At 37.5% G+C, this 234,144-nt stretch overlaps 2 protein-coding genes and 3 long non-coding RNA genes across 5 annotated transcripts; all 5 read right to left on the reverse strand.

Moving 5' to 3' along the window:
* Positions 1 to 30,542: 30,542 nt before the first annotated feature.
* On the reverse strand, positions 30,543 to 31,605 carry LOC119628893 (uncharacterized). The gene is made up of 2 exons (XR_005245021.2): positions 31,300 to 31,605; positions 30,543 to 30,775 (listed from the first exon to the last, which is right to left on the reverse strand). It is a non-coding gene; the product is annotated as an uncharacterized LOC119628893 (long non-coding RNA).
* A 20,002-nt stretch (positions 31,606 to 51,607) lies between these two features.
* Positions 51,608 to 52,460, reverse strand: LOC119630441 (uncharacterized). The gene is made up of 2 exons (XR_005246204.2): positions 52,365 to 52,460; positions 51,608 to 51,840 (listed from the first exon to the last, which is right to left on the reverse strand). It is a non-coding gene; the product is annotated as an uncharacterized LOC119630441 (long non-coding RNA).
* Positions 52,461 to 102,680: 50,220 nt separating this feature from the next.
* Positions 102,681 to 196,578, reverse strand: LOC105842498 (uncharacterized). Its single transcript, XM_038018695.2, has 31 exons — positions 196,120 to 196,578; positions 152,549 to 152,663; positions 151,969 to 152,142; positions 148,845 to 149,025; positions 147,592 to 147,716; positions 146,782 to 146,960; positions 146,036 to 146,197; positions 145,008 to 145,150; positions 143,385 to 143,765; positions 136,195 to 141,789; positions 134,565 to 135,632; positions 129,895 to 133,908; positions 127,229 to 129,253; positions 125,214 to 125,606; positions 117,786 to 124,697; positions 117,451 to 117,702; positions 116,898 to 117,374; positions 115,918 to 116,090; positions 114,770 to 114,863; positions 113,594 to 114,227; positions 112,818 to 112,984; positions 111,083 to 111,292; positions 110,520 to 110,811; positions 109,780 to 109,912; positions 107,431 to 107,599; positions 107,122 to 107,161; positions 105,717 to 105,849; positions 105,083 to 105,239; positions 104,500 to 104,628; positions 103,420 to 103,859; positions 102,681 to 103,078 (listed from the first exon to the last, which is right to left on the reverse strand). Exons 1-30 carry the CDS (start codon positions 196,233 to 196,235, stop codon positions 103,438 to 103,440), a joined length of 25,065 nt encoding a protein of 8,354 aa, XP_037874623.1. The 5' UTR covers positions 196,236 to 196,578; the 3' UTR covers positions 102,681 to 103,078; positions 103,420 to 103,437.
* An 11,793-nt stretch (positions 196,579 to 208,371) lies between these two features.
* Positions 208,372 to 209,764, reverse strand: LOC134199751 (uncharacterized). Its single transcript, XR_009974376.1, has 2 exons — positions 209,450 to 209,764; positions 208,372 to 208,522 (listed from the first exon to the last, which is right to left on the reverse strand). It is a non-coding gene; the product is annotated as an uncharacterized LOC134199751 (long non-coding RNA).
* A 3,114-nt stretch (positions 209,765 to 212,878) lies between these two features.
* On the reverse strand, positions 212,879 to 224,202 carry LOC101741691 (mitogen-activated protein kinase kinase kinase 12). Its single transcript, XM_038013651.2, has 8 exons — positions 224,034 to 224,202; positions 223,762 to 223,962; positions 222,507 to 222,683; positions 218,976 to 219,177; positions 218,553 to 218,891; positions 217,958 to 218,095; positions 216,985 to 217,161; positions 212,879 to 216,117 (listed from the first exon to the last, which is right to left on the reverse strand). Exons 2-8 carry the CDS (start codon positions 223,940 to 223,942, stop codon positions 215,754 to 215,756), a joined length of 1,578 nt encoding a protein of 525 aa, XP_037869579.1. The 5' UTR covers positions 223,943 to 223,962; positions 224,034 to 224,202; the 3' UTR covers positions 212,879 to 215,753.
* Between the last annotated feature and the right edge of the window lie 9,942 nt (positions 224,203 to 234,144).

Here is a 234,144-nt window from a genome sequence, read left to right on the forward strand (position 1 = left end):
ATAAATAGTTTACACAGTATTAAAAGGAATGTATTCATAAATTCCCTTAACAGATAACTTTATCTTAATAAGTTCATGATGTGGCGGTAACCATCATACAACGCAAGTTATTTGACAGATGCCTGAATCTCGCTTACGACATTTTCAAGGTAAGCTTGCATATATACAAGTTCCGAACAACAACATTCGGACTCCGGTCACCGTCCTCGTCGAACCCGTCGCTTGCGACGAAGGGCTCGACGAGCGAACTAACCCATAGACACAGCCCACTGAGTTTCTCGCCGGATCTTCTCAGTGGGTCGCGTTTCCGATCCGGTGGTAGATTCTGCGAAGCACTGCTCTTGCTAGGGTCAGTGTTAGCAACTCTCCGGTTGATCCCCGCGAGCTCACCTACAAACGTTAGGGCGAAGCTGAAATAGCCTCTCAAGGCTATCAGCATAGGTAGGGGAAAAAAAAACATTCGGACCGTCGGTCTACCGAGCAATATCACCCGCTCGGTGGAAGATCTTCTCTTTGTCGTATATTCCTACAATGACGATTCCGCTGATTTTAACGCTAACTATTATATGATTCAGTTAAAAGAAAAAAAAAAACTGTGCATTAAAATTAAAACGCAATGCATATTTCGAACTTCGATTGCTCGAAACATTGATAACACTTTAATCCTGCACTCAAACGGATCGCATATGGAATGTTTGCATTATTGATGAATGCGTGTTACGGGAACGGTCGCTCCCCTAGTTATTACGTGAGCGTCGAAATAAACTAAATACACAAAGTGACGATCAAGTTCACAAACATAATATTAAATTCATAATAAAAAAAAAACGGTTGTCTGTAAAGTCGGTTTAGTTGAACGTGATGTGGCGGTAGCCATCATACAACGCAAGATATTTGACAGATGCCTGAATCTCGCTTACGACATTTTCAAGACAAGCTTGCATATACACAAGTTCCGAACAACAACACAGGACCGTCGGTCTACCGAGCAATTTCACCCGCTCGGTGAAAGATCTTCCCTTTGTCGTATATATCTCCAAAGTGACAACGTCATAAAAAAATACTGATGGAATGGCTTCATTTTTCAAAAGAAAATTTTATTTGATTGATATATATTTTGTATTGATATAGAGAAGGAAGTAAATGGAAATCACTATTGAATTGATCAAGTTACATTTATTTGTACGCATAAATACAATTATGTATTTTTTTTTTTTACAATGTACATAGTTTTTTTTACAAGTATGAATGTGCTTTGAATTGTATTATTGTATAGCAGCTGTCCACGCGGATGCATCGCCTCAGAGTGAGGTAACGCCGCATGTGTCATGTTTTTTCGTGCGTGCAGCCGTCTCCGTCGAATTATAAGACGTTGTCACGTCAAAAATGTTTGAACATAAATGTCATTTATTCTATTCTATTTTTTAAAGGTCTTTTGCAAACATACAAACTTGTTGCACAGAATACAATATAGTACGCGGCAACGATTGGCAAGGCCGCAAAATGCCTTTAAAGTTTGCTTGAAAAAAAGACATACCTACCCCAAAACTTACTTCATCGTCTATGTGCAAATAAGTGTCAATCAATAAGTTAAAAAAAAAAACTAGAGGCCCCTAATTACGTTGCACTACCCTAAAAAAAACCTATTACCTGTGTGCAGCGCCGCCTACCGGGTCCAACAGTAATTTTTAACCATCCAAAAAACACAAATATCTTTAAAATCCGTCCAGCCGTTTAGACGGATTTCTATGATAAACACGTTCGGAACAATCAAATAGATTTTAATGTTTGTATAGGTTTCATACTTCAGTGATCCCATATGTGATAAAACTTTTTTTTTTATTGCTTAGGTGGGTGGACGAGCTCACAGCCCACCTGGTGTTAAGTGGTTACTGGAGCCCATAGACATCCACAACGTAAATGCGCCACCCACCCTGAGATATGAGTTCTAAGGTCTCACGTACAGTTACAACGGCTGCCCCACCCTTCAAACCGAAACGCATTACTGCTTCACGGCAGAAATAGGCAGGGTGGTGGTACCCACCCGCGCGGACTCACAAGAGGTCCTACCACCAGTAAACTTGGTATAGTTTTAGCTGACATTTCACGAAAGGTATCTTATAGTATAATTAGTGTCAGATAGGTGGTGCGCGAGTACTTTTAAGACTTATTTATCATCACATCCAAATCAGTGTGTGCTTAGTGCGAGTTTTTTAACTTGTCGATCGCGTAGAAGTTAACGTTATGCAGTTGGAACAGCGCCCCTAGCAACAAACTTAGGGGTACGGTGTTAACTCCATACGTATTTGAGTTAACTTTAACGCGATCGAGAAGTTAAAGAACTCGCACTAAGCACACAGGTTTGCCTATAAGCTCGCTTGCCTACAAGAGCATTATAAAAGTCATAATGCAGCGTGATCGAGTTATCCAATAAATTAAAATGTTCAAATTCAAATCTCAATGCGATAATGGATATTTAATGCCTATTAACTCAAAAAAAAAACGTTTGAATAGAGTGAACGTAATTTTATTGTTAACAATGTTCAATCACAAAAATAAGTGTGATAAATCTTTTCTAAACGTAAATTAAGATTGGACAAAATCTTTTTCAACGTGTTTGCTTTATAACAGACAAATTCGTCAAGTTTACGTTTGGTTGTCGTGGTCTAGACGATAAGACGCTTCAGGAAACCGTTGGGGTATTACGACTGAGCGGGTGTTCGATTCTCGGTAGGAAAATAATCTTTCTAAGGAAGAACGTAATTTTTAATGTTAAATATGTATTTCCTGTGAAAATGAACCACAATATGATGGACTATCATCGTGTAATAAAAATGGAAACCGAACGAGATATACGTGACTAGCGTTATGAAGTATTACAACTATTCTCCATCTATTGTTGCCACGAAACAGTAATAAATGTTTTAAGTGTTAGTGTTCAATCGTTACAAAATTTGAGAATTCGATATATAGTCTCAAAATGTATCGCGTGCGTTATATTTTCCATAGAATTCCATATTAACAACGATAATAATATAATTAGCACATGAACTTAAATTTGCAAACGAAACAATTTGCAATTTTGGTCATCAACAAATAACTACCGCCATTTTCCTGTGTAGCATACTTAAAATTACGGCATTAGTTCATCATGGCTTCCGTGTTAGAGTTAAACAAAATACCGGCGTAGCATTAGCGGGCATACCTTTTCGGATTCAAAGCTAATCGCGGAATACTTAGCGTTAAACTCTATGCTGTGCAACCGAAATACATGTTTCAAATCATTAACTCAAATTTTGGACGTGCGTATTAAATAAAACGGAAGACCTAATAGGGATGTGCCCTGAAAACAAATGAAAAATGGGATGAGTATAGATGCGACATTTATAATTTTAAAGAAAATGTATTGAAAATATTTGGTTGACAACGCATACCTGGTCAGTAATAGCAGTGACGTCATAGCTTTATGCATATTGTTTTTAATCATTCACAGATCCAAAAACGAGACATAATTTTTTTTTATAATTCTGGCATAAAAAAAGTGTTTCATATTTTTTTTATAATTCAGTTTAATTCTATGGTATTAATAATTTAGTTCGGCTAATCTTTTAGATAAACAATTTTGTCTCAATTATATCTTAATGTTGAATGCCCGCCACTATACTGTCTACTAACTAGCACTAACATCCCGTTCCCAGTTAATATGAACTATATCTTAACGTTCCCTAATCCTAAAGTTGCAAATGCATTAGCTTGTTTTATTTCCAGCAATAATATTAAACTGTAAAAATATTTACAAATTGTTCTCCCGTTCTCATTCTCCTCGTCTACTATCAACTATATCATTGATATATTCTATCTACCTCATTTTGTCGAAGTCTACTATCAACTATCTATATCATTGATATATTCTATCTACCTCATTTTGTCGAATTGCTCGGCTTATTCGGCTATTACTCCTTTTTGAAATATGGGGTCTGTCATTATTACTAATCTAAATGGAGGATGTGGAGTCCAGGATCCAGTGCAAGAGCTCGAGCTCTTAACCAAGGTGGGAATTTTCAGCCGGACGATGGCTACGTTATATCGAAAATATTGTCTCGCAAGCATCAAGCTTATCTATAAGTACCTTATAATTCCAATGAATTTAAGAAAGAAAATAATCGGTAAACCTTTTATGATTTAAATTCAATTGAGCAGTTTAAACGGAGCTTCATTTTATCGCACATGCACATACGATATTTCTAAAAAAGCACACACACAAAAAAAAAACTTCAAACCAAATCCCGTGGAAAATCCCTTTGAAGTTCAACCACTTGGATTTCAGTTTTTCAGTGCGTTGTTGAAAAAAATAGCGAGAAACGAATTTATACGACTTTAGTGTACATTTTAAATATTTAAATTTTCTAATATGAAAACTGATTGTGAAACCTTTAAACACATAAAACCAATCTAAACGTTCTTTTTTAGGTTGGGACTGAATCTTCACAGGGAGTTTTGAAATCTGGGATATGTCGGCTCAGTGGCCGAAAATGAGAAAGGTTGAAGATGGCAGAAGTCCATCCTTTAAACCACTCCTTAATTCTTCTTCCCTGACGCTCGATTTTCGTTCAAGACAGATTTCGGACAAAGCAGAAGGTTAGGGTTGTAGCTCACTCGAAAAGAACACGACAATGTACACGCTGGGGACCAGTTCCACGTGGTTGGAGCACCACCGTGTCCTTGTCGCTTACGTAGCACCAGATTATTTCTGCGAAGAAGAATGAGCTCTCTTCCTCTCATTCACGGTCTCCTTCTGCGTAATGATGAACTTGCAGAGCATTCTATTTGCTTCTTTTTGAGGACACACTGCTGATCCAACCACCAAGGGCAATGCCGATATCTAAACGCAGTTTTTCATGACATAACGTTTAATGACGGACATAACAATTTTATTTTTGAATATCCGATTTGTGAATACATTCGTTGTATCAGCTTTCCAACAGAATTTCGCAGATAGTACCTGGAAATATCATTTGTTCAGTGCCAAAAAGCCTCCAAGCAAAAATACGTACAGCAGACTGACAACAACAGAACATGTGAAGTTTTATTTTGGTTAGGGATTGTTGAAAAAGTTGTGCCAAGCTTAAAGTTTCGATAGCATCCAAACTAGAAGTTATGAATACAATACGCGCAGCACAACACCGAACTGTAGGTACCAGCAAGACCTACTACTAATTGCAGAATGGAAGGAAGTTCAGTGCGAAATATGCATTTCAAAATCACATCCCCGTCGGTGGTTAATTAAAAGTCTTAACTGCTGCAAACTTCGAAAATTGAATTTACTGGGATTTTTCCTGGACGATTCCGTGGAACAATGGATTTTTTTATAAACTTTCCCTGTGGCACACTGACATAGCGAATGCGAATTACGGTGAACTTTATTTCGATCTAATTTAATTAACGCTTAATATTAATAATATATTAAAACTAAAATTAGAAGTCGTCGTGGCCTTACGGATAAGACATCCGGTGCATTCGTGTTGAGCGGTGCACCGGTTTTCGAATCTCAGGCGGGTACCAATTTTTGTAATGAAATACGTACTCAACAAATGTTCACGATTGACTTCCACGGTGAAGGAATAACATCGTGTAATAAAAATCAAACCCGCAAAATTATAATTTGCGTAATTACTGGTGGTAGGACCTCCTGTGAGTCCGCACTGGTAGGTACCGCCACTGCCCCGCCTATTTCTGCCGTGAAGCAGTAATGCGTTTCGGTTTGAAGGGTGGGGCAGCCGTTGTAACTATACTTGAGACCTTAGAACTTATATCTCAAGGTGGGTGGTGCATTTACGTTGTGGATGTCTATGGGCTCCATAACCACTGAGCACCAGGTGGGCTGTGAGCTCGTCCACCCATCTAAGCAATAAAAAAAAGCTTATATAAAAGTTATGTCTACATATAAATTGTTTTATTATTTTATTTTGTTTTTTCTTTTGTTATTTCCCTGTTTGTTTGCACATTTGCTTGATCGGCTACAATGTACAAACTGGCAGTGCAATAAGGGTACATGATGTTTTACTTGTTTTTAAATGTTAAATTACATTACTATTAAATGATATATTATATTATATTATAGGAGCAGTCCCTGCCATCACTCACTCGAGGAGTGTGGCAGTTCTTGTGCTATATAACTGGAACTTTGTGTTCACGTTTTCGAGGCGAGCAGTGGGATTTATATCCGATGATCTCTCAATTTTGTTAATGCGACGGTAATTTATAAGTCAAACTAAAAACTGAGAACCTCCCGAAGTATTTGTATTCTTTACCGAAAATTTAATTGGCTTTTGTTGCGTTAGGAAAATAGAGTAGACTATATTTATTGTTTATTCTTAAATGACAAATTAAAGACTCAATATAAGAGAAACACAAAATTGATACGTTGCTCTTGGCGGCTGCATTTGAAAAGAAATAGTGTCATGGTGGACGTCGCTCGCTGATATTGTGACGTTCAGAAATTGAAAACCTTTTTTTAATAGTCGTCGTAGCGACGTCGTAGCCTAAAGGATAAAACGTCCGGTGTATTCGTATCTAGCGACGCACCGGTGTTCGAATCCTGCTGGCAGCTACCAATTTTTGTAATGAAATACGTACTTAACAAATATTCTCGATTGACTTCCACGGTGAAGGAATAAAATCGTGTAATAAAAATCAAACTCGCAAAATTATAATTTGCGTAATTATCGATGGTAAGATCTCTTGTGAGTCCACACGGGTAGGTACCACCACCTATTTCTGCCGTGAAGCAATACTGTGTTTCGGTTGGAAGGGTGTGGCAGCCGTTGTGACCTTGGAACTGATATCTCAAGGTGGGTGGCGGCATTTACGTTGTTTGGCTCCGGTAACCACTTAACACTAGGTGGGCCGTGAGCTAGTCCATAAACCTAAGCAGTAAAAATAATAATGATAATACTGCAAATGTTGTTTGTGAAGTGAGACATAATAAATAACGGCGTGGGTCAGCCCTACAGGGCGCTGACGTTCTTGTTCAGAAATGAGTGGGCATACGTGGGCATACGTCTGTGCGTGAGCTATCTGTGGATATGTCTACCTGTGTTTGTTGCATGCAGCCTTTGTTCAATTTGTACAACCGATTATCTGATGTTGCCGCATGTTGTTTGCTTTGATCAACTCATATTAAGTCCCCTGTTTATTGCATTAACTGTAATAATTGAATCAAAAACAAATTAATGAAAAGCTTATTATATTGTTTGGGAGAGCTTTTTTTCTGTTGATCGCCCGTAATACTGGTATGCAATAAAATACAAAATCAACTGTCCTGAGATCATTTGTTTTGGGAGACTGTGTGAGTTATTCGTAACTCCCGAAGGTAACATATAAAATGCTATTTATATTGTCAGAAATAGATCAGACAGATCGGATGTAAGTCGTCTTGATCGTACAAAAATGTAGATTAAGACAAAAACAAAAACTTTTTTTTTTTCGGTTAGAGCGCCGAACCTCCTACGAGATCCCCGCGCAAAAGGGGCGCGCGGGGTATGTGAGACTCAACGATCTGCATGGTGTTGTGAGCAGACCGAGTCTAACCTACGTGTAAATATAAACACCGATATTACTGGTGGTAGGACCTCTTGTGAGTCCGCGCGGGTGGGTACCACCACCCTGCCTATTTCTGCCGTGAAGCAGTAATGCGTTTCGGTTTGAAGGGTGGGGCAGCCGTTGTAACTATACTTGAGACCTTAGAACTTGTATCTCAAGGTGGGTGGCGCATTTAAGTTGTGGATGTCTATGGGCTCCAGTAACCACTTAACACCAGGTGGGCTGTGAGCTCGTCCACCCATCTAAGCAATAAAAAAAAAAAAAAAATATATTTCGAACGATACCGGTTATTGTAGACTTACTACATACAAATACGTCGCACGGAGGGGAGCGAAATGAGTAAGTATTTTGCGATATTCCGATTTAGCGATGTTCTGACTCAATTCACGGACGGATTCACAGTTCAAGTGTTTTCGTATCAAAACGCATCTCGTATCGTAAATGGTTGCGGGCAAGTTTGGAACTGACGCGGACCACTACCATCGCACTACCTGTTTTATACCGGAACAATAATGCATCGTAGAATAACGAAGCGGCCGAAATTGTTCACAGGTTTTTAGGTTGGTGATCATATTCAGTGTCTCACATTTATGGGCTTTACTGATTGGTTTACAGTAGGACGATGGCAGGCTTAGGTCACCTTCACGCCGGATCATGCCCATATCGGCCCGTCGCGGAACTTTCAGATGGTGCGGAAGAAAAAAAAACGATGTTCCTCTTGCTGATTCTGTCCTATTATTTCAGATGTTTGTTCGACATCGACAACTATATACATACTTACATACATACATAATTGTATATGTTTTGGCAAAGTTATAGCATTTTAATCTAGCCTAATGCTGGTGGGTCGAGAAAGACCTGCCATGCACTAGTGGAAATATCGTTGGGGGCACTTTTCCACCCACCGCCGCCACAAAAATTACAATATCGGGTATAATAAGATTTTAAAAAACAATCTCAGGTTGTTGTTGCTGTACGTGAGAAAATACAAAATTCGAATTTAGCATTTTCGAAATTTCAATCACTACTACTGGAATCACTGCTAGACGCATCTAACAAGGTTAATGAATTCATGTTCGCTCCAATGTGCCAGAGCCAGCTTAGCGGTCATCACACGGATTATAGAATACGCTGGTTGGATGTGTTATTTTGATTTGTCTGTTTAGAATATTGCAACGTTTTCGAGACATAATGTTTTTCTCAGTAATTCGAACAGATATGTCCAGCAAGTTGTTATCTGTGAATAGGATCTCATAAGTTTGCTGCGGCCACTCTGGGAGATGAAAGTCAAACTTATCTACCAATACTTTTACAAGTAGAACCATAGACAAAACGAGTGAAGAATATTAAGCATATATTTTTAAATTTGGAGCATACACGTGCATACGTACATAGAATATTATTTAACTCATAGGTCAAAAGGTTTAATTTTAGAACCACTTTGTACATTCTGTGATTTTTTAATCCATTATCTGGGCTTATTGATGAAGTCTTGAGGTTGTCGGCTCTTTGTACTGGTAGTTTTTCATCAAATGATGTTATTGCTGTAGGTTTTGCAAGTCAAGAGATAATTTATTTACGCGGATATGCGACGTCGCTTATTTTATTAAAATGACAACACCATACAACATGACTGACGTCTTATAGGTTGTTAGTCGTCAAAGTCAACGTACCTGTCAGTAGTGCGTGTGAGCATTTGACGAAGCTCTTTTGCTCAAGGGGCAACGCACGCGCCGGACGTGCGGACTGACTGATTAAAGTAAAACAACATATCGAGCGAAAATGGCAACTATTTAAATAGCAATTCATTGGAACTTGCGACATTTCTTAGATACTTCTTCTCCCTATATCTATTATTTATTTATGTATGGGCATGTGAAATTATTAGATAATGAAAACCAGTTAGCGGTAGGCAGCGGCTTGGCTCTGCCCCTGGCATTGCTGAAGTCCATGGGCGACGGTAGCCACTCACCATCAGGTGGGCCGTTTCCTCGTCTGCCTACAAGGGCAATAAAATAAAAATAAAAAAAGTTAATTTTGAGACTTCTAATTTATTCGTTATAGTCATAATCGTTGCTAAATTGTTCTGTTATTTTGATAAAGATTAATCGTTTTGTATTTGACTAAATGGTAATTTTAATTAAGAGCTGGTAACACTAAACGCTGTTGTGTTTGTCATGGCGAGCGAACGTCAAGTCATTCTATTCTCTTTTTGACAGCGGTCGCACGTGGTGGTCATGCACTGACCAATTAGCTCTAAATCGCTAATTATTCCTGTAATCCCTGACTGTATAAGTAATTTAAGCGTCTGTACAATTAAGGCAATGAAGAGTCAACACAACAGTCTATATATTTCGATTTCTTGAAGTCGTCTATACCAACACCAACAAATTTTTTATGCGACGAAGCAATAACCATAATAATATATTAAATAATGAGCCTTGTCCTTGAGTGTTCGTTTGGCCAGAATTCAACCGTCACGCCAATTAAATTCACCTGATATCTATTCACATTGAAAGCTCCAAACGTATAGTTATAATAAAATACCTAAATAAGGTGTATTGGAACTGTTAGCAAGTATATTGCAAGGTGGTACTCCTGATAATTTCCACGGTAGCACAGAAATCTGTATTAACAATAAACACTCTTTTTTAAATATTTTTGCGCTATCATCATCATCATCATTTCAGCCTATCGCCGTCCACTGCTGAACATAGGCCTCTCCAATAGATTTCCAGTGCGACCGGTCCATTGCCACCTGCATCCAACGAGACCCAGCGCTTTTTACTAGGTCGTCGGTCCATCTAGTAGGTGGCCGTCCCACACTGCGCTTGCCAGTACGTGGTCGCCACTCCAGGATCTTTCTTAATTTTGCGCTATAATCAATAAAATATATTTTCATGACGAATGTAAAAGTACAGCTGAAATCAGGGGCGAATGAACTCGTGACGCGTAATCGAAATTTGTCATATATTGCTCGTTCATGGACTAATGATATAGCGTATTACATAGAAGCCCGCGCGGGTGGGGAGGTCCCTTTCTGTCGCGGAGCAGAAATGCATTCTGGTTTGAAAGATTTCTGAATACTGCGGTAACTATACACTGAAAATTCCGTGCACTCGTTCATTCGTGAAATCAAAAAAAGTCACTTAAGAAAGTTATAAGTCTTATTAAGATATTATTCCTCCTCCTTGCGTCGTACTCCTCACTGCTGAGGGTCGTGACCACCCTTTTGTATCCCCTTCGCACGCACGATCTTTCTCCATCTATTCTTGTCTCTGGCGGTGTGGAGGACGTTGTGAAATGAGGAATCAAGAGCGGTACGGATCTGGTCGCCCAATGTATTGGGCTGCGCCCCCGGAGGTGTCTTCCTGTCCACCTTACTGGTCACGATGAGCCTCTCGAGATTGCTACCATCCTTCCGTGCAATGTGACCGAAGTATCCAAGGACTCTGCGAAGACACTCGGATGACAGCCGCGAGGAGATTTTGAGTTCTTGTAAAATTGATACGTTAGTCCGAAATGCGGTCCACGGAATACGGAGCATCTTTCTCCAGCATCACATTTCAAAGGCATCAATTCGTCTGCAGATTTCAGTGACCAGGTCTCAGCGCCATATAAAAAAATCGAGAAGACTAGACTGTGTACTAGTTTGGTTTTGCTCTTTACGGAAATGCTGTAATCTCTCCAGATTTTTCCGAGCTGAACCATGGCACTTTTGGCCATGCCAATTCTCCGGCACACTTTCATCTCGCACTAGCCATTGTTACTGATGTTTGAACCCAGGTAGTTAAAGTTATTCACTATTTCTAGGTCCAATGCGCCAGTGAGTTCGAATTGTCCAGACCTATTCACCGCCATGATTTTCGTTTTGAACCTACTCATGGTAAGCCCCATCTCCTTGCTTATCCGCTCCTAGTTTCGGTCTAGAAGCGCAACCATTTCCGACTCATTTGCTACAAGAAGTGTAGTGTCATCGGCGTAACGCAGGTTGGTGATTTTCTCCCCACCAATTGTAATGCCTCCCTCCCAATTCTCGCAGGTCCGTCTCATTATGTGCTCTCCATAGGTGCTGAAAAGAATGAGCGATAAAATATAGCCTTGGCGTACTCCTTTGTGAAATTTAAAAGGTTTTGAGGTTGTTCTATCGACTCTTACGACTGCCTGTCTTGAGTCATACAGTTTGCGAAGCATGGCAATGTGATGATTTGCTATCCCAAGTTCTTGTAGAACCTTCCATAAACAATTCCAGTTGACACAGTCGAGTGCCTTGCTATAGTCGACAAAACACATTATCATTGGCGTATCAAACTCATATGCTTTCTCAAAAATCTGCCTGATACTGAGATTCTGCGCACGAGTACCCTTATTTTTCACGAAACCCGCTTGCTCTTGCGGAATTTGCCTATCAAGGCAGTAACGGATGCGGTTGTTGAGGATGTGAAGCAAGATTTAGTTTGCATGTGAGATGAGGGATATCATCACCCGCAATCTCTCGGTAATGCGGTTGAGCTCGTGTAGTACAGTTCCGTCGGCATCTTCTATGACCCACGATTTAACCTTGAATTGCGTGGAAAGGACTCTAACTTTCTTAAAAAACATCTACAATTTGCAAACTTGTTCGAAAGGCACTCAATGTCATTTCAGATACCCTCAATGAAGTTGTTCTTGTTGTTAGATACGAGGGATACGCGATTGAAACACTTGCTTGCTATTAACACACTGTCCAATATATGTTGAATAAAGACCCGTATGCACACGCACGCATACTTAACATTCCTCGCCTTAGCTTAGATATACCTATGTACTTGAATCACATAACTAATCTGAACAAAACAAAAGATAATTATACTAAAAAAACTGTTTATAATTAATCCTAGGCCGATTGCGTTTATTGCCAATTTCTGCCGTGAAGCAGTAATGCGTTTCGGTTTGAAGGGTGGGGCAGCCGTTGTAACTATACTGAGATCTTAAAACTTATATCTCAAGGTGGGTGGCGCATTTACGTTGTAGATGTCTATGGGCTCCAGTAACCACTTAACACCAGGTGGGCTGTGAGATCGTCCACCCACCTCAGCAAATAAAAAAAAATCCGTGATGTAGACTAAGGGCTGCTGGTGTTTTGTAGTGCGGGTATACCATCAGAGCCTTCACTGATAGACGGGTCTAGTAGGGCTTCAAGAAATTCATCCTCCTCTTCTGCTAACTCGAACCCTTGCCGCTGCGGTGACGGTGGTGTGATGAGAGGTATTTCGACCGGTAAACTAATATTGTCGCAACCGTTACAAGTGACTGATTCCCCCACTTCTGAGCTACCCTCCATAGCAGACCTGTCCTGACCCTCATCCCCAGTGCCCCTCGGAGTCACTTCATTGGAGAATGATTGTTCTGCTGCTTACAAATTGCCTTTTTTTTTTATTGCTTAGATGAGTGGACGTGCTTACAGCCCACCTGGTGTAAAGTGGTTACTGGAGCCCATGGACATCTACAACGTAAATGCGCCACCCACCTTGAGATATAAGTTCTAAGATCTCAGTATAGTTACAACGGCCGCCCCACCCTTCAAACCAAAACGCATTACTGCTTCACGGCAGAAATAGGCAGGGTGGTGGTACCTACCCGCGCGGACTCACAAGAGGTCCTACCACCAGTAAAATGCCTCTCAATGAAACCGGAACAATGAACCTACATCCATATCTTTGTATTCGCGAATACAGTAATCGGTACCCTTACAAAGGTTTTAGTTGATTTTGGTGTTTTTTAAATAGCAAAGAAGACTTACAGTCTTTGACTAATTACAAAACTTTCCAAATTTTCTTTTCAATGAAGCCTTTGCACCAAATAAACTTTCCGTTGACCGTATCCTTTTTATATAAAATAAAATCTCACTTGGTAAAACTTTGTTTTTTATTTACTTTGGTCTTATTTTGCGAACATTGTTTAAATTTAACTACATCACCGAAGGCCGTGGATGAGGGCGATAGCGACTCAGGTGTAATTTGATCAAGACGCATTCTGAGTTTTCTACCATACACAAGCTCTGCCGGCAAAAGGGCATAGCAGAGTGTGTACGGAGTTCCTGTAATCAAATAAATATTTTAATAGTTTTTTACAGAACGAGCTCACATTCCTCCTGGTGTTAAGCAGTTACTGGAGGCCATATACATATACAACGTAAATGCACCGCCCGCTTTGAGATATAAGTTCTAAGGTCTCAAGTATAGTTACACTAAGTAAAGTCGCTCCACTTCCACTAAGTAAAGTCGTTTTTATACCCTTTTTAATCATTTTGACGAAGCTTTCAGCCTGCCCGTTGCTAGCGGGATCATAAGCCGGTGACTTCAAATGTGAAATTCCGTTCAATGTACAAAAATTTTCAAACTCATGTGATGTGAACGATGTACCATTGTCACTAACTAAAGTATGAAGAATACTAAAGCCCGGGATACGCGAGTGAAACACTTGCTTGCTATGAACACACTATCCCATATTTGTTGAATAAAACTCCATATGCGTAGGCACACGCACACATACTTAACACTTGTCAAGGCGACAACTGACCCGATTAGCTCTGCTAAGTTCGGAGTATTCAACCTTTGCACCATCTTGCGAACAGCTAGTTTTTAAGTATTTTCTGCGTTGAATGAGCTTCCACGAATAATCGAGAGAATATATAAAATAAAACATAATTACAATCAATATTTACTATCCGCTAAGATAATTGATTGTTTTCCGCTTATGGACGATGATATTATCGTCTCGTCTCGGAGGAAGATTGCCTTACATCCGGTGTTGATATAATAATTACATATTTTTTATATTGCTTATCCGGGTGAATGAGTTCACGGCCCACGTGTCTATAGGTTACTGCAGCCCATACCATTTTTTTTTTGTATTGTGTTTCTCGAAATATTTAAGACTAGCGGCCCGCCCCGGCTTCGCTTGGGAAGTAGCGCACGCGATGTAAAGAATTTTAGGTAATTTTTTTACACATTGGGTTTCATTATTGGAGTTTCAGTAATGACCTTTAATTTTTTGAAGTGAAACTTCCTTATCGGCGTTGGAAAAAAATTTACCGTCACATTTTTCGGTTACGCGTCACTTTTTTCCGTTACGCGCCATCTGTTTTGTATTCATGTCTATGATAATAAAATCCTTTTGTTTAAACTTTATCTAATTTAACTTTTTTGTATTCATGTCTATGATAATAAAATCCTTTTGTTTAAACTTTATCTAATTTAACTTTATTTAACCAATTTCTAGAAAGTTGCATGTAGATCATTTTTCGAAAAATAAGGCCATAAACAAGTTTCACTTCTTACGTGTGTACACTAGTACACGCACACATTTTTTTTAATATAATAAATATAGCCTATGTCACCCGGGGATACCGTAGCTTTCCAACAGTGAAAGAATTTTTTAAATCGGTTCAGTAGTTTCGGAGCCTATTCAATACAAACAAACAAACAAATCCTTACCTCTTTATAATATTAGTATAGATATTTCAGTATAATGAAGATCACGGGCCTATGCCAAGTGAGCTTCATTTTCTACTTGCAGAATATTTAAGAATATTAAATCTCTGCTTCGAAGCAGATATAGGCAGGAGAGATAGGCAGGCTAGTTGTGTCTATTGGCTCAGTATTACAATACACCTAAGAATAATTTAGAATATCGTATCAGTCATTTTATATGAATCAGATACCTTTTATTTTAACATTTTAATTCATTTAATGATGAATAATTTGGGTTGAAAAACTCACGGCCGATCAAGTGTTAAGTAGTCACCGGCCCATAGACACCAACTACGTTAATGCCACTGCTGAAATAGGGAGGGTTTTTTTTTTTTTTTTAAATAAATATTTACTAACAGTCACGCCACGTTAACTGGTCCCGTGATAAGTTCGTAAAGAACTTGTGTTACAGGTACCAGATAACGGAAATAAATATAACATTTTTATTATACTTCTTCTTCCTATTCGTACACTCCTGACATAGTGGTCGTGGTCATGCATCAGTCGGATACGACCTGCTCATGACTCTCGTGGGAAATTAGTGCAGTGGTTTCCCGTTGCCTTCTGCACCAGCATTTTAGGGGGTATTTGATCCCCAAGGTTTCTGACCCCTCTTCCGTACAGGTTGTCCTGACGGGTGTGTATGGTTATACCGCCAATTGCTCGGTCGCCATTGCTCCGTTCGTTCTCTAGCAGGGAGCACCACGGCAACCTGTTGGTCGCCGCCGCCATCCGGCGCGTGCAGGTGGGGTTGACAATAGGGCCGGTGAAGGTAGCATTCCGATCTCCCCTTACTCCCCCCTTTTTATTATACACATACACATATTTAATATACATCCATAACCCTGGAAAAGACATTTATATTTATCATACAAATATCTCCCCTTGGCGGGATTCGAACCCGCGACCCCCTTGTGTAGTGACCATGTCACTTACCACTATACCAGACGGCCGTTAAACCCGTGGTACCCGGGCGGATTCGCAAGACTTCCTATTACCAGTAAAGTGTGTTTACTGTTTATCAATAATGCATTTCGGTTTTAAGTGTGGGGCAGCCGTTGTACTATACTGAGACCTTAGAACTTACATCTCAAGGTGGGTGGCGCATTTACGTTGTAGATGTGTATGGGCTCTGGTAACCACTTAACATCAGGTGGACTGTAAGCTCATCCACCCACTTAAGCAATAAAAAAATAATAGAAAAAGTTATCACATCAAGAGGTGTATTTGTTTAAACGAAGACACACTGCAACTGCTGCTATTGCTATTGCCATTGCTAATTGCTAATGCTATTGCTTTTGTCATATAATTCAAGGTATTTCTTGTGAACGCAACACTTCGCACATATTCCCTTTTTGAACACATTTAAAAAAGCAGACAGGCATGCTAATGTGCAAGCAGGTGTGCAATTCACACGTGGTAGAAGTGAAACCTTCCAAAATTAAAATACAATTATCCTAAACGTCTTAAGTATATGTAAAATTTTGTCATTAGTAAATAATTGTAAGGTAGCGCCATCTGTGAATTGATATTTTAATTTCACGTATAATCCTAAATTAAAATTCACTACAAGAGCTTTCATACAAACGTTAGTATTAAAAAATATCACAGATGGCGCTGTATTAAATAGTATGTATATTTCTGTCTCATTCTTTGCTGGCTTCATCCTACACATCTTTGTATTTGTGTCTCTTACCTGTCGTTTTTTCCGTTGCATCCGGTTTGAAATCACAACGATTCTAAAGAAGTTTTCACTTCAATTAAAATATGACTAGAGTCATTACATTTTGGTAACACCGTATAGTGGAGACTATGCGGGAATCAGGAGTATAGTCTGTGAAAGGATCTTTTGAAGCACACTGTCGATCAACACACCACTTTAATTTAAGCGGAGGAACTGCCCTCAGAACGCCGGGGTCACTATGATGAAGAGGAAAATATATATGCAACACCTGATCTTAATGTTGACGGCGTTTCAACAAGGCATCCCATCCACTCGTTGAATTGGAAAAAAATTTTGACGAAATTTCAAAAGCGCGACTACAATAGACGTTCGTTCCTGGTCTCGTACCGGAGATCTTTTGAAAGAGCCGCGCGTGAAATCGCTACGAGCCAAACTGAAATAGTTTGAGAAGCATCCAGCTAGATTCGGTATTCAATTGTGCTAAGACTGAATTTGAATTTATGATATAGTCTGTTTTGATATGTTTTTTTTATTGCCCTTGTAGGCAGACGGGCATACGGCCCACCTGATGGTGAGTTGTTACCGTCGCCCATGAACTTCAGCAATGCCAGGGGCAGAGCCAAGCCGCTGCCTACCGCTTAATACTCTCCACAAGCCTCGTTTGAATAAGGACATGTCATAGCGCTCGGGAAATACCGTAGAGGGAAGCTCATTCCATAGCCGGATGGTACATGCCACAAAAGAACTCTGGAAACGCACTGTGGATGACCGCAGTGGCTCCAAGTAGTGTGGAGTATCAAGAGTAAAACGAATCTAACGTACCATGATTTCTCAAAAAACGATTGCCTTAATCTTTGAGTCAAAACCGAATGATTTCTTCGTGATAGAAGTAGGACTACGGAGGTTATTAATCGTTAGTTTAGCTAAGTGAAGTTACACTACATTTTTCCGAAAAAAAAAAGCTGGTGCTGACTTAGAATTTGTATGACGCACATGAATTATATCGTAATTTCATATTATTTATAACAATATAACTAGATTAAGTATTATAAATAAATAATATAGCATGCTCTATGTAAACATTTGTTGCAAATTAAAAAGTCTACAATTTCATAATTGAGAGAACTTTGATATTTTTTCCGATGATTCGCTGTATTCGTATTTATCGTATTTTTTTTATGAAAACAGTTTTTAATTAGGGTCTGGTAATACATAGTATCAGGATGGCTTGTTCCTGTATCTACTGAACCGAAAAAAATACTTGAGCTGCGCCATAAAGTCTGTCTCACCTTTATCGGTTTAGAATATTTTCTGTAAATCGGACGTAGCTCTAGCAATAAATGTTGTTACTGAAATATTCCTTTGATAAGACCGTATCTCACACGCGCTGAGCTCTCAGTGTAGCACAATAACAAAAGGCAACAAGGAGATATTCTCGCATTTCGAGTTCAAAAACTACCTACGAACATTTTCCCTGAAACGGCCGCTTACAATAGCCCTCTTCTTGAGAAAAGAAGTAAAAAATAATATCAAATGAATAGAAAAACGTCTTAATAAACATGAAGATCAAACGGTGTTTTTGTTAACACATCGGTTCAAGTGATGTTGGTAACGAATAAAGTCTACTAAAATAGTTTTGTTGATGTTGAAGTGGTTTTGTAAAGAAAATGTAACAATGTAGAGTAAGAGGATTAAAAATAATACCATACTTTCACCGCTTTCAGACAGATCTCTAACACAATATAACAGAGTATTTTATTGAGTTAACTACTTTTAATGTTGAACTTTTCTCTTTTTTTAATTTTTTTTTTGTTTGTTTTTATTAGGTTCACACAACTGAATAAAATCTGCACACATAAACATTGAACTTATTTACATAAAATAATACATTATAGAATTCACCCTTTTGGGTGTGAACACATCTTGCTTAAGAGCGTTTGTGCTTAAGATGAAAAAATCGTTAACTAATATTAAATTAAGACAAAGAAAACAAAATCTTGAATACGTTTCCCTGTCCGCACAGAATCGAATCCGCTATCCCACCCAATACGTATTACTGCTACATATGATACGAAGATGTTACCGGAGGTTCTAGATACAAAAACGCTTCCGCTCACCTTACGGAATACAAGTCCCGCCATTATTGTAGTATTAAAAAAATAAAACTTTAATAGAACCGATTTAAATTCTGTCACGTTTTTTTTCCCTCTGTCGCAGATATTGCTAAATGGCAGACAACCAATATTAGCACAAGGGACAAAGGCAATTCAACGTTGAACTTAGCTTTGAGCTTCGCACGGGGAGTGACGTCCGTGGTCACAACCTGATTGAATTTCACGAGGTTACATCGTTTGTAAGGTACTGTCCTCGTCCACTACGAGTATACAGGCTCCGGATATTGCCACGACACATTAGCATGCCATTAGCATAAATACTTTAAACCGAAGCGAAACTTAATTAACGTATACTTTAAATGTACTGTGATGAAAGCCTCCGTAGGTATTCCGAGCGGTAAGCGGAAATCCTTCTTTATTTCACAACTGTAATAGAGCTTACGCCCCGCGCGGTGTTAAGTGGTTATCTGAACTAGAGGGCCGTGGATTAGTTTCTCTAACTTTATCAACGTGCACATTTGTATTCATAGGTTATTTATACGCGCCTCGTTTGACCGATTGAGTTGGGTCCTTTACAATTTTTGTGCGCGCCTGAGGGAAGTATCCAGGTCAGTACTATGAATGGTTTTTACTGGTGGTATGACATCTTGTGAGTACGCATGGGTAGGTACCACCACCCGTAGGCTAGGAGTCTATGAGGGGTGCTGCGCGTCTCGTTATAGTGTTGACCACAAAATCCCCCTACCTTTTCCGGGTTTGACACGGTGGATGATCGGCTGTCAGGAGAAATTGCAGGGGAGTCGTTTAGTGTGTGGGCCTTTAATATCTTCGGCCACCCAGCATGGGAGCCTCGAGCCGAGATTGAGCCTCTGCACTCGACTCCTTCTCCTGGACCCAGCCTCCCCTCTCCCGGAGAGGCAGCATTGCCAGTGGTACTCGGCAGGCAGCAAGCACCTCCGCCGTCGAGACGTCCCGGTGAGAATGCACGAGAAGGTTTGGTATACTTGGGCGTCAAGGCGCGGCACCATACGAAAGCTCCGTATAGTGCTTGTCCTCCCCCCCTCCCCTCACGGCGCGGCGACGCACCATTATGTCGCCCCCCCTCGGTAAGAACCAGCTTAACGACCATCATCATGAGTCTAGGGCTGGGCTTCTCGAAGTGAGCAAGGAAGCTCCAACGAACGCCCCGATCGAGGTAACAATCTTCACATGACAACTTTCATAATTTATTATAAATCTCAACCAAAATTGAATGTTTTACAAATACAAAAATTAACCGTAACGTCAAAACATTAAGCATTTAATCAACAAACAAAGTTCAAGAAGAAAGCTAAAAAAAATTATAAGTTTTCCTTTAACATAAATAACCAAAAATTACATTTGTATGAGCGTAAGTAATTTGAAATGCTTTGTTTTTAAATTCAGTCGAGATGTAATTTATTTTATTCGCATTTTTTATCTAGCATAGAACAAGTGGACGGAATGACATTACTGCTTTAGAAAAATGGAAGAAAAAAAAAACAAATACAAGGTGAGCACGATCGGGATTATTGAATTTAACTCAATGTAGATTATATTTCATGATTGCATTAGCCGTGAGCGGGGAAACGCCCCCATACGTTTTCACAGAGCCAACTCTAACATCTAAAACCGATTAATTAATTTGTCTCCTTAAACAACAAATTATCCTAAAGAACTTATTATTCAATATTGGTTAAAAATAGAGTGAAATATTGTTGTTTTTCAATATTTCCTCAGGGCGAGATGAAATTACGGTGATGTGCGCTGTTTCACTCGTCGGATGTTCTCCGCGGCGCGCTGACGTTGACACGCCGCGTCCGTAGTCACCTTCGATCAATAATACTACTAGATTCGCGATTAGTGCTTCAAAAACGGCCCGAAAAATAAGACCACAAATAAATTTGTGGTCTTATTTCAAATTAGTATGGTCCAATCATAGCCAACACTAAGACGTAAAAACGCTGCAATGCGCGTTCAAAAACTGAGTAAAAAACCACCGTAACACCAAGGTTTTGGAAGGAATATCTTTTTTTGGTAAATTTATATTATTAAGTGTTTTTCATAAAATAATAAACACAATTATATTGTAAATAAAACACAATTTACGAATATTGTAATTGTTTGGCCAATGTTTGCAACAAGGCACCAACGATTGTAACAAACATCACCTATTCTTGGACAGGGAATGCATAGAGTAGTTTTGTTATTTTATAATGTTATTTTTGTTTGTAGATTTCCTAGTAGCCCCTTTTCGCTGTGCACAATGGATATATATTGTCGCGAAAGAAAGAGGAGAAGAAATATAGAACCCTTATAAAAATTCTAGAATTGTTCAATGGTGGTGGCAAATCAATGCAAAAAAGTATTAAAAAAACTTTATATGTATGTGTAAATATTTTAAGCGTATATGCTGAAAAGGATTTGTTTTCTGGGGGAAACGAACACAGCCATAAAATAAGCCTAAATTAAACTGATTATAGAAAAATTCATTGATATAAGATTACATTATATTTGTAAAAAAGAAACCGCTCATATAAAAATGACTTCTAAAAGACAGCTTTATAACAAACTGAATCTGTTTAAAGGTAATTAAACCTACATTATTGTTTTAATTACTTCTGTATAAAGAATACGTGGAAAACATGTATCGTGTTTCCTTTCATATTTTTTTTAATTTATTCAATTTTATTTTTTATCACCTATTTGTTGTAATAGCGGCAATGTAAAATATTATCTACTACTTTTTTGAATCGGTCAAAAATAGTTGCGACCATACAAAACAAACCTAAAACAAATATGTATATTCTGCAACTCTATGTCTTCCAATACTTACTGTGTTCTGAGCATTGAAATGTAATACCAAGAACTACATCTAGTTCCACAATACAATAAGCACGAAATTTTAAACAAATATTTTTAACCTTATAAATTAGGCTTTAAGTATCATTTTAGAATAAATATTTTTGTACTGATGACTTTTTATGTCCAAGTGACATTTTAAATTTATTCCATAATATTCTTTTTCTGAAAGAAAGGACCTAAATACATATATTTTGCAATGGTAATTAAACTTTATGTTTAAGTATTAAGGTTTATAATAAACTGAAGTCGTTAACATTATTAAACTTTTTTCTAAGAAATGAAGATGTTTTCGTGTCTGCAAACGTGGCCACTGGAGCGTCTTATTTTTGTTCCTGATCCTTAATCTAGTACTATTATTGATCGAAGGTAGTCACAGATCGTTTATTGCGAGTGCACAAGAGCTGTGAAAACTTAGTTGCCTGTTGCGAGAAGCAGTCCGGGTCACAGGCGAGCCGTCTGGTTCTCCTTTTTGTTGAAGGTAAGCTTAAATTTAATTAGACATCAAAAATTTTGTAGGAAAAAAAATTTGTTGTTTAACTTAACTTCACTTCTAATTATGATGTAAAATATAAATGGGAATCACTCCAACAGCTTCTTGATTATTTCGCGTAATTATACGGTGCACGGTCCTTCGATTGCAGTGGTTTGAAATTTTGAAGACGGCGCCGACGGCGGACTTCGACTAAACTTTTACTTGAGTGGTGTTTAGGTAAAACAAAACAATAATATACTTCACATAACTAAATTGAAAGTACGGTATTAATCCGTAAAAACGTGTTTCAATTCAATTCAATAGCAGAAATATAAATCAATCATAATATCTTTATTAATGTTGTCTGAGTTAAAATACTTAATAAAGAGAATACATTTTAGGAATGATATTTAGCTTAGGAATAGGTTTTTTTACCTGTGGATACATTTTTAAATAATTGATTTGTACTGAATCAGGTAATCGTTGTTTTCAGTGTTGAATTTTTCGTTGCAGGGCTTTACTCTTTGTGTTTATGAAGCTGACAGGTGGTGGTTTCTAGATAAATAAAAAGATAAAATATATAGATAAAAAGTATGTTTCTGTCTGTATTATAGTTTTCGTTTGTTCTGGCCTGAAGGATAGGAAAAATACTTTTTATTAACTTCTATCCCGAGTAGGGCGGTAGGTTTCAGCTCTGCAGAGAATTGGATGCAAAAGTTTGGATGAGCTTTTCAGTCGCGATTGATTGGCGCTGAACCTAGAAAATCCAATAGAGTGGATTCTTCAGGCCATCCATAAGGAAATAGGAGAACTAAATATGAGTTTTACAGCTAAATTCCGGCTTGAGAAGCTGCCTCACCAACAAGTGAAAAAACCAGCGCTTGAGGTTGAGATATCAGGAACTACTTCCTAAACTATAAGGCCCAACGGCCACTTGCGGATTGGATCATGCCCCAGCACATCTCCTCACACTCCGTGCACTATGCATTCATCGCTAACGTGCACTTTTAATTTTACCATTTTTTATTTATTCCCTACAGAGAAGAAAAGACTAGTTTCCAGGGTTGTTTCCCCCATTAATAAGGTGGATCTTTGCAATGTCAGAGAACTCAAAAATCTTGACGCTATCTATCACGAATGTACTTGCCTTTGTCTTTCTTTGTGGATATTATGGACCTGGAACACCCCGGGAGCTTTTGCTCTTAGAACCGGACTTTGTGTAGGGTCAGGACAAACCTGGCTGATGTTTGCTGCGGACATTGCGAAAATCTTCGATAGGATCTGGCATAGGGCACTTCTGTCAAAGTTACCAGCTTACGGAAACTTTGAAAAGCTCTCCAAGTGGATCACAAGTTTTCGATGGACGCCAAATTGAAGACATCGTTGTCGGCATCATTGTTGTTCCGATGTCTAGACCTTCAACTCTTGCACAAAGGACTGGCCTTTGTTCACACTTTATATCTTGCGTATCAATGACATGCTGTTTATCGATATTGATATGCATTGCAATGGGTGTGATAGCACGGGTTATGCATAATATACTGGTCATCGTTTTTTTTTTTTGGAGTATGGAGAAACAATCTATACTTGTGTCCTAGGTGTCCCAGCTATCTATGGTGGGTTCAATTCAAACTTTTTCAAATAGATTTGTGCGTTTACAGGGACAGCTTGGGATGGTGCTAACCCTAAGGGATATCCCTGTAGCTTTCCAATACCATTGCAATTTTTGAAGTCGATACTTCTAGTGGTGTTGATTTTCGGAGAGGTTTCGAAGGTAAAGCCTTAAAGTAAAAAAATTTGGTTCTCTCTGCGTTTTAAGCTGTATATTCTAGGCGGAATAGTCTAGGAAAGTTTTCGAGATTATCATTTCATTTTGACCATTAAATTTCTCGTTACCGGGTCATCCATGCTATTTGGAACCGCTGTGTTCATCCGAAGTACGTTTCCAGAGATCTCTTTTGACACGCATCATACGTTTCTGAAATTATTTGTCCTTTATGGCGTTGTTCTAGTACTACGTCCTTCTACAAACAAAGCTTGAAGCAGGTCTTTCCCCCCGGTGAAGGTCAAGGGGCGACCTGAGGGGGTAGAGGCCGCGCGGCGTGCTACCAGCACTCTAGCGCGCTACAGAGGAGTAATAGAGCGACCGGTTGGTGGTGTATCGCGTCCTGACCCGGCAGGCTGGTTCTGGTCCAGCGGGGCATTCCGGGACACCAGCGGTACCGTCTGGGCGGCCTGACGGGCTACCGTACGGAGACGGCCGACGTTTTAGAGCCTTCGATTCGCCTCGAAGGCTCCGTTGGCTGGGCGTCGTTGGTGTGAGCCGCACTGTCTGATTGTAGTGTTGACCGCGGTAAACCTCGTGAGTCCCACGTATCCCGCGCGGTGCGGGGACCTCGTAGGAGGTTCAGCAACGACCCGAAAAAAAAAGGTCTTCAGTAGTAAGGCAGCGGCGTGGCTGTGCCCTTGCATCGTTGACATTCATGAGCGACTGCTACAACTGAAGCCATCTGGACCATCCTAACCTAAAAACGTAGACCTAAACTATCTGGATCTGCCTATAAAAGCAATCAAAACGTGGCTCCGTACAAAATCCTGAGGGTTGCATCATATCTTTGTTTGCCGCAAGAGATCCTACAGATGTGATTCGAGGTCAACTCTATTTTAGCAAGAGTATGAACATTTTAATAGCCAGGGTGAGGCTCTCACTATCGTGTCCTGGAATCCTTTAGTAGATGGAACAGGGCACTTCTATCGACTCTACCTTATGCAATTTCTGTGGATCCCTGAAAAAGCATTGCTAGATTATGGATAGCGTCAGGTCCGTGGTTGGTGCTCCGATACTACATCATTAATAATGGGGTTTCGCAAGGTTCAGCAACTGTCCCACACTTTTTGTCCTCCACACCAACGACATATTATTTGCTGCTGACCTACTCTGTTATGCGGATGACAGTCCTACTTTTTGTGGAAGAGTTTTTAGAGAAGAGGGCATGCTTGGGAGACGGCGATCACAACTTGGGCCTGAAGTAGAGTACTCCTTTAGTCATAAGTCTTCGAGTGGCGTAAATTTAAATTAGTTTAATTGAAACTATTAGTAGACACAGGGTTGCGTGTTCACTGCGAAGAAATACTCGTTTGATATAGCGCTACATACATCTTCAAGGAGTATTCCAGCGAACTTCCGAAATCATGGCATCTAAAATTTCAAGTGTTGTTGTACATATGTCCTCCGCAGCAGGTATCATAGTACTCCTAGCATTGTTAGTGTTCATGTTAGTTCATTCGCTTTTTATAGCATTTTTTAATTTGGTTCGCTAGGTGAACTAAATCACGGTCCACGGTGTTAAGTGGTTAGACACAATCTATAAACAGTCATTCACCTTGGAACATGGGATCTAAGTTTTAATAAAAATGTATAGTAATGTGCGCATGTATTTAGGAGCTGCTGTTAGTTATAGGTATTTGTTTTTATGATTATTTACAGCCTTAAGTACTAGTATGCCTACACCCTGGAATTCTTCTCTCCCTCTTTTTCTCCCCCTCTCCGCCAATCACCACCTCCAATACTTACCCCTACCCACTGCCTTTCTCTTCCTCTCTCCTTTTTTTTCTCTCTCAATGTGAAAATATTCGAATGACTGTCGTTTCAATAATAATGAAGTTACAAGTACAATATTCCCCGCAGACGTACTATTGGTGAAAGATCATATTACATGTTTCATACAAACATTGCATCGGGAGTCAGATATCAGACCTGTCAACGTTCATTAACAACTTCGAACTTTATGCGCTTAATTAATTCATCAATTTATGAGTTGATATGAAAAATAGAGCTTTAGGTTGCCAGACTAAAGTGAGCTAGTTGAAAAATCTAGTAGGCTTAAATCTCACCATTAATCTTTTGATGTGGGGTCAAATTTCCAAATGCGTTGTAAAGTAACTGCGTTAGCTTTCGGACGAGATAGGACGATGGTACCTACCCGTGTAAGCTTACTGCACTTGTTCCGTAGTTATTGATTCACAATCGCAGTGCATTACTGCAATACCCACAGAATGATGCTTCCCATTCTTAGATCAATCCCTTATTACGACACCCGCAGGAAGCGCTATCGACTTGCCCTTTTTGGACGATTCTTTGTGTTGTATGGATTAAGAGTTTTTGTTTTAACAGACCCAACATTAATCTATTATTTATTGTATTAGTTCTTTTATTAATTTTAATTTTATATTAGTAGTTGACAATTTTAATTTTAATAATTTTGATTTGGTTTCATTTTTGTTTGTTTTTGTTTTTAGTCATTTTGATAAATTGTAATTTTAATTTTATTGTATTTTGATTTAGATGTTATGTAACATTTTTTCTAACATTTTTTTGTATGTGACATTTTATGGGCTTAAGTTGCCTGAAATAAACGCATTTCATTTCATTTCATTCATTAACCTATCGAATCAAACTTGTATACAAACTTATATTCAAAATCTTTTTTTTATGAGCGATCTTTGATTTAACTTTGATTCGCTCGCTATCTATCTTCATACTTCAAAACTGGGGCTTAGATCTCATGTTTTAGGTAGGTAGGTAGCGGCATTTGCTTTGTTGATGTCTGCGGGCTCCGGTGACCACATAATAGCAGGTGGACTGTGAACTTTAACTGGTGGTAGGACCTCATGTGAGTCCGCACGGGTAGGTACCACCACCCCGCCAATTTCTGCCGCGAAGCAGTAATGCGTTTCGGCGTGAAGGGTGGGGGAGCCGTTGTAACTATACTGAGACCTTAGAACGTATATCTCAAGGTGGGTGGCGCATTTACGTTGTAAATGTTTATGGGCTCCAGTAACCACTTAACACCAGGTGGGCTGTGAGCTCGTCCACCCATCTAAGCAATAAAAAAAAAACTCCTTCACCCATCTTAGCAATAAATAAATAAAACTAACGCTAGGCCAATCTGAAATTTTTTCTGAAAATTTCAACGAAATCTGTCCAACTTTATCGGAGTCTATAAGAAACGTACATATCTACAACACACATACATACATGTATTATATATAGATGAGTCACGTTGCACTGAACTTCCGATAAATCTTGTAAAATTAAACCTAGCTTTTCTATTAGTCCTAATGATGACCACTGCTAAAGATAAGGAAAAATTGGATTCTTTAGAGGTTGCTTTTACCCTGAGGAGGTGTACATTAGAATGAGCTTAAATTGCATGAGTAGTAGATTTATTATGGTTACTTAGTAATATAATTATTAAGTACAAAATTAATTACGCTCTACCTAATTCTTGTGGAATCAAATAAGGCTATTTTATTATTATTATTATTATTTTTTTTTTTTTTATTGCTTAGATGGGTGGACGTGCTCATAGCCTACCTGGCGTTAAGTGAACGCATTACTGCTTCACGGCAGAAATAGGCAAGGTGGTGGTACCTAACCGCGTGGATTCACAACAGGTCCTACCACCAGTAAATTTATTATTGTTGTTTATATCTATTAACTTATATTTAAAAGAAACATCAGTCTATCCACATACACAGTCAGTTTACACTTAGTGTTTTATTATTATTAAATGAAAACATTAACGGAAGTGTAGCCGCGGGGAGCGTCTGATGTAATATACAATTTTCCATTCTGTTTCCATGCAATAATGCATCGGTAGGGCTGCGAACGACACGGTGTGGTTATAGGGCGCGATCACGTCTAAAGGAGATGTCGGCAACAAACAAAACAGTTCAAAAGTGAATTTCTGTTACATTGTCGGAATGTTACATAATTTTCTCTTAATTGCATTTATATTGGAGCAAAGTTAGATTGGTGGATCGAACGTATAATTTAGAAAAGCATTTCAATTACCAAATGCACATTCGAGCGGTGCGTACTGATTATATCGAAGGGTGGAAGGTTAGGAAAAGCGATTTTTTGCAACTTTACAGGAGAGCTTGTAAAGTTTGCGGCTTGGCTCTGCCCCTGGTATTGCTGAAGTCCATGGGCGACGGTAACCACTCGCCATCAGGTGGGCCGTATGCTCGTCTGCCTACAAGAGCAATAAAAAAAAAGTTTAAAATTTGAAAATAAATTTTCATGTCAAAAAAAAAACTGCGATTTGAACGGGGTAAACATAATTGAAGAACAATTAAAATCATCGAATTATTGATGATAATACTAAATAAAACGGACTTTTAAGGAAAAAGAGAAATGTCGCTTAAATCAAATTGCCTTTCACCCCTCGATATAGTATCGGTAAATAATATCCCGATAATATCACAAATTAGTTATTAACCTTTTGTAGAAAAGCAATATTATGTTTCCATTTCGAGAAAGAATAATCAACAACCATATAATTATTAAGCCGTCTGTAAAATACACAAATTCTCTCTGAAATAAAATTAATAGCTTTTCACCTCTCGCGTATCACTATTTGTAAACAAAAACCAATAATCACGTAGCGCCGTAGCAGCGTAGCCGCGTAGCCGCGTAGCACGTGTAATACGGTTTTTTCGTAGGTATACGAAATACACATGCACGTATACAAAAATTTAGTTTTATTTCCGGGCGCTCATCGACTTTGTATTGGCTCTGTTAATGACATAGCCTAAGTGAACATATTAGTTAAATTAGTGCTATAACATGACTTTCTATAAGCCGTATGGAGAAGTATATATTTAGTTCGTAGTTCTGTCCTGAAAATAAATAAAAACATTAAAATATGATTTCAGCCACACCCAGCAGGTGGTGGTAGGACCTCTTGTGAGTTCACATGGGTAGGTACCCCGCCTATCTCTGCCGTAAAGCATTAATGCGTTTCGGTTTGAAGGGTGGGGCAGCCGTTGTAACTATACTTGAGACCTTAGAACTTATGTCTCAAGGTGGGTGGAGCCTTTACGTTGTTGATGTCTATGGGCTCCAGTAAGCACTTAACACTAGGTGGGCTGAGCTCGTCCAACCAGCTAAACAATAAAAAAAACACACACACACACACCAAGAAAACCACCCATTATTTGAATTCAGTTAAGTTTTCAACCATGTCGCATGATCACTAACGTTGTTTTGTATATGGGCGTCACTTAACGTCAGCTGGTTCGTATGCTCATCTGCCCATCGGAGCCAATAAATGAACCACACGCAGCACCTGATATAGAAAATCGGTAAGCCCGCTAATGCTCTTAAATATTATTTTGGCTACGTAAATTCTTCTTCTTCTTCTTTTTCTCCACCTTATCCCAGTAGGTGGGGTCGGCACAGGTAATTTTTCTCTTCCATTCTCTTCTATCAGCCGTCATTTCAACACTCACTCCTCTCTCTATCATATCGTCATTCGCACACTCCATCCATGTCTTCTTTGGTCGACCTCTTCCCCCTCTACCTACGATATTATTATTGGCATCGTAAATTATTCGCAAATAATATTTAAAAAGTCGCCGCTTAATAATAAACACGTGTTCCGAATCTAAACAATAATCGGCTATATAATTCTGTATAATTTTCAATTTCATGGTGGACGTCTAAGCTCCAGTGTCGATATCAGTAGCAGCCCACTTCCAAGCGACTCGAGAGATCACCCACATGCACCACTACGAACGTAATTATTAACTAACACAAAACACTTCATTCGTTTGTGAAGATTTTCATATATGAGATAAAGATCGGTTTGTTCGTCAAACGATTAGGAGCCCTATCTACTGTATTGTAAGAAGATAATCCTTCGAACGTCCACTTTGGAATATGTTTTCCACTTTCGGCAGTACTATATAGTGCACAAGTGAAAGACTAACTAATCCTTAAATCTGATCCGATTTTCTCGGAAGGTCACATTCGCAGCTAAAGGTAAAGCCCGTGATTCGGACAAAAACGCATTTCTGTTGCTCAAATTTCTTTTATTATATATTGTACGTTTAACAAAGACAACATTAACACGTTCACTGCGGCAAGTAAAATCTTAAACCTTTGTCTGGTGCGGCGGCGGGCCAAATTGTGCCCCCAATGATTTTTCCGCCAGTGCGTGGTAGGTCTTTTTCGACACGTCAGCACAAGGTTAGATTAAATTGCTATAACTTTGCGAAAACATGATGTAGGTGAACAGTTTTTGGACTGTTGGAAAAACCTTGAACCCAACTTCTTTAGATTTGATTCGCCCCGGGATCTGCCCAACAGAAAATGAGAAATAAACCAGGGAAAGTGGCGGGTCGATATCGACCAGAACCGCACTAGAAAGTATTTTTAGTAGTGATGGGAAAGACAAAAATAAGGGGATATCGAAAATAAAACAGAATTAAAGTAAAGAAATAAAAATTGTTTATTTAATTATTTATTAATGGCTGTCTTTAAAACATTTCGCACAAAGATTTTGCTTGCACATTCTGCAGTATGTTTTAAATTTTTTTACTTTCCTTTTCACCTCGGAACTCTTCATGGTTTCCCGCAGTTTTTCATAGCACCCTACACAATTTCGCCGTTTACCGCTCATCTCAAGGATATGATCGGCCGTAGGTGTTACTTGATTTCCTGAAATGATTTTTTAAATTCTGTGATACATTTACCTTATGAATTTGACTACAGGGCTCTCTGTGTATTAAATAGATTCCCAAATAAAATGAAAAAGTTAACATAGGTCTTGAAATAGTCAAATCTCATCACCATGCGTTGTCAAAGTGCACACTTTGATGGGTAAAATTAAACACAACATGCTACAAGATAAGGTGATACAACTTTGTTTTCTGCAATTTTCAGACCACTCTATTTGTTAAGCTTGTGAAAACAAAATATGTACATATAATACAGGGCCTTATATAGTAGACTTGAAGCGTTATTTTCATGTTAAATGCAGCCTTCTGACCCGAAACAACAACTCATGTGTTATTGAGTAAGTAAACAGAGTGTCATAACATACCTTAATACAAGGAGTAGTGCAATAAACGCTATACATTGCTCGCAGAAAAATAAACGGAGTCAAACCAAAACTCATGCTCGAAGACCATGCACAGCCACCTAAGAACTCGTAATGTGTAAAAAATAATGACAATAGTTACCTGTTGCAGAGGTAGAACGTCGTCAACTCGAAACAGAAGGAATCACCTTCAACATAAAAAGGAATAAAAAAAACGTGACGTACGTCAGTTCCGATAGCTTACCCAACACTAATTGGCGAGGCGGGCGCTCTGTGCGGTACCGGGCCGCCAACAGCCTGTTGGGACGGCGGGCCACAATAGGCCTCCTCCCGCACCGAGTTGATATTTTTTACCGTCAGTGCGTGATAGGCCGATAAAGGCCTGCCGTGATGTTTTTATAGGGAACACCTATACTTTTGACCACAATCTCAAATATATATTTGTCTTTGTCGTACCTTTACAAACACCTGAGATAATCGTTCCGCACCAGCGAGAGGGACATAGTTTTTTTCGTCCGCACCAGGTGAAATTCCGCGGCAGGCTGATTTGGGCCTGTTCCGCAGTGAACGTGTTAATAAAAAAATCGTATGACATAACCATGCTTGCATCCAACATCTTATCAATAGCTTTACCACTCTACGCAATGTAACACGAACAGCTTACTTGTGAGGTCAAAGATCTCATACGATATTCGAAATATTCATAATAGCTATCTAATTTACTTATATCGTCTTATATGGAAGTTATTTAGTTTAGTATTTTCAAGAGTAACCTACGATCTCAATTCTGAATTATTCCACAGATATTCATAAAGTCCAATACAATTGCTCATGAGATTTATTTTTGCTGGGCTTGCTTTAGACGTACTGCAAAACTATTGTATTCGACTTTTATTACTTTTCAATCTAACTTCACAGGAGTAAATCGAACTGTCCGGAGCCTTCTATTAACTTAAACTCAGGATACCATACAGTTAAATTATTAAATTGTTCTATGTCGCATCATCTCGGTCTAGCTCGGACCGCGACATGGGGTGGGAACCCCACGTCTCGGCTGCCTCCACTGAACTGTATTCACGATTTAATATTATCGTTTTAGTCAAACAAACCGTTAATGTATAGAATTACTTTCCGCCAAAAATCTATGCCTTAAAATCGGTTTTTATTGGCCTCTGGCATAAGCTGTAAGGCCATAAGGCCCACCTGATGGTGAGTGGTCACCATTGCTTATAGACATGAAAATGGATTGGATACACGCAGCTTTTCCAGAGAGCAGAAAAGAGCTTTTTTTTCTTAATAAACATACTTATCTCATATACTACCAGCAAATTGTGTTTATAGTTACCCCTCAATAGTCTATAATATGACAAAAAACGTTATCACTTCATAGTTCAATATCGATTGCGATGAAACATATGCTTAAATTCCGTAGATTCTCTCGAAGCTCTCACGGACTAATCGGTACGAGGGTCTGCACCATTAGTCTATGCGAGCTTGACTATACGTCAGGGCGGAAGATCGTACCGGGGCTCCGACTCAGTTTTTGTAAAGTTTCGTGTGTCGAGCGCTTGTACCTCCAGTTTTATAGTACGTACATTTATTATTTAGGGATGTTGAAAATTAAACGGTAATCCGAGATTTTGTTTGACACGTTCTCAAATCACGTTCGTGTCTCAACGTTATGTTGAGGTTTACATCCGGATCTGCTCTTGAAATCAACCGTTCATTGTGTGGTGTACGAGGATTCTAATCGAGAAAATTAGTTCCCGTCTCAAGATATGAAGTATCGCGTCCATATTAATGATCGCTCTTGATTTACAAATATCATGACCTCAACAAAATCATTCCTTACATTGTCCGCGATTAGTTGGCTCCGAAGATAATTTAATACCTCTAGTGTTAGGGTGCTGGTTTCTCATCCTGTAAATAAGATGTGCGAAGACGGAAAACAAATCTCGAGACCAAGACACCAGGTCTTCTAGATAAGTACATATCTGATTCGCGACTTATAAAAGACTTCTAAGATGACTGTGTTAATAAAAACGAATCTCCCAAACTTAGCAAGAGGTGAAAAGTTATTTCGTTTAAGCGTCATTTCGCATTTGAAGTCGTCGTGCCCTAAAGGATAAGACGTCCGGTGCATTCGTATCGAGCGATGCATCGGTGTTCGAATCTCGCAGGCGGGTACCAATTTTTCTAATGAAAATACGTACTTAACAAATGTTCACGATTGACTTCCACGGTGAAGGAATAACATCGTGTAGTAAAAATCAAACTTGCAAAACTATAATTTGCGTAATTACTGGTGGTAGGACCTCTTGAGTCCGCGCGGTTAGGTACTACCATCCTGCCTATTTCTATCGTGAAGCAGTAATGCGTTTCGGTTTGAAGGGTGGGGTAGCCGATGTAATTATACTGAGACCTTAGAACTTTATCTCAAGGTGGGTGGCGCATTCACATTGTAGATGCCTATGGGCTCCAGTAATCACTTAACACCAGGTTGGCTGTGAGTGAGCTCGCCCACGCATCTAAGCAATAAAAAAAAAATTAAAAAGGTACAGATCTGACACGCACACTTATAAAAGATTTCCAAGACGAGCGTGTAATAAAAATGAATCAACCAAACTTATCGAGAGGTGAAAGGCTTTTTTGTTTAAGCGACATTTCGCTTAATATGCCACATTTATCTTTGTAATCAAAGGTGCGTTATATTTAGTATAATAGAGTATTATATTATATTGTATATATGCCTATATAAGTATAACATTCGATGTTGTTAATTGAACTTCAATTAAGGCTGCTCTATTGAAATAAGTGAAGAAGTTTTTTTGTTATGATATTTTATCCCCAAATTTTAAACTTAAAATCGCTCTCCTGTAAAGTCGCAAAAAAGTCACTTAAACCAAATTGCCTTTCATCCCTCATTATAGGTTTGCATTAAATTAAATCAAATTAAAATTTCATCTATAGATTAGTACTACCTAATTTTGTAAAGGTAACAAATCCATGAAAGAATGCAGCGTGATTTGTTCGCATTTATATTCCATAGGAATGATTCTGTTGCGCTAGAGTTCGATCGGGTTCAAATAATTTTAAAATAATATTACTAAGCTATATGAAAACATTTCACTGGTGGTAGGACCTCTTGTGAGTCCGCACGGATAGGTACCACCACCCCGCCTATTTCCGCCGTGAAGCAGTAATGCGTTTCGGTTCGAAGGGTGGAGTAGCCGTTGTAACTATACTGAGACCTTAGAAATTATATCTCATGGTGGGTGGCGCATTTACGTTGTAGATGTCTATGGGCTCCAGTAACCACTTAACACCAGGTGGGCTGTGAGCTCGTCCACCCATCTAAGCTATAAAAATTTTTTTTTTTTCTATAACATGTATAGTCAAAGTCCGGCTTTCACCCCTATTAATTAAACGTGCTGTAGGAATCTGTTCTGTTTTTACATTACAATAGAATACATTTTAAATTAAAATTAAAAACAAGTGTAGTTTTGTAAAAGATGGCGAATGAGAACAATGAACACGCCTCCACATAAATAATTCTAAACGCTACTGTTATGGTAGAACAAAACGTTTTAAATAAATTTAGCACCAAAACAACTAAGTACAGGACAAACTTTATTGTATATTTAACCAACAAAACTCTCCTAATGCCAGCAGAGGTTCGTTCGTTAACAATTGAAGGCTTTAAACGAAATTCAAACGTTGTCAGAAAATTCATTGTTTATAAAAATAAAAAATGAATACACTAAATTTCACTATTGTCAGTCTTCACCGTATGGAAATTTTCAACGCATTCGAAATACAAAAATACGTTTGCCTGCGGTGTGCGATGGAACAGAAAAAAAAAACGGTTTAAATCAAAGTATTGTTATACCACAATGAAAATTTATTTTTCCGATAAATATTTTACACAAAGTCGTCGTTTCTTTCTTCTTTTACACAAAGTTCTGAAGTTGTCGTGGCTTAAACGCCAAGACACCTGGTGCATTCGTATCGAGCGATGAGATTCGAATCCCGCAGACGGGTACACATTTTTCTAACGAAATACGTACTTAACAAATCACGACTGTCTTCCACGGTGAAGAAATAACATCGTGTAATAAAAATCAAACCCGCAAAAATTAAAATTGCCTAATTACTGATGGTAGGAGATGTATGTGTTCGCACGGGTAGGTACCACCGCCCTGCCTATAGCTGTAATGCGTTTCGGTTTGAAGGGTGCGGTAGCCATTATTCTGTAAAACTGAGACCTTAGAACTCATATCACAAATGGGTGACGGCATTTACCACCACATGAATTCAGGTGGGCTGTGAGCTCATTCACCCATCAAAGCAAGAGAAAAAACCTTTGATCGAAAATAATGACAGGTGGCTATGTATAGAGGCAACGTAAGTAAGTGCAACCATGTCAAAATGCTAACCTTGAAAGTCTTAAGGAAAACATGGCATAATCAGTATAAAAAAAGAATCACATCATATCGTAACTACACTTTAAGATTCACTTTTATAAGCTTAGACTGTATTAGATCGGTTTGACAGTGACAATAACTTGGTAGTGGAAAACTGATTTAGGCTAGGTGATAGTTAACAAAAGAACTTACGAATACCCTCATAAACTGTTCACGTAACCCAGAAAAGCTAGAAGGAATCGGAAATTCATTGATTTTTTCATATCAGACCTAGCACAAGAGACCACAAATTTTCTATAGAATAGAAATTAGAGGGAAAATAATCTCATTGTTAAACTCACCTACTGCATAGATTTAAACTGTGACTCATTGTGGGAATTGTTAAGTGTTTTTTTTTTATTGCTTAGATCGGTGGACGAGCTCACAGCCCACCTGGTGTTAAGTGGTTACTGGAGCCCATAGACATCTACAACGTAAATGCGCCACGCACCTTGAGATATAAGTTCTAAGGTCTCAGTATAGGTACAACGGCTGCCCCACTCTTCAAACCGAAACGCATTACTGCTTCACGACAGAAATAAGCAAAGCGGTGGTACCTATCCACGCGGACTCATACATCTCCTACCATCAGGAATTAAACAATTTTAATTTTTGCGGGTTTGATTTTTATTACACGATGTTATTCCTTCACCATAATAATAATTGTACATAAACCACACGATAACTAGTTACAAATCTAGTTGATGCTTATATTCAATTCGTTGAAAATTAATGTTCATTCTGAATTTAATGCAAATTGATTCACGGTGCACAACTATGCAGTAAGTACTCAATTAATGTCACTGATTCACATCACTATTGACATATTTTCCATACTTAATAGTGTAATGTCATAAAATGTAAATACCTGTACAAGGAAGTTAATACCGCAGTTTAATATTCAATAAACTATGCGGCTCGTTTCGAAGCCGTTGATTAGTTAAGGCGTCGTTTATCAGCTTATGCTAATAAAGGAATGTTATATTAAAATTCTCTATAAATTTCACACCTAGTTTATATTTTGTATTGACGTGGTTAGATGACGCAGACACGCATCTTGGTCCGTGTGTTCGAAGTCATTGTTGTGTTTGACCAATGAGTTTGCATAAAAAAAAAAATTGTATTTCAATATAATTATCTAATGTTATAATTTGTTTATATTGGTGAGGACCTTTAATTGGCTTTCTGTTTCTATTATTGTTATACTATATTGAGTTGGTTGTGGGTTCTACTTGTAATAAATAAATAAATAACTTTTTTTTTATTGCTTAGGTGGGTGGACGAGCCCACAGCCCACCTGATGTTAAGTGGTTACTGGAGCTCATAGACATCTACAACGTAAATGCGCCACCCACCTTGAGATATAAGCTCTAAGGTCTCAAGTATAGTTAAGTATAATTTCTGATGCGGCTCCCGATGGTCTGGTCAGCTCTGCCTACTGACCATCCTACTGTACACGTTAAAGAAACTCACACTGCTTGATTTGGTCGATCCACCGTATGGGAGATATATATAATAATCGCCATATGGTAGTAGTACCACGTGATCTTGGGGTACCAGTTGGATGCTCGGGATGTGCGTGTTCTTGGCGTCAGCACGGCAATTGCTGGTCATCTTGGTCGGCGGGCTATCCGAAGCCTGCCTAGATAGCACCTCCAAATCTTATCCCCGGGATAATCCGCTGGGTCAGAGCCAGTACGGCTCAGGGAGTTTACTCATTCGTCAGCGGGCTGCATTTTCTCTAAGTGTGCATAAGACAGCTTACATTATCGTCTTCTTAAGGTATCACTGACTGGTTTCCAAAACGACATATAGGAGAAAACGCTTAGAGGGCTCTGGATTCGGGCGAAATACCTAGTACGGCCCTGGTTTTGAAGGCTACGGATGGATGCTCAGAGAGAAAAGCGCTCCACGTACCCCACACCTCCGCCCCAACGCTTTACTTATTCTAACTTTTTTCAAGTATACTTAAGATTGTAATTTGATATTTGAAGAGACCCTTATAAACTAAAATGTCAATCAATAGTCGTTTATTACTTTAGAATTAATATTATGATCGAGATAATTATGAACCCCAAGACCAATGACAGTAAATATACCAGAAAAGTACTCAAACTAGATGAACGTTATTTTGTAAGCAATGATTAATTTTCTGATTCATACTTAAAATTCTAAACAACAAAATTCATTGTAAATATCTTTATTATTTTGTGTTATGAAATCATTTTAATTGGTATATTTTTTTTTTTTTTTTTTTTTTTTTTTATTGCCCTTGTATGCAGACGAGCATGCGGCCCACCTGATGGTGAGTGGTTACCGTCGCCCATGGACTTCAGCAATGCCAGGGGCAGAGCCAAGCCGCTGCCTACCGTTTAATACTCTCCACAAGCCTCGTTTGAAGAAGGACATGTCATAGCGCTCGGGAAACAGCGTAATACATAATTTTCAAAAGAAATAGGGTTGAAATCACGTTGTATTTTACTCTCTGGGGCTTAAATTAGGTTTGATGCCTTCACGTATATTGAGCTTGAATGAGTTGCGGCGAGACGGACGTACCCCGTCTCTCTATACCATTACCATGTGTCTGTTTTTTTAGTTTATTTTACTAGTCTAGTTGAATTCTCATCTCACCTTATATTGAGTAGTTACCTGTATCCATTATTGTTATATCACGATTCCTGTCATACATCTAAAGTCTACAGTAAACGATTGAATCTATAGCAATCTTCTTTCGCTTAAAATTAGAATGAACGCGTGGTTTTTCATATTAAGCTCTACCGCTAGTAATTATGAAATCTCTCCAGAACAGTCCAGTTGGTCAAACACGTATAAAAAAAAATCACTTACGATATAAAACTATTTAAATGTGTATAAATTTAGATAATCATTAAATACAAGGTAAGCTGTGAGCTTGTCAAGAGCTCCAAATTGAAGTATTACCACTATAAACTTCGATCAACTATTATTGATCGAAGACTATAAACATAATTTCTAATATACTTGTCAGCACACGTCAGGGATGGCTGAGCGTTAGGTTCCGTCATCGCTCGTATTCGATTGAACTCAGTTTAGTCAATAAAACTTTTCAATAATAATTATTGAAACTCAACACACACAACTTTCACAATGACAGGGTAAACCGACAGTTTCGTTGCACATACCGACAGACTGACTGACTGACTGACTGATTGTCAGAGACTCACTGACTGAGACGGACGGAATAACTGTCTGACACGGAATGCCACGACTCTGTCCACGTACCGCCATTTTATACTGTGGCGTTACGGAGTCTACCCTTCATTTTGTGATATTTATCAAAACAACATTTCATCATTTAAAATAATAATCAAAACCACCGTCTTAATATTACTAAAAGTCGTTATCCACGACATACTCATATATCAAATGGTTAAATTGAGCCAATTCGATTGATGTAATCATGATTAACATATTATTTTACTAGCTGTACTCGCCCGCTTCGCTGGGCATTTGAAATTAACATTATTGTTTATTGTCATTATTATTAGGGAATCCAACACTCATATAAATATTAGACTATCCATTAAGTACATGTATTTTCTACATGGAGACACCAAGTATCGAGTCAATCGGATGCATGGTTCAGTAGTTATAACGGAACATCCGTAAAAACCACTGTAAACTTATATATTAGTATAGATTAATCATAATATTAAAAAAGTGAATGCTTAGTAAGCTTTGACATGAACTAATATAGTTTTGCAAAAAAAAAAACTGTCTCGATGGGACAATGTAAGACGCGACATTGATTCGTTAACAACATTAAAAAACATTAGTACAAATTAACAATTGTGTTACAAATTGAACAAATGATCGGTGCATGAATGTAATTTACAAAATAATATCACGAACGGACTTTTAGTGTTCTCTGATAATTGTAAATCTGTATTAAGGAACAATTAAAGTCATCATATTTTCACGATCTGATAACCAGCAAAACATATAGCTGACGGCGGGCGTCAACTTATGTGAAATGTCAAATAAATCAAATTTATCGAAGCTCATTTTTAAAAGTTTAGATACAATAATTTTAAATTCATTAGTAGTTATAAATTTTACTTTCGGAACTTTAAAAATATGTACGTAACACGAATTTTATATATTTTTTTATTTATTGCTTAGATGTGTGGATGAGCTCACAGTCCACCTGATGTTTAGTGGTTACTGGAGCCCATAGACATCTACAACGTAAGTGCGCCATCCACCTTGAGATATAAGTTCTAAGGTCTCAGTATAGTTACAACGGCTGCCCCACCCTTCAAACCGAAACGCATTACTGGTTTACGGCCGAAATAGGCAGGATGGTGGTACTTACCCGTGCGGACTCACAAGAGGTCCTACCACCAGTAAAAATATGAAAATACTCATTAAAATCTAAAATGTATTTAACATGAATATTTCGGTCATAAAATTTACCCACATTCAGGCTTTACTAAAGCTTTCTAATTGATTATACCGCACACGGATTAAATTGTAAGCGGACCTTTTAAAGTTGAAAAGAGCCAGCGCGAATCTAGTTACACTTTCCTGTAAATTTAACGTGGTCGCGACTGAAAATTCTCAATGTGAACTGGAGGTGCGTTTGACGTGGTTTGTTCCATTATTAAAGTTTCAATGTCGGAGAGTTGATATGTCCGTACGGTGCCTTAGACATTAATGGACGAACCACTATGAAGCTTAAACGATTTATAAAAGAGTATTTAGAGAAAGAGAAGTAGAAAGTCAGTCGATTTTGTCGCCAGTAGTCGGATGTTCAAAGCACTTACGCAGAGAGATGGCAGCTTGGAAATGTGAAGAATATAGTAGAGTATAGAAATAATGTGACGAAGTTGACGATAACGATGCAATAGCCACTCCAACTAACCTCAAGCTCACGGATGACCAAACAGATACGGGTCTATAAATTTTGCAGACTTTCGAGTTTATCTAGAAGCGATTCAGATGTCAGCTATAGATGTGGATATCAAAAGTGAATATGGACGTTATAGGGCATAGCAAGTTCAAGTTTTTGGGGCAAGCAAGGACGTTTTTGGGGTTGTTCGAGAGACTGAAAAGCGGAAACCGTTTGATTGCTTCCTCATCAATGTAACAAATCTATGTGAGGTGGCACAATTAATATACTTTATTGGAATATTGTTATAAACGACATGTACTGCGATATAACGGAACATAGAAATCGCATATGTATCTATGGTCGAGCTTGAGAGCTTTCAAACTTGAAGCTTTGTGTAATATCGATTAGTGAGACTGATTGGAATGTGGAACTGATTGCGTTTGTATCGACAGCAACTTACACTTCAAAGCCATCGTATAATATCAAAGTGAAGTAATTAAGATCAAATTATTCCAGTAATTAGAGGTCAAAGGACATGTGTTCGGACCATTCCGCTATGTATAGCATTCACAACAGTAGTCGCGTCTACATCTCATGAGAGACCATTAATGTGTATATGTATGTCTTAAGAAAACCCAATACACGCCTTCCACGTATTAATCAGGATGGAAACAGTATTTGTTATTTGAGGATCTCGTCTCGTCGTTTCATTTCCAGATCCATTTCCTTTACTGGTGTTAGGACCTCTTGTGAGCCCGCACAGGTAGGTACCACCACCCTGTCTACTTCTGCCGCGAAGCAGATGATGCGTTTCGGTTTGAAGGGTGAGGCAGCCGTTGTAATTATAATTGAGACCTTACAACTTATATCTCAAGGTGCGTGGCGCATTTACGTTGTAGATTTCTATGGGCTCCAGTAACCACTTAAAACCAGCTGTGAGCTCGTCCATCCAACTAAGCAATAAAAATAAATAAAAATAACAACTCAATGGCAGCTGCTTCGCGAATGACTGTACTACCGGATAGGAATCGCAACCCGCTATGAAGATTCGGCGAGAAACTCAGCGGGCTAATGCATGGCTTAGGTTGCATGTCAAACTCTTTGCCGAGTTCGACGAGTACGATTACTGGGGTCCCTAAACCTGCTCCTAGTGTTAGATCTAAGCAATAAAAAATAAATAAAAAAAGATCATTTTTAAGGGTATCTTACTCCTAATACATATTATTGTATAGAATGTAATAGTTCTTACCCTCAACACGCAGGACATATTATTATTTAATGGATTGAAAAATACATGTTTTAAATTAGAACTATTTTTAACAAACTATTTATGGCACAGCATATGACAATCGGAGTTCAGTAAGTGAGGTTGACAAATTAGACATCCGAATTCAAGATAGGTTTTTACGATCAGTAAATATGTTATATGAGTACCGTAATTGAATTTTCGATTAGAGATATTTACAGCCAGTCAAAAGTGAAAAATAATATCATAAAAAAATATGAATCCGGTATATCCTCGAGTTATAGATGTAATAGCTATGATTCAATCTAACTTAGTCGTCGCTGCGAATACTGTAAAGCAACGAAGCTGTGACGTTATAATCAGTTATCATCGTACGTTTTATAAATAACTAATAATTGGGAGCAAATCATGCACGGTCATCCGCCGTTTAGGATTCTCTGTGTTACGGGTACCACAGACTGATAAACATACTTATATATCTGATAAACATACTTATATACTTATATATTTTATTACTGGTGGTAGGACCACTTGTGAGTCCGCACGGGTAGGTACCACCACCCTGCCTATTTCTGCCGTGAAGCAGTAATGCGTTTCGGTTTGAAGGGTAGGCCGCCGTTGTAACTATACTGAGACTTTAGAATTTGTATCTCAAGGTGGGTGGCGCGTCTACGTTGTAGATGTCTACGGGCTCCAGTAACCACTTAACACCAGGTGGGCTGTGAGATCGTCCACCGATATAAGCAAAAAAAAAAAAACTTTAAATATATACATGTCGGAGATGGTCATTAGTTTGGTAGCTAAACGAAACGCAGCACGATTCCCGAAAGATGGCAGCACGATTGCGGTATCTTCGGAACTCGGCTAACTTCGTACTACGACAGAACTTAACCGATTTAGGCGCGTAGACGCCATCACACTTACCAACCAGCCTTCTTGAAGAGCGGTGCCTCGTGTCCTAAGAACTGTCATACGTTGCGTCTGCTAAGCTCGATCACCCTATTTGCCCTTATGATGTCTGACGATGGTGTTAATAACTGTGGCTTCTCCGACATACACTTATAGATAACTAGTGGTAGCGCAGTAGTCGAAATTCGACTATAATTAATTGAAATTATAAGTTTGTACATTATTACGGTTTTATTGTCAAAAACTATAACCACAGATTTCGCCAAGACTACACTAATTTAGACAAATATTAACAAAGACAAACAATATTTAATCTATTCTCAATTGGACTTTATGCAATAAGAAAATGCATGTGTGTGTGTCAAATACATGGTAGTGTGTGTAATGTTTTCTTTATTGATTTAATGTACCTTTATGCATTATTTAAAAAAATATTAGCATTGTGCACTTCTTCTCTATATTCTCTATAAGTGTGGAAAATTTCATACTCCTCTGTCCGCGCAATTTTCGTAAAAAGGGATACAAAGTTTTTGCTTCACGTATTAATATAAAGATAAACACCTAGACAAAGAGCCAAACAGACATGTTTATCAAAATTATTGCCCGATGTGGGAATCGAACCCACGACCCTCGGCACAACAGTCAGAGCCGATAACTACTACACCACTGGGTAAATCAAACCAGGTTTTGAAGTAAAGGATAAGTTAATACTGCAATATTATAGGTTGAATATTGAAAGTTAAGTTAAACTTAATACTCGGAATTGATGCGCTTCCCGCTCACAGTGTAGTTTCCGGGAACCTGCTGTTTTAAACTGAGCTATCAGATGAACTCCCCTTTTCGCAGTTTACTTTTGTTTATACGTATCTGTTTACATGTCAATCCAATGTTGTTTGTTGCCTAGAAGGTACATACGATACTGGGCTTTATTGTGAAATCAATTACGTTCTTTTTCAATTTGTAACAGACAAATTTACGTACGTAACATTTTTTTTCCTCTCTAAGCTGATAGCCTTGAAAGGCTATATCAGCGTAGCTTTAACTAGTAGGTGAGCTCACGGGGCTCAAACCTGATCGCGTTGCTAACACGAACCCTAGCAAGAGCCGTGCTTCGCAGAATCTACCACCGGATCGGAAACGCGACCCACTGAGAAGATCCGGCGAGAAACTCAGTGGGCTGTGTCTGAGGGTTAATTTACTCGTCGAGCCCTTCGTCGCAAGTGACGGATTCGACGAGAATGATGACCGGCGTATATAACAAATGTTAAAAGTTAACAATGTATTTTTATAAAAGTCGACTTGTGTATGTTCCTGTGGATGGAATTTCCGGACATCTTCAGATCGGTCTGGCCGGTGATTCTGTGTACTTTGGTTGCGATCGGGTCAAAGTCCTGCCAAACATCGACCAGCAAAGCGGATTCGACCCAAACCCATAAATATACCGGTGTTAATGCCGTCACCCACCTTTAGACATGATGTCAGAGTCTCAATTGAATTACATGGCCGCTGACCTACCCTTCAAACCTACCCCGCAAGACGCGATCGTAATAAGAAAGATGACGGAACCTACCTGTGCGGACTTACATCATCACTAAAACGCGTTATTATCACATCTTTGTAATGTACATGTTACGGTAAATGTACACTCTTGGGAAATGTACACTTTTACCGGTAAATGTGCACATTTGCCAAAAAGTTAGGTATATGTGAACTAAATATAATGTATGTGTACGTTTCCCGGCAAATGTGTATCTTGCCTTCACGTTTTGGTAAATGTATATATACCTACTCCTTCATGTTTTAAGAAAAATAGAAGAAGAAATACAAATAAGTTAATAATGTTATTGCAGTAAAAAAATATTTATTTAAATAAACATAATACAAAAGTTAATTAAAAAATTTAAATGACAAACAAAACATACTTTTCTTTGCATTTTAAATAATATGTCGTAGGCTAGGTTAGATTAGGCTGTAGTGGCGCGTACGCGCATGCGCTTGCGCATGCTCACCACAGTACTACCACTTGCGATTTCGTATTTTGTATGCCATGCTCACATTTACCAAAACAACATGGTCGTTGTGAATTCAATGTACATTTCCCTTCTTTGAAATTGTAAATGTTAGTTGAATGCACATTACCCAAACGAGGAGGCAAATGTGCACATTCACCGGAAAATGTGTACATTTGCCGCAATATCTACTTTTACTGTAACATACATACATATATAGTGTTGAGGAGAAAACGGCTTGTAACATTAAAGCGAACTTACGACGCAAGTGACGCTAGGAGCGTGATTAAAACCGTACCGCCTCTATAAGAAAGATTATGAAGCATTTTATTTTTCCATTAAAAAGTACGCTGAGGACAAAGTACAAGGTAAAGAGAGTCTGCATTTAATATGAGCAGCGGGGCAGCATACAACCTCTTAGATTTACGTCTTTATAGTGAAGATACAGCAGCATATTTTTATGTATATATTGCTTTATTTACATGCAAATGCAGTCAACAAAGCTTAAACACGGTGACAATAAAGCGAAACATAAACGATAATGAATCTATACTAATATATAAAACTACAGTGGTTTTTACGGATGTTCCCTTATAACTACTGAACCATGCATCCGATTGTCTTGAAACTTGGTAACCATGTAGAAAATGAAATGAAAATGAGTGTTGGACTTCCTACACCAGTTGCGGGGGCGTTGATGATGAGAATCTTTGTGAGGGCGAGAAATAATAATGTTAATTTTAAATACCCAGCGAAGCGGGCGGGTGCAGCTAGTTTTATAATTTCAATGATATAAAGTTATATTAAATTCATATATATATAATCAGGTCACGACGAAACCTTGCTCGAACCGGTCAGAAAATGAAGCATCCTTGATCACGACTCAACCGGTTACCGGAAACTGGGCTGGATCCCTGGACGTTCCAAAGGTCTAGCGGCTTGCATGCTCGGATGATATCAGGACGGTAACCTATCACGCCCCGGGCACAGCATGTAACGACTCCTATGGGCTATAAGTGCATGATCGATAATAAGTGCACGACCCTATTTGGTATGGTGCAGGAGACAGAACTAGTCTTTAGATGTCGATAAGTTTGCGGGGCGAGGGAGGGGGGGTTAACTTCATGCCTCACAAGTGCCCCCCTACCACGGAACAGGGAAAGCGTTGAAACGCGCTGCCCTCCGAGAACTAAAGCCTGTGCCTTAACACAATCTGATATTACACAAAAGACTTTCAAGAATCCCAGTATAATATATAATAGAGCATCGTTGATTTTTACGCTTGTTTATCATAAAATGTAAGCTATTTAGTTTTAGACTAATACAATACAATCATTTTATTTCAATACAGCGCCATATTTCTTTTACGTAACCATGATATTTCCATTTTTTTAAAAAATATTTTTCTAGTTTTATTTTAAAAGACAACATTAAGATCAAGTCTGTGAATTCAAAATGACTATTTTTATAATTATAATCAATCATTGTTTTTTATTCGACCGATCACTTGCTCTACAGTAATAGTAAAGCAACGTGAATTTGTGGAATTTATTTACTTATATTTTCAATACAAATTTTTCAAATGAACCCGAGAAGTCATTTTAAGCGGTTTTTTGCTATCAATCTGTGGGTTGTACACTTTTTGAAATACGAACCGTTGATAAATCGCCATCGCTACACGTCCGAACCCGAAAAAATACCAAATTGGCAGAACGAAACAAAATAATAAAACTGTACTTTGCGCGTTTCCGTGTAAATATAGTCGTGGAGCGATTCCTCGAAAAAGTATCTGAGTGTCTGTCGTTGTGAATACGACAACTTTATGGAATACTGTAATTAGTACACAGAGCGCATTGAAAGTTCAACTCTCCTGTCCGTTTTTATTACTATCGAATTTTACACGTGTTTGTTAGTTGCATGCATTAATTAAAACTGCCTTTGGCCATGAATCGCGTTTCAACCGGCACCATCTAGGCGGATTCTGGATAGCCTGCCGACCGAGAGGGCTGGTGGTCGTCGCGCCGTCGACCGCCAGTCCGGCGTCCCGAGGGGGAGGGTGATGGGAGAGATGTGCTCTGCACTAAACGCTTCACTCTCCCCCTTTGCCTTTTCATGAGTTCTGTCTCATGCTAGGCTTTGATGCTGGTTGTTGAGCGACAGGAGGTTTTAGTCGGTTCGACTCCGACATACCCCGCCCGCCATCCCCAGTGGAGGGTGGGAGTCCGGCGATTTCCTACTGACCAAAAAAAAAAATTTATCGCCTTTCAAATGTTTTTATCACGTTCACTTTGTGTTCGTCGTTCGTAGTAAATATTGAATTAACACGAGAACATTCTAGAGTGAAGCGTTTTATCATGTTCATTTTCCACTCTCGTTTTGCGATCGTCTACTACTCGGCTTAAGAATGCCTTTGGAAAGAAAACGCTTTAGTTCGTAATTCAGCATCGCGAGGAGTTGACTAGCAGAATTTTTTCGTACGATACGCTTGTGCGATCCGCGTTCCTCCTATAACAAGGCCCGAGGTTGATAAATTTTTCAACCGGCATATAAAAACATGTCAACAAGTTAATAGATATAATAATAAAAAATAAATAATAGTTTAAATAAAACAAAAAAAAAATACGCTTTTATAGAAAATCCAACTAAAAAATTGAAAATAAATATTGATAAGTTTGAATTAAAAATAGTGTACGAAAAAATGATTTTATTGTAAAAAAGGGTGGGGTGCATGGTATCAGTAGTTATAATTGAATAATGAGAATTGTCAACCAAATTTCAAGTTAATCCGACGTTTTGAAGGGGGTCAAAATCATGTTCAAAGATTCCGTTACAAACATACATACGTCTGAAGCTAATAAAAGCGTATTAAAAATAGGCCTTGATTTTGTGTTTTCAATTATTTATAATACAATAATAATAACTCAAGGAAACAAGTCACGCACGGACATCTGGCATCAAGCTAAGATTCCCTGTACTACGAAAATAAACCGATCGATATAAATACTCATACACGTTTAACCTTGTGAATGAAACCCCATGCGCTGGACTGATCAAATGAAAATCCTTACCAAAACCCCACTTAACGTATGCGTGCGCCAAGCCTCAATTCGCGAATTACGGAAAACAGCTGTCAAGGCTATAAGAAACAAAGACCCTCCACATGTCCACGACTGCTCTGCCAAAACTAACCGCCTATGATGAAGAAATATATGTATATATTTCTATATACATTTCTTCACACACACACACACACACATATATGTATACATGCAGTAATTCAAAGAAGGCCGTAGTTAGCCTATATGCTCGAAAGACTCATAGCGGATAAAAAAACAACGCAGTCCATACAATGTTACGAAAATAAAACCCGTAGCAAATTTATAATTTTACATAATTCCTGTTATTAATAGGAGTGTCTGTAATCCGACACGCGTAGGCATCGTCAAGCTGCTAATTATCTTTGCAATACCATTGAGTGTACGATCGCAATTCTCAGGTTGTATAGCGGTATTACCATCTGTAGTCTTGAAATTGTCATGGCTTAAAGGATAAGACGCCCGGTGCATTCGTGTTGAGCGATGCACCGGTGTTCGAATCCCAGGCGGATACCAATTTTTTCTAATGAAATACGTACTTAACAAATGTTCACGATTGACTTCCGAGGTGAAGGAATAATAACATCGTGTAATAAAAATCAAACCCGCAAAATTATAATTTGCGTAATTACTGGTGGTAGGACCTCTTGTGAGTCCGCGCGGGTAGGTACCACCGCCCTGCCTATTTCTGCCGTGAAGCAGTAATGCGTTTCGGTTTGAAGGGTAGGGCAGCCGCTGTAACTTGAGACCTTAGAACTTATATCTCAAGGTGGCTTATGTCTATGGGCTCCAGTAACCACTTAACACCAGGTGGACTGTGAGCTCGTCCACCCATCTAAGCAATAAAAAAATATATCTGTATATGGGTTCAATGACCACTCAACACCAAATAGTTCGCTCATCAACAAAATTACTAAACACAGTCGACAGCAATATAATAACAAATTAATTCTATGTAAACGAAGAGAAAAATGTTGTGCAATACAAGCCACTTGGAATATTGAAAAATAATTATGAAGCTTTGAAAAAATCTTCTTATTAAAAGTCTTATTATTCTCATTGAAGAGGAAAATTTCTAAGAGAGCGTCGTTAATAGGAAAATACAAGTGCATAAAGCTGATTACATTATTAAAAAAATTGATATTTCACTTGGTTCATTGATAGCTATTTAGTTCGTTATTTTATAAGTTGTCGTTAATAATTTCTGAAGACCTATCAATTTGTATAATTTTCTATACAACGTTTAGTTTTCCTGCGGTATTTTGTGGATGCTGGACACGCAATATACGAGATAGAAACCTGGATCCCGAATACAAGGCGTATCCGAAAATAGTCAATCGAATCGGTCAAGTAATAAAACAACGTTCAACCGGATCATTGACATTTTGCGTGCCGATACGATGATACAGATTCATGACAATGTGGGTGGTAAACTATGTAAATGTTAACTAACCAATAAATAAAAAAATCAGCTGGTTAGTAATTATTTTTCATGATCTTGTTTATGATACATGTTGGAGAGGGGGGACTCCCTAACAAAACCTTATATTTTGTAGGAAAAAAATATTTTTTCACTATATTTTGATAACTATCTCGATAATTAACAAAGAAAAATTCGGTTAGTAATAAATTCCTAAAATTCGTGAAATCAACATATTTTATCCTTGCTACCCCAAATAAGCTACCACTTACCAACGTTATTGTAAGGAAAAAAGTTGGGCGTCTAGTCAAAAGGAAGCTAATCACGAAAAATCAGCTTGTTAGTTATAAATGATGAAAAGTGTACCAGGGATCCTGTACTATTCGCTTTATTTGACTTCGCTGACACGATATTAATGCACGCTTAGTCTAACTTAATCAAAGCCAGATTCCGATTTTCGGTTCAGTAGCCTTCTCTCTAATTCACCAACTAGTGGGTACGAATTAGTTCTAGTGCATTCAAGAAGGATACGCCACGACCCAAAAACTTACCGGCCAAGTATAGGATATATTTATAGTTTAACTAGCTGACCCGGCAGACTTTGTAGTGCCTCAATCGATAAATAAAAGACCAAAACTTTTGTATAAAATAAATTTAAAACAAACAAAAGGAATCCGTCCGACGGGGGACACATTAAAGGAAAAACAAAATTGTTATTTCTATTGAATTCCGAGCATTTTCATATTTATCTACCTTTTAAACCTTTTCTGGACTTTCACAAGTAATTCAAGATCAAAATTAGCCAAATCAGTCCAGCCGTTCTCGAGTTTTAGCGAGACTAACGAACAGCAATTCTTTTTTATATAGGTATATAGACTAGCGACCCGCCCTCGCTTCGCTTCGGAAACTGTAATTTATTATTGATTTCTCCACTATTTAATGAATGTTATTATACATATAAACCTTTCTCTTCAATCACTCTATATATTAAAAAAACCGCATCAAAATCCGTTGCGTAGTTTTAAAGATTTAAGCATACATAGGGACAGACAGATATAGGAACAGAGAAAGCGGCTTTGTTTTATACTATGTAGTGATTATCATTGATTTGGTATTTAATTACATTCTCATTATATGCCGAAACGTTATTGCACAAACTACAACTTCAAATTCATAGTACTAAGTTATTTTAATTTTAAACATCTTCCTGATATTATTAGATTAAATTTAGCGTTCTACGTTCAATAAGATCCAAGTTATGATCTGTATAATGAATGCTGAAAATATATACAAAAACTCACAATCTTCAATAACTATGTACAATCTAGACGAAGCAAACAAGGAATTTTAATATTGCTCTGATAAGTAACTTTAATACTATTTTTTCCCTTCTTTCCGGTTCCAACAATTGCAGGGCTCATTTTAATGCATATTTTAATTGTTTGAAACGCTTCTAAACGATCGATTCTTATCTACAGTTAAAGGGATGGAAATGTTGGTTACTCAGTAAGTTTTTTTTTTCTTAGATTGGTGGACGAGCTCTCAGCTCACCTGATATTAAGTGGTTACTGGAGCCCATAGACATCTACCACGTAAATACCGTCACCCACCTTGAGCTATAAGTTCTAAGGTCTCAAGTTTTGTTACAACGGCTGGCCCTTCACCCTTCAAACCGAAACGCATTACTGCTTCACGGCAGAAATAGGCAGGGCGGTGGTACCTATCCGTGCGGACTCACAAGAGGTCCTACCACCAGTAAGTGTCACGTTACAGCATCTCACTCCGTAGGATGTAGGACCGGCGGTCGTCGGGCCGTTCGTTCGACAAGATATCGAAAGCACGCTCATAGCGTACTGACATCTCAGAGGGCTAAGCTCGCGTAGCTTTGTACTACATGTAACCAAGCACACGATTTCAAGTTTTTTTTTATGAACAGCAGCATCAGTACTACCGCCCACTTAGAAATGTGTGGACCATTTTTTATTTTATATAATTTTTATTATAGAACTAATAACCATTCAGTTCATAAATATTAAGATGCTACGAAATTTGACGTAGCATTTTGAATCTAATATATCACGTTCGCTGCGGCAAGTAAAATCTTAAACCTTTGTCTGGTGCGGCGGCGGGCCAAATTGTGCCCCCAATGATTTTTCCGCCAGTGCGTGGTAGGTCTTTTTCGACACGTCAGCACAAGGTTAGATTAAATTGCTATAACTTTGCGAAAACATAATGTAGGTGAACAGTTTTTGGACTGTTGGAAAAACCTTGAACCCAACTTCTTTAGATTTGATTCGCCCCGGGATCTGCCGAACAGAAAATGAGAAATAAACCAGGGAAAGTGGCGGGTCGATATCGACCAGAACCGCACTAGAAAGTATTTTTAGTAGTGATGGGAAAGAGAAAAATAAGGGGATATCGAAAATAAAACAGAATTAAAGTAAAGAAATAAAAATTGTTTATTTAATTATTTATTAATGGCTGTCTTTAAAACATTTCGCACAAAGATTTTGCTTGCACATTCTGCAGTATGTTTTAATTTTTTTTACTATCCTTTTCACCTCGGAACTCTTCATGGTTTCCCGCAGTTTTTCATAGCACCCTACACAATTTCGCCGTTTACCGCTCATCTCAAGGATATGATCGGCCGTAGGTGTTACTTGATTTCCTGAAATGATTTTTTAAATTCTGTGATTCATTTACCTTATGAATTTGACTACAGGGCTCTCTGTGTATTAAATAGATTCTCAAATAAAATGAAAAAGTTAACATAGGTCTTGAAATAGTCAAATCTCATCACCATGCGTTGTCAAAGTGCACACTTTGATGGGTAAAATTAAACACAACATGCTACAAGATAAGGTGATACGACTTTGTTTTCTGCAATTTTCAGACCACTCTATTTGTTAAGCTTGTGAAAACAAAATATGTACATATAATACAGGGCCTTATATAGTAGACTTGAAGCGTTATTTTCATGTTAAATGCAGCCTTCTGACCCGAAACAACAACTCATGTGTTATTGAGTAAGTAAACAGAGTGTCATAACATACCTTAATACAAGGAGTAGTGCAATAAACGCCATACATTGCTCGCAGAAAAATAAACGGAGTCAAACCAAAGCTCATGCTCGAAGACCATGCACAGCCACCTAAGCACTCGTAATGTGTAAAAAATAATGACAATAGTTACCTGTTGCAGAGGTAGAACGTCGTCAACACGAAACAGAAGGAATCACCTTCAACATAGGTCTAAAGATGGTTACAGTTATGTTGCACGTCGTTATACTCACTATCAGGGCATATATTTTTTCCAGTAATTGATTGTATTAATGCTTCTGTAAATTCTTTCTTTGAAACCTTCTTCTCATTTTCAAGGAAAATATCTCCTGACTGCTGTCACTATCACTATCTGCACCGCAAATTAATTTATTTTCCAAAATATTTATCTTTCTTTTGTTGCCTGACATCGTGCCTTTAATTTTAAGGAATAAAAAAAACGTGACGTACTTCAGTTCCGATAGCTTGCCCAACACTAACTGGCGAGGCGGGCGCTCTGTGCGGTATCGGGCCGCCAACAGCCTGTTGGGACGGCGGGCCACAATAGGCCTCCTCCCGCACCGAGTTGATATTTTTTACCGTCAGTGCGTGATAGGCCGATAAAGGCCTGCCGTGATGTTTTTATAGGGAACACCTATACTTTTGACCACAATCTCAAATATATATTTGTCTTTGTCGTACCTTTACAAACACCTGAGATAATCGTTCCGCACCAGCGAGAGGGACGTAGTTTTCTTCGTCCGCACCAGGTGAAATTCCGCGGCAGGCTGATTTGGGCCTGTTCCGCAGTGAACGTGATATACTACTTAAAGGTGAATATAACAAAATAAATTACATTATAAATGTTCTAAGAAGCTAAGATGATTTTATCTCTTGCAAATTCATAGCTCCTTCGTAGCGATATGCAATGTTTTGAATACAGACTCTTTATTATTAATATATTAACAAATAAACTTTATACTATTACAAATATACGTAGTTTTTTTCTTTAATTTCAAGTTGTTTAGTAATTCTATAAGCTATTGGCTGCTTTTCGAACAATCTCAAGAAATGATACATTACAAATATTGTGAGTTTTTGTAATGACATGTTTTTTTCCTGTAATTCCCAAATAGATTTATAAGTACCGCCTGTAACTATTAAGTATAAATTTAAAGTAAACTTCTTGATGACTATTTATTTTGTAAGGTATTGATGGTTTTTGTCTGAGTTTAAGTTAATTCCTAGATTATTCAGGTGTGCTAAGTGGTCCTGCAATCAAATTGATTGCAATCAAATGAATTGTTATTTTGTTAATTCAAAGCGCGTGTTTGATTTTAACAATTTCATTTATTTAGTCTATTTTTCTATCGTTAACGAATTGGCGAGCAGTTCTACTGAGGGTAATAGGATACCGACAATACCGTAGGCAACAGAGGGGCAACTGCTTAGAATTAAAAATGTGTTCTCTATTACTGGGTAATATAAAATCCAATGTAATGTGCTCTAAAATGCTAAGATTTTTTTTTAATTAATACTGATCTATTAATAGTAGTCGGGGATCGAAACACATTTCATTTCATTTGTGTTTTTATGTTTTATTTCTGCGTATTAATTGTTTTCTCCGTATATTTCTTATTCAAGAAAATAAACAAGTTAAATCTATTCTATTTCTATATATAGACTTTAAGCACGTAAGCTTCGCTACAGATTATTTTGCTCTAAGAATTTGTTGTTTACTGAAATAGCTCATCCGTATCATGCTCGTCTTTGTAATAACCTTTTTTTTCTTATTATAAACTAGTACCTATTTAATATAATATATTTTTTGTGGAACTGTTTGATAAATATATTTTTTTTATTGCCCTTGTAGGCAGACGAGCATACGGCCAACCTGATGGTGAGTGGTTACCGTCGTCCATGGACTTCAGCAATGCCAGGGGCAGAGCCGCTGCCTACAAAGATAGATAGATGATAAACATTTTAATTAAATGTAAGGAGATAAATTTACCCCCTTCATGGTGGAGGCGCTCTCCGAATACCAGGAATTCATAATTGAATGGAGTTGTTTATTGATTTTCGCATACAAGTGCAACGGGCTCACAGACTATTGGAGCTGTATGCTAAATACCTAGTTTCCAGTCTAAGCTGAGCTCCCCTGGACTGCAACAAACGACGATTCGTTGTCTCTGTTACTCGTGTTGTGTCTCATTCCTGCACAGATAAGGGCGTACCCAGCTTACTAGCCTGCTCGGATCAAACACGGTGTACTAAAATCCGATAGAGACAACTTGCAACTTATGCATTCCCATGACATACACAGCCATTCTATCGATCAGCTTAACTGCAAATACCCAACAATTCCATAAATTATTTTAGATGTGACCGGAAATTTTATCGAAAAGTTTCCGTCATTGTGAGTAAGTAATAATTAATTTACTTAAAATTTTCTATCGAATTATTTCATGACAAGTACCTAATTTAACTTACTACTTAGTCCACCGGTTAATTAGTTACTGACCGTTACTCGAATCGAAACAAGAATATTCCCTGGCAGCCACCCATCTGGAAGATGAAACAAACTGACATAAGCGTACTGCAGGAAATTCTATGCTTGCTGAGATTGGCAAACTATTGTCTTAAGAGAAACAACTTACTAGCTTGTTTGCCAATCTCTATGCATATCAATTAGGTAAAAAAAAGAGCCTAGGTTTTTTTACCAAAGCCAAATAATTAATAAATAAATAAATAAATAAAATAAAAACTATCATCATCTCTTTTTTAATAAAATGCGCGAAATCACATCCAAGGACTAGGATCATATAGCTTAAAAGAACTTCACTTTTGACTGTCGTTTAGACATGCAATAGGTCTCGTTTACTGGTAGTTTATACGAGGTCCATTTACAAATTACCTAACCGACCGTTTTTTTCCTGAGCTCCCCCCGTGTTGCAACGAAATATTTCTGGCTGTCTCTTTCATTTCCCCAATGAATTGTCGAAGTACGATAAGACGGATAGCTTCCATGCATGTCATGTTTTCCTAGTAATTGAAACTACTGTATTATCTGTTTATAAAAAAATAAAATTGGAATAAAGTTTATTGTTTTTGTTTTCGTCATGTTGTTTATGAAAGAAATTCCTCAATAATGAGTCTCTCTCTGTCCATTGGGCTTACAATGTTACACGCCGATTTATTAATAATAAGGAATTTAGAACTTATATCTCAAGGTGGGTGGTGGTATTTACGTTATAGATGTCTATGGGCTCCAGTAACCACTTAACTCCAGTATCACCAGGTGGGCTGTGAGCTCGGCCACCCAAATACGCAAAAAAACTTATTACCTTATTTTTTTATTTGTGTTCAATAAAAATTAAAAAACAACTTTGCAATACAAGAAATGCCGCTATCTTCAACCAAAACCGACATTTACACAGGCTTTAATACTTTTAAATGTATGACAATAATATTTTCTCAAATAAAAAAGTTTTTACTGTAATTATTTTTAAATAAATTACATTTTAGCAAGCTTAATTAAAGCTAAGAAATTCATTCAATTTATAGTTTAGATTCTAAATTAATTATATGTATATACACTATTTTGTACTCTTTGCTTCACTCGATACAAGCCCATCAAATGCCTTATACGAATATATTAGTCCGCCTATGTTCTGCCTGCGATTTATGTAAATTATTTGTAACGTTCCCACGTTGAACAGATCCCAGAAGTCAGGTGCATCATTAAAAAAATTTAACATTCTCTATATTGCCTATAAGTGTAGGAAATTTCATACTTCTCCGTCCGTGCAATTTTCGTAAATGGGGGTACAAAGTTTATGCTTGACGTATTTAATATAGAGGTTAGTCAAACAGTATTTAAATGGCGTCTAGTACGGCTGTCTATACTTCATAAAAGTTTAATTATAACGTAAAATGATAGGTTTATAAAGGTACTTCTTAATGCTGCGTTTGTTATTTTTATTAAACTACCGCCAAAGTTTCGAATAGTTTTCGTAAGGTTAAGGCTTTATTCGTTGACATTTGAACATTATCCTGCTATTTATTCTATTTACTGCGACTCTGTTTACCGATAAAAAATATTTTTAGATTTTTTTTACGTTTCATATCACGCAGAAAAAACAGCTAATCAAAGATTATTTTCTTGAAGTCTGGCGAGTTGTTGAATTAGAATTTTGAACAGAAATTAAATATGAGATGATGACAATAATAAACGCGAGATGTCACGACTCGCGAGAACTGACGAATTCTGGTATTTACTACTGTTACCACTACTACTACTACTACTACACTTCTGTAAGCTTATAAAACAGGCGCATGGAACTTTGGAGGTGTCAGGATCACACAGCTTAAAAGAGTATCTTTTTGACAGATGATACGCAATGGGTCATGCAAACTGGTCAGACATGGCACAATTCGTAATAAAGAACATTTGCGGATCCAATTTCCGCTGAGCCCTCGTATAGTGCAGCAAACGATGTTGTTTGTTTATCTCTTTCACACTTGCATTCGTCAGGGGTAGCCGCGTATTTGTATTCACATTAACGGCCAAACGGCATTCAGTACAGTGCAAAACAGCCGCTTCCTTGCGATTTATGCGTTCCTGGTACCAAAAACTATTTTATTCTATTTTTAAATTCGTCTAGAGGGGGGAAAGGGAGAAGAGGCAATTTTTTGTTGTTTCTTAATCTTATAGAGGCACAATTTTCTTATACAAGTTATATGGGGTTGTTACCAAAACCTCGCGTTGCAAGTCTACGTAGTCGTGGGTAGATTGTCCATATCCATGATAAAGACACTGACAATGTGAAGATAAATAGACATTAACGTTTTTACTTTTAAAGTTCTGAAATCTTTTTTTAAAGTATTTTTTTATTAACAAGGTGTTTCTAAAGTGCCTTAAAGGTACACTTATTAAAACTTTTTTTATTTTATTTTTATTGCATTGATGGGTGGACGAGTTCACAGCCCACCTGGTGTTATTTGGTTACTGGAGCCCATAGACATCTACAACGTTAATACGCCACCCATCTTGAGATATAAGTTCTAAGGTCTCAGTATAGTTACAACGGCTGCCCTACCCTTCAAACCGAAACGCATTATTGCTTCACGGCAGAAATAGGCAGGGCGGTGGTACCTACCCGTGCGGACACACAAGAGGTCCTACCACCAGTAATTACGCAAATTATAATTTTACGGGTTTGATTTCTATTACACGATGTTATTCCTTCACCGTGGAAGTCAATCGTGAACATTTGTTAAGTACGTATTTCATTAGAAAAATTGGTACCCGCCTGCGGGATTCGAACACCGGTGCATCGCTAGATACGAATGCACCGAACGTCTTATCCTTTAGGCCACGACGACTTTAGGTCATGACGTCTCTTATAGGCTGCAAGTCCTAAGTCATCTTTTAAAATACGCGACATGAGTCTAGGTGCTATCTTCATCTCCCGAGATAAAATCTTTTGCTTACGGACAGGATTTCTTCGAATTCTTTCCCTTACTGCTTTGACCACCTTTTTCGTACGAACAGTACGTGGACGGCCAGATCTTTTTCTGACAATAATCAAGAATGGTCCTTCCAGCAAGACTCGGTGCCAGGTCATAAAGCTCGGCCTACGCAGTCTTGGTTGGAAACGAACGTTTCGGACTACATCAGAGCTGAAGACTAGCCGTCGTCTAGTCCCGATCTGAATCCGCTGGATTATGATTTATGATCGGTTTTAGAGAGTACGGCTTGCTCTAAACGCCATGATAATTTGGACTCGCTAAAACAATCCGTACGATTGGCAGTGAAAAATTTTCCCATGGAAAGAGTGTGTGCTTCTATTGATAACTGGCCTCAATGTTTAAAGGACTGTATTGCAGCCAATGAAGACCACTTCGAATAAGCTTTTTATACTTTAAATTGTTTTATATTTATGTATTAAACTAGCACACTGTAAAAGTAATAAATGTTATTTGCCATAGATTTTTTTTTGTTTTCCTTTGTAACAGTATTTATGGCCAGACTAAGTACATTATATCCTCAGTGCTACGAAATCTCTACAACGCTACAACGCTACGAATCTACGCAGCTGTTTCATGGAAACAATTTATTTAACAGAAAACCATTTTCGATGTTCGAAAAATTATCTTATAAGATATTATGATATTATCGAAGTTGAATATGTTATTCCTTCACCGTGGAAGTTTATTATGAACATTTGTTAAGTACGTATTTCATTGGAAAAATTGGCACTCTCTTGCGGGATTCGAATATCGATACATCGTTATATGTACGAATGCACCGGGTGCCTTATCCTTTAGGCCATGACGACTTCAAAACTCGACTCAAACAGGCTGGCACCATTATCTTACCTATCGCGGCTACGAAGTAGTTATGCGTTCTCATTTGAAGGATGTTTTATAATATATACCACCACCTGCGTATTTCTGCCGTAAAGAAGTAATGCGTTTCAGTTTGAAGGGTGGGGCAGCTGTTGTACTGTAAAAACTGAGAGTTCGAACTCATGTCTCAAGGTGGGTGGCGACATTTACGTTGTCTGATGTCTATGGGCTTTGGTATCCACTTAACACCAGGTAGGCCGTGAGCTTGTATAACCTACGAAATAATAAAAAGTCTATGGCAATCGCTGGTCAGTGAGGCAAACCTGAATCGTCTCCCCATAATATGTGTTATTATTAGTGTCACTCTTTCGTATTTATGTGATGCGAAGAAAGACGCATATTAACTTCAAATCGTGTTCTATAAAGTCAAATGGCTAATCCTCAACAAATTCAATTTATATCGAGGGCACGCTTATGCATGATTTAAATGTGCCAGCGATATAAATTATATGTAGATTTTTCGTTTATGCAAATATAAAATCGTGCTTTGCCGTCGGGAAGTATCTAGGAAAATCTAGATGTAAGCCTGAAGGTCGAAGGTATGCAATGGCACCCTGAAGGGGGAAGGGGGAAGGGAGAGGTGGAGGGGGAAGGGAGAGGGGGTTTATGGGCGTGACAAAGGTTGCTGGTCACCCAGGCTTCCCTCCTCGTCTCTGTTCACTCCGTGTTCGAACTTCATTGAGGTCGGCTGCTTCTCGCGTCGGTCGCCTTTGTAGTTACCGACTGTTAATGCCGAGTGTTAATGCAGTGCGTGCAGTTGACGAAAGCGGTGCTCCAGTAGTGTCTCCGTCGTCTTCCCATCGACAAGGTAGGTCTTAAGCTAATTAATTGTTTTTTTTTTTTTATATTTATTGAGGTCTTTCTATTTTTATGATCGTTAATTATGTGAACGTTTTAGAGGTTTTAGGTCAAATTAAAATACGAGTTTGTGGACTTTAATTTTTTATTTATTTTTATGCTGAACTTTTTTTTTAAATCTTGTAAATACTTTGTTCATATTTTAAATATTTTTGTAATCCGATTAGACCTTTTAGAAATTTTAAAGTAACTTTTTAGTTTGAAATTAATTTGACTAGCTCCATGTCTATTCAAGTGTTTTTTTTTTCGAAATAAAAGCAAATAATATAATAATTACTTATCATTATTATTACTCAAATGGGTGAACAAGCTCACGGCCCTCCAGATTTTAATTCGTTACAGGGGCCAATAGATATCATAATTTGAATACAGAGTTGAAATATGAGGTCGATTCTCAATTGTATAACATAACGACAGAAATACGCTACGAAATTGTGGCTACGAGTGTGGATTTACAATTTTCTTCCCTACTTATTCGCTGACAGGAACAGGTGGGTGCAATTTCAATTACAAACAGCAATCACACTACGTAATTCTACACTACGTATTTTTTTCTTATTTTCTTATTTTCCTACCTAAGCTGATAACCTTGAGAGGCTATTTCAGCGTAGATTTAACTAGTAGGTGAGCTCACGGAGCTCAAACTTGACGACGTTGCTAACACTAGCCTTAGCAAGAGCAGAGCTTCGCAGAAATTACCAGTGGGTCGGAATCGCAACCCATTGAGAAGATTCGGCGAGAAACTCAGTGGGTTGTGTCTAACTCAACATCGCCCGTCGAACTCTTCGAGCTTAGACGAGTTTGACGAGGACAATGACCGGTGCTTGAAGAGCTTAAAAGCGCTGAAAGTGGATCCGGGGCTCCGATAAGACATGTTTCAGGTGACGGCGGTTTTGCGTGATCCCGTCCCCTGCCTGGGTCAGATATGTTTTGTTTTTTTTGTAGATTGGTAGACGAGCTCACAGACCACCTGGTGTTAAGTGGTTATTGGATCCCGTAGACATCTACAACGTAAATGCACTACCCAACTTGAGATATAAGTTAGAACTATATAGGTCTTGATATAGTTACAACGGCTGTCCCACCCTTCAAGCTGAAACGCATTACTGCTTTACGGCAGAAATAGGCGGGGCGGTGGTACCTACCCGTGCGGACTCACAAGACGCCCTACTACCAGTAATTATGCATATTATAATTTTGCGGGATTGATTTTTATTACACGATGTTATTCTATTCTTTCATCGTAGAAGTCAATCGTGTGAACATTTGTTAAGTACGTATTTCATTAGAAAAATTGGTACCCGCCTGCGGGATTCGAACATCGTTGCATCGAATGCACCGGACGTCTTATCCTTTAAGCCACGAAGACTTCCAAATTTTCCAGATATTACATTTCACTAAATAAACTCTCAATTTTGTGGCACAGATTTTTCGGTCTTTAAGACAGACCGAAAAATCACGTCGTGCGAAAACACATAGGCCGATAGAACAAGTGGGTGCAATTTCAATCACAAACACCAGTCACACTACATAATTTTACACTACGTATTTTTTTCTTTCTTTTTTTTCCTACCTAAGCTGATAGCCTTGAGAGGCTATTTTTCAGCGTAACCTTAACTAGTAAGTGAACTCACGGGGCTCAATCCTGACGACGTTGCTAACACGAACCCTAGCAAGAGCCGTGCTTCGCAGAATCTACCACCGGATCGGAAACGCGACCCACTGAAGATCCGGCGATACACTACGTGTTAACTCAAGGAAAATGTGGTTCGAGGTTCGATTGCAATTAGATATTTCAATTCCTTGTACAATCCTCAATCGGTCAACTCCAGTTATTTTTAGATGACAGCCCGGGAAGACAGCGCACTGATGATCAATCAAAATTTTTTTTTACTTTTTTTTTAAATTAAGTAACTGTTGTAATAAATACTGACAAAGCGGCTTTTTTTAAATTTATTTACTTTTCTTTCTAATAGATCAATTCAAGGTTAACGAGTTGTTTAATTTTGTTGAAAACGCCTACGCCAATGAATCAAAATGAAATGAAGAGAGATGAGCCGAAACGAACCGAACCGCAACGAAACGAAAAGTGAAGACTGAGTCAATATGAGCCAAACCGACTCGAAGCCAACTGGGCCGTGTTAAATCAACACTTTATGACATGAACCTGAATGAATGGAACCGCAATTACTCAATGTTAAAATATATTGATCAAATTACCCCGAATGTCTGATCGCTCGGAAAAAAGAGTTACGACGTGTCAAATCGAAACAAACCGACATTAAGCGAAAAAATTGATTTTAAATAAAGCAAAACATAGTTAATCGAAGTGTATTAATTGGAACGAAACACATAGTACGAAACCTGCTGGAATTAAACGAAACGGAACCAAATGAAATGAAACAAACCAGATGGAACGAAACCAAATGAAACTAAACAAACCAAATGGAACAAATCCGAATAAACCAAATGAAATGAAATGAACCAAATGGAATGAAACTAAATGGAATGAAACCTATCGAAACTAAACAAATCAGATGGAATGAAACAAAATGGATCAAATGGAATGAAACCAAATGAAATGAAATGAATCAAATGGAATGAAACCAAATGAAATGAAATGAATCAAATGGAACCAAACCAAATGGAATGAATCGAATCAAATGGAACAAAACCTATCGAAACTAAACAAACCAGATGGAATGAAACCAAATGAATCAAATGGAACGAAACCAAATGAAATGAAACGAATCAATTGGAACGAAATCAAATGAAATGAAATGAATCAACTGGAACGAAACCAAATGAAATGAAATGAACCAAATGGAACCGAACCAAACGGAATGAAACGAATCAAATGGAACAAAACGAAATAGAATGAAACCAAATCAAATGAAACAAATCAAATGGAACGAAACCAAATGAAATGAAATGAATCAAATGGAACCAAACCAAATGGAATGAATCAAATCAAATGGAACAAAACCTATCGAAACTAAACAAACCAGATGGAATGAAACCAAATGAAACAAATGGAACGAAACCAAATGAAATGAAATGAACCAAATGAGACCAAACCAAATGGAATGAAATGAATCAAATGGAACCAAACCAAATGGAAGGAAACGAATCAAATAGAACGAATCGAAATAGAATGAAACCAAATCAAATGAAACAAACTAAATGGAACGAAATCAACTGAAATGAAATAAATCAAATGGAATGAAACCAAATGAATCAAATGGAACGAAACCAAATGAAATGAAACGAATCAACTGGAACGAAACCAAATGAAATGAAATGAACCAAATGGAACGAAACCAAATGAAATGAAATGAACCAAATGGAACGAAATGAAATGAAATGAAATGAATCAACTGGAACGAAACCAAATGAAATGAAATGAACCAAATGGAACCGAACCAAACGGAATGAAATGAATCAAATGGAACAAAACGAAATAGAATGAAACCAAATCAAATGAAACAAATCAAATGGAACGAAACCAAATGAAATGAAATGAATCAAATGGAACCAAACCAAATGGAATGAATCGAATCAAATGGAACAAAACCTATCGAAACTAAACAAACCAGATGGAATGAAACCAAATGAAACAAATGGAACGAAACCAAATGAAATGAAATGAACCAAATGAGACCAAACCAAATGGAATGAAATGAATCAAATGGAACCAAACCAAATGGAAGGAAACGAATCAAATAGAACGAAACCAAATGAAATGAAACGAATCAACTGGAACGAAACCAAATGAAATGAAATGAACCAAATGGAACGAAACCAAATGAAATGAAATGAACCAAATGGAACGAAATCAAATGAAATGAAATGAATCAACTGGAACGAAACCAAATGAAATGAAATGAACCAAATGGAACCGAACCAAATGGAATGAAACGAATCAAATGGAACAAAACGAAATAGAATGAAACCAAATCAAATGAAACAAACTAAATGGACCGAAACCAACTGAAATGAAACTAATCAAATGAAACGAAACCAAATGAAATTAAATGAAACAACTGGAACGAAACCAAATGAAATGAAATGAATCAACTGGAACGAAACTAAATGAAATGAAATGAACCAAATGGAACCAAACCAAATGGAACCAAACCAAATGGAATGAAACGAATCAAATGGAACAAAACCAAATGGAAGGAAACGAATCAGATAGAACGAAACGAAATAGAATGAAACCAAATCAAATGAAACAAACTAAATTGAACGAAATCAACTGAAATGAAATAAATCAAATGGAACGAAACCAAATGAAATGAAATGAATCAAATGGAACGAAACTAAATGAAATTAAATGATTCAAATGGAACCAAACCAAATGGAATGAATCGAATCAAATGGAACAAATCCTATCGAAACTAAACAAACCAGATGGAATGAAACCAAAAGAAACAAATGGAACAAAAATTAAATGAAATGAAACGAATTAAATGAAACGAAACCAAATAAAATGAAACGGATCAAATGGAATGAAACGAAATAGAACGAAACCAAATCAAATGAAACAAACTACATGGAACGAAACTATTTAGTTTCATTTGAAATGAAATCAAATGTGATGAAACAAACCAGATAGAACGAAACCAAGGGAATTGAAACGAATCAAATGGAACGATACCAAATGAAGCGCAACAAACCAGATTGAACAAAATCAGATGGAACGAAACCAAATGAAATGAATCAAATCAAATGGGACGAAACCAAATGAAACAAAATGAATCAAATGGAACCAAACCAAATGAAATGAATTGAATCAAATGGAACGAAACCAAATGAAATGAAATGAATCAAATGGAACGAAACCAAATGAAACGAAATGAATCAAATGGAACAAAACCTATCGAAACTAAACAAATCAGATGGAATGAAACAAAATGGATCAAATGGAACGAAACCAAATGAAATGAAATGAATCAAATCGAACGAAACCAAGTGAAACTAAACAAACAAAATGAGACGAAATCAAATGAAATGAAACCAAATGAAATTAAGCAAACCAAATACAGCCAAGCCGAATGCAATGAAACGAACTAAATGGAACGGAACCAAATGAAATGAAACAGAACGAAACCAAATCAGATGACAAGAACCAAAGGCGATTTCAAAATCTGAGTTGTCAAATCTGTTCAAATCTGAAAAATTGATATTGCTCTGAGCCTTATTATGCGAAACGTTTATCGCCGCATGAAATTGAAACAAAACTAGGAAGGAGTTTAAGATTTACAATATGAGTGACGTGCTAAAAAATTTTAATCATCACAGAGTTTACTAATTCAGTATAAACTAGAAATCACCTTTTCACCTCACGAGCTTTTCTTACTCTCCTTTTAAATGACGTGCATTTAAAAGGAGAATAAGAAAAGCTCGTCGAGCTCGTTGCTGTCTTCGTTAGGGTCGCGCAGCGGGTACTCGCAGAGAATAAAGCTTTCTCCGTGTTTCTAAGAATACAACACTGTCTTTTTCTTCTTTATTTCAGTAAAAATTAACTTTTGGCGACACCATTGTTACTAGTGTTGAATTTATAAAAATCTTAATTTATTTTACGAATACCAACTTAGAACTGTAATCCATTTGGGATGAAATTAAATGGAACGAAACGAGATGATATGAAAAAATAACGTTATTGCACGCTTTATATTAGCTTCACTTGTATGTATGTTTGTATGTTTGTAACTGACTCCTTTAGACGCGATTTTGACCCACTTAAAGCGGTCGGATTTCATTCAAAATTTGTAGATTTATCGAGGAACGATAACAATTCAATATTTAAAAAAAATGACATAAAATTGAAAAAGTTAAAAGTCAAATAAAAAATGAAAAATTATTAATAGTTGAAAAAAACTAAAAAAACACGCTTTATATAAAATTCAATAAAAAAATAGAAAATAAATTTTAATAAATTTTAATTGAAAATAGTGTAAAAAAATATATATTTTATTGTAAAAAAAGCGTGGGGTGTATGGTGTTATTGGTTATAAATATTTTTCTGACAGATATGAGTAGAAGAATTATTATTTCAATAATATCTTAAAAAGCATCCCACGCTTTTTTTTACTTAAATTTTATATAAAGCGCGTTTTTTAGTTTTTTAAACTATTTTTTATTCTTATTTTTTATTGCCCTCGTCGGTAGATGGAAGTACGACCCACGTGATGGTGAGTGGTTACCGTCGCCCATGGACGTCAGAATTGCCAGGGGCAGAGCCAAGTCGCTGCCCATCGTTAAGTACTATCCACAAGCCTCGTTAGAAGAAGGACATGTCATAGTGCTCAGGAAACACCGTGGCTTATTCCAAAGCCAGATAATGCAGCAGAATGGTGGATTTTAGACACTTCTTCAGTGCTCTTTTTGATAGGTCCGAGAAGCCAAGTCCAGCGATCTTGTATCAAGATCCAACACTGGAGCACTTTCGCAAACAATGAATTAAAAAAATAGTTAATCCATTTCATCTCACTTCGCTCCTCGAGCTCCGTTAGAGAAAATCTAACGCCACCGCATCTCCATTGTTGTATCACTCATGTCAGAGCGTGGTCAGTCAGCATCATTGCTGTGGGCAGATGCTATGTGCCTCACGAGCAATCACCACTTCTCTTGGTTTGTGGTGAATCTGGTACATTTATGTCAACAACCGCCAACTGCGGACTTGACTCGATTAGTCTATCGCATGGACAACCTTCCACGAGGTCTAGTGCCTTCTACTTTGCCCTGAACAACAAGGCGTTCTATAGAGTCATGTAACGAACAATTCTTTCAGACAGAACCCGATCTATGCACACGTGTTTGTGTTATTTAAACTCGTATGGAATAGTGAAATCGCGTACAGTACAGTCGATTGGGCGTTATTACCCACGATGACTTGATATAGCGCCACAAATAAACACATACAGACATAACATACTGTCGGTTTTCAAATGTCGCAAGTAGGTACCGTTATACCTACTTACCAAATCAGGTACGTGCTCAAAATGTGCACGTGTAGCTCGGACGACTTCCTTGTGAGACGAGATGAATGTGCTTAGTGCGAGCGAGACGAGCGTGCTTAGTGTGAGTTTTTTAACGTTCTCGATAGCGTAAAAGTTAACTCAAATTTGTATGCAATTGTAACAGCGCCTCTAGCGGCAAACGTTCCAACTCCATATAAATTTGAGTTAACTTACTAACATACTGGTAAAGGGAAGGTCTTGGGTGAACTAAACTAGCTAGAAATTATGCAATCTTAGTAGGTAGCTATATAAAAATGCCGGATGTGTCAGTGTAGTCTAGAGAAATTATTTTCTATATCAAACGCATTGTTTTAATGAAGGAACGATTACTAGTGACCCGTAATCCTTTCTAGTTTCATCAGGATAGGTGGGCGAGCAAAGGCTCAGCCAGGAGGGATGGGATTTAGTAACAGCCGTCCGAGCGCCTCTCAAGGAGACCTATAGTCGTCGTGGCCTAAAGGATAAGACGTCCTGTGCATTCGTAGCGATACAACGGTTTTCGCATCCCGCAGGCGGGTACCAATTTTTCTAATAAAATACGTACTAAAAAAATGTTCTCGATTGACTTCCACGGTGAAGGAATAACATCGTGTAATAAAATGAAACCTGCAAAATTATAATTTGTGTAATTACTGGTGGTAAGACCTCTTGTGAGTCTTACCACCTACTACCGGATCGGAATAGCGACCCGCTGAGAAGAGTCGAGGAGAAACTCAGCGGGCTGACGCAAGGCTTGGGTTACACGTCGAACTCTTTGCCGAGTTCGACGAATATGATTACCGGGGTATCTAGTCTAGTGCTGGGGTTAATAGGGCGCCGCCATGCATGCATACACACATGCATACATATATGCATACATACATGCATACATACTTGCATACATACATACATACATGTACACTTACATGCATACATGCATAAATGCATACATGCATACATACATGCATACATACATGCATACGTGCATACAGGCATACATACATGCATACATGCATACATGCATACATACATGCATACATGCATACATGCATACACGCATACACGCATACAAGCACACATGCATGCATGAATACATACATACATGCATACATGCGTACATGCGTACATGCATACATGCATACATGCATACATTCATGCATACATGCATACATGTATACATGCATACATACATACATGCATACATACATGCATAAATGCATGCATAAATGCATACATACATGCATACATACATGCATACATGCATACATACATACATACGTACATACATACATACATGCATACATGCATACATGCATGCATACATGCATGCATACATACATGCATTCATACATGCATGCATACACGCATACATACATGCATGCATGCATACATACATGCATACACGCATACAAGCACACATGCACACATACATACATACTTACATACATAAATGCATACATACATGCATACATGCATACATACATACATACATACGTAAATACAGACATACATGCATACATGCATACATACTGCACACATGCATACATACATACACACATACACGCATGCTTCGTATTCTGAGCCACCACCATGCCCATTTCTATTAATAAAACAAAATTGAGAGAAACGGAAGTTCACGTAAGCCTAAAACATTTTCTTTATTTCTAAGGTATATACAGTATAATCTCATAATACGCCGTAAATGCGCTACCCACCTTGAGATGTAACTTCTTAGGTCTCAGTATAATTACTTAGGCTACCCCACCTTTCAAACCGTAACGCATTACGGTGGTACCTACCCGTGCGGACTCACAAGAGCTCCTACCAACAGTAATTACGCAAATTATAATTAAAGTTAAGTTTGTGATAGATATGAACAATAAAATTCGTGCATGTCGGAAAACTTTTTTATTATTATTATTCTTTTATTACTTAGATTGGTGGACGAGCTCACAGCCCACCTGATGTTAAGTGGTTACTGGAGCCCATAGACATCTATAACGTAAATGCGCCACACACCTTGAGATATAAGTTCTTAGGTCTCAGTATAGGTACAACGGCTACCCCACCTCTCAAACCGAAACGCATTACTGCTTCACGGCAGAAATAGGCAGGGCGGTGGTTCCTACCCGTGCGGACTCACAAGAGCTCCTACCACCAGTAATTACGCAAATTATAATTTTGCGGGTTTTATTTTTATAACACGATGTTATTCCTTCACCGTGGAAGTCAATCGTGAATAGGTATTTATTAAGATTACGTATTTCATTAGAAAAACCCGCCTGCGGGATCCGAACACCGGTGATGCATGCTAGATACGATTGCACCGGACGTATTATCCTTTATTCCACGACGACTTCGAAATAAACTTGAAACGACATAATTCAAAATTAATTCAAACTAATACGTATCATTTTCACGTGTCTGTATTTGATAAAGGTGAAAATGGCATTACTGAGTATAATCGAGATTAACCGCTCACCACCAGGTGGGTATGCTTATCTGCACACAAAAGCAATAATTTATCTTTCATTCTCTTACTAATGTTAAAATTTTTACTGATGGTAGGACCTCTTGTGAGTCCGCGAGGATGGGTACTACCACTCTACCTATTTCTGCCGTGAAGCAGTAATGCGTTTCGGTTTGAAGGGTGGGGCAGCCGTTGTAGCTATACTCCAGACCTTAGAACTTGTATCTCAAAGTGGGTGGCGCATTTACGTTGTGGATGACTATGGGCTCCAGTAACCACTTAGCACCAGGTGGGCTGTGAGCTCGTACACCCATCTAAGCAAAAAAAAGATAAAAAAAATGAGAATAGTATAATAGAAGACATGAGTAGATAATAGTAGGCGTTAAGTACCATTTTTAAGATTTTGGAGTTTTTACATTGAATGAAGTTGTTATGTGCCTATATTAGACCTTAAATCTCTGGGTTTAAAGGCTATTTTTGGAAGTAGCATGTGATGAAGGAATAATCTACGAAGAAAAAGTACAAGTAACATGCTTGTTGCCCGTGTTCTTAAAATTAACAAATTGTATCATATCGCCTTCATCCACTCAAGTCGTCAATTACTAATGGATCATGGCTACGGCTATGTAGCCCACTGAGTTTCTCGCCGGATCTTCTCAGTGGGCAGCAAAGCACGGCTCTTGCTAGGGTTCGTGTTAGCAACGTCGTTAGGTTTGAGCCCCGTGAGCTCACCTACAAGGTTAGGTTCCGCTGATATAGCCTCTCAAGGCTATCTATCAGCTTAGGTAGGAAAAAAAAGTTAAGGCACTAATGTGTTAATTTTACCGTAACTGGTAAGTCAGACAACTTATGATAGTCCATCAATTGATCGAGTAGATCGTTATGTATGTATGTATGTATATATGTGTCTGTGTATGTATGTATGAATGTATGTATGTATATATGTGTGTATGTATGTATGCATAGGATCGGGAGTGGACATTATTTTGTTGAACACCAAGTAAAACGAAGTCACTTTTAGATTCCCGATTTAATCAACAATAATATAATGAAATTACACAATAAACAGGACAACAATAATATGTTCAACGATATATAATCATTTATTAGAAAAACAATATAAATCCCACTACACAAGCTAACGTATACCACAATAAAATCAAAACACATTCTATATTTATAATCAACATGAAAGATAGTTTCCCTTTTAAAAAGCGTTCAAAGACTTTTAGGAAAATATATATTTTAAACGGCTCGAAAAATAAAATGCAGCGAAGAGGCAATCTCGGCCGTGTAACTTAATTTTGCATCTCTCAAGGACTAAATAAACACACGATCTTCTACTCAACCGCTTTGTCGTAAGTGAGGACGGCCTTTTAAATAAAGTAAGCAATAAAACACGAGAAAGTATATGAATATAAAAGAATAAATAAAACACGCTTCATTCTTTTCATCTTTTTAATTTTCATTCTCTTATTACGCTTGAGTATTACAAAAGCGAAACTGAATTTGATTGTTACGCTTTGACGTTTTATAATAACCACTCAACAAGCACTGAAATTTTGCATAACGTTTTCTGATGTACTGGAGAGAACATACCTCTCACTTAGAAAAGTATTATTGTCGACGTAAATAAACTTCTCGGAATGAACGCGAGCGAAGCAGCGTGTAAAAGCTATTATAACTTTATTATAATACTAGCTGACCCGGCAGACTTCGTAGTGCCTCAATCGATAAATAAAAGGCCTGAACTTTTGTATAAAATAAACTTAAAACAAACAAAAGGAATCTGTCCGACGAGGGCACATCAAAGGAAAAACAAAATTGTTATTTTTAGTTAATTCCGAGTATTTTCATATTTATCTACCTTTCAAACCTTCTCTGGACTTCCACAAATAATTCAAGACCAAAATTAGCCAAATCGGTCTAGCCGTTCTCGAGTTTTAGCGAGACTAACGAACAGCAATACATTTATATATTTATAGATATAGATGTAATTGAATTTAACTAACTACATCCAGGGGCTTAGAGTCCGGTGAGACTGTCGCTAAATGTGTGCTAGATATTAATTTCTTGAAGCTATTCTCGCGCCATATCTCTTACCATGATGTTCTCGTTCTTGTTGTTGTAGTCCTAAGTTACATAGCTGGTCCTCACAAGTTGTCTCCACTTCACCCTATCCTTACGCTTGCCCCTTAACATCAGGGTTATCATCATATGGCAGAAGAAAAATGGTCGCCCTGTACACCCTTGGCGACGCACCGTGTGATTTAACTAAATGAAGTATGAAGTTAACATTTCGGTGCTGTTTGCAGGAGACTTACTACGTCCAGCAGTGGACGTGAATAGGTGGATGGTGAAAAATGCAAAATTATCTATTAGCTTTTAGCTATACAAAAAAAAAGAAAATCTGAATTTTATAGCGCGCACCCGCTCTGACGAATGAAGTTCATTCAATAATCGCGTTTCTCTTTGAATATACAATAGCCCAAGGGATTTTAATGAGCGCATCTTGGAGGCTTGCATATTTTTTATTCTTATATATCTATATTTATTCGATAAAATATCATACATATGTACATCTTAAAACATAAATAACATTAAAATTAGCGTAATTAAAATAAATGACTAAACTAGTCACTAAAAAAAACAATTTTTACCATGTCATGTTACGTTTTAAATATCTGCCATCTATGCAAAATTTTGGTATGCTAACTCTGTATATAATAAATAGAATTATATCATGGAAGCATTTTAGTAAAAAAGCACGAGATGCGGCGTGACAATTGAACACATTTTGATGCTTAAGCTGGACGTGATAGAGTATTTATTCTATTTGAATGGCAAACAAAATCACGTGGTCGTTTGTTAGCTCTAGATTTTATTGCCCTTCAAAAAGTCGTACCCCTTTAAATAAAATCGATTTTTAGACGAGTAAACTCAAAAAATCAGAAGAGCGCCTTTGTTATTCAATCTGATTTGTGGTAGTTCTAATTAAAACGACTTCTACGCATTATTAAAAAATACAAAACAAGATAACAATATATTAATCAAAACAATACGATCATAATGACCTACATCTGCTGTGAATGTTTGGTGAAGATAAAAGACAAGTAAAACGATCCTGATCTTTGTTTATTTTCCCAGTTTGTGACGATCCGGGATGCTTGGGGATTAACTGTGACATTGACTATTAGATAACGTGTCAATTTCAGATTTTTCGCTATTAATTCTAGCGTAAACTGGCTAATTAGCTAATCCGTCAGGTAGGGACGCTGTTTCGAGTTTCCATAGCTCTAGATCGGTGCAGATATGCTACCGGACCACCAAGTGTCATGTAGTTAGTTATACACGTAGACATCTCAACGTGAATTCCTCCGTCTATCTACGGACATAACTTTCCATTGGAGTTTCAATTGAAAAGTGCAATGACTCTTCCATCCGTCAAATCGAAACGCAAGATTTGATTTTGATTGCTTGGGCCGAAATAGGCAAGATCGTAATACTAACACGCGCGGCATGTTTCCCTTCCTTCCACCACTAATTACGTCTATAAATTAATTTTGCGAGTCATAATTATTTGATAAAAACTTATTGACTATGAAAATAACTGTTGCATGTTTGCAGAATTGACCCTGTAGTCGCACGATTTTTATGTAGCCCACTGAGTTTCTCGCCGGATCTTCTCAGTAGGTCGCGTTTTCGATCCGGCGGTAGATTCTGCGAAGCACTGCTCTTGCTAGGGCCAGTGTTAGCAACATTCCCGGTTTGAGCCCCATAAGCTTAACCACGCTTCAAGGAGAAGCTGAAATAGCCTCTCAGGGCTGTCAGCATAGGTAGGCAAAAAGAAAAAAAATATATATATACTGGCTTCGGGCCGGCCGTGAGCTTGTTTGCTCATTTCTGTGAACTCAAAGTGCATGTACACAAAATGTACTAAATAAAATGAGTTTCAAACAATATTCCTGTGCACAATTAGAGCTATTTATGCAACAGTTGATACTCTCTATATACTATAATAGACTATTGTTATCAGAAGACAAAATACCGCCACTTTTGTTGACTTTAAAAACATATCAAAATGTCGATTGAATACAATTCTAAGTTAAGGTATTACTGGTTTTAATTATTGATAAGTGGAAGTCAACAAGTTATATTATGATACCATTCAACGTTGATATCATTATTGGGGATTTCGTTTGAGAAATAGATTGGTTTTTATTTATTCTTTGTATTCTCCGCAATAATTTGATTTCTATAGCTATGTAAGCTGCTTAAACGCTACCTTATTACTTTGAATACCTGGGCGCTTGTGATTTAAAATAAATCGTTCGGAATGGAAAAATATCTGAACTTACGGCGAAATGTATTGATGGTTGGTTAAGCCGGTAAGAGTAACGCCATCTATCGCCGAATAATCGAAACGAATATCAAAAGATCTAGTAACATCTAGAACGCACGAGAAGTAGAACGTCATCTATTGTCAGATACCGGAAACACACACATCGAAAATACTCGAATTGTGAGAAATGTTCTCGAAGATTCTAAGGATGTCGTGTCGACTATAAAAGCGTTGGAGAGATGGCACGCAGTCAGTCAATAATCGGAACTACTCGAAGCGAAGAACAGCGAACGGATCACCTGAAGCGAAGCGGAAGAAGCGTATTGAGAATTTTAAAGTGTTCTGTGTGTGTCCTAAGTGATAAATACAGTTTTAAGTTGTAGTTTGGTGGAACATTTATTTATCCCGATCATAATGTTTGTTATGGAAAATTTTACATTATAATCAATAATAATGTGAATGGATTTTCTGTTTCCAAAAAAAAAAAAATTAATTGTCTTATTTGTTCATTCGTACTTGGGGGTACATATTGTTGGCTATTAGAAAAATTATGAACTAGGAATTTTTTACAAATATCGATATATTATATTAATTATTGGAAATTTATTACCAACAAAATGATGGACGAAATAAGAAGATCGTACTTCTCAAAATACAGTTCGTATGCTCGTATATTTCTTGGAGATTATCGGTTATCGATATTAATAGATTTAGCGGTAATTCATACAATTAGGGTCACAGAGCATGAGACGGTTTTCATTAGTTCACAAATATTTCAAAGTTACAAATTTTAGTTTGAGCATGCAGGTAGGATATAGGTTGAGGATATTACATCTTCAAATAATTCAATCGAGATCACAACATTAAGTTATACTCCCGAATTTCCAAATTTATGTTTTTTTTTAAACTAAGCCGAACTTTTGCCTTTAGAATATATTAAGCTGCAAGTTAAGTTCCTGTACGATAAATGAGCCATTTTTATTGTATTTATAACATTATTTATAATACGCTCATACTGAACAACACTGAAACTAACTATTGTGGTGGTAAAAGATTTTTGACAGATGCCTATATCGCGCTAACGATATTTTAGGCATAAGCTTACATTGCAAGTTCCGATCGATAACATTTAGACTGGCAAACTACCTGCATGATTACCTGATCTCTACAGGGTGTTTTTTTTAATACCTATCCATGCTATGTTTCCAATCAAAATCTTAGATAACGAAGGTCGGAATAAGAATCATTAAAATATGATTTTAATCCACAAGTGAGACTTTATAATTGTAAATAGATATGCTTTAACAAAAACCATCTTCAAATAGAAAAAAAAGATATTCCAAAATAAATTAATATAAACTAAAACGATAATTATTGAAATTAGTTGGCATAGTTATTCATCTATTTGTCGCGCACGTACTTAATGCAAATTTAAGACTTGTATAATTTTCTCATGGATACCATTATCAGAACTGGACTATATTGAAGTCGGACTACACGGGAAGCGTCAGCTTTCTAATAAAAAATCATCAAAATCGATTCACCCAGTCAAAAGTTATGAGGTAATAAACATTAAAAAAAACAGTACAGTTAAATTGAGAACCTCCTCCTTTTTTTTTAAGTCGGTTAAAAATAGAGAGACATCAATCTAAGGTTGGCCGCTAATGAGCCGTAAAATTTCAACAGCAATCAAACATGAACAATCCCTTTGTGTGTCCCGCAAGGCTCTGTCCTCTCACCCCTCCTATTTAGCTTATTCGTCAACGATATTCCCCGGTCGCCGCCGACCCATTTAGCTTTATTCGCCGACGACACGACTGTTTACTATTCTAGTAGAAATAAGTCCCTAATCGCGAAGAAGCTTCAGAGCGCAGCCCTAGCCCTAGGACAGTGGTTCCGAAAATGGCGCATAGACATCAACCCAGCGAAAAGTACTGCGGTGCTATTTCAGAGGGGAAGCTCCACACGGATTTCCTCCCGGATTAGGAGGAGGAATCTCACACCCCCGATTACTCTCTTTAGACAACCCATACCCTGGGCCAGGAAGGTCAAGTACCTGGGCGTTACCCTGGATGCATCGATGACATTCCGCCCGCATATAAAATCAGTCCGTGACCGTGCCGCGTTTATTCTCGGTAGACTCTACCCCATGATCTGTAAGCGGAGTAAAATGTCCCTTCGGAACAAGGTGACACTTTACAAAACTTGCATAAGGCCCGTCATGACTTACGCGAGTGTGGTGTTCGCTCACGCGGCCCGCACACACATAGACACCCTTCAATCCCTACAATCCCGCTTTTGCAGGTTAGCTGTCGGGGCTCCGTGGTTTGTGAGGAACGTTGACCTACACGACGACCTGGGCCTCGAATCAATTCGGAAATACATGAAGTCAGCGTCGGAACGATATTTCTATAAGGCTATGCGTCATGATAATCGCCTTATCGTTGCCGCCGCTGACTATTCCCCGAATCCTGATCATGCAGGAGCCAGTCACCGTCGACGCCCTAGACACGTCCTTACGGATCCATCAGATCCAATAACCTTTGCATTAGATGCCTTCAGCTCTAATACTAGGGGCAGGCTTAGGGACCCCGGTAACCGTACTCGTCGAACTCGACAAAGAGGTCGACGTGCAACCTAACCCATGCATCAGCCCGCTGAGTTTCTCGCCGGATCTTCTCAGCGGGTCGCGATTCCGATCCGGTAGTAGATTCATTCGCGAAACAATTGCTCTTGAGTTGTTAGGTCTCCTTCGGAGGCGCTCGGGCAGTTGTTAGCAAATCCCACCCCTCTTGGCTGAGCCTTTGCTCGCCCACCTGTCCTGGTGAAACTGGAAAGGCCTTCGGGCCACCAGTAAACTTTCAATCATAAAATCCCTTTGTGTCTTATTTTGTTCGAAAGTGTACCTTTTTTTGTCATCTTTTTATATTCTTTTATATCTTTTTTGCCGCGTACCATCCGGCTATGGAATGAGCTCCCCTCCACGGTGTTTCCCGAGCGCTATGACATGTCCTTCTTCAAACGAGGCTTGTGGAGAGTATTAAGCGGTAGGCAGCGGCTTGGCTCTGCCCCTGGCATTGCTGAAGTCCACGGGCGACGGTAACCACTCACCATCAGGTGGGCCGTATGCTCGTCTGCCTATAAGGCCAATAAAAAAAAAACCTTGTTGCACTGAGTGAATTAAGAACGGTTTATTGTAGACGGGAAGCAACAGGTACGCGAGGGTGGTGCACGCTTTGAAGCCGTTATTAGATGAAGCTGATCCAATGTTGAGTGCTCGTAAAGGCGATTAGCCTCTCCAGCTTTTAATAGCCACAGCATTATATTGTCGTTTTATTCCTTAATCGTTTTTTAATTGGCAATTTAATAGTTTCTTATTATTAATACGCTTTTATTGGCTTCAGACGTATGTATAGTTATGTTAGTATGTTAGTAACAGAATCTTTGAACATGATTCTGACCCCCTCCAAAACGTTGGATTAACCCAAAATTTGGTATACTTATTAAGGACCGATGATATAGACTATCTATAGATAGGATATAAGGGGTTTGTTCCCATGCGGTATTGAAGCCCGCTGAGTTTCTCGCCGGATCTTCTCAGTGAGTCGCAATTCAGATCTGACGGTAGATTCAACGAGGCACGTCCTTTGCTAGGGGAGATGTTAGCAATTTTTTTTTAATTGCTCTTTATTTGGACGAGCTCACAGCCCACCTCGTGTTAAGTGGTTACCGGAGCCCACAGACATCTACAACGTAAATGCCGCCACCTACCATGAGATATGAGTTCTAAGGTCTCACTATAGTTACAACGGCTGCCGCACCCTTCAAACCGAAACGCATTACTGCTTTACGGCAGATATAGGCAGGGTGGTTGTAGCTACCCGTGAGGACTCACAAGAGGTCCTATCACCAGTAAAACATTCTCCCAGACTGGGTCCCTGAGCTCACCTAAGCATTCGGTGATGCTAGCATAACGCCTCAATACTACTAGCAATAGTTAGAAAAAAAGAGAAGAGTGTTATTAAATCACAGATAATCCGACTGTTCAGTACAATATCAAATTTGTTAGTCCTTTCAAGAATATACCACGCTCTCAGAATGCCATCATATTCTGTTTCAATTTTCCGCGAGTACGTAGAGCACGCCTGCCGGTGCCAACTAATAAATAAATGAAGGTAATAAATCGATTTGCAAGTGGTAGTTCAAAAATCATCCCTAATTGACTATGTTAAAAAAAAAAACCTTTTTATCGGATAAAAATGCAAATGTCAAATTTAAATAACCTGCATGCAGCACGCATTGTTTACCTCGAAAACATTTCACAAGCTCCCTTTGTGAAATCCAAGTGCTGTTTGCCGAAGTGCACGCATAGTTTTGCATAATTAACCGAGAGAATGGCTTGGAAACGTTAACTCATATGGTTTTTGGCTCTTTCACTTTAGACGACAACGACGAACATTGAAATCACTTAACATCAGATGAGCCGAGAGCTCGTCCACGCATCTGAGCAATAAAAAAATCGCGTGAACGGATGGAGCACGGAGAAATAAACAATAACTCGCACATTATCTTGATATATTATCATTAGTTAAATAACACTTGACTCTATACTATATAATAGATATGTCGTGGTTAACGACTTTTAGTAATATTAAGAAGTTGTTTTGACTATTATTTTAAATGGTGAAATGTTGTTTTGATAAATGTCACAAAATGTAGGGTAGACTCCGTAACGCCACAGTATAAAATGGCGGTACGTGGACAGAGTCGTTCTCAGTGGGTCGCGTTTCCGATCCGGTGGTAGATTCTGCGAAGCACAACTCTTGCTAGGGCTCGTGTTAGCAACGTCATCAGGTTTGAGCCCCGTGAGCTCACCTACTAGCCACGGTTACGCTGAAATAGCCTCTAGGGCTATCAGCTTAGGTAGGAAAAAAAAAAAGAGTCGTGGCATTCCGTGTCAGACAGTCATTTAGTCCATATCAGACGGTCCGTCCGTCTCAGTCAGTGAGTCTCTGGCAGTCAGTCAGTCGGTCGGTCGGTATGTGGAACGAAACTGTTGGTTTACCCTGTCATTGTGAAAGTTGTGTGTGTTGAGTTTCAATGATTATTATTCAAAAGTTTTATTGACTAAACTGAGTTCAATCGAATACGAGTGATGACGAAAACTACCGCTCAGCCATCCCTGGCGCGCTGCGCCCCGACATATAAATCTACAGTGATTTTTACAGATGTTCCAATATAACTACTGAACCATGCATCCGATTGACTTGAAACTTGGTATCCATGTAGAAAATACATGTACTTAATGGATAGTTTAATATTTATATGAGTGTGGATTCCCTAATAATAATGACAATAAATAATAATGTTAATTTTAAATGCCCAGCGAAGCGGGCGAGTACAGCTAGTAACTTATATTTTTCACTTTTCAAACTAAAGATTTCATTTGTATAGTTTTAGTGTTACAACTCATTTGGTGTAAAACTCTTTTAAAACACATAGAGGTTTTGCAATCTCGTAACCTCTTATACGGTTCCCTTCGTCTTGAGACGTTTCTAAAAGCAAATACAAACTTTTAATGCAATTTTCAAGGGGTAAGCCTTCGCGGAGCTTTACCGAGATCTGGCATGACGTGTTTTCTATAAAGTTTTTGAAATTGCAGTATGTTCTAAGTTCGGTTTCAATATTGATTCGTGGAATTGTATTTCGATTGTTTGAAATTCAGATTGCTTGTGTGAGCTAGAGATTGGAATATTGTGTTTTTGGAGTTTACTCCTTTAGAATCGATTTACATATATAGGCCCGGGGTATGAAAATTATGGGGACCAAAATCGTACTAGCATGTCACACGAAATGCGTTATGCGCCTGATTGCGCATGTCACACGAAATGCGTTATCGCAGGTGACGCCGGGCTGCTGCGCCGGCAGTCCGCCACAAAGCCTCGTACTGATCGCGCGTTTCTCTCATTATTTTTTTGTCTGTGTGAGTAATGTTAGCTTGAAGATTTACGAGAAAATAGACTGCGAGGTATCGTTTGAAATATTGAACGTCAGCATGACTTAATGCACGTTGAGAACTGTAATTATTAAGTATAAATAGCGTACTTATTTATTAATTTCGAAACCTATTTAAAATTTTAATTCGATACGGTTTGTTACTTAAAAAATCCAAAGAATGCATTTTAATTTTATTAATACATTCAATAGTAATATGGTACTGCAAAAACATAAACTATTTTGTAGTTTCCTCAAACTTTTAATAGATAAACTAATAAAAATATACTGGTGGTAGGACCTCTTGTGAGTCCGCGCGGGTAGGTACCACCGCCCTGCCTATTTATGCCGTGAAGCAGTAATGCGTTTCGGTTTGAAGGGTGGGGCAGCCGTTGTAACTATACTGAGATCTTAGAACTTATATCTCAAGGTGGGTGGCGCATTTACGTTGTAGATGTCCATGGGCTCCAGTAACCACTTAACACCAGGTGGGCTGTGAGCTCGTCCACCCACCTAAGCCATAATTTTTTTTTATTAGATCCTAATATATTCTGTTTAAAACGTATACTAAGTTTAGTTCATGTCTATCTGCTTCACCATTTCTAAAGTGTATAACAAAATATTAATCACAAGGTGAACGAAGTAAAATAGTTACATGTTTTAAAATAGAATAAATGATTTACTTTAAACTGTATCAGCATAAGTTTGTTACTAATAATTGTATAAGTTCTTACGTTACTAATAACTAGTTATAATTGTATAAGTTCCTACTTATTTTGTATTTACTTGCATATTTTTAGTATTTATTTGTATTTAATCGTACGTAAGTCTCTCTTATGTTGTATTTATTTTTCACATGTATATATAAGTATATATTTTTATGTAAGTTTATTAAGATATAGCACCGTCCATGCTATTTTGCTTATTCCTGTCCCTGCAAGGTTACCGGGAAGAGATCGCTTTCAACGATAAGGCCGCCAATTTATGTCACCGTCTATTATTTGTTTTATATCCTTACTCTGTACATGTGGTTACAAATAAAGAGTTGTTACATTATTATTATTATTTAAAGAATTTCATTTTAGTACATTTTTAATCCACGTTTTCGACTCCCTCTTTGTGTCCGCATTTTTATTTATTTGTCAAAATCGATGTTGCACGACGCTCTTTGACCGGATCAGTTCTGCGGCTTTTTTTTTGTCATTTTTTGGTAAATATGGAACCGTTGCCTGCAGGTTCACACAGTGAAATTCGCAGATCGCATTTTGCCCGGTTTTTTATCTATAAAAGTTTTTTTTTTATTGCTTAGATGAGTGGACGAGCTCACAGCCCACCTAATGTTAAGTGGTTACTGGAGCCCATAGACGTCTACAACGTAAATGCGCCACCCACCTTGAGATATAAGTTGTAAGGTCTCAAGTATAGTTACAACGGCTGCCCCACCCTTCAAACCGAAACGCATTACTGCTTCACGGCAGAAATAGGCAGGGTGGTGGTACCTACCCGTGCGGACTCACAAGAGGTCCTACCACCAGTAAGAAAAGTTAACCGTTGTTGAGTTTCCGTTATTGCCCTTGCGCTCTGACATATTATCCTTTTTCAAATAAGATTTGTAAACAGTATTAAGTACTATAGAAGAAGTCTAAAAGCGGAAGTAGCTACTCGTTATCAGATAGCATATGCCGTTTTATTAACACAGCAAAGACTTAGACTTTCACAAAAAAAAACAAATAACTGGGCTTATTTTTCATTAAGAAGAAAATAATATAACTAATTTAGAACAAATTGTTTTCTATAACATACGTTTTTACATTCCATACAAAACGCTTTACTGGTCGAAGTAAATTAATAAAATGATTTCAAAAAAAAAAATTACAAGCTGACATTTGTAATATAATATGTAACTATATAACACCATATTCAAATTTCGACAAAAAACCTTAGTCCTTCGTTACCATTAAAACTGTAAAATATTCAAAACATAACAAATAATATAATCATAACAATGAACGCGATATTAAACCGGAAAAGTAGTTTTAAAGAATACTATAAAATGTGTAATTTTTTTCATAAGAAGTATTCAGTTGACTTTGCAAATTTCCAAACATAATGAAACCTTTGATCTCGTTTTAATTAGTGAGTATCAACAAATGCAATGGCATCGCAGCGTCCCTAACGGCTCGACAAGCCAATAAACGAATTACGTCGCCCCTCTGTGAATTTGAGGCTTAATTTATTTATTTAATTAGTCTACTTACAAATTAACAGTATAAACCAAAACATTTGTAAGGTATTAATAATTAGCTTAAGTAATTCCTGACAACAACAATAAATCGCTGCAAACCATCATGGAATATATCCATTTCCGGAGCATAGGCTAGCAAGCCATTGAGTAGCGAGACAGCACGATGCGTCGGAGAGTTAGCGGCGTGCTGCGTACGCGCGTGCGTAGTACAAAGTAGCTGCCGCTGGCGACGCGCCCCTCCACACATACATCCGCGCATTAATTTATTAATAATGTTGCCGTGTCTTTTGATCCAGTCTGGGCAGGAGATTTAGGTTCGATAAAGAAAATAAACTGATACGGCATCGCCTGTTACTTACGTGGCTAATCGCTTCCTAGTATTTGTTTGATAGCAAAAATATTTCTCGCGACAGATGCACTTGCACTCGAGTTTATGATGAACTAGGTTTTTTTTTAAATATTGCTTAGATGGACGGCCTAGTTCACAGCCCTCCTGGTGTTGAGTGGTTACTGGAGCCCATAGACAACTACAACGTAAATGCCGCTATCCACGTTGAGATAAGTTCTAAGGTCTCACAGTATAGTTACAACGGCTGCCCCACCCTTCAAACCGAAACGCATTACTGCTTCACGGCAGAAATAGGCGGGGGGTGGTACCTACCCGAGCGGATTCACAAGAGGTCCTACCACCAGTTCCAATAAAGCCTTTCATTAAGCCACCGTGGCAATTTTGATTTTATCCTGACGACGTACACGCAATGATCGAATTCATATATTGCCTGCATACTGTTTTATATGAAGTTAGATGCTAATTTCGGTCTTCTGAGTCGGTCTCTTCATTGCTGAAGCTCGTGTCTAATCTAAAATGTTGACCATTCAATGCACATTGCTTCCCAACGTCTTCCTGTCCTCGGTGGTCATTATAGCCTCGGTTATTGGCAGGCCGGTGAGCGTCTTTAACAGATCAGACCGGAGGGTAGGTGAGCGTCCGCGTGATCTAATCCCGTCAACCTGACCAACTACCATCAGCTTCTCTAAGTGATCGGGGCCTCTACGGCCTCTAATTACGGTAGAGCTGAACACTTTTGTGTCAAGCAAATTTATTTAGTCAGAGCTGGCGGTAACATATATGTGTTTTACAGTAAAATCAAACCACCGGTGGACCGGCTATCGTCATAAGTCAACTGAGGAAGTGAAGCTCCGCCAGTTGACAGCATGGCGGCTTCCTCCACGAACGTCGACACACACAGAGGTAGATGTATACCTTTTTTAATTATTTTTAATAGAAATATTAAGCCTTTTCTTTCTGTCTGTCCCTCAATTAAACGTTTTGTTTTCTGTTGTGGAACGAAGTTCCTTATGGGACGATGCGGAGGGGTACCCTAACCGGGAATAAACGTCCGTAACGTAAGATTCTTATTAGTAATGCACACAGTGTACGACTTAACTTTGTAATAACGTACAAAAAATAACATATTTTTTTATCATTCATTGACCACGATCTCAGAGCGTTCGTTTGCGCAATACATTATAACTCTTATGCAAACAACCGTGATTGAAGTGTACCACAATAAGTTCGCACGTTTCCGAATGACCGTGGGTTGTTGCGAAACCTCCAGTTTTATTTTCTTTATATCTCGAATAGAACTTAAAATTAATATTTTTATAATAAGGAACTCCGATCCTATCCGGTGTCCCACGACACCACACATCTTTTTTTATATAACGCTTGATTAAGCAAGTGTGAACCAACAACAAAATCTCAATGAATTGAGGCTGATATCACTAAAGTTAAAGTCAATAAAGGTTTTTTTTAACACAGCCGCGTGAAAAATGTAAACAAAAACCTGAAAAAAAATTATGGCGGTTTCATGTTTAGATTACTATTGTTGATTCACAACGGAGATTCTTCGCTTAACTTATGCCATTAACAATATTAGAATACATGGACAGTCAATTATGAACAAATTGATGTTAACTTAAGCCTTCGTCAAACAGAACGCGTACTTAGCGCGCGTCAGAGCGCTAAACTAACGCCGCGCTATGACGCCGGGCTTTGTTGTACAGCCATGGTAACATGCGTCAAACAGAGCGCCAGCGCTATAGCGCTTATAGCGCTGGCGCTCTATGTGACGGTATGTTACCACAGTAGACATCACATCTCGGCGTCATAGCGTAGCGCTCTGACGCGCGCTAATTACGCGTTCTGTTTGACGAAGCCTTTAAGTTCTGCGTAAGATTTACGTCGTTAAACACTTAACATCGGGTTGTGTACTCGTCCTGTTTTCGTTATTAAAACAAAATACACGTTTTTCTCATGAGAATGCTGATTCTTTTTAAATAATTCAGAAAAATAAATAATAAATAAATAAAAATAAATAAAACAAAACTGTAATAATTTACAACGATAATGTTAAATGATCAACGCGAATGACAACGGTATGACATATCCTCCTTCTTCAATTGAGGCTTGTGGAGAGTACTTAACGGAACGCAGCGGCTTATTGGCCCTCTATTGTTGCTGACGTCCACGGGCGACGGTAACCACTCACCATCAGGTGGGCCGTATGATTGTCTTTCAACAAGGGTAATAAAAAAAATTTAAATGTTGTACCAACGAAATTATAAAAAGCAAAAACATAGATGTTCAAAAAAAATCTGCGCTTATTTCTTATTAGGAGTAATTAAATAAAAGTTGTCTATTACATTCATTAATAAGTTGTACACAAAAAGATTTAAAAGCCAAGCTAAATAGACGAAAGAACTTTAAGCCTACGTTTATGGTGGAATATTCAAAGACCCACCAATCACACATTAGTCCGATGTTACCACGAAAACTGTTAAATATTTTTATCATCAGAAGTGATAATCAATTAAATGACCAACAGTAGATTGGTGACCAACAGTAGATAAAATGGTTACACACCCAACAGTAGATTAAAAAATAGCAATTAAAATATTTTTTTCAGATTTCTAAACCTAATCTACCTATGGCCTGTTACGTCAGGTATTATTTGAATAACTAACGTTGCTGATTTCTACTCTTTGTCCATATCGGAGTGACGCGTACAATTGAAAATGTCTTACTGGGAATTATCAGAAGATAATAATAGACATTCTTTTAATAGATTTGTTTATCATGAAACAGACAATTACAAAATTTCTAGACGCATTCCTGCGTCGGGATCCAAATTCAAAGTACCAGTTCCATGTACGTATATCTTTTAGCCTATATTCTATGTCTTTGAATGTAGACACGCTTTAAACATTTGTGGAGCTCTGTAGTATAAGGCCCACCTGATGGTAAGTAGTTTTCGTGGCCTGCCTACCCCTAAGGAATTACTTATTTAGTCGACAAATACACTAGCTTGTTTTATTTTCTGCTGTAACAAATTTTTCTTTTAAAGTGTACAAAGCCTTGAATCACAAAGTGAAGAAACCTTTGGAACCATTTTGGGGGGCCTTCGAAGACACAGCGGTCTTGAGTTGCGCCTTCGACATTAAACTTGAAGACACGTATTTTGTTATTTGGAGAGTCGGTCCATACACCGTTCAATTTCCTGATACGAGGTTCAAGGTAAGTTTCGTAAAACATATTTTTTTCTTTTTACCTCTGGTAGGAGCGTTCTGGGACTACAGGTTGATAAGCATGAACTGGAAGGGATAGGGATGATGTTGCTTCCAGTTTTAAGACCGAGACAGCGGTTGTACAATAAATTATCTCAACAACTGCCTCGCATAAGGATGCTGCAGGATTATCGTAACTATCCGTGCAGGCTTTCAATACACATGCTTAAGATAAAATACACTTTATTTCACACCAAAACACAATTAAAATTAGAAAACAATCAATAAGCAGATACATTTGTACAATAAGCGGTCTTATCGCTAATAGCTATCTCTTCCAAACATCTTAATGTACGTTATATTTATGGTCAGTTTAGCAAATTCGATTTTTTTAAGGGATTTTATGACCTGGTAACTAAGACCTTTAAGTCATGTCTTATTTTAATTTATATTCTCATTTTTATGAAAAATAACAATATGAAGATGATTAATTTGAGACATCAACTGGAATGAAATGAAATGAAATGAGATGATATGGGATCTACTATCATCTCAGTAAAATGGTGGTCATTTACTGAGATTTTCTCAGTGGACTTTTTGGAGGATACCGAGAAGTTACGTCCAGCGGCTTTGTTTCATTTTCCCAAATTTGTGAACTTCCACAGATATTAAACAGTTAATAAACCACCGTTATTACACATTTAAACTTACAGAAGCACTAAATAGACAAAATCAAAACAAATCAGACAACTTAACTCCTCGCGTTCCCGTCAAAAAGTCCTAGCAAAATAGAGTTGTTGTTAAAATATGTAAACACTAGTCCTATAAATGATGTTTTTTTTTTTAATTATCCACATAGTTGCTGTTCGCTGGATCGGATGCGTTGTTGATAATATACAGCCTGCAGCCCATCATGAGGGGTCCAGTGACCTGTGAGTTGCACATATGCAAATCGCCGAAAAGGACTCAATTCATTAATGAGACCAGTAGCACTATCAATGTTACGGAGTACTGTTTACCAAGCACGAATTTGATGAATAACGGTCAGGTTTTAGATTTCACGGGAATATATGCGATGCATATGAGACCAAGGGCCGGTTGGAAACCGGTAAGGCAATTCAATTTTAATTAGTTTAATTTGAAAACATAACTCGTAGTAGTGATTTAATAGTTTAAAGTAAAATGAACATCAATCACTGGTGGTTTAAGTTCCTGCCAACTGTGCTTTCAAATGGGTTGCGTTTGGAAATATGGTGGCCAATTTTTTTTTATTTTTTTTACTGCCCACCTGATTTTAAGTGGTTACTGGTGCCCATGGACATCTACAACGTAAATGCGCCACCCACCTTGAGATATAAGTTCTGAAGTCTCAGTATAATTACAACAGCTGCCCCACCCTTCAAACCGATACGCATTACTGCTTCACGGCAGAAGCAAGCAGGGTGGTGGTACCTATCCGTGCGGACCCACAAGAGGCTCTACCACCAGTAAATGTTTTATGTTGTTTATGAGCTCTAATAACCACTTTACATCAGGTGGTTGGTAAGCTCGTCGGTTGTTTGTAATGAAATTTCTTGTTTTTGTCATCAGAAGACAGATCCAGTTTCCTGCAGCTATTTAAAACTGGAGGTTAACTTCTGCAAGTAAGTTTTAATTATTATATATTATCTTTGTTCTCCCTAAAAAAAATTACTGTATCAAATCAATTCATATACCGTGAATCCGTCTCGTTTTGGGGCAGGTTTTTTTTATTGCCCTTGTAGGCAGACTAGCATATGGCCCACCTGATGGTGAGTGGTTACCGTCGCCCATAGACTTCAGCAAGTCTAGGGGCAGAGCCAAGCCGCTGCCTACCGCTAGGAAGAGTTATTATAAAAAAATACCCTAAACGCTAAAAGCTGATACGCCAACAAAACATAATTTCGGCTTAAGCTACTTAAAGCTCACATTAGATTGAATATTTTTTCTTTTTTAGATTGAATAACGGCTTATACTTTGTACGCCTTGATAGATTTGATAAGGAGAATTGTAGAGTAGACTTCGTTTGTTACAAAGAGAGCAATCCCGCGGTGAATGCGAGCGGTCGACGCGAAGAAGTTATAGTTTTCGAATGGTGAGTTTATTTTCATCTAAACAGGCTACTTGACTGAGATTGTCTTTCATTAATCTGGTGTTTTAAAAAGGAAGATATTGTAATATTGCATAAGAAATGCCAAACAGAATTAATACGCTTTTATTAGCTTCAGACGTATGTATGTATGTTTATAACGGAATCTTTGAACATGATTTTGACCCCCTTCAAAACGTCGGATTAACTCGAAATTTTTACAATATATTTTTTTCAATTTTTTTTTTAAATATTGTATTTTCACCGGTCCTTAATAAGTATACCAAATTTCGAGTTAATTCGACGTTTTGAAGGGGGTCAAAATCATATTCAAAGATTCCGTTACAAACATGAAGCTAATAAAAGCGTATTATAAAGGAAGATATTGTAATATTGCACGAGAAACGCCAAACAGAAGATTACTATGAATAAATCTGACTTATTATTTATTCGTAGGAAGATTACGAATAAGCATATTTTTGATGTAAGCATTGCAGTTGACCTTTCGGGACTTTGCCTTAGCCAGCACGAGTGAGCGAAATGACGCGCTGTAGCATTCTCTGTCATTATAATATCACCGTGTAAAGGTTTACTTTAGAAGGTATCAAGTAAGAGCTGTAACAATTATGCTCATAAAAAATGTATACAAATAATTGAATTTGAGGTGTTTGTTTGTTCCGCTTAATCTCTGGAACAACTGCAACGATTTTTTCACAGGCAGATAGCTGATGTTATAAAGGAATAACTTAAGCTACTTCTTTTTAACAATTCCAAAACTATTATAAAATAAAGTAATGTTTTGTTAAATTCTACGCGGACGAAATCGCGGGACGGCTAGTGTGAATTAAGTTTCAAAACAATTTCAGGGTTATGACACGCCCTGACGGCATGGCCTTATCGGACTCGACCCATCGGATCATGACACGGAAATTTACGAAGGGATTCTTTGGAAGTGGTTTCACAACGGAGTCCAGATTCAGGGTAGTAGATCCTCCCGTTGAGGAACTGATCTGTGTAAACATTGGCATCACTAGCCAGGTACAACAGTCCTCCATCAGATCGATTGCCTACAGTAAGTTAAAAAACTTGGTATAAATAATTGTAAATACACATGCTTTAACAAAAACCGACTTCAAATAAAAACAATAATCATCGAAATCGGTTGCCGTGATATTGAGTTATTCATCTATTTGTTGCGCACGTACTTAATGCAAATTTAAGACTTATATGGTTTTCTCATGGATACCATTATCAGAACTGGAAAAAATGGAACTACACGGGAAGCGTCAACTTTCTAATAAAAAAAGAATCATCAAAATCTATTCACCCAGTCAAAAGTTATGAGGTAACAAACACAAAAAAAAACATACAGTCGAATTGAGAACCTCCTCCTTTTTTGAAGTCGGTTAAAAACATGAATTACTCTGTTAACTTTACGTTAATCCATCATTTGCTCGAGAATTGATATCAAAAGTCTAAAACTGCTGAGATACTATTTCTCAGAATATCTCTTTTTAAATCTTTTTCAATTCTGTACCTGTAGAAGTAATACTATAAAAAAGATTCCATTGAAACGTGTTGCAGCAACAAAATACATTCTTGGCTAAACATGAATTTATTTTTCAGGGCCCTACGCAACAGAACCGCTGATAACTTCGCCCCAGTATTTAAAATCACTACAGAACTTTTATAGAGATTTCTTACCTTTGAAGTTGATCGGGAGTGGTGTATACGGAAAAGTAATGCTTATTAGAGTGAGTCTAATTTAAAGACACAATGGTATTGGAATTTATGACCTTAAAAGGGCCGACCATAAGCAGGCCAACTGTCAAGTTCAAGTACCATTAATTTATAAGTAAATGAAGTCTTCTATACTAATATTATAAAGAGGAAAGATTTGTTTGTTTGTTTCGAATAGGCTCCGAAACTACTAGACCGATTTCAAAAATTCTTTTTCCATTAGAAGCCGACATTGTCCCTGATGAACATAGGCTACTTTTTTTTATTTATTTTTAATTTATTTTTTTTGGTTTCATGTGTTTTAATGTTTCCGAAGCGAAGCGAGGGCGGGTCGCTAGTAGTTAATATAATTAAGTACAGTGAATGAAGTACCAATTCGCATGGTTACATTAGACAGTTTTACAACAAACTAGTTAGTGAATTCAATTTGATTGTGTTGGATATTTGAATAATAAACTAATTATGTAAACTAAATGAAGTCGATAAACGTACTTATGTTTCGTTTCCACCAATATTCAAACGATTTTGCTGATTCTATTTCCAGGCGATGGATCCAGGTTTAAATTTCAATTGGCTCAAGATGAACTTAATTCTTTAATTTATATAAGCACCAAAAACATTGGACATTAATTGTGCTTTAGTTGAGTTTTTTGTACACGAACGGAGAAATATCTCTAACATTTTTCCGCGTTGGGACGGTGGGATGGATGTAATGTGCTCTGCGTCAACCCTGTCCCGCCGTTTCAATAGCCCCGACTGGGCTCCGGCCCGGTCCAAGGTAGGGCGCCGGTTGTGAGCGGCAGGAGTTTTTAGTGTGGTTCAACTCCCACATACCCCACCTGCCGCGCGGTGGGGATCCGGCGATTTTCTCCTGTGGGAAAAAAAAAACATTTTTCCGCGAATTGATCCAGTAGGTACATTGCGGTTCGATTCTATGTATTAATCGATCTAAACTAATTAGCTATTTTATTGATGTCATTCCATCGGGTTATCTTTGTATTGCTTTTCATATAAACACAAAATTTAAAGAACGGTCTTTAAAATCATAAAGCCACGTTACTTATTTACAGAGTAATGCAGGAAAACAGTTTGTAGCCAAGACCGTTATTAGCCAATACCAAACAAACAGTATGGAGGAATATTCCACATTGCGGATCTTAAGAAATACGCCTAATATCGTGAAGCTCATCGAATGTTACAGCGATGGTCTAAATTGGGTGTTTGTTATGGAAAAGTAAGTAATATTCATTTACAAGTCGACAAGTTTCGAAGTCGTCGTGGCCTAACGGATAAGACGTCCGGTGCATTCGTGTTGAGCGATGCACCGGTGTTCGAATCCCGCAGGCGGGTACCAATTTTTCTAATGAAATACGTACTCAACAAATGTTCACGATTGATTTCCACGGTGAAGGAATAACATCGTGTAATAAAAATGAAACCCCTAAAATTATAATTTGCGTAATTACTGGTGGTAGGACGTCTTGTGAATCCGCACGGGTAGGTACCACCACCCTGTCTATTTCTGAGCCCATAGACATCTGCAACGTAAATGCGCCACCCACCTTGAGATATAAGTTCTAAGGTCTCAATTATGGTTACAACGGCTGCCCCACCCTTCAAACCGAAACGCATTACTGCTTCACGGTAGAAATAGGCGGGGTGGTGGTACCTACCCGTGCGGACTCACAAGAGGCTCTATCACCAGTAAACATATACATATACATATACAGGTATAAATTCGAATAATTGTTTTCAGTCTTTGGGGCGGCAATCTCTTCGATCGCTTCAAGCACCATCAGTGCATTAGCGAGAGGGATATAAAGATATATTTACGCCAAGTCTGCAGTGGATTACAATACATCCACAATAACGGATTGATACACTTCGACATCAAACCTGAGAACGTGATGTGTTGCTCGCTTAACTGCCTTAACATCAAAATAATAGACTTCGGACTAACGAAGTGCGCACGAAGCCGAACACCAATCAACAGGAATTTCGGATTCTTCAGCTCCGTTGCTCCTGAACTCTACAGTGGGAATGTATTGACTACTGCTTATGACATGTGGAGTGTCGGGATTCTTATGGGCATTGGGTTAGTGATTTCAAATAGTACATACTTACTTTTAAACAAAAATAATTTGAATTGATTTATCATTCTCGAATTCCTGAAGAAGAGAACGGCAGAGAGAGGGGGGAAGGGGAGAGGGAGGGAGAAGAGGATAGGGGGGGGGGAAGAGAAGGAAAGGTGGGAGTGTGGGAGAGAGAAAGAGTAAACTTTATTGTACACCAAAACACAATTAACATTTAAAAACGGTTACAGGAAGGTACAACAGGCTAAATAGGTAATCTATATAATCAACTTTCAGACTACGCTATACTATAGTGCCATATAGTATAGCAGCCTATACTTAGCCAATAATATATTGTACAGTACAGTGTGAACGTGTCATAACAATGTATGGTATGCGATATTATTGTGCTATAAGCTATATACTATATGCTATTATATTATAGCGTAGTCTGAAAGGGGTTAATTGAAAACTTTTTGAAGTGAAAACTTCGTTAGAATCGTTGTGATTTCAAACCGGATGCAACGGAAAAAACGACAGGTAAGAGACACAAATACAAAAATGTGTAGGATGAAGCCAGCAAAGAATGAGACAGAAATATACATACTATTTAATACAGCGCCATCTGTGAGATTTTTTAATACTAACGTGTGTATGAAAGCTCTTGTAGTGAATTTTAATTTAGGATTATACGTGAAATTAAAATATCAATTCACAGAGGGCGCTACCTTACAATTATTTACTAATGACAAAATTTTACATATACTTAAGACGCTTAGGATAATTGTATTTTAATTTTGGAAAGTTTCGCTTCTACCACGTGTGAATTGCACACATTTTGTTTTTTAAACTACTTATATATTAGTTACGTGGAAAGGCAACTAGTTATGCGGAATACATATTTATCAACGTTGCAGACAATTGATATTTTTGATGGCACAAGTGAAGAATCAGTCTAAGGCTAATTTAGTAATCACGCTTCGATAGACGTACAGCAATAATTATAATTTATCTAATATCTACCTACTCTGTTTTTAATTTTAAACGGTGCTCCCCAACACGTTGCAACTTGTAATAAGCGTCAAGCCAGAAAGAAGCACTTCTTGTTCTTTTAGTAGCGGCTTTATAGCTCCGTACAACAATTGAAAGACCGAGAACCCAAAACCAAGACCGATCTTGGACAGGATCCGACATTTAGATTATAGATAAAACAATCTTCTTCTCAAACGTTTCGCTTTCAAAGCGGTCACGGTCTTCCTTTAGTGTCTTTTAGTGATGTCAACGGTCATGGTCTCCCTTTAGTGTCTTTTAGTGATGCTAGCGGTCATGGTCTTCCTGTAGTGTCTTTTAGTGATGCCAGCGGTCATGGACTTCCTTTAGTGTCTTTTAGTGATGCCAGCGGTCATGGTCTTCCTTTAGTGTATTTTAGTGATGCCAGCGGTCATGGTCTTCCTTTAGTGTCTTTTAGTAATGCTAGCGGTCATGGTCTTCCTTTAGTGTATTTAGTGATGCCAGCGGTCATGGTCTTCTTTTAGTGTCTTTTAGTGATGCTAGCGGTCATGGTCTTCCTTTAGTGTCTTTTAGTGATGCCAGCGGTCATGGTCTTCCTTTAGTGTCTTTTAGTGGTGCTAGCGGTCATGGTCTTCCTTTAGTGTCTTTTAGTGATGCTAGCGGTCATGGTCTTCCTTTAGTGTATTTAGTGGTGCCGCCGGTCTCACAACGAAGCAATAGATATGTGAACGTTTTTAAAACATTCAATGTTTCTTTGTGTCTAAACGTGATAAAGGATTCATCTATTTGCCGAATAAGGACAATAAAGAGACTAGGGCATTAAAGATTTTTATTTATTTTTGCTTGCATGGGTGGACGAGCTCACGGCCTACCTGGTGTTAAGTGGTTACCGGGGCCCATCTACAACTACAATGTGAATGCCGCCACCCACCTTGAGACATGAGTTGTAAGTTCTCAGTTTTAACAGTGCAACGGCTGCCCCGCCCTTCGAACCGAAACGCATTACTGCTTCACGCCAGAAATAGGCAGGGTGGTGGTACCTACCCGTGCGGGCTCACAAAACGTCCTACAACTATGTTCTTGTGGTCACATGAAGTCATCGTTGGCTGACATAACTGAAAATATTTCATTAAGTATATGCTTTGATTGACTCGGTGGTGCATCGCTGGCGTAGTAGCTAGCAGTGCAGTACAGTGGTGCACTAAGTTCGATTCCCGTATCGGGCAAATATTCGTGTGATGAACAGGTTTCTTTGCTCTGTATCTGGGTGTGTATTATCTATATATGTACATATTTAAACTTCTGACTAACGTTTATTGACGTAACGTTATATCGACTTTGGTACCCATAACACAGAGAATCCTAATTTGGGGCCGTATGACCGTACTTGATTTGTTTCCATATAGTTAGTTAATGTAGCTATACTTCTAATATGCCATTAGTGTTAAGTCATCCTGAAGCATGTGTTATAAAATCTTTGTTGTTTTTTTATTATTATCGTTTTTTAAGGGTCACAATTTCAGTTATATTTTAATAAAATATTACACTTTCAGGCTATTAGGCTACACACCCAGAATCATCGGAAAAAGGAGCCGACGACTGAGTGTGGTATTTACTTCACAAGAGTACCTATGCATTTCTGGAGCGGCTTTACACTTCTTTGGGAAATGTTTGCATACAAATCCCTCTAGACGTCTGACGGCGGCTCAGGCCCTAAACCATCCCTGGATGTTCGACACTTGTCCCCATCCATTGAGCTGGAAGAAACCGAGCAAAAACCGACGATACAACCGATATATGGGCCAACGCTCTTCGGTATGTTAATTTACATTAAATATGATTAATTTTATAGAAATAAAATGATCCGTACTAAATCTGTATTAAATGGTTAATATTTTTTATACGCCTTCATCGCCATCTAATAAACTTTATACGTTAATTTTTCAGTACGGATGTGATTATTTAAAATTGATGGAGACGTTCCTTTTGAGAAATTCAAAATCCGAAGTGATCATTAGTAGTTTAGGCTGCCAGGGCATGCAGTTCGTGTCTAGATTGATTATGAAGCGCAGCTTCTCCGATGACGTACTGAATCGGTTCGACGAACAAAGATTCAATAATTCGAGAGCATCAGACTGCCAGGAACCGTCCAGATTTGATATAGAAAGTGATACAGACAGCGACAGTTTGGATATAAAATTAGAAACCAATTCATTTTGTGAAGGATGGATGCCCACTAATTACGTTTCATTTCCAATTACACCACCATCTCCGTCGTTTACTGCAAAGACTAAGCCGGGAGCGTCCTCTGCACAGCGAAAATTCCCCCGCCATTATCTGGTAGGTCAAACGCAATGGATTGATCGAACTGACGATATTGTCGACAGGACACCAATCGCGGGAACAGCCGATGTTTTCCAGGGCGTGTCGAAATTAAAATTCTGTTTTACCTGGAATAAAGGGAGACGTGAACGAGGAAATAGCTCATCTGCAGCTCGACAAGTAAGATTGGAGGCCACCCGTACCCGGAACAGAAGCAGATTTTCAAATTACGTGAGGAATTTTTTTCAACGCATCCGGGCGAAATTATCTAAATGAATCATAAGTCTTCACTCATAAGTTGTTTTTTACTGTTACTACTGTTCCTAGCTTAGTTGATTTCTAGAACTCGCATTATAACGCTACTGTAAATCAAAAGAAGTCCAAAATAAAGTTCAGTTTTTTTATGTTTTATTCGTAATCTATAATGAATATCACTAATTTATACTTTGCAATCGAAATTTTAAATTCAAAACTTAGTTATAATCCAAACAGCCTTTAGTTTACTCAGAGCCAGCGCGCTAGAGATGCACCGCTGCCTAGCTTCCTTGAATTGTGAAAGTGAGAAAGGGTACTCAATTTTAACTTGAACAGAAACTCTCAACGATAGCTTGTTAAATTTGTATAAAGTCGAAAACGAAAACACAAAAAGTATAATGAAATATAACGATCCATATGTTTCCAGTAGCAACATTTCACAAGCTTCATTGAAAATTAATAGTAAACTTAATAATTAATAAACTTACAGTTAATGCTATTCAATCTAAATTGTTTTGAAATGTTAGCAAAAGTAAAGTTTAAGTTAGTAATAAGCTTAAGAAAAGCCTCAGCTAGTACATACACGAGCCTGTAGACGCTACAACGTTTACTTTGAGATATATACGAGTTATGTTATATACAAAGCTGCTATAACGACTTGTTATATACGTGGCGATTGCATGCAGCAGAGATGCGAATATTGCGATGGATGTGTGGAGTAACGAGAATGGATAGAATACGGAATGAATATGTTAGAGGAAGTCTGAAAGTGGCACCTGTGACAGAGAAGCTGAGAAGTGCGCGTTTGGGATGGTATGGACATGTGATGAGACGAAATGAAAATGAGATTGGTAAGAGAATGTTAACTATGAATGTGGGAGGATATAGAGGAAGAGGTAAACTTAAGAAGAAATGGATGGATTGCGTGAAAGACGATATGAGTAAGAGGGGAGTGAGCGAAGAAATAGTATATGATAGAAGAGTAGGGAAGGAGAAAACATGTTGCGCCGACCCCAGGTGACTGGGAGAAGGGCAGAATAATGATGATGATAATGTTATATATGAGGTTGAAATAAATGTTTATGAGAAGTAGGCAGGACGGTGCGGTCAATCGAGCAGGTTCACATAATACCATCAGCACTCGAGATTGGCATCAGAGAATGTTAGGGCGGGTGGTGAAGGGTTACTATGGAGGCATACTTCCCCAACAAGCTTGCCAAGTGTGCGAGAACTTTGATAAATAGCCCGAGAGACCATCATCGTGTTTGATCCAATGATCCAATTGCATTAATACAGATTTATATCTTATGACGCAACGCGAAAGTTGAGCGGCAGATTGAGCAATATTCGTGAAATTAATGTTATTTTGGAATTTTTATGCCTATGTAGTATTTTTTTCGTATTGTCTTTATCCGCTTTGAAATACATACATCAACACAAAATAATAAAAACCAAAACAAGATATATTCTCTTGTCATCAAAAGTACCTATGCGACACAGCAATTATATGACATATTAATTAGAGTTTGCATGAAAATTAATCCTTTAAACTTAACAATTTTACTATATTATTATATTCTCTAGTTAATGTCAAGTTAATAGAGAAAGTTTCAAAAGATAAACTACATATGAATACTCTTTAATGATAATTACATGAATAAAGGATTTGGTGTTATTGTCATGTTAGTAGAATAGTTTCAAAATATAAACTATGAATACTCTATAATAATAATTATATGAATAAAGGAGTTGCTGTTGTTGTCGAGTTAGTAGAGAAAGTTTCAAAAGATAAACTACATATGAGTACTCTTTAATGATAATTATATGAATAAAGGATTTGGTGTTATTGTCATGTTAGTAGAATAGTTTCAAAATATAAACTATGAATACTCTATAATAATAATTATATGAATAAAGGAGTTGCTGTTGTTGTCGAGTTAGTAGAGAAAGTTTCAAAAGATAAACTACATATGAGTACTCTTTAATGATAATTATATGAATAAAGGATTGGTGTTAATGTCAAGTTAGTAGATAATTTCAAAAGATAAACTACATATGAGTACTCTTTAATGATAATTACATGAATAAAGGATTTGGTGTTATTGTCATGTTAGTAGAATAGTTTCAAAATATAAACTATGAATACTCTATAATAATAATTATATGAATAAAGGATTTGCTGTTGTTGTCGAGTTAGTAGAGAAAGTTTCAAAAGATAAACTACATATGAGTACTCTTTAATGATAATTACATGAATAAAGGATTGGTGTTAATGTCAAGTTAGTAGATAATTTCAAAAGATAAACTACATATGAGTACTCTTTAATGATAATTACATGAATAAAGGATTTGGTGTTATTGTCATGTTAGTAGAACAGTTTCAAAATATAAACTATGAATACTCTATAGTAATAATTATATGAATAAAGGATTTGCTGTTGTTGTCAAGTTAGTAGAGAAAGTTTCAAAAGATAAACTACATATGAGTACTCTTTAATGATAATTACATGAATAAAGGATTTGGTGTCAATGTCAAGTTAGTAGAAACGTTTCAAAATATAAACTATGAATATGATAATTATGATAATTATGTGAGTAAAGTTTTGCTTCAAAAATTCAGCTTATATTCTTCAATATTAAGGTAGGTTGCAATGGTGACTAGGAATTGTTAGTAAGGAAACGATGTGATATTGGAAGTTGTACTGCGGACACACAATACAAAATCTAAAAGATTTAAAAATTTACTAAATATCTGTATAAAATCAAAGCCTTTATCATGAGACCAATCTGGACATGATGATAACCTCTGCAACATTCAGTAGTTGTGGCTAATTATTGTAATCATACCTCGAAACGATAAGTTCTGGAATTTGGATAATTTCTGTGATGGATGAATGAAATTCTGTACTAATCTGTGTCCGCAGTCAGAGAGCTGTGATAAGAATCGTGATGGTAATTAGCATGCGACAATAATCGTGATTCACGGAATGGTAGAACGATTGGAAGTGCATTGAGATGTATATTTTTCGTGGTTGTTTGATGTACTGTAGGTGTTTTACTCACTGGAAATGTGTTTTGATGCGAATTTATAAGATCTTTGATAGATAAGATTGTCACGACGATTTAATTGCAGCCGCGTTAATATTACATGGAAAATGATGATAACACATCTATACTTCATTTAGTTACTGTGTTATGTATTTGGCACGATAATACGCAGTGATAAAATTAAAAAAATAATATAAATTTGAATTAAAATTCGTTTCAGATAAAAAACTTATATCTCTCTATCTCTCTCTAATAATATTACAAAATATCGTAACAATTGTGGGCTTAAACTCGTATTAAATATAATAAAATGTTTCAATTTAATATTCACTTAACTACTTATGCATATTATATCTATGTGACATGATACTTCACAGTTATCTAAATAATTACGAGTTTACGAGTATAAAGAAATATGAGATTAAAAATAAGTCTAACAATATTTCGGCTTCAAAATGTTCACCTTATTTGTTTTATTTTACTGGAATCATTACAAATTACTTGTCTGTATTATTTAAAGTAAGATTTCTTATGAATATGTTTTTGCTAGCTCTAGTCGATTTTGTGCAATTTTTTTATTTATAATTATTAGAATTGTTTATTATATTAATTTAAAATTGGAGTTCATTGGAATTAATTAACAATTTTTAGAATCGAAATCTGAAAGGGCGTTTGGCACCGAATCTCATTTCTCCTTTCTATTGAACACAAAAATATGTACTAAAACTAAAGGTAATATCATTTTTAAAATAAATCCTAATGAACTCCTCTTTATCCTTAAGTTCGTCTTTACATGCCATTAAAATATTAATGTAACTTAAAACATTTGATGTTGCTCTCGTGTATTTGAATTATTAATAAAGATTGATGTGATTAATGCGCATTTTATTTATACATGATTGCGAATGTACATACATGAAGATTGCTGGTGCTAGCCCCGCGTTAGATATTCAAGCTGACATAATGCGTAGCATCGTCCATTGAAGACAGTACTCAAGGTTCACCTGACATTCAGATACAGTCAGATCGTATAATAAGTGGACTGCTGCTATAAGCTGATGATGAGAGATTAATGTCGTACAAATAAATGAGAGTGAAACGTGGACATGTGGAAACGGTATTAAATTCTTATTCACTCCAATTTCGAGTCATAATGAAACAAGAATTCTTCGGCTATTATCACTGTAAGGTCTCACGTATATCAGCCCTTATAATGGGTTTTGATCATCGAAGGCAGACCTCTCTATATTTCTCGAAACGAAGTCTGTTCTTACCGTTCTATTTAAAGCTTACAATGTATACAAATCTCTTAAAATAATACATATATTAGATTTTTTTTCGAATATGCTTTAAAAGTTTTGGCCCAGTCTCTACTGTCGTTTAACCTTTGATCTGGGCATGAATTCGTGCGCCTTCGATTTGCCTCCTATCGCAGTCAGTGTTAATGTCACTGTCTTTGTACAATACGTGAATTATCTTACCTCTCGTTTAAATTATTTCAAAAACCTTTTTAACGGAGGGCTTCTGTTAGTCACAGACATCTGCAATACCCTGTACTCATGCTGTAGGACATATCGCATCCAACCAAATCAGACAGGTGAACCAAATGCTCATCTGTCTTCTTTGGAAAAATAGCTCTTGTTAGAATGATTGCAATGCTCTGAGGCGCGCACAGCGAATAGCCTTTTATGCTTTTCTTTCTCAAGTTTCAAAACAATACATTTGGTACGTCCATTTCCCGCTTACCTTCGCAGGTATATTCACGATGATCATAAGCTCCGAGCTTCAAATGCGGTATTTGGAATCGCGATATCGAAAAATGAAAGGTAAATATGTATTAAGCACAGTAAATCATTTTGTAACGATGGATTTTTAAAACTGTATTTCCTTTTCAGGTCATATATAAATATTTCTCCATCTATTCTACGGACGGCAATAGTAGTGGCTGGTGGATGTGAACAATGGGTTACTTGTCACAAATCGTAGAGTAAGCGAGACGACAAATCGTCTTCTCGCATTAAAACTGTATAATCTCAAAACTTACTAATTTTACAGGAGAGTGTTTTAAAGGTTAGGTACATGTGATATTTTTAATACTCTATTCTAATCTTTGGCACATTTATTTTTTAATAGTTACATTATCTGTCTTTTAAAATAACATAAAATTATGTATTAATTTTGTTAATAGTAGTCAAAATATAGGTAAACTAAAAAAAAAAAAACTAAAACTAAACTACGCTCTTTTGATTGTATTTATGAGAAAAATACTGGTGATACCAAATGATTCCGCATATTAACTCAATTTCGAATATTTTTGGAAATTGTACACTTTTAATGCGAAAAGACGAAATATAGGCAAACCTACTTTTGAACGTCACACAGGTTTTTGGTGAAAATGAAGTACATACCCAAACCCGTATTTTTCAAATTGAGATTATTCCAGCTCTTGGCTCTAGTGCAGTACTGTTCGCTAAGACACTCAGGCCAATACAGTTCCTTCCATGTGGGTCGTTATATAGGTAGTGTTTAATGATTTGGGAGACATAGAAACCTTGGACTTGTCCGTTCACTGCGATTAAGGTGCTCTTTGTCTTGACACTCGATTCGAAACAGTAAATGGGAAGAAGCTTGGGACCTTTATATTTGTTTTGAAAATAGAATTAAGTCTGATTTGATACTCTGAGATAAAAAAATACCTAGATTTGAAGATTCTCTTGAATGATCTTCGGGGGGTGAGAAATTGAAAGCTTTCTACTATGTTATGGAACTGTCAATGAAAATTCAGCGTTACGTCCATCATGGAACATAACATAACAATTGTTCATATTCCCGTTTCAATGAAATTAGGGCGTTCTGTAAAATTTAAGAACTTTAAAGATTCTTAGGCGATCCTGAATTCTGAATTTCATCGGAGTTTGAGGACATTATCTCTCGCTCATTGAATTGTGTTTACTTCAAGTTTCAATAAGCTTTATTATTATTATTATTATTGAATACAAATCATTATTTTTCAAAAACTATATGTCTCCATAAGCTTATGTTGTTTAATGTTAGAATACTGCTTTGATTTCTTTTATATATATATAACTAATGTTATGTTTTATTGTTACATTATTTAATACATTTGATGTAAATTTTATCCATTATTCGAGAATAAAATCCATGTATAAGAATAAAATTTTTAAAGTAATAACAAAATCGTTCATTTATGATTTTATCTTATTTAAATACCAAAACTGAATCAATTTTTGGGGCGAAACAAAAATATCGACTTCTGAATTTAGACGACGTAGAAATGAAATTGAATTTTGTATTAGAATATAAGAGCTATCAGTTCTAAAAGTAAACGAGAATATTTCGACAAACGTAAATTGATAGATTGAAGATGGAATATAGCTTTGGGGTTTTGTAAAGACACTACCGTTTTCAATAAGCACATGAATGACTTTGAAGACGTTAGATGAAGTAAAATATTTTGGAATTCCATGAAAAGTAAAACGGGAAGGTTCTAAATCTAACACATTACTGGTGGTAGGAGCTCTTGTGAGTCTGCACGGGTAGGCACCACCACCCTGCCTATTTCTGCCGTGAAGCAGTAATGCGTTTCGGTTTGAAGGGTGGGGCAGCCGTTGTAACTATACTGAGAACTTAGAACGTATATCTCAAGGTGGGTGGTGAATTTACGTTGTAGATGTCCATGGGCTCCAGTTACCACTTAACACCAAGTAAGCTCGTCTAACCATCTAAGCAATAAAAAAACAATAAAAAAACATACAAAAATTGCATTACAAATAGATAATGATAATAATAATAATATGTAAGTGTTGTGTGATTTTAATTAAGCTTGTTTCTTTATAAACACGTTGTAAATGTGATTTGATAAATAATACGTACATACAGTTACTTTTCTCGCTAATTAGTCTTAAGCCTCATTGAAGAAAGACGTACCGATATGGGGAAAACAACGAATAGAAATTGAATATACTGTTTTTGTGCTAGAAACTTAAAACTCATGTCTCAAGATGGGTGGTGATATCTAAGTTGTTGATCTCTATAGGCTCCGATAACCTCTTAAGATCAGATGGGCCGTGCGCTCGTTCACCTGTTTAAGCAATAAAAACGCATCGCTGAATTCGATTTGCAAATCGATCCAGGGGTGCCCAGAGAGCTAACGGTACTCTACATACGAACTCACATTTTAATTATACACTATATATAGTCATATAGCTAATTTCGAAAATTGTTTTTTTTATTTTTTTATTTTGACTAAATATTTTTAAAAAAATACCGACACTTTTTATTATATAAAGCCTTCAAACAACAGCCAGAATCATAATGTTATCATAATCTTGAAAATATTCATCACTTATAGTTCTTTTTATTCTAGTATTTCCGATATAACACGTTATCTTTTTCCATTTAGCAATCAGTATCAAAGACAGATCACCACATAGTATAAAACAAAGTCGCTTTCTCTGTCCCTATATCTGTCCCTATGTATGCTTAAACCTTTAAAACTACGCAACGGATTTTGATGTGTTTTTTTTAATAGATAGAATTATTGAAGAGGAAGGTTTATATGTATAATAACATCCATTAAATAGTGGAGAAAAACTGTTATTTTTGAGGTTTCTAATGTGATGTCGTAAATAATCTATGTATATAAAAATGAATTGCTGTTCGTTAGTCTCGCTAAAATTCGATAACGGCTGGACCGATTTGGCTAATTTTGATCTTGAATTATTTGTGGAAGTCCAGAGAAGGTTTAAAAGGTATATAAATATGAAAATGCTCAGAATTAAATAAAAATAACAATTTTGTTTTTACTTTGATGTCTCCCCCGTCGGACGGATTCCTTTTGTTTGTTTTAAGTTTACTTTATACAAACGTTTAGGTCTTTTATTTATCGGTTGAGGCACTACGAGGTCTGCCGGGTCAGCTAGTCAATAATAAAATTTCATGTTTCCGAAGCGAAGCCAGGGCGGGTCGCTAGTTTTGTATAATACAATGTAATAAAAGATTAATAAACTAGTAGTAAACTTTATTTAATATCGCGGGATGTGTTACATTCACAATTGCTTCTAATCACTACATTGTACGCAATAATACTTCGTTCTACAGGGTCACACTTTGTGTTGCCAGGGTATACAGATCCTTCGCGTAGTAAGGTGTGGCAAGGAAAACATTTGTCCAACAAAACAGAATAGGGACACAAATATATTCAAGTTGGATTGTGATTTTTTAATTGCTTGCCCAACCTAAGCCAGCAAAGTCTGAAGGAAAACACAACAAAAAAAAAACTTAACTTGTCATAATTCGAGTTACGAATATAACAATATATAAAAAAAAACAATTAAATAAAATGCACAGATAACTAAAAACGAATTGTTTCGATTCACACATTCGCCGTTTCCTCTACGACCTGTAATAAATATTATATTTGTAAATTTTTAAATTATTTAAGTCCCTAAGCACTCGCATAGCGCACAAAATTCGCAAAGCCTACATTTTAAATGGGTACCCATGTTCGCTGAAGCCAGAATAATAAATATATAATTGCAAATTGGATAAATAATAAATTTGATAAACTATTCGACCAATTCAACCAGTCAACGAATTACATTTTAAAATTACACATAATAAAAAATAAGTACTTAAAATTTTTGATACATTTTTTTGTTAATAACCCTACACCTAATTGAATTAAAATAAATCGTATCAGTAGGTAGTAAGGTGCTCGGCCGAGCTGATATATCTACTAACCCACGTCGTTTCTTCGCTTCAGTCTTGCCTCGGAGTGGAGGGTCGTCTCCGGTACGAGAGACACTTCCTTGGCGATGCGCTGTATGCTCTCAATCCTCCATAAAACTTCCCAGACCTGGTGATCACCTCGAGTCTCGCAGACGCCTCGGCCCTACCGAGCTCGTTCTCAACAGTTATCCGATAAATTCCGACATCTTCTATCGAAACCTCATCGATTTCTAAAATTCTCATTATTTCCTCCTTCTCCTTGACAGTTATTCTCGCTGAAGGCGTGATTATGGAGCCGTCCTTGTCCCATGAGGCCCAGGGCGAAGGGTTCCCTTTGACGGCGCACTTGAAGGTCACGTTTTCGCCCTCCTCCACCACTTTGTTGAAGGGATAAGTGTAGAAAGTCGGAGCCATTTGACGGCCTGGACTGGAAAGACGCCGTGTGTCTGGACCTTAAATATATAAAACAAACTCATTGCCTAATACCGTAAATTCAGTTCATTGCAATTTCCAAATAAGCGATAAACTGCTTATAGTTTATAAACTGACACACAATTAGATTAGCCACATATGACGTCATACGTTGTGATTGGTGTTTAACTTAATATGAAAAAATGCTAGAATCAATTTAGAGATTTAAAATACAAATCACTAATATTACACTAAAACTGCGATTGATTTTGTTTCAAGTTCATTAAGGACCGTTGTAAATTTAATTGATTTTATTTTATTTAACGTATCATAAAGAGTAGAGCTGTTGGGAGGAGTGGCTTTTGTAACTCCGTGATCATCACCTACATGACATTAGCTGTTTATAATAAACTAGCTGTACCCGTCCGCTTCGCTGGGCATATAAAATTAACATTATTATTTCTCAACCCCACAAATATTCTCATCATTAACGCCCCCGCAACTGGTGTAGAGAGTCCAACACTCATATAAATATTAGTATATCCATTAAGTACATGTATTTTCTACATAGATACCAAGTTTCAAGTCAATCGGATGCATGGTTCAGTAGATATAACAGAACATCCGTAAAAACCACTGTAGTTTTATATATTAGTATAGATTGAACTGGACAAAGTTTACCTGGCGTCCGGGTCCTGGAGACTGATCTGGCCGGTGTACTGCGCGGCGTGGATCGAGGAGTAGAGGCAGCTGAGAGCAGCGCTGGCGGACGACGGAGTCGCTGGCACAACGTATTCGGCTCACCAGGTGCTGGAAATGGAAAGCTTTTACTGCTACTACTACTGACTACTACTACTGATTTTATCACTTAGGTATTGGATTTACTGAACACAGCCGGTAAACTAGGTTGGTTTTTTTTATTGCTTGTATGGGTGGACGAGCTCACAGCCCACCTGGTGGTCCTACCTGGTGGTCAATGGTTACTGGAGCCCATAGACATCTACAAGGTAAATGTGTCACTCATCTTGAAACATAAGTTCTAACTGGTTCAAACCGAAACGTATTACTACTTCACGGCAGAAATAGGCAGGGTGGTGGTGCCACCAGTAAAATATATAGGTACATATATAGGTAAATCCGTCACAAGTATTTATAATACTAGGTAATCAGGTAATACTAGGTAATCTTTATTTTGTACCTCCCTACTTCTCGTCTCCTATTTTAATTCAAATTAGAAACAGAATAATAAGTTCACGAAACTCACGATAAACAACGAGACAGGCATTCGACTTCGCTTTGCCGAGGCAGTTGGAAGCCTCACACGTGTAGGTGCCTTCATCTTCGGCGGTAACTTGTTTGATCTTCAACCTCGCTGTACCGTCGTCGTACGAAGACTCGAAGTCAGCGCAATCCCTGATCACCTAAAAATTGTGATTGAGATTCGTTTTATTGTCTTCGATGATCATGCACCTACCGGATTTTAGAGGAATGAAGCATCGATCGCCTAAAAAGTAAGTTGCTGGGTGTGCTGATGTAAAACAAAACAACAATTATAGGGTTTTGACACGTATATATTTTTTCCGTATAGTAAAGAAAAAAAACCTATAGCTTCTTTAACTATACACGCACGGTTCAACAGGTTTTCATAAAAGCTGTCGATCATGAAGGAATAAAGCAAGATGTTTAAAATTCAACCATAACGGTAGGCAGAGACTTGGCTCTGCCCCTTACATTGCTGAAGTCTATGTGCGACGGTGACCACTCACCATCAGGTAGGCCGTATGCTCGTCTGCCTACAAGGAAAATAAAAATTCATAATTAATAGAACTACAGAGACATAGAAATATAATACATAGTCTGAATTTCTTCATTCCACTGTTATGTAATTTGAGTCTCACCTCAGCATAATGGAACCATCTAATATCCGGATCGGGGTTGCCAGTAACTTGACATTCGAACTCTACTGTATCGCCATCGCAAGACAACATGTCGGTCAGGTTTCGTTCGAATCTTGGTAACACTTCGACTCGCCTGCACACAAATATAACTTCGTTAGTAATGCTATTAAGCTTACCTCTAAAGCGGAAGAAGTAATAAGGAACTCAGAGCTTGATCTTTAATATACTTTATCAGCTTGATAGATGTATTTATATATGTATAGTTTATATCTAGCAGAATTTTTATATGTAACGCTTTTTTTACAATAAAATAAATTTCTCTTACACTATTTTAAATGAAAATTTATTTATATTTATTTTCTATTTTTTAGTTGGATTTTCTATAAAAGCGTATTTTGTTAGATTTTTTTAAACTATTATTTATTTTACATTTTTTAATTAAATATCAATTTTTTTTTTTTTTTTAATATTGTATTAACTTCGGTCCTTAATAAGTATACCAAATTTTGAGTTAATCCGACGTTTTGAAGGGGGCCAAAATCATGTTCAAAGATTCCGTTACATACTAACATACATACGTCTGAAGCTAATAAAAGCGTATTATTATGCTTATTCGTGATCTTCTGTTTGGCATTTCAAGTCCCGTCATTTTACTGGGACATTATTTCATTTCATCACATTTCATTACATTTGATTTCACTCAATTACACATTCAAATAAATTAACTTTAATACAGATCTATTTAATTTTTCAAATAAATCAAAGTACATGTTAAATACAGTTATAATTAAATTATAACCGTTTTTTGTTGTTGTTAAGAATATAATATTTATTTGTTAGCTTTTTTTATAAGCGCTTTTAGCGATAAGACCGCCTGTTGTACCTAAGCGCATGTATTAATTCTGTTAGTCTGATGACCGCGGTATAGCGGATCCTAGTTTGGAGACCGATGTGATGTCTGTGGTTTGTTGGACATCGCGGCTGCCAACACGGAAATATTCACGACAAATCCAGAAACACGCAAACATTGTCCTAAAATTAGCATTTGCATTCAAATAAATAACAAGCATATAATCCGCTTAGTGCTTGTAATTGAATAAAGAAGTGTAGAATTGGGATCGTGACACATAAAATAAAATTATTGTAATGTTGCACTTTTATTCTTTTTTTTTATAAAATCTTCTATAATGTCTAATAATAAAAAAATAATTTACACTTTTTACGCCTTGCTCATTTAACCGTCTTCGCCGTCTTTATTTCCTCTGTCATTCTGTTTGTCATTCTCTTTTCCTTTTCTTGCCGTTTTCTCCAACCCACATCTTAAAGCTCCGTTCCACAGTCTTTTCATACGTTCCGTTCTTACTCATTCTACAGAAGTTATAATACAATGTACACGCGCACTTACCCATATCTGATGTGATGTGCTTCTTCTGTCGAACTTATATCTGGAATAAGAATAACGTAAGAATGTTATTAATTCTGTTACAATAGTTACAATATCTTGACAAGGTTCTATGCCCGAAGTGACTTTAACAGACATTTAAGATGTATATGAACATTCAAAGCATACGTAAATCAAGTTAATTGTAGTAAAAATAAAGATAAAAAATCACAATTAATGTCCCTTACGAAAGATACGGATGGACATTGTGTTAAGCCGTTAGAGATTGAAAAAAACAACATTAAAATTTGCTTTTTTTGATTCAATATTCACCTTTAACTTTGATCTGAAGGGAGATGACCGCTTTGGCTTCTCCGTGGACGTTTCTCGCCACTACAGAGTAGGCTCCGGTATAGTTCAATTTCGCGTGAGGTATCTCAAATCTGTACTCCGGCCCATCTCCGACGCGTTTGAAATGAGTCGCGTCACGGTAGTAATCCGGCTGGAATATGATTTAATAATATAATAAATAAAAATAATATTTATTCAAGCCTCTTAAGATACAAACACGTACAAGAATTCTTTTTTTTTTATTGCCCTTGTAGGCAGACGAGCATACGACCCACCTGATGTGAGTGGTTACCGTCGCCCATGGACTTCAGCAATTTCAGGGGCAGAGCCAAACCGCTGCCTACCGCTAGTGTAAGACTAGTGTAATAATATACATGGCTTTTTTATGAGGTATACAATAACAATATTTCCTGACTTTTATGCTAGGAAAACCTGTGTTACAAAAGTCAGTGATTCAGTGCTAGGTCACCAGTTAAAGTAAGTTAAGCAGGAAGAGCGATCTGTAAGAATATAGTACGTACGTGTGAGCGTGAGTATGTGTGTGTTGTGATTATATTAAGCCTTCGTCAAACAGAACGCGTAATTAACGCGCGTCAGAACGCTAAACTGACGCCGCGCTACGACGCCGAGATGTGTTGTACTACTATGGTAACATACCGTCAAACAGAGCTCCAGCTATGTAAGTACGCAACGCTCTGTCGCGGCGTTAGGACGCTTTCACGTCAGGCGTTGTAATTTTTTACAATTTTATTTTACGTCCGAGTGAATGTGTATTGAAATACTAGATAATGCTCGAAAAAATGATATAAATAGTTAGAAAATACCCATGCTTATACAATGCCACATCTGAATCACTCGATTTCTTAATACTTTTAAATTTTCACACTGCTATCGAAAGGCACTATGATTTGGCGAATGCGTTGCGTCAAAGAGCGTTAGACTCATGTAGTCTATTTGAAGAGCGCGACGTTAAGTACGCGGCGCTAAGTACGCGTTCTGTTTGACGAAGGCTTTACGTGTGCGTTTTACACGCTCCACCGTTCATATAAATACGAGTATAAGTCAATCCTGTGTCCAATTTGCAGCTTAGTTTGCATTCTGCATCATTATGCAAATCCTTTCATTTGCAAGTTTTTTTCTCTCGGCAACAGTATTAATTTCCGAGAGGTTTTTTTCATATACACAATATGAATACGCAAAGATTAAAAATATCATTTATATCATTTGTTTGTCAAACCAGTTCCTTTTGTTTAATAAATATATTTTTTTGGGTATAGTGTATTTTTGAAGGCAATTCAGGTAAATACTTAAAATTATAATTTGCGTAATTACTGGTGGTAGGACCTCTTGTGAGTCCACACGGGTAGGTACCACCGCCCTGCCTATTTCTGCCGTGAAGGAGTAATGCGTTTCGGTTTGAAGGGTAGGGCAGCCGTTGTAACTATACTGAGACCTTACAACTTATATCTCAAGGCGGGTGGTGGATTTACGTTGGTATGGTATGGTTTGTTGGTATGGGCTCCAGTAACCACTTAACACCAGGTGGGCTGTGAGTTCATCCACCCATATAAGCAATAAAAAATAAATAAATAAAATACGAATTTCTTTACTAAGTCACAACCAACAGTTTTATTGTTACTGTTGTAATTAAGTATCGACAAGCTTTGGTATTCAAGAGATTATTTCAGAATAATCTGATTTCGTTTCAAAATGTCAATGAACAAAATGGAAAACATACAATAACTATAAATCTTGATGTAACAGTCAATACGGTTGAATTTCGATAATCAGGCTTCTAATATAAATATCATATTTAAAGAAACTAGTGGTCCCGCAGTAGTCGAAATTCGACTATAATTAATTGAAATTATAAGTTTCAACATTATTATGGTTCTATTGTTACAGATTTCGCCAAGACTACACTATAGACAAATACTCGTAATATTAAAGATAAACAATACTAACCTATTCTCAATTTGACTACAGACTTTAAGCAATAACAAAAGTTTGACAATAAACAAAGAGTACATGTGTGTGTGTGTCAGATACATGGTAATGTTGTGTGTAATGGTGTGATGTAAATAATGGTGTGTGTAATGTTTTCTTTATTGATTTAATGTATCTAATACATTATTTAAAAAAAAAAATGCATTGTGCACTTCTTTTCTATATTCTCTATAAGTGTGGAAAATTTCATACTCCTCCGACCGCGCAATATTCGTAAAAAGGGATACAAAGTTTTTGCTTCATGTATTATATTTAAAGAAATGATATAAGGGTCGACATAAGTCCCTGATTAGGCGTGAACTAGTCAAATCAAAATATTCTTACTTTCAAGAAGTCCCTGAGCCAATACACGTCGGGCTTCGGATCTCCAACCACTTCGCACTCAATGATGACCGTGTCACCCTCGCGAGCCTCACTGGATCTCGGCTTCCGGATGAACATTGGTTCTTTTGAATATCTGATTAGCAAAATTGAAAATAAACTATGACTAGTAGACATGAATTTCTCATTTCGCCATACGTATTATAGTTTTATAGTGTAAAATGATGTATAAAATAATATGTGCGTATTGTGTTGATTTTGTTTTTTTGTAACTTAAATTTCTAAATTTCTCTTCTCTGTTCACTTTCTACCTATATGTAATTTTGATTGTGGAAACATATTTGGTTATTGTTTTAGCTATTTTTTCCCAAATAAATAAATAAAATACCATGCGTCGCTGGAATACACTAACAGTGAATACGTAGGAGAACAAAAAGTCACTTTTTAGCATGAATTTTCATACATAGACTAAGTTTTATATGAAGACCAGCTGTACCCGTCCGCTTCGCTGGGCATTTAAAATTAATGTTATTATTTCTCACCCCCCCAGATTCTCATCATTAACGCCCCCGCAACAGATGTAGAGAGTCCAACACTCATATAAATATAAGCCTATACATTAAGTACATGTATTTTCTATATGGATACCAAGTTTCAAGTCAATCGGATGCATGGTTCAGTAGTTATAACGGAACATCCGTAAAAGCCACTGTAGATTTATATTTTGAAACTCAAATACTCACGGCACATCAGGACTGATAACGACAGGAGGTATTCTCGGTTCGGACGTCTGATCTGTCCCAATGACCTCAACCTTCCCAGAGGTCGAAGCTCTGCCGACCTCATTGGACGCGGTACACGTGTAGACTCCAGCGTCTCTCGTGGTTACGGCTGCTAAAGCCAGTTCTATCTGTCCGTCTCTGTCCAAGGTCATGATTGCTCGTCTACTGGGTCTCAGACGTACTCCGTCACGATACCAGGTAACACCCACCGAGGGGTATGCCTCTACTACAGCTGAGATTCGGAGTTCATCGCCTTAAAAATATGATTATTTTTATGAATATACATTTTGCATTTAGTAAACAAAGGCCAAACAAGGTTTACCATTAACACAATAAATGGGTAAATAGTCTAGAAAAAATTAGGTGGGAGGTTTTGTAAAATTATATAGGAAGAGGTAAATTAGGACGTCCAGAGGCCGGCCCGGTTTCACCAGGACAGGAAGTCAACTACGGATTCAGCCAGGAGAGAAAAAAGAGGTGTCAAAATTTAAGAAGTTCATCGTCGTTTGTCGAAGGAGTCTCACCTTCGTGTAGCTTGTACAACGGCTCCAAGCCGCAACAGAACTCGGGAGCCACGTACGCTCTGATGCCCTTGTCCACGACCAGTCCACAATGACAGCTGACAGCTCCGCTGTTGTTCCTAGCCGTCACTTCGTACACGCCTCCGTCATCCAGGTTCGTCGGCGCAATCTCGAGCGTGTGGAACTGCTCGTCTTGGTATTTATTGCGGCGTTCTGAATTTTATTTAAAAAAACAATTAGTTACAGACAAGTTGGTTTACGGACGATTTGTTGACGATTGGTTTACGTGATAACGTCAGTAGCAGAACTATTCGAACTGCTAGCTCTGACGTCACGGGAGAAGAGAGATAAATTTGTCACAAGCCAATGTTTGGGCCGACCGTGCCCCTTGCACGCACAGACGGAACGTGACACTTTTTCATGTATGCAGCCGATGTTCATCGATTTATAAGACGCTCTCATATCAAAAAGATACCGAAAAAATATACTATTTAACTTTCCAATTATTAAGTTACTAATACTAATAAGTAGTTAGTTACTAATACTAAGTAAGTAAGTATAGCAGTATTAGTAACTATAGTAACTTTTAGTATTAGTATTACTTATTATATAGTATTACTTAGTAAGTAGTACTAATAGTTACTAATACTAAAAGTATAATAATTAAAATAGACTACTAATATTGATCAGCCAATAACACCTAACACATTGAACGCCGGACTATATAATAATATTAAAAACTATGTCTATGTATGTATGACACCCTCTGACCGTTCATAAGTCAGGTGTGTCTGCCATTTGACATATCTTTGAAAATAATAAGTAGCCGCTGTTTCCGTAAATCAACCATTATTTTCTTGTTATTTCTCGACAATATTTGGGAAACAGACATTCAATGGTTTTTGGACTGTTCTTGATTACTTGCTGCAGTCTTCGGAGAAAAATGCCGCGGAAACGTCATGTCTGTCATGGCGATCAACGCGTTAACAAAAGTCACTGTTCTAGAACATCGACAATAAGAACAGCCATAACTAATTTTCAGTTCTCACGACACTACGGATACTACATATGGGCGCAAACGGCACCATTGGCAATAATTAACATAATAATATATAGTTTAGTTTATTCTATATAATTGTTTATTTATTATTAGCAAGATGAAACTGTTATTCTACCATATTTAATAATTAGCAGACACTGTTTTGATGTGAAAATGTTCAAAATATGTTTAATGTTTATATTATTGTTCAAAAATACAAATGACTGTATAAATAATTAAATATGAATAAAGCATAAATATTGATAATAATTTATATTATAATTAACAGTAATAATTAAGTATTGTAATTGTTATGCAAAGATGTTGTTGGTGCCATCTATTATTAGGCTGGATAATAACAATGTTAGTTAATATTACTTAAAAGTAATTCATGTAAAATATTTTTAATGTCAGTCATGTAAAAATCACTAAAATATGTATTGTGAATATTAAGCTATATTTTGTGAATTGTTTCGCAGTAATTACATTTGTTTGTATAAAAGAAGTTGTAGTTGTTATAACCATCACAAAATGGCAAATTGTGTAAGAACTAAGACGTAACTTTTTGTAATAAAATAGTAATGTTAAAGTTTTATAGAATTTTATTGTATTTTGATTGTAAAAGACCTTAATATGTGTGTAAGCTCTGGCTTAACGCCGACACACACGTAAATGAATAGGACAACAGACATTACTTACTGTCGTACACCACTTCCTCTCCATCTTTGTACCAGGAGACTTTGGGCGGTGGACTGCCTATAACTTGGCAAGTGAGTCGCACTGGATACGTTGCTTGCACTCTACGGTCTCTCAAACGCATCGTGAACTGCGGTGGGTAATCTCCTTCTACTTCAGCAGATCTCTCTCTGTCCGAAAATAATTCATGTAAATGGAGATATAAAAATTTCAATACAAACGGTTTGAAATGATAAAAGTACTCCATTTACTAGTTAAAAGTGGCTTTCAAATCACCACTCCGTAATGTAAGTGGACATCCGTAATTATCAATATGAATCAATTTATTGTATTAAAGTTACTGTTCACATAATTACCTAATCCGATAGACATTAACTAACTGTAATAACTCTGCGATAATAAGATAAAACGAGCATCTTGAAACATAATTATATTCTGGTAACATTTAGAAATCACATACATGTGATAATTGGGGCGGTCAGCGCAAAAGTGGTCTAACCCACAATACATATTCGTGCTTTATGTATTGCAATTTATTTAAAACATAATAAATTTTGATGCAAAATCGGCCTATCCCTAGTTTCATCCGTAGATAACAGATGAGTTTGTAAACATAATTTTAGCGCGTATTGTTTTTGCCTACGAAGTATTGTAAAGGTAAATTCGAACTTCATTATCTCCATACTAGCTATGGTAAGCTTAGGCTACTTTTGCGCTGACAGCCTCAATTAGCACAAAAGTCAATCAAGACCAAGGTGGGTTTTTATTAGAATAGGTACCTTTTGAGTTTCGCATCTGCTTCCCAGACAGTTCTGTCAGTGACGACCGCCAATCTTGCGTAAGTAGAAGCCTTGCCGTGTGTGTTAGTTGCCTCGCAGCTATACCGACCCTCATCGTCGATGTTAATATCTTTAATGGTGAGGCAACAATCGAATCCGTTGAATTGTGACGTCATTCGTCCGGCTTCCTCCTCGACCTCATGACCGTTCTTCATCCACACCACACCTGGCACCGGCTTGCCTTTCACGCTACAGGTCAAGTTCGCCGTTTCTCCTGCCAAAATCTTTAGCTGCCCAGGCAGTATGTCAACGAACTCCGGTCTGTCCCCGGCCAGACCGACGCCGATTGATGAAGAGGTCTGCGAAGATTCACCCCAACCGTAACGATTTCTCGGAGTCACTCTGAAGTGGTATTCTTCGCCTTGTTTTAAGTTAAATGCGTCGAATGAGTTCAGTGGTGTGATGCCAAGTTCAACCCAACGCGCTCCTCCTTCCGCGCCGATCAACCAACTTTCGACTTTGTACGCTAACACTGGAGCTGTTGTCTGGGGGTCGGACTTGGGCCAAGCGAGAGACACCCAGTTGTTTCCTCCGTCGACGACGCACGGCTCTCCCGGGATGCGCTCGGGCACAGCTAAAATAAATGCTGACATTTATCATGAACGCGACAATGGCCTTAAAAGACATTGTTGTATCACTGCCAGCCATTGTTGCCAGAACGGATTGATTCGGATGTCGGTCGACATCTCTTTCAATATATGATTAATTGAATTATAAAAAAAATATAAGTTAGCAGTATAAATGAACGGTTTTAAAGCGTCTTTTAATATTTACGTAAATTAACGTACTCTTAATATTTAATATTTGCCTAATTACTGATGCTAGGACCTCTTGCGAGTCCGCGCGGGTAGGTACCATCACCCTGCCTATTTCTGCCGTGAAGCAGTGATGCATTTCGGTTTGAAGGGTGGGGCAGCCGTTGTAACTATACTTGAGACTTTAGAACTTATATCTCAAGGTGGGTGGCGCATTTACGTTCGTAGATGTCTATGGTAGTAGCCACTAATACCAGGTGGGCTGTGAGCTCGTCCATTCATCTAAGCAATAAAAATATATATATTTAAAACTGATAATTCATAATAATAATAAAATATAAATAATTAAATCTATACCTACATTTATACTTGCGATCGGCAATAGACAATGCGGAATCATCGAGTGGGTAAGTCCAGTCGGAAATTAAATGTTCAGAAGAGGCCCGTTGTCTCACCTTAAATTTTAAGGAAAAGTAAAATTTACTGTTTATCTTACAATAACGTAATTTATTTTGATTCGCATGTTACGTAAAAAAATGTGTGTTTATAATATTAATATTGATTTGCTTATTATTATGTGTGTTTATAATATTGATTTGCTATTAGACTACTAGCATGGATGTCATATGATTAGATTGTAACTAGAGATGTCCTAAATCGCAACGTACTTATTATCATACGTCTATTGGTTTGTTACTCAATTTAAATTGTTTATTCTTATTTATGTGTAAAGAAGCAAAATTATTATTACGTTACATTGTGTATTTGTATGTACTAGAGGTCTCGCAGTAGTCGAAATTCGACTAAAATTAATTGGAATTGTAAGTTTGTACACTATTATGATTGTATTTTATACTTCTATAATCACAAATTTCGCCAAGACAACACTATAAAAATATTAAGAAAGACAAACAATATTTAATTTATTCTCAATTTGACAACATACGTCAAGAACAAAAGTTTGACAATAAATAGTATGCACGCGTGTGTGCGTCAAATACATGGTATGTAGTGTGTGTAATGTTTTCTTTATTGATTTAATGTATTTTTTATGCATTATTTCAAAAAAATATTAGTATTGTGCACTCCTTCTCTATATTCTCTATAAGTGTGGAAAATTTCATACTCCTTCGTCCGCGCAATTTTCGTAAAAAGGGATACAAAGGTTTTGCTTCACGTATTCATTTGTATGTATATTTATAAAAGTATATATGTGAGGAATTGTGTATGTATTTATGTGTGTGTGTGTGTGTGTGTGTATACATATATAATAATATATTTCAATTGATTGGTACACCGCGTGTTATTAGTTTCCGAACGATTCTTTTCCACCTGATGGTTGTCTGGAAGAGATCGCTCTTAGCGATAAGACCGCCAATTTTTTTTTTGTAATGAATGCTTCGCATTGTTTCTTTTGTTGGTGTATACAATAAAGAATACTCTCTACTCTCTAAATTGTGTATTATTCACTTACTAAGTTATTGTATAGCTCTAAGACTGAAAGCTTACCACAACAGTAACGAAAGCTCTGTCACATCCATATGCATTTCTGACCAAAATGCAATAAGTGCCAGCATCCGACACAACAGACCTTTTTAGAGTGAACTTTACGTAGTCGTCCGAAGTCATTTTACAGACACGTTGACTGTTAGTTATATCCCTTATTCCCTTCATAAATATCACTGTGAATAAAATACATATTATTACTTAATATTGGACGACTTTTAGTATTTTAAAAATATCGATTACCATGTCAGATCACATGTAGCCTACGTGGCGTACTGAAATAACCATAATAATAATGTCTGTTTCAGATTAATGCATCTGTCTGGATTCCCTGACTATGCGTTATTTTGTTTTTAATGTATGTTTTAGTTTTGGAACGAAGTTCCTTATGGGACGATGCGGAGGGGTACTCTAATCGGGAAAAACGTCCGTAATGTAAGATTTTTATTAGTAATGCACACAGTGTACGACTTAACTTTGTAATAACGTACAAATTAGTAATGCACACAGTGTACGACTTGACTTTGTAATAACGTACAAAAAATAACATATTTTTTATTATTCATTGATCACGATCTCAGAGCGTTTGTTTGCGCAATACATTAACTCTTATGCAAACAACCGTGAATGAAGTGTACCACATTAAGTTCGTACGTTACCGAATGACCCTGAGTTGTTGCGAAACCTCCAGTTTTATTTTCTTTATACCTCGAATAGAACTTAAAATTAATGTTTTCATAATAAGGAACTTTGTTCCTATCCGGTGTCCCACGACACCAGACATCTTTTTTTTGGGTCTCTTACAAAGATATTAATTCCCTATATTTTCGGATCGTCTTGGGCGCCTTAATAAATCGAAGATCAATAGAAGATCGAAGAGAAATATCGACAATTACTTCAGTGGCCACGTAGAGCATCGGTGACCTGCATGGCTATCAACGCGTTTAGTAGAAGATTAACATTTTTTTAATTAACATAGTTACCTTTTGGCTTAGGTTCACCTTGCGTTCTGAAGGAAATGTTAATGTCTTCGCCTACAGATATGAGAATGTCTTTTTCTGGTCTACCAACAATAACAGCTGGTTTGCCATCAAGGTCGCTCGGCTGAACGACTGTTATAGCCGCATTCATGTCCACGTTCCCGTGGGCGCTCCAGGCTCTACACGTGTATAAGCCTGATTCTGTTTCAGTGACGTCAGAGAGAGCCAATGTATAAAGCCCTTGTTCAACAAAAACTCTAGCGTTCCTGTATACTTCGGTCACGGATCTACCTTCTCTAAGCCATTCCACTCGGGTCGGGCACCCACGTATTTCAACTTGCAGCCCAATAGTACCTCCTCTAGCTACTTGATAGTCCGTCAAAACGTTGCCGAAATGAGGACGTCGCGACTCTAGCGATTGACGTGCAATTCTAGTTTTTTCAGCTGTTACCACATTAGGACTTACTTGACTTTCCCTTCCTGTTATAGAAAAAAATAATCAAGTAGTAATAAATAACATTAAATATTCAAACAACTCGTTTAGCGTATCATTTACCGGTAAAGTTGACAAAATGTGTTATTTGATCAGTCCACACCGAATTCTCAGCTTTGCACGTATATGTTCCGCTATCTTCAGGAGTTGGATTATCTATTGCGAGTCTGCACACGCCATCAGCGAGATAGAAAGCTTGATAACGTCCGTCAGAAGGTATTTGTTTGTCATCTTTAAACCACGTTATTTTTGGGAGAGGTTGGCCTCGAATTCGACACTCCAGTACTAATTCGTTTTCCGCAAGATGAAAAGTATCTGCATTGAAAGTAAAAGAAAAACATTAATAAAAAATTAAAATCGACAATTTTATTTAAAAACAAAAAATGAATACTCATTACCACGAATGGATCGTGTAAACGTAGGTGGAATGGGAGATGCTTCAAAACTTGGATACACCTTTAAATTGGCAGATGTAGAGATGGCTCCATTTTCATTTTCAACAGTACAACTGTACTCTGCCGAGTCGCTGGGAACAGCATTCAGAACTTCCAAAGTTATCAACCCATCAACTAATTTCTTTCTGTATTTTAGTTTGTTATCCAAAAGTACTCCATTCCTGTACCATGTCACTGTCGGATCAGATGATGAAATGACGCTGCAGGTTAGTTTTACTCGAGAGCCTTCCACCGCTGTTCTGTCAGTTAGGAAGGTAGAAAATACAGGTTTTCTCGTAGAATTTCGCGAGAGAGTACGCTTTTCGGAAATCACACTCCTGGCCTCACTGAAAGCTTTAGATCTATGGCGCATATCTGGACGTCTTTCTGTTGGTTCACTACTTCTACTAGACTCAAGGGGCAGTGGTGGCACTGAAGATCTTAATTGAGCGTCAAGGTTAATAGTTTGCGCCTTATAAATTGTTGCATTTTTATTCAAACTCGAATAATCTTTGTCGACACAATAACGATTTTCGAAAGACCTTTCACGATATTTAGATGGTTTCGCAAACTCCATAGAGAAATCCCTGTGACTGTGATCGACAAATCTATGTTTATCCCAATCGTTGCTTTTAGTATGAGATGGTCCAGGCTCATATTGATATTCCTTAATGTAATGTTCGTTATCATTGAAACGAGATGAATTTTTTTCTTGATTATAGCTTGCTTCGTATTTTCTTTTGACATCGCCATTTCTATCAGTTTTGTGAGCATTTTTCTTGATAGCTCCATATTTGCTCTCCTGGTACATAACATTATCATAATCCAGTACCGTATTGTCTTGGTTGTCAATGCTAAGTTTAAATCGAGTTTCATCATTTTCAATTTGTTCTTTTGACTCTACTTTACGAACTTTCTCATATCCAAGATGACTTTGTATTTTTTCTCCTAGTTCTGACTTTCTTGCTGCTTCCATATTTTCCATAGAAATATAAGCTTTATCATCATTCCTCTTAGTAACCATTCCAATTTTTGTTTTTTCCTTGTCCATTTCGTAATTTTCCTTAATTTGTTGAGCCACATTCTCGCTGCCTTTTATTTCGTTATCTGTTTTATTCTCTTTCTCGTCCATTTCTGCCTTCTGGTTAGCAAGTGGAGCTTCCTCTTCTTTGTATTTTTCTCCATCTTTGACCTCTGCTTTCTTCTTATCAGCTTCTGCTTTCTCCTTGGCGTTACCGGCTTCCTGTCCCCTGTATTTGTCTTCAAATCCACTTTTCCGTCTTTTTTTATCTGCTTCTACATTTTCTTTAGCTAGCTGAGCTTTGTCGTCTTTTCCAACCTTTATTTTGTCTGCTCTTGGTTTTTTCTGGTCTTCTTCTGTTCTTGCTTTGGCTATAAGAGCTTCTTCATCTGTACGTTTTACTTCCTCTTCGAGCTCTGCTTGTTTCTTTCCTATTTCTGCTTTTCCTCTGGAAAGACGAGATTCCTCTTCTTTACGTTTTTCTTCATCTTCGACCTCTGTTCTTTTCTGGTCTGTTTCCACCTTTTCTTTAGCCAGAGGAGTTTGTTCTCCTTTTTTCTTCTTTGTTTTCTCAAGATTTGCTTTTTTCTTGTCTGCTTCCGCCTTTTCCTTGGCAAGACGAGATTCTTCTTCACTACGTTTTTCTTGTTCTTCCAGCTCTAATCTCTTCTTGTCTGCTTTCGCCTTCTCCTTGCCCAGACGAGCTTCCTCTTTACTCCGTTTTTCTTGTTCTTCCAACTCTATTCGTTTCTTGTCTGCTTCCGCCTTTTCCTTGACAAGACGAGATTCTTCTTCACTACGTTTTTCTTGTTCTTCCAGCTCTAATTTCTTTTTGTCTGCTTCCGCCTTCTCCTTGGCCAGACGAGCTTCCTCTTTACTCCGTTTTTCTTGTTCTTCCAGCTCTAACCTCTTTTTGTCTGCTTCCGCTTTCTCCTTGGCCAGACGAGCTTCCTCTTCAAAAAGTTTTTCTTGTTTTTCCAACTTTACTCGTTTCTTGTCTGTTTCCGCCTTTTCTTTGGCAAGACGAGCTTCCTCTTCATTACGTTTTTCTTGTTCTTCCAGCTCTAATCTCTTCTTGTCTGGTTTCGCCTTCTCCTTGGCCAGACTAGCTTCCTCTTCACTCCGTTTTTCTTGTTCTTCCGACTCTACTCGTTTCTTGTCTGCTTCCGCCTTTTCCTTGGCAAGACGAGATTCTTCTTCACTACGTTTTTCTTGTTCTTCCAGCTCTAATCTCTTTTTGTCTGCTTCCGCCTTTTCCTTGGCCAGACGAGCTTCCTCTTCATTACGTTTTTCTTGTTCTTCCAGCTCTAATCTCTTTTTGTCTGCTTCCGCCTTTTCCTTCACAAGGCGAGCTTCCTCTTCATTACGTTTTTCTTGTTCTTCCAACTCTACTCTTTTCTTATCTGCTTCCGCCTTTTCCTTGGCAAGTCGAGATTCCTCTTCATTACGTTTTTCTTGTTGTTCCAGCTCTAATCTCTTCTTGTCTGCTATCGTCTTTTCCTTCGCAAGGCGAGCTTCTTCTTCTGTACTTTTTTCTTCATCTTCGACCTCTGTTCTTTTCGGGTCTGTTTCCACCTTTTCTTTAGCTAGAGGAGTTTGTTCTACTTTTTTCTTCTTTGTTTTCTCAAGATTTGCTTTTTTCTTGTCTGCTTTCGCCTTCTCCTTGGCGAGACGAGCTTCCTCTTTATTACGTTTTTCTTGTTCTTCCAGCTCTAATCTTTTCTTATCTGCTTCCGCATTTTCCTTGGCCAGCCGAGCTTCCTCTTTACTCCGTTTTTCTTGTTCTTCCAACTCTACTCGTTTCTTGTCTGCTTCCGCCTTTTCCTTGGCAAGACGAGATTCTTCTTCACTACGTTTTTCTTGTTCTTCCAGCTCTAATCTCTTCTTGTCTGCTTTCGCCTTCTCCTTGCCCAGACGAGCTTCCTCTTTACTCCGTTTTTCTTGTTCTTCCAACTCTATTCGTTTCTTGTCTGCTTCCGCCTTTTCCTTGACAAGACGAGATTCTTCTTCACTAAGTTTTTCTTGTTTTTCCAACTCTATTCGTTTCTTGTCTGCTTCCGCCTTTTCCTTGGCAAGACGAGATTCTTCTTCACTACGTTTTTCTTGTTCTTCTTGCTCTAATCTCTTTTTGTCTGCTTCCGCCTTCTCCTTGGCCAGACGAGCTTCCTCTTCAATAAGTTTTTCTTGTTTTTCCAACTCTACTCGTTTCTTGTCTGCTTCCGCCTTTTCCTTGGCAAGACGAGATTCTTCTTCACTAATTTTTTCTTGTTCTTCCAGCTCTAATCTCTTCTTGTCTGCTTCCACCTTTTCCTTAGCCAGACGAGCTTCCTCTTCACTAAGTTTTTCTTGTTTTTCCAACTCTACTCGTTTCTTGTCTGCTTCCGCCTTTTCCTTGGCAAGACGAGATTCTTCTTCACTACGTTTTTCTTGTTCTTCTTGCTCTAATCTCTTTTTGTCTGCTTCCGCCTTCTCCTTGGCCAGACGAGCTTCCTCTTCAATAAGTTTTTCTTGTTTTTCCAACTCTACTCGTTTCTTGTCTGCTTCCGCCTTTTCCTTGGCAAGACGAGATTCTTCTTCACTAAGTTTTTCTTGTTCTTCCAGTTCTAATCTCTTCTTGTCTGCTTCCGCCTTCTCCTTAGCCAGACGAGCTTCCTCTTCACTAAGTTTTTCTTGTTTTTCCAACTCTACTCTTTTCTCGTCTGCTTCCGCCTTCTTCGTGGTAAGCAGAGATTTCTCTTCACTACCTTTCTTTTGTTCTTCCAACTCTACTTGTTTCTTGTCCGCTTCCGACTTTTCCTTGGTAAGACGAGACTCTTCTTCACTACGTTTTTTTTGTTCTTCCAGCTCTAAGCTCTTCTTGTCAGCTTCCGCCTTTTCCTTCACAAGGCGAGCTTTTTCTTCTATACGTTTTTCTTCATCTTCGACCTCTGTTCTTTTCTGGTCTGTTTCCACCTTTTCTTTAGCTAGACGAGATTGTTCTCCTTTTTTCTTCTTTGTTTTTTCAAGTTTTGCTTTTTTCTTGTCTTCTTCTGTCTTTTCCGTGGCCAGATGAGCTTCCTCTTCCTTGCGTTTTTCTTCGAGGTCGAGTTCTTCTCTTTTCTTGTCTGCTTCTACCTTCTCGTTGGCACGAAGAGATTCTTCCTCTTTTGATTTCTCTTGTTCTTCCAGCTCTAATTTCTTTTTGCCAGCTTCCGCCTTCTCCTTCGCAAGTCGATATTCTTCTTCACTACGTTTTTCTTGTTCTTCCAGCTCGGCTCTTTTCTTCTCTACTTCGGCCTTCTCGTTGGCAAGAGGAGATTCCTCTTCATTAGGTATCTCTAGTTTTTCCAGCTCTACTCTTTTCTCGTCTGCTTTCGCCTTCTCCTTGGCAAGCAGAGATTCCTCTTCACTACCTTTCTTTTGTTCTTCCAACTCTACTTGTTTCTTGTCTGCTTCCGACTTGTCCTTGGTAAGACGAGACTCTTCTTCAGTACGTTTTTCTTGTTCTGCCAGCTCTAATCTCTTCTTGTCTGCTTCCGCCTTTTCCTTGGCCAGACGAGCTTCCTCTTCACTCCGTTTTTCTTGTTCGTCCAACTCTGCTCTTTTCTTGTCTGCTTCCTCTTTCTCCTTGGCAATAAGAGATACCTCTTCACCAGGTTTTTCTTCGTCTTCAAGTTCTGCTCTTTTCTTGTCCGCTTTTGCTTTCTCCTTAATAAGATGAGCTGTTTCTCCTTTTTGTTGATCTTCTCCTAATTCTGTTTTATTGTTATCATCCTTTATCGTTCTTTTGACTAGGAGAATGTTTTCTGCGTTTGGTTTGTTGTCGTCTGCAACCTCTGGGATTTCCTGTTTTTCTTCTTCTTTGAACTCTGTTATTTTTTGGTCCTGTTTTGTTTTCTCCTTAGCTGTATAACTGTTCTCTTCATTGCTTTTATTTCCTTGCTCTTCTTGAATCTTTTTACTATCAGCCTCTGCCTTTTTCCTGGCAGTGGATACCTCTAGTTTTCGATTTTCTTCTTCTTTATTTGCAAGTTCTCTTTCGTCGACTTGCTCTTGTTCAAGTTTCACCGGTAAGATAGTGGTCTCAGTTTTTTCTTCAATTGCAGAAGCATTTTTTTCATTTAGTTCCATTTCTATTTGGTCCTTAACAAAGTCAACCTCCTGTTTATTCTGTTTTTCTACTTTTCCGATTTCTGTATCCGCCTTGTTTTGTTTTTTATTCTCCTTAACCAGGTAATGACCATCTTCGTTTTGTATCTCCTCATCAGTAGGTTTAGCCTTCTGTTCCTTAATTTCTGTCATATCAGCATAGGAGGTAGTTGCTTCCTGATTTTGATTTTTATCACTAGATTTATCGAGTTTAGGAAATTGCTCCTCACTTTGTTCGTCTAAAGCAGTTAAACTGAAAGATTTCTTACGATCTTTTGCACCAACTTCCTCATTACCAAACTTTTCAATCGTCACGTCCAAATCTTTTGAATCGGTTTGAGACGTTTCCTGAATATTTTCTTTTACCAACTCATTTGTTTGGTCTGTTTGTTTTTGTTCTGTAATGGTTTCCATTTCTATAGCTTCTGTGAAAAATTCGTCCTCTTTCGATACGGACATATTTCGTACCGTTTGGTCATTCTTCAATTGTAATGTATTATCCTTAATTTCAACTTCATTAGATTCCTGATCGATACATTTTGTAAATTTAGCTAGCACCAGTTCTGTAGCCTGTAAAACTTGAGGTGCTATTTCACAGAACATTGGGATCTTTTCTTTTACTTCAAGACTTGTTTGAATTTCAATTTTTTTTAAATATTTAGTGACAATATCCAGAGCTCCCGACATCTTTTCTTTATTGTTACAAGATGCCAACTTCTCATGATCAATTATTATCTCGTTTATATTATTTTTCAAATCTTCCAATATGATTTTCGTAAAAGCAGCATCACTAGGTAGTCTAGCAGTCTTATCAAGGCTTATATAAAATTTGATATCCTCGAAATGGTTCAGAACATTACGTAAAGTTTTAGAAAATCTTTTCCATTTTGTTTGATTATCTTCAGAATCAATTTCACTTATAATTCTTGTATTCTTTATTGACTTTAAAAGGTTATCGGTCGGTTTACCATAATTTTCAAACATGTACTGTTTTTGTATACTAGAAATAGTTCCTCTCATATTAGAAATACTTCCATATACGGAATGTACGGCAGTCCAAATATTTTCACGGATATCAGTAGGTATATTAATTTCGCTTTCGATATCTTTTTCTAATGTAAATACTTTTTCCTCAACTTCATCAAGACTCCGTAAGGCATCTATACCACGTTCAACCAACGTTTCTGCGTCAATCAAAAATGTTATTCTAAGTACTTTAATTTTATCTTTGAGCTTTCCCAGTTCTGATACAATCTTATGAAGATTACCTTTTTCTGGGGCCTTGATGGTGGACACATCTTCCAAAAGCTCGACTGTTTGATTAACGTCTTCGGAACATTTTTTTAGTATTTGATGATCTTTGATCTCTTTTATCGTGGAGCTTTCGTTTAAGAGACTAACTTTAGATTCATTCATATTATTAACAAGTAAGTTTAAGGTCGCACACGCTTCCTGCAAAAGTTCAGGAGGGCTTTCTTCATTGATCTGAAGTTGGACACTTCTCACACTGCACTCTAAATCCTCAAGAGTTTCATTGAGGGTGTCAACTGCAGAACAATCATAGTCACGTTTGAGCTTAATGATGACTGTCTGTACTTCGTCTAAGGTATCTCTAAGTTTCTCATTGTTTTCATGACTTTTTTCAGAAAGTAAAACATTTGTTTCATCACTGACGTCTTGCAACAAGTTTTTGAGTCTTTTCATCGAATCCGTTTCTGATGTTCGCACTAAAAATTATAAATATTTTTAAAGAAATTGTAACTAAAATATTTCTTACTAAACGGATATAACTATTTTTTTATCTCAAAGTTATGTGAGCAGAAGATATTTTCAAAGATTTTCTCAGTACCTATTTTGGCTTTTAATGAAAAAAAGAATGCCTTTGAAACCATTCATTATTATCATATTTTTTGTTGTACTTTACTACTTAGTAGTACTTTATTAATTTTGTTCATCGTCAATACTGTTGTCTATTTAACTGTAGTTCCAACTGTAACTACAACGTAAACATAAGTTGTCTAAGATATATTTTACAAGCACTATCTACTACACTACTACTTAACTATTGAGCTACAAAGCTAATTTCTAAAGAACTTAACGCTACGATCCAGAATAAAATCACCTCACGTGAAATCGTGAGGTGATTTTAATGCTAGTCCATAAATACTTCAATACCAACTAAAATTTGAAATTTGATCTTATGCCGCTAGAACTGCGATGTATTGGAAATTGCTCAAACTAACCATTCTCTGAAACTTCCTCTGATCCAACTTCTGAGGAAACAGCTTCTAAGTCTTTTTGAAGATATGTTATCACTTCTGAGAGTTTCTGCAAATTGTCAGATTTGATTTCTGAAGTTAGCGTTTGGGCGCGCTCCAAAGTTACATTGTGCAAAATACAAAGACCTTCTTGCAATTTTTTTTGAAGAAGTGACTTGTGTGTTTTTACATTTTGGAGTGGTACAGATTCTGCAGCAAGAGCATTCTCTGACTTAACTAAACATTCATGTAATTCTTTTGCCGTATGTAGAATTTCTTTTAGTTCTTCAACGTTCGTTAAATCTGATATTTGCTGAACCACATCGGATACTTCATCAAAGATAAATTGCTCCAGGTGTACTATAAGAAAACTTTGATCTGAAATGAAATTTACATATATTAGTGCCAAGAAATTTTAGGAAGCATAAACTTAGTAAATTAGTTTTGTCAAAGATATAATAGTATAATTGGCCGTCGGAAAATTATTGGGTTGTTACGGATTTTAACATAGCATCATACATTTAGTACCTACTTCTATTGGATATACGTATTATATCCTATGTAGTAAGTTCGGTAATTATAATTTAATTTAAAGTTCTAATAAAAAGTATGAAAAGAAATAATTATAGTTCTATTATTTCTGTAACTAAGGTAATATGAAATATTTCTCGCTAAGTATTAGTTACCGTCTAAGGCATGCAACAGAAAGGTAAAGGACGCAATTGAAGACACAGAAGAAAGTTTTGAGAACTAATAAATAACTAGAACCACTTTTACGGTTTAATCTCGCTTTTCTTATTTTCATTACCTTATAGCTGACGTTTCTTATTCTGGACAAATGCCTATGTGCACGTAACAGTAAAAACCGCAACTCGAAACACGACTCGCAAAAACCGAATAAAATACTCATAAATATTAGAATTGAGCATTTTAGAAACTCTTTTGTTGTAAAATTATGAGAAATTATAATTAAATATTTTAATTGTCTATTTCCGGACGTACAAATATAAACTCGTATTATATTTAAAAATGTTTATGCGGTATTAATTATGAAACGAACTAGCGAGGAAAACGAAATTGTGTAATCGGGAAGACCGACGGCCGAGAAAACTAACTTTTATGTATCTACCGGGATTTTACGCACAGTGTGGCTACCTCATTAGTCTAACCACTGTTAGTGATTTTTTTTTGGGTATATATTGTCATGATACCCCCCATGCGATTCACTGTCGGAATAACTCTAATACAATATTTGGTACGGGGTCTGGTTCTGCTTGTTGTTGTTTCGTATGGTACCATAACGCAGAAGAAAATTGAAGCTTAAAGCCGTTGTAAGCGGAATGCTTAATTATGAGCAATAATCGAAAATAACAGACGAAAAATAAGAAAACATATGATAAAAATCATTAAAACCATCGAAAATCCCAGCGCAGCTCAATGAAGTCTGAATATAAACGGTATTAAAATTTGATTGATGGGTTATGCATTAAAGTCATTAAACGAAACTAAAAACTACTTAACTACTTAAAAGCTTTATTTAAATATAAGCTTAAAAGCTATATATTATATCGGAATTATTTATTTTCAAAAATTAAAACGAGCATGCTCGAAATATTAATCTCCTCGACACGCATGTTTGCTTCTTGGCAATCTATTGAATGTGTAATAAATACATTGAATAAAATGTGTCGTGTTAATGTTTTTTTACTTAATATTAAAGAGAAGATAGGAGCACATATTATTAAGTTAATAACAACTATTAAGAAAATTAATGCAAATCTGCATAGATTAGCTGTGTATTTATTTCAGCGAGAAAATTTTGCTAATATTACTAAGAGATTTGTGTTGCATAATATTATTGTTTTTAATGTTGAGTATTTCATTTTTATAAAAGCATTATGGGTTAAAAGTTTACTGCGAAACCAATCGCGTTATTTACTGCACCGAGCTCTTGTTATGCATTACAGGAGCGCAAAAATCCAGATTGAAATTAGAATTACCGGTATTAAATGCAACCGTATTCTGAGTATTTTCCAAAGATTGTCCTTCTGATATTATCGTTTTATTGTTCGTTTGAACCAAAGTTTTTTCATCTTGTTGGTTGGTTGGTTTTTCTAGCGTAAAATTATCAGTATTGCTACTAAAATTGGGTATAAGTAAATTAGTCGAGGCGTGTTTTTCCAATTCTAACGTTTCATTATATTTATCTTTTTCAATAACCTCAATCTCTTCGCTCAGACCTTCTGTACAAAGTTCTTTAGACAAATCTTCATTTCCTCTTTTGAATTCTTCTTCTTTACTTATTCTAACTACCTCATCAAATGGTTCCGCATTTTCAATTACTTGGATAATTTGAGGAACAGGCGCTACAACCTCCTGTGGATCTAATAAAGAAAGATCTTTGTGCAGTTCAGTCTCCTCACTAGCTGTCACTTCTTTAGGACATTCGACGTTTATATCCTTGTTATTATCTATTTTTTCAGTATGTCCATTAGTAAGCTCCCCAATTATCTCTGTTGTAGATTTCGAGTCATTTTTATTAAAAATTACAATTTCATTTTCATTTACAACAACATTTCGACATTGCACTTTTTCACTCAATTGATCTACAAGTTTTTCCGTTGCATTTGATTTTTTCATAATATTATCGTTAATAATAGCATTCTGAAAAATTACAAATTGCGGTTCATTTATCATAGCTATTTTTTCAGAATTTTTTTGCTCTAAATCACTATCTAGGTTCGCAAGCTCGTGAAAGACTGTCAAATGTGATGTTAAAAAATGTTTCAGAACTGGCACTGGTACTGTTTCTATTTTTGCTTCTATTAAGTTGGGAAATTGATCTTTTTTAGTGGATGATTTACAGTCTGGAGCTACATTATGTTCATCGGAATGATTCATTTCCCTAGGGTTGGTATTTACTTCTTTTAGTGTAGATGTTTCTTCAGAATATTCAGGATATTTAGTTTTCAAATTATTAATTTCATAGCATAATTCGAGTTCTTCCAACGCTATCACTTCTATAACACGGGTATTTAACATTTCACTATTAAATTTATCTCGTTCGGGTGACGACTTTTCAAAGTCTTCTATGACCTTTTCCGAAAATAAATTTCTTTGAATAAGGTCAATTCCATTTTCTGAAGTGTCAAGACATGTTCCTGATAAATTTGTTTCGTGATTAATTTCACCTTCTACACCATTTGTAGTATTTATTTCCAAAACTTGTACCGGTGTTTGTTCTAGATTTATGACAGAATTTTCTTGTGTAGATTTTATTTTTTCTGTGGAACTCGACTGAAAATGATCTTCTATTTCGTTTTCTTTTTCATTACATCTTATGACTTCTCCTTCGTAAGCTTCCACAAATTTACTAATCTCTACTTCCGATACATTTTGAGAATCATTTTTACCTTCTATCTTGGTTTCTTTTTCCACAACATTTTCTACCTGAATATTTTTGGCCAAAACCTTCACGTATGCATCGTTTTCTAATGAATTGACTGTAGTATTGTTTTCCCCAAGATTACTTGAGAGAGTCGTTTTGAAGTCTTGAACAGCTAATCCTAAGAACGAAGGGTTTTCGTACTCAACTTCCTTCCTGGAGTCTACTTTCAGATTTAATTCTTCATCTGAATGAGTAGACTGTCCTATATCTAAATCATGGTGGGCTACACGTGCCATACTTAATGCAGGTATCAACAATGATATATCTTGAATAATAAGATTTTGTATGTCGGTTATATTAGTTAAAATTTCATTCTCGGCCAATGGGATTTTATCTTTATTTTCAAGAATTTCATGCAGAGATTCTCTCATGGCAGAGTCTAAATGATGCAGTAAATTTACAGAATATTTACTTGTAGGTAAAACAGAATTCCCACCTACAACTACAGACTCAGAATAGCATTTTGCCATATTTATTGATTGGTTTAATTTGTTTACATTGAAAACTGAAAATAATTCCTGTGTTGCTTTTACTATGCTATCACTCAGGTATCGATTGATGTGGTGTTTTAGTGTTTCTGAAAATGTAAATAAAATATAGCACTGGATTTAAAACACTATGTTAAAAATTTATTACTTCTTACGACTTCTGAATTTTCCAAAACTTTACAATATTCACGTAATCAGGAAAGACTACGAAATCACTTAAAAATTTTTTATACGAAGATTGAGCTAATTAACTACTTCTGAAAAATATTTTAAGGCATATTTATTCTATGCAAAAATAATAAGGAATTTCACCAAGGGAATAACAAGTCGACAACCCTTTTTTTTTATTTATTTTTTTATTGCTTAGATGGGTGGATGAGCTCACAGCCCACCTGGTGTTAAGTGGTTACGCTGTGTTATACTATGTACGTGAAATTACCTTGTTTTCCTGACCGGGTTAGTTAGGGTACAAATGTATATTTTAAATTATGCCTATAACTCGGAGAAACTTTAGAATATATCATATTATTTATTTCATCGCACTAGTGACAGAGAATGGTACGAGTATTTTATCTCATGTCTTGAAATTGGATTTTTTGAGTTACTTTATCACAACTATGAGTTCCCGTAATTATTCGAGACCCATTTAAATCATAGGTTTTAGAGGGTTTTAGAATTTTAAAATAGCCAAATGTAGATAAATAAGAAAGATTAATCCAAAAAATCATACCATTTATTTCTGAGGCACTCGCAAGCTTATCTTCGACGCTGTCCAAAACATCTGGGCTTGATAACATATCTGCACTCTCCAATTCGAAATACGGTACCATTGCATTTTCAGATACGGCTTCGACTGAGACAATTTCCACAACCTCTGCATTGTCGAACGATTCCCTTAAAATAACTTCATTCCCGGTGTCTTCAGGAGAAATCGCTTCTATTCTACTCCCAAACTCCTCAATAGGTTCCGTTTTGTCTATTACTACAGGTTCGGTTATTTGAACATAGTATTGTTCTTCACACGCAATAAGCGCACTTGGTTTTGGAGCATCATCAGTAGGAATATTTGACATTACATTGTCAGTAGTGTTTAAAGTTTCTTCTACAGCCGTGATTGGGGCTTGTTGTTCTGACGAAACAACATTTTCTGCGGCAAAATTTTCATTAACTTGGTTTTGCTTTAAATCAGTTTCAAAGGCACTCTCGATTTGGAGATTTGACATTGAAGGAATATTTTGAATTGTTAAGGAATCAGAGGCATCATTGCTAATATCTCCAGTGAATATTTCTGTGGTTTCTAATACTGTGACTACAAGTGAATTAATTGCTTCTGTTGGTACATTTTCAGCAGCTGCAGATTTTAGTTCTAAGTCGGGAGCTTGATATTCGTTAAGTTGTTCGACAACCGTCTCTTCTGTTATTTCACAGATTACAGTTTGGCACTTGTCTTCTACAACGTCGCTGCTATTCCCATCCTTCAATATTTCGTAAGATTCAAGTACTGTTTTAAGTGACGACTCAGGAGTTTCATCAATAGCTAACTGTTCCGTACAAAGTTCGTCACTGATTTCAGATACTACACCTTGTGATTCCATGATTACTCGTCTTGCTTTAGTTGAAGATTCTTCTTCTATATTAACAGTTTCAACAATGTCGTTCTGAACGTTTTCGTCTAACTCACAAGTCGTTTCTATAGCCGAAACGACTGTTGATTCAACTGCTTCTCTAACAGGAGCATCAGTACTCTGAAAATATTTGAACGTCTCTAAAGAACTGTCTTCACCACTTTTTATCTGTTTATCAAGGTTTTCTTCGATTATTTCACACACAATGCCTTGTGATTGCATGGTTTCTTGATTCAATTCAATCGAAGATGCTGCTTCGAAGTCTTCGACGTCATTAACGTCCCTTGCCAAGTTTTCTGTACAATCAATAGTTGCGACTGTCAATGATTCAACAGCTATCGTTTGCGGAATATTTTCAACAACTAAAGGTTGTGTACTTAAATGCTCTAGTTGGTCATTATTTAATTGTTTTGAGCATAATTCCTCACATTTTACATTTTCGGTTAGTTGCATCTCAACTGTCACTTGTTCAGTTTTTAATAGTTTTTCTTGGTTTGTAACAGTGCTATTTACGTCACTAGTAATATTTTCAGCTAATGTGTTAGATATAGTTTTCAATGGTGTACATATCAATGACTCAACGACATTGTCGTATGTTATTTGATCAATAGTTGAGGGTAGTAACTTTACATCCACAACTTCTTCAACCTCTATTTGTTCCCTTGCCATATCTTGAGTTGTTTCACATATAACCTTTGGTACCATTTCTTTTTCTGCTTCAGCTGCAATTTCGTCTTCAACTTTTGTGATTTCGGCAGTATTGTCACTCTTTGCTTCTTTGATTTCATTTTTTGTAACTAGTAATGAAGTGGCAGCTCCAGTTAGTAGGATTTCCATAGCATCCAGAGGTTCCTTTTTCATAGAGTCTATAGCTTCAACTGGTTGCTGCCCAGAAGGTACTACTTGCTGTTCAGCAACTACTTCATAAGTAGTTGCTCGCGGTTCTACTGTTATTTGCTTCGTTTCAATGGATAAAAGTTCTACTAGATCACCATCATTGCCGGAACGTTCTAACGGTAGTCCTAAGGTTTCTAATGCTGTGATTTCCGATGTCACAACAATTTCTCGAACTATGTTTTCAGCAGTTTGAGAATTAGAACTTTCAGCTTGATCTTTTTTTAATTGTTCCGATACTAGTTCTAGAATTACTTCACTGGCTACTCTTTGTGATTCTACAGTTGACTCCGTAGTTTCTGCGGATACTGCTTGTTCTATTTTTAAAGATTCGCACATCTCATTTTCGAGGTTGGAATTTAGTGTTTGTATAGTTTCATGACCTGTCACAAGTGGTAAATTGACTTCTGCTGTTAAATCTTCTTTAGCCAATTGTTGCTCTTTTGTAAATTTGATTTCATCGCTTATTAAATGTTCTACCAGTATTTCTTGGCTTACGTCACTGACAATGCTTTGTGATTTTGTAAAGTCTGATGACTTTTGATTTAATTCAGTTATAGATTCTTTTCTTTGTTTTTCAGTTTCTCCGACGTTCATAGAAGTTATGTCATTTGGCGTTTCAGTAGTTTTACCGGTAGTAATTAAAGGTGACTCAACTGTTTCTCTCGTGGTGCTCTCTTCAATCATCTTTTGGCTTTTACTATCGGCAATAGTTTGTAATTCTTCTACAAGCTTTGATTTTATTTCAGGTTCGCCAGCGATTTTGACGAGGTCAACGGATGTGTCATCCAATGGCGTTTCTGTGGTTTTTTGGACTGTGACTAATGATGATTTCAAAGCTTCTGATAACGTATTTTCTTCAGCAGCTAATAGTTGTCCTTCTAACAATTTTACTTCACTGGTTGGCAAATGTTCCACAATCATGTCTTGGCTCACGTCATCGATAGTATCTGGTAATTCTACAACTTTTTGTTTCGATCCAGTTGTATCTTCCCCTAGTTGTTGTTCATTTTCAGCTAGGTCTCTCTGAGGAATATTTTTTAGCGCTTCAGTGCTTTTTACAGCTTTATCTATTTCCAACAACGAATCATCTACTAATAAGTTTATATTCGTTGGCACGTCATCTGACTCTAAAGATGTTGGCTGATTTTTTTTAAGTTGTTCAATATCGGCGTTGTCCTCTTTTGAGATTAAAGTATCAATTATTTCGATATTCACTTCATCATTCTTAATAGGGCAAACATTTTCTCCCATCAAATTTTCTGTAGTCTCATGTGTAGTTCCCGCTAATGTTTCAAATGCTTCTTCTTCTTCCATTTCCAAATTCATAACATCAGGTACCTGCTTTAGCGATATGCCACCTAAAATAACACTACTGTCTAGACGTTCAGGCTCAACTTCTGTGCTATGTGCCGTTTGAATTGAATAATTGTCTTCATTTAAGGGAAGATCAATAGTGTCACAGCTGGTATTACTAGATACATTTTCTATTACTCTAACATCAGATGACTCCAATACTTCAGTTACACTATCTGTTACTCGTAGATCTGTTGATTTGACATCACTAAAATCTTCTTTTACCTCAATAGACTGAGCTGCTTCGATTGAAAACAAATTGTCTGTAATTTTTCCTACTACAGACTTTATTTCTGCAGTGTCGATTGTTTCGTGTTTTTCTTCTGATAATAAATCTGTAGAGGTTTCTTCTAACGAAACAATGTTTTGTGCTGTTCCAACTTCTTGTAATGGTGTTTTAGTTTCGAAGATCTCATCAATTTCTTCAGGTGAATTTAAGTCTTGCTCTACAACATTAGCTTTTTGTACAGACTCTTTAACAGAACTTTCAGATGTGTTTTGATTAGATTGTACAGCTTCCATCACTTGTGTTAAATCATCACACAAATTGTGAACTATTTCAGATATAACCTTCAATTTATCTTTGGTTAGGTGAGGAGCCATTACTTCTAAACTCTCAAGTTCTTGATTGTAAAGAACTAAAAGGGCCATTTTTAGTTGTGATGCCAAATATACTGGGCTTTGTGGGTTTGGCTCTGTTTCAATGTTAGGCTCGATTACCGACTCTGATATTGTTATACTTTTTTGTAGCTGTTTAGCTAAATCTACAGATTGCATCAGTTCATGTAAATTAGCTGAACAAGAAAATTCATCAACTATTTCGATAATATTTTCATTAACGTATTCGTCCAAATGCTCTACTAGCTTAGCTGAAAAAAAAGGGTTTTTGGTACGATTAGAAACGGGAAAAATATAGAAACGTAATATAATTAACTAAATTACTTTAAGTCGTCATCGACTAAAGGATTAGATGCTCGGTACTTTCGTACTGGGCGATGCGACTGTGCCGGTGTCCTAATACTGCAACCAGGTACCGATTTTCCTAATGAAATACGTACTTAATCAATTTCACATATTACTTCCACGGTAAAGAGATACATACATAACATAGTCTAATAAAAATCAAACCTGCAAAAAATTTTAATCTAATTACTAGGGGTAACGTGTCTTGTGAGAGACAGCACGAATAGGTACAACCAGCCTGCTCATTTACGCCAGTAAGCAGTAATATGTTTCAGTTTCAAGGGTGAGGTAGCAATAGTGCTGTAAAACTGAGACATTCTTGTCTTGATGTCTATGAGCTCCGGTAACCACTTCGGCTTATTTTTTCTGTGCTGAAACAATCATGCACATCCATGAAGTTAGAACCTAAAACTTCAACCTGATTTCGCAAATTAGCTGATTAGGTAAGTAACAGTAGGTTGAATATAAATTCGTATATACCTATGAAAATGATTAATAAATTTAAATGAATGACAATTAGAAAAAAATAGTTCCCTCAATTGTTTACATTAAAGAAGCTTACCATAGAACGGTTGACATTTATCTAATTGAGCGATCTCCGGCATTTCTATAGTGACATCAACTTTCTGTAAGTCTATTTTTTCATCAGTTACTAAACCAGTCTTAGGATTTACAGATCCTTCTAAATCATCCAAAGAACTAGCAGGCACAGAACAAACTAGAACTGGTTCCACAATATCCAACTCATTATCAGGCATATTATTTGACGCTGAGTCTGCTGAGAATGTTTGGTTAGATGCTAACTCCTCTGCATTTAACACGTTATAAACTTCAGGAGACCCTTGTTCAAAAATTGATTGGGCTTCTTCTGATATGCTAAATGATTTTATATCATCTTTTATAAGACCATCCTGGGTTTTTTTAGTTACTCCAGCGATATCCATATTTGTTTCCATCTGTGCTACTGCCACTTCTTGGGTGACAGTTACTAAATTTTCATTTATAACACGCTCATTAGAAGATACATCTTCTAATAATTGTGTTATGTTAACTTCTTCAGGTTCAACAGTTATATTACTTAATTCTTTTGGTTTGGGTTGGATTGGTGGGTCTGCCGTATTTTCAAACATATTCACGTTTTCAACAATAGAAACCAATTTATCGCCTTGAGCTGACTCAGGTACTAGTCTATTCTCTGTGCTTATGGTTTCCAACGATTTAGCAACTTCATCGAGCACATAGGGCGGAGCTTGTATAGTAATATGTACGCCAGTCACAGCCATTAAGTCTGCTTGTAGCTGGGCTGTTACTCTTGCTACTCTTTGAAAGATTTCTGTGCTTAATTCTGGTACCATTTCTTGGGCACTATCAAATACTTGTACTTGTAAAGCTGATATAGCCTTTTGCAGTTTATGTGCTAGCCGTGCTTGTTCGATCAAAATTTCTTCCTTTATAGATTCAGCAACTTCGTCGTTGATCATATCTGAGGTCACAAAAGTCTCACGTAGATCTTTTGCCATTTCGATCGTCTCCTTCAAGTCTTCAATTTCAATAACAGCAGAAATTTCTTCGACTATTTCAATTAACTCTATATATTGATTGATATGTTGAACGAGTTGTTCTGTACTTCCTGTAATTAGATCTTTCGGTTATTAGTGTTTTTTGGGTATTTAGTTTTAGTGACAAGAGATTGAATTGAAGTGATATAATTAAAGTTATATTCCTATTTCGCATTACAAATATTAATAACATCATAATAGCACATGAAAGTTTGTGATGTAATAAAATTGAAACGATGATAATTATCGGACACTAAATCGATTACCACCTTCACAATTACTAATTATATCATAGGCCAAAATATCGGGTTTATTCAATGCATAATATATGTAATTGTAAACCAATCAAAAATACACGCTGCATATTTTCAATTTCAATCTCATTCTGTCCTTCCGATTGTCTGTCATTATATTTTTACCAATGAAAAGAAGATAAAAAATTTAAAGATTTAATTTTACATTCATTTATATCAATACATTTGAAGTATTATATGAAATCTACTTCATTGATAATTACTCTATCCATAGCATTTTCCAATGAATCTATATTTGAATCTATGTCTACTAATAACTATACATTTTAATAGTAACAAAAAATAGCGAAATGACATTGTAAATTAATGCTAATCTCACCTTTAGGTATTTTATCTTTCACATCTGTAATTACATTTTCTGATGCAACTAAAACATGTAAAGATTTTTCTACATCTTGTATTTGCTTTGTTACGTCTTTAATGTCCTGGGCTGCAGGTTGATTTTTTAACGCCTTAATACTATCTTGTATGGCATGTAAATCCTTATCCACCTCAAAAATTAAAGCAACATCCTTATCAGAAACATTAACAGTTTCGAGTTCTAGTTTTGCTGATATTTTTTTGTGAACATCAGATATAGTTTGAACTATAGATTCTGCAGAGTCAATATCAAGTGAAATTGAATCTTCTTGCACACCTGATAAAACTACTTCTTGAACGTGAATTAGTTGTGTATGAAGATTCTGCAGCGGTTCTACCATTTCCATTAATGCAGCTTTAATATCCAATGCTTCATCATTTGTATCACATTCAATTTTTTGCTTAGTTTCTCCTAAGCTCTCTTGTAATATATCCACACAATTAGACAGGCAATGCATTATTATTAATACTTTGCCAGCATCAGTAGCATCTTTATAATCTTGGTGTTTTTCAAGGCACGTTAAAATTTTCTTCAAAATAACTTTCTTGTCATTATCTTCTTGTACCACTATTTCGTCTTCTACAAATCTAAAGAAATCGTCCATTGTTCTCACCAATTTATTTTCTTCATTATTGACATTGCATAAATCAAGATTCTTTAATTCCATTATGATTTTATCTTTGATATTTTCGGCGTTGGGTTTGACTGCATCAACAAAATCGTCTAACTTTGCAACAAGATTAGCCATTTTATCAAAGTGATTTCGGTGACTTAAATACTTTAGATTAACAATTGGAGATTTAAACAAGAGCTCAGACTGTGATTCTACAATTTTTATTAAAGACTGTCGTACAGTTGCTAAACAATCATCGCTATGAATCAAAAAACTCTCGATGCATTGGTTTACATCATCAGACAGCTGCAGTTCATTTGTTTTAGTCTTAAAACCTTGAATAGTACTTTGAATGTTACAAAACTCTTGCACTAATCTAATAATTTTTTTGGGGCTCATGCTTTTATTCAAGAGACAGCGTAATATGGTAAATTCGTTCTTACAAGTCGTAAAAAAATCTTCAACAATCATCAAGTCCGCCATAGGGGTATCTTCGCCAGCGTCTTTTATTATACGTACCGCAGTTTCAACAATTTCACTAATGTGCACAAGAGATTCTATTTCAACTTCTTTTGCTATTTGCGGTGAAGCACATGATGACAATTCAGAAGCTCGTGATAAATCCACAAAATCGTATTCTTCCAATACAGCAATATTATGTTCGACTTCCTCAATAGTGTGTATGAAAGATGCCTCATTAGGTAAAGCTTCTGAAGAGTTCGGCGTAAACCTCAAAATTTCTTCCCGAACACCAGCCACTCTGGCGTATAATTCTTCGCTTAAATATCTCACTTGTTCAATTTTTATGCCTTCTGTTACATCGGTAGCAATTAAGATCTCGTTGACTACATCGTCTAACACTTGAACCTCGGGAATTTGAGTTGTAGAGCTTTGATTAATTGACTTGAGCATTATTTTTAAATGTTGACACGCTTCTCTTAACTTATTTACTGAGCTCGAAATTTCAATGGACTGTTTAGTAAATTCCAAAGCTGGCAAAATAGCCTGCATGCATTTATCTAAATGCTCTTTAAAAGCGTTAATTTTGTTTAAAACGGAATGTATATTATCCGTAAGTAACTCTAATATATTTTCATAAATTGGAATGTTGTTTGGGTCCACTACGGATAAACTATGTTGAAGAACTTGCATAGGTTCTGCCATAGCTGCTAATTTAGAAGCATTAATTGATTGCAAACCTTCTAACACAATTGGTTGCAAAACTTCTTCTATTCCAGAATGAAGATCACTCAGACCCAGAGTTACAGATTTGAGACTGGAATAGTCGCTTATTTCAGAAAGCGTGTCGATAGCATCAATGATTTCTGGACTTTGTAAAATTGTCAAATGTTCATTCAAAACATGCAAAGCTTGAGCTATGGATGATTTTGGTTGTTCGTCATAAAATGATCCTAGAGTTTGTTCTGTTGTAGCAAATTCAGCAGTGGGAAGTACCAATTGGTCGGCCGAAGCTGTCTCAGCAGTAGTTTTAATTCCAGAAATATCTTCTAATGTTGACATATCATCAACTACTTCTATTGCAGCATGATCTTGAATCATCACAACACAGCTCTGTAAGCTTTGAATAATGCTTGCTATATCCACACTAATTTCATATGGACTCAGATCAGGACCAAACTGAGAAATTACGTCTTGCTGTATAACCTCTAAAGTTCTAAATAATTCTTGTAATGGTTCCGCTATAGCAGTTACAATTTCGTTTGATTCTTTCAAGCTTTCAATATTTTCGATTATAGTCTGATTAAGAACTATAACATTGTGGTTCAGCTCAGAGAGAGGAACCGCAAACTTTTCAGAAAATGACTTTTCTGAGATATCCGAGACGTAAGCTTCTTTCTGAATTCCGCCAACGCATGCTGATGCAATGTTTTGTTTCAATTCTTCTAATATTGGACAAATTTTTTGTAGAGTTGGTGTAATGTTCTCCTTTAGAGATGACGTAGTTTCTAATAATTTCACTTGATTAATAGCTGCGACCGTTTGATTTACATGTTCAACTATTATTTCAACTTTTGTCGAGTCAAATATTGGAGCTTGTGTATCTTGAAAATTATCATATTGTATTTCTGTTGTAAATTCCTGAGCTTGATTAATTGTCTCCTGTATTCCAATAAGTATATCAGTTATATTTGTTACTACACAACAATTTAATTCTGAATCAAATATGTTTTTGATAAATTGATTTTGTATAATTTTAAGAGTGTTGCTTAAGCTTGCAAGGCTTAGAATATTGTCCGTGTCCATATCTCTTATACAAGAATTAATGCGTCTTATACCATCGCAAATCTCGATCATCGATAAGTACTTGTTAGCATTATTACTTTCGATCACCTTCTCCAAGGCTTTGGTAAGATTTTTGTGAAAAGAATTCATGTTGCCTTGGACTTGTGGCATGGTGTCCAGTGTAGGTAGATTTTTCTCCAACGAAATAAGTGTCTCTGCCATTTTTTGAAGTGCTTCCAATTTATTCTCATTTTGCAATACATCAAAAGCACCTATATTATTTTCCACTTTATTAATGTATGATGAAATAACGGTTAAGTTTTCTTTAATTGATGACAAAACTTTATTCAACTGAATTTTGTCTTCAGCTTTTATTTCTGTTGACATTTTTTCGAATGAGCTTCGAAGTTGAAGAACAGGTTCCATAACATTTTCAATTATTTCGGTGTTATATTTATTCAAAGATGTTGCACATTCTAGTACAGAAAGTGATTCTATTTGCTCCAATGCACTTTGGAGATCCTGTATCGATGCTGACATGTCGTTTAAAATGACTTCGCTGTTATTAACTTGGGAAATATCTACGATCTTTCCACTTTCAGCACTGTCAACAATATACAGCAAAGACCTTAATGGACCTTTGAGTTCAAAAAGAGCTTTTTGAGTGTCTGTTAAATGCTTAGATTCTACTGTCGATTCAAGTTTTACCTCAGTTGTTTCGTTTAGCAGATTATTAGTCTTAATCGATTCTGTAGAAAAATTTACAACCGTAGATATTTCATTTGATACTACGTCAAGTTCATTACACACATTTTCACTTAGTAATAAATATTCTTTCTTTTCAATGGCATTTATTTCGGAAACAAGGTTCTGAATTGCATTACCACATTTTTCCATGATGGAAACGCAAGTTTTCTTGACTAGTGTTCGATTGTCACTTTCAACATCTATACACTTTTCTATGATCGTAAGAGTTTGTTGCAATACTTTCAATGGCTTAGGGAGCCTAGAGAACAGAGTACGCTGTACTTCAATGGTTTCTGAAGCAGATTCTTGAATGGTGTCAGTTATACTAAGAATTTCAGAAAGTGGATTTATTAAGCTACTTATTATTTCCAAGCTCTTTGAAGCGGTAGCAGCAGAAGCCATAAGCTCTGACTTGATGATGATTTCTTTTTCAATTTTTTCAATATCATTGATCACTTTATTGAGGGATGTACTAACGTTTGTCATGGATACTCTAAACTCTTCATTCGTCATTACTTGTTTTCCCTCCATTTCAGTTTCAGTTGCAATGATCGTTTGCTCTTTAATTAACTCATCTTTAAATTTATCAACAGATTTCTCACTACCGCTAGATCCGCGGCTACTCCTTCTTTCGCGTTTTGTTTTCCTTGCAGAAGTTTTGACATCACTCTCAGTTGGTTTTTGCATGTCATCTCTCAAAAGAATTGTCTTAGTTAGATCAGAGGATTCATGGCCGTCTTCTCCACTAGGCTTAGAAGATTTGGATTTGGGTTTTCCGGAACTGTGAGCACTGGCAAAACTTTGTAATTCACTTTCCGACATCACCTGCGTGTCGTCATCTTTCTTTTCTTCAGACAATGATTGCTCTCTAGACAAACTAAAATAATCCTCTCCACTTTTTTGAGAATCTGATTTCTTTCTGCCTAATGTTAATGGGATGTCTACTTTTTCTTCAGACAAAAGAGCCATTGTCTTTTCTAAATAGTCTTCACCTGCTATGTCAATTTCTTGGTCCAATGATAACTGCGGAAGACCGTTTTCATCTGCGATGGAAATATCTTCAACGTCAGCTTCAGTTCTTAGATCTTCTTCTGGAGATGCAAAATATTCAGGAGAAACATCAATGACTAGGGCTTCCATTAATAAATTTCCCGATGTAGAAGTTTCTTTGACAAATCGCAGAGGTGGTAATTCAACAACGTTATGCTCAGTTACGTTTTCTGATAACTGATCGGCGTACATTTCCACTATTTGTAATGCTTCTTCTTCGGTCAGATCCGGTGTTTCGTATAAGGAAACCGACACTTCTTTTCCATCAAACGAGAAAGATACTTCTCCTTTGTCATCGAGAGTAATGTCTCCAACTGGAGTATCATACATTTGCGATGTTCGTTCTTCGTGTATAGTGCTCAAAGATAAGTTTCTTTGCAGAGCCTGTTCTTCGGCTTTCTTCTTTTCTTTAGCCTTCATAGACTCCTCGAATCCGAGCAATGAGGCAGAACTGGCGGCTACTCCCATGCAATTAGAGGCTTCACAAGTATAGGTTCCAAGGCTACAGGTACCATCCTGTCCTGATATAATTCTGTGTATGTCACCAGGTTTTAATTCTTCGCCGTCCTTGTACCACTTAAGAACTGGTTGTGGAACACCAATTACTTTACACTCGAGATTTACAGCGCCTTCATCAGATAAAATGGCTTGCAAATTTTCTAGAAACCTAGGTTTTTTATAATGTCTCGGTATTATAAGTTTGAGAAAGCACGAGGTGACGCTTTGTCCGAAATCGTTGAAAGCGACGCACTTCCACTCAGCCTGGTCAAGGAACTCAAGAGCTTGGATGTCAAGGAAGAAGACGCCGCGCTCTTCTTTGCCGAGGTGGCAGCGTGAAGACTCGTCCACTGGCTGGTCGTCACGGTACCACAATAGAGAAGGTTCAGGCGGAATTGCAACTGAAAAAAACACCTTTTTTACTATTGAAACACTCCCTAACTGAAAATTCTACTACTGTTCTTTATTGGTATACTAGCGGCCCGCTCCGGCTCCGCTCGGGTCTTTAACAAAAATTTTAACGATATTTGACGTAGTTTTATTTTTTTAAATAAAAGAATACTTATTGCGGCATAACTACAACAGTGAGACATATACCGTGGCGACACTTTTTGTAAATAATAATTTGCTCTACAAAGTCATACAGGTACATTATTTTATTCTATCATCAATAGTTTTCGTAGAGCACGCGATGTAAAGAATTTTTAGGTATTTTTTTTACACTTTGGGTTACATTATAGGAGTTTTAGTAAGGATCCCTATTTTTTTTTTCAAAAAATATTATATCCTATATCACTCGGGAATAGTGTAGATTCCAAATAGTGAAAGAATTTTTAAATCGGTTCAGTAGTTTCGGAGCCTATTCAATACAAAGAATCAAACAAATCTTGCCTCTTTATAATATTAGTATACTTAGTCTGGCCATAAATACTGTTACAATTAAAAATAAACAAAATATTACATTTGAATTTGGAATCTGTCATTTTTATATGATTGCTCATTGCGTTTTTTCATTTTGGCGCCAATACATTGTACAATATTTTGCGATATTAAAATGGAGTGGGGTGATAAAGAGAACCGAATCGCTGTGATTGCATTACACAAAGTAGTTATGGAGCCAAATGCAATTTTTAAAACTCTCCATACGCTTGGTATTAGTAAAATGTTTGTGTACCGGGCTATTAATAGGTGCAATGAGAGACCTCCTCTGTTTGTGACAGAAAAAGATTTGGCCGTCCACGTAGTGTTCGTACGAAAAAGGTGGTCAAAGCAGTAAGGGAAAGAATTCGAAGAAATCCTGTCCGAAAGCAAAAGATTTTATCTTATTATTTATATTTATTTATTTATTTATATTTTATTTTATATTTATTTTATAGATATTTATGGTTTGGTGGGGTATTAGCTATGAAGGAGTGACTGGGCCATACTTTTGTGAAAAAGGTATCAAAACACCGGCACAAGTGTATCAAGATACCATTCTTGAGGAGGTAGTGCAGCCCTTAACAACACCATGTTCAATAATCAAGAATGGTCCTTCCAGCAAGACTCGGCGCCAGGTCATAAAGCTCGGTCTACGCAGTCTTAGTTGGAAACGAACGTTTCGGACTTCATCAGAGCTGAAGACTGGCCGTCGTCTAGTCCCGATCTTAATCCGCTGGCTTATGATTTATGGTCAGTTTAGAGAGTACGGCTTGCTCTAAACGCCATGATAATTTGGAGTCCCTAAAACAACCCGTACGATTGGCAGTGAAAAATTTTCCCATGGAAAGAGTGCGTGCTTCTATTGATAACTGGCCTCAACGTTTAAAGCACTGTATTGCAGCCAATGGAGACCACTTTGAATAAGCTTTTTATACTTTAAATTGTTTTATATTTATGTATCTAACTAACACACTGTAAAAGTAATAAATGATGTTTGCAATAGAATATTTGTTTTCCTTTGTCTCAGTATTTATGGCAAGACTAGGGTAGATTCACAATAAGTAATCGTATTTACCTTTTATAGTGAAGCGGAATGGTTCATCTATTTTTGCTTCTACACTCTTCAAGCCGTGCACAAACTTAGGCGCTTGATTCTTAGAGAAAAGCTGTAACTTCTCTTCCTCGTTAAGTTGGTTCTGTATGTCTTCGACGGTTAGTTCAGCTGAGCTGCTGGCTTGACCCATGCAATTCTTCGCTATACAGCAGTACGATCCCAGAGAGTTAGTTCCGGTCAATTGGTATACGTCACCAGGTTTTAGTTCTTGGCCGTCTTTGAACCAACTAAGCACCGGTGTGGGGAAGCCGACGACTTTACATTCGAACGATACCAGTCCTTCTTCGGTGAGAACCGCTTGAAGGTTTTCCATGAAACGGGGTTTCCTGTAGTTTTTCGGCACTGTGGGGTGTGAATTATGTATCATTTTAATACTAAAATTAAACACATTGTTTTGTGTTATCATTTTTAGCAGTAGACGAGCTCTAAGGAGGCTTTTTTTGTTAATTACACCGCTCAGAGACTGAAAACCCCTGCTAAACTTATATAGATTTAGAAACACAAAAAGGACAAACATAACACACATACACACATTGATTTTTATAAAGACGACGCAAGTGAAACCGCTTTTTAAGTAATACTAGCTGACCCGGCAGACTACGTAGTACCTCAATCGATAAAATATAAAAGACCTAAACTTTTGTCTAAAATAAATTTAAAAAAAAATGTGTGTGTGTCCGCTCCGACGCACGACTGGAGTTTACTGGATATAAATATAAATTTGTGTCAGTTGAATACAGTAAAATATGGAAGTTACGTATTCTAGTGAGAATGATCCGGGAGTTGCGGAACACGTGGATGCGGTAATTAAGTAAGTCTATATAATTCACTTTTACAATTAATATATAAGTTGTCCATTCACTGATAGAAGGAATTGTTTATATTTAATAAGCTTTATTAATAAATGATTTGTAGCGGGTTATATTCGGGTATCAACCCACTAACAGTTGATACGTTCAGGAATCGAACCCGAACGGCGTCCGGCCACAAGCAAAACGATGTCGGTAAATTAAACGAAACAATACGAGAAATAGTTCTATATTACGACAACACGATACACTACAGATTATTAACAAATTAACGAGACACAAAACAAACGACTAACAAATATATGAAAATACAATAATGAGAGAAACGCGCGATCAGTACGAGGCTTTGTGGCGGACTGCCGGCGCAGCAGCCCGGCGTCACCTGCGATAACGCGGCCGCGCGTTGGCTCCTGATTGGCGCGCGCACGCATCACGCAATCAGGAGCCAATCAGGCGCATAACGCATTTCGTGTGACATGCTATACTCTCTAGTACGATTTTGGTCCCCATAATTTTCATACCCCGGGCCTATATATGTAAATCGATTCTTAAGGAGTAAACTCCAAAAAAAACAAAAGGAATCCGTCCGGCCGGGGACACGTCAAAGGAAAAACAAAATTGTTTGTTTTTATATAATTCCGATCATTTTCATATTTTTTTACCTTTTAAACCTTCTCTGGACTTCCACGAATAATTCAAGACCAAAATTAGCCAAATCAGTCCAGCCGTTAGCGAGACTAACGAATAGCAATTTATTTTTATAAATATAGATTACCGTCCATATTAAGGCTGCAAGTGGAGATGCCAACGCGTCCCCCACTGCTGGTCGCCACACACTTCCACTCTCCTTCATCACGCCACTCAGCGCTTCTGACTTCCAGCACATATCCACCGACGCCATCTTCCAAAACGTGGTACCTTACGATCATATACACATATCAACGTACAAACAAAACATATCAATTGTCAACAACAATAGCAATAAAAAAAAACCAACAAAAAAAAACAAGTCAGTTTTCACTTTGAGTCCACACGGGTAGGTACCACCATCCTGCCTATTTCTGCCGTGAAGCAGTAATGCATATCGGTTTGAAAGGTGGGGCAGCCGTTCTAACTATACTGAGACCTTAGAACTCATATCTCAAGGTAGGTGGCGGCATTTACATTATATATGTCTATGTCCAGTAACCACTTAACACCAGGTGGGCTGTGAGCTCGTCCACCCATCTAAGTAATAAAAATAATAATCAACTTGAGTTCGCCTTTATAATAATATTTATTAGTTTTGTCAAAACATCAAGCTTCGCTCCGTAAACACGTAAGTGATATGAAGACTAGCTAAGCCGAGGCGACTTTAAAAAACCGCCAATATAAACTGAACAATATTTTTCACTTTTAAACGTAAATTATTTCTCCTCGTACTACGTTCATATTTGGTGAGCCCATAGTGTTATAAGATGAAATGCTGTGCTTGACCTGATTTTATTTTTACTACATTAGGTGCCGTAGAAAATTAGACAGTATGATTACTTTAATGGGCGTGATTTTCTAATTTCATTATCTCAAAGGCTACGGTCGTTTTCTCTTGTTTTCGTTACCATTTCCTGAACATTAACTTAACCACCATCGTCTTTAAATGCGTATCAATACTTGAACTCTTATAGCATTTTTCAGGCAGCTAACGAATAACTTCATTGACCAATGTACTAATAAACCATACAACCAACTCCATAAAAAGTACCGAAATATGTTTCTCCAGGATTGTGCTCCTTTTAGCTACGAAAATCGTTTAAATGAGCCTACCTTTCTCCAGCTTCCACCTTCCCTTCCTTGTTGTACCACACTACAGACCGCGGCCAAGGCGGGACCACGATCTGACAGCTCAAGGTAAACGGCTCGCAGATTCGTACGTACTGGTCTTCCAGTTCTCTCGTGAATATCGGGGGCGGCTCGGGCGACAGTCCGCTGAAAGTTTGTCAAAGACCGGATTAATATGTTTGCGAAATTCTCTTCCCAATTCGAAAATAGTCCAAGACGCCAGTTGAACAAGCGTCAGTTTGAGATGCTTAAACGACAAAGGGAAAATCTTCCACCGAGCGGGTGATGTTGCTCGGTAGACCGACGGTTCGACCGAATGTTGTTGTTCGGAACTTGTATATATGCGAGCTTAACTTAAAAATGTCGTAAGCGAGATTCGGGCATCTGTAAAATATCTTGCGTTGTATGATGGCTACCGCTACAGTCAGTCCATTCGCCTACGTTAATCGGTAATTATCAAGGCAATTAAGCATTTCTAAAATGCGTCGTTAGCATTCCGTACAGGAATTTGTCGTCAATATCGAGTGGATGCGTGTCGACAACAGCATATGGCTTAAGTTAATGTGCGTGGTAATGCACACGTCGGAATAAATCTTGTAATACGGATGTCGTCATGACTTTTGTATGCTTTGAACAGAAGCATATTATATAATGTAATTCAGACTTCGACATAATACCCCACGGTATTCAGGTCGTATCCCATTTCGACCTGTAGAGGACCGGTATCTCACCTTGAATTTGGCTTAAGGGATCCTTCCCTGCTCGCGCGTCCCACGACGTGCACCTTGGAAGAAGAGTAAGCCCTGCCCATGCAGTTGACAGCTTCACAGGTGTACGTGCCGAGGGAAGTCGGATCCTCAGCGTTTGCCGTCAAAGCGAACACGTCTCCGGCTTTTATTTCACGACTGTCCTATAATTACATATAAACATAAGTTGCTCGGCACTCCAATGAAGTTACTCCAGGTTCCCTTCCTATCTCTAATCTTCCTCACCAAGTTTAACGGGCTCAATCTCAAAGAAGTACTAAACCCATAGTAATAAAAACCGAAAAATCAAGCGAGCAAGGAGTTCATTTTTTTTTTATTGCTTCGATGGGTTTACTAGCTGACAGCCCACCTGATGTTAAGTGGTTATTGGAGTCCATAGAAGTATGTAATTAATAATGTAATTAATTAATACTCTGCAATAATAATAACGAATGTAACCAATAAATACTTTGATAGGCGATAAGGTATTGCATGCTCACGGGTTAACGCAGCTACTCTCTTATCTCTATCATTAGTAAAAGTAGAATTATCTCGATTTAAAGGGTAGGAATAGTAGTTCAACTTCGGCCTTGACTTGTGGTGTTCGTACTAGTTGAAAACAGGCGAGACCTCCTTTACCTCCCATCATCATCACCAGGATAACCTCAAAAAACCCTAATAGTTATATAGAGTGACAATCGAATTCATTGATTCGCAAAAGAACTTTCTAGTAACACGCAATCGTGAGGTATGAGCAGTAAGGTAAAAATTTAAGGACAGAGTATGATGCTGTACCTTGAACCACCTGAGGACGGGAGTGGGGACCCCGACCACTTTACACTCGAGGGAGACGGTGCCTTGCTCGGTCAACAAAGCGCGGAGCTCCTCCACAAACTCAGGACGTTTGTAGGCTTTCGGGACTGTAATTGAATATATGCTTACATTTGTTAGGTCTTAGACTAAGGATGATTGTATGTCTTGTGTATTAATCTATACTAATTTATAAAGCTGACGAGTCTGTTTGTTTGAACGCGTTAATCTCAGGAACTACTGGTCCGATTTGTCCGAATTTTTTCAGTGTTAGATAGCCCATTTATTAAGGATGGCTATAGGCTATATAACATCACGTTAAGACCAATACAAGCGGAGCACGAATAAAGAATGTTTCAAAATCGAGGTTTTTTTCCCTTTTGAGAGCTTCCGCTGAGTGCGCTGCAGAAGCGGTTAATATATATATTTATTTATTTATTTTTTCTTTTTTTAAATTTCGCTAAAATTTCACTAAAGTAATGTAAAACAGAATTGTTCCCCTTTAAATCTAAAAAAAGTCCACGACAGCATATGTCTATATGTTAAGGTTGGCTCACTATAGCTTTTTATGCTAACGTAATTTGTTCTAAAATAAAGCATTATTTGTGAACTATTCCACGCGGATGAAGTCGCGGGCAAAAGCTAGTATAAAAATAATGACGTATAATGAGTGGGAGAGAAAAACGTTCAAACAACAAGTTTTATTGCTTAGATGGGTGGACGACCTCACGGCATATCTGATGTTAAGTGGTTACCGAAGCCCATAGACATCTACAACGTAAATGCCACCACCTACTTTGAGATATGAGTTCTAAGGTCTCAGTTTTTACAGTACAACGGCTGCCCCGCCCTTCAAACCGAAACAAATTATTGCTTCACGTCAGAAATAGACAGGGTGGTGGTACCTACCCGTGCGGACTCAGAAGACGTCCTACCACCAGTAATTACGCAAATTATAATTTTGCGGGTTTGATTTTTATTACACGATATTATCCCTTCAGCGTAGAAGTCAACCGTGAACATTTGTTAAGTACGTGTTTCATTAGAAAAATCGGTACCTGCCTGCGGGATCCGAACACAGGCACAGTCGCATAGCTAAATACGAATGCACCGGACGTCTTATCCTTTAGGCCACGACGACTTCATGTCGATGTTCCATCCCTTTTTAACTTTGCGGCTACGGCTACAGCTGTCGCAGCTCCGCATTGAATTCTCGTGCAGCGATTCAAAGCGCTTACCTAATACATTAAGGTGCGCGGAGCAGCTAGCCCGGCCCCCGACGTTCTCGGCGGTACAGGTCCACCTGCCCGCGTCGTCCACGCTCACGGCCGCCACGTCCGCGCAGAAGAAGCTCCCGTCCCTCACGATCGACACGCGCTCCGCTTCGAGCAAACGGCGCTCGTTCCGGTACCATGTTACCTGTCAGGGTAAAGCAATTAGTACTCTCAAACTAGGTCGCTCTCGTTACTTCAGTAAAAGCTCTTTATTGAAGTGAAACTTCTAACGCGACTTCCAACGAGGTTGGATCATACTAGAAAGAGACAGAGCGAGTGTGAATGAGTGTCACTCAAACGCATACGCGTAGTACCTATACATGTTACAGGCCAGCGCGAGCGTTAGCAATGAGTAGCGTCTAATGTTTTAATGAAGTATTTAAAAATATATATATTTATTTTTCTATCTATAATTTAAAATATATATAATATAAATGTTGAAGTTGAAGACATCTTATGGTGCCACCACCCTGCCTATTTCTGCCGTGAAGCAGTAATGCGTTTCGGCTTGAAGGGTGGGGCAGCCGTTGTAACTATACTGAGACCTTAGAACTCGTATCTCAAGGTGGGTGGCGGCATTTGCTTTGTAGATGTCTATGAGCTCCGGTAACCACTTAACACCGGGTGGGCTGTGAGCTCAGTCAACCAAGTGTAAGCGAGTCGTGAAAACGCGAATAAAGGAAGCGTGAATAAAGAACTTTTACGAGTAGTAACTCCCTCGCACTATTCGGCGTAACAACTTGAAAGTATCACTAAGTAACACACATATAAAGTAGCATTAAGATACTTTTCCTATTCTGTCATCGTTCGTTATTTAAACAAAGTTCTACGTAAAGAAACCATTACATGAACAGACAAACTTTGTAACAGTACAGTACAGTGTTTGAAGAGTGCACATAATAAGCAAACCACTGCCAACGCATTGAATTTGTTAACAAAGCCACAATTTTGTTTGATAGGGTAACTGATTAATATCGCGTTTAAAGTAATAGTTCAAATTCTTCAGTATGAAAAACATGAACAAACCTAATAAACCTGAATCTGTAAAAAAATTGCCTATTTGTTAATTTAAGATACAGGCTCTGATTCTGATGGTGTAAAGTCACACTGCTCTCTTGCCGAAAAAGAAGTCGTGGAATTTGTATAGCGCATAACATGAAATATATTGTTGGCCAATATGCATAAAAAACTAGTCAAATGAATACAAGGTGGGTGGCGCGTTTACGTTGTGGACGTCTATGGGCTCCAGTAACCACTTAACACCAGGTGGGCTGTGAGCTCGTCCACCCATCTAAGGAATAAAAAAATAAAAAAAAGCTAGAAACGAAATAAAACTAGAACGAAAAAAACAAATAAAAGATAATAATAAAAATACTCCTTTTCGTCGAGTTATAAAAGCAAAGTATTCTGAAAATGTCTCTAAATTTAAAATCACAAAACACATGTACGAACATTAGTTAATCTCCGCCGAAAAGAAAACAACAGACGGACGTTCGAGATACGAAAATAGTATTATTATGTCACTGGACCGATGGCGCATTCTTGTTCGAGCACCATGAAAAAAAATATACCAAAAAAGAATGAACCAGAACGCTGAGATTCCGAATTTAGAACGTTTGTTCGATTTGCTTGTTTCACTCTAATCAAAAATAGTACGTATTTAAAAGTAACGTTTTTTTTTCTTTTTTTTTTATGTTAACTAGCTGGACCCGGCAGACTTTGTAGTGCCTCAACCGATAAATAAAAGACCTAAACTTTTGTATAAAATAAACTTAAAACAAACAAAAAAATTCTGAGTATTTTCATATTTATCTACCTTTTAAACCTTCTCTGGACTTCCACAAATAATTCAAGACCAAAATTAGCCAAATCGGTCCAGCCGTTCTCGAGTTTTAGCGAGACTAACGAACAGCAATTCGTTTATATATCTAGATAGAAGATAGATTAAGACCAATGAGTCTCATAAGTGTAGTATTAATATTACAAAATAATCACGAGAAGGGGATTTTATTTTCTTTACGAATTGCAATAACTAACGAAGATACAAAAAATAAATAACTTCGAAAGCCATATTCACTTAATATTCTTCGACTAATCTTCCAATTAGCTTTTCAACTAATAACCGCTATAGTCTTATTACGGTAATGGAAGTCCAAAGATTTCCCATTCAATTTTTCTTCGCGTATTTAGTATTATTTTTGGATAAATCCAACAAAGAGAACAAAAGTCTGCACTGAACACTCATGAAATCTACAATGCAACAACTATTTGATTTATTATATTCCGATTTCACAAATAGATTAATCCTATCCGAGTTATCGATTATTTCGTTCATTAAAGTAAATCGATTTTCTGAACGCTAAAAACATTCATCGATAGTAGAACTGTCGTCTATAATTAAATGTGACGTTACAGTTCAATCGAAACGCCATATATTTTATTTTAGTTTTCAATGTTGTGAAAATACTTCAACGTAACTGTACGCAAGCGAGGGAAAACGAATAAAAAAATGTTGTCGTTTAAAAATAGCGTAACTCTTGTTCATTAAATGTTTTCTTTGACGTTTGGAATTTTTTTTTTAAATCTCCCGCATTTGTCATTATACATTGGATACCAAAGCCGTGCTTACTTTTCCCGCAAATCGGTAGTGTATTCCTGTTCGAAGAATGGACAGGAATTGAGACTTGCGTCTCAATGTGGGTAGTAGAATTGACGGTGATATTTTGATGTTTTTGAGTCTTTGTTACTGGGCAGACGATTTCAATATAAGTAAAAAAAATGTATCTTACGTACATTTACGTAATATTCTAACTGACGGCCAACCCTATAAATAAATTTAAATTTAATAAAATTTAGCAAACAATACACAAACGATTGCTGACGACATTTAAGTAACCCTTCCATTCTAAAGGAAAAAGTAAAAGCTGATGTTTTGCTATGAACTATATAGTCATAAACAGAGAGAACAATTCATATTAAAAAGACATCGTTAATATCAAATTCGTATACTTTATCGTATAGCAACTGAATTGTTTTTTTAATTTCTAGAAACACTCCAAACGATTTTATTAGAAGTAATTAATATTACCTTGCACTCAGTAGAGCTGATGATCTCTACGAGGAAGCGCGTTCTGGTTCCGACCTTGACGGTGAGATCCTGCAGTCGCCGCAGGAAGGTGGGCGGATCCTCACCGGAGGGGCTTTCCTCCGCTGATACCTCCAGTCGAACTCTCGCTGTATCGCTACCGGCCGCATTGCTGGCCTAAATATCAAAAGGAAGCACTATTGATATTCCAAAAAAATTTGAATTTTTAGATAAGGTTTTTATTTTATTGCTTAGATGGGTGGACGAATTCCCAACCCACCTGGTGCTAAGTGGTTACTGGAGCCCATAGACATCTACGTCGTTAATGCGCCACCCACCTTGAGATATAAGTTCTAAGGGTATCAGTATAGTTACAACGGCTGCCCTACCCTCCGGTGCATCGCTCAACACGAATACACCGGACGTCTTATCGCTTAGGCCACGACGAATGGGACGTCCTTATATATTTTTTTTATTGCTTAGATGGGTGGACGAGCTCACAGCCCACCTGGTGTTAAGTGGTTACTGGAGCCCATAGACATCCACAACGTAAATGCGCCACCCATCTGATTGTGTTACTCACCTGTAGAGTGTAGACGCCTGTATCGCCGGTCCGGGCAGTGGACACAGTCAGCCTGACGCCGCCGGCCTCTTCGGTGGACACGAACCGGTCGTCCAAAGACGCTCCCGCTCGACTCCTGCACGAACATAGCTTTCACGCTTTATCCAACATGTCTATAACGATTCATTTTGAAATTAAAAATGATACGACGAGGATGTAGCCCGCCTTTAATTGATTACACTAGCTTAAAAAAAAATTGGACATTTAAATAAATTAATAATGCGAATTTATCTCCTTTGTCTAAGTTTCATACGCCAATAGTTTCACCAAAATCTGTGTTGTGCAGTGCTTCAAAAAACAAATTGTTGAATAAAAAGATAAACATTTCTTGATTTCTTGATTCTTGTGAACTATACCGATGGAGTTTGTTAGGTTAGTCTACGAGATGCTGTACAATGGATTTTTTTTGGTAGTTGGTATATTTGAATTGTTTTGTAAATGTCAAGTCAAGTTTGTTTATGAAATTTGTATCTCAGTAAAAAAAAATATTAAGCAAAATTCAGCAAAATTTTACGGTTTATTGCTTAAAACTGTCAACGCGACGCGATTCGATATCGCTAATACAGGTCCTAAATGTACTGCCACTGACAATAAACTGTCCAATATTTATAAGATAGTACGATCCCATCACAAGTTCAGTTTGGCGACTGAAACCAATGGTTCCTAAAAATTTATAAAAACAGATAAAACGAAATATAAAATATTTAAATAGTAATATGCCATGTGTGCCAATGATAAAAGTAATCTTGAATTCAATTTTCATATACTTCTAATAATTGACACATTATAAACAAACTTGTTGTAGTAATTCTATTTTTCCAACTGGACAGGCAAATGTATCGTACCATATAGTCTACTCTTTTATTTTATTTTATGAAAAATGATAATATGAAATGAAAGGAAATGAAGTTGATTAATTTAGGACCATACTCAATTGGCATGAGATTAAATGAAATGAAATGAGATGAGATGATATGAGATGAAAATGGTGTAAAGTAAAATGGTGGTTATTTACTGAGACTTTATCAGTAGACTTTTTTGAGGCTCCCAAGAAGCTACGTCCAGCGGCTTTGTTTCATTTTCCCACATTTGTGCACTTTCACAGATACTAAACAATTATTAAACCACCGTTATAACACCTTTAAATCTGAAGAAACACTAAATAGGCAAATAAAAACAATTCACACAACTTCTCTCCTCGCGTTCCCGTCAAAAAGTCTTATCAAACTTTCGATTTATCAAGTACTATTAGAGTAATATTCTTATTTTAACGTGCTCTTTTAATTTTAAGAAAATAATTTTGCTTAATTAAAACTGATTTTACGGTTTAATCTGGCACTTTTTATTGTAGACCACGTGTTGAAGCTACAATTAGTTCCTTCAGTGTGAAATGAAACGGAAAAGTCTAGAAGTATTTTTAAAAGTAAAATAGACGGTAGTTAGAATAATATTTATATATGTATCGATAATAACACCACAGGCGTCGGTGACCAGGAAAACGGAGTTTTCGAATTGACTTTGTATTCGAAACAAATGCCGGATTAAAGAGGAAAAATAGTTTTAATGATGTCTAAGAGTCGCGAAATGATTGTCTTAAAGCAGCGGTCGGGGAACCGTGGTAAATTACCCCAAATGGGGTAAAAATGAAACTTTTGTGAGTAAAAAGTATATATTGAAGTGAAACTTCTTTAGAATCGTTAAATTTTTAGTTATTATTTTCTTTTGAAAATTATCATGGGGGCTGTAATATGAAAGATGCTAAAAAGAAGCGACTTCGTTTTTTTTTTGTTCTTCGCCATGCGGTAATATCAACTTACACAAAAATATTTTGGGGTAATAATTAAAAAAGTTCCCCGACCGCTGCCTTAAAGTAACGCAGTTTCAGGGCCCTGGTTATTCCAGCTGATGTAATTATGTGAATTGAATAGTTGTCTTGGAGTTTACTTCGTATTTAATATGAAGGCACGTACATGGTGTCGCCATCTATCGTACTGAGGGTGTATATCTAATGTGGCAGAACGCCGGACAATCCTCACAAAAGTCCCGCGTATCAAAACATCACACAACATTAGCGATCAGCGTGGAAGTCTTAAATCTAGTTAATCGCCTTAGATAGTAAGAGTTGTTATTTAATGGAAAATAGGGAACGCTTGATTTTGTGCTTCTAGATAATTTTTATGTCCTCGCCCACAAAACTATCCACCCAATGGCTCAGCCCCTTTCTCCGCGCATCGACAATTCTCAATCAAATCAAATCAAATCTGCCTCTGAATAACTATATCGTGAGTTATCTTGCATCGGCTCAATCTATCCTCGGCTGCGTGGATGTTACGTGGACTGAGCTATTGAAGGTAGATCTTAGCCTAAGTTGACTATAGTGGAACTCAAGCTCTGTCACATGGAATTCAAGTATTGTTAGAAATATCTCAAAACAAACATGCGATTCATGTTAGTTATTTGTTTGATTTAATTATCTAGTTTACTTGTGTAGTTACTGGTGGTTCCATTGAGAAGGCTTTGTGTTTTATAATATAAGTATCTAAGTCAACCAGCTCTGTCGAAATGCAATAAAATTTTACTTTTCAGTTGTCATTATATATATTAAAAATAAAATAATGCAAAACATTTGAGTATTTTGTATAGTACTTAGGACGGTAGCGTTTTTTTTTTGTAACGCCATCTTGTACAGTTTTGAGGTACCTACCAGAATGCTGGCAACTAGAAATGAGCTAATTTTAAGCATATTTGCGAGATGGCGCTATAAAATAATATTTTCATAGATAAACTTTACCAAAACTCTTAGCCAAAGAAACAAACGGTCGTATTTTATATATTATTATGGTAGGACGTCTTGCGAGTCCATACGAGTAGGTACCACCATTCTGCCTATTACTACCCGATGTGGGTAAGTGGCACCAGTGTGCTTGGTGCGAGCTTTTAACGTTCTTGATAGCTTAAAAGTTAACTCAAATCTATATGCAGTTAGTGGCTGCAACGAGGACACGGCGGAGCACACGCTCGCGTACTGCCCCGCTTTCGCGGAGCAGCGCCGCGTCCTCGTTGCAAAAATAGGACCGGACTTGTCGCTTCCGACCGTCGTGGCTACGATGCTCGGCAGCGACGAGTCCTGGCAGGCGATGCTCGACTTCTGCGAGTCCACCATCTCGCAGAAGGAGGCGGCGGAACGGGAGAGGGAGAGCTCTTCTTCCCTCTCGGCGCCGTGCCGCCGCCGTCGGGCCGGGGGCCGGAGGAGGGCGTTTGTCCAGCTCCAGCCCCTATGAGGAGGCAGTCTCCTCCCGGTGATGGTCACGGGGCGACCTAAGGGGGTTGAGGCTGCGCCGCACGCTACCGTCACTCTAGCGCGCTGGCACCAGGAGGACGGGACGGCGCGTCGGCGGCTGCGGACTGCGATGCGGTCCGCATTTTCGTCGTCGCTGTCGTCGCCGAACATACTGTTGAAGAGCAACCCGGTCGGCGGTGTATCGCGTTCCGACCCGGCAGGCTGGTTCTGGCCCAGCGGGGTATCCCGGAACACCAGCGGCACCGCCCGGGCGGCCTGGTAGGGCCGCCGTACCGCGGAGACTGACGTCGTTGGTCGTCGACTATCGCCTCGACAACCCGTCAGTCGGGCGTCCTCGGGGTGGCGCTGCGCAACCAGACAGGTTGTAGTGTTGACCGCGGGAACCCCCCTACTCTGAACGGGTTCTGACCCCGGACGGAGATCGGACGTCGGGTGTAAGAGTGCAGGGGAGTCGTTTAGTGGGTGGGCCCTAAAATCCTTGGGCCCGCGATCTGCTCTCAACACCTGCAGATCGTTGAGTCTCACATACCCCGCGCGCCCCCTAGGCGCGGGGACCTCGTAGGAGGTTCGGCCCCCGGCCCGAAAAAAAAAAAAAAAAAAAATCTATATGCAGTTGGAACAGCGCCTCTAGCGGTAAACCTAGGCAAACGATCCAACTCCCTACAAATTTGAGTTAACTTTTACTCTATCGAGAACGTTAAAAACTCGCCTAAGCGCACTGAACGATGTACGGGTACACGGTCCACGTTATGTTAATTGATTACCGGGTCCAGAGATGTTGGGTCGGAATCACAGTTGTGTTATATAAAAAAAATCCTACCGCATAAACTGGGATAGTGCTAATTACCCGGACCTGCATACAATACGCCCTGCGACCTGGTATTTATTTAAATAATGACTAGAGGTCCCGCAGTAGTCGAAATTCGACTATAATTAATTGGAATTGTAAGTTTGTACACTGTTATGATTGTATGTTATACTTCTATAATTACAAATTTCGCCACTATAAAAAATATTAACAAAGACAAACAATATTTAATCTATTCTGAATTTGACAACAGACGTCAAGAACAAAAGTTTGACAATAAATAGTATGCATGCGTGTGTGCGTCAAATACATGGTATGTAGTGGGTGTAATGTTTTCTTTATTGATTTAATGTATCTTTTATGCATTATTTAAAATTAGCATTGTGCACTTCTTCTCTATATTCTCTATAAGTGTGCAAAATTTCATACTCCTCCGTCCGCGCAATTTTTGTAAAAAGGGATACAAAGTTTTTGCTTCACGTATTATTTAAATAATGATTCCATACTATGTGCAGTGACAGTACAGCGACAGGTATTGCACAAACAAATCTAAATAGATACAGGGTGACGCAAGAATGATGAATTAAATCAGTTGGCGCTTGTAATACGCTTCGAGCTTTAAAGTATGAATTGTATTGAAGTGATTCTAATTTTATCGGAGCGTATTTTTATTGCCGTATCATTAACTACGTAATGCATTGCCGACAGGCTGTCATGCTGGTGAAACACACACATTACGTGGATAGATGACTTTTACTAAAAATCTTATGGGACACGTCTCAAATGGTTTTTTACTGGTGGTAGGACCTCTTGTGAGTCCGCACGGGTAGGTACCACCACCCTGCCTATTTCTACCGTGAAGCAGTAATGCGTTTCGATTTGAAGGGTGGGGCAGCCGTCGTAACTATACTGAGACCTTAGAACTTATATCTCAAGGTGGGTGGCGCATTTACGTCGTAGATGTCTATGGGCTCCAGTAACCACTTAACGCCAGGTGGGCTGTGAGCTCGTCCACCCATCAAAGCAATAAAAAAAACAGTAACCTTCTCATCAGAGACACGAATGCCTTCGCTGGGTCGTGACCTTGATCTAGTAACGAAGTACTTAATAATAAACATAGTGCTAAATCATCAACATTTACTTACAGTACTATTTTTGAAAACAGTTATTTTTCACAAAATATGTTAAAATTACAATCATAATTCCATGTTGCGCTACCGACTTTAGTTACGTGGTAATTAATATACAGGCTTGCTCTATTATTAAATTCTTCTAACTACATTCCTTATAAGTTAATATAAAGTTATGATATCGGAAATAAAACACGTAGAATAAGGAACTCTACAAAAGTAAAGTTTATATAATCGCGCGTTCCAAAAAAACTAGTAAGGCCATTGAAAAACAATTGCACGGTATTAAAATGTGCTTAGTGCGAGTTTTTAACGTTCCCGAAAGCGTAAAAGTAAACTCATATTTGTTTGGAATTCGAACGTGTGCCTACGTTTGCCGATAGGAGCGCTGTTCCAACTCCAAGCAAATTTGAGTTAACTTTTACGCTATAGAGAACGTTAAAAAACTCGCACTAAGCACGTAGATGAACGGAAATGATAATAATAACCGCAGTCTCACACCCGAGAACTTGGGATTCGAACCCGTGACCTTGCGTCCTCGGGTTGCAACACCCCGAGCAGCCGGCCTCCGACTACGTTCAAAAATAAACTCATCGACGCGACGTTAATGCGACACTCGCCAAAAACGTAACCCAATTATTGAGTTGTAATCTTTACTATACGAATACAATCAATATCATTGGAAATAACATCACACTAACATGTTTTCTTGTTCATGTTAAATTATTGAAGTAAAAATTACAGTCCAACTAAATTATGAATTTTGGAAATTCCTTGAGAGTATGCAGCAGACGCAATATTTTATAGTAAATGTATAAAATACGTATGTTAGATTAGATTGTGTTAGATCAACTATTTATGACACGTACTATCTAAAAAAAAATGTTATTGCTTATACGGATGGACGAGTTCACAGCCCACCTGGTGTTAAGTGGTTACTGGAGCCTATAGACATCTACAATGTAAATGCCGCCACCCACCTTGAGATATGAGTTGTAAAGTCTCAGCATAGTTACAACGGCTGCCCCACCCTTCAAACCGAAACTGCTTACTGCTTTACGATAGAAATAGGCGGGGTGGTGGTACCTACCATAGAATAGAGTGGACATTATTAATAGAGCGGATTTAAGGCACGGGCGCTCTCTGCTATATTTTATATTTATCTATTTCTATTTGGAAGGTAGCGTATAACAAATATAACTAAACACAGCTATTATAAACGATGCCGGTTTGATAACCGGAATACCGACAAAGTTGTTGAAAACTACAACTGTCTAACCTCTAATCATCGTCGATAAACACTCGAATGTAAATAAATAATAAATAAATAAATATGTGTACTAGGGAAGCGATTGAATCTCAACAATTTGCGCACCGTCATTATATTGCGTTGTGTGCGTAGCGGTAATAGCCGTACTCGCCCGCTTCGCTGGGCATTTAAAATTAACATCATTAGGTATTTATTGTCATTATCATTAGGGAGTCCAACACTCATGTAAACATTAGCCTATCCATTAAGTACATGTATTTTCTACATGGATACCAAGTTTCAAGTCAATCGGATGCATGGTTCAGTAGTTATAACGGAACATCCGTAAAAAACACTGTAGACTTATAATAATATATTAGTATAGATAAAACAATATTTTCTTCGCGCCGTTTTCCTCATTGCAGAGGGTCGTGATTACCCCGATGAGAGATTAATTTCTCTTCGATGATATTCCTCCATCTGTGTCCGTCCGTGGCGTCCATGGAGAGGATCGTGTAGCTTGGTGTTGAGTATTAGCGTATTTAGTAAGACCATCTGTCTTCTTCAGATCCTTTGATCTGATTAGGCTGCGACCTTTCGATCTTCCCAGTAACTATCAGCTACGCGAGACTACATGTCCGTCTTTTCGAGCGATATGACTGAAAAACTCCAGAATCCTTCGGGAGCAGTTGAAGGGCATTTTAACATTAACAGTTCCTTTAATATTAGTCTGTATTTTAGTTGTCATCTTGGGTAGCGAACGCGCACGGTCCTCGCGTTGTTGTTGGAGCCACCCGCGCGCCTACGGACCTAATGCCAACATTTCGTTTACAATGGAACAGCAATAGAATAACTTTAATTGATTTGTCGGAAACAATATAGTGTTTTTATCAGTTTGATTTTGATGCCTTCACTTTTACTTTCCATTTATATTAGAAGTGAGCCTAATGAAGATATTATATGATGTAACTCAAAATAAATAAATAATAGCCACTGAGTTTTTTTCTTCAACTTTTCGCTTACTGTGATATTAAATTGCCTGGAATTCGAAACTAAGTCCAATTTTAATTTTAGATAAAAATAAATGTTTTAAACGACATCTTTTGAGTCACGTGGAAATCACCGGACATCCGCCTACGCGATCTTTAATAGTTACGAAATAAATTTGGAATGTTTTATTTTCTTATCAATACACAAATTGTGACGCAAATGCTAGTTAACTTAACGCAAATTTTTCAATAATTTTCATGAATACATTTTTCTGCTTCCGATAAAATCTTAGTTCAATTGTTGTTATAACAATAAAACGTCAATATTATCATTTGAATGATACTTTATACTATCACTTTCAACAATCTCGTCTTGGCATTAGGATTTAGAATATTTCAAGGAAGTAATATTTGTCTGGTATTCGAAAATAGTTCGATTTCTATGTTCAATAAAAAAGACGAAATCTGTGACTCAAATATTATTTGGAACCGATTCAAATAAATAATAATATTTATGTTTTATAAGAACAATAATCTTTTTATTCATCATAAAGCGTTAAAGATTTCTTGTTCTAATATTAAATAGGTACGTGGAAAACCAAAAATCTACTATTTTAAACAGTATGAGAAAACATAACTTTGACAGAATGAGTTCAAACAAGATGGCGTTAGACGCGTTATTTCCTGGGAAAATTGCGACTCCTGATGGATGCCATCTGGTTTCAGCATGAATGAACTACTGGCATCTATTTCGTTTTACAAACATAGATTGCACTAGTAGTCTTAAATGTGACACTGTTAAAATATTAGTCACACTCGTACCGGTGGCAAAGTTAGTTAATTATAAATTCACATCAACTTAGTTCTTCTGTTACTAATCTATACTGATTTTTTTTCTTTTCCTGTGTTGCCACGTTTTTTTTTTCACGTTGTAAAAGTAATAACAACGTCTGTGATTGTTTCAAAAAGCGTGAGATAGCCTGTTCGTATAGAGCAGAGGCTCCCAGACATTCCACTCTAAATCTAGGAGCAGGCTTAGGGTCTCCGGTAACCATACTCGTCGAACTCAACAAAGAATTCGACATGCAACCTAACCCATGCATCAACCCGCTGAGTTTCTCGCAGGATCTTCTCAGCGGGTCGCGATTCCGATCCCGTAGTAAATTCAGTCGCGAAGAAGTTGCTCTTGAGTTGTTAGGTCTCCTTCGGAGGCGCTCGGGCAGTTGTTAGTACATCCCACCCCACCTAGCTAAGACTTTGCTCGCCCTTCTGTTCTGGTGAAACTGGAAAAGCCTCCGGGCCACCAGTAATCATTCAATCCTAAAAAAAAAGGTTCCCCGACTTTGTTTTTCTCATAAACCATTTTCAAAATTTTGGAAATATGGAGTATACAAGTCCTTTACAAGTAACAGTCGCTGAGTTTGTTAAAATATTATCTGCTTACATTAATAGGCAGACAAGCGAACATTGTGGTTCTTGACTATGGAAAGCAAAAAATTTTTCGTGGACCACCGCTTACGAATTGTGAACTCTCATATTTTTCTCACGACAACGTAGACCCCCGTAGAGACTCCCGTAGACCTTTGAGGTCCACCTACACTACTTTGGGAACTAAGGGTAACAGAAAAGCGAATACGACCAAATTACATACACACAGATATAATATTAGCCTCACTTATTTCCTGCCTTTAGTACCGGAAGTCACAGAGTTATTTATGTGACGGATAGCAAGTGGCAAGTGGTAGTTAGAACCGGACCAGTTTATATATGTACGTGGATGGTTACCACCTCATCATTGTACCTGTTAGTGCCGTGAATTATATTTACGATGCCCCAAGAATGTCTCGGCATGGCAAGGCAGTGCGTTGTGAACTAGTTTGCTGATGAAATACATATTTTCTCTGTATGTTTACAGTTCAATGTTATATTTGTGCGAGCGTTTTTAATACACTTTTATTAGCTTCAGACGTATGTATGTTAGTATGTAACGGAATCTTTGAACATGATTTTGACCCCCTTCATAACGTCGGATTAACTCGAAATTTGGTATACTTATTAAGACCCGATGACCATTCAATATTTAAATAAAATTGAAAAAAAATATTGAAAAAATTTTAATTAAACTAAAAATGAAAAATAAATAATAGTTTAAAAAATTAATATTTTATGAACAGATATGAGAAGAAGGGTTATTTTGATAATATCCTGAAAAGCAACCCACGCCTTTTTTACAATAAAATCATTTTTTCTTACACTATTTTTAATTCAAATTTATTAAAATTTATTTTCTATTTTTTAGCTGGATTCTCTATAAAAGCGTATTTTGTTAGTTTTTTTAAACTATTATATTTATTCTGGACAATTCTAAACAGTAATAATGAAGGGAGCCACTTTAAATCACATTTGAACTTCTCAGACACTTATTTCTTACGAACAGACTGCAAAGTTTTTGATCATAATTATACATTTATTTAAGAATATTCAAGTACTTCCTTACAACATACATCCTTTGCAACAGTCATCATAAACTAATATTAAATGATGAATGTTTTTTTTTTTTTTTTTAAATAATCTTCAACGTTTAAGTTAGGGTTTGTTCATACATCTTTAATGGGAGGCAAAGGGAATTATCGCCTACTGATGGCTAAAATTAGTCGGCCGTCTAAATCTTGACACGCTGATGTGCAGATCAAAAGGCCAACAAACCGGCTTGGAATAGATTTTAACAGATTTTAACTGAATTCTACTGTTATTTATTGAACTTCGAATAATAGGGAGACTAAATACGCTACGATCAGGAAGCGAAGTTCGGAGCACGTTTCTAACATGTTTTTACGCTTCATAATTTCTGGTTCAGACGTTTCAAAGCTGGGCTAATTGACATATGAAGTGCTAAGGCACGATCGCGCTAAATTAAAATATGGAGAACAAATTAGCGGGGGCTTTTATTGGTGCATGCTTTATTAAAACATTTATTTAGTGTACTTTAAGTCATTATTTAATTTAAAGGACAGCGCGTACCGCAAAGAGAGAGAGAGAGAGAGAGAGAGAAAGTATATTTTTTTCTACAATTTAAAAACATACACAATACTTGCAGGTAGGCTTGAGACAATGCTTCAAAAAAGTGATTTGATAAAAACTGCGAATTCTATATTAACTTTCTAAATAGGCATCAAAATTTTTATACGAGATACATTTGCATCGTGTAAATAAAAAAATAAATCGGCACCAATGTCGATTGTAATCGGAGCACGACTTTGTTAATAAATAAATTATTAATTACATAATTTAAACATTTATAAATACTATGAAACGAAGTCAAAAGAAGAAAAAAAACGTATAAGCAAATCTCTACATATTAATTAATTAATTAACAGCACTGAAAAATATTTTTAATTGAAACGAAAATAAGTTTAATACAGTCTTTTTATCTGTTCATAAATTTTCCAACAGACACTCTTGTGCTTCATAAATGATTCTTTGATAATCATCAATCTGGCTTATGTACGTACTTAAATCTTGAAAATCAATCTAAGCAAAGACTCGTTTTTGTAAATACTTATATATATTTTTTAACGATTTCGTAAGGGCACAGATTAGTTAAACTACTTTTTTTATTAATTTTGCTCTTAATATTTTCAATTTAGAACTTCCGACTTATCGGAAACTTCACACTTCGACTTAAGCGGCTTTCAGACTACGCTATAATATAATAGCATATAGTATATAGCTCATAGCACAACAATGTCGCACACCATACATTGTTATGGACACGTCCACACTGTATTATACTATATATTATTGGCTAAGTATAGGCTGCTATACTACCTAGTCAGGTCATAAATTCTGTCACATGTTTAATGTAAAATAATTGAAACAAGTTTATTCATTATGTAACCATTCATATACCAAAATGAACTTAACAAAACATAGATTCTTATGACACTAAAGTTTATTCAAAATGACCTCCGTGATTTGAATACTGGCCTTCAATCTGCGCGGCCAGTCGTCTATCGCAGCACGAACGAGGTCCATGTCAATATCGGCGGCTGCCTTAATCAAGGATGTCTTGAGTGACTCCAAATTGGGATGAGGCTTTGAGCACGCCTTTTCCTCCAAGTGTTGCCATATCTTGTAATCTAACGGATTCAAATCTGGACTGGAGGAGGGCCAGTCTTCGTGCCGGATGAAGTCGATTTCACGCGCCGCCAGCCAGTCTTGTGTGCTCTTCGCTCTATGAGCTGGCGCCGAATCTTGTTGGAATACCCAGTGCCTGTTATTGAACATGTGATGAGAAACAGGTTTCACAAGGTTCGTCAGGACTGTATTTTGATACTCAACTGCATTCGTTTATTACACCTTTCTCACAAAAATGTACCTCTGTTAAGCCCCAATAAGAAACTCCCAACCATACCATGAGCGAGGATGGAAAATGACCTCGTTGGAAACGCGGAATACGGTTGCTCGCTTCTTCACTACTGTGTGCGTACACCTTATCATTTTGTTTGTTGTAGCTCTCTTCTACGGTAAAAATTTTTTCATCCGAAAAAAGAATTGCCCGACATTTTTTTCCCGCGTACCGCTTCAACAAAGCGCGGCATCTCTTCAGTATCAGGTCCATTAGACGAGCATTCAAACGATGTCCTGTTTTTCTTCGATATGCCCGAAGCCCTAAGTCTTCATTTAACACCCTTTTCACCGTGGTTCTGCTTAACCCCATCTGAAGGGCCAACAGTTTCTGCTTACGTTTGGGATTTCTTTGAATTCGCGCCTTCACAGCTTTTATCACTGCTGGAGTCCTAACAGACCGAGGGCGACCACTTCTTGACCTGTCATCTACACTAGAGTCTTCATTGTATCGTTTGATGGTACGATAAACGAATCTTTTGGCTATATTCAAATTTGTCAGTATGTTAAAAATTTGAATTGGCGCGTAACCGCAACGATGCAACGCAATAACTGCAACACGGTCTTCTTTAAGCGTCCACTCCATATTTAAAAATGAGTAAAATTCTAAAAGTTATACATTTTTATTTTCATGAACAATTCGAAATTCGAATTCAATAAACTTTTTTGTGGCCAGCATTCTAAAAGAAAAGTTTTTACTGTGTGACAATACTTATGACCTGACTAGGTATATGGCACTATAGTATAGCGTAGTCTGAAAGCAGCTTTAAGCTAAATCGTACTTATCAATTCTTTTTATTTTTTATTTTTTTTCTCTGATAAGTGCGATCTAAAACGTGGTCTGGAGGTCCTCATTTTCATCTCCATTATGAGAGGCTTTTAGTCTTAGATAACGGCCAATTGTTTTGCGACTCCATTATCATACGCATACCAATATCAAGAGATAAGACCGAGAACTAACATTTATGTTTTATTTTTTGGACAATTTTATTTTGTTATAATGAGGTATTATGTAGTTGAATGAGGTTTTGTTATTTTTATATTCCCTCATCGTTCACAGCGCTACATGCCTCTTTCACTTATTTACCACATCCTTACACACTTACAATAATTTTTTGTTTCTACACTAGGAATTCCCTAGAAATCTTATATACGGCAAAACAACGTTTGCCGGGTCAGCTAGTATTCTATAAATTCTGGATTGTATTGTTTGGTATTATGTTTTTGCGCGCTTTGATGTCTCTAATAAGTAGCGTAGTCTCCATTCGCTCTGCTCTCCAAACAAAAGAGGCGCCTTGGATATCTAAAATAAAATCGAATGTTGTATGAATGTACACTATAGCGTCGTTATAACAATTTGGGACGCGCGTAAAAAATGAACGCATCGCAACGCACAGCGCGTCATAGTTTTATCCGGTTTTCATGTCTAATGTGTATTTTGTAATTCTGCGTCTCTGTTAATTAAGAGCGCAGTCACGTGGTCTCACGTGAACGCTTTCAATTTAACGCGTCACTATTCTTTTCCTTTTTTTTCCTTTTTTATTTTATTTGGACTCGTGAACGAATGGTCTAACTGATCTTTTTTTTTATTATTGCTTAAATTGGTAGACGAGCTCACAGCCCACCTGGTGTTAAGTGGTTACTGCAGACCATAGATATCTACAACGTAAATGCGCCACCTACCTTGCAATATAAATGGTCTCAGTATAGTGACAACGGCTGCCCCACCCTTCAAACCGAAACGCATTACTGCTTCACGGTAGAAATAGGCGAGGAGCTAATCCAGCTAGGCTGTGACTGGTAAGTGGGACGGGATTAATTCACTACCCTAATGCGAACAGAAAACAATGCACATATACATATACATATGCATGTGCATATGCATATTATACATATTATAATTTTATTTCGTAGAGTCACAATGTTCCGGAAAATTACGACTGCTACAGATGCGACGCGACGCATTGCCACGAGATCCAGAAACTAATAACTTTCTTTTTGAAATATTCAATTTCATAATATTTATTTTCTTTAAACTTATCAATAATTGCAAATTATAGGTATAAGTAAAAAAAAGGTTTACAAATTGCCGCAAACAAAATGATTCATGTAAAAGTGAAGCACATTAGAAAAAATCACAATTGATGCTACCTCGCCGTAATTTACAGGATAAATAAAGACATTCGAAACAGAACTCAAGGTTTCGTCCTTGACTGCTCATGTCCACTTCGTCTCGTAGATCTCAATGTCGCCGGAGCTTGTAACAAACAGAACCTGTGCTTTTTATTTTATATATTTCATTCTTTATTTAGATTTATTTAGCGGTTATTTATTTCAGTACTAAACTCTATTTTTCAGTTAAAATTAATATCGTAATACCTAAACAAAGGGAATACTGTAAATACAAGTATACAATTAATTAATCGCTAAGAATGATCTCTTCAAAATAACGTCATAACAAAAGGCTCAGACAGCTATGAGACATCTGAATTTAATGTTATCGTCGTCTCTCAAACGCAAAAGAAAGAGAGGTCGTCCCAGAACAACTTGGCGTCGCTCAGTAGGGCAGGAACTGGGCGTCTTGGGCATGACGTGGGAGGAGGGAGAACGGACTGTCCAAGACTGAAGCAAATGGAAGAATTGAATCGAGCCCTACACCCCAACAAAGGGTAATAGGAAAGAAAGAAAAAAAAATTGTCGCTCTAAGACATTGGCCATTCTAGGGGTATAAGCGTCCCAAAATACTTGGATGGACTGTGTGAATGAGGATTTGCACGAGGGTGTGAGGGTGGAGATGACGTATGATGGACTTGAATGGAAAATGAGACATGCTTATTCATCGACTAAGCATGTCTCATTTTCCATTCATTTTTTTTCCATTCCATTTTTTCTGGATCGCAGTAGAAGAGGCATGGCCCTTTTGAGATCCTTTATAAAACTTTTTTGTTTAATAAATGGGGTAAAATTCACAAGGCACCCCCTAGGTGAAGTGAGCACATGAGTCTATAAAAAACGCAACGTGAATACTTCTTACCACTTCGAGACACGTTTCAAAGTCTTATGCTATCCTTCAAACGGGAACACGTGACTGCTTAACAATAAAAACCAGCAGGATTTTTAGTACTTAACCATGCCGATTTACAGTCGTCAATAAAAATACGGTACCTGTTATATTGTAATTGGTATTAATACCGCAGAGCTAATTGGAGGCGTGTATATAACTAAACGTTTTTGTTACACATCTTTGGACGTGTCCCATGATTAGTTCCTTAGTTTTCTTTTTGTTTTTTGTTTCAAATTTTAGCTTTATAGTTAGCTGACAACAACTGGTTAATTATCCGGACCCAAATAAGGGTTCACCGGCCTCGAAGAACTAAACCTCTTCCAAAAGCACTGCCGTGGAAGGACGCGGGAGCCCACCACTTGTATTTTCCCAAGAAAGCCTCGTGAGGCAATGACCCTCAGCATTGAGGATTATCGAAGCAAGGAAAAGAAGGACAACAACTCATAAACGGCGGGCTAAGTTTTAATCCGACCGTGTCATCCTTGTAACGCTTATCTGAATTAAACAGTCATAAACAAGTCTACCTTGAGAAGTCGCGCGAGCGCAAGCAAAGGATGACTGACGGAGACGGATTTTTGGAACAAAGTTCCTTATGGGACGATGCGGAAGGGTACCCTAACCGGGAAAAATTATCCGTAACGTAAGATTATTATTATTTATGTATAATCTTAGTGTGATGGCTATACAGTGTCTAATGTATAATCTACGTGATGACGTTTATTATTATTATTCATATAAATAGCTGTTTCTTTGTATATTATTATTATATATTTTTTTTATAAATCATTGTAAATAAAATAAAGTTGATAACTTTGTAAAGTAGTTTTTATTTTATTTTTATCAATAAAAAAATCATAACAAAAAATGTATACCCGAATAATTATTTTCTTTATACCTCGAATAGAATTTAAAATTAATATTTTTATAATAATGAACCTCGTTCCTATCCGGTGTTCCACGAACTCACGCATCTTAATTTTTGTGTTTTTTTTTCTCTTTTTTTCTTTTTCAAATTAAATACATATTTTGTTTATTGCAAAACGAGTTCACGTCCCGTTTCGTTGCACGTTTTACGAGCGCGTCTCCGCACATTCACGCCGCCATAAAACTGCACAGAGGCAGCAGCTGTTCCTCGGACGATTTTACATTTTTACGCGCGTCGTTACATTGCAGTGAGCTCCCCGCGTTTATATCTTACAAGTTAGCACCGCAAACCCCGATAGAATCGGTTCAGGATATATCGTAATAAATACGTTCACGTGCTTGCGGACAAGTTCTATTTGTAAACGGTATGAAAGAAACTGAAGACAAGACCTCACAAAAATTCGTAAATATTGTTTGATGTTTAACTTTTTTTAACATCGAAGAAGGGCTCGGCAAGTAAATTAATCCACAGACACAGCCCACTGAGTTTCTCGCCGGATCCTCTTAGTGGGTCGCGTTTCCGATCCGGTGGTAGATTCTGCGAAGCACGGCCTTTGCTAGGGTTCGTGTTAGCAACATCATCAGATTTGAGCCCCGTGAGCTCACCTACTAGCCCAGCGACGCTGACATGGTCTCTCTAGACCATCAGCTTAGGTAGGAAAAGTTCGTAGCGATTGCACTTTATGACGCGGAAGCTCTGTCAGTTTGAAGTTTACAATATTAATTTTTATTTTTTATTTTTATTGCTTAGATGGATGGACGAGCTCACAGCCCACCTGGTGTTAAGTGGTTACTGGAGCCCATAGACATCTACAACGAAAACGCGCCACCCACCTTGAGATATAAGTTCTAAGATCTCAGTACAGTTACAACGGCTGCCCCACCCTTTCGACCGAAACGCATTACTGCTTCACGGCAGATATAGGCAGGGCGGTAGTACCTACCCGCGCAGACTCACAAGAGGTCCTACCACCAGTAAAAGATAGTCTTATCAATGCAGCTAATGTCTCGTTTAGATTATCAGCGAATAATATGACGTTTAACTTGACGCAATTCGTGCAAGAACACGACCAAGTAAATACTAGTTTTATTACTTCGTCTAAATTCAATGAACATGGGTTTTTCAAACATGAATGACGTGCGACTCGCTACGACAGCTTGAAGTCTATTTTAATACGCTGTTATTAGCTTCAGACGTATATATGTTTGTAACGGAATCTTTAAACATGATTTTGACCCCCTTCAAAACGTCGGATTAACTCGAAATTTGGTATACTTACTAAGGAGCGATGAAAATTCAATAATTAAAAAAAAAATTGAAAAAAATGAAATTCAACTAAAAAATGAAAAATAAACAATAGTTTAAAAAAATTAACAAAATTCGCTTTTAAAAAAAATCCGACTAAAAAATAGAAAATAACTTTTAATAAATTTGAGTAAAAAATAGTGTAAGAAAAAATGATTTTATTGTATAAAAGCGTGGGGTGCTTTTCAGGTATCATCAAAATAACCCTAAATCTACTCATAGCTGTTCATAAAATTATTTATACCATACACCCCACGCTTTTTTTACAATAAAATAATTTTTTTCTGACACTACTTTTAATTCAAGTTTATTAAAATATATTTTCTATTTTTTAGTTGGATTTTCTATAAAAGCGTATTTTGTTAGTTTTTTTAAACTATTATTTATTTCATATTGACAAATCTTGCTTGCGACAAAACTCCAGAGTACTCCGTGTGATGTGTAAGTCCGTTCTATTTTACTGTGTCATTGGCTACGATTAAATAATAAGTAATTATTTATTCGTAGTTCATTGGTTCTTCAAGCTTCACGCTAATTGTCATAAAATTGTACTCAGAGCGTTATATCTGAATGTAAATAAATCTCATTATTAAAGATTGTCACTTGAGATCCTTTGAGAAGGCAATTGTTATTTTTTTAACAATATTTCACTTCTGTTTCCTGAAAATATCCAATATCGAATTTAAATAATTGCTGTGAATTATTAATGAGTTATTATAGTAAGTACGAAAAGCTGCCTATTCATATGAACAGAAATAACGTAATAATAAATTACTCTTGTATCGCGATGTATTTCTGTAAATCTTTTCTACTTTTGAAATGAGGAAAATTCGTTAAATATTGTATTATTTTACGAAGAAGAACAATGGATTCTCCAAGAAATATCCGACTCAAAGGTTAATTCGCAAAACGCGTGTAGGTCCCGACATATTAAGGTAAATAATAACTATCTATACAAATAAATAAAATGGGAGTGTCTGTTTGTAATAATAAAATCACCACTTTTTACTAAACGCGTAAGTATGTACACAGTCAATGTACTGTGTAAAAAAAAAGTTGGTATATGTACCAAAATATTTTTTTTTTTAAATTCTACTGTCTGTCTGTCTGTTTGTTCCAGCTAATCTCTAGAACGGCTGGACCGATTTTTACGGGACTTTCACTGATAGGTAGCTGATGGTATAAGGAGAAAATTAGGCAACTTTCTTTATACTAGCTTCGTCCGGCGGCGTCACCCGCGGTACGAATATAACCGCGAGTAGGATCGCAGGACTCAGCTATTAATAATAAAATTTAATGTTTTCGAAGCGAAGCGAGGGCGGGTTGCTAGTAATTTTATAAAAATTATGAGCCTTTGATCTCAGTGAGTGTCTGAGCCGTGGTCGCTCGTAATGGGCCTCTTCAGATGGCTCAAGGTCACTCAAAGAGCAAGGAGGGGACTAACCTCAGAGTTTCCCTGCGATATCAAATCCGGAATACGAAGATTCCCAGGAAAACCTGATTAATCGACACAGGATTGCGAGGTTGAAGGGGCTAGGAATAGGAGTTATTGCTAATAGAACAGATGTCCGCTGGAGCGAAAAATCCTCGAGTGACGACCGCGCACCTGAAGACCTGGCGTGGATAGGCCTCGCAGAAGGTGGACCGACGACCTGTTGAAGGTCACGGGATTTTTTTTTTTCTTAGATGGGTGAACTAGTTCACAGCCCAACTGGTGTTAAGTGGTTACTGGAGCCCATAAACATTTACAACGCAAATACGCCACCCACCTTGAGATATAAGTTCTAAGGTCTCAATATACCTATAGTTACAACGGCTGCCCCACCCTTCAAACCGAAACGCATTACTGCTTCACGGCAGAAATAGGCGGGGTCGTGGTACCTACCCGCGCGGACTCACAAGATGTCCTACCACCAGTGGGAATCCACTAGATGCATGTAGCAAATGACCTGTCGTTATGGCGAGGCTTAAGGATAAGCTATATCCAATAGTGGAGGTATGTGGGTCGAAGAATATCCTGATCCTCCAAGGGTCCAAGCACATTAACCCGGAAGTGCACTGGGGAGTTCATTGAGGTGATCCTTTCAACTTTTTTTCACTACCCGCAAATGTTATGTTGATCAACAATAGGTTTCCAGAGGTATGTCCGCATATTATATGTTACGCTGCGATGTTGATTGTTATCCCGGACTTGCCGAAACTCACGAAACACGATGAGGTCCTCCCATCATTGTACGCGAGTAGATCTAAATTCGGATGATAAATGAAAAATGTTACAAAACACCCGAGGCAAAACTCAGTTGTACTTGTTAGGGTTCGTCCTCTGTTTTCTAAGAACTACACAGACGTGCTTAATGTCCGAATTAAGCCTTTTTGAATCGAAGTACGTAGGATAAATTCCAAGAACTAACAATTTTTTTAATTGAGCTAACCAGAGACAGATCTTTATAAAGAAAACTACCAAGAAACTTTTAATTGAGCTAACCAGAGCTTCGTAAAGTTTCATATAACGAGCAAAGCTTTCTGTGAATATGGAAGCTTTCATCAAAAATCGCAATGCGTGAGTTTTGCTTTTTTTAAGAAGGAAGCTTTACAGGTAGCCCGGAGGCCTTTCCAGTTTTACCAAGACAGGCGGGCGAGCAAAGCCTCAGCCAGGAGGGGTGGGATTTGCTAACAGCTGCCCGAGCGCCTTCCTGAGGAGACCTAAAAACACAAGGACAACGGCTTCGCGAATTAATCTACTACCTGATCGGAATCGCAAATCTTTTAATTTATTTATTGCTTAGATATGTGGACGAGCTCACAGCCCACCTGGTGATAATTTTTTTTTATTTTTATTGCTTAGATGGATGGACGAGCTCACAGCCCACCTGGTGTTAAGTGGTTACTGGAGCCCATAGATATCTATAACTAAAATGCGCCACCCACCTTGAGATATAAGTTCTAAGGCCTCAAGTATAGTTACAACGGCTGCCCTACCCTTCAAACTGAAATACATTACTTCTTCACGGCAGAAATAGGCGAGGCGGTGGTACCTACCCGTGCGGACTCACAAGAGGACCTACCACCAGAAATTACACAAATTAAAATTTTTACGGGTTTGATTTTATTACCGTGGAAGTCAATCGTGAACATTTGTTGAGTATGTATTCCATTGTAGTTTCATTGTATTTTATTTGTATGTATGTAATTTCATTGTATTTCATAGTAAAAAAATTGGTACACGCCTGGAATTCGAACACCGATGCATCGCTCAACACGAATGCACCGGACGTCTTATCCTTTAAGCCACGACGACTTCAAACTATACAACAACTAAGTAACAACTCGCTGAGAATATCTGGCGGGAAACTCGCTGAGAATATCCGGCGAGAAACTCAGCGGGTTGATGTATGGGTTAGGTTGCACGTCGAACCCTATAGTTTTCGTCTAGACTATTTTCTGTACGAATATATAGTTCATTGATACAATTATCTTCCAGCGTTTAGCTATTGTGTCGTGTTGTATTCGGGACTAGTCAAAATCTTAATTTATTTTTATTTTTGTGAAATCATAATTACGTATTATTTTTTTTACTGTCCTTGTAGGCAGACGAGCATACGGCCCACCTGATGGTGAGTGGTTACCGTCGCTCATGGACTTCAGCAATGCCAGGGGCAGAGCCAAGCCGCTGCCTACCGCAAAACTACCGCTACCTACCGTGCTTACGATGCATAAAGAACGCACAAAGGCTCTGAAAGGAAAGTCCGCTAATAAAATACAATCATTGCTGCTGTTTCATTAAATTTATATTTTATAGTGGATGGATAAACTGATGGTAGGACCTCTTGTGAGTCCGCGCGGGTAGGTACCACCACCCTACCGTGGGGCAGCCGTTGTAACTATACTGAGACCTTAGAACTTATATCTCAAGGTGGGCGGCGCATTTACGTTGTAGATGTCTATGGGCTTCAGTAACCACTTAACACCAGGTGGGCTGTGAGCTCGTCCACCCATCTAACAATAAAAAAAAAAGACAAAAAAAAGTTGAGTGAATGGAACAACCACATCGCTAGCCCTAAGACAAGATAAATTATTTCTTTTTACATTGATAATTGCGTATTCACAAGCCGCGACCTTTCTTTACGAAATCGTCACGAATTTTCGAGATAATGCGAATGAAAACATTCAGAGACGCAGTCGTGCGTAAACGGTAATAAATTCTCATTTACAGCTCGACCGCTCTGCTCGAGCGCCCGTTTCGTAAATTGTTGTATTTTAAAGTCCGCCCGTAACATTTCGGTCATTAATCGATGCACCGGATTGTCGACCTACATACATGCAGCAGTCAAACGTAGGATATTTCGGGAGCATTTAATAATAATCGGTGTTACGATAATAAAAAATCAAGTTTCCATGCCCGCTTTCAATGTAATAATTTCAATTTGGTTCTCGGTGCCAAAACAACGCTGGGACTGCGCAAGTTCTCCTAATCTTTTGTTAGGTATGCTAAGGATCAGTCAGATTTTCATCCAAAATAAAAACACCAAATCACGTTCTGCCCAATAGGTATTTTACAAAATTCTGATTTTTCAAAACACGAAAAATTCAGGAGACGATTTGTCAATTTTTATATGATTTTTATAGATGCGTCAACGAGTTCGTGGTGTCCATGGACATCACAGTATGAATGCCGCTAGCCACTTTGAGACTTATTAGAATACATTGCTAAATTCAAGTCTATTTATTGATGATCGAAGATTCAATGCAGAGAAACTGTGGTCTGAAATAAATAATATTAAGTCCTAAGTAATACTAAGTTCATACGTGCATTAGATAGATTAGGAAAAATATCGTAGATAGAACGTGTCTAATTTAAAATAATGGTTTTCCTTTAGACATGTGGGTGGCGTAAACTGCAATGTTAAATTTATGCGTATCTAGAGATATTGTGCTCCCTACCACGACGCGTGCTTACATTTGAGATTGGCAGGGAACTAATATGTTGTTCTGAGACAGAGTGGTGAATGTTTGTTTCGCGTTTTGCGACGGACAGAATAGACAGAACAGAAAGAACATTCAGAAACTATCTAATAGTCAAACGGAACCCTAAATTAAGCTAATAGATACTAAGAGAGCTTCGCCAATTTCGACCTTCTTCGACAAATGAATGAGCTGAGCTAATATTAAGATTACCAGTACCGATAAACAACGTGAACGCCATCCCCACCTTAAGATAAGTGAAGATATGACATCGAAGTTTGGATCGTATGACTACTGTCAAATACTTCAAACCTTAAAGGTTGACTGTTTACGACAGGAATAGGCAGAGCGTTTCTACTTATCCGTCCGTTTTATAAAATGCCCCTCCTGCCAGTAAACAATAGTAGGTAGTCACAGCACAATTGTGTAAAACTCAAAGAACGCAGTTACTAATCACAGGTAATTCCTTTTGTCGCCTAGTACTAAACTCACGGGAAGAAATGCCGTTCGACTATTCTAGAACCCCACACAGCCAAAAAAAATTTCCTACCTATGCTGATAGCCTTGGGAGGCTATTTCAGCTTCTCCTTGACGTATAGGTGAGCTCACGGGGCTCAAGCCGGAGTGTTGCTAACACTGGCCCTAGCAAGAGCACTGCTTCGCAGAATCTACTACCAGGTCGGAAACGCGACGAGAAACTCAGCGGGCTATGACTATGGGTTAATTTACTCGCCGAACCCTTCGTCGCAAGCGACTGGTTCGGCGAGGACGGCGACCAGTGCTTGTGGTACCTAAAAGCACCGTTAATGGACTGAGAGGATCCGTAATGACGTGTTTAGGACGACGTCGACTGTTTACCATTCGGTCCACAGGATCGGGTATGCAATTTTCGGCGGCCACAAGTGGGTTTTCGTGTCGTGCCGCCTTCTCAAAGTAGCGCAATGAAAAAAGAGTTAAGAAACACTTTAAATTTTATGTAAGACCAATTACACTTCATATTTGCAGATTTTTATCAAATAGTTCTTCGTTAATCTATGCTTCACGTACTTATCTATATATATAAAAATGAATTGCTATTCGTTAGTCTCGCTAAAACTCGAGAACGGCTGGACCGATTCGGCTAATTTTGGTCTTGAATTATTTGTTGAAGTCCAGAAAAGGTTTAAAAGGTAGATAAATATGAAAATACTCGGAATTAATTAAAATTAACAAATTAGTTTTTCCTTTGACGTGTCCCCCGTAGGACGGATTCCTTTTGTTTTATTTTATACAAAAGGTTAGGTCTTTTAATTATAGATTGAGGCACTACGAGTCAACTAGTTCGTAATAAAATATAAGCAAACAATGAGTACTGAATAGAACTGTTATAAAAACAGCTACGTGACAAAACATGAAATCTATTCAGCTAGTCGTCTAGATTCACATGTGATGTTCGATTACACAGATACTCTGGCCACAATCCAGCGATACTACGAATCTTACACAATGCCCCTCGCCGTTCGCTCTATCGGCCCAAGCCTTTCAACTCTGCTTATTTTGTAATACGTGAACTGGAATTAACGTGCTGACAAAGCTCGGCTTTTATACGATCGGTGGTGCCACAGCTGAACGTCTAACAGTTGCTATATTACATAAAGATTTAAATTCACCTTGAGTTTAGTTTAGTGAACAGTAAACGGTAGTCATATCGTCTTTTGGCATTTCAAAGTGTACAATTACCAAAAATATTCGAAATTGAGTTAATATGCAGAATCATTTGGTATCACCAGTATTTTTCGGTATCAATACGGTCAAAAGAGCGTAGTTTAGTTTTAGTTTTATTGTTTTTAGTTACATTAATACATAATTTTATCATATTTTAAAAGACAGATAATGAATCTGGTAAAAAATAAAAAATAAATGTTGCAAAGATGATTGATATTAAAAATATCACATGTTAAACCTTTAAAACACTCTCCCGTAAAATTGGTAAGTTTTGAAGTTATACAGTTTTAATGCGAGAAGACGATATAGTGATTTCTTATTTGTTTCCTGCTTCGGAATGAACGCCCCTCTATGGTGTTTCCCGAGCGCTATGACATGTCCTTCTTCAAACGAGGCTTGCAAAGAGTACTTAACGGTAGGCAGCGGCTTGGCTCTGCCCCTCGCATTGCTTACGTCCATGAGCGACGGTAACGACTTACCATCGGGTGGGCCGTACGCTCGTCTGCCAATAAAGACCAAAAAAAAGTTTATAGGTAAACGGTATAGGTTGTATGTATGTTTAAAAAAAAAAAAAAAAAAAGTATGTATGTAATAATACACTGTTAATAATAGGGGTGTAAAGTATGAAATTACAGTTTTATTGTAATAGGTACTTCGAATTGACATAGAACCTTCATGGTTTGAGATATTTGAGTGAAGCTTTTTTCAAATGGTACTTACTTCTTTAAAAAAATGTGCAACATTCGATTATCGTTTTTCAGTTGTTTCTTTTATTCAGCTTAGACAAGAAAGATGAATAGATACTTTGAAAATTCGAGTGATTATGGAATACAAGTTCCGACGCAGAACTGAAGCTCCAAAAACAGCTCTCAATATCAATGTTGCGTTTGGAGAGGGGAATGCTAATGAACGCACCGTGTGATTTTGGTTTAAACGCCTTTGTGATGGAAATTTTGATTTGAAGAACGAACCACGTGGACGATCGCCCACACATGTGAATAACAATGAACTGAATGAGATGGTGGAAGCCGATCCGAGCCAAACTACCCAGGAATTAGCGTCACGGTTTAACAATACTTGTATATGTATATGTAATACAATACCAACAATATTGACTCATTTGCGTCAAATCAATAAATTAAAAAAATATGAGATATGGGTACCTAATGATTTGACTGATCTGCAGAAAGAAACGCATGTTTAAACTTGTGTTGCCTTGTTGAATCGACACAGAAATGAAGGAATATTGGATCGAATTATGACATGTGATGAAAAGTGGATTCTTTACCGTAAGCGAAAAATGCAATGGCTGACCCCAGGTCAAACGCCGCAACAGGGTCCTAAAGCAGAGCTTACCAATAAAAAGATAATGGTAACTGTTTGGTAATCTCAGCATGGTGTTATTCAATATAGCTTTCTCAGATCTGGTCAAGCAATTACGGCAGATGTCTACTGTGCTGAACCCCGAACAATGATAACAAAACTTGCAGTAAAACAGCCCCGTCTCTTGAATCGATCTTCACCATAATTGCTCCATGATAACGCGAGACCTAATACAGCATAAGAAACCGGTTTAACTCTACAAGAACTGCAATTAGAAACCACTCATCACCCTTTGTATTCGCCAGACCTTGCTCCAATGGACTACCATTTTTTTCGTGAAAGTTTTCTTCCCGGGAAGCAGTACAAAATGGTTTCATACAGTTTGTAAAATCTAGACCACCAGAATTCTATCGCAAAGGCATAAATGACTTCCTATTAGATGGTAGCAATGTATAGATAATAATGGTAGATAGTTTCATTAAATAAATAAGTTAAATGAAAAAAAAAAAGAATTTTAATATTTCAGTGCAAATCGGCAATTTTATATTTTAACCCATAATAGTAGGTACACAGCAACATACCTGCAGTATCTTTATCTTTTACATAATTTCTGTAAATAAAACGGTTGTCTGCAAGAGATCGCTTTTAGCGATAACACCGCCTATTGTACAAATATATTTGCTTGTCGACTGTTTTTTTAATGTTAATCGTGTTGTGGTTAAGTTAAGTTTATTCTCTTTCTCTTTCTGGAAGCTATTAACATAATACATTGCAGCACAATAGATGTCTTGGCTCCAAAACATTCGTCAATACAGTTCACTTTATATACCTGTATGTACATATCTTTATATATATATATATATATTACCTGTGCGTGTGTTTGTCACTGAATTCTTCCTAAACGGCAGGACCGATTTTAATGATTTTTTTGTATACATTTGGGTGGCGCCCTGGATGGTTTAGATTCACAAATCAGCTCGGCAGATAGCGCTGCAGTCGGTATATAGGTTATTTATGTTTCCTATAAATAATTTATATGGCAAAACAACGTTTGCCGAGTCAGCTAGTAACTTCATAAAAGTCAAACACGAACTGAATAAGACAGACAGACAACAACGCTTGCATTATAATATTTGAGTATTTGTCAACGTCCTGATCTCGAACCATTTATAAGCTAGGCGTGATCTCATTAAGGCTACACCGAACGAACCGAAGTGAAATGAATTGCAATGAAAGTTATAAAAACTAATCAAGAAATAGTGATCGAGTATTGGATTCCAATCTAATATCAACGCAGTTGTAATTAAGAAGTGGCGAGCTTACACGAGAGAGTTGAAAAATCAATTAACAGTAATAACATTACGGAGATCTTGCAGTAAAACCCGCCAAATTATCTATATATTAATACGTGAAGCAAAAACTTTGTATCCCTTTTTACGAAAATTGCACGGACGGAGAAGAATGAAATTTTCCACACTTATACAGTATATAGAGAAGAAGTGCACAATGCTAATATTTTTTTTAAATAATTCATAAAAGAGACATTAAAACAATAAAGAAAATATTACACACACTACATACCATGTATTTGACGCACACTCGCATGCATACTATTTATTGTCAAACTTTTGTTCTTGACGTCTGTTGTCAAATTGAGATTAAATATTGTTTGTCTTTGTTAATATTTTTTATAGTGTAGCCTTGGCGAAATTTGTGATTAAAGAAGTATAAAATACAATCATAATAGTGTACAAACTTACAATTCCAATTAATTATAGTCGAATTTCGACAACTGCGGGACCTCTAGTTATATTAATTATGTTGTAACTCTATTGACTTCTTGAGAAGAAGCGACCGTACGGCGTATGTTATAAGTCCGGGAGCCATTTTCCCGATCACAAACTACCTTCCGCTAAGCTATCACGTGTTTTGGTTCTAACAGTAGGTCAGATATAAACAACCAACAGCGGCATATCATAACATCCACCGGTCCGTATTCCACATGAGTCGTCTATTATCAAAGGTGGCAATCTGAGCATTTAGACAAAAAAATGTTATTGATATATCAATACAGATTGATTTGAATATAATCGTCTCCTTCAAAGAATACGGTTCAAAACCTGCATTAAATAAAGGTTAATACTTAACCTGTTATTTATCTAAGATGTCGTTCAGAAAAGTTTTGTGACTGCCAATGGAATACAAAGTCAATAATTCGTTTTTCTGATTTACCAATAATTGTCCAAAAGTCACATTGCCGGCTTTGATAATAGTCGACTCACATACGCGTAGAACGTTTTAAACAAAAATATGAATCTAAAAGATTTAATTAGAACTACTTTTACGGTTTTAACTCTCGTTTCTTATCCTCATTATATTGTATTCGAGACTTCGAATACGTTACAGTTTTCGTGGTGAACTAATCACGTCCGGTAATGACTTTTTTTGTGACAAACGCGACTCGTGAAAATCGAAGAATAAACTGTCTGAGAACTTATCTATTAAAAAAGACCTTTAGGCGCTTTTAAAACTACACTCTTTGAACTATGAGATGTTTCTTTTTTTACAGTTTGACTAGCAGATAATAATAAATAAATGGGGGGTCATCTAGTTTGAAATCAGGATTCCCTGTATTACATACATATGTAAATGTATAGATAATAGACATCCAGTCAAAGAGCAGACAAAATTGTTCATCACACGAATGTTTGCCAGATGTGGGAATCGAACCCACGACCCTCTGCGCAATAATCAGGAAAGCTAACTACAGCACCACCGAGTCAGTTCAATTATTAAATAATAAACTGATTTAAACGATCTGAAAGCGACTCCCAAAATTCGGACTACTCATGAATGTATCGAACAAATGAACACGACTTCTATTGTATTATATACATACATACATCGAGGGATGAAAGGTCATAATATATATCAAATATATAGTCGCATATACATGATATATAATAAATATATATATATACACAGACGTTGTCTTGTACACAAGTCTTTAATCCGAAAATTTTAAAATTTTGTTATAAAATATATATATTTTTTGTGGATAGAATTTAAACCGTGAATCTAACCATCCAGGGCGTCATCCAAACGCATAAAAAAATAATTCAAATCGGTCCAGCCGTTTAGGAATTCAGTGACATACACACGTACAGTAGAATTATATACTCGTACTAGCGACCCGCCCTCGCTTCGCTTCGGAAACTGTAATTTATTATTGAACTCTCCACTATTTAATGGATGTTATTATACATATAAACCTTTCCCTTCAATCACTCTATCGATTAAAAGAAACCGTATCAAAATTCGTTGCGTAGTTTTAAATATTTAAGCATATACAGGGATATAGGGACAAATAAAGCGACTTTGTTTTATACTAAGTAGTGATACATATAAAGATGATTACTTAAAACGTGCAAAATACTTCGGTCGAATTGATACGCAACGTTTCCCCGCGATAGCATCGTAACAACCATTCATGAAGCATTATTTACAAAACACGGACTGTTGTGAGAAGATTGTTCGTAAGCTCCTATGTGGTATTTGTCGAGTTCATTCCCACGATCTTTTTTTTTGCTTAGATTGGTGGACGAGCTCACAGCCCACCTAGTGTTAAGTGGTTACTGGAGCCCATGGACATCTACAACGTAAATGCGCCACCCACCTTGAGATATAAGTTCTAGGATCTCAGTATAGTTACAACGACTGCCCCACCCTTCAAACCGAAACGCATTACTGCTTCACGGCAGAAATAGGCAGGGCGATGGTACCTACCCGTGCGGACTCACAAGAGGTCCTACTACCAGTAATTATGCAATTTATAATTTTGCGGGTTTCACTTTTATTACACGATGTTATTCCTTCACCGTGGAAGTCAAACGTGAACATTTGTTGAGTACGTATTTCATTAGAAAAATTGGTACCTGAGATTCGAACACCGGTGCATCGCTTCAACACGAATGCACCGGACGTCTTATCCCTTAGGCCACGACGACTTCTCGACGATCTTAAGTGTGTTCATATTATTTATCGGGAACCTAATATTGTTTTGGATCGGCCTCACTATTTCTGTAAGTATTGCGACCGTGACAATGGCAATGACTGTCCACGGTTGACTTTCATGGACCCCCTTACGCAGAATCTCGATTGATATCTTCTTAAGCGTCTCTCATAATTTCGGATTTAAAACAGAGAAATTCAACACCTTTATATTATGTTTAAATGATATAGCTACAATTTGAAGAATGTTGATCAGCGATGAATGAAGGTTGGCAAGTCATTAGCAATAGCTTAAAAATAAGGGAATTGTTTTAAAAAAAGAACTTAGTAGCTGTGGCGGGTAGCCATCATACAACGCAAGATAATTGACAGATGCCTGAATCTCGCTTACGACATTTTCAAGATAAAGCATATATACAAGTTCCGAACAACAACATTAGGGACCGTCGGTCTACCGAGCAATATCACCCGCTCGGTGGAAGATCTTCCCTCCGTCGTTTAAGCCTCAAACTGGTGACACCGACGTGATGTGAACACGCAACCTTCTGATTCATCATCAGTGCATTAAGAACTTCAGCTATCACAATCCCCGCATTCTCGCAGATAAAAGCACGTCATTGACAGTGGTCCCACAGCAAGCCAGCATCGCAGCCTCAACAGGACCATCGCAGCCGACTCACCGCGCTTCCTGGCCCTACGGCACGCACCTACACTGCCTCATCGCGCAGCATTCAAGCTCAGTCTCGACTCAGGAGGGGAGTGATGTGGCGGGTAGCCATCATACAACGCAAGATAATTGACAGATGCCTGAATCTCGCTTACGACATTTTCAAGATAAAGCGCATATATACAAGTTCCGAACAACAATATTAGGACCGTCGGTCTACCGAGCAATATCACCCGCTCGGTGGAAGATCTTCCCTTTGTCGTTAAGCCTTCAGTAGCTTCGTATCTATTTTCTGTTCTGTTTGTAAAAATATTTTTTTTCTATTTTCATATAACAATCAGATTTGATGATTTTAAAAAAAACTGAACTATTCCAAGTAGTTATTCCTGCAAAACAACAACAAAAACTGTACTCAAATTTAACCTTTGATGTGTAAGTAATAAAGTCTTCGAATAAAAATATTTTTTATTTAACAAGCATTTACGCAGGTAACCTCTCCGTTTCCGATTGACTGTTGAATTCAGTAACGAAACTTCACTCCGAATCGGTTTCAAAAATTATTTGGACTATTGGAAAACGCCTTTAAAAACCTATTTGAACAGAAACTTCTTTCTTAACTGCAGAAGCGTCAATAATCCTAAATACGTTTTTGTCTCACAACAAAACGTCAACTTTTTTTATTTCTGCCTATTCGCTGGTAGCCTAAGCCTAGGGCTAGACCCTAGACTAGGGCTATTCCAGCTTCTTTTTTTATTGCCTTTGTAGGCAGACGAGCATACGGCCCATCTGATGGTAAGTGGTCACCGTCGCTCAGGGACGTCAGCAATGCCAGGGGCAGAGCCAAGCCGCTGCCTACCATAAACCATGCTACGCCCGAACTGGTGGGTGAGCTCACGGGCTCAGTCTGAGAAAATTTGCTAACTAGCCCTAACCAGAGCAGTGCTTCGATGAATCTACCACCGTATCGGAATCGAAACTTCAGCGTCGTAGGAGAAGACAGAAGACCGCGGGTAGGATTTTGGGAATAGACCGATCTATACTACACAAGTCCACTAGCGGCGAATATGACGCTTCCAACACCGCTAAAATATCGTTAACTGAGTTTAAAAAAAATCCTAAGAATCCGTTAATTACAGCTTTAATAACGTTAATAACACTGGTTTTCAATTATTTTTTAAATAATAAGCCTATTATAAAAGTCTCAAAGACCAAAACGAACCAAAAGTGATACCGAAATACAACTACAAGAACTCAAACGAATCATCTTATAAAAAAGATTATTAGTGAAGCTTATTTATAGGCTGTTACGGATTCATATAACAACATTACTCGGATAAGTCAATTAATTGTCAGCGCTGTATTTGCTGAAGCGGAAATTGTTAGCTTTTGCCCTTAGAACTGGTCGCGTTGACTAGTAAATACATTTTGCTCTGTCGCTTCGCTGCGCCCGATCCAATCAGGATGTTCGAAGACAGGAAACGACCAGTCTGCACTTCGAAGTACAGCTTCAGTACTTTGACAATAGCACAGTCTATATTTATTACGGCGATTCAATTATATATTTTTCTAATATAAATTGAATTTTATAATATAAGAGCGGCCCGCTCCGGCTCCGCTCGGGTCTTTAACAAAAATTTCAACGATATTTGACGTTTTTTTTTTTTTTTTTAAATAAAATAACACTTATTGCGGCATAACTATAATGGTTAGACATATACTGTCGCGACACTTTTTGTAAATAACAATGTGTTCTACAAAGTCATAGTACATTATTTTATTCTATCATCAATAGTTTTTGCTGGGCACGCGATGTAAAGAATATGTAAGGTAATTTTTTTACACCTTGGGTTACATTATTTGAGTTTTAGTAAGGATCTCTACTTTTTTTCAAGAAAGATTATAGCCTATGTCACTCGGGAATAGTTTAGCTTCCAAACAGTGAAAGAATTTTTCAAATAGGTTCAGTAGTCAACAAATCTTTCCTCTTTATAATATTAGTATAGAAGTATAGAAAATGAAAAACTAATAGATGTTCAAATTACGTGTAATAGGAATAATATCATTAATTAAAACATCGATATTATAAATGCCAACTGTTAATACGAAAGTGGATACAAAATGCATCAATTTACATGATCTCTAACAAATTACTTTTTCTTATACCAACTAGATGTGTGCCCTTCCGTGTATTTACTAAAGCCGTGTTCATCTTTATACGTGGTTTCGAAGAGGGCCTTAAATTCACCAGCTAAACCTGAACCATTCCTGTCATTGTTAGTAATTCATTTAAGCACGGACAACGGTACAGAGTCGCACATCAAAAATCATTCAAATATACTCTGTAGCTTAGACACGATATTTTTTTATTTTTCGTGTATGTTTTAACCGACTTCAAAAAAGGAGAAGGTTCTCAATTCGACTGGTTTTTTTAAATCTTTGTTACCTCATAACTTTTGACTGGGTGAATCGATTCTGATGATTCTTTTTTTATTAGAAAGCTGACGCTTCCCGTGTGGTCCCAATTAAGATACCTAATGGTATCCGTGAGAAAACTATATAAGTCTTAAATTTGCATTAAGTACGTGCACGACAAATAGATGAATAACTCAATAACTCAGTATCACGCCAACTGATTTCGATGATTATTGTTTTTAGTGTATATTAATTTGTTTTGGAATATCTTTTTTTTCTATTTGAAGTCGTTTTTGTTCACGCATGTCTATTTACAATTATTGCATTTGCTATAGATTTAGATCAGGTCGGTGACCTTTTCAGCATGTAAACTAAACTATGCCATTTCTTTACAATATTCTTCCAGTTACAATTATAAATTTTGCTTTATTACCCATTTAATATTGGTCAAGTTTCGTTCCAATATTTTTTCTTAATAACTTATTTAAAAAAATGTTTTGTAATTAAACCAACATTTACGGTTCCATCTTTACCAAAAAACGTTACAGCTACTAATAAATACTTTAAATAGTTCACTTTTTTTTATACTTTACAATTTTTTCTTTATATTGGTCACGTGTTCGTACGTAAAAGTAGACTAAATTAAAAAAAAAAATTAAAATTAAATTAATTTTAAACGTTTTAAAACTTTACGTTTTTTGGTAAAATAAAATTCAATATTAATTATTTTTTTTCTAATATTTGAGAACTAGTAAAAAGGGTCGTCTCAATTTGGGCCATACCATTATTACCATTTGGTAATAACATTTGTCGTGTTATGGTTTATCTATGTTTCACATTCAGAATTTAATTACTGCGCATCTGGTGCACTGGAACCTCTTCGGGATATAATTGAATTCATATTCAATAACCGCACTAGATGAAGCCCAGTTCTCTTAAAAGCTTCATAATTTAAATTAAATTGAAAGCCGCCTTTGGTCTGTAAACGAATCATATTTTCTTTTCTTCTTTTTTTTTCAAAATTTATCACCTTCCTTCCCTTCACTGTACAGACGCACCGTAAACTATTATTTATTGTACGTATTGATTATTATATATTATTATTATTATTATTTATTGATGTATACTAACTTCTCTATTAACGAAAAAGTTTTCATAGTTTTTTTTTTCCAAAATGTACTCTCAAAATACACAAGAGATTGATATCGTTCCGGAGACGATTCTTGTCTATCAAAAGAAATCGCTAATAGGTACAAGTGCGCTAATTTAATTTTTGTATCTAATAATTGTGCCCTATTTTTAATTATTATCTCAGTGTACAATCAATCAGGCAATTTAGTTTGTTGTATGAGCAACCGTTTTACGTATAGGTCGTTGTCTAGTATTTTGAGAATTTTCATACAATTTTTTAATTTTTTTTATTGCTTAGATGGATGGACGAACTCACAGCCCACCTGGTGTTAAGTGGTTACTGGAGCTCATAGACATATACAACGTAAATGCGCCACCAACCTTGAGATATACATAGATATATATAGATAGTTACAGCGACTGCCCCGCCCTTCAAACCTAAAGGCATTACTGGTTCACGGCAGGGTGGTGGTACCTACCCGCGCAGACTCACAAAAGGTCCTGCGACCAGTAATTACGTAAAATTATAATTTTGCGGGTTTGATTTTTACTACATGATGTTATTCGTTCACCGTCGAAGTCAATCGTGAACATTTTTTGGGTATGTATATCACTAAAAAAATTGGTACCCGCCTGAAATTCAAACACCGGTGGTGCATCGCTCGACACGAATGCACCGGACGTCTTATCCTTTAGGCCACGACGACTTCGGATAGAGACATTTCATCCGTTATCTATTGGTTTCGGTAATTCAAATAGTATTAGTTCTATTGTTACATAGAAAGTGATTTAGTTGATGGCGTGTATAAAGAGGCGTGTTCTGAGGCAGTGTACGGGTAGATACTTTTTTTTTATGATTGAAAGATTACTGGTGGCCCGGAGGCCTTTCCAGCTTCACCAGGACAGGTGGGCGAGCACAAAGGCTCAGCCAGGAGGGGTGGGATTTGCTAACAACTGCCCGAGCGCCTCCGAAGGAGACCTAACAACTCAAGAGCAATTGCTTCGCGAATGAATCTACTACCGGATCGGAATCGCGACCCACTGAGAAGATCCGGCGAGAAACTCAGCGGGCTGATGCATGGGTTAGGTTGCACGTCGACCTCTTTGTCGAGTTCGACGAGTACGGTTACATAGGTAGATACTATCCTCTCATCTATTTCTAACGCAAAGCAATAATACGGGCCTTACAGAATTACGTAAAATATAAACTATACTAGGCTAAGCAAACTGAAGGCGTCGAGGCTTAAAGAATAAAACGCCCCGTGAACTCGACTCAAATGATTCGATTATCGCGGCGTTCAGATCTAGCAGACAGATTGCAATTTTTCTAAGGAAATACGTTCGTAATCCAATCGAATGATTTATTGCAGAATTTTGTAATTTACGTAGTTACTATACAATTGAGACATCGACCTCAAGTCTCAAGTTGGGTTACGGCATTCGCGTTGTGATGTCTATGGACTTCAACAATCACTTAACACCAGGCGGCTCGTGAGCTCATTCGTGTCTACACATTAAAAATAACGGTTGACGCAACCGATATTTTCAGCTACATAATTACAATAATCTAAGTATGCATGTAGTTTAAAAACTAAATAAAACAATTAAATAGTAAACAAAAAAAAACAAAATGTGTGCAATTCACACGTGGTAGAAGTGAAACCTTCCAAAATTAAAATACAATTATCCTAAACGTCTTAAGTATATGTAAAATTTTGTCATTAGTAAATAATTGTAAGGTAGCGCCCTCTGTGAATTGATATTTTAATTTCACGTATAATCCTAAATTAAAATTCACTACAAGAGCTTTCATACACACGTTAGTATTAAAAATCTCACAGATGGCGCTGTATTAAATAGCATGTATATTTCTGTCTCATTCTTTGCTGGCTTCATCCTACACATTTTTGTATTTGGGTCTCTTACCTGTCGTTTTTTCCGTTGCATCCGGTTTGAAATCACAACGATTCTAAAGAAGTTTTCACTTCAATAAACTATATATATTTTTATAACTATTGTATAGCTTTTATCGCGGGCTTTGAGCGCGGTGACCGAATCAAGAAATTCGGAAAGAAGGAAGAACGGCTGGACCGATTTTGACGGGACTTTCATTGATATGTAACTGATAATATAAGGAGTAAGTTAGGCTACTTTTTTTGGACTAGCTTCGTCCCGCGGCGTCACCCGCGGCACGACAATAACCGCGAGTAACATCGTGGGACTCAGCTATCAATAATAAAATTTAATGTTTCCGAAGCGAAGCGAAGGCGGGTCGCTAGTGTTTAATAAATTATTGTTTGTTAATTAGTACACTACCATCCTAGTACATATTTTAATCACTAAATGACGTTAGTATGAATTTAACTATTATTATTTTGATATTAATTATTTAATATGTTTATATTCTAACAATATTTTATCATATTTTATCTCCTCACCCGAATACCCACATACTAGTGCATATTAACTTACGATGGAGAGCAATTAGCTACAAGACGTCTTCCGTACTTCTTCAAGCTTATAAGAGCGTGTTAAAAGACAATTCACGCTCGAATGTAACTAAAATAATTATTATAGATATGAGACTGTGATATTGATAAGGGACGCGATGGAAGGAGATTCTGTAGTTTCCCTTATTTAATTTACATTTTTTTAATACTAGCGGTAGGACCTCTAGTGAGTCCGCACGGGTAGGCACCATCACCCTGCCTATTTCTGTCGTGAAGCAGTAATGCGTTTCGGTTTGAAGGGTGGAGAAGCCGTTCTAACCATACTGAGACCTCAGAACTTATATCTCAAGGTGGGTGGCGCATTTACATTGTAGATGTGTATGGGCTCCAGGTTACTGGAGCACTTAACACCAGGTGGGCTGTGAGCTCGTCCACCCATCTAAGCAATAAATAAATAGCACAAAAGATAATGAACACCGTTAGACAACATTAAGCATTAGTTTCTTACAAATGTTTTCTTTTGTACATACATGAAACAATGACATTATTTCGTCCATATCATGTATCTCAGAAATAGGTTAACGTCAGTACTTATCTTACTCTCTTAAATACATATCGAGGGGTGAAAGGCGGTTTAGTTTAAGCGACATTTTTGCAACTTCACAGGAGAGCCATTGGTAGGTAGAAAAAATACCATAACAAAAACAAAATCTGTAGCTATTTGAATGGGGTAAACTTAATTGAAGATCAATTAAAACATCGAACTGAACACTTCGCAACAGTCGTTTTCGTTCGGTAGAAGACATAAAGGAGAATTCACGGCGAGAACTGAAGCCGATTCCGGAAAAAAACGCTTAAGAATGTTTTGATGATTGGATTATTATTCTTGGGCATAAGTGTATCGTTTCTGAGAGAGCAGACATTTAAGGAAATAAAATAAATTTGAATTAATAACTAATATTTTGTGTAGCATTGAATATTTTCTCGCTTCTTTTTTGACACAGTAATACATACGTACTTGTAATATGTTTAACTAGATTTTGGCCGCGACTTCATCCGCGTGGAATAGTTAATTTGGCATAACGCTAAATTTTACCCGCCTCTTCATTTACGTAGAATATCATCTTTATAAAAACACCTTCACAAATAATGCTTTATTTTAGAACAAATTTAGTTAGCATAAAAAGCGTTATAGAGAGCCAACCTTAAAATATAGACATATGCTGTCATAGTTTTTTTTAGTTCTTTTAAAGAGGAACAATTCTCTCATACATTATTTTCGCGAAACTGTAACCGTTTCCGCAGCGCACGCGGTGGAAGCTCTCAAAAGGGAAAAAACCCCAATTTCGAAATATTCTTTATTGGTGCTCCGCTTACATTGGCCTTAGCGTGATGTTATATAGCATACAGTCTTTCTTCATAAATGCGCTATCTAACACTGAAAGAATTTTTCAAATCGGACCAGTAGTTTCTGAGATTAGTACGTTCAAACAAACAAACTCTTCAGCTTTATAATATTAGTAAGTATTCTCTTTAATTTCTCTAAGTATAATCTTTATTTTTGGACTTCAACAAGGGATAAATTTTAAGAATCTCATTGAATTTAGAAACGACTCGCGATGAAGAAACAAAAACTTAAAATATTTTCAACAGAAATTCCTTGAGCTGAGACTTTAGAAACTTCAATCACTAAAATACGTATCGAAATTTTCGTTGTTAAAACTTAATGAAATCAAAGCTCAAGGGTATTTATTGCTTATAACTTTGTTTCTTATATTTTTATTATCGACTAGCGGCCAGCTCCGGCTCCGCTCGGATCTTTAACAAAAAACTCTTCGATATGGTGGTAGGACCTCCTGTGAGTCCGCATGGGTGGGTATCACCGCCCTGCCTATTTCTGCCGTGAAGCAGTAATCTCTTGTGAGTCCGCGCGGGTAGGTACCACCACCCTGCCTATTTCTGCCGTGAAGCAGTAATGCGTTTCGGTTTGAAGAGTGAAGCAGCCGTTGTAACTATACTGAGATCTTACAACTTCTATCTCAAGGTGGCGCATTTACGTTGTAGATGTCTATGGGCTCCGGTAACCGCTTAACACCAGGTGGGCTGTGAGCTCGTCCATCCACCTAAACAATAAAAAAAAATTGAATTTGTTTTTTTTTAAATAAAAGAACAGTTATTGCGGCAAAACTACAATAGTTGGACATAGGCTATCGCGATACTTTTTGTAAATAATAATGTGTTCTTCAAAGTCGTAGTACATTATTTTATTCTATCATCAATAGTTTTCGCAGCGCACGCGATGTAAAGAATATTTTAGGTAATTTTTTTAAACCTTGGGTTACATGGAGTTTTAGTAAGGATCCCTAATTTTTTTCAAAAAAGAATATAGCCTATGTCACTCGGGAGTAGTGTAGCTTTCAAACAGTGAAAGATTTTTTCAAATCGGTTCAGTAGTTTCGGAGCCTATTCAATACGAACAAACAAACAAATTTTTCCTGTTTATAATATTAGTATAGAAGTATAGACTACGTGGTATCAGATGAGGTTCGATTTAATTGTTTTTATATACCTAGACATGAAAGGATTTTGGCTTAAGCGACATTTCGCTTAATACGCTACATTTATCTTTGTTATTAAAGGTGCTTTTTCTTAGGTGTTAGCATCAACAGTTAGATGTTTCAAATTAAACTTCAATTCAAGTTTACACCATTGAATTTCCTGAAGAAGCTTTTTTTTCGTTATGGATTTTTTTTCCAAATTTTAACCTTTAAATATCTCTCTGCTCTCTCGTAAATTTGCAAAAATGTCGCTTAAACCAAATAGAATTTCACCCCTCGATATAAAAAGCCTATACGTTTACATGAATAGGTTGAGCGTTCCCGAACTTTCGCCCCGGGTAGTACGAGTATTACTTACCCAGCGGATGGTGTACCGTCAAATTTCCGGTAACAAAGCCGGACGGACAGTATAAAACAAAAAATGTCCATTTAAAAAAAAAACCGAAAGAATTTACCCTACACGCGATTAAATACTAGATAGTGGTGGTAGGACCTCTTGTGAGTCCGCGCGGGTAGGTACCACCACCCTGCCTATTTCTGCCGTGAAGCAGTAATGCGTTTCGGTTTGAAGAGTGGGGCAGCCGTTGTAACTATACTGAGACCTTAGAACTTATATCTCAAGCTGGCGCATTTACTTTGTAGATGTCTATGGGCTCCAGTAACCACTTAACAACAGGTGGGCTGTGAGCTCGTCCACCCATCTAAGCAATAATAAAAAATAATAAAAAGATGACGCACGGACTCAATGTTAATAAACAAAATCACTTTTGAGTTCAGAACTTACGAGTGACAAATTGACACGACGAGGTAGAAATCGGTATGGGTATAGGTATGTGCCTTATAACAGAGTCTCTCAGACACAGCCCACTGAGTTTCTCACCGGATCTTCTCAGTGGGTCGCGTTTCCGATCCGGTGGTAGATTCTGCGAAGCACGGCTCTTGCTAGGGTTCGTGTTAGCAACGTCATCAGGTTTGAGCCCCGTGAGCTCACCTACAAAAGTTAGGGCTACGCTGAAATAGCCTCTCAAGGCTCTCAGATTAGGTAGGAAAAAAAAATAAAATAACAGAGTGGAATTTAAAAATATGCTCATTATTCATAACACGATTCAAAATTTGACCTCTGAACCCATGTTCACATTCGCAGCGGTATAAGGTCACGTTGACTCATACTAACTAAACATTCATTCATACGATTAATAATTGTAAATAGACATGCTTAACAAAAACCGACTTCAAATAGAAAAAAAAAGATATTCCAAAACAAATGAATATACACTAAAAACAATAATCATCGAAGTCGGTTGGCGTGATATTGAGTTATTCATCAATTTGTCGCGCACGTACTTAATGCAAATTTAAGACTTATATGGTTTTCTCATGGATATCATTATCAGAACTGGATTTAATTGAAATGGGACCACACGGTAAGCGTCAGCTTTCTAATAAAAAATTATCATCAAAATCGATTTACCCATTCAAAAGTTATGAGGTAACAAACATAAAAAAAAACATACAGTCGAATTGAGAACCTCCTCCTTTTTTGAAGTCGGTTGAAAAAAACAGTTTGACTTTTGAAAGTAAAAAGCATCTCGGTATTATACTGCTTGCCGCCCAAAGGTAGCTGCCATTTTAAATCAAGGGGGTCATTTCAACCTCGTAACGCACTGACCACTTTTTTGGGCCTTTATGACCCCCTTCCTGATCAAAAGTATTAAAATTATTATCAGCCCCTAGCTAGAGCATGAATGGTTTTGATTTCACGTGAGCGTTCACGTCTGTTAGGCAATGGCCGGAACAATAAGGGTGAGATGGAGAAGCACAACTTAAATGCAATCATGACAATTTAATGGTAGGCAGCGGCTTGGCTCTGCCCCTGGCATGGCTGACATCCATCAGAAACGGTGAACAGTTACCATCAGGTGGGCCGTATGCTCATCTGCCTACAAAGGCAATAAAAAAACATAAAGTAAATTAACCCACAGACCAAGCCCACTGAGTTTCTCGCCGGATCTTCTCAATGTGTCGCGTTAAATTCCGCGAAGCACTGCTCTTGCTAGTGTTAGCAACGTCGTCAGGTTTGGGCCCCGTGAGCTCACCTACTAGTTCGGTAAATCCAGAATAACCCCTCGAGGTTACTAGACTAAGTAGGAAAAGCTAGAAAAGCAACGGTCTCAAGAAGTTTCCACAAAAAAAAATCCCCTGTAAAAAGCCCTTGTCCAATTTAAAAAAAAAACCCATTCGAAAATGATCATAGAACGCGACCTATTTACTGCAGCGAGGTTGGCCGAGACACCAACATGTCCGTTATAAAATAAGACCGTGAGTTATTGCTGATTATTTTCGTTGATCTCGCGAAGAGAGAATGTACAAATTATTATATTTACGTTCTTACGTACGCCGAGAAACATGAATGACGTACTAAAAGAATGTCGTTACATTGATTTCGGGTTCTTGATGATGTAATTCCATGATCTTCAAGCCAACTTTGTGTTTTCGTTTTAATAATTTGTTATTTTGTTTTTCATGTAGTAAGTTTTACGTAAAAAAAAACATTTAGGTTATTGGACTCTTTTAAAATGTAGTACATATCAATTGTTTCGTAGCGCAATGTTTCAGTTGGTACGTGAAAGATCAAAGAAATTGGGTTTTTTTTTTTTTTCTAATAATAAATTTAGCGTTTGGTACAATTTTTAAAGTTAATAATTATTAAGGAAATATGTTAATAGCTTTTCCTTGTAATGTAGAACTAAGGTCTGACTGAACATTGAAATCTGATCATCTGAAATCTGATTAGACACATTGAGCGAAGTTTATGTAATTCGGCCATTGGACATTTTTTAAGAAGTACCTATGTGTTTTTATTGTTTGCCTTGCTTGTTTGTTAGTTCGTTTAAACTACCACGTATTTATATGCGAACATGCTTTAGCACGATTGACGTGAACGAAATACTACATGCTCATATTATAATTTTAAAATGAACAAGAACCATTGAAAAGATACGAACGAATACGTAAATAGTATGTTATGATTTCGTATTGAAATTTTCATTGCGTATAAAACGTATCTTTGTCCTTAACAGTTACAAGACATTGCGCTTAGATGAGGACTGGTTTCGCAACGCTACATCATCAGAGAACAAAGCCGTCGCCAGGAGCGGAGGCCGAGGCTGCGTGCACACAAACTTACATAACGACTAACTATACAACTCCACTAATCCACTACACTGGATGCACAGCACAGCACTACGTACGGATGTAAGGTACGAAGAGGCCACGGCACTCCGCTGAGTTCCTGACCGATGAAGAGAGCCACCCACAAATACCTGGTGTAGATGGACGAGCCCGTCCTGGCGGGTTTGCCGGCGGCGTCACCCTTGCAACAGTTGCTGCCCATGGCGGGAGCTCATCCCGGATCGCTACGAGTACGCGATGGTCGGCCGCAGACTGGCTCCACTCGCGGGATATTTTCGTATTCGCGACTCAAGCGCCGCCCGTTTGTTTACTGATCATTTTAAACGGCTTTGTCTTCTATTGTGTGACATATACCTAACTGTTTCGTCTGTATGACTTTTGGTAGATTCTGTCAAAATTGCTCACGAGAAGGGCACGAATTAAATAAAGTAATGTTACCATTAAAATATTCGTAAATTTTCAGACAGATCGATCTGAATAAAACACCATAAGTTTACATTATAATTTACCAGATCGGAAATTAATTCCCATATAAGATTGAGGAAATAAGTTAGTTAATAATTACTAAAAAAAAATATTATTTTTCCCGCCATTAAGCATGAAAGAAGTGCAAATTACCACAGGAACACAATGTTGGATTTATCAACTAGATGGCAGTAAAATTTAGCCATCAAGAATCTCGACGTGGCACAACTAAATATCGCTAGATGGCGCTATTATCAAAACATGAAAACAGTCTTGATAACCTCATATTTATTTTTGGTAGACAAAAAGTAAACCTTGTCGGACACAATTCGAAATTAGATGTTTCATATTACACAGTAAGTTTGGCAAGAACATTTTTAAATTAGCTCACAGTACCCGAGACTGACACAATAAAATTTGGTGTCTGTGGTGTATTTATTGATAATTCATTATTCGTAAATTGAACCATGCAATAACATCACAAATAGATTTGAAAATTATATTCGTCCCTTATTCAATTTTAATTACTTATTTTATTTGACGAGGAAACGGAGGGATAGAATCGAAGGGTGACCATTATTATGGTATATTAACACGCATTTATAATTAATATAATCAAGGTTACAAAAATGGGGTCGGAAACTAAATCGAGCAGATCAATCTACGAGACGAATGGCGAACAATCAATAGGTAGGTATCTATGCGTGTGTTATTGCTATCTTTACTCGTTGAGTGTTTGGATCTGAACCAAAAACACATCAGGACACGGGTGGACTTCAGGAACTGCGTACCAATAATGAACGTCGATTATCTCGATGTTATTATGAAAATAATTCAGAATAACTATAAAAAATTCTACAGCACATCAACCTAGTTAAGGTTTATTGAACTGATTCAGATTTTACACATGTCAGTGATCGGAGAATCAGATAGGTTATATTTTAATGAAATTAATCCTATAGGAAATTGATAGTGGAACAATGAAGAATATTTTTTTGTACAAAATTTTAGTCAGCTCGCTTATACGATAAATTATGAAAATGAATAAATGGCATATTAAAAAATAATCAGATAATAGTATTTAAAGTTGATGTGTTCATATTCACGACTATTTATTCTGGAATGCAAACAAGAATGTCGCATCACTGAACATTTGCTACATCCGCAAAAGCGATGAGTAGTTCTGAAAAAAATTTACGCAGCATGCGCACGTTAGTCAGAAATTTTGCCATTACGAAATACCAACGATATTATATCATTTGAAGCAACCACAAGACAAGTGTCCCCGACGCGTCCGCTGTTTCCTGATGCTGTATTTATACATCGACATGTGAAAAACAAACAAAGTTTACCGGCGCCGCGCTGCAACCAATTTTGCTCCCTATTCAATGCACCGCAAGGATGTTTCTCTATTGAAACGACAATTTCGGGAATCAAAATTCGTGGTGCTGATCTAACCTAAACAGAGATAGTACTCACCAGCTGTAGTGTAAGGGCGGAGTGCCCGCCGGCGTCGGCAGAGTGAGGGTAGCGACGCTACCGGGAGCCGCTCTGACGGTCTGGAGGCCGCCGGCGGGGAACGACGGGGGCTCCATAGGGCTCCAGTGTTGTCGGGCCGCGCGCGGCTCGGCGTGTGCGAGCAGAGAAACCCGCCCGCCGTCTTTCTAAAAATAATACGGAAAAATGTAGCGCGCAACTCTGTGGATTTTGTGCGATGCGAATATTTTGCCAATTTCAAGACACGAACTTTCTCTGTCCTGCTGCTAATCAGCTGATCGGCTGCCACTCGCGGCGACAACCAGAAAAGAAATGAGGAATATTTCGAGAAGTCAACCAAAAATCGTGTCCTTTACTTTGACATGATTTAAATAGGTTTATGTAGGCCATAAAGTCTTTGGCTTGGTTTTATTAAATAAAGTAATGCAGCATAATTTTTATTCTTAATTCGTTTTTCTTTCTCGCATACTTTGTCACAATAAAAGAACGCTCATGAATCAAGATAATCGGTCATAATTTACTCATAATAATTATGTTACGATGATGTACAAACAGTTTATTTACCTAACCATCTAACCAACTTACTGATTACTAGTAATATTCACATTAAGTTTAAATTATTTGCTAACTACCTATTTATATAATTTATAATAACAGTTCTTTGTCAAAATTGTGTATGTGAGATTATGAAGTTACGGTTTTATCATCTTGTCTTTTTAATTATAACAATACTTTCACACGTTAAAAGACAGATAGGCTAATTAATTCAAAACTGAAATCTACGAAAAAGTAATTTCCTTAAGCATTTCAGTAATTTTTCACAAACAGCGCCATCTGTTGATGATCTATGATGTTAAGTTGTCTAGTTGGATTTCTTTCTTATTAGGACACCGATTTATTTATTCAACTTCATTAACGACTCCTTTGTAAGCGCCTCTGGAACTTTGTCACCTTACAAGAAATTCTAGTCGACGGGTAGTTTGGATTACGCGGCAAACATTCGTGCGTCCATCAAGTGCACCGCCTCACAGAGCACCTCTTAATAGGGCTCAACAAACGCAGAGCCGTCCCCACGGGAGCCCTCTTCGTTCGGAACGTAGATCTTCATGACGCCCTAAAATTAGAATCGATTCGTAAATATTTCAAGGCAGTGTCGGAGCGGTACTTTGAAAGAACGACTCGACATTACCCTCTTATCGTGGCCACCGGTAACTATTTACATGCACCCGATCCTGAGGACCAAATAGTAGACAGTCGCCGTCACCCAAAACACGTCACTTCGGAGCTTGCCGATCTATTGTCGATTCTTTTCACAGTACTCGTCGAACCTGTCGAATGTAACGAAGGCTTCGTCGTGAAAATTAACTCACAGAAACAGCCCACTGAGTTTCTCGCCGGATCTTCACAGTGGGCCGCTATACCGATCCGGTGGTAGATTCAGCGGAGCACTGCCCTTGCTAGAGCTAATGTAGTAAGATGTCAGCCTTGAAGTCGACGTGGCCTAAAATATAAGACTTCGGTGCATTCATATCTAGCGATGCAGCGGCGTTCGAATCCCGCAGGCGGGTGGTACTAATTTTTCTAATGAAATGCGTACTTAGCAAATAAATGTTTACGATTGACTGCCACGGTGCAGGTATATGTATACATCGTGTAATAAAAATCAAACCCGCAAAATAATAATTTTCGTAATTACTGGTAGTAGGACCTCTTGTGAGTCCGCACGGGTAGGTACCACCACCCTGCCTATTTCTGCCGTGAAGCAGTAATGCGTTTCGGTGTGAAGAGTGGGGCAGCCGTTGTAAATATACTGAGACCATAGAACTTATATCTCAAGGTGGATGGCGTATTTACGTCGTAGATGTCGATGGGCTCCAGTAACCACTTAATACCAGGTGTACTGTGAGCTCGTCGACCCATCAAAGCAATAAAATATATATATATAATTTAATTCTAATTATGAAGTATTAATAAGACTAATCCTTAGTGCGTACACGAGCCTCCTGATGATTTAAAACGATACATTATTACGTTTTTCCTTTTCTCTAGTAGCCTAAGGGGATATTCCAGCTTCTTGCGGTCGAGGCTTTATTAACATCGTTGAAGCATAGATTATAAAGCCAAACATTTATAAACTGTTATTTCTAATGAGAATTATGAAGTAGCACATTACGAAGATTCAAATGCCTTAGTTCAAAAATCGAATGTTCTTGAGACTAATTGCAAACTAATTTTGGTCAAACTTAAAGTTCATTCGAAGCTTAAATTTTTATGCTATTTTTTAATATCTAAGCGCATTCAGAGGTAAAGGTCACCTAACCTCTTACCTAAACTTTTTTAAGTATGTATGTTATCCTTATTCTGTTCCCCGTCAATTAAATAAAAATAAAAATGAATTAGACGCGTGATCGCTTCGTTATCTATCGCTCTTTTATATATGTACATAAAATTTGTGTACACGATTCAGATGTGTATTTAGAAATACAAGTATATAGCCTCAGGATTTTGGCCTTGGCATAGCTACACTGTTCTCAACGGATATACCGAGCGTAACTACTTTCCGGTCTTAGCATGAATTGCCTGAATTTCTCGCCGGATCTTCTCAGTGGATCGTGATTCCGATCGGGGAGTAGATTCTGCGAAGCTCACCCACCAGTCCGGGCGTAGCTTGAATAGGAATAGCCCCTGGACTCCCAGCAAATAGGTAGGGAAAAGTCTTTTAAATTAACTATCATACATCATAAAAACTATATTTATAGTTTACTAGTGGACCCGGCGAACTTTGTTCCGCCACACGGTTTGTTTCAAACACATCAACCGGTCAACTTCAAAATTCTACTATAATTAACCATAGACTACATTACGTTTAGCTGTCAGTTGCGTTTTGCTATTCCATATCAGTTTCGTTTTGTTATACCACGCTTTATGTCACGTCCCTTGGGAACGTTATAAAAAAGTATCCTATGTCCTTCTCCTGGTTCTAAGCTACCTCCTCACCAATTTTCAGCCAAATCAGTTCAGCCGTTCCTGAGTTATAAATAGTGTAACTAACATGACTTTCTTTTATATATATATATAGATTACGCGCTTATCATTCTAATTTTACACAAAAGTTTTTGTGGCCACAGACGGCTAAGGTATTGGTCGGTCGACATTTGATTATTGTGTACCACTGTTTTATTTCATAAAAAATATATTTTAGTCACAATATACTGTAAAGTATCAGAAAGTTCAGAAATAGCAAAATGAAACCGTAGAAATGGTTTTAGTTGTGTCCACGATCCCCGAATACCGATCTAAATATTGTACTAGAGCCTACATCATTCATAAATCCCTAAATTGTCATTTGGAACGTTCAAAATGCGGCTCGATTCATTCTGATTATTCAATCACGCGGCCAAATCAAAACACAAAAATCATTATGTAGCTATCACAGTTTATTATTGGAAATTATGTAGCTCCAGTTGCAATTAACTAGGTTCCATATAAAGCCCTCCCCAAGTCCCACGTCTCTTCACCCTGCGGAAACTTCATTTATTACATTAGACCGCACTACACAGAGATGCATTACCTAATGGCAAATTGAAGTACTGGCTAGTTTGAACATATTGGATGTGAAAGTTTGCTGCCTCGAACTCCAGTTGATTGCACATTGAGAGACCGAAAACTATTTTTATTATGTAAGTATGTATATGCGGACGAATTCGCCGTGCACATGGCCTTGTGCAGTCTACTGTGGACATCCCATCTCTTCCCGTTGATGTCGTATAGAATGGGCAGTATTGTTTTTCGGGACTCTGGCGGGAAAGTGGGTGGGTTGTATCTACAGGTTAGGTTCTGCACGTGGAAATCTTTCGACGACTTCGACGAGAACGGTAACCGGCGCTGGTGGAAAGCCTAAAAGCACTGAGATTTAATAGGGAGGACCCGAAATGACGTGCTTAGGGCGACGGCGACTGTATGTTATCCGATCGTAAGATTCCGGTATCTAATTTGAGGCGGCCATGATAAGAGTGTTATCATGTCGAGTTCAAAATCCAACAACACTAAGCCACAAACCGCTCTCATACAAACAGAACAATCTAACGAAATAATAAGAAAAAAGGAAATAAAACAAACACGTTACGCAGAGCCGAAGAATTTATAAAAAGGTCAACCTAAGGATCTTTATGAAACTTTCAACTGAAACCTTGTAACAGAAATAGAATGAAACTTCAGAATCAAACGTGACATTTTTCCCAACAACGTGCTGCCAATTTATAAGGATTCTACCGAAGCCTGAATTTCACTTACGACATTTTCAAGATAAGCTTGTATAAATACAAGTTCCGAACAACAACATTCGGACCGTCGGTCTACCAAGCAATATCACCCGCTCCGTAAAAGACCTTCGCCGTTAAACCTCCCAAACTTCAAACGCATTCAAAACACAACACACAAACAAAACGTAAACAAAAAAATTTGATCAATAAATCAATATTGGATTTAAGCTGTAAGATTGTAATAATCCCAAATTCCTGAGTCCCATAATTCTTACTGTCCGTGTACCAAGCCTGCTCGGGTGGATCCAGCCGCTATTCTGCCTATATGTGTACCTACCGATGCAATGGAAACTTCAATTTTGCCACTCCCACAGACACAACCCACTGAGTTTCTCGCCGGATCTTCTCAGTGGGTCGCGTTTCCGATCCAGTGGTAGATTCTGCGAAGCACTGCTCTTTCTAGGGTCAGTGTTAGCAACTGCATCAGGTTTGAGTCCCGTGAGTTCACCTACTCACCCGGAGAATCTAGTATAACCCATCGAGGCTACTAGAATAGGTAGGAAAAAAATGCCATCTTAATATCGCTCAACGTGAATTGGATCGCGATAGTCATATGACTGTCATGATGTTGTTATTTATTTTTCTAACATTCAAAGTTCCTAGTACAGGCTTTCAAAAAATTTTGCTTACTTAATAATTTCTATATTACTTGATTGATTTTTTTTAATTACTCCGGAGCCCATAGACATCTACAACGTAAATGTCGCCATCCATCTCGAGACATGAGTTCTAAGGTCTTAGTTTTCAAAGTATAACGTGCCCCACCCTTAAAACCGAAAAGCATTACTGCTTCACGGCAGAAATAGGCAGGGCGGTGGTACCTACCTGTGCGGACTCACAGACATCCACTAGTAGGATGGATACACGAAAAAGTTCGGAATCGATTAGTCATCACTGGCGGCAGGACCTCCTGGGAGTCCGCACGGGTAGGTACCACCACCCCGCCTATTTCCGCCGTGTAGCAGTAATGCGTTTCGGTTTGAAGGGTAGGGTAGCCGTTGTAACTATACTGAGACCTTAGAACTTATACCTCGAGGTGGGTGGCGCATTTACATTGTAGATATCTATGAGCTCCAGTAACCACTTAACACCAAGTGGGCTGTGAGCTCGTCCATCCATATAATAATAAAAAAAAGTGTTTCTTTAAAAATTATGAGGCATGAGGATGCAGCAGCTTTCCCCATAGTCCGTCTGTGCTCAATCACACCTACGGCTATACAAACGACATTTGTACTATTAGAATGTTGTGTGCGCTAGATGGGAGAACAGCTTCACTGTCCACCTAGTATCAGCTTACTTTTAAAACCGATTATATAGAGCCTTAGTTGGCGACCCGATTTCAAAAACTGCACAACATTAATACAGTCTTGAGGTAAAAAAATCAAGCTGTGATTCTTAATGGCGTTGGGACATGTCATCATACTCTTTAAATCGACGTATGTTTCCCAACTGTTGTAGGCAGGTTGCCGATTTCCACCAATAAGATCAGAAAGACGCCAAGCTAAAGTTAAAACAACAAGCTATTCTACTAGTAATAGACACGTTCACAAAATGTACTCACCGTTTCTCTCCATGGCACTATGACGTCAATAGTCCAGAAATTATTTCAAGTTGCTGAAATCTTCAACGCTATAGAACGTTCGACACGAATAATTCTGTTCCAGTGTTGATCTGTAATGTGATGCAAAAACGTTATGTGCGCGCACCTAGCGTAAGCTCTTAATTCCAATCAGCTGAGTTCACGGTTGTTCTCGGAGTACTTGGATTAGACGCACGTAGCGTTTGTAAGAAGATTTTCGTGTCTCGTTTCGATTACAACACTTTAATACACTTTCAAATTACCGAATTAAGCTCCTGAGTGTAATTAGAAAATAAATAAAACATTTTTTTTTATATTGCGTAGATGGTTGAATGAGCTCACAGCCCACCTGGTGTGTTACTGTTACTGGAGCCCATAGACATCTACAACGTAAACGCTACCACCCACCTTGAGATATGAGTTCTAGGGTCTCAGTATAGTTGAAGTCATTGTGGCCTAAAGGATAAGACGTCCGGTGCATTTGTATGTAGCGATGCACCGGTGTTCGAATCCCGCAGGCGGGTACCAATTTTTCTAATGAAATACGTACTCAACAAATGTTCACGATTGACTTCCACGGTGAAGGAATAACATCGTGTAATAAAAATCAAACCCGCAGAATTATAATTTGCGTAATCACTGGTAGTTGGACCTGTTGGGAGTCCGCACGGGTAGGTACCACCACCCCGCCTATTTCCGCCGTGAAGCAGTAATGCGTTTCGGTTCCAAGGGTGGGGTAGCCGTTGTAACTATACTGAGACCTTAGAACTTATATCTCGAGGTGGGTGGCGCATTTACGTTGTAGATGTCTATGGGCTCCAGTAACCACTCAACACCTGGTCGGCTGTGAGCTAGGCCATGCATCTAAGAATAAAAAAAAAAGGAGTCTACAACCGGATCGGAATCGCGACCCGCTGAGAAGATCCGGCGAGAAACTCAGCGAGCTAATGCATGGGTTAGCTTGCACGTCGAACTTGTTTGTGTTGTGTCGTGATGCAAAGATCCTTCTGCGCTAGGTACCGTAGCAAACTTAATTTTCAGTTCGGCACTGAAATCAAAGACTATGAAATTCTCACTACATCTAAAAGGCGTCGGTGTAAAATTTGAAACTCATAGTACTCTATAATACATATGCTTATGCTTATTTGAATGTGGAAAATTGTCAATTTAATTATGCTTGATTTTTCACGATTTTTTTTTTTATTGCTTATATGGGTGGACGAGCTCACAGCCCACCTGGTGTTAAGTGGATACTGGAGCCCATAGACATCTACAGCGTAAATGCGCCACACACCTTGAGATATAAGTTCTAAGATCTCAGTATAGTTACAACGGCTGCCCCACCCTTCAAACCGAAACGCATTATTGCTTCACGGCAGAAATAGGCGGGGCGGTGGTACCTACCCGTGCGGACTCACAAGAGGTCCTACCACCAGCAATTACGCAAATTATAATTTTGGGGGTTTTGATTTTTATTATACGATGTTATTCCTTCACCGTGGAAGTCAATCGTGAACATTTTGTTAAGTACGTATTTCATTAGAAAAATTGGTACCCGCCTGCGGGATTCGAACACCGGTGCATCACTAGATACGAATGCACCGGACGTCTTATCCTTTAGGCCACGACGACGACCAAATACTAATAATACATATGCTTATGCTTATTTGAATGTGGAAAATTGACAATTTAATTATACTTGATTTTTCTTCATGTTCCTCAGTGATTTAAATTTTAGCAGTAACTGTGTATATAATGGCAATAATAATGTGTTTTAGCGTGTTCATTTATTTCCTATCTCTCAAACTATCAATTGGAAGAAGTTTCAATTCGAAGAAGCTTATGACAGGATTGAGCTTCTTTTGGTTGACGGTCACTTTATCAAAACTTGGCACATAAAATTGCATTGACCATTGAACACGTTTTGAATATTATTATGACGTCAATAAATCTAACTTATTTAGGACTTTATTATTTCTCGGATCCAAAATTCGAACCTTTACTTTTTTTTAAACAAATTTTAGTTTACACACAATAAAGTATCTGGTTATTGTCCTCCCCGTAGTCTGCGCGAAATTATTACGCGAAAATATGTAAAGCAATCGTGTTTACATGAAAATGCTTGTTCTTTGCGTTATGAAAGGATGTGGGCCAAATGGGTTCTTAACTTCACCACTCGACTGGCCCTCAATTTATTTTAAGGTGAATTTGTTGCAAGTTAATTTTAGTTTACGTGTGACGAAATATTTGAATACGAAATAAATACCTATATGTAATTCGTACTTACTAACTATTTTTATTTCTAGCTGGGTGAACAAGCTTACGACTTACCTGGTGTTAAGTGGTTACTGGAGCACATAGACATCTACAATGTAAACGCGCCACCCACCTTGAAATATAAGTTCTAAGGTATCAGTATAGTTACAACGGCTGCTCCACCCTTCAAACCGAAACGCATTACTGCTTCACAGTAGAAATAGGCAGGGCGGTGGTATCTACCCGCGCGGACCCCAGACGTCCGACCACCAATAATTACGCAAGTTGCTTTTATTGCGGAAATCAACTTGGATTCGTTTGCCTGTACTAAGACACTAAGGAGCTTTGTAGTATGGGCGTCGAATACCACCACCCAATGGCCTCCCGGAGACATCCTTGAAAGCGGTTATAACCACTTAACACAAAAACGGCCAAGAGATCTACATATTAAAAAAGGGTACCTTTGGTGAGTATTATTGAGCAAACCACACGACTCAACCGGCTTAGAAAATCAATTAAGAAATACTCCGAGTTTTTTTTCAGGATTAGTCCTTCATTAGCTAGTACATAGTCGCTGTATCACAGCTCAATTAAGCTGAAGTGCGCTGTCAGAGATCATTTCTGTGCCGTACCGTCTAGCTCCGGAATGAACTCTCCTCCTTGGCGTTCCTCCAGCGCTGCGACAGTCCTTTCTCAAACAAGAAAAGAGTATTTAACAGTAGACAGAGGCTCCACTGGCATCGATAATAAAGACTAGCAAGAAGCCACGATTCCATTCGAAGGTAATAAAAAAACGAGCAACTGATAACATTTATTTGGTCACAAACACAAATATTTTTTTCCCCCCACTATTTATATATAGTTCTTTATACACTATTCCAGCTACGCCAGGTCCGTTAGGTGAGCTTACGGGCTCAAGCTGAGAAAATTTGTTAACACTAGCCCTAGCAAGAGTAGTGCTTCTCAGAATCTACCACTGGATCGGAATCGCGACCCACTGAGAAGATCCGGCGAGAAACTCAGTGAGCTGTGTCTATGGGTTAGTTCACTCGTCTAACTCTTCGTCGTAATCGACGAGTTCGACGAGGATCACGAATAGTAGAGCTGAGCCGCGATGATTGTCGCTGCATCCTTTTCGAAAAATTGAAAACGTCAAAACAACATAATATCTATATGGGTGTCGTGAAAGCCTTTTATAGATTGAAAAACTATCCTTTGCAATCATTCGGCGAAAATTATGTATGAGCGCCTACGTATTCCGCAGAATTTGTCATTTAATTTTAGTAAAATCTATTATGTGTGCATATTAAGTGCATATTTTAAGTCGTCGTGGCCTAAAGGATAAGACGTCCGGTGCATTCGTGTTGAAGCGATGCACCGGTGTTCGAATCCCGCAGGCGGGTACCAATTTTTCTAATGAAATATGTACTCAACAAATGTTCACGATTGACTTCCACGGTGAAGGAATAACATCGTGTAATAAAAATCAAACACGCAAAATTATAATTTGCGTAATTACTGGTGGTAGGACCTCTTGTGAGTCCGCGCGGATAGGTACCACCGCCCTGCTTATTTCTGCCGTGAAACAGTAATGCGTTTCGGTTTGAAGGGTGGGGTAGCCGTTGTAACTATACTGAGACTTTAGAACTTGTATCTCAAGATGGGTGGCGCGTCTACGTTGTAGATGTCTATGGGCTCCAGTAACCACTTAACATCAGGTGGGCTGTGAGCTCGTCCACCCATCTAAGCAATAAAAAAAAAAAATATTAAAGGGCCTAGCTGATAAACAAACACCTGCCAATTTTATGTCGCCAAAATGTCGCCGTCAGATTCGCCTCAGTCCTAGTGGACTTGCTTGACCCGGTTCTATTTAGGCCGAATCAATTTTATCGTGATTATCTTTTATTATCGGAATAGGTAATGGGACTGTTGGAAAATTATTGAAAATAACCAAATTTAACGTCATCTTGAGTAAAAGGAAATCGACTGTAAGGGATGGAGAATTAAGAAAATGATGAAGAAACGCTGGTAGACTTTGATTCCTCGGGCTAATGCTCACATCCGTCTGTCGTGTTACTCTTCTCAGTTTATAGTCCTGTCTAAATTCTTAATTACTATTTCCATTTATGTATCCGATAAGACGATTTCATAATGGTAGGACATAATGTTCGATTTAAAGGGTTACCGTTCGATTACTACAATTAAAACTCCGTCTTCTTATCTCAAGGCGATGGCGGAATTTGCGATGAAATATCTATAAAATCTAGTAACCACGTTTACATATTAATCGTGTACACTAATAAAATAAATACGGCTCACTATAACATAATAGGTACAAATAAATAAAAAACCAACTCAATACAAACATTCCAAAAAACTAAGCGATCGAAGATCATTAACTAGCAAAAAATGTAATTTCCTACACTTGGACGAATTTTTTTTCCGTTTAGTTTTGTTTATTAAACTAATGAACCTGTTTCAAAATGTGTCATTAGACTGCAGTCTGAAACAATTTTCCTAGTCGCTTTATATGTCTTCTTCGTTCATTGGTGACAAACATTAAAAAGAACAACCGAATTTTGAACCTCCCCTATATTTAGAAAATGTACACAAATAAATTAATTAGATACCAATAGATTACCATATTGAATACATTGCATTAGCAGCATTTATTATTAAATACAATCACTAACGTCTCCGTAAGCTTTAAAGCCCTTTGAGTAAACTTTGTTTCATAAACGGCTTAGTTACGGACTTTAGGTGAACAGGGGAAATATAAACGGCATTTTACTATAATCCTATATCTTCATACATACAATTCTTCTGGCCGTTTGTATGATGTAATACTCTAAGCGGCTGGACCGCTTTTGATGAATTTTTGCAGTTGCAGTGAATTCTAGAATGAATTCAATTGAAAATTCAATCCACTAAAAGATGCTTTTTGTAAAAAAATATATCAAATTTTCGGATTTAAGACACGACAACGTTTGTCGGGTCCGCTTGTTTTATTGTAAACTAGCGACCCGCCCTCGGTTCGCTTCGGAAACATTACATTTTATTATTGATAGGCGAAGCCCGCCATTTTGCGCGCGGTACGACAATAGCTGCAGGTGACGCCGCGGGGCGAAGTTAATCTAAAAAAGTAACCTAAGTTACTCCTTATATCATCAGCTACCTATTAGTGAAAGTCTCATGAAAATCGGTCCAGCCGTTCCAGAGATTAGCCGGAAAAAACAGACAGACAGACAAAAATTGTAAAAAATGTTATTTTGGTGTATGTACCGTATATATTCATATGCATGTAGTAAAAGACGGTTATTTCAATATTACAAACAGACACTCTAATCTTATTTTTAAGTATAGATTGAAACACGACTTACTTGTTAGGTGATTGCCGAAACCATGACTTTACAACAAGAAAGCCTCGGTGACATAGCACCCCTGTAAACTAGAATGCTTGACTACATTGCGGCAGAAACCTGCGAGATGATAATTCCCACCACTGCCAACGCACAGGATGCCCAAACAGAAACAAGACAAGTTTGTTAATTATGCGGATTAGATTCTCATCGCACGACATAATACAGATCCTAAGCACGACATCATGATGTCGCGAAAATCGTTCGTGAACACAAAGTATTTTCTCAAAGAATTTGGTAATTGCCGAAAGATCAGAATCCTGGTACCACCGCTCCGAATAAAACAACCATTATTTTCCATTATACCACGATACAGATTTCCAGATTCCAGAACAAAGTTTTGTATATTGTAAATTAATTTAAAAAAAAAAAACTTCATAAATGAAGATCATAAATGGAATACTTTTTTTTTATTGGTTAGATAGGTGGACGAGCTCACAGTACACCTGGTGTTAATTGGTTACTGGGGCCCATAGACATCTACAACGTAAATGCGCCACCCACCTGGAGATATAAGTTCTAAAGTCTCAGTATAGTTACAACGGCTGCCCCATCCTTTAAACCGAAATGCATTACTGCTTCACGGCAGAAATAAGCAGGGCGGTGGTACCTACCCGTGCGGACTCACAAGAGGTCCTACCACCAGTAATTACGCAAATTATAATTTTCATAAAAATCTTTATATTAAAAAAATCAATATATTGGTGTTTAGAACAAAATATTTATGGTCCTTTTCTTCTTAAGCACTCACAATTTGTTTACTTAATTAGGTTTTTCTATATATACATATTTCGTTTATTATTTTGGATCTGGAACAATGCATATTAATTTTCAAGTTCATCTGTCATATCGAATACATTTTAGATTTTGTACTCCTGAGTGGGAGTAAAGATATTTTGGAAACTTATGTATTATTTCACAACAAAATAACAATTCTGAAGCCTCGCGGCAAAGGACGGAGCCAAGGTTGACAAGGGCACCCTTTATTGATAGGCTCTTAATTTTGGATATTATCGAATCCACACGTTTTACTTTATTCAAACAAGCATCGAGTCTCATGCAAATTGGACGATAAAATTGATCACGTAAAACGGCCTGGAGCAAGCAAACATTGCTATTTGAAGTTGAGCCGTATCGGTCATGATCGCTATAGTGGTACATCTAATTAACAAACTTCCAACATATAAATGAGTCGACTATTATCAAAGCCGGCAATGTGACTTTTGGACAATTATTGGTAAATCAGAAAAACGAATTATTGACTTTGTATTCCATTGGCAGTCACAAAACTCTTCTGAACGATATTTTAGATAAATAACAGGTTAAGTATTAACCTTTATTTAATGTAGGTTTTGAACCGTATTCTTTGAAGGAGACGATTATATTGAAATCAATCTGTATTGACATATCAATAACATTTTTTTGTCCAAATGCACAGATTGCCACCTTTGATAATAGAGGACTCAAATGCGGATAGCTCATCATTAGTGGCTTAAAAAAATGAACTCGACTGATCACATCAACTGTAATATTAGTTTCAAATAAATATAACACATATAGATACACAAGTTCTCAATTATTTGGTTAGTTTTCTTGCGCGTTACAGGGCGATGACGTCATCGATGCGAGGTCACGTATTTCACGTAACCGGGTTGTACCTTAGCGCTGACTAACCCAAACGGAGCACTTCCTTGTAACTGCTTATATAGAAACGAAATAACTGTTATGAATGATACCCATTATTATTTTCAAAGTTGTCGAACAAAACATTAATGATTTTCCGACAAATTATCAGATTAATTAGTCTTGTGAGCTTTATTTTCCATATAGACACTTAATTTGATTTTCGGGCCACATTAACTGCGATACATGAACTTTCGAGCAGTGTGCTTGCTATAAGCAATTATTTTTCTCTCCGCGTTTACAAATTGTATGCTAATTTACTCTTACAAATAGTGATGGTTCTTATTAACCCTTTAGAGTTAAAACACATAGTTACAATAAAATACATCAAATTTGAAATTCAATTATCCGTCGTACGTAAAGGGACGTACAATACAGACCCATAGAGCTAGTTTAGGTTTGTAAAATAAAAGTCAACCTCGTTAGAGCGGGAAATACCTTCTTAGTCACTAATCGCAGAGAGCCGAAATATTTTATAAGTCTGTGTTGTGTAAGGTCTTCTATCATTGTTGATATTGTACGGAGGTGAGAATTTTGAACCCTATTGTGCAGATATTATTGATTCTCTCGAGGTAGAGAAGAGTCTTTGGGTGGTATCTTCCACTGCTCAATATTCGGCAGTACGTTATTAGGGGCTTCTTTCTGCAAGATAGCTGCAGGTTGAGAGTAGCAAGTTGTAACTTCCCCCGGCATTACATCTTACAGTTTTGGTCTACAAACTGTTATATATTTATATTGCCTAGATAGGTGGACGAGCTTACCACCAACCTTGCAGCCCACCTGGTGTTAAGTGGAAACTAAAATGGCGGATATTAACAACTATTGCACTACGGGACTCAGATTAGATTTCATGTTGGCATTATTGTATTAATTTATAGAAATGTTTCGCCACCCCCGATTACTCTCTTTAGACAACCCATACCCTGGGCCAGGAAGGTCAAGTACCTGGGCGTTACCCTGGATGCATCGATGACATTCCGCCCGCATATAAAATCAGTCCGTGACCGTGCCGCGTTTATTCTCGGTAGACTCTACCCCATGATCTGTAAGCGGAGTAAAATGTCCCTTCGGAACAAGGTGACACTTTACAAAACTTGCATAAGGCCCGTCATGACTTACGCGAGTGTGGTGTTCGCTCACGCGGCCCGCACACACATAGACACCCTCCAATCCCTACAATCCCGCTTTTGCAGGTTAGCTGTCGGGGCTCCGTGGTTCGTGAGGAACGTTGACCTACACGACGACCTGGGCCTCGAATCAATTCGGAAATACATGAAGTCAGCGTCGGAACGATACTTCGATAAGGCTATGCGTCATGATAATCGCCTTATCGTTGCCGCCGCTGACTACTCCCCGAATCCTGATCATGCAGGAGCCAGTCACCGTCGACGCCCTAGACACGTCCTTACGGATCCATCAGATCCAATAACCTTTGCATTAGATGCCTTCAGCTCTAATACTAGGGGCAGGCTTAGGGACCCCGGTAACCGTACTCGTCGAACTCGACAAAGAGGTCGACGTGCAACCTAACCCATGCATCAGCCCGCTGAGTTTCTCGCCGGATCTTCTCAGCGGGTCGCGATTCCGATCCGGTAGTAGATTCATTCGCGAAACAATTGCTCTTGAGTTGTTAGGTCTCCTTCGGAGGCGCTCGGGCAGTTGTTAGCAAATCCCACCCCTCTTGGCTGAGCCTTTGCTCGCCCACCTGTCCTGGTGAAACTGGAAAGGCCTTCGGGCCACCAGTAAACTTTCAATCATAATAATAAATAATAAAAGAAATGTTTCGGTATTCAACATAGAGAATACCTAATTGCCCACGTGTCTGTCGTATATTGCCAGTATTCATAATATAGAAAAAAACCTTTCCTTATATGAAACATGTTCTTTTTTTTCTTCTATTTGTCGTTTTATAAATAACTAGCTACCCGCCCTCGATTCGAATCAAATCAAATCAAATCAAAAAAAATCGCTTCGGTAACTGTAATTTATTATTGATTTCTGCACTATTATATGGATGTTATTATACATATGAACCTTCCCCTTCAATCACTCTATCTATTAAAAAAAACCGCATCAAAATCCGTTGCGTAGTTTTAAAGATTTAAGCATACACAGGGACAGAGAAAGCGACTTTGTTTTATACTATGTAGTGATTACGCTAACTCAGTGTTCCAATTCCAAGAAATAACGCTTAAAGCCAACCCCATTAACAATATTTTACTTCACCAAATGTATTCGTGAATTCCTATTATTTCGAATTTTTATAATAAAGCACAATTTATTTTTATCTTTTTAATTAGTCTCTCCGTACGAGCGACCGCTTTTTCTTTTTTTGTTTAATATTTGTGAAATAGTTCTTTGATTCATCCATGTTAACGGCTGACAAGTTCAAGACTTCGCATAGACTCAGCACAACTTAAATAACTTCTTAATAGGCAGCGGCTTGGCTGTGCCCCTGGCATTGCTGAAGTCCATAGGCGACGAGGTAACCACTCACCATCAGGTGGGCCGTATGCTCATCTGCCTACAAGGACAATAAAAAATGCCACAATCTCCTCAAGTCGAAATTTCAATTGCATTGAACAAATAATATCGCACCCTTTACACGAGAGTAGAGCTGGGGTGAGGACTAGGATTATCCTCTACCACCAGCAAGATAATCTGTACCTAGTGGCGATTTTAAAACCCATAGTGCGCCAACTTGTTTCCCAAAACATAATTCAACTGATGCTGTAAGCAATGACAATTAGCTACACACTCTTTTTTTATTTTAATTTATTGATGCACAAAACAAGTTACAATCATTACAGTCCATTACAGGACATATTAGCTAAATCGTACAAGTAGTACCTAGATCTAATCTGGATTGCAATCTAAATGGTATGTGCACTCAGCAAATCCAATCATGCTTCTAGCACGCAGTAATTCAATTTGCTTTTAATTTCGAGAATATGTAGTTCATGTGGTTATTCCTTTAAAGATACTATGTTTCCAAAGCACACGCCCCGACACTGGAAAATGAAAAGGGGTGCGTGTACTTATGTACGCGCGTAAGAAGTTATACTTTATTTTTATTTTATTTTTATTTTTTTTTAATATTAATTAATTAATAATAAATATTTAACGTTAATAATTTAATAATATTTAGTATGAATTATATTTAATAATAATTTTGTCATTTATATTAGTAAAAAATGAATGCTAATAACACTTTTTTTACGAGTGTACATGCGCGAAAGTTCACCTGCGGCTATTATCAGACTCGCCAAGCTACGTCGGTCGTATTGTAATGAGCGATTTAGTGTGCAACTTCATTTCTGTTAATTTTGTGTCACGGTGCGCGCGCATCGTAAAACTTCACTGTCATCAATTTTTCATAACGCGCCTCAAGAAGTATAACTTCAATTATCGGGAAACAAATAGAATACAAAAATAGAAGTCGAATGAGACACCCCAAATTGAGATTAAACTTTATTTCATCAACCAGATTACATTTGATATTTTTAAATGACATATTATAATAAATTAGGCTAATCTACTGAAATGCCAGGGCCGATGTGATTACATACTCGAATTACATACTACATATGTACGTTAAATATTAATTTGTCTGTAACATTTCAAAATCACAAAACACGGACATTTAATTTTTTTATAATCATTAATTTTAATAACATCAGTTTTTTTTTTTAATTAATCGGGATACAATAATGCCTTACTGACCAATTCGTTCATCAAGTTGAGAAGTGATCGCGAATAAAGCCCTGGCTTCTACAACATCAAGTCTTAGTGAGGAGTTGATTACAATAAAAGCCGCTCGGAGAAAAGAGAATATCGCAAAGTACATCATATAATCGTATCAGAAGAATCTTAAAGAATGATTCAAATTCCTTTCCCTGCGTACAGTCGAAGCAAAATGCATCGAAAACTTTCAAAAACTATTGTAAAACTAATTCATTTAAAGCATGTTCCAAGAAGTCGTCTCATGCTGCACTTTTGTTGTCGATATTAAATTTAAGTCCAATAAGTATAATATCAAAATTCGAATTAAATTGTACCCTTTTTATGTGAAGATGATATTAATCGGAATGTTATTTATCAAATAATTTTTAAATTATTTATGTTCGCTGATCGTTTTCTAATTTAAAAATAAAATAAACAAACAATTTATCGAAAGAAGGCCAGTCCGCGACAATAGATGAATAAAGGTAAATTCACAGATTCGTCAGTTTTGTAAGTGAATTTCTTTCGCGAATGTTCCGCTAATTTTTAACGCCAGAGAAGATCTAAAATCCGTAATAATTCCAATCACTAGCATTTTTTGGCATAGGCAACAAACACTGACCATGGCTGGGTGGGAAACTTAAGCAAGTGTCCTCGATGGTGTTAAAAAAAAAATGCTTCCATTTCGGCGTAATTTTGACTAGAATGAATTAAGAGATCATTACCGGTCATTGTCGGTACTTGAACCATTGTACCATGGTTCACTTGCGGAGTAAATAATATTAGTAATAATAATGGTTGGTTCGATGTAGGTATCAGTGGAATGGAATATTTGAAATGTATTCCACTGATAGCTACTTTTAATAAATGTATATTTTTTATTTGATTGGTTTTGTTAATGTTAAGTATATTTCAATGATACTATGTACACATATGGACTTATTGTTGTCTGAAATAAAATAAATCATTCATTCATCATTCATTCATTACCTGAGATTCTAATGTTGAACCTCAAACTTCTTTTATTTATTCGATATGGTATAAAATATAAAAATTATCTTAGTATAGTAAACATTAGATTCAAGATATAACTTGCAAAATATAAAACGTATGATGAAATAAAAAATAAAATAAACATATTCAATACATTTTGACATATTAATTTTTCTCTTCATAATTACGAGTTTTAACTAAAACATAAGTTGTATGGCGCGTCCTGTAACGGTATTTTTCGTATCGATTGTAATTTTTAAACGAAAATCACGTTTATCTCATTCCATGTCCAAAACTAGCATGCGCAATGTTTGCATTTCATTCTTATTTAAACACACGAGATAGCTAAATCCTTACTCCATACGTTTATATAAAAATATCACTCTTAGCGCTTCACTCTCGCATCACAATAGACTTAATTTAACCAGACTAGTCTTACTCGAATGCAACTTTGAACAAACGCTTAAGGATATTTCAGAAATTTGGTTTAAAACATTATTTCAAAGTTCAAGTACACTTTAGGAATTACGAAAAATAAGCAAATACTGTGGAATCTATAATTATTATAATATTTTTAAAGAATCCAATAAACTTAACTTTAATTATAATGAATGTGTTGTAAAAACACTGCCGAGCCCGCGTCCCGTGAGAATGTGAAAATATATTTCTTAACAATACTGTGGTCTCCGGCGAAAACCTATTCTCAGGATTTTAATCAGATTTACGTTTGAATCGAATAAAAACCACACTATATTTCAAAATCAACCCGTCGCATACAATAAGAGCATTTTCGGAAAGACAGAATCAAACCAATAACAACCTTAATTAAATATAATTGATTGGTACAAATATAATTACGGGTTGAAATCATTAGGACTCACATTCGGTGATTGAAACTTTGAAAATAAACAGATTAATATAATATATATTATATATACATATAAACATGTGTAAAATCAGCCTTACGAAGTGATGATGTATAAAAAAATCGAACGACCGTTTTGAAAATTTCACGGGCTGGTTGTACTCTGGTACGGTCTTTGAGAGGCCGCTGACGATGGTGGCTAATATTTTATTTTATTTTATTACCAGAGTCCTAGGAAAGGATCGACGCATAGAATGCAGGAGTACATCAACAACAATCACAAATGTGGCTATTACAATAACGATACGAATGTGCGATCTGCATGCGACAATTAGTCACTGCCAACGACTACTACGAGTATATTTATGTGGTTATCAAGTTAAATCGCTTACTATTGCAATCTAAACGTTCAATTACTTCCTATAAACTAATAAACACAATTTTTTTTTTGCTAACACTTTCATTTATTCGTGCTGCGGTTTTCTTGATATTTTATTGTTTTTTTTTTTTTGTAATAACCTTACACACATTGAGATAGACATGAAATATATGTTACGAAACTCCGATCCGGGGAAAATAAAACTGAACTCGTTTTAGGGACATAAATAAATATTTAACAAACAAAATCCTTTCGTCACAATTCCGTGATCCTTTCCTTTACGAACGTAACCGTAAAAAGTGGGATGTTTGACGTAAAATCGGGCCTCTGCACGCCAACGAATATCCATCTTGCCTGAACCGAAATTAAATGGTACAGAGGTTAGACCAGAGGCTGTTTAGACGTGAGCCACATCTGGGATTTGACCTGGGGCGTAGTTGTCATTGCTGCCGAACGGGAAGGCGCAGGTGGTCTCTTCAATGTTACCGTTCCTCTCGACCACGCTGGTCTGTATTACGTCCAAGTTGTTGTTCTTGCAGTTGTCTATGCACTCGCACTCCTCCATGACGGTGGTGACCGTCTGTCTGTCTTCTTCTATGTAGCTCACGATCACGTGGGCCTCCGGGCGCTTGCGACGGCGAGGCACCTCCGTGATGACCTCGAGCGGAGACTTACCGTCCGACGATGACGAGTTCTGACGCTGGTAGTACTTCAGAGTCTTACGCAGGCCGCAACGGCAGAGTTTCAGAGCTTTCTCGCGCCTGCGAATTGTTTGCTACGTGACCCGTCTTATCTTTGTAAGGTATTTCAACCTTCATAAGCTTTTAGAGAAAATTTAAATGTTTAAAAATACAATTATTAAATAAAACAGCTCATTAGTTATGCGTCGACTTAGAATTGAACAGAATAAGCACAGCCTGTCTGCGAGACTGAAATTCTCATGTTCCTCTGTTCGCTTTAAAGAAATGAGGAATATTTATTACTGCCGTGGAGCAGTAATTCGTTTCGGTTTGAAGGGCGAGGCAGCTGTTGTAACTATACTAGAGACTTTAGAACTCATATCTCAAGGTGGGTGGCACCATTTACGTTGTAGATGTCTATGGGCTCCGATAACCACTTAACACCAGATGGGGTGTGGGCTCGTCCACCTATCCATGCTAAAAATATATATTATATAAAAAAAACGATTTCAACATTATCTTTTAATTCGCGGAACCGGTCACCGTCCTCGTCGAACCCGTTGCTTGCGACGAAGGGCTCGACGAGCGAATTAATCCACAGACACAGCCCACTGAGTTTCTCGTCGAATCTTCTCAGTGGGTCGCGTTTCCGTTCCGGTGCTAAATTCTGCGAAGCACTGCTCTTGGTAGGGGGTCAGTGTTAGCATCACTCCGGTTTGAGCCCCGTGAGTTCACCTACTTACTAGTTAACGTTACGCTAAAATAGCCTCTCAGGGCTATCAAGTTAGGTAGGAAAAAATAGTACATTGTGCACCAAGGGAGAAAAGTAGGTCATTTCCTGCCGCGTGTAAAATTGCTACCTGAGCCGGGAGGAAAACCGAACTTTCGGCGTAGGTAGGAGAAAAAAAAATCGCCGAGTAATAACATTTATATGTATATATAACTCACTCGTCAAGGTGCTTCTCTTTCTGTTCGAGCTGGAGGCGGACGGCGCAGACCTCCATGTATAGTTCGTTGGCGCGGGAGAGCTGCTGCTCGTAGATGAGACGCGTGTCGCGAGCCAAGCGCAACTCCTCGCGACGAACTGACTGCAGTTTCTGAGCCTGTTCAAACTTCTCCTTGTTCCTAGAGCACCGATTCCAAATGGGGACATTTTAACACTAATCATACCAACACTTACTGATACTTATTGCTACCGTACCGGGTAGATAATGGTATACGACATGTATTAGTACTCAAGATAAACAAAAACAAAACAAAATAAAAAGTATATGATAATAACTGTAGATTATTTGGTAAAAAGTCAAGAAAGAAGTCAATGTGCAAAAGCAATAAGATGATACGTGCACTTTCAATGCAAACGTTCAAAATGGGTCATTTGACCCGTTATGGTATGTTTAGTGTTAATTGACATTACTGGTCCACCGGTAGTCGAATTTTAACTATAATTCATTGAAATTATAAGTTTGTACACTATCATGATTCTATTGTCAAAGACTGTTTTACTTTCAGATTTCACCAAGACTACACTTTAGACAAATATAAATAAAGACAAACAATATTTAATCTATTCTCAATTTGACCACAGACTTTAAGCAATGATAATAAACAAATAGTATGCATGCGCGTGTGTGTGTATTGTTTTTTTAAAATTGATTTTAAACCGTTATAAAATGGCGAGCTTAACTCAAGAATTGAGTTATCTACCAGCTAACCGTTCTTAAAGAGGGAGAGCTTTACGTATTTAATGTATGTTTTATGCATAATTAAAAAAAAAAAATACTTTTTCTCTATATTCTCTATAAGTGTGGGAAATTTCATACTCCTCCGTCCACACAATTTTCGTAAAAATGTGTACAAAGTTTTTACTTTACGTATTAATATTAGATTCTTATCATATAGCCTAATGTTATAATCGAACCTCGTATAGATCTCCTTCATTTCATTTTCGATCTCTTTACGCCATGTCGCCTGGGTCACGCTAAAACGGTCGGGCAGGACCCTACTGAATTCAGCGCCGGCGATGTCCAAGTGAGCCAAAATTATCTTGAAAGGTGGCCTGGAAGGTATGTTTGAATTGTAGCCCTACCTTCATTGCACTAAGAAGAAATCTTTTTAAATATTTTATTATTCTTACCTTTTTTTAGGATTGAATGATTACTGGTGGCCTGGAGGCCTTTCCAGTTTCACCAAGACAGGTGGGCGAGCAAAGGCTCAGCCAGTAGGGGTGGGATTTGCTAACAGCTGCCTGAGCGCCTCCGAAGGAGACCTAACAACTCAGGAGCAGCTGCTTCGCGAATGAATCTACTACCGGCTTGGAACCGCGACCCGCTGAGAAGATCCGGCGGAAACTGAGTAAGGTGATGCATGGGTTCGGTTGCACGACGAACTCTTTGTCGAGTTCTACAAGTACGGTAACCGGGGTTCCTGAGCCCGCTCTTAGTGTGAGAGCTGAAGGCGGCTAATGCAACGGTTATTGGATCTGATGGATCCGTAAGAACGTAATTTATTCTTACCTGTTCCTAGGCACACGGTCCCAGCATTGGTTCAGCAAGAGTTTCAGGCTCTCCGGGCAACTGTTCGGAACTGGCAGCAAAATAGTTTCGGTGCCCACTCCCCAGAGAATAGCATGAGTCTCCAAGGTCTTGTACGGGATCTCCTGGGTCAACAGCTCCCATAACACAACACCGAAAGACCAGACATCCACACGCTCAGAGCAAGGCTCATGGCGAATCACTTCGGGCGCCATCCAGGCCACTGTGCCAGTAAAGCTCATGACGGCACTCTCGTTGTCCCACTCTCGGCTGGTGCCAAAGTCACTCACCTTTGCGACAAGATTGTCAGCTACCAGGACACTGTTAAAAATACATTGTACATTAACATTTCCTGTTTTCGATAATTTTAATTAATCTTAAATACATATTTAATATCTTCCTTACTTGGGGCTTTTCAGATCACGATGGATAATCTTGCGGTTGTGCAAATAGACCATGCCTTGGGCAATATCTTTGGCCCACCTAATGATCTGTCTGGGTGTAAAAGATGCACCGCTGTGAAGGAAGTCGTAGAGTGGCCCGTATTGACAGAACTCCATGATAATACAATAGTTTTCTCCTTCCGAGCAGACGCCACGGAAACGAACTACAACATAGAGGTAGGTAAAAAAATTAAATCGAATTAATTTAGTTACGTGTTGCAAACTGAAAAAAAACAAATGAACTTGTACTGAACTAGTTAAAACAATAATTGCAAATGGCGAAAAAGACATTAGATGAAAGAAATTAAGATTCACATAATTTGGTCATAGAAAAGATTTTGCTATAGTACAATATTTTTATAAAGCAATTATGTCTCTATTAAGCTTGCAGATGGATAGCATGCGCGTACGCAAATCTTTTTAAATAATAAAACTTATCAGGCATTATCATCAGTAGCCCACACTTGGCTTCTGGGCATAGGCTTCTAATAAGTGCCACTGAAATCGGTATTCGACTTTATTCACCCAATTCTTGCGGACCTTTTTGCAAGCCTGTGCTCCGTCTGCCCAAGAGATGCTCCACACTTGGTTTGCTCTAGCCATTAACATTTCTCTGGCATACGTGGCCAGTTCATTGCCACTTCAGCGTTCAATTCTGGCTATATTACGACTTTGGTTCTAGCCATTAACAGTTCTCTGGCATACGTGGCCAGTTCATTGTTACGTCAGCGTTCAATTCTGGCTATCTTGCGACTTTGGTTCTAGCCATTAACAGTTCTCCGGCATACGTGGCCAGTTTATTGCCACCTCAGCGTTCAATTCTGGCTATATTACGACTTTGGTTCTAGCCATTAACAGTTCTCTGGCATACGTGGCCAGTTCATTGTTACGTCAGCGTTCAATTCTGGCTATCTTGCGACTTTGGTTCTAGCCATTAACGGTTCTCTGGCATACCTGGCCAGTTCATGGCTACGTCAGCGTTCAATTCTGGCTATCTTGCGACTTTGGTTCTAGCCATTAACAGCTCTCCGGCATACGTGGCCAATTCATTGCTACTTCGGCGTTCAGTTCTAGCAATCTTGCGACTTTGGTTCTAGCCATTAACAGCTCTCCGACATACGTGGCCAATTCATTGCTACTTAGGCGTTCACTTCTGGCTATCTTGCGACTTTGGATCTAGCCAGTAACAGTTTTCCGGCATACGTGGCCAGTTCATTGCCACCTCAGCGTTCAATTCTATCTATCTATCTCACGACTTTGGATCTAGCCATTAACAGTTCTCTGGCATACATGGCCAGTTCATTGCTACGTCAGCGTTCAATTCTGGCTATCTTGCGACTTTGGTTCTAGCCATTAACAGTTCTCTGGCATACCTGGCTAGTTCATGGCTACGTCAGCGTTCAATTCTGGCTATCTTGCGACTTTGGTTCTAGCCATTAACAGCTCTCCGGCATACGTGGCCAATTCATTGCTACTTCGGCGTTCAGTTCTAGCAATCTTGCGACTTTGGTTCTAGCCATTAACAGCTCTCCGACATACGTGGCCAATTCATTGCTACTTAGGCGTTCACTTCTGGCTATCTTGCGACTTTGGATCTAGCCAGTAACAGTTTTCCGGCATACGTGGCCATTTCATTGCCACCTCAGCGTTCAATTCTGGCTATCTTACGACTTTGGTTCTAGCCATTAACAGTTCTCCGGCATACGTGGCCAGTTCATTGCCACTTCAGCGTTCAATCCTGGCTATCATGCGACTTTGGTTCTAGCCATTAACAGTTCTCTGGCACACGTGGCCAGTCCATTGCCACTTTGGCGTTCAATTCTGGCTATCATGCGACTTTGTTAACAGTTCTCTGGCACACGTGGCCAGCCCATTGCCACCTTGGCGTTCAATTCTGGCTATCTTGCGAATTTGAATCTAGCCATTAAGTTCTCTTCCATAGGTGGCCAGTTCGTTGCTACGTCAGCGTTTAATTCTGGCTATCTTGCGACATTGGATCTAGCCATTAACAGTTCTCTGGCATACGTGGCCAGTTCATTGCTACGTCAGCGTTCAATTCTGGCTATTTTGCGACAATGGATCTAACCATTAACAGTTCTCTGGCATACGTAGCCAGTTTATTGCTACGTCAGCGTTAAATTCTGGCTATCTTGCGACTTTGGATCTAGCCATTAACAGTTCTCTGGCATACGTGGCCAATTCATTGCTACTTCGTCGTTCAATTCTGGCTATCTTGCGACTTTGGTTCTAGCCATTAACAGTTCTCTGGCATACGTGGCAGGTTCTTTGTCACCTCAGCGTTAATTTCTGGCTATCTTGCTGACTGGTTCTTTGTTGTATAGCCCCGTTTTTTATTTCTGCGAAAATTCAAGTGTGGCTCTTTCTGTAGCTCGCTATGCGACTTTGAACCGGTCTTGGGTGTCCTCGTCTCAGCCCCGTATATAATGACTGATAGGACGTTCTGATTGAAAACCTTTGTTTTCAAGCTTTTTAAGACGAGCGACGGGAAGATTCCGTAAAATTAGGAAATGAAAAATCTTAGTTGTGTGTTGCTAAAGTGAATAATCCAGAAAGCGAAGAAATATATACCATTTACTGAAAGAAAAGTGTATAAAATATCGTAGCTGACAAATTTGAGCCAGTCGTTGGTTTAAAATCATGCGATACTCGTTACGAACTGCCTTTATTTAAAGTGAAATTCTTCCTAATAAATTCTAACCTTTTTTGGAGATTGAATAATTTACTTATGCTGTTGTTTAAGAGACCTGGTGTCCGATTAATGTCGAATGAGCCGGCAGCTAGTCTACCTATTTACGCTAATAGTACTAGTGAAAGTGATTACAACAGTGACGCAGTACAAACAGAACAAAATGTACATTTGTGAATACACCACTGGTTGCAGAAATTATGAATGAAATTTTTCCCTCCGCGCTCTGAACGTGGTGTGAGTTGCAACCTACTGAACTTGAACTCTCGTCTGATGCCTCACCTTTGACTTTGTGTACTGAAACAGTTCGCTTGCTTCCCTCGCTAACCTTTCCACGGACTTATTGAACTTAAATGGTCTTAGAGGCGTAATAATTTGAAGATCGACTTCAAATTATTTGTTTGCGGGATTACTGGTGGCCCGGAGGCCTTTCCAGTTTCACAAGGACAGGTGGGCGAGCAAAGGCTCAGCCAGGGGCGGGATTAGCTAACAGCTACCCGAACGCTTCCGAAAAAGACTTAACAACTCTCAAGAGCAGCTGCTTCGCGAATGAATCTACTGCCGGATCCGAATCGCGACCTGCTAAGAAAATCCGACGAGAAACTCAATGGGCTGATATTTAAGTTAAGTTGCACGTACGGTTACCGGGGTCCTAGTACAAATTATTTGTTGGTATCGCGGGATCATTGTTGAAACCGTAATTAACGTAAGCAACACATACAAGAAAAAGGGTACAATAAAACAAATTCGTTTTAGTTTTATTTATTAAGCACGTCCCTCACTCACCTATGTTGTCGTGGTTGAGTTTCCTCAGGTGCATGATGTCGGTCTCTTCTTTCTCTCGTAATTTTTTGACGGCTACCATTTCACCTCTAAGGTTGCCGCTGTACACTACCCCCTGGGCCCCAGAGCCTAGGTACATCATATCCGTGATGCTCTCAAATGGCACTTCCCAATCTTCCTCTGATAAAAAAAGCATCTTCAGTATTAATCAACAAAAGGCTTAAACTCACAAAATAAATTTTCATTAGATTCATTTGCAAAATACACGAAGGTTAATTATATTGTGAGGATCCACCGTATATGTGCATCTCTCCACCACCCCCCTCCCCCCAACTTAATGCACATCAATGTACAGCATCCCGGAACCCCACAACCCCCCCCCCCCCCCTTCATCGAGGAAGCCCCCGGATGTTATATTAACATACCATGAGTTCCATACGCATTTTAATTAAAATTTTGAGTTTGCAATAGTATAAATTAATGTATAAAATAATTGTTATATATTTTTTTGGGATTTTCAATATTCTTAGTTTCATATTCATCCATGTGCCAAACTCAAATAATTCTGTGACATGGGAAACAAAGGCAATTTTCATGATAATTTTGTTATTTCTACTAATGTATATGAAAATATTCAAAGTGTATATTTAATTGAAGATATTTTTTTAAGGAACAAGTGGACAAAATATTAAATTTTCATACCCCAATGCAAAATTAAGACACAGCTTTAATTTTTTTATTTTATATTCCTGAATCCCATTCATTATCTAGATATTATGAAGATTTTTTATTATACTTAGATTTGATTTGCAACACATGAAAGATTGGTGTTGACATGGTTATTGGTCTAGACACCATAATATATATATTCTACTGCATGAAAGAGACCTAGCCTTGAATCTGGACCACATTATAGCATAATTGCAGAAAAAGGCAGGATGGTAGCAAACTACAGTGCTGGGTGGCTTATACCTTATTGTTGAATAATTATTGATACTATTAAAATTAGTAATTCAAATTATAAAGAAATTAACGTAAATTAAATTTTAAATCTCACTTAAACAGTCTATCGAAAATATGCAACTAATGAAAATTTTAGATAGGACCTCAACTTTTCCTCCTAAAATAGAGAAAACAAATCGAATGTGTTATCTAAAAATCTGATTCATCGAAAGTTCGGCGACGAAAAGCCTACAATAACTTCACAAACTTCACCGATGAACTTTACAAATTTATTAAGCAGATATTCAAAACTCACCTCTTGTTGGTCTCATTTCGCTGTTGGCGAAGAGCGAGAAAATATTTGTGAAGCAGTCCATCATTCCCACCATCCAGAAGAGTGGCTTCTTCCCGTCTTCGAAGTGAAACCGCAAGTCTTGGGTACTAGTCTTCGACAAGAACCCGCCCGCTTCGTTCTCTGCAATCTCGTGCTCATCCATGGTTGGCCGCAAAAACCAGTCTTAAAAAAACAGTTCAAATTTTAGGAACTATTTTCAAAGAAGTTAACACTTGACTGTTTATGTTACTCACTTTGGAACACGACTGAGTCTGACAAACTGCAGAGTGAACGGTAATGTTGACGATCACCCGCCGCACTAAGCTTTTATACGCGCGCCTATCTGGCTCGCCCTCGCGCCCCGCGCGGCTTTACACACGCCACCCTATTTTACCTCACCCCATAGGGAAACCTCCAGTCGTAGAGTGTGAAACCATCGAAAACTATCGAAAATTTTATAATGGCAAAAATATTTTGTAAATGGTTTGGTTACAAATTTCAATATGTCGTAGAAACTGTAACTCATAATTTCAATATTATGCTACTTAAAATTAATAAATGTATTGGACATTATGTAATAATGTACGTAAGCTCTAAATGTCAGATATTAGCTCGAAAGACGTTATGTTAAATATAAATAAATAATAATAAATAATAAATATTTACTAACAATCACGCCACGTTAACTGGTCTCGTGCTAAGTTCGTAAAGAACTTGTGTTACAAGTACCAGATAACGGAAATAAATATAATATTTTTATTATACACATACATATATTTAATATACACCCATAACCCTGGAAAGACATTTATATTTATCATACAAATATCTTCCCTTGGCGGGATTCGAACCCGCGACCCCCTTGTGTAGTGACCATGTCACTTACCACTACACCAGACGGCCGTTAAGGAAGTATATAAAGTTTAATAGCTTAGGAACATAATTACGCGAATGGATTAAAAACTGGGTGGGGCAACTTTTACACAATTCGGGTTTCAGACTCCTGATGGAAGACGGCATTCACTTTACGATCTATGGTCTTCGGTAACCACTTAAAACCAAGTGGTCTGTGAACTTGACCAAAAAACCTATCTAAGAAATAAATGAATGAAGATCGTCAAATAAATAAGAATCGTAATAATACAGTGCAAATAATGGAATTTATACTGTCTGAAATTTGAAACTAGAGGATATTCCGATAATAAGTATCGACAAGATATTAAATGCACGCAGCAACGCAGCCCTATAAGTCATAGACAATCGTGCTAAAAACAAACAAAAAAGAAATAAAGCCATCTACTAACGTTCATACATGCTAGGCAAACTTCGAAAGGCTCGTGATTAATACAGGCTTCATCTCCAAGAAACCAAATTCAAAGCTGTTTTATTTATCTTTTAAAAATTTCTAAAATGAAAAAATAACTTTTTAGTAATACAAGTGGTGACAATAATAATAATTTAGCGCACTCACTACTAAAATGTGAGAGATCTTGTTTATTTTTGTCCACAGCATTAGACAGCACTTTCATTCAATTTTCATTTTCAAACTTTAATAATAACAATTCTACCAAAAATCAATACTTAAAAAATTGAAATTTATAAATCAATTTTTTATTTATTGCGTAGATGTGTGGACGAGCTCACAGCCCACCTGGTGTTAAATGGTTACTGGAACCCAGACATCTACAAAGTAAATGCGCCACACACCTTGAGATATAAGTTCTAAGGTCTCAGTGTAGTTACAACGGCTGCCCCACCCTTCAAACCGAAACGCATTACTGCTTCACGGCAGAAATAGGCGGGGCGATGGTACCTACCCGTGCGTACTCACAAGAGGTCCTACCACCAAATAATTTTCCTAAATACTTTCATAGCTAGTAAAAGAAAAAAATATGTAAACTCTTTGAGATATGGCTATAAATCCTATAACTGGTGCATGTTGACAGAACATTATATGTACGTAATCAAAGTGATTACAAATGTTGTAAGATTCAGTCTGTTTTAGTGAACTTGAAGCATGACAGTGAATGCGACGGACCTGAAAGTAGAGCTCGGAACTGATTCTTAGTCTATGGCCAAGTAAATAAAAGTGAGTGAAGCGCGGGAATTTAAAAAAAGTTCTTTGAACGCTGTGATGTTATGTAGAGTAATAAAATAACTTAAATGCTCAATAAACGTAGAAAGTGTTTGATTACGAAGATTATTAAAAAAATATTACCTTACCGATATACAATAACGCACAAATGTTCTTAAAAAACTTTTTAATCAATTTAACAGGAAACCACCTGATGATTCTGTGTGTGTGTGTTCACTAACACACACTGTTGCAGTGATTTAATTAACAATGCACTATGCACTGGCAGTTGTTCGAAACATTTCGTGTAGGGTAAGGGGTGATGACAATCGATAGAGGCGGGAGAGGAGAACTGTGGCCGTGGCAATGGGACCTTGAATGGACTGTAAATCAATACGCGGCAAACTGAATTTGTATACTATTGGTTTTCGTGAGATATTGCAAACTGAGATTTTTTTTAAACTGCAAAAATGCGTCATTTTGGCAACTTTACCGAGGAGACATCTAAAAATTAAAATTTTTGAAAAAAATATAACAAAAAGCTTCTTCAGCAATTTGAATGGGGTAAATATAATTGAAGTTCAATTAAAAACATCGAACTGTTGATGTTAATACAAAATAAATCGCACCTGTAATTATTACAAAGACAAATTTCATATCGCGTATTAAACGAAATATCGCTTAAACCAAATAGCCTTTCACCCCTCAATATGTAAATAAATATGATCCAATCATAAAAAAATGAGATTGACAACTTACTAAGCCAAAAAAAAGAGACTAACGAATCAGAAATGAGGTGGGCTAGACAATTAGCAAGACGAAATGATAACTGATAGACATGGATTAGAATGGTGGGTGATCGAACATTATGGCATTAAAAGGAGAGGCCTATGCCTAGCAGTGGGCATCAAAGGGCTGAAGGTATATGTATGTCTGTAACAAACAGAGTATTCATACTGAGGGATGTATGGATCTAATAAATCAGTACGTGCAATGATTATTGAGTATCATGCCACCTATTCACATTTGGAGCTATGACAATGTCGGCAATCAGCATACCTATCATAATAGGATTTCTAAGCGAAGCAATGTTTGAATGCAAATGTCACGAATCAGTAATTTGGACTTTATTGTCGGTATCAGATCATTTGTTACGATCACCAACAAACCACAATTGTCTAATCGAGATTAACTGAAACTTTTAATTTACAATACAATATTCTGTATCTGTAACATTCAAGGAATAAATACATTTCGACCCCATCTAACATCTTAGGGACTTATTTGAATGTGTTAGAGGTTATACTTTTGGTTATGTTAGGGGTTTACTGGTGGTAGGACCTCTTGTGAGTACGCGCGGGTGGGTACCACCACCCTGCCTATTTCTGCCGTGAAGCAGTAATGCGTTTCCGTTTGAAGGGTGGGACAGCCGTTACAACCATACTGAGACCTTAGAACTTATATCTCAAGATGGGTGGCGCATTTACGTTGTAGATGTCTATGGGCTCTAGTAACCACTTAACACCAGGTGGGCTGTGAGCTCGTCCAACTGTCTGAGCAATAAATGAAAATAATAATAATATTCATTTTTGTTCTGCTTTATTTTTGACTTCTCTACTAATATCACTTGTTTTTTATTGATGAGGACCACTAATTGGTTTTCTGTTTCCTATTAGTAATTATTCTATGCATGTTAATCTAAGTTGTTAGTTTTCTTTGAAATAAATAATTGGATCGAAGATAACAATGTTGAAACCGTAAATGTTTGATTTAAATCAGTGTTTCGCGAAAGTCTCGGAAAATATTAAATTCCAACAATTGAGTTTAGTCTCGGTAGTCGGTTCCTTGTAAGGTACTTAAATTACTAAGCTAGGAGCACACTCGATCTAGTTTTTCCTAACGCAACGCATTGTTGCCTTATTTTATTTCTAAATAATGAAATGTACCTGTTATAAAAAAGAATACATTTTACATGATGTTTTTTCTCTGAGTCGTTTTCCTTCTTGATAGAGTGGTCGTGATCGTCGTGTTGTATTGGATGGGGGGAGGAGGATTTGATGCGCCTCACTATGCTCCACTGGCTTTGGTCGATCAACCATATGGGAGACATCCCGCACAGTCTCTACCGTCCCGTACCCTTGTAGGACGACATTATCCACGGGCGGGACATCTCATCAGGAAACGTTTTCAAAGAATATTACCGAGTCCTTAGAAGACAGACGCTGGTCGATGCTGATTTCATCAAGTATCGAGATATATTATTATGTAATATTATTATTCCTCCAAACGATTTACTATTTCTAAAAATACTAATACTACTATACTATACTATTTCTAAAAAATGAATTTTAGATACAGTTGTTGGTGGGTTAATTCAATAATATAATGTCAAATTATCTTCAACGTAGGAATTATACATAATTTGAGTTGTAGCTCAAATAATATAGCTTATTACTGGTGGTAGGACCTCTTGTGAGTCCGCGCGGGTAGGTACCACCGCCCTGCCTATTTCTGCCGTGAAGCAGTAATGCGTTTCGGTTTGAAGGGTGGGGCAGCCGTTGTAACTATACTTGAGACCTTAGAACTTATATCTTAAGGTGAGTGGCGCATTTACGTTGTGGATGTCTAGTAACCACTTAACACCAGGTGGGCTGTGAGTTCGTCCACGCATCTAAGCAATAAAAAATATAAAATAAAAATTAGACTGGGGACATTACATTTGACTTCTGAGTGACGGTTACTATTAGTTGTCGAATCTCTGAGTAATCCTAATGGCTCTTCTAGACTGTTTGTATACTTAACTGAAACTCTCAGGGGCAATATGCTTTTATATACTTCTTAAACTGTCCATTAACCAGTGTGAATCTTTCAAACAACAGACTATTGTGCCTTAAACTTTATTGTGGGAGGCGACGGCATTGAACAGTGTGGTCGGACGAAGGGGATGAGATCTCCCCGCTGAACCGGGATGCAAGGCTCCGGAACTGCCCTTGACATTTCTAGAGACGCGTTGTGACCTGCGCACTTTTTTTGTTTATAATACAGTTGCATTTCCACGAGCGCTTCCGCGATTTTTTTTATTGTCCTTGTAGGCATACGAGCATACGGCCCACCTGATGGTGAGTGGTTACCGTCGCCCATGGACTTCAGCAATGCCAGGGGCAGAGCCGAGCCGCTGCCTACCACTTAATACTCTCCACTAGCCTCGTTTGAAGAAGGACATGTCATAGCGCTCGGGAAACACCGCGGAAGGGAGCTTATTCCATAGCCGGATGGTACGTGGCAAAAAAGATATCTGAAAACGCACTGTGGATGACCGCAGTGGCTCCAGGTAGTTTTTTTTTATTGCTTAGATGGGTGGACGAGCTCACAGCCCACCTGGTGTTAAGTGGTTACTGGAGCCCATAGACATCCACAACGTAAATGCGCCACCCACCTTGAGATATAAGTTCTAAGGTCTCAAATAAGTTACAACGGCTGCCCCACCCTTCATACCGAAACGCATTACTGCTTCACGGCAGAAATAGGCAGGGTGGTGGTACCCACCCGCGCGGACTCACAAAAGGTCCTACCACCAGTAATAGTATGGATGAACTCTACTCCGGTGGCGGGCGGTGCGATGGTAAAAACGAGATGACGGTATCATCTCGAACAATTCCTCAGAGCACCTCAGAGCAGATTATAGAAGTCTAGTTTGCAAACGTCTGCGAACCGTCAGATTTCATATAATAAATGCAACATTGTCCTTTACGGCTGACGGATTAACGCCGGTTATATTGTAGTTACGTTAGTTACATATTTAAAAGCAGATGTTTTTTTTTATTGTGCCGCATGGTGAAGCAGATTATAAGCCTATTTTCAAATGGTTACTGAAGCTAACGCGACTTAAACTGGACTCCTCCTTTTATTAGCCGCAGCTAGGAATGCAAAATATGAATGGAATGAATGAAAGTACGAGAGGAATAAATGCGAGAACTGGTATGATAAACAGGCTCGGAATGAATGCGTGACCTAGGTTTTAAGCCCCTTATGGGCAGGAGTATCAAGTACCTATAATTAAAATTAAAACAAAAAATGTAAATATGAATCTCTGGCTTTGTTGTTTGCTAGAGGTACGAAGAAAAAAAAAACTGGACTGAGAGGATTACTATCTTGAAATTTCGAAATCCAGGATTTTAGCTGGTACTATTTATTGGTAGATTGACAACTCGACTAATAACAATAACAATTTTTAATATAACCATTATATTCAATGTAAAACGTAATTAGAATGGACGTAAAAAGCAAATCAATACAAATTCCTAAGTAAAAACCTATTAGACTCAAAAAGTTGCCAAAAAAATAATATTTATCAATGATAAAAAGATACTGAATAAATATACCAAACGTGGAAATTGTAAGTTGCCAGCAGAGTCTGAAGATGGCAGCGCAACATCTCTTAAAAAGCTTTTATTTTAATTTTCCCGCATTTTTAGTCAGTAAGCCCGTTCAACTTATTATACTTGTCGAATTGATGGGTATTAAAAGAAAATATCATTTATTTTATGAAAACATGGTCCAAAAAAATATTTTAAATATTATATTTAATTAAGAGTTTCCGAGAGTTTTATTTGCATCACACTGAAAAATAAAAAATAATAGGAAAATGGACAGAGAGAGAACATCAAAACATTCCAGAAGGAATAAAACATGCTACAATTTTAAAATACACTGTTGCTTGATTTTTAATTTTACTTTATATTACTCTCGTTAACTATCTCGGTCTTAATTTTAGATGTACTTTATAGCTATTCCCAGAGTATAAACATCTAAGCCTCGGATGCGGTGTGCCGGTGTGCCTTTTTAGTGGTGCAACATTGTTTTTTAAATCTTTATTTATCGTAGCGCCATGTTATGGAACGATTTCATCATTGTCGTTTTACGATGCGCGAGTGTATAAAGTTTACAGCTGCACCATATAATTTAATCCCTCTTGGCTCAGCCCGTGCTCACCCGCCTGGACTGATGAAACTGTACAGACCTCCGTGTCGCCACTCGCTTCATCAACATTTCCATAAAAATACCAAAAAAATCAAAGAACAAACAAAAACCTTTAATTGGAAATAAGTCCAGAAGAAGCAAAGAAAAAACTAAGTAGGTTGCCCCTAAAATATTTGTTTTCTCTTCAGATTCTTGTTTATATAAATACAAAGTAGCTTTGTTTATTTGTGACGTATTTAAGACTTAACTACTCAACTAATCATTATTATGAAATTCTGCACAAACTTAATACGGCGCACAGAAAAATAAATGAAACATCTTCCAGCCAGAAAAATGTACTAGAAAAGTATTATTCCTTTTTCTACAGTAACGCGAGCGAAGACTCCTGTTAATGCTATTAATATTTAAAATAAAAACAATTCATATTTCGATATAATAAATTATCGTAAATCGTAAGTAAATAAATACATAATTGAAGATGCAATTTCGAAATGGGCACATCTCTGAAAATGTAAAATGTTCAGGAAATGAAAAATACTGATTATTTTCTAAAGCAGTGTAATATTTAAAATATTAACTTTTGAGATATATTTTAGTGTTAATTAGCAATTGAAAATTACTGGATTATTATAAAATGGGTGTAGGTAAGCCTCAAAACTACATTTATATAAAAAACGTATTTGAAAAAATATGCGACATGTGTCCTTTTCGAAAATGCATATTCAATTAAAAATATAATATTCCATTAGTCAACCTAGACTTAGAAGACAGGGATCCTGTTATCGATTACCACGAGGGAGCTTCAGGTTCCGTACCGCTCCCGGCGGGTGGCCCGGGGGTCCGTGTTGTGCAATCACCACCCCCAAGCACGTGCAATCGGAAGGACGCTCCGTACGAAGGTCGCACACTATAACTCCCCGTTTATATTGGAAGCTCGGACATTTAAGAACTTCAAGGAAAACAGACAAGGTTGAAATTTTGCTTTATTTTTCTTTTGACGAGTTCAGACATGAATCGTGTCGAAAGAAAAAACTATAGCCTGTAGCCGTAAAGTTTCTAAACTACTTTTATTGCTTAAAATGATTTACTATATTGAACTTGATTTTGTAATTGAAAATTATTTGTCAATTATTTCCGTTTTAAAATTACTATCATTTAACGAGCTCTTAACAAGATATTTAGTTCAGTTTGATTTTTGTTTTCCAAATTTAGAGGGTATCGATTTTGAATGGTTTATTTTTTATCTATTTCATTTTTAAGTCGATGTACATTTTTTATTGCTAATTTACTTTGTGATAGCAAAACTGTATTGCTGTTTCGCTGTAATTGAAAGAAAAAACATTTATAGACCCATTTACTTTATTCTTTGATTTAAAAGCCACTAGAAATAAATTATTAAATAGTGTCTCTTTTTCTATTTATACACTAAAGTATGTACTATTATTAACGTTATTACCTTTGGAAATTTGAGTTACAAAGGATTAAAATAATAATTTTTTAATTAAATTTGATAACATTCGATATAATTTGATCGACTTGTAGGTCAAGTGATCCTACTACAAGATTGAGCTCGTGATAGGATCACAGGTAGATCCTAAATTAGGTGAAGGGCGGTCCTAGTTCTAGCCTGGCTGTGATCGCCACGCCCAGCAAGTCATAAGTAATCGTATTATTTTATTGCTTAGTTGCGTGGACTAGCTCACAGCCCACCTGGTGTTAAGTGGTTACTGGAACCCATAGATATCCACAACGTAAATGCGCCACCCAGCTTGAGATTTATGCTGATAGCCTTGAGAGGCTATTTCAGCTTCACCCTAGCGTGTAGGTGAGCTCACGAGGCTCAAGCCGGAGTGTGGCTAACACTGGCCCTAGCAAGAGCGGTGCTTCGTAGAATCTACCACCGGATCGGAAACGCGACCCACTGAGAAGATCCGGCGAGAAACTCAGTGGGCTGTGTCTATGGGTTAATTCGCTCGTCGAGCCTTTCGTCGCAAGCGACGGGTTCGACGAGGACGGCGACCGGTGCTTGTGGTACCTAGGAGCACCGTTAATGGATCGGATTTTAAAAGTAATATACGTTGTTTTACATTAACATTAACAATAGAGACCTATTTCTTTCAAAGTAGAAGCCAGTTATGAGCTGAAATTTCGCGATTTCAGAAAACTCATTCGAAATAACAGGAATCAATTTGGCAGACACATTCCTCATATTATATCGCGACCTTCATGACAATAAAATTCACTTTATTTCCACTTGGTGTAGGAAACGAGGTCTGCTATGTAACAAAGAACTTACGAAGTGGTTTAATAAAATACCTATAATAACAACTCAGACCAGTTAATTTCCCATTGTAATTGAAACAGGACATGATTCACTGATACTCCAAAACTTGTAGGTACATAAGCGGTGCATTAAAAAAAAACTATTGGCCCCCGGTAGTCGAAACTCGACTATAATTAATTGAAATTTGTACACTATTAAGATTCTATTATTAAAGACTATTATACTTCTATAATCACAGATTTCACCAAGAACACTTTAGACAAATATTAATAAAGACAAACAATATTTAATTTATTCTCAATTTGACCACAGACTATAAGCAATAAGAAAAGTTTATTGATAAAAAAAAAACGCTTGCATGCGTGAGTGTGTCAAATACATGGTAGTATGGGTAATGTTTTTTTAATGATTTTATGTATTTATTGTGCATAATAAAATAAAAAAATAACATTGTTCTCCTTCTCTATATTTTCTATAAGTGTGGGAAATTTCATACTCCTCCGTTTGCGCAATTTTCGTAAAAAGGGGTACATAGTTTTTGCTTCACGTATTAATATATAGATACTGGTGGTAAGGCATTTTGTGATTCTGCGAGTGCAGAAGACCTCCTCATTCACACAATGACATAGTGATGCGGTAGTAGGTGGAGTCCAGGCTTGGTTCCACCTGTCGTCACAAGCGGGGGAAAGAAAGGTGCAACTTCCAGCCGTACCGAGACCTAAATACCATCGAGCTGCGGACCGTCCAGGTTTACATCATAGGAAGTTCGGCCACCGCTCCAAAAAAAGTATAGCTCCTACATAGTAATGATTTTAAATTAACCCATCTAGATAGACAGTCGGGATATTTTCATTGAGTACCTAGTAAGTCAATAAAACAATTACCAAAATAATTTTGGACCAAAGTAATTTTCCTAATACTTATATTCCGCATATCCCACAAAGCATATAAAGCAGAAAACTGTGATAGTGTTCTAACGTCGATTCGATGAAAAATAATGTTCCCAAGTACCTACCTAAATGATTTC

The sequence above is a fragment of the Bombyx mori genome, chromosome 1 (assembly GCF_030269925.1).
Source record: "Bombyx mori chromosome 1, ASM3026992v2".
Classification (NCBI taxonomy): domain Eukaryota; kingdom Metazoa; phylum Arthropoda; class Insecta; order Lepidoptera; family Bombycidae; genus Bombyx; species Bombyx mori.

Excerpts from the sequence above, each read along its gene's own strand:
- LOC105842498 (XM_038018695.2), bottom strand. The coding sequence starts at position 196,235 with ATGGAGCCCCCGTCGTTCCCCGCCGGCGGCCTCCAGACCGTCAGAGCG. Across the intron at positions 152,143-152,548 it reads CAGGCGTCTACACTCTACAG|GCCAGCAATGCGGCCGGTAG; the intron begins GTGAGTAACACA and ends TTTGATATTTAG. Across the intron at positions 107,600-109,779 it reads GGCTCAGGGACTTCTTGAAA|CCGGATTACTACCGTGACGC; the intron begins GTAAGAATATTT and ends ATCATATTCCAG.
- LOC101741691 (XM_038013651.2), bottom strand. The coding sequence starts at position 223,942 with ATGGATGAGCACGAGATTGCAGAGAACGAAGCGGGCGGGTTCTTGTCG. Across the intron at positions 218,096-218,552 it reads GACCGTGTGCCTAGGAACAG|GCCACCTTTCAAGATAATTT; the intron begins GTAAGAATAAAT and ends CATACCTTCCAG. Across the intron at positions 216,118-216,984 it reads AAAGAGAAGCACCTTGACGA|GCGCGAGAAAGCTCTGAAAC; the intron begins GTGAGTTATATA and ends AACAATTCGCAG.